The 288358-nt window shown below is 35.9% G+C and overlaps 5 protein-coding genes across 10 annotated transcripts; 2 read left to right on the top strand and 3 right to left on the bottom strand.

Moving 5' to 3' along the window:
- Window positions 1-117244: 117244 nt before the first annotated feature.
- polr1a (RNA polymerase I subunit A) lies at window positions 117245-183746 on the bottom strand. Its single transcript, XM_001922804.8, has 34 exons — window positions 183584-183746; window positions 181521-181725; window positions 161331-161480; window positions 161127-161234; window positions 160956-161041; window positions 159653-159738; window positions 157173-157253; window positions 156977-157082; window positions 155710-155872; window positions 151877-152053; window positions 151644-151766; window positions 147574-147801; window positions 145897-146151; window positions 145617-145808; window positions 144027-144176; window positions 142497-142680; window positions 142329-142411; window positions 140686-140844; window positions 140489-140587; window positions 138348-138500; window positions 138166-138248; window positions 137913-138078; window positions 135579-135800; window positions 135176-135390; window positions 132635-132802; window positions 132118-132253; window positions 128432-128592; window positions 126534-126666; window positions 126343-126450; window positions 124069-124308; window positions 120055-120255; window positions 117806-117923; window positions 117568-117732; window positions 117245-117461 (listed from the first exon to the last, which is right to left on the bottom strand). The coding sequence occupies exons 1-34, from the start codon at window positions 183658-183660 to the stop codon at window positions 117361-117363; spliced, it is 5082 nt and encodes a 1693-aa protein (XP_001922839.3). The 5' UTR covers window positions 183661-183746; the 3' UTR covers window positions 117245-117360.
- Window positions 183747-184354: 608 nt separating this feature from the next.
- ptcd3 (pentatricopeptide repeat domain 3) lies at window positions 184355-208520 on the top strand. Its single transcript, NM_001037372.2, is given in 24 exon segments — window positions 184355-184470; window positions 184674-184714; window positions 184819-184849; window positions 184977-185022; window positions 185116-185184; window positions 190203-190307; window positions 190392-190515; window positions 190614-190726; window positions 192892-192968; window positions 193303-193390; window positions 193484-193544; window positions 193650-193732; window positions 194322-194466; window positions 194568-194618; window positions 194695-194784; window positions 195056-195084; window positions 195174-195280; window positions 200267-200345; window positions 203003-203093; window positions 203313-203398; window positions 205337-205485; window positions 205572-205613; window positions 208042-208200; window positions 208285-208520. Coding segments are annotated over 24 exon segments (2004 nt in total). The 5' UTR covers window positions 184355-184378; the 3' UTR covers window positions 208331-208520.
- A 3898-nt stretch (window positions 208521-212418) lies between these two features.
- Window positions 212419-240857, bottom strand: immt (inner membrane protein, mitochondrial (mitofilin)). Of its 3 annotated transcripts, NM_001001401.1 has the most exon segments (14): window positions 212419-213521; window positions 214182-214311; window positions 214658-214789; window positions 219297-219520; window positions 219630-219759; window positions 219926-220061; window positions 223629-223726; window positions 224386-224519; window positions 225764-225880; window positions 231960-232064; window positions 237536-237686; window positions 238991-239183; window positions 239492-239565; window positions 240655-240817. In NM_001001401.1, coding segments are annotated over 14 exon segments (2274 nt in total). In that variant the 5' UTR covers window positions 240697-240817; the 3' UTR covers window positions 212419-212913.
- A 2062-nt stretch (window positions 240858-242919) lies between these two features.
- rnf103 (ring finger protein 103) lies at window positions 242920-250897 on the bottom strand. The gene is given in 4 exon segments (NM_001004600.1): window positions 242920-245133; window positions 247762-247877; window positions 250047-250189; window positions 250291-250897. Coding segments are annotated over 4 exon segments (1971 nt in total). The 5' UTR covers window positions 250517-250897; the 3' UTR covers window positions 242920-243647.
- A 1152-nt stretch (window positions 250898-252049) lies between these two features.
- On the top strand, window positions 252050-265300 carry mxd3 (MAX dimerization protein 3). 4 transcript variants are annotated; one of them, XR_012389418.1, is made up of 6 exons: window positions 252050-252218; window positions 252873-252978; window positions 255035-255064; window positions 255976-256578; window positions 260727-260892; window positions 263970-265300. XR_012389418.1 is itself a non-coding variant. In XM_073921282.1 (6 exons), exons 2-6 carry the CDS (start codon window positions 252888-252890, stop codon window positions 264083-264085), a joined length of 459 nt encoding a protein of 152 aa, XP_073777383.1. In that variant the 5' UTR covers window positions 252050-252218; window positions 252873-252887; the 3' UTR covers window positions 264086-265300.
- Window positions 265301-288358: the final 23058 nt, after the last annotated feature.

Raw genomic sequence — 288358 nt, 5'->3', positions numbered from 1 at the left:
GGAGCACCTTTTAGTGCATACTCAGATATTCAAAAGACAAATAGTCACCAGATGACACTTGTTTACATTTATACACATCTTTAAACAGGGCAGCGATGCCTCCACCTCTCCTATTAGCTCTGCAAACACTCAAAAAGTCAAAGTTTAAAGGAGCTGCTTTATTCAGAACTGCTGCGCTACAGCTGTCATCTAGCCAAGTTTCAGTTAAAAGCATAAAATCAAGGCAATTTGTGTTGATAAAATCATTGACTAAAAGAGACTTATTGTTGAGTGATCTGATGTTTAAAAGCGCTAACTTAACAGTTTTAGCTGTTTTTTCTATAGTAGTCTCAGATCTACATTTAATAGACACCAGATTTGAATGATTTGCTAAACGGCCTGATGAAGTTTGGTTTTCTGTCACTTAACACAACACATATCTGCTTAGAGAAAGCTACAGACACACTGGGTTCCTGCTTGTTCTGAAAACATTTGATAAAGACACTGTTATCTAAGCAGGTCTCCGACACGCATCACAGAGAGCTCTTGTGTTCACTAGCTGAAGATGGGGCGTTGTTGTTTGGGCCCTGGCGGTGTGATCGGAGAGCTCTTCCAGGTGGGCTCATAGGTGGTTGTGGAGCAGGCCGCTTTTTGGTTGGTAACTGGGGGCTTGCGGCAATGGAGTGTGAAAGTTTAGTTCCAGCATACACCAGTTCCTCCATCTTTTTTGAAAAACCCAAGAGTGGTGAACATTGTGACAATGAGATCGTGTCCGGTGACAGAGGCTGTGCATCTGGAGATTCTGTCTGCAGAAATATGTTTTCCTGAGGATCATTTTTGAGTGACGAGACTTGATGCTGTTCTGATGCGTCACAGTCTGCCTGTGTTGAGCAGAGGGAAACTGATAGTGTCTCTATCAACATTGGGTGTTTTGGCTGCGTGGCATTATCACTGTCCTTGGGTGATTCGTCAGCCACAAGTCCACTCAGGAGCTGATTTGAAGTCCTGTGGTCATCCGGACATTTGCTAGGTGTGTGTTTGCAGTTCAGTTCAGTGGCATACACAGCTGATGGATGATTGAGGGAGAAAAAAATATTGTCCTTTAGCACCTTTGCACCAAGTTTGTTTGGATGAAGGCCGTCTGATGTAAACATCTGTCTTTGGTTCCAGAAGAGATTGAAGTTGTCGATGAAATTTAGTCCTTTCTTGGTACATGTTTTCTGTAGCCATACATTTAGACCAAGAAGCCGTGAAAACATATTTGTCCCTCTTGCAGGGAGTGGTCCACTTATGAACGCCTGAACCTTCAATCTTTCAGCTGTTTCCAAGAGCTTACAGAAATCTTTCTTGAGCAGTTCTGACTGTTCTTTCCGAATATCATTCTTCCCCACATGGATGATAATCCGTTTTGCCGTCTTGTGCTTTTTCAGAATTTCCTCAAGTTCTTTGTTTACATCAGAAACTGTTGCATGAGGAAAGCAGTATGTCATTGTAGATCTGCTCCTGAAATTCTTGATTATTGAATCTCCTACGACTAGTGTTCTTATCTCTGTTGCGATCGGAGCAGAATGCCGCTGTCTAGTCGGCCTTGAGCCTCTTTTCCATGCAAAATTAGTTGCTGAATCATGCGATCTCTGTCTGACTGCATTTGGAGATTCTTCACCCATATTACTCAAAACTTCATATCTGTTCTGAAGCTGTATTTGAGTCCGAGCTGTATTTGGGGTAGAAGATGCTAATGCGGCAGCGTATGATCTGACCCCGCGAGTACCCTTTGGTCTCGCACCTTGTTTATGCCAATGCTCATTTTCAACAGTTCTTTTCTGTTTTTCTGTGCTCAAAACAGTAGCAGGAACAGATTTATGGGACTCACCGGCTGTGTGCTGAGAGAATCCACAATGAAGCTGAAGTTCTGGTCAGATCGCAAGCAACTTCGTTTCAAGAACTGCAATCTTTTGTAGAAGTTTGTGGCAGTTTGTACAGCAGTGAGAATCTGAATTAATCCGATCCAGAGGCATTTTCACAGCCGTGTCTTCCCGTCTCCGGAATGTAAGCAGCTGATAGCTGGTAGCGGGAGGATTGTTTAGACGGTAATTCCTCTCTTGTTAGTAAAGCTATATTCCAGAAAGTTTGTAGAATCGATGCTGATCTTCAAGCCGTGTTGTTTGAGCACTGTGCTGATAGGCTCAAGTTAAAATTAGGGTTTAAGATATAAAAGCAAGAGTGCGAAGAGCGGAGCAGTGGGCAAAGACGTCCGAACAGTAGCAAAGCAGGAAGTAGCTCCTAAGTTAAAGACAAAAAGAAATTTAAAGCAGTAATTGTTTTTTTTTTTTTAAACTCATCCAACTGGTCCAAATCTGGCCCAAAGATCTCATAGACATGGTCTCTGCAGTCATGCACAATTCTATTCACTTGCACATTGGCCATCTGCTTGACAGCAGCTTTAACCAGAATCGATCTGAGAAAAGGCACAACATGTGAACTTCTGAGTCAGGTGTATATTGTCTCTTAACTTGATGCTTATAATTCTGCTGCTTTCAATTCTTTGGTCTTTCTAGGTCATCTTACTCTTTAACCCAATCATTTTATTATTTTCTGTATTACTTTAACTCTAGTACAAATCCCTTTCCAATTCAATGGAATATTGGGGCATAATACTCCTGATCCACAGATCCAGTTATAGTGTACTATTTGTATATATTCTTGTATTAAGGGAAATTATCTTTGGAATTGTACATTGTCCAGTACAAATACCAAGTGTGCGGTTAACTGCCTTATCACTTTTTTTTTCATAATTGCAACTTCAGAAACTTGCAACATTATACTCTTTATTGTAGCTGTAGCCATTTGGAAGGTTTGCATATAAGCATTTTCTTTTTTCCTACATTTCGTCATTCAAATGCCAAATTATTGCAAAATTTTCTTTAAATTTTTCTACATTTTCTGATCCTCTCGTTTGATTATAACATTCATATTCTAATTTCTTATTTATCACATATTTTGTTGGGATCTCTCTTACTGCTTTTTGAATTCTGATGTTCATTTCTTTACAGTCTTTTTTCAACCTATCATTGTTCTCTAATGTAAATTTGAAGTGTCCTATAGTATCAAGACATCAAGCCTGGCAAAACAGTGAGTCACTGTTTGGTATATTGCAGTTATTTTCCTGAATTTTGCACAATGTCTATAATCATAAAGATTTACAACCACTATAAGCTTTATAAAGGCTATTATAAAATTATTGGGCAATTGGATATTTGCAATTTTCCAACTGTGTATTTGTCCAACGATACCAATCACTGTTATTGGTTTCTTCTAAGAGTTGATAATCTGAGATCTGGTCATAGTCAATTTCTTCATAAATCGCATATGTATCAGTTTGATTAATGCATATCCTCTGGGTCGGCATTTTTCTTTAGATGATTGATCTTTACATTCATTTTGTTTTGGGATATTTGCCTCTTTCCAAAAAATTAAGAAGACAATTGTTTGATACTCTTGTCCAACTCTGTCAGATTGAGATAATCCTTTACCTTTGGAGAAGTTACCTCTAGGCTTTTACTCATCTTTATTTGCATCATCAGCAGCAGCAACAGCAGGAACATCTTCCAAAACAGTTTCCTTCTGTCGTTCCCTGTTCTGTTCCTGTAAATAAATAACTTCATACATGGCAGTTAGTTTTTCTATATTCATTTTCTATACAGTTTTTCTACATAAATTCTTATGTGCCAATGTTTTAGACTGGACATTAGCGTTCCATACAGTGTTCCTGTTTCTGTTAGTTTACATAAAAACTCATTAAAGCATCAGTTTACACATCAGTCTAGTTTACCAATCCAAACTCAATCAGGTTTCCTATTTTTTAAGTTTTTCAAAAAAGTTATGGCCTTAATAGATCTTCTTGGTGCCTTTGACCAGTTGTTGTGATTGTGCTTGATAAACTTCACTCTAGCCTTTGATTCATTCTTTATAAACAGTACTTCTTTAACTGTTTTATTTATTTATTTGATTATTTATTTAATCACTTATTTACTTATTTAGCTATTTTTAATTTACTTTAATTACTCTAAATTTATTAATGCACAATCATTATTTGAAATTATTTCTGATGATAGTCCAAATCTAAGAATGGATGTTTTTATTCATGAGAAATAGTTAATCATCACAACCAGCTTTTAATCCCAACCTGTTAAGTAGTACAAACATGTATTTCTTGCCTTGTACTCGTTTTAATATAACCTCAAACCCTCATTACTAAATACTTAAAAGTCACTTCAGGTACTGCTCGCTGTTCCTTCCCTCACATTATATTTAGCATAGATGTCACATGGACAAAACTCACTAAACACTGCATTCGAATAAGGATACCAATCTCCTTGCTGTTTAAGTTTTCCTAATACTTCACCCTTGATCAAATTCATGTGCATCAGCAATAAGTATACTTGGAGATGCTGTTGGCGCAACAATTAGTCTTTTATGTATATAGGCTATTTCCCCCCTTTCATGCTAGATTGTTCACAGAGACCTTTTTGTTGTTTAATTTTCACAATGTTCTTCAATTGAGACTGTAGCTCTATAAGCACTATAGATGACTTGCTACCTCATATTCTGTCACTTGTTTAACTTTTAAATCTGTATTGTTTCCTTTAATGCTAAACTAATTTTTCTTTCATAATCTCAAATGTCTTTATTGAATCTGTGTTTCCTGTTAATTTGGTGCCTTATTTTTGCAGTCTTTCCTGTTTCATAAATTTTCTTTTGTGCAGTTTTTTGTAAAGTTCTTTGTTCCATCAATGCTAAATTTCAGTCTTCCCTAAAAGTCATCATGTGTTTTCTGTCTTTTAATTGAGCTAGAGCTATGAGGAGCTGCAGATATTTAAATCAACTATATAGTGTAACACACTACTGTTCATCATAAGATCTTCAGACTTTGTGTATGTATAATTTTCAGCAGCAAATGAAAATACTAATAGGTACCTATCCTCTTTTGCTAATTACCTAAACTTGGCTGAAAAGAAACTAATTATCAACAATATTTGACATCAGGAGGAACATTTGTTCATAAAATGTAGGAACTTCAGTTGACAAATTTTCTCTCGTTTATTTTTCTTATATCTTCTGCTTTTTTAACTGCTTTGATGCAGCACAATTAAAGTATTTATTCAATTTAAATTGAAATCTTAATAATTACATACACTGTCATACCTGAATTGAAATATAATCTAAATAGAAATATCCAACGACATATGTATTGCATATTATAATCACTATGTAATACTCCCACTCTTAATAAAACTTCAATATTGTTTTTTATACCTATTTCAGCTTTTTTCTTCTTTTCTCTGCAGATGTGCATCTGGTTTATTTTTAACCCTCACTGTACTGGTTAATTTTCTCATTCTAAATCCAAGTACTGCAATGATAATAATCCTTTAAGTATTAACTGTACTTCTTCAAATCATTTTAAACTATTTGTTCATTTGAATGTTGCATTTATTTTTTTTCTCTAAATTTCTCTTGATTAATATTTACTTTCGAAGGCAACCCATCTACTTGATTGTATTCACATCTTTCATATAATTTTTGTAAGTTAACTGAAAAATCATTTAATCTTTTTGTTCTGTTGTGCTTTACTCTTTAGTCCTCAAATCTAGTTTCCATTTTTTTTTTACTTGTATGGATATATGAAACAAAATCTATTACATTAAACTCCTTTTTTCCCCCAAATCATCTCTTACTACACTTAGAGCTTCTCACTGTTGACCTATTTTCTTGTGCTGTTCTTTTTTTCTTTAATTTCTTCCTGATAATAATTTTCTAAGTCTACATCTCTTTTAAAATTATAAATTTGCATAGACAAATTCTTCTTTTTACTAGCCCTGCTTCAGAAATGTTTTAACTGAATCTATTTTCCCATTATCAATTGTCTTAATTACATCTTCTATCTGGTTTAATTAATAGATATTATCTTTTTATTTCATAATCCTTATTTAATTCAATTTTCTTTTACTAAATGTAAAGTCCTATTTTATAAAATAACTTTCTAACTAATCAATTGACAGGAGTCTGATTTGAAACAAGAAAGGCTACACTTTTGTTTTAATTTGCAATATACTTGATTTGGATCATATGTCTACTGGGCTTTTGAGATTGAGTTTGCTAGGCCATAGCCAATCTCTCTCCCGGAGGCAACTGTTCCATAGATGGTGCAGTCTTTGCATTGTGATATTCAGGAATCCCCACATTTCCTGCTTATTTAAGGAGTTAAAGTGTTGAGCATTTCTCCTCCCTCTTGGTGCTAGCTTCTCTTTCACCCAGCTGATGTTGCTGGAAAGTTTAGCTTTTTGATCAGTTCATCAGTTTCTTGTTTCTCCTTCTTTAAGTGTCTCTTGAACATATGTCGATGGGTCAAAGTCTCAGTAGCTCTCTGTATGCAGTGCCTGGCTCACTGCTTTAGTTCATGTAATAAGAGTTCACAGTCAACAAGTTGCTTCTTGTGTTTCTCAGAACACCTTATTCTATTTCCCAGTGCCTTCTGGGATGTCCGGCAGGCGAAAAGACTAGGACCCTTCAAAGTCTATCTCCGTGCCCCTTAATTTAATATAACAATTTGCTTAGTTAATAATCTAAGCATTTTTCCACTTTCCCATTTTTCCTTCATCAAATAAAGACTCCTTTCATCTATGTTCTTGTTTTTGCTGTCCAATAGTTGATTCTTCTTAATATTTATTACTAAGTCCATTGTATCTTTTTTTTTCTGTTTCTTTAATTTTCTTTTAATTCCTTTCTTTAGCTTCAGCTTGTGTTTTTTTTCTTCCTAATCTATTTTAGTGTTTTCTCACTAGTTGGCCTTTCTTTACTTTCTTTGAATTTCTCTAACATTTTCTAAATCTGTTTCAATTCTATAGTACATTTTCTCACTCTTTTTTTATACACTCATCTCTTTAGTTTTAACCTTTCCCTACTTGCTTTTCATCCATTTTAAGTTCTTTTGCTACTTCCATAATTTCCCACTTTATTGGTCATTGACCCATTCTCTCTCTCTCGCTCTCTCTCTCTCGGTGCATGCTGGGAGTGTTTGGGGTGCGTGTGAGGGTGATAACGGGGAGAGTTTGACTGAATTGGTGTTTTTTCTTTACACCTAAACTTTTCATTTTTTCTCTTGTTTTCAATTCACATGTATGAAAACATTTGATTTGGTTTTTGCGAGTTTTGAGGCGGCGATAGGATGGCGTCTATCCCCGAGGGGGTAGCGCTAAATGTGTCGCTTCGTCATGGAGTAAGGTGTGTGCCAGCGCAGGGAGTTACTGTTGAGGATGTGTTGGTAGCGATCGGGGAAAAAGTTGGATATGAAAACATTACTTCGGCATCGCGGATGAACAAAGCTGTTGTGGTGTTCGTTGAGAAAGAAGAGCTAGTGAATTGTTTGATAAGCGACGGAATTGTGGTAAGTGGCGATTTACTTTTTATTTCACCGCTTGTTACTCCAACGACTAAAGTTACGGTGTCTAATGTGCCTCCGTTTATTCGAAATGAGGAAATTGAGAAAGCTCTGTTAAGATATGGAAAACTGGCTAGTGAGATAAAGATGATCCCGTTGGGATGTAAAAACGCTGCACTGAAACATGTGATGTCTTTTAGACGCCAGGTGTTTATGTTCTTGAATGAACCGGAGTTAGACATATCTTTCAGAGTCATGCATGAAGGGAAAGCATTTGTTATTTATGCGAATACCGGAAGCATGAAGTGCTTTGAGTGCGGGGACATAGGGCACAAAAAATATTTATGTCCTCATAAAGCCCAGATTAATGTTTTGGAAGTGAGGCCTAGTATTTCTACTGCTGGAGAAAATGGCAGTTCTAACGTTGCACCTGTTGTAGAGGTTGTGCAAACTGAAGTTGCACCTCAGATGATGAGTACCGGTAATGTTGAGATTACTGAAAGACAGATTGATAAAGTAATTGAATCTGGTGAAATTCCAAACGTTTCTGAATTAGAAAAAAATGCTGTAAGAGTTGATGGAACTTTGGTTAGTGTTGAAAAAACTTCTGATGAGGTTGGTGAAATGGACAGTATGGTTGAAATATGTACGGATGCTGGTATGGAAATGAGAGATGATGATTCATTTTCTGACATATCCGAAATTGGATCACAGTGTGGAAATGTGGATGATGTATACACACTGCAGGACATAAATGATTTTCTGGACGAAACTTTTGGTAAAGTTTTTGAAATCAATGATTTCTTTTCTGATGTTGACAAATTCATCCGCTCAGTAAAATTGTGGCAAAAAAATGTTAGTTATGATGCTTTAAGCAAACAGAAAAGATTTAGGTTGAGAAAATTGTTAACAAGGTTGAGAAAGGAAAAGGCAAATGTCTCCAAAAAGAAAAAGAGATCAAATGTTTAATGCATGCAAGGTAAATGGGACTTTTTGCTTTTTCTTTCTTTTTCTGTTCTCCATCTTTTCACTCTTTTCTATGGAGCTGTTGAGGGTGGGCTCTTTAAATATAAATGGGGGCAGAGATAGAAATAAATTGGCAATGGTATCAGAGTTATTTAAAGTTAATAAAATAAATGTAGCCTTCTTACAAGAAACTCATACTACTATAGATAATGAATTAGAGTGGACCTGTTGGTGGAAGGGGAAAAGTGTTTTAAGTCATGGAACAAATATAAGCGCTGGCATAGCAATTATTTTTTCCAAAGTTATGAATATTAAAATTCTGGTAGTAGACGAGATTGTGAAGGGGAGAATATTGCACTTAAAGATTGAATATGAAGGGTTTGTGTTTAATTTAATAAATGTTTATGCACCTAATAATGGGCCAGAGCGTGTCAAACAATTTTTAAAGTTAAAGAATGCCATTCAGAAAATTGATGATAAGGTTTGTACTATTATTGAAGGAGACTGGAATTGCACTATTGACTTTACTATTGATAGAAATGGAGAAGAACCTCACCAAGAATCAGCTGATGTTTTATCAAATATTTTAAAAAGTTTTGAATTAATAGATATTTGGAGAAGGATAAATACAGGAATTAAACAGTATACTTGGCTAAAAGTGTCTAATAATAGGGTCAGTGGAGCTAGGTTAGATCGGTTTTATATAGGTAAAGAATGGAATCATAAAATTACTGATGTCTCTATTTTACCTGTTGGATTTTCAGACCATCATTTGATATTATTTGGTTTAACCATGAAAAAAAGTTCAAAACCAAATTATTTTTGGCATTTTAATACTAAATTGCTAAATGATTCTTTATTTTGTGAAAAGTTTAAGGATTTTTGGAATGATTGGAAGTTAAAAAAGGGTTCTTTTGGAAACTTGTATATGTGGTGGGAGGTTGGTAAGGCAAATATTAGAATATTTTGTCAAAATTACAGTTCACTTTCTACTTCTAAAACAAAGGTAGCAATACAAAAACTTCAAAGAGATTTACAAGCCCTGGAAAATACTCTTGTCAACAGTAATGATGGAAGTGCACACAATGAACATTTGAATAAAAAGAAAGAACTTGGGTTATTACTTCAGGAGCAAGTGAAAGGAGCTTTAATAAGAGCGAGGATTTGTTCAATTAAGGACATGGATGCACCTACTTCATACTTTTTTAATCTTGAAAAGAAAAGTGTTCAACAAAAACAAATGATTCATCTTCGCCGTTCTGATGGAGTTATAACTTCGGATCCAGTAGAAATCAAGAAGCAGACACTCAAATTTTATACCGATTTGTATGGAACTGAGATTTGTGATCATGAATGTGCCTTGGACTTGTTGAGAGATCTACCGAAATTGTCAAATGAACAGAGAAAATCCTTGGATAATCCAATATCTTTTCAAGAGATTACAGAAGCAATGAGTACGTTATCAAATGGTCGTTCTCCAGGAATTGATGGATTGCCCGCAGAGTTTTATAAGACTTTTTGGAACCTATTAGGAAATGACTTGTATGAGGTTTTACTAGAAAGCATAAAAAACAAGCTACTTCCCATTAGTTGCAGACGAGCAGTCCTGACATTACTACCTAAGAAGGGAGACTTATGTCTTTTAAACAACTGGAGACCTGTTTCATTATTGTGTATGGACTATAAAATACTCTCGAAATGTTTAGCAAATAGGCTGAAATATGTTTTAGATTCCTTGATAAAAAATGATCAGACATATTGCATTCCAAACAGGTCTATAATAGATAATGTTTTTCTTTTAAGAGATATAGTTGATTTTAATCAATTTAATAATGTCGATCTGGGAGTGCTCTCACTAGATCAGGAAAAAGCCTTCGATAGGGTTAACCATACGTATCTTTTTGAAGTTTTGAAAAGCTTCGGGTTTGGATGTGATTTTATATCATATATTAAGTTATTATATTCTGAGGTTTTTGTAATTGTGAAAGCAGGGGGAGGATTGAGTGCACCTATACCTGTATTAAAAGGTATTAGGCAAGGTTGTCCACTTTCTGGACAATTATACAGTCTTATTATTGAGCCATTATTGTGTAGGTTAAGAAAGAATTTAAGTGGAATTCATTGTAACGATGCTATGAATGGCATTTCAATATCAGCTTATGCTGATGATGTCACTGTTTTTATTTCAAATCAGGATGATATACAAATTTTAACTGAAGCTATTGGGAAATATGAGAAGGCATCATCAGCAAGAGTGAATTGGGGCAAAAGTGAAGCTTTTATTATTGGTCAATGGAAAAATGGGCTTCCAAATTTACCTGGTGGTTTGTTGTGGAAAAGGGAAGGGTTGAAAATACTAGGTGTTTTTTTTGGGAAATGAACAATTTCAAAAAAAAAAACTGGGAAGGAATGTTGGAAAAAGTGACTGCCCGTTTGTCCAAGTGGAAATCGTTACTACCTCTGATGTCATATAGAGGTCGAGTCCTGGTCATAAATAATTTAGCCGCCTCACTTTTATGGCATAGACTCATTGTAATGGAACCACCCGAAGATTTGATTTGCAAAATACAGAGAACATTTGTGGAGCTTTTTTGGAGCGGAGAACACTGGATTCGTGCAGCAGCCCTCTATCTTCCTGTGTGTGAGGGAGGCCAAGGATTGGTGGACGTTCAAAGTAAGATCTGTGCTTTCAGGATCCAAGCAGCACAGAGATTTCTGTATCAAAAGAACTTAGCTTGGAATAAAACTGCTAAAGTGATTTTACAAAAGGCAGGCGGTCTTCAACTGGATAGACATTTGTTTTTAATGGAACTAAAGAACATAAACCTTTCTGGGATTACATCTTTTTACCGCTCAATGTTGCATTACTGGAGAACTGTTTTAAGAGTGGAAAGAGATATGGATGAACCTGGAAGATGGATTGAAGAAGAACCATTGTTTTTTAATCCTGTGATTCAGACAAGACTTTTATCATCTATGAGTGTGCGTGAATGTTTACAAAAACATGGTATTGTGAAGCTTGGGCAATTGTTGAAAAAGAATCACTGGGAATCAGCAGAAACTATGAAAGAAGTGACAGGTTTCAAATCCTCACGCTTGACTAAAAAAATAATAGAAGAAATTGTTAATATATTACCAAGCAGCTATAGAAGAAGCATTGGTCACAAGACTTTATCAGAAGAGAGGAATGAAGTGGATTTTCCAAAAATACAAGTTGCTGCAGCATGTAATGAAAGACAAGATGATGAATTCGCTGGTTCAATCCTATCATTTGAAACTCCACATCTGGATTGGTTTGAAGGTATATCAAAAAAAGCCATATACAATGTAACAATTAAAGTGTTACATCAGAAGTCTCTTAGAGAACAGAAGATATCAAAGTGGCCGGATTTGTTAAAACAAGACTTTCTGGTGAGAGATAGATGGAGACTTTTTTATAAACCACCTTTGGAGAAACGAACTGCAGATCTTCAATGGAGAATAGTACACGGGGCAATAGCGACAGATAAACACGTTGCACACCTGAACCCAGATGTAAGAGGAGAATGTAGGTTTTGTGGGGAAGAAGAAAACTTAGAACATTTGTTTTTAAAATGTAAAAGGTTGGAAAGTCTCTTTGAGGTTCTTAAAAAATTGTTTCATGATTTTGGTGAGGTTTTCTCAAATGAAGTCTTTATAGGTGGTGTAAAATATAATTATTCAGAAAGAAGAACAAAATGTCTGTTGAATTATTTGACTGGGACAGCAAAAATGGCAATGTGGATGACAAGAAAAAATCATGGTCATGGTCTCTCTGGACGTTATTGCAACCTTGATGCTGAAGTAATGTTCATGAAATTGGTAGCAAATAGACTTAAAATTGAATTTGCATACTAAAAACTTGTAAATAACGAAATGCTTTTTAGTGAATTGTGGTGTGTAAAAGATGTTTTGTGTACTGTTTATGAGGGGGTTTTGTTTTTGAAGTTGTAAGTTATATGGTTATTATGTGAGTTTTGTAAATGTAAGGAATTGTCTTTTTTATTGAATTAAAGGTTTTGTTAAACCTCTCTCTCTCTCTCTCTCTTTCTCTCTCTCTCTCTCTCTCTCTCTCTCTCTCTCTCTCTCACACACACACACACACACACACACACACACACACTGATTACATCAAATGTTCCTTCCTTTTGCCATTTGTCATTATTTTCTGTTCTGTTCTCTCTTAGATGAGTATCTTATATAAATTTATATATATATATATATATATATATATATATATATATATATATATATATATATATATATATATATATATATATATATATATTTAAATTCTAATTCTATTATTTCCTATCATGTGTTATTCCCCTCTGTTCCTAAATGTTTACTTATTACTTTGTTCTTTTATATAACACATATTTTTCTTCCAAATTGTATTTACTTTATCTTATTTATCTTATACTATTTTGTAATATACACTTTTACACCTCACTAATATTAAATCAGATGATATTATTCCCTAAATTAAATTATATTCTAAGAACTTAAATTATGATCTCTTTGTATGCATGGGTCAACTTATATACTTCTCCTTAATTTAATATTTCTTTATATCTTTCTATTTGAACTAAATATATTTATTTCCTAAATATTATAATCTCTTCCTTAAACTGTATCAGTCTCTTCTATATTTTTCCAATATATATTATATACCTCTTCTATATATATATATATACCTCTTCTATATCACACAATATCTGTAGTCCATCTTTATATTATAATCTACAATGATGATTATTTTATTTCACTATTTATCACAAACACACTACTAAACACAAACACAAACCACACTCTCACATTCTAGTCCTTCACATTTAGAGGACTCATTCACTCAACATTTGTCCCTTTATATCTACAGGGCTCATTCAGTCATTCATTCCTCTCAGTGTAACACAGAGAGCGTCCGCTTCTGCCATGCTCTATTTAAGGGACGGTGCAGGAGGGCGGCTCTGCTTGTCCACTAATATGGAATTTTACACAACCATTCACACAAACACAGACACACACAACACTAAAGCGATAACTACAGGAATTTCCTTGTGCACATCTCTATAATCCAATCTGCTTTTAATCTCTTAACTGTCACCACACATTCAGAACTCACTCTTGAAATCTAAATCTGTTCTATGTATATCATCATTAAATAACTTCCCAAATCTGAGTAACAGTAACTAGTTAACGTCTGTCGCTATCAAGGCCTCTTAACAAACAGACACAGATCATTTGCATGCAAACTATCTTGAATCTAAACCTCCCTTCATATTACTTTTATTTATTTTAATTTAGGTGAACAGTTGAAGTGTCTTTACCATCACAAGCAGGTCCTGGGAGACAAACAAAACTTTTTTTTTTTTTACATGCAAAACTGCTTTTCTTTATTGTTGAAGCAAACACTTTGTTTGCTTTGTCCCTCCAGCACAGCATGTGCAATTTTTATTCATTCTCTAATCAATTCATATTTTTATCTATATTTTATTCTCTTAATTATAATACTAACTTTCTCTCACACTACACCTCAGAAATTTCTCTCTAACACTCAACATCCTTAAGCACACACCCTACTCATGCTTTAAATTCAATTCTCTCATCACATGCATCCTCATTCACAAATCTCACAGTATATGCTTTCTTATTCAATCCTCTTTTCTAGGAATTGTAAGAAAAAATTTCCCCATTCACATTGGTCCAGACCACCACATAAAAACACAACATATAGACTAACAAGACTTATACAGGTCAGTTCACTGAGATCCAGCCCTCCTTATAGGTGCTTTTGGGATCAGATTAAAGGCCTCCTCCCAATTTCCCTGCCTCTATCGGGAGAGTCTTACTCAATCCACAGGCGAGTACAGAGGCGCGGAGCGCTCCTTTGCTCTATCCACACCCACAAAAAGCGACCCCTAGTGCTGCCTCCGCGCGTTCTGCTCCCGCCTCTCACGTAGCAATTCATGCATGTACCTCTCTTTCATACGCATATAATTTACAGCCATTTGTTAGTATATAATACAAAGCCATTAGTAAGTGCATAATATACAGCCATTTGTTAGTACAAGCACATACCTTGACAACCTGGCAGACCTCTTTTTCTTATAAATAGTTCACTTCACTATACTTTCATTACTTTATCATTTACTTTATCATTCTTTTTAATAAATGTAGTCAATTCAAAGGTTCTTTTTAATGGTGAGGTATTTTTTAAAGTCAAGTTCAGGCGTCTGGTCCACCTCACAGTACACTCATCAGAGAACCAAAATAAAGCAAAAATTTGCTCACCCTTTTTTAATCTGCGCGCTTTTTGGTCTCTGCGTGAGTGTCTGCCAAGGATCGGCATTGACACCTTCTATTGACCACCCTTAATCCAGCCCCACGATGGGCGCCAAATTATGTTGTGGAAAGTTGTGCTGGATCTCGACAAACATCTTCTAAGTTTCAAAAAAGAGGCTGAGGTCTTCAAAGTTGTCAAGTTGAAGCAGTTTATTGTTACAGCAGAGTTGGTCGTTCGATCTCTCTCCTACAAATGTTCCAAAACCCACAGCTTATATACAGGCTTTTCCCATAGTCATCATGAAACAGTGGTGTAGCATGAGCATCACATTATTTCCAGGCTCCAATAGGATTCTAGCCTTTATATTGATGGCTGTATGTTTTTCTGTTTTTGCACATTTTAAAGGTCATATTTCAACACTTTTTAAATGATTCTCCCTATGCATGCTATTGCATTGCAGGTTGAGCAAAGTTGTTTTTAAGTTGTTTTTGTCATGGTCAATACATCAATACGTGTTGCATATGCTGTCTGAATGGTCTTACTTCAACGCTGTTTACTTCTGTGTGTTTTGCTCTGCATCACTTGAATGTATTTCTATATGTTTTAACAGTGTGTTTAAATAGTGGTAGATTATACAGTGATTATATAGTGATTACATAATAAAAGTTCCTCTATAATTCTCCAATAGTAGCAGTACAGTATGTTAGACTTCAAGGATATCTATACGCTAGTGTGGCACAAAACAATGACCATATTCACATTTAGAAGATGTAAAACCAATATAAACATGTAAAACTTGTTTCTCATCAAATCTTTTATGACTAATCAAATGCTCTCTAGTGTCTGTCATTGGCTGTTCATTTGTTGTGCTTGAGCTCAACCACTCTCACTAGCAGAGCTGTGAGGAAACAAAAGGCTATTGGCTGTTTTTTAAAGGGGAGGAGCTACTCTGTACCCTTCTCTTCGGGCCCTATCATACATCCGGCGCAATGCGGCGCAAGACGCGGCGCAAATGTCATTTGCTAGTTTCAGCTCGACGCAAGTGTCGTTTTGCTGTTTTGCACCATGTTGTTTAAATAAATAGCAAATGCATTTGCACTCATTTGTGCGCCCGTAGGCGTTCTAGTCTAAACAAGGAGGCGTGTTGAGGTGTAATGCTGGCACGTTGCTATTTTGAGACAACTACAATAGACCACGCAATAGATCAACTGAAAGTTGGTCTAAAGTCCAGCGCACTGATAGAGCGCAGGTTGTATCTGATTATTTAAAGAGTGCATGAGAGGCAGTTCCAATGCGCATAGACGTGGCTTATTTCACACACATAATAGGCAGCACAAGTTATGGTTAAATATGAAAAAAAGAATAAATATGTAATAATAAAAGATTATTAGCCTATTGTGTATATAAACTGCCTACATGACATAATGAATAGCGATTGCATGCATCAAATTAGCTCAACTATCTGCAGTAATGATGCATGAAATTGGCTAATGACATGACCAATCAGACCAGTACATGCATGTATTTTAACTGCCTTTTTTGTTTGAGTTTGTGTATCACCAACCATCCAAGTTTGGATCCAACGTGAGCTACTGAACAGCCGACTACTGAACAGGTAATTTGAGCAAAATATCTCTTATTGATCTCCTCAGTGTACCTATTTGATCAATAACGTATTTTATCAGTAGCCTAATGTAGTTATGCATTTATTTTGTTTAGCCAAATGCAGTACCTTATGGGCCAAAGAATTGGGAGGGTCCACCGACCAAGGTCCACATATTTGTTGCTGTCTGAGGTGGAGTGCCGCCAGAGGCTACGGTTATCTCGCCAGGCAGTAACCGAACTTTGTCATCTTCTGGCAGATGACCTAGAAACTAATGCATCTTGTCCATATGCATCCCCGTTGCCGTAAAAGTAACTGCTGCACTACAGTTTTTGCGAGCGGGTCTTTTCAACATCCCCTCAGTTCAATTGGCGGCATATCCCAACCTGCCTTAAGTTCAGCTATACATGCAGTAACATCAAGCCTGGTCCAACATGCGCACAAATTCATTAAATTCCCTGTGACACCTGCAAGCCAAAATACGCTTAAACGGGAGTTCTGGGCTAAATTTGGGTTTCCTGGTGTTGTGGGTGCAATAGATTGTACTCACGTGCAACTACGTGCCCCGTCTGAGAACGCTCTGATTTACGTTACTCGCAAAGGAACCCATTCCATCAACATCCAGGTAATTTGCGATGCAACGTGTACAGTCACGCATGTATTTGCAAATTATCCTGGATCAAGCCATGACTCCTTCATTCTAGCCAACTCTGTCATTCCTGCAGTCTTTCAGGGTGACCCACCCCTGGACGGGTGGCTGTTAGGGGACAATGGCTATCCATTAAAGACATGGCTGATTACCCCATATATCATGCCTACAACAGTGAGTTGTTTTTTAACCGAAAACACACAAAAGCATGAGCTGTCATTGAACGTACATTTGGGATGCTGAAAATGCACTTCAGGTGTTTAGACAAGTCAGGGGGAACTGCATTACAGTCCTCAAAAGGTCAGAGCACTCTTTGTGGCATTTTGTGTTTTGCATAACATTGCCATACGCCATTATGTCTCTTGGACATAAATGAGGATAGATTACAGGATTTTAGAAGACGTAAAGCTGAACTGCATGTGCCGATGCCAAATAATCCGAATTCTCAAGCATCAGCACGGGTGACGAGAGACCAGCTGGCAGAAGAGCTGCTTCGCCTGTAGACTTGCAAGTAAGCTGATTTTTTTTTTTTTTACTTTAAAGTCAGTAAATATTGCATTTGACTTAACCTCTCGATATGATGGCAACCATTTTTTAAAATATCTTCACTAAAACACACACAGCGCTGTCCTAGGTGCTGAAACGCCTTTGCTCTCGAAATGTACAAATATTAAGAGCTTTTTTCCTTTTTTTAGAGCATTTTTTTGGGCAAATTGGTAGACCTAAAGAATAAAAAAAAACTCAGTTTATGATTTTATTTATTTTTATTTAGATTGCAGTGATGCCACGATGGTGTGTGTGTGTGTGTGTGTGTGTGTTTCTTTACAATCTAAACTTAAATGTTTGGCCTTCTTCCTCCTCGTGTTCTTAGTTGCGAAACTCCACAGCGTGACGGGCAACAGGAGGGTCCAGGAACAGCAGAACCCTGTGTGGCCGATCTGGTGGAGAGAAAAGGTCCGGAGGATGAAGGAGGAGTTGCAGAAGGCATTATACGCTGAGCAGCTTCAGCTAGGATCCCCAAACTATCGGCGATGCATCCGAGCGGCAGCAGCAACACCTCCAAGTGGCTAAGCAAGCTCTGGTGATGCCTACCCAGTTGCCGTTCCAGCATATTGAAGCCAGCCTGCTGGAGTGCCAGGAATGCGTGGTCCTCCTGGTCGACGTTTCTGCATCGAGCTCTGGGTCTTGCCTCTCCTCTCAACCTTAGTGGTTCCACAGTCTCTTCTCCCTCCAGAACTGCCTCCTGCTCCCGCCTACTGGGCCCAGCCGCCAAATCTTCAGCCAGCAAAGCTGCATAAAATGTTAATGCACTTTATGATTGTTTCTGAATAATTTAAATAAAATTTATTTATAAGATCATTGAATGTTTTGTACAAATTCTTTTTTTTATCTTGTTTAATAAAAAAAAAATGCATTACCTTGCACGCCCACCTCTAAACCACCAAACCCCTCAATGCTTTCAGCACTGAGAGTAGATCGATGTCCTCCGCTGGCGTAAGGTCCAAAGTGGCTGTAGGTGGTCCTCCTCCCGTGGTCACCTGCTGTTTTTTATTAGCGGCAAGCTTTGTTTTTACCCGTCTTCTGACATCATTGTCCCTTTCGGCATTGTACAGTGGTTCTTGTGATGCCAGAAGACGAGGACACAGTCGCCAATATCTCCTCCCACGCCCTTCTCACCTCAGGGAGCTTTGGTGGATTGCGAGTTTAGCCATAGATGATCTGTTCGTGCGCTTTAACCTCACGCACAAGCATATCGGTTTCCTCGCCACTGAAGCGTTCAGCCTTCCCGCAACCCGCCATGTAGGCTAAATAACTAATCTGCCATGCGCACAACTCGCTCTTAAAGGTAATGGATAATGAGACTCTGATTGGTTTATTGGAAGTTACGCCCCAAACACACCTATAACTCATTAAGAGAATAAGCGCAACCCTTTTAGATAATGCGCCACGCCGCAGAGCGTGTTTTCCCGTCCTTAAAATAGCAAAAGTGGATTCAGACACACCCTAAATGCGTTTGCGCCTTGCGCTTTGGGCTTTGCGCTTAGATTGTTAAAATAGGGACCTTGATGTTTCAGTTAGGATTATTTCAAACATCGAATAAAAATTGCACATTTCACATTTCTTGGACCCTAAAAGCATATTTTATAATGTAAGCAACACAACTACAGCAAATAAAATTGATAATGCGTGTTTTAAATAATCAAGGATTAACGATAATTTGCCATATTGTCTGCTCCAAGGGGGCCCCAAATAAAATTCTGCTTAGGGCCCACTAAAGGCTTGGGCCGGCCCTGCTGTAGCCTATTGAATAATTTGCAGTTTCGCGGCTCACTCGCTGTGAACAAAGCTGTGTCTCATTTAAGAGTTCCTTCAGTTCTCTAAGTTGCCATGGTAGCACACAACATAATCGATGCATCTATGCTCGACTTTTAAGGTTTCACGACAGAAACGTGCACGAGCAGTTATCTAGATTATTTAAACTGAAATCAGACTAGTTAGATCAAATGATCTTCAACTTGCTGTTATGGAACCAATTTAAGCGTGGACGTTTAATTCGACTCATTGAAGTCAGACTTTTGACTTGAGGCTTTTGAAGTGGTTAAGAAAATCATTTTACAATCGTTTTACCATCGTTTTACCATCGTTTTACAATCGTTTTACCCTTGTTTTACCCTCGTTTTACAATAGATTTACCACTGTTTTACCATCATTTTACACTCGATTTTACTAGTTTACTCTAGTTTACTATAGATTAAACTAGTTTAACTATGGTTTTAGTAAACTTTAACTATAGGTAAACTGTAGTAAAACAAGGGTAAAACGATTGTAAAACAATGGTAAAACGATGGTAAAATGATGGTAAAACGATTGTTTTACCATCATTTTACCATCGTTTTACCATCGTTTTACAATGGTAAAACGATCGTTTTACCATCATTTTACAATCATTTTACAATGGTAAAACGATCGTTTTACAGTCGTTTTACCATCGTTTTACAATCGTTTTACAATGGTTAATCGATCGTTTTACCATCGTTTTACAATCGTTTAAAAATCGTTTTACCACTGTTTTACCATCGATTTACACTCATTTTTACTAGTTTACTCTAGTTTACTAAAGAGTAAACTAGTTTAACTATGATTTTAGTAAGCTTTTACTATAGGTAAACTGTAGTAAAACAAGGGTAAAACGATTGTAAAACAATGGTAAAACAATGGTAAAACGATCGTTTTACCATCCTTTTACCATTGTTTTACCATCGTTTTTACTAGTTTACAATAGAGTAATCTGTAACTGTAAACTTTGTAACTGTGTCTTATCTTAAGTTGTCCCTGTACTAGGCAGGCGCCTTGACGTTGCGCCTTGACATTCTTGAGCACTGGATAAAATTGTTCTGCTTAACTGAGCTGAATATTTGCACATATTCATAGCCCATGTACCCTTGAGTATGATGTATAAAAGCTGGGAATACCCCAGTCTTCTTTAGAAGAAAGCAATAAACTGTTGAATTCACATCTCAGTTGTTGTTGCCTTCCTGGAGCTCCAGCTTACTGAGGAAACGCACAGACGGTCTGCAATTTATCCCAACAACTTGGTGACCCCGACGTGATGAGGCAGATCAGGTAAGACATGAATTTGGTTTTGACTACCTGATTAGTTTCATCACTGAACCGAGTGTTCAGGAAGCTGGCAAGACATGAATTTGGTTTTGACTGCCTGATAAGCTTCATTACTGAACTGAGTAATCCTTGGCTGGGATTTTCCCTGAAAAGCCAAGAAGAGCGCGCTATACAAAAGTAGAATGATTATTCTGTGTGTTTTCTAGTAAGTATTTACTAACATGGGTGGTTCATACCCCAAGCCTGAGATAGGGGAAGGCCCTAAAGATTGGATGTATCGATGTGGGTGGGGATATTACACTAATCCATGGTTAGATAATCTAGACCAGGGGTCTCAAACTCAATTTACCTGGGGGCCGCAGGAGGCAAAGTCTGGGTGAGGCTGGGCCGCATAAGGGATTTCACAAAAAAAAAGTCCTCAAATGTCATTATTAACAGTTTTAATTATTTCTTCTAAACATGAAGTGTCCTGAACATTAATAGAACATTGAGTGAAGATTATGTACAGTTCTTCTGAACATGGCATCTTTTGCCTACTCCTTGCTGCCAGAGACTTGAAAGCGCTTCTTCTCACAAATCTGAACCACATTTGGCTTTAGAGCGGAAGCAGTTGAGACCCTCAGTATGGCTTGAAGATGATCATCATTAAGTCTAGACCTGTACTTTGACTTATTGAAGTTCAAGGTGGAGAATAACTTCTCACACAGAAAAAAGTGGGGGAACTCACTCAAAACTTCCATTCCCTCACCTAAAAAAAGGCGTATATATGTATAAATAAAACACCCCCACCCCACTCCAGTCACATCAGTCTGCACCAGTCTGTATCTACCTATAATATATATAAGATCCAGGCTGTAGCTAGGTAGGTGGCAGGCTGCAGCTAGGTAGCTAAGTGGCAGGCAGGGGCGGGAACAGCTTACCTTGGTTCTGTCCGGTGCAAGTTTCCTCCTAACACTTCCCGCCCGTCACAGCGTCTAACAAAGGGGCGGGGTGCGTGGTAACGTCACCGGCATCCCCACCCCTTTGTTTACACGGCGGGCGGGGAATGCCAGTGACCGCTGTGTACGGATAGAATCAGCGGAGCGGGGAGCGCTTTCTCTCCCCGCTCCGCTGATTCTGTCAGTGTACAGCGGTCGGCGCGGGCCACAAAATATTGCACTGAGGGCCGCAAATGGCCCGTGGGCTGCGAGTTTGAGACCCCTGATCTAGACTGAGGCACAAGCAATGTGTCCCTACCCTAGAGACGGGTCATTTGACCCCCATGTGCTAAAACGGGCTCACAAATTAATTTATGAAAGTGAAGGAGATCCTGAATGGGACCATGATTATATGAGAAAGGGTTATGAAATCTGGATAAAGATGATGAGTGTGTGGATTGATAAACAAAATATTAACCTACCAAAAGAGGTAAAGAAATTAATTCCGAATCCTCTTAAAGGCTCAGCATCAAAGATTGAGGTAAAAAGAAAGGAGAAACCCAAAGTGCCTCCAGCCCCCATTGTTACTATTCCCTCAGTTAAAGTTACTGTTCCTACCCTCTCCTCCCCCCTCCTTATGAGGCGCAAGGAAAGGCACAGCAGAGGATACCTCTGTACCCTTGTACAAGAATTAGAGGCGCTTCGCACAGAGAAACTAGACCAAGAGGAGCACAACAGCCTTTGCCTGAGGACTCTATGCACGTTTCCTTGTTGTCTACGACCTCGGCTTCGAGCATGCTCCCTGACATTGATTTGGCTATGTTACAAGCATCAGCCACTGACGAGGATAAGTCCTTCTGGGATGGCTTTTCTTCCACGTTTAATGAAAAGATGGGTCTATGACATGACAAGACAGGTCGCCTATGTCTTCCACATGTGGCACTGTCATTCCTCGTCCACGAATTTCATGGTGTCACTCATCGTGGACGAAGAGGGGTACATGAAACGTTGCGATCTTTGTTTTGTGTCCCAAAACTAGAAACCACCATTAATAACATACTTGACAAATGCCTTATATGCGCTCAATATAATGTATCAAAGCCTGTGGCACAGAACCAACATTTAGCAAGACCAATCACACCTTTTTCTGAATCGCAAGTAGATTTCACGCATATGCCCAAGAGGGGACTGTTTAAGTATCTACTGGTTTGCGTGGATAAATTTTCAAAATGGGAAGAAGCTTTTCCTTGCTCAAGGACAAATGCAAAGGTGGTAACACAGAAATTGATCTCTGAAATTATACCTACATATGGGATCCCACAAAGTATCGATTCAGATAAAGGAACACCTTTTACATCAAAGGTAACGCAACAATTGGCAACTGAATTACATATAAATTGGCGTTTCCACATACCCTATTATCCACAATTATCTGGATTTGTGGAGCGAACTAACAGAACCTTGAAAGGAAAGATAAAGAAGGCCTTAAGACATTACGGTCATAAAGATTGGGTAAAAATTTTACCAATAGTATTAATAGATTTGAGAATGACACCACAAGCAAATTTGGATTCTTTATCACCATATGAGGTGGTCATGGGAAGACCTTTCCCTATCTCATGGCAAGGGGAAAATTATGGGAGTGGGTATTGAGCTTTCTAACCACATGTCAGAATTTTCAGCGGCCCTAATTCAGAAACTCAATCAGTATTGGGAAAGGGTAACAAAGAAACACCCTAAAATTCCACTTGAGGCAGCACACCCTTTCCAAATAGGGGATAAGGTGCTAATAAAAGATATAAAACCCCAGAAAGATTTAACTGACCACAAATACGAAGGGCCAGCTGAGGTTCTGGCTGTTACATGCACTGTTGTATTAACTGATCTTTTTCCACAGTGGATCCATGGCACCAGAGTGAAACCATTGAAGTAAATGTCTATGATATGATATTAATAGTTTTTGTTTTGCAGACTACTTCTACTGATAACCCTACTGGGACTGACACAGGCCCACACTAAAGTACACAACTTAATCTGGCTGTATGCTAACTGGACTGCACGACAGACAACCAATAAGTCATGTGTTGTCTGCCAAGAAGTGTTCTCCTCCGCTGTGACTATATCCTTGAAACCTTTGTCTTTTACATGTACTAAACTTGCTTTTTGTACAAATGCTTTGGGAGATATTTATGAGTGGCGCCCCACATGTGTTTCTAACAAGAAAACATGGGAGCCTCTTTGCAGATCAACTAGCAGAAAGAATCATTTTGTTGTAATACCTATACCTAGAACTATGGGTTTGAATATTTTGTTGACAAAACCCTAGGGGTTCACTTTTTCTTTTTGCTTTAATGGGACAAATGGAGGTAATGTATCCACCTTAAGAGCTAAAGATTGTAATATAGTAATTGGCGAAAGGGATCGATTTTCGGGGGTATATTTACCGTGGCGAAAGAATAAAAAATATAGTTCTCTACTAAGTGTTTGTCCACATTACATCCCAGGCACCTGTGAACTGAACAAACTAAGATGAGTTAATATCACAAATGAGACAGCTGTCACGGCATGTTACAGCCTGAACAATACATACTGTCAACGCAGCAATGTAACTTGTGTCCCCACTTGGCCGAGACAGGATGCGGTCCTGGCCGATGACTGGTACTGGTATTGTGGGGGAGAAAACATTTTCAACACTTACCCCACCAATTGGACTGGTCTTTGTACTGTGATCCAATTACAACACATGGTCACTGTCATGCATCTTGCCAGACAATCCAAAAGGGTAACGGAGGTCAGTTCCCCAGGACGACGTACCCGACGAACACCGTATGAGATCACATTGGACTAGATTCTGGGAGGCTATGATTCTCAGTTTTGGCATGGCAGATGCCTTAAAACAGCAAGAGATTATGCATTATAGACTGGCCTCTTTAATTAACAGTACCACGGATGCCATTTTTGCACTAAGAGAGGAGAGCTCTGAGACTAATGACTATGCAAAACAGACTGGCTCTGGACATGCTCTTAGCTGAAAGGGGCGGGGTCTGCTCCCTGGTCGGAGAGAGCCAATGCTGCACTTACGTTCCCGCGGATGATGAGGATCTTGGACGAGTAGGACAAGCTGTAAGGGAGATGAAAAGGATATCATCACAGGTGTATGAGGATGAGATGAAGGAAAGACATTATAATTGGGGATGGGGATTTTTAGAAAGCCTGTTTGGATCATTGGCTCCATATGTCTCAATGGTAGTACCGGTACTTATTATTTTCTTATGTGTATGTATTTTTGGTCCATGTCTTCTGAGATGTTTTATGGAACGAATGTATAGGATGGTTAATGCCTTAGGTAAAGGTTTATGAACATTTAGCTATGAATGGAACTGAGGGTAACCATTTAACAAATAGGGTTTATGAGAATATGGTATGATCCAGGCTCTTGTAAAAACAGAGCCTGGAAGAGGGGATTGAAAAAAATATCCATGTAGTCACTCTCCAAATATTCTGTTTTTGTAACTGTGTCTTATCTTAAGTTGTCCCTGTACTAGGCAGGCGCCTTGACGTTGCGCCTTGACATTCTTGAGCACTGGAAAAAATTGTTCTGCTTAACTGAGCTGAATATTTGCACGTATTCATAGCCCATGTACCCTTGAGTATGATGTATAAAAGCTGGGAATACCCCAGTCTTCTTTAGAAGAGAGCAATAAACTGTTGAATTCACATCTCAGTTGTTGTTGCCTTCCTGGAGCTCCAGCTTACTGAGGAAACACACAGACGGTCTGCAATTTATCCCAACACTAGTTTAACTATGGTTTTAGTATGCATTTACAATAGGTAAACTGTAGTAAAACGATGGTAAAACGATTGTAAAATGATGGTAAAACGATTGTAAAACGATGGTAAAACGACTATAAAACGATGGTAAAACGATTGTAAAACAATTGTAAAATGATGGTAAAACCATTGTAAAACCATTGTTGAACCATTGTAAAACGATGGTAAAACGATTGTAAAACGATGGTAAAACCATAGTAAAACTATTGTAAAACGATGGTAAAACCATTGTAAAACGATTGTAAAACCATTGTAAAACGATTGTAAAACAATGGTAAAACCATTGTAAAACCATTGTAAAACGATGGTAAAACGATTGTAAAACCATTGTAAAACGATGGTAAAACGATTGTAAAACCATTGTAAAACAATTGTAAAACCATTGTAAAACGATGGTAAAACGATTATAAAACGATGGAAAACCATTGTAAAACGATAGTAAAACCATTGTAAAACGATGGTAAAACGATTGTAAAACGATGGAAAACCATTGTAAAACCATTGTAAAACGATGGTAAAACGATTGTAAAACGATTGTAAAACAATTGTAAAACGATGGTAAAACCATTGTAAAACGATGGTAAAACGATTGTAAATTTACTAGTAATTTTTCCTTCAGATTTCCTTTTTAACTCCTGTTACAGAGGGTTATAATATAGAAACATTATATACTCTACCTTTAAATGCTTTGCAGATCAGCATGCTCCTAATGACCTTTTTATTTGGTCAGAGAACCTTCTAGCAGTTTCTGGGTTAGTGGGGTGTCAGCAAAGTATCGTACATCTGCTCTGCATCTCTGGGACAGCTCTGTGTAATCCAAACGTAAACATATCTGTTACAGTCGTTGTAACCCTCGTCTTAAACCTAAAGTGTATTTATACAAACAAAAGTGATATTAATATAATTTTTAACAACTTGAATACAAAAATATAACATTTACAGAGGATTTCAGCGTTGTGGAGCCTTTTAGTTAACTTTGCAGTTATCATATAACACACCCGGGCCCCTAACTGCCGTTTTGATACAAAGTCAGCAAACAGATAAAACCTTCGCTACTAATTAACTCTTTAACTGCACGTTACCTCACTAAACTTGTAAACACACTTGAGTAACATGTTATCTTAACATTTCATCGATTTTGTGATAGGATTTACCCACCTAAAAGATGAGACGGCAGCGTTGTTGTTAAAAATCAAGGCGCTCTAGTATGACACTCTTGCGGTTCACCGTTACCATAGCACAACTGTAAACAAACCATTCCGGTCCCACCCACTCTCCACTCATGATATTTCATATAAATACAGCTTTAGATGAATCATAAAGTTAACAAAGAGAAGCAGATTTTATCATATATCCTTATAAGAAAAAACATACATATAGTAACCATTCAGGGTGTCACACTCTCCCCAAGAAAATAATTGCTCCAGTCATGATTTTTATTTATTTTTTTCACACTCAAGGACACTTTTTAAAACACTTTTAGTGTCAAAATTGTCTAAAAAAGTGGTCAATAAACATAAATATATTTCATGTTTATTGGGCTCAGTTTATTAGGCTACCCCACATCGGAACCACATGGGTTTTTCTGTGGGATTGTCCTGCCCACACTTTCCCACAGTAGACCCACACTTACCCACAGTGGGCCCACACTGTCATGTTTACTGGGTTGTAAAACCATTGTAAAACCATTGTAAAACCATTGAAAAACGATGGTAAAACCATTGTAAAACGATGGTAAAACGATTGTAAAACCATTGTAAAACGATGGTAAAACGATCGTTTTATTATTGTAAAACCATTGTAAAACGATGGTAAAACGATCGTTTTACCATTGTAAAACCATTGTAAAACGATGGTAAAACGATCGTTTTATCATTGTAGAACCATTGTAAAACCATTGTAAAACGATTGTAAAACCATTGTAAAACGATGGTAAAATGATCGTTTTACCATTGTAAAACCATTGTAACACCATTGTAAAACGATCATTTTACCATTGTAAAACTATTGTAAAACAATTGTAAAACCATTGTAAAACGATTGTAAAACCATTGTAAAACGATCGTTTTGCCATTGTAAAACCATTGTAAAACCATTGTAAAACGATCGTTTTACCATTGTTAAACCATTGTAAAACGATGGTAAAACTATTGTAAAACGATCGTTTTACCATTGTAAAACCATTGTAAAACGATGGTAAAACGATCGTTTTATCATTGTAAAACCATTGTAAAACGATGGTAAAAAGATTGTTTTATCATTGTAAAACCATTGTAAAACGATGGTAAAACGATTGTTTTATCATTGTAAAACCATTGTAAAACCATTGTAAAACGATTGTAAAACCATTGTAAAACGATCGTTTTACCATTGTAAAACCATTGTAAAACCATTGTAAAACGATCGTTTTACCATTGTAAAACCATTGTAAAACGATGGTAAAACTATTGTAAAACGATCGTTTTACCATTGTAAAAATATTGTAAAACGATGGTAAAACGATTGTTTTATCATTGTAAAACCATTGTAAAACCATTGTAAAACGATCGTTTTACCATTTTAAAACCTTTGAAAAACGATGGTAAAACGATCGTTTTACCATTGTCAAACCATTGTAAAACCATTGTAAAACTATTGTAAAATGATCGTTTTACCATTGTAAAACGATGGTAAAACGATCGTTTTATCATTGTAAAACCATTGTAAAACCATTGTAAAACCATTGTAAAACGATGGTAAAACGATCGTTTTACCATTGTAAAACCATTGTAAAACGAAGGTAAAACGATCGTTTTATCATTGTAAAACCATTGTAAAACCATTGTAAAACCATTGTAAAACGATGGTAAAACGATCGTTTTATCATTGTAAAACCATTGTAAAACGATGGTAAAACGATCGTTTTATCATTGTAAAACCATTGTAAAACCATTGTAAAACGATGGTAAAACGATCGTTTTATCATTGTAAAACCATTGTAAAACGATGGTAAAACGATCGTTTTACCATTGTAAAACCATTGTAAAACCATTGTAAAACGATCGTTTTACCATTGTAAAACCATTGTAAAACCATTGTAAAACCATTGTAAAACCATTGTAAAACGATCGTTTTACCATTGTAAAACCATTGTAAAACCATTGTAAAACGATCGTTTTACCATTGTAAAACCATTGTAAAACGATCGTTTTACCATTGTAAAACCATTGTAAAACCATTGTAAAACGATCGTTTTACCATTGTAAAACCATTGTAAAACCATTGTAAAACGATCGTTTTACCATTGTAAAACCATTGTTAAACCATTGTAAAACGATCGTTTTACTATTGTAAAACCATTGTAAAACCATTGTAAAACGATCGTTTTACCATTGTAAAACCATTGTAAAACCATTGTAAAACGATCGTTTTACCATTGTAAAACCATTGTTAAACCATTGTAAAACGATCGTTTTACTATTGTAAAACCATTGTAAAACCATTGTAAAACGATGGTAAAACGATCGTTTTACCATTGTAAAACCTTTGTAAAACCATTGTAAAACCATTGTAAAACGATGGTAAAACGATCGTTTTATCATTGTAAAACCATTGTAAAACGATGGTAAAACGATCGTTTTACCATTGTAAAACCATTGTAAAACAATGGTAAAACGATCGTTTTATCATTGTAAAACCATTGTAAAACAATCGTTTTACCATTGTAAAACCATTGTAAAACGATGGTAAAACGATCGTTTTATCATTGTAAAACCATTGTAAAACCATTGTAAAACGATGGTAAAACGATCGTTTTATCATTGTAAAATGATTTTAAAACCATTGTAAAACGATCGTTTTACCATTGTAAAACCATTGTAAAACCATTGTAAAACGATCGTTTTACCATTGTAAAACCATTGTAAAACGATGGTAAAACGATCGTTTTACCATTGTAAAACCATTGTAAAACCATTGTAAAACGATGGTAAAACGATCGTTTTACCATTGTAAAACCATTGTAAAACGATGGTAAAACGATGGTTTTATCATTGTAAAACCATTGTAAAACGATGGTAAAACCATTGTAAAACGATCGTTTTACCATTAAAAAACCATTGTAAAACCATTGTAAAACGATGGTAAAACGATCATTTTACCATTGTAAAACCATTGTAAAACCATTGTAAAACCATTGTAAAACGATCGTTTTACCATTGTAAAACCATTGTAAAACCATTGTAAAACGATTGTAAAACCATTGTAAAACGATCGTTTTACCATTGAAAAACCATTGTAAAACGATGGTAAAACGATCGTTTTATCATTGTAAAACCATTGTAAAACGATTGTAAAACCATTGTAAAACGATCGTTTTACCATTGTAAAACCATTGTAAAACGATCGTTTTACCATTGTAAAACCATTGTAAAACGATGGTAAAACGATGGTTTTATCATTGTAAAACCATTGTAAAATGATGGTAAAACCATTGTAAAACGATCGTTTTACCATTGTAAAACCCTTGTAAAACGATGGTAAAACGATCGTTTTATCATTGTAAAACCATTGTAAAACGATGGTAAAACGATCGTTTTACCATTGTAAAACCATTGTAAAACGAAGGTAAAACGATCGTTTTATCATTGTAAAACCATTGTAAAACAATCGTTTTACCATTGTAAAACGATGGTAAAACGATCGTTTTATCATTGTAAAACCATTGTAAAACCATTGTAAAACCATTGTAAAACGATGGTAAAACGATCGTTTTATCATTGTAAAACCATTGTAAAACCATTGTAAAACCTTTGTAAAACGATGGTAAAACGATCGTTTTATCATTGTAAAACCATTGTAAAACGATGGTAAAACGATCGTTTTACCATTGTAAAACCATTGTAAAACCATTGTAAAACGATTGTAAAACCATTGTAAAACGATCGTTTTACCATTGTAAAACCATTGTTAAACCATTGTAAAACGATCGTTTTACCATTGTAAAACCATTGTAAAACGATTGTAAAACCATTGTAAAACAATGGTAAAACGATCGTTTTACCATTGTAAAACCATTGTAAAACGATGGTAAAACGATCGTTTTACCATTGTAAAACCATTGTAAAACGATGGTAAAACAATCGTTTTATCATTGTAAAACCATTGTAAAACGATCGTTTTACCATTGTAAAACCATTGTAAAACGATGGTAAAACGATCGTTTTATCATTGTAAAACCATTGTAAAACCATTGTAAAACGATGGTAAAACGATCGTTTTATCATTGTAAAACCATTGTAAAACGATGGTAAAACGATCGTTTTACCATTGTAAAACCATTGTAAAACGATGGTAAAACGATCGTTTTACCATTGTAAAACCATTGTAAAACAATGGTAAAACGATCGTTTTATCATTGTAAAACCATTGTAAAACAATCGTTTTACCATTGTAAAACCATTGTAAAACGATGGTAAAACGATCGTTTTATCATTGTAAAACCATTGTAAAACCATTGTAAAACGATGGTAAAACGATCGTTTTATCATTGTAAAATGATTTTAAAACCATTGTAAAACGATCGTTTTACCATTGTAAAACCATTGTAAAACCATTGTAAAACGATCGTTTTATCATTGTAAAACCATTGTAAAACCATTGTAAAACGATCGTTTTACCATTGTAAAACCATTGTAAAACCATTGTAAAACGATGGTAAAACGATGGTTTTATCATTGTAAAACCATTGTAAAACGATGGTAAAACCATTGTAAAACGATCGTTTTACCATTAAAAAACCATTGTAAAACCATTGTAAAACGATGGTAAAACGATCATTTTACCATTGTAAAACCATTGTAAAACCATTGTAAAACCATTGTAAAACGATCGTTTTACCATTGTAAAACCATTGTAAAACCATTGTAAAACGATTGTAAAACCATTGTAAAACGATCGTTTTACCATTGAAAAACCATTGTAAAACGATGGTAAAACGATCGTTTTATCATTGTAAAACCATTGTAAAACGATTGTAAAACCATTGTAAAACGATCGTTTTACCATTGTAAAACCATTGTAAAACCATTGTAAAACGATCGTTTTACCATTGTAAAACCATTGTAAAACCATTGTAAAACTATTGTAAAATGATCGTTTTACCATTGTAAAACGATGGTAAAACGATCGTTTTATCATTGTAAAACCATTGTAAAACCATTGTAAAACGATGGTAAAACGATCGTTTTACCATTGTAAAACCATTGTAAAACGAAGGTAAAACGATCGTTTTATCATTGTAAAACCATTGTAAAACCATTGTAAAACGATGGTAAAACGATCGTTTTATCATTGTAAAACCATTGTAAAACGATGGTAAAACGATCGTTTTATCATTGTAAAACCATTGTAAAACCATTGTAAAACGATGGTAAAACGATCGTTTTATCATTGTAAAATGATTTTAAAACCATTGTAAAACGATCGTTTTACCATTGTAAAACCATTGTAAAACGATCGTTTTACCATTGTAAAACCATTGTAAAACGATCGTTTTACCATTGTAAAACCATTGTAAAACCATTGTAAAACGATGGTAAAACGATCGTTTTACCATTGTAAAACCATTGTAAAACGATGGTAAAACGATCGTTTTATCATTGTAAAACCATTGTAAAACCATTGTAAAACCATTGTAAAACCATTGTAAAACGATGGTAAAACGATCGTTTTATCATTGTAAAACCATTGTAAAACGATGGTAAAACGATCGTTTTATCATTGTAAAACCATTGTAAAACCATTGTAAAACGATGGTAAAACGATCGTTTTATCATTGTAAAACCATTGTAAAACGATGGTAAAACGATCGTTTTACCATTGTAAAACCATTGTAAAACCATTGTAAAACGATCGTTTTACCATTGTAAAACCATTGTAAAACCATTGTAAAACCATTGTAAAACCATTGTAAAACGATCGTTTTACCATTGTAAAACCATTGTAAAACCATTGTAAAACGATCGTTTTACCATTGTAAAACCATTGTAAAACGATCGTTTTACCATTGTAAAACCATTGTAAAACCATTGTAAAACGATCGTTTTACCATTGTAAAACCATTGTAAAACCATTGTAAAACGATCGTTTTACCATTGTAAAACCATTGTTAAACCATTGTAAAACGATCGTTTTACTATTGTAAAACCATTGTAAAACCATTGTAAAACGATGGTAAAACGATCGTTTTACCATTGTAAAACCTTTGTAAAACCATTGTAAAACCATTGTAAAACGATGGTAAAACGATCGTTTTATCATTGTAAAACCATTGTAAAACGATGGTAAAACGATCGTTTTACCATTGTAAATCCATTGTAAAACAATGGTAAAACGATCGTTTTATCATTGTAAAACCATTGTAAAACAATCGTTTTACCATTGTAAAACCATTGTAAAACGATGGTAAAACGATCGTTTTATCATTGTAAAACCATTGTAAAACCATTGTAAAACGATGGTAAAACGATCGTTTTATCATTGTAAAATGATTTTAAAACCATTGTAAAACGATCGTTTTACCATTGTAAAACCATTGTAAAACGATCGTTTTACCATTGTAAAACCATTGTAAAACGATCGTTTTACCATTGTAAAACCATTGTAAAACCATTGTAAAACGATGGTAAAACGATCGTTTTACCATTGTAAAACCATTGTAAAACGATGGTAAAACGATGGTTTTATCATTGTAAAACCATTGTAAAACGATGGTAAAACCATTGTAAAACGATCGTTTTACCATTAAAAAACCATTGTAAAACCATTGTAAAACGATGGTAAAACGATCATTTTACCATTGTAAAACCATTGTAAAACCATTGTAAAACCATTGTAAAACGATCGTTTTACCATTGTAAAACCATTGTAAAACCATTGTAAAACGATTGTAAAACCATTGTAAAACGATCGTTTTACCATTGAAAAACCATTGTAAAACGATGGTAAAACGATCGTTTTATCATTGTAAAACCATTGTAAAACGATTGTAAAACCATTGTAAAACGATCGTTTTACCATTGTAAAACCATTGTAAAACCATTGTAAAACGATCGTTTTACCATTGTAAAACCATTGTAAAACGATGGTAAAACGATGGTTTTATCATTGTAAAACCATTGTAAAATGATGGTAAAACCATTGTAAAACGATCGTTTTACCATTGTAAAACCATTGTAAAACCATTGTAAAACGATGGTAAAACGATCGTTTTATCATTGTAAAACCATTGTAAAACGATGGTAAAACGATCGTTTTACCATTGTAAAACCATTGTAAAACGAAGGTAAAACGATCGTTTTATCATTGTAAAACCATTGTAAAACAATCGTTTTACCATTGTAAAACGATGGTAAAACGATCGTTTTATCATTGTAAAACCATTGTAAAACCATTGTAAAACCATTGTAAAACGATGGTAAAACGATCGTTTTATCATTGTAAAACCATTGTAAAACCATTGTAAAACCTTTGTAAAACGATGGTAAAACGATCGTTTTACCATTGAAAAACCATTGTAAAACGATGGTAAAACGATCGTTTTATCATTGTAAAACCATTGTAAAACGATTGTAAAACCATTGTAAAACGATCGTTTTACCATTGTAAAACCATTGTAAAACCATTGTAAAACGATCGTTTTACCATTGTCAAACCATTGTAAAACCATTGTAAAACTATTGTAAAATGATCGTTTTACCATTGTAAAACGATGGTAAAACGATCGTTTTATCATTGTAAAACCATTGTAAAACCATTGTAAAACCATTGTAAAACGATGGTAAAACGATCGTTTTATCATTGTAAAACCATTGTAAAACGATTGTAAAACCATTGTAAAACGATCGTTTTACCATTGTAAAACCATTGTAAAACCATTGTAAAACGATCGTTTTACCATTGTAAAACCATTGTAAAACGATGGTAAAACGATGGTTTTATCATTGTAAAACCATTGTAAAATGATGGTAAAACCATTGTAAAACGATCGTTTTACCATTGTAAAACCATTGTAAAACCATTGTAAAACGATGGTAAAACGATCGTTTTATCATTGTAAAACCATTGTAAAACGATGGTAAAACGATCGTTTTACCATTGTAAAACCATTGTAAAACGAAGGTAAAACGATCGTTTTATCATTGTAAAACCATTGTAAAACAATCGTTTTACCATTGTAAAACGATGGTAAAACGATCGTTTTATCATTGTAAAACCATTGTAAAACCATTGTAAAACCATTGTAAAACGATGGTAAAACGATCGTTTTATCATTGTAAAACCATTGTAAAACCATTGTAAAACCTTTGTAAAACGATGGTAAAACGATCGTTTTATCATTGTAAAACCATTGTAAAACGATGGTAAAACGATCGTTTTACCATTGTAAAACCATTGTAAAACCATTGTAAAACGATTGTAAAACCATTGTAAAACGATCGTTTTACCATTGTAAAACCATTGTTAAACCATTGTAAAACGATCGTTTTACCATTGTAAAACCATTGTAAAACGATTGTAAAACCATTGTAAAACAATGGTAAAACGATCGTTTTACCATTGTAAAACCATTGTAAAACGATGGTAAAACGATCGTTTTACCATTGTAAAACCATTGTAAAACGATGGTAAAACAATCGTTTTATCATTGTTAAACCATTGTAAAACGATCGTTTTACCATTGTAAAACCATTGTAAAACGATGGTAAAACGATCGTTTTATCATTGTAAAACCATTGTAAAACCATTGTAAAACGATGGTAAAACGATCGTTTTATCATTGTAAAACCATTGTAAAACGATGGTAAAACGATCGTTTTACCATTGTAAAACCATTGTAAAACGATGGTAAAACGATCGTTTTACCATTGTAAAAACCATTGTAAAACAATGGTAAAACGATCGTTTTATCATTGTAAAACCATTGTAAAACAATCGTTTTACCATTGTAAAACCATTGTAAAACGATGGTAAAACGATCGTTTTATCATTGTAAAACCATTGTAAAACCATTGTAAAACGATGGTAAAACGATCGTTTTACCATTGTAAAACCATTGTAAAACCATTGTAAAACGATTGTAAAACCATTGTAAAACGATCGTTTTACCATTGTAAAACCATTGTAAAACCATTGTAAAACGATCGTTTTACCATTGTCAAACCATTGTAAAACCATTGTAAAACTATTGTAAAATGATCGTTTTACCATTGTAAAACGATGGTAAAACGATCGTTTTATCATTGTAAAACCATTGTAAAACCATTGTAAAACCATTGTAAAACGATGGTAAAACGATCGTTTTACCATTGTAAAACCATTGTAAAACGAAGGTAAAACGATCGTTTTATCATTGTAAAACCATTGTAAAACCATTGTAAAACCATTGTAAAACGATGGTAAAACGATCGTTTTATCATTGTAAAACCATTGTAAAACGATGGTAAAACGATCGTTTTATCATTGTAAAACCATTGTAAAACCATTGTAAAACGATCGTTATACCATTGTAAAACCATTGTAAAACCATTGTAAAACGATCGTTTTACCATTGTAAAAACCATTGTTAAACCATTGTAAAACGATCGTTTTACTATTGTAAAACCATTGTAAAACCATTGTAAAACGATGGTAAAACGATCGTTTTACCATTGTAAAACCTTTGTAAAACCATTGTAAAACCATTGTAAAACGATGGTAAAACGATCGTTTTATCATTGTAAAACCATTGTAAAACGATGGTAAAACGATCGTTTTACCATTGTAAAACCATTGTAAAACAATGGTAAAACGATCGTTTTATCATTGTAAAACCATTGTAAAACAATCGTTTTACCATTGTAAAACCATTGTAAAACGATGGTAAAACGATCGTTTTATCATTGTAAAACCATTGTAAAACCATTGTAAAACGATGGTAAAACGATCGTTTTATCATTGTAAAATGATTTTAAAACCATTGTAAAACGATCGTTTTACCATTGTAAAACCATTGTAAAACCATTGTAAAACGATCGTTTTACCATTGTAAAACCATTGTAAAACGATCGTTTTACCATTGTAAAACCATTGTAAAACCATTGTAAAACGATGGTAAAACGATCGTTTTACCATTGTAAAACCATTGTAAAACGATGGTAAAACGATCGTTTTATCATTGTAAAACCATTGTAAAACGATTGTAAAACCATTGTAAAACGATCGTTTTACCATTGTAAAACCATTGTAAAACCATTGTAAAACGATCGTTTTACCATTGTAAAACCATTGTAAAACGATGGTAAAACGATGGTTTTATCATTGTAAAACCATTGTAAAATGATGGTAAAACCATTGTAAAACGATCGTTTTACCATTGTAAAACCATTGTAAAACCATTGTAAAACGATGGTAAAACGATCGTTTTATCATTGTAAAACCATTGTAAAACGATGGTAAAACGATCGTTTTTACCATTGTAAAACCATTGTAAAACGAAGGTAAAACGATCGTTTTATCATTGTAAAACCATTGTAAAACAATCGTTTTACCATTGTAAAACGATGGTAAAACGATCGTTTTATCATGTAAAACCATTGTAAAACCATTGTAAAACCATTGTAAAACGATGGTAAAACGATCGTTTTATCATTGTAAAACCATTGTAAAACCTTTGTAAAACGATGGTAAAACGATCGTTTTATCATTGTAAAACCATTGTAAAACGATGGTAAAACGATCGTTTTACCATTGTAAAACCATTGTAAAACCATTGTAAAAACGATTGTAAAACCATTGTAAAACGATCGTTTTACCATTGTAAAACCATTGTTAAACCATTGTAAAACGATCGTTTTACCATTGTAAAACCATTGTAAAACGATTGTAAAACCATTGTAAAACAATGGTAAAACGATCGTTTTACCATTGTAAAACCATTGTAAAACGATGGTAAAACGATCGTTTTACCATTGTAAAACCATTGTAAAACGATGGTAAAACAATCGTTTTATCATTGTAAAACCATTGTAAAACGATCGTTTACCATTGTAAAACCATTGTAAAACGATGGTAAAACGATCGTTTTATCATTGTAAAACCATTGTAAAACCATTGTAAAACGATGGTAAAACGATCGTTTTATCATTGTAAAACCATTGTAAAACGATGGTAAAACGATCGTTTTACCATTGTAAAACCATTGTAAAACGATGGTAAAACGATCGTTTTACCATTGTAAAACCATTGTAAAACAATGGTAAAACGATCGTTTTATCATTGTAAAACCATTGTAAAACAATCGTTTTACCATTGTAAAACCATTGTAAAACAATGGTAAAACGATCGTTTTATCATTGTAAAACCATTGTAAAACCATTGTAAAACGATGGTAAAACGATCGTTTTACCATTGTAAAACCATTGTAAAACCATTGTAAAACGATTGTAAAACCATTGTAAAACGATGGTAAAACGATCGTTTTATCATTGTAAAACCATTGTAAAACGATTGTAAAACCATTGTAAAACGATCGTTTTACCATTGTAAAACCATTGTAAAACCATTGTAAAACGATCGTTTTACCATTGTCAAACCATTGTAAAACCATTGTAAAACTATTGTAAAATGATCGTTTTACCATTGTAAAACGATGGTAAAACGATCGTTTTATCATTGTAAAACCATTGTAAAACCATTGTAAAACCATTGTAAAACGATGGTAAAACGATCGTTTTACCATTGTAAAACCATTGTAAAACGAAGGTAAAACGATCGTTTTATCATTGTAAAACCATTGTAAAACCATTGTAAAACCATTGTAAAACGATGGTAAAACGATCGTTTTATCATTGTAAAACCATTGTAAAACGATGGTAAAACGATCGTTTTATCATTGTAAAACCATTGTAAAACCATTGTAAAACGATCGTTATACCATTGTAAAACCATTGTAAAACCATTGTAAAACGATCGTTTTACCATTGTAAAACCATTGTTAAACCATTGTAAAACGATCGTTTTACTATTGTAAAAACCATTGTAAAACCATTGTAAAACGATGGTAAAACGATCGTTTTACCATTGTAAAACCTTTGTAAAACCATTGTAAAACCATTGTAAAACGATGGTAAAACGATCGTTTTATCATTGTAAAACCATTGTAAAACGATGGTAAAACGATCGTTTTACCATTGTAAAACCATTGTAAAACAAACATATGGTTGTAAAACGATCGTTTTATCATTGTAAAACCATTGTAAAACAATCGTTTTACCATTGTAAAACCATTGTAAAACGATGGTAAAACGATCGTTTTATCATTGTAAAACCCCATTGTAAAACCATTGTAAAACGATGGTAAAACGATCGTTTTATCATTGTAAAATGATTTTAAAACCATTGTAAAACGATCGTTTTACCATTGTAAAACCATTGTAAAACCATTGTAAAACGATCGTTTTACCATTGTAAAACCATTGTAAAACGATCGTTTTACCATTGTAAAACCATTGTAAAACCATTGTAAAACGATGGTAAAACGATCGTTTTACCATTGTAAAACCATTGTAAAACGATGGTAAAACGATCGTTTTACCATTGTAAAACCATTGTAAAACAATGGTAAAACGATCGTTTTATCATTGTAAAACCATTGTAAAACAATCGTTTTACCATTGTAAAACCATTGTAAAACGATGGTAAAACGATCGTTTTATCATTGTAAAACCATTGTAAAACCATTGTAAAACGATGGTAAAACGATCGTTTTATCATTGTAAAATGATTTTAAAACCATTGTAAAACGATCGTTTTACCATTGTAAAACCATTGTAAAACCATTGTAAAACGATCGTTTTACCATTGTAAAACCATTGTAAAACGATCGTTTTACCATTGTAAAACCATTGTAAAACCATTGTAAAACGATGGTAAAACGATCGTTTTACCATTGTAAAACCATTGTAAAACGATGGTAAAACGATGGTTTTATCATTGTAAAACCATTGTAAAACGATGGTAAAACCATTGTAAAACGATCGTTTTACCATTAAAAAACCATTGTAAAACCATTGTAAAACGATGGTAAAATGATCATTTTACCATTGTAAAACCATTGTAAAACCATTGTAAAACCATTGTAAAACGATCGTTTTACCATTGTAAAACCATTGTAAAACCATTGTAAAACCATTGTAAAACCATTGTAAAACGATCGTTTTACCATTGAAAAACCATTGTAAAACGATGGTAAAACGATCGTTTTATCATTGTAAAACCATTGTAAAACCATTGTAAAACCATTGTAAAACGATCGTTTTACCATTGTAAAACCATTGTAAAACGATCGTTTTACCATTGTAAAACCATTGTAAAACCATTGTAAAACGATCGTTTTACCATTGTAAAACCATTGTAAAACCTTTGTAAAACGATCGTTTTACCATTGTAAAACCATTGTAAAACCATTGTAAAACGATCATTTTACCATTGTAAAACCATTGTAAAACCATTGTAAAACGATTGTAAAACCATTGTAAAACGATCGTTTTACCATTGTAAAACCATTGTAAAACCATTGTAAAACAATCGTTTTACCATTGTAAAACGATGGTAAAACGATTGTTTTATCATTGTAAAACCATTGTAAAACCATTGTAAAACGATCGTTTTATCATTGTAAAACCATTGTAAAACGATCGTTTTACCATTGTAAAACCATTGTAAAACGATGGTAAAACGATCGTTTTATCATTGTAAAACCATTGTAAAACCATTGTAAAACGATCGTTTTACCATTGTAAAACCATTGTAAAACCATTGTAAAACGATGGTAAAACGATCGTTTTACCATTGTAAAACCATTGTAAAACCATTGTAAAACGATCGTTTTACCATTGTAAAACCATTGTAAAACGATTGTTTTACCATTGTAAAACCATTGTAAAACCATTGTAAAACGATCGTTTTACCATTGTAAAACCATTGTAAAACGATCGTTTTACCAGTGAAAAACCATTGTAAAACGATCGTTTTACCATTGTAAAACCATTGTAAAATGATGGTAAAACGATCGTTTTATCATTGTAAAACCATTGTAAAACGATGGTAAAACGATCGTTTTATCATTGTAAAACCATTGTAAAACCATTGTAAAACGATGGTAAAACGATCGTTTTATCATTGTAAAACCATTGTAAAACAATGGTAAAACGATCGTTTTACCATTGTAAAACCATTGTAAAACGATCGTTTTACCATTGTAAAACCATTGTAAAACCATTGTAAAACGATCGTTTTACCATTGTAAAACCATTGTAAAACCTTTGTAAAACGATCGTTTTACCATTGTAAAACCATTGTAAAACCATTGTAAAACGATCATTTTACCATTGTAAAACCATTGTAAAACCATTGTAAAACGATTGTAAAACCATTGTAAAACGATCGTTTTACCATTGTAAAACCATTGTAAAACCATTGTAAAACAATCGTTTTACCATTGTAAAACGATGGTAAAACGATTGTTTTATCATTGTAAAACCATTGTAAAACCATTGTAAAACGATCGTTTTATCACTGTAAAACCATTGTAAAACGATCGTTTTACCATTGTAAAACCATTGTAAAACGATGGTAAAACGATCGTTTTACCATTGTAAAACCATTGTAAAACCATTGTAAAACGATTGTAAAACCATTGTAAAACGATCGTTTTACCATTGTAAAACCATTGTTAAACCATTGTAAAACGATCGTTTTACCATTGTAAAACCATTGTAAAACGATTGTAAAACCATTGTAAAACAATGGTAAAACGATCGTTTTACCATTGTAAAACCATTGTAAAACCATTGTAAAACCATTGTAAAACGATCGTTTTACCATTGTAAAACCATTGTAAAACCATTGTAAAACGATCGTTTTACCATTGTAAAACCATTGTAAAACGATTGTAAAACCATTGTAAAATGATCGTTTTACCATTGTAAAACCATTGTAAAACCATTGTAAAACGATGGTAAAACTATTGTAAAACGATCGTTTTATCATTGTAAAACCATTGTAAAACGATGGTAAAACGATTGTTTTATCATTGTAAAACCATTGTAAAACCATTGTAAAACGATCGTTTTATCATTGTAAAACCATTGTAAAACCATTGTAAAACGATCGTTTTACCATTGTAAAACCATTGTAAAACCATTGTAAAACGATGGTAAAACGATCGTTTTATCATTGTAAAACCATTGTAAAACCATTATAAAACTGTTGTAAAACGATCGTTTTACCATTGTAAAACCATTGTAAAACCATTGTAAAACGATCGTTTTACCATTGTAAAACCATTGTAAAACGATGGTAAAACGATCGTTTTATCATTGTAAAACCATTGTAAAACCATTGTAAAACGATGGTAAAATGATCGTTTTACCATTGTAAAACCATTGTAAAACCATTGTAAAACCATTGTAAAACGATCGTTTTACCATTGTAAAACCATTGTAAAACCATTGTAAAACGATCGTTTTACCATTGTAAAACCATTGTAAAACCATTGTAAAACCATTGTAAAACGATGGTAAAACGATCGTTTTACCATTGTAAAACCATTGTAAAACCATTGTAAAACGATCGTTTTACCATTGTAAAACCATTGTAAAACGATCGTTTTACCATTGAAAAACCATTGTAAAACGATCGTTTTACCATTGTAAAACCATTGTAAAATGATGGTAAAACGATCGTTTTATCATTGTAAAACCATTGTAAAACCATTGTAAAACCATTGTAAAACGATGGTAAAACGATCGTTTTATCATTGTAAAACCATTGTAAAACCATTGTAAAACCTTTGTAAAACGATGGTAAAACGATCGTTTTATCATTGTAAAACCATTGTAAAACGATGGTAAAACGATCGTTTTACCATTGTAAAACCATTGTAAAACCATTGTAAAACGATTGTAAAACCATTGTAAAACGATCGTTTTACCATTGTAAAACCATTGTTAAACCATTGTAAAACGATCGTTTTACCATTGTAAAACCATTGTAAAACGATTGTAAAACCATTGTAAAACAATGGTAAAACGATCGTTTTACCATTGTAAAACCATTGTAAAACCATTGTAAAACCATTGTAAAACGATCGTTTTACCATTGTAAAACCATTGTAAAACCATTGTAAAACGATCGTTTTACCATTGTAAAACCATTGTAAAACGATTGTAAAACCATTGTAAAACGATGGTAAAACTATTGTAAAACGATCGTTTTATCATTGTAAAACCATTGTAAAACGATGGTAAAACGATTGTTTTATCATTGTAAAACCATTGTAAAACCATTGTAAAACGATCGTTTTATCATTGTAAAACCATTGTAAAACCATTGTAAAACGATCGTTTTACCATTGTAAAACCATTGTAAAACCATTGTAAAACGATGGTAAAACGATCGTTTTATCATTGTAAAACCATTGTAAAACCATTATAAAACGATGGTAAAACGATCGTTTTACCATTGTAAAACCATTGTAAAACCATTGTAAAACGATCGTTTTACCATTGTAAAACCATTGTAAAACCATTGTAAAACCATTGTAAAACGATCGTTTTACCATTGTAAAACCATTGTAAAACCATTGTAAAACGATCGTTTTACCATTGTAAAACCATTGTAAAACCATTGTAAAACGATGGTAAAACGATCGTTTTACCATTGTAAAACCATTGTAAAACCATTGTAAAACGATCGTTTTACCATTGTAAAACCATTGTAAAACGATCGTTTTACCATTGAAAAACCATTGTAAAACGATCGTTTTACCCTTGTAAAACCATTGTAAAATGATGGTAAAACGATCGTTTTATCATTGTAAAACCATTGTAAAACGATGGTAAAACGATCGTTTTATCATTGTAAAACCATTGTAAAACCATTGTAAAACGATGGTAAAACGATCGTTTTATCATTGTAAAACCATTGTAAAACGATCGTTTTACCATTGTAAAACCATTGTAAAACGATCGTTTTACCATTGTAAAACCATTGTAAAACCATTGTAAAACGATCGTTTTACCATTGTAAAACCATTGTAAAACAATCGTTTTACCATTGTAAAACGATGGTAAAACGATTGTTTTATCATTGTAAAACCATTGTAAAACCATTGTAAAACGATCGTTTTATCATTGTAAAACCATTGTAAAACGATCGTTTTACCATTGTAAAACCATTGTAAAACGATGGTAAAACGATCGTTTTATCATTGTAAAACCATTGTAAAACCATTGTAAAACGATGGTAAAATGATCGTTTTACCATTGTAAAACCATTGTAAAACCATTGTAAAACCATTGTAAAACCATTGTAAAACGATCGTTTTACCATTGTAAAACCATTGTAAAACCATTGTAAAACGATCGTTTTACCATTGTAAAACCATTGTAAAACCATTGTAAAACCATTGTAAAACGATGGTAAAACGATCGTTTTACCATTGTAAAACCATTGTAAAACCATTGTAAAACGATCGTTTTACCATTGTAAAACCATTGTAAAACGATCGTTTTACCATTGAAAAACCATTGTAAAACGATCGTTTTACCATTGTAAAACCACTGTAAAATGATGGTAAAACGATCGTTTTATCATTGTAAAACCATTGTAAAACGATGGTAAAACGATCGTTTTATCATTGTAAAACCATTGTAAAACCATTGTAAAACGATGGTAAAACGATCGTTTTATCATTGTAAAACCATTGTAAAACGATGGTAAAACGATCGTTTTACCATTGTAAAACCATTGTAAAACGATCGTTTTACCATTGTAAAACCATTGTAAAACGATCGTTTTACCATTGTAAAACCATTGTAAAACCTTTGTAAAACGATCGTTTTACCATTGTAAAACCATTGTAAAACCATTGTAAAACCATTGTAAAACGATCATTTTACCATTGTAAAACCATTGTAAAACCATTGTAAAACGATTGTAAAACCATTGTAAAACGATCGTTTTACCATTGTAAAACCATTGTAAAACCATTGTAAAACAATCGTTTTACCATTGTAAAACGATGGTAAAATGATTGTTTTATCATTGTAAAACCATTGTAAAACCATTGTAAAACGATCGTTTTATCATTGTAAAACCATTGTAAAACCATTGTAAAACGATGGTAAAATGATCGTTTTATCATTGTAAAACCATTGTAAAACGATGGTTTTACCATTGTAAAACCATTGTAAAACAATGGTAAAACGATCGTTTTACCATTGTAAAACCATTGTAAAACCATTGTAAAACGATCGTTTTACCATTGTAAAACCATTGTAAAACGATGGTAAAACTATTGTAAAACGATCGTTTTACCATTGTAAAACCATTGTAAAACCATTGTAAAACGATCGTTTTACCATTGTAAAACCATTGTAAAACCTTTGTAAAACGATCGTTTTACCATTGTAAAACCATTGTAAAACCATTGTAAAACGATCATTTTACCATTGTAAAACCATTGTAAAACCATTGTAAAACGATTGTAAAACCATTGTAAAACGATCGTTTTACCATTGTAAAACCATTGTAAAACCATTGTAAAACAATCGTTTTACCATTGTAAAACGATGGTAAAACGATTGTTTTATCATTGTAAAACCATTGTAAAACCATTGTAAAACGATCGTTTTATCATTGTAAAACCATTGTAAAACGATCGTTTTATCATTGTAAAACCATTGTAAAACGATCGTTTTACCATTGTAAAACCATTGTAAAACGATGGTAAAACGATCGTTTTATCATTGTAAAACCATTGTAAAACCATTGTAAAACGATGGTAAAATGATCGTTTTACCATTGTAAAACCATTGTAAAACCATTGTAAAACCATTGTAAAACGATCGTTTTACCATTGTAAAACCATTGTAAAACCATTGTAAAACGATCGTTTTACCATTGTAAAACCATTGTAAAACCATTGTAAAACGATCGTTTTACCATTGTAAAACCATTGTAAAACCATTGTAAATGATCGTTTTACCACTGTAAAACCATTGTAAAACCATTGTAAAACGATCATTTTACAATAGTTTTACCATCATTTTACAATGGTTTTACAATGGTAAAACGATCGTTTTACAATGGTTTTACAATGATAAAACGTTCGAGGTTACTAAAGTAACCCTTCGTTCCCCGAGGAGGGGAACGGAAGCACTATAAGTGGATTTGATTGTAAAATCCACGCATTGGGAGGATTCGGATCAGAAGCCGCTTGTCTGGAGAGTATTGAACGGGCCAATGAATGAAATTAATTGGCAGCGTAAGCTTGCGCAGGTGTGCGACATCTGCAATTATCTCAGCATATAAGCACACCTGAAGCCAGCAGACGCCATCCTTTTAAGCTGAAGAGACTTTCAAACAGCTAAGGGACAGTCATTATGGCGACGGAGTATAGTGCTTCCGTTCCCCTCCTCGGGGAACGAAGGGTTACTTTAGTAACCTCGAACGTTCCCCTTCGGGGGGAACTTCAGCACTATAAGTGGATTTGATTGTAAAATCCACGCATTGGGAGCCCATTGAAAGCGCCACAATGACTGCACCTTACCAACACCCCCGATGAGGAGATAGTCAAGCAAGCGTGACGCACCCACATCATGGGGGGCGCGGTCCTCCAACGTGTCCCTGGCCCTAATTTATCCTACTTCAACAGAAGTTTTACGGATTTAGATATATTTTTTGGGAAGTCGTGAGCATCTAGACAATTCTAGGAAATACGACAGTACGTTGGGAAGCGTGCAATCCCGATAGGGAGGACGCTGCGGAGGCCATCCGTTACCCAAGGGGGGGATAGATGGCAGAATTTACATATGGACTAGCCCTAAAAAGGGGGAGTACGCATAGCAAAAGAGTGGTTAGCGGAGAGGGAAGACACGGGTCCGCCCAGGGGGGGGACTTAACCGTGGCGGAATAAGCATATGGGATCGCCTACTGGGGATCACGCATAGCAGGCACCTATACCCAAAACGCGGGCTGACCAGCGGGCAGACCTACAACGTAGTGGGCCAGCAAGTGACTCCTCCGCTGAGTCAGTGCTGGGGGCCACGGAGAAATCTGCAGGGCTCACCTGACGGGGAACTTTACTGACAGATAAAAAAGGCGCACGTACCTCCGTGTTAGGGAGAATGGCGCAGCAAGCGTGTTTCAACACCCTACCGAGTTGTCTCCTCAATCACCAAAGGGTTACCTAATACCCTTGAGGAAACCGGCTCCACTCGCAGATTGTAAAACCTTGCAAATGTGTTGGGTGTCGCCCAGCCCGCAGCTCTACAGATGTCTGTTAGAGAGGTGCCGCGTGCACGCGCCCAAGAGGATGCAACGCTCCGAGTGGAGTGTGCACGAACTCCCGGGGGACACGGCTGACCTCGACTCGAATAAGCGAGTGAAATGGCATCCACAATCCAGTGGGATAATCTTTGTTTCGATACCGCACTTCCCTGCTGCCGACCGCCATAACAGACAAAGAGCTGCTCAGATGATCTAAAATTCTGAGTACGGTCCACATAAATGCGCAGAGCGCGAACTGGACAAAGTAAAGAAAGGGCTGGGTCTGCCTCCTCCGGGGGCAGCGCTTGCAGGTTCACTACCTGATCTCTAAAGGGGGTGGTAGGAACCTTGGGCACATAACCGGGGCGGGGTCTCAGGATGACGTGAGAGTAATCCGGCCCGAATTCCAGGCACGAGTCACTGACCGAAAATGCCTCCAGGTCCCCGACCCTCTTGATGGAGGCCAACGCAACCAGCAGAGCTGTCTTCAGGGACAGAAATCTTAGAGATACTGATTCGAGTGGCTCAAAGGGATCGGATCGCAGACTCGTGAGAACGAGGGCGAGATCCCAAGAGGGCATGAGAGGGGGGCGAGATGGATTAATTCGCCTAGCACCCCTAAGGAACTGGATGACCAGGTTATGCTTTCCCACGGTGCCGCCAGCTACCGCGCTATGATAAGCGGAGATGGCGGCCACGTAAACCTTGAGAGTGGAGGGCGACAGCCTGCTGTCCAACTTCTCTTGAAGGAAAGAGAGCACAACACTAATCTGGCAATTTCGGGGGTCTTCTCTGCGAGAGACGCACCATTCAGTGAATAGACTCCACTTCAGGGCATAGGCGCGCCTCGTGGAGGGGGCTCTAGCCTGAGTGATGGTATTAACCACCGCAGTCGGTAGGTTACCTAAGTCTTCCTCGCGTCTAGGGACCACACGTGGAGGTTCCAAAGATCGAGGCTGGTGCCCTGTCCCTGAGAGAGTAGGTCCTCTCTCAAAGGGATCCGCCAGGGGAGGGCCGTCGCGAGGAGTGAGAGCTCTGATATCTAGGTCCGGTTGGGCCAAAGGGGCGCAACTAGCAGAACCTGTTCCTCGTCCTCCCTGACCTTGCACAGAAACTGCGCGAGCAGGCTCACTGGGGGAAACGCATACTTGCGCATGCCCCGAGGCCAGCTGTGGGCCAGTGCATCCGTGCCGAGAGAGCCCTCAATCAGGGAAAAAAACAACTGGCAGTGAGCGCTCTCGGGGGAAGCAAACAGATCGATCTGGGCCTCCCCGAATCGCGCCCATATCAGCTGAACAGACTCGGGGTGGAGTCTCCATTCTCCAGGGCGTAACAGCTGTCGTGAGAGCGCATCGGCTGCACGATTGAGCGTGCCTGGGACGTGAATGGCGCGCAGCGATTTCAGCCGCGGGTGACTCCAGAGGAGCAGACGGCGGGCGAGCTGAGACATGCGGCGAGAGCGCACACCCCCCATGCGGTTGATATACGCCGCCGCCGCCATACTGTCCGTCCTGACCAGCACGTGTTGCCGCTCCAGCACCGGTAAAAAGCGGTGGAGAGCGAGGAACACTGCCAACAGCTCTAGGCGATTGATATGCCAATGCAGCTGGGCACCCTTCCAGAGGCCTGCAGCCGCATGCCCGCGACACAAACACTTGTTGGAAGCGTCTGTTGAAACAACAACATGGCTGGACGCCTGTCCTAGAGGCACACCGGCCTGTAGGAACGAGGGGTCGTTCCAAGGGCTGAGGGCGCGGCGACACGGCGCAGTAACCGAGACCCGGTGTGTGCCCGCGTGCCATGCGCGTCTGGGGACCCGATCGTGAAGCCAGTGCTGAAGTGGTCTCATATGGAGAAACCCGAGCGGCGTGACGGCGGCTGCGGATGCCATATGCCCCAGGAGCCTCTGAAAGAACTTCAGTGGGACCACTAGTTTGCTGTCGAGCTCCCTCAGACAGTTCAGCAACAGGCGAGCGCGTTCCTCGGAGAGGTGCGCTACCATGGTGATCGAGTCCAGCTCCATCCCGAGAAAAGAAATCCTCTGCACGGGGGCGAGTTTGCTCTTTTCTCGGTTGACCTGAAGCCCCAGTAGGTGGAGATGCCGAAGCACCTTGTCCCTGTGCATAATCAATTGCTCCCGCGAGTGGGCTAAAATCAGCCAGTCGTCGAGATAATTGAGTATGCGAATGCCCGCGAGCCGAAGGGGCGCTAGGGCACCCTCCGCGAGTTTGGTGAAGACCCGCGGAGACAGAGAGAGCCCGAAGGGGAGGACCTTGTACTGCCACGCTCGACCCTCGAACGCAAACCGCAGAAATTGGCGGTGGCGTGGAAGAATGGAGACATGGAAATACGCGTCCTTCAGGTCTATGGCTGCAAACCAATCCCGAGGACGAACGCATTGGAGAATGCGCCTCTGCGTGAGCATTCTGAACGGCAGCCTGTGCAGACAGCGGTTCAAAACGCGCAGATCTAGGATTGGCCGTGACCCACCGCTCTTTTTGGGTACGATGAAGTATGGGCTGTAAAACCCACTCTCCATCTCGGCTGGAGGAACCGGCTCGATTGCACCCTTCGCCAGGAGGGCAGCAATCTCCTCTCGCAAGACAGGGGCGGACAGGGGGTTGACCCTGGAGAAATACACGCCCGTAAACTTGGGGGGCCGTTTCGCGAACTGAATCGCGTAACCGAGTCTGATTGTGCGTATGAGCCACCGCGAGGGGCTGGCCCGCGCTAACCAGGCAGGCAGAGCCCTCGCTAATGGAGTCATCGCTACAATCGCTGACGTACCAGCGGTGGGGCAGCGCGGAGTGGGTGTGCTGATCCGGGAAGCACGAGGGTCCCGCGGAAGAGCTGGAGGAGAGCGATTCGCTCTGGCTCCGCACCCTGACTCCGGAGGGGGGGCTGGAGGGCTGAGGGAAGGGAGATCGTCCCCCCAGCGCTCGTGAGCCACTGGCGAAGCACGTAGAGTCTGTGAGCCGGAAGGCAGCGCGTCCCGGACTGGCAGAACTCGTGCAGTCACATCCGGGGAAGGGAAAAAGTGCTCTTTTACTGATGTTTTGGTGGCACCTCCAGCGGGGAAAGAGCAAGTTTCCTCTTCTCCGGATGGCCTGTCTCAGGGAAGCTTCGCGGTCCGTTTACCGGACTTAACGGCGCCCTGGACAGGAGGGGCTACCTGCTTTCGAGGTGAACGCCGCGCCCGCTTGGCCGGAGGCGCAGGCGGGGCAGCACTCGTTGGCGGGCGCCCTCGGCGAGGAACAGCGGAGGTGGATGGCTCGGCGGGCGGAGCGGGCTTACGGCCACGCCGATAGATGACATTGCCCATCGCATCCGACTGCTCTTTCACCGCCTTGAATTCCTGGGTGAATTCACCGACGGTGTCGCCGAACAGGCCAGCCTGGGATATGGGCGAGTCAAGAAAGCGAACTTTGTCAACGTCGCGCATATCGGCCAGGTTTAGCCAGAGGTGGCGTTCCTGAACCACAAGTGTGGACATCGTCCTCCCCAGCGCACACGCGGCGGACTTAGTAGTCCGAAGAGCATAGTCGGTCGCGGTGCGCAGCTCATGTAATAAGCTTGGGTTGGACCCGCCCTCGTGCAGCTCGGCCAGCGCCTGCGCTTGGTAGCGCTGGTAGGTGGCCATCGCGTGCAAAGCAGAAGCAGCCTGGCCCGCAGCCTTATAAGCTCTGGCTCCGAGGGAGGCAGACAACCTACAGGCTTTGGACGGGAGGCGGGGCAAACCCCGCCACGTAGAGGCGCCGCGCGGACAAAGATTGACCGCGATAGCGGGCTTCACTGACGGGATCGCCTCATACCCCCTGGCAGCTTCGCCGTCAAGGGCGGTGAGGGCGGAGGCACACGCAGCACGGGCAGAGAAAGGTGCCCTCCAAGACTGCGTGAGCCTACTGTGCACTTCCGGGAAGAAGGGGACGAGAGGCTTCGAAGGCTTCGCCTTCTGGTCCTCTACGTAGCACCCATCTAGTCGGTCCGGCCGCGGAGCTGGGGGATAAACCATCTCCAACCCCACGGCCGAAGCAGCCCGGGAAAGCACGGCTAACATGTCCGCTTCAGGATCCGATTTGACAGCGCTCACCTGCCCGGAGGGGGCGAGCGGGTCCGGATCTTCGTCGGACAGTGAAAGCCCACCCTCCGATGCCGCGGAGGACATCTGATCTCCGGTGTCAGCGAGTGTGAGAGCTACCATCTGGTTAGACGGATCACTCTCACTACCCGAAGCTTGGATGGAGCGCCGTGAGGAGCGAGAGGTCCGCGAGCCCGTGGGCGGCGGATTATCTCCCGCTGAAACCCTCAGATCTGCCCGAGCGCCCGCTGCTTTTTTAGAACAGGAGGCAACTGGGGTGGCTCGCTCTCTTGCGAAAGTTAGCCGCGATCTTAGCTGTGCAACGGTCATGGCATTGTAATGACGACATGAACCGCCCGCGAGCACCGCATTAACATGCTGGACCCCCAAACATGCAATGCAGTGATCGTGTCCATCATCCGGAGCCAGGAAACCCCCACATCCAGAAACGCACAGTCGGAGCGCCATCCTGAAAAGGACGTGCTGCACGACTGTGTTGCTCTTTTAGGAAAGTTTGCAACTATACGCACCGCTCTGGAGGACCGGACCCAAAGAACCGCAGGCAAGGGAGTAACCCAGCTCGACCGTCTGCCACCGCGAAGACCCACTCTGGACCGGGAGACACACTCGTTCGCTCTGAAGTGCTGATCAGCAAGAGGAACCCTCATCGACTCACTCAGAAAGGATCTGAAGCGAAAAGGATGGCGTCTGCTGGCTTCAGGTGTGCTTATATGCTGAGATAATTGCAGATGTCGCACACCTGCGCAAGCTTACGCTGCCAATTAATTTCATTCATTGGCCCGTTCAATACTCTCCAGACAAGCGGCTTCTGATCCGAATCCTCCCAATGCGTGGATTTTACAATCAAATCCACTTATAGTGCTGAAGTTCCCCCCGAAGGGGAACAATGGTTTTACAATGATAAAACGATCGTTTTACCATCGTTTTACAATGGTTTTACAATGGTAAAACGATCGTTTTACAATGGTTTTACAATGGTAAAACGATCGTTTTACAATGGTATTACAATCGTTTTACAATGGTTTTACAATGGTAAAACGATCGTTTTACAATGGTTTTAAAATGGTTTTACAATGGTAAAACGATCGTTTTACCATCGTTTTACAATGGTTTTACAATGGTAAAACGATCGTTTTACAATGGTTTTACAATGGTTTTACAATGATAAAACAATCGTTTTACCATCGTTTTACAATGGTTTTACAATGATAAAACGATCGTTTTACAATAGTTTTACCATCGTTTTACAATGGTTTTACAATGGTTTTACAATGGTAAAACGATCGTTTTACCATCGTTTTACAAGGGTTTTACAATGGTTTTACAATGGTAAAACGATCGTTTTACAATGGTTTTACAATGGTTTTACAATGATAAAACAATCGTTTTACCATCGTTTTACAATGGTTTTACAATGATAAAACGATCGTTTTACAATAGTTTTACCATCGTTTTACAATGGTTTTACAATGGTAAAACGATCGTTTTACAATGGTTTTACAATGGTTTTACAATGGTAAAACGATCGTTTTACCATCGTTTTACAATGGTTTTAAAATGGTAAAACGATCGTTTTACAATGGTTTTACAATGGTTTTACAATGGTAAAACGATCGTTTTACAACAGTTTTACAATGGTTTTACAATGGTAAAACGATCGTTTTACCATCGTTTTACAATGGTTTTAAAATGGTTTTACAATGATAAAACAATCGTTTTACCATCGTTTTACAATGGTTTTACAATGGTAAAACGATCGTTTTACAATGGTTTTACAATGGTTTTACAATGGTAAAACGATCGTTTTACAATGGTTTTACAATGGTTTTACAATGGTAAAACGATCGTTTTACCATCGTTTTACAATGGTTTTACAATGGTTTTAAAATGGTAAAACGATCGTTTTACAATGGTTTTACAATGGTTTTACAATGGTAAAACGATCGTTTTACAACAGTTTTACAATGGTTTTACAATGGTAAAACGATCGTTTTACAATGGTTTTACAATGGTTTTACAATGGTAAAACGATCGTTTTACAATAGTTTTACCATCGTTTTACAATGGTTTTACAATGGTTTTACAATGGTAAAACGATCATTTTACAATGGTTTTACAATCGTTTTACAATGGTTTTACAATGGTAAAACGATCGTTTTACAATGGTTTTACAATGGTTTTACAATGGTAAAACGATCGTTTTACCATCGTTTTACAATGGTTTTACAATGGTAAAACAATCGTTTTACAATGGTTTTACAATGGTTTTACAATGGTAAAACGATCGTTTTACAATGGTTTTACAATGGTTTTACAATGGTAAAACGATCGTTTTACAACAGTTTTACAATGGTTTTACAATGGTAAAACGATCGTTTTACAATGGTTTTACAATGGTTTTACAATGATAAAACAATCGTTTTACCATCAATTTACCACCCCAAACATGCAATGCAGTGATCGTGTCCATCATCCGGAGCCAGGAAACCCCCGCATCCAGAAACGCACAGTCGGAGCGCCATCCTGAAAAGGACGTGCTGCACGACTGTGTTGCTCTTTTAGGAAAGTTTGCAACTATACGCACCGCTCTGGAGGACCGGACCCAAAGAACCGCAGGCAAGGGAGTAACCCAGCTCGACCGTCTGCCACCGCGAAGACCCACTCTGTGTGCCCGGTGTGTGCCCGCGTGCCATGCGCGTCTGGGGACCCGATCGTGAAGCCAGTGCTGAAGTGGTCTCATATGGAGAAACCCGAGCGGCGTGACGGCGGCTGCGGATGCCATATGCCCCAGGAGCCTCTGAAAGAACTTCAGTGGGACCACTAGTTTGCTGTCGAGCTCCCTCAGACAGTTCAGCAACAGGCGAGCGCGTTCCTCGGAGAGGTGCGCTACCATGGTGATCGAGTCCAGCTCCATCCCGAGAAAAGAAATCCTCTGCACGGGGGCGAGTTTGCTCTTTTCTCGGTTGACCTGAAGCCCCAGTAGGCGGAGATGCCGAAGCACCTTGTCCCTGTGCATAATCAATTGCTCCCGCGAGTGGGCTAAAATCAGCCAGTCGTCGAGATAATTGAGTATGCGAATGCCCGCGAGCCGAAGGGGCGCTAGGGCACCCTCCGCGAGTTTGGTGAAGACCCGCGGAGACAGAGAGAGCCCGAAGGGGAGGACCTTGTACTGCCACGCTCGACCCTCGAACGCAAACCGCAGAAATTGGCGGTGGCGTGGAAGAATGGAGACATGGAAATACGCGTCCTTCAGGTCTATGGCTGCAAACCAATCCCGAGGACGAACGCATTGGAGAATGCGCCTCTGCGTGAGCATTCTGAACGGCAGCCTGTGCAGACAGCGGTTCAAAACGCGCAGATCTAGGATTGGCCGTGACCCACCGCTCTTTTTGGGTACGATGAAGTATGGGCTGTAAAACCCACTCTCCATCTCGGCTGGAGGAACCGGCTCGATTGCACCCTTCGCCAGGAGGGCAGCAATCTCCTCTCGCAAGACAGGGGCGGACAGGGGGTTGACCCTGGAGAAATACACGCCCGTAAACTTGGGGGGCCGTTTCGCGAACTGAATCGCGTAACCGAGTCTGATTGTGCGTATGAGCCACCGCGAGGGGCTGGCCCGCGCTAACCAGGCAGGCAGAGCCCTCGCTAATGGAGTCATCGCTACAATCGCTGACGTACCAGCGGTGGGGCAGCGCGGAGTGGGTGTGCTGATCCGGGAAGCACGAGGGTCCCGCGGAAGAGCTGGAGGAGAGCGATTCGCTCTGGCTCCGCACCCTGACTCCGGAGGGGGGGCTGGAGGGCTGAGGGAAGGGAGATCGTCCCCCCAGCGCTCGTGAGCCACTGGCGAAGCACGTAGAGTCTGTGAGCCGGAAGGCAGCGCGTCCCGGACTGGCAGAACTCGTGCAGTCACATCCGGGGAAGGGAAAAAGTGCTCTTTTACTGATGTTTTGGTGGCACCTCCAGCGGGGAAAGAGCAAGTTTCCTCTTCTCCGGATGGCCTGTCTCAGGGAAGCTTCGCGGTCCGTTTACCGGACTTAACGGCGCCCTGGACAGGAGGGGCTACCTGCTTTCGAGGTGAACGCCGCGCCCGCTTGGCCGGAGGCGCAGGCGGGGCAGCACTCGTTGGCGGGCGCCCTCGGCGAGGAACAGCGGAGGTGGATGGCTCGGCGGGCGGAGCGGGCTTACGGCCACGCCGATAGATGACATTGCCCATCGCATCCGACTGCTCTTTCACCGCCTTGAATTCCTGGGTGAATTCACCGACGGTGTCGCCGAACAGGCCAGCCTGGGATATGGGCGAGTCAAGAAAGCGAACTTTGTCAACGTCGCGCATATCGGCCAGGTTTAGCCAGAGGTGGCGTTCCTGAACCACAAGTGTGGACATCGTCCTCCCCAGCGCACACGCGGCGGACTTAGTAGTCCGAAGAGCATAGTCGGTCGCGGTGCGCAGCTCATGTAATAAGCTTGGGTTGGACCCGCCCTCGTGCAGCTCGGCCAGCGCCTGCGCTTGGTAGCGCTGGTAGGTGGCCATCGCGTGCAAAGCAGAAGCAGCCTGGCCCGCAGCCTTATAAGCTCTGGCTCCGAGGGAGGCAGACAACCTACAGGCTTTGGACGGGAGGCGGGGCAAACCCCGCCACGTAGAGGCGCCGCGCGGACAAAGATTGACCGCGATAGCGGGCTTCACTGACGGGATCGCCTCATACCCCCTGGCAGCTTCGCCGTCAAGGGCGGTGAGGGCGGAGGCACACGCAGCACGGGCAGAGAAAGGTGCCCTCCAAGACTGCGTGAGCCTACTGTGCACTTCCGGGAAGAAGGGGACGAGAGGCTTCGAAGGCTTCGCCTTCTGGTCCTCTACGTAGCACCCATCTAGTCGGTCCGGCCGCGGAGCTGGGGGATAAACCATCTCCAACCCCACGGCCGAAGCAGCCCGGGAAAGCACGGCTAACATGTCCGCTTCAGGATCCGATTTGACAGCGCTCACCTGCCCGGAGGGGGCGAGCGGGTCCGGATCTTCGTCGGACAGTGAAAGCCCACCCTCCGATGCCGCGGAGGACATCTGATCTCCGGTGTCAGCGAGTGTGAGAGCTACCATCTGGTTAGACGGATCACTCTCACTACCCGAAGCTTGGATGGAGCGCCGTGAGGAGCGAGAGGTCCGCGAGCCCGTGGGCGGCGGATTATCTCCCGCTGAAACCCTCAGATCTGCCCGAGCGCCCGCTGCTTTTTTAGAACAGGAGGCAACTGGGGTGGCTCGCTCTCTTGCGAAAGTTAGCCGCGATCTTAGCTGTGCAACGGTCATGGCATTGTAATGACGACATGAACCGCCCGCGAGCACCGCATTAACATGCTGGACCCCCAAACATGCAATGCAGTGATCGTGTCCATCATCCGGAGCCAGGAAACCCCCGCATCCAGAAACGCACAGTCGGAGCGCCATCCTGAAAAGGACGTGCTGCACGACTGTGTTGCTCTTTTAGGAAAGTTTGCAACTATACGCACCGCTCTGGAGGACCGGACCCAAAGAACCGCAGGCAAGGGAGTAACCCAGCTCGACCGTCTGCCACCGCGAAGACCCACTCTGGACCGGGAGACACACTCGTTCGCTCTGAAGTGCTGATCAGCAAGAGGAACCCTCATCGACTCACTCAGAAAGGATCTGAAGCGAAAAGGATGGCGTCTGCTGGCTTCAGGTGTGCTTATATGCTGAGATAATTGCAGATGTCGCACACCTGCGCAAGCTTACGCTGCCAATTAATTTCATTCATTGGCCCGTTCAATACTCTCAAGACAAGCGGCTTCTGATCCGAATCCTCCCAATGCGTGGATTTTACAATCAAATCCACTTATAGTGCTGAAGTTCCCCCCGAAGGGGAACAATGGTTTTACAATGATAAAACGATCGTTTTACCATCGTTTTACAATGGTTTTACAATGGTAAAACGATCGTTTTACAATGGTTTTACAATGGTAAAACGATCGTTTTACAATGGTATTACAATCGTTTTACAATGGTTTTACAATGGTAAAACGATCGTTTTACAATGGTTTTAAAATGGTTTTACAATGGTAAAACGATCGTTTTACCATCGTTTTACAATGGTTTTACAATGGTAAAACGATCGTTTTACAATGGTTTTACAATGGTTTTACAATGATAAAACGATCGTTTTACCATCGTTTTACAATGGTTTTACAATGGTAAAACGATCGTTTTACAATGGTTTTACAATGGTTTTACAATGATAAAACAATCGTTTTACCATCGTTTTACAATGGTTTTACAATGATAAAACGATCGTTTTACAATAGTTTTACCATCGTTTTACAATGGTTTTACAATGGTTTTACAATGGTAAAACGATCGTTTTACCATCGTTTTACAAGGGTTTTACAATGGTTTTACAATGGTAAAACGATCGTTTTACAATGGTTTTACAATGGTTTTACAATGATAAAACAATCGTTTTACCATCGTTTTACAATGGTTTTACAATGATAAAACGATCGTTTTACAATAGTTTTACCATCGTTTTACAATGGTTTTACAATGGTAAAACGATCGTTTTACAATGGTTTTACAATGGTTTTACAATGGTAAAACGATCGTTTTACAACAGTTTTACAATGGTTTTACAATGGTAAAACGATCGTTTTACCATCGTTTTACAATGGTTTTAAAATGGTTTTACAATGATAAAACAATCGTTTTACCATCGTTTTACAATGGTTTTACAATGGTAAAACGATCGTTTTACAATGGTTTTACAATGGTTTTACAATGGTAAAACGATCGTTTTACAATGGTTTTACAATGGTTTTACAATGGTAAAACGATCGTTTTACCATCGTTTTACAATGGTTTTACAATGGTTTTAAAATGGTAAAACGATCGTTTTACAATGGTTTTACAATGGTTTTACAATGGTAAAACGATCGTTTTACAACAGTTTTACAATGGTTTTACAATGGTAAAACGATCGTTTTACAATGGTTTTACAATGGTTTTACAATGGTAAAACGATCGTTTTACAATAGTTTTACCATCGTTTTACAATGGTTTTACAATGGTTTTACAATGGTAAAACGATCATTTTACAATGGTTTTACAATCGTTTTACAATGGTTTTACAATGGTAAAACGATCGTTTTACAATGGTTTTACAATGGTTTTACAATGGTAAAACGATCGTTTTACCATCGTTTTACAATGGTTTTACAATGGTAAAACAATCGTTTTACAATGGTTTTACAATGGTTTTACAATGGTAAAACGATCGTTTTACAATGGTTTTACAATGGTTTTACAATGGTAAAACGATCGTTTTACAACAGTTTTACAATGGTTTTACAATGGTAAAACGATCGTTTTACAATGGTTTTACAATGGTTTTACAATGATAAAACAATCGTTTTACCATCAATTTACCACCCCAAACATGCAATGCAGTGATCGTGTCCATCATCCGGAGCCAGGAAACCCCCGCATCCAGAAACGCACAGTCGGAGCGCCATCCTGAAAAGGACGTGCTGCACGACTGTGTTGCTCTTTTAGGAAAGTTTGCAACTATACGCACCGCTCTGGAGGACCGGACCCAAAGAACCGCAGGCAAGGGAGTAACCCAGCTCGACCGTCTGCCACCGCGAAGACCCACTCTGGACCGGGAGACACACTCGTTCGCTCTGAAGTGCTGATCAGCAAGAGGAACCCTCATCGACTCACTCAGAAAGGATCTGAAGCGAAAAGGATGGCGTCTGCTGGCTTCAGGTGTGCTTATATGCTGAGATAATTGCAGATGTCGCACACCTGCGCAAGCTTACGCTGCCAATTAATTTCATTCATTGGCCCGTTCAATACTCTCCAGACAAGCGGCTTCTGATCCGAATCCTCCCAATGCGTGGATTTTACAATCAAATCCACTTATAGTGCTGAAGTTCCCCCGAAGGGGAACAATGGTTTTACAATGATAAAACGATCGTTTTACCATCGTTTTACAATGGTTTTACAATGGTAAAACGATCGTTTTACAATGGTTTTACAATGGTAAAACGATCGTTTTACAATGGTATTACAATCGTTTTACAATGGTTTTACAATGGTAAAACGATCGTTTTACAATGGTTTTAAAATGGTTTTACAATGGTAAAACGATCGTTTTACCATCGTTTTACAATGGTTTTACAATGGTAAAACGATCGTTTTACAATGGTTTTACAATGGTTTTACAATGATAAAACAATCGTTTTACCATCGTTTTACAATGGTTTTACAATGATAAAACGATCGTTTTACAATAGTTTTACCATCGTTTTACAATGGTTTTACAATGGTTTTACAATGGTAAAACGATCGTTTTACCATCGTTTTACAAGGGTTTTACAATGGTTTTACAATGGTAAAACGATCGTTTTACAATGGTTTTACAATGGTTTTACAATGATAAAACAATCGTTTTACCATCGTTTTACAATGGTTTTACAATGATAAAACGATCGTTTTACAATAGTTTTACCATCGTTTTACAATGGTTTTACAATGGTAAAACGATCGTTTTACAATGGTTTTACAATGGTTTTACAATGGTAAAACGATCGTTTTACCATCGTTTTACAATGGTTTTAAAATGGTAAAACGATCGTTTTACAATGGTTTTACAATGGTTTTACAATGGTAAAACGATCGTTTTACAACAGTTTTACAATGGTTTTACAATGGTAAAACGATCGTTTTACCATCGTTTTACAATGGTTTTAAAATGGTTTTACAATGATAAAACAATCGTTTTACCATCGTTTTACAATGGTTTTACAATGGTAAAACGATCGTTTTACAATGGTTTTACAATGGTTTTACAATGGTAAAACGATCGTTTTACAATGGTTTTACAATGGTTTTACAATGGTAAAACGATCGTTTTACCATCGTTTTACAATGGTTTTACAATGGTTTTAAAATGGTAAAACGATCGTTTTACAATGGTTTTACAATGGTTTTACAATGGTAAAACGATCGTTTTACAATGGTTTTACAATGGTTTTACAATGGTAAAACAATCGTTTTACCATCGTTTTACAATGGTTTTACAATGATAAAACGATCGTTTTACAATAGTTTTACCATCGTTTTACAATGGTTTTACAATGGTTTTACAATGGTAAAACGATCATTTTACAATGGTTTTACAATCGTTTTACAATGGTTTTACAATGGTAAAACGATCGTTTTACAATGGTTTTACAATGGTTTTACAATGGTAAAACGATCGTTTTACCATCGTTTTACAATGGTTTTACAATGGTAAAACAATCGTTTTACAATGGTTTTACAATGGTTTTACAATGGTAAAACGATCGTTTTACAATGGTTTTACAATGGTTTTACAATGGTAAAACGATCGTTTTACAACAGTTTTACAATGGTTTTACAATGGTAAAACGATCGTTTTACAATGGTTTTACAATGGTTTTACAATGATAAAACAATCGTTTTACCATCAATTTACCACCCCAAACATGCAATGCAGTGATCGTGTCCATCATCCGGAGCCAGGAAACCCCCGCATCCAGAAACGCACAGTCGGAGCGCCATCCTGAAAAGGACGTGCTGCACGACTGTGTTGCTCTTTTAGGAAAGTTTGCAACTATACGCACCGCTCTGGAGGACCGGACCCAAAGAACCGCAGGCAAGGGAGTAACCCAGCTCGACCGTCTGCCACCGCGAAAACCCACTCTGGACCGGGAGACACACTCGTTCGCTCTGAAGTGCTGATCAGCAAGAGGAACCCTCATCGACTCACTCAGAAAGGATCTGAAGCGAAAAGGATGGCGTCTGCTGGCTTCAGGTGTGCTTATATGCTGAGATAATTGCAGATGTCGCACACCTGCGCAAGCTTACGCTGCCAATTAATTTCATTCATTGGCCCGTTCAATACTCTCCAGACAAGCGGCTTCTGATCCGAATCCTCCCAATGCGTGGATTTTACAATCAAATCCACTTATAGTGCTGAAGTTCCCCCCGAAGGGGAACAATGGTTTTACAATGATAAAACGATCATTTTACCATCGTTTTACAATGGTTTTACAATGGTAAAACGATCGTTTTACAATAGTTTTACCATCGTTTTACAATGGTTTTACAATGGTAAAACGATCGTTTTACAATGGTTTTACAATGGTTTTACAATGGTAAAACGATCGTTTTACAATGGTATTACAATCGTTTTACAATGGTTTTACAATGGTAAAACGATCGTTTTACAATGGTTTTAAAATGGTTTTACAATGGTAAAACGATCGTTTTACCATCGTTTTACAATGGTTTTACAATGGTAAAACGATCGTTTTACAATGGTTTTACAATGGTAAAACGATCGTTTTACAATGGTTTTACAATGGTTTTACAATGATAAAACAATCGTTTTACAATAGTTTTACCATCGTTTTACAAGGGTTTTACAATGGTTTTACAATCGTTTTACAATGGTTTTACAATGGTAAAACGATCGTTTTACAATGGTTTTACAATGGTTTTACAATGGTAAAACGATCGTTTTACAATGGTTTTACAATGATAAAACGATCGTTTTACAACAGTTTTACAATGGTTTTACAATGGTAAAACGATCGTTTTACCATCGTTTTACAATGGTTTTACAATGGTTTTACAATGATAAAACAATCGTTTTACCATCGTTTTACAATGGTTTTACAATGGTAAAACGATCGTTTTACAATGGTTTTACAATGGTTTTACAATGGTAAAACGATCGTTTTACAATGGTTTTACAATGGTTTTACAATGATAAAACGATCGTTTTACCATCGTTTTACAATGGTTTTACAATGGTAAAACGATCGTTTTACAATAGTTTTACCATCGTTTTACAATGGTTTTACTATGGTAAAACGATCGTTTTACAATGGTTTTACAATGGTTTTACAATGGTAAAACGATCGTTTTACAATGGTATTACAATCGTTTTACAATGGTTTTACAATGGTAAAACGATCGTTTTACAATGGTTTTAAAATGGTTTTACAATGGTAAAACGATCGTTTTACCATCGTTTTACAATGGTTTTACAATGGTAAAACGATCGTTTTACAATGGTTTTACAATGGTTTTACAATGGTAAAACGATCGTTTTACAATGGTTTTACAATGATAAAACAATCGTTTTACAATAGTTTTACCATCGTTTTACAATGGTTTTACAATGGTTTTACAATCGTTTTACAATGGTTTTACAATGGTAAAACGATCGTTTTACAATGGTTTTACAATGGTTTTACAATGGTAAAACGATCGTTTTACCATCGTTTTACAATGGTTTTACAATGGTTTTACAATGGTAAAACGATCGTTTTACAATGGTTTTACAATGGTAAAACGATCGTTTTACAATGGTTTTACAATGGTTTTACAATGGTAAAACGATCGTTTTACAACAGTTTTACAATGGTTTTACAATGGTAAAACGATCGTTTTACCATCGTTTTACAATGGTTTTACAATGGTTTTACAATGATAAAACAATCGTTTTACCATCGTTTTACAATGGTTTTACAATGGTAAAACGATCGTTTTACAATGGTTTTACAATGGTTTTACAATGGTTTTACAATGGTAAAACGATCGTTTTACAATGGTTTTACAATGGTTTTACAATGGTAAAACGATCGTTTTACCATCGTTTTACCATCGTTTTACAATGGTTTTACAATGATTAAACGATCGTTTTACCATCGTTTTACAATGGTTTTACAATGGTAAAACGATTGTTTACAATAGTTTTACCATCGTTTTACAATGGTTTTTCAATGGTAAAACGATCGTTTTACAATGGTTTTACAATCATTTTACAATGGTTTTACAATAATAAAACGATCGTTTTACCATCGTTTTACAATGGTTTTACAATGGTAAAACGATCGTTTTACAATGGTTTTTCAATGGTAAAACGATCGTTTTACAATGGTTTAACAATGGTTTTACAATGATAAAACGATTGTTTTACCATCGTTTTACAATGATAAAACGATCGTTTTACCATCGTTTTACAATGGTTTTACAATGGTAAAACGATCGTTTTACAATGGTTTTACAATGGTTTTACAATGATAAAACGATCGTTTTACCATCGTTTTACAATGGTTTTACAATGGTAAAACGATCGTTTTACAATGGTTTTACAATGGTTTTACAATGGTAAAACGATCGTTTTACCATCGTTTTACAATGGTTTTACAATGGTTTTACAATGGTAAAACGATCGTTTTACAATGGTTTTACAATGGTAAAACGATCGTTTTACCATCGTTTTACAATGATAAAACGATCGTTTTACCATCGTTTTACAATGGTTTTACAATGGTTTTACAATGATAAAACAATCGTTTTACAATGGTTTTACAATGATAAAACGATCGTTTTACCATCGTTTTACAATGGTTTTAAAATGGTAAAACGATCGTTTTACAATGGTTTTACAATGGTTTTACAATGGTAAAACGATCGTTTTACAACAGTTTTACAATGGTTTTACAATGGTAAAACGATCGTTTTACCATCGTTTTACAATGGTTTTAAAATGGTTTTACAATGATAAAACAATCGTTTTACCATCGTTTTACAATGGTTTTACAATGGTAAAACGATCGTTTTACAATGGTTTTACAATGGTTTTACAATGGTAAAACGATCGTTTTACAATGGTTTTACAATGGTTTTACAATGGTAAAACGATCGTTTTACCATCGTTTTACAATGGTTTTACAATGGTTTTAAAATGGTAAAACGATCGTTTTACAATGGTTTTACAATGGTTTTACAATGGTAAAACGATCGTTTTACAACAGTTTTACAATGGTTTTACAATGGTAAAACGATCGTTTTACAATGGTTTTACAATGGTTTTACAATGGTAAAACGATCGTTTTACCATCGTTTTACAATGGTTTTACAATGGTAAAACAATCGTTTTACAATGGTTTTACAATGGTTTTACAATGGTAAAACGATCGTTTTACAATGGTTTTACAATGGTTTTACAATGGTAAAACGATCGTTTTACAACAGTTTTACAATGGTTTTACAATGGTAAAACGATCGTTTTACAATGGTTTTACAATGGTTTTACAATGATAAAACAATCGTTTTACCATCAATTTACCACCCCAAACATGCAATGCAGTGATCGTGTCCATCATCCGGAGCCAGGAAACCCCCGCATCCAGAAACGCACAGTCGGAGCGCCATCCTGAAAAGGACGTGCTGCACGACTGTGTTGCTCTTTTAGGAAAGTTTGCAACTATACGCACCGCTCTGGAGGACCGGACCCAAAGAACCGCAGGCAAGGGAGTAACCCAGCTCGACCGTCTGCCACCGCGAAGACCCACTCTGGACCGGGAGACACACTCGTTCGCTCTGAAGTGCTGATCAGCAAGAGGAACCCTCATCGACTCACTCAGAAAGGATCTGAAGCGAAAAGGATGGCGTCTGCTGGCTTCAGGTGTGCTTATATGCTGAGATAATTGCAGATGTCGCACACCTGCGCAAGCTTACGCTGCCAATTAATTTCATTCATTGGCCCGTTCAATACTCTCCAGACAAGCGGCTTCTGATCCGAATCCTCCCAATGCGTGGATTTTACAATCAAATCCACTTATAGTGCTGAAGTTCCCCCCGAAGGGGAACAATGGTTTTACAATGATAAAACGATCGTTTTACCATCGTTTTACAATGGTTTTACAATGGTAAAACGATCGTTTTACAATGGTTTTACAATGGTAAAACGATCGTTTTACAATGGTATTACAATCGTTTTACAATGGTTTTACAATGGTAAAACGATCGTTTTACAATGGTTTTAAAATGGTTTTACAATGGTAAAACGATCGTTTTACCATCGTTTTACAATGGTTTTACAATGGTAAAACGATCGTTTTACAATGGTTTTACAATGGTTTTACAATGATAAAACAATCGTTTTACCATCGTTTTACAATGGTTTTACAATGATAAAACGATCGTTTTACAATAGTTTTACCATCGTTTTACAATGGTTTTACAATGGTTTTACAATGGTAAAACGATCGTTTTACCATCGTTTTACAAGGGTTTTACAATGGTTTTACAATGGTAAAACGATCGTTTTACAATGGTTTTACAATGGTTTTACAATGATAAAACAATCGTTTTACCATCGTTTTACAATGGTTTTACAATGATAAAACGATCGTTTTACAATAGTTTTACCATCGTTTTACAATGGTTTTACAATGGTAAAACGATCGTTTTACAATGGTTTTACAATGGTTTTACAATGGTAAAACGATCGTTTTACCATCGTTTTACAATGGTTTTAAAATGGTAAAACGATCGTTTTACAATGGTTTTACAATGGTTTTACAATGGTAAAACGATCGTTTTACAACAGTTTTACAATGGTTTTACAATGGTAAAACGATCGTTTTACCATCGTTTTACAATGGTTTTAAAATGGTTTTACAATGATAAAACAATCGTTTTACCATCGTTTTACAATGGTTTTACAATGGTAAAACGATCGTTTTACAATGGTTTTACAATGGTTTTACAATGGTAAAACGATCGTTTTACAATGGTTTTACAATGGTTTTACAATGGTAAAACGATCGTTTTACCATCGTTTTACAATGGTTTTACAATGGTTTTAAAATGGTAAAACGATCGTTTTACAATGGTTTTACAATGGTTTTACAATGGTAAAACGATCGTTTTACAACAGTTTTACAATGGTTTTACAATGGTAAAACGATCGTTTTACAATGGTTTTACAATGGTTTTACAATGGTAAAACAATCGTTTTACCATCGTTTTACAATGGTTTTACAATGATAAAACGATCGTTTTACAATAGTTTTACCATCGTTTTACAATGGTTTTACAATGGTTTTACAATGGTAAAACGATCATTTTACAATGGTTTTACAATCGTTTTACAATGGTTTTACAATGGTAAAACGATCGTTTTACAATGGTTTTACAATGGTTTTACAATGGTTTTACAATGGTAAAACGATCGTTTTACCATCGTTTTACAATGGTTTTACAATGGTAAAACAATCGTTTTACAATGGTTTTACAATGGTTTTACAATGGTAAAACGATCGTTTTACAATGGTTTTACAATGGTTTTACAATGGTAAAACGATCGTTTTACAACAGTTTTACAATGGTTTTACAATGGTAAAACGATCGTTTTACAATGGTTTTACAATGGTTTTACAATGATAAAACAATCGTTTTACCATCAATTTACCACCCCAAACATGCAATGCAGTGATCGTGTCCATCATCCGGAGCCAGGAAACCCCCGCATCCAGAAACGCACAGTCGGAGCGCCATCCTGAAAAGGACGTGCTGCACGACTGTGTTGCTCTTTTAGGAAAGTTTGCAACTATACGCACCGCTCTGGAGGACCGGACCCAAAGAACCGCAGGCAAGGGAGTAACCCAGCTCGACCGTCTGCCACCGCGAAAACCCACTCTGGACCGGGAGACACACTCGTTCGCTCTGAAGTGCTGATCAGCAAGAGGAACCCTCATCGACTCACTCAGAAAGGATCTGAAGCGAAAAGGATGGCGTCTGCTGGCTTCAGGTGTGCTTATATGCTGAGATAATTGCAGATGTCGCACACCTGCGCAAGCTTACGCTGCCAATTAATTTCATTCATTGGCCCGTTCAATACTCTCCAGACAAGCGGCTTCTGATCCGAATCCTCCCAATGCGTGGATTTTACAATCAAATCCACTTATAGTGCTGAAGTTCCCCCCGAAGGGGAACAATGGTTTTACAATGATAAAACGATCATTTTACCATCGTTTTACAATGGTTTTACAATGGTAAAACGATCGTTTTACAATAGTTTTACCATCGTTTTACAATGGTTTTACAATGGTAAAACGATCGTTTTACAATGGTTTTACAATGGTTTTACAATGGTAAAACGATCGTTTTACAATGGTATTACAATCGTTTTACAATGGTTTTACAATGGTAAAACGATCGTTTTACAATGGTTTTAAAATGGTTTTACAATGGTAAAACGATCGTTTTACCATCGTTTTACAATGGTTTTACAATGGTAAAACGATCGTTTTACAATGGTTTTACAATGGTAAAACGATCGTTTTACAATGGTTTTACAATGGTTTTACAATGATAAAACAATCGTTTTACAATAGTTTTACCATCGTTTTACAAGGGTTTTACAATGGTTTTACAATCGTTTTACAATGGTTTTACAATGGTAAAACGATCGTTTTACAATGGTTTTACAATGGTTTTACAATGGTAAAACGATCGTTTTACCATCGTTTTACAATGGTTTTACAATGGTTTTACAATGGTTTTACAATGGTAAAACGATCGTTTTACAATGGTTTTACAATGATAAAACGATCGTTTTACAACAGTTTTACAATGGTTTTACAATGGTAAAACGATCGTTTTACCATCGTTTTACAATGGTTTTACAATGGTTTTACAATGATAAAACAATCGTTTTACCATCGTTTTACAATGGTTTTACAATGGTAAAACGATCGTTTTACAATGGTTTTACAATGGTTTTACAATGGTAAAACGATCGTTTTACAATGGTTTTACAATGGTTTTACAATGGTAAAACGATCGTTTTACCATCGTTTTACAATGGTTTTACAATGATAAAACGATCGTTTTACCATCGTTTTACAATGGTTTTACAATGGTAAAACGATCGTTTTACAATAGTTTTACCATCGTTTTACAATGGTTTTACTATGGTAAAACGATCGTTTTACAATGGTTTTACAATGGTTTTACAATGGTAAAACGATCGTTTTACAATGGTATTACAATCGTTTTACAATGGTTTTACAATGGTAAAACGATCGTTTTACAATGGTTTTAAAATGGTTTTACAATGGTAAAACGATCGTTTTACCATCGTTTTACAATGGTTTTACAATGGTAAAACGATCGTTTTACAATGGTTTTACAATGGTTTTACAATGGTAAAACGATCGTTTTACAATGGTTTTACAATGGTTTTACAATGATAAAACAATCGTTTTACAATAGTTTTACCATCGTTTTACAATGGTTTTACAATGGTTTTACAATCGTTTTACAATGGTTTTACAATGGTAAAACGATCGTTTTACAATGGTTTTACAATGGTTTTACAATGGTAAAACGATCGTTTTACCATCGTTTTACAATGGTTTTACAATGGTTTTACAATGGTTTTACAATGGTAAAACGATCGTTTTACAATGGTTTTACAATGGTAAAACGATCGTTTTACAATGGTTTTACAATGGTTTTACAATGGTTTTACAATGGTAAAACGATCGTTTTACAACAGTTTTACAATGGTTTTACAATGGTAAAACGATCGTTTTACCATCGTTTTACAATGGTTTTACAATGGTTTTACAATGATAAAACAATCGTTTTACCATCGTTTTACAATGGTTTTACAATGGTAAAACGATCGTTTTACAATGGTTTTACAATGGTTTTACAATGGTTTTACAATGGTAAAACGATCGTTTTACAATGGTTTTACAATGGTTTTACAATGGTAAAACGATCGTTTTACCATCGTTTTACCATCGTTTTACAATGGTTTTACAATGATTAAACGATCGTTTTACCATCGTTTTACAATGGTTTTACAATGGTAAAACGATTGTTTACAATAGTTTTACCATCGTTTTACAATGGTTTTTCAATGGTAAAACGATCGTTTTACAATGGTTTTACAATCATTTTACAATGGTTTTACAATAATAAAACGATCGTTTTACCATCGTTTTACAATGGTTTTACAATGGTAAAACGATCGTTTTACAATGGTTTTTCAATGGTAAAACGATCGTTTTACAATGGTTTAACAATGGTTTTACAATGATAAAACGATTGTTTTACCATCGTTTTACAATGATAAAACGATCGTTTTACCATCGTTTTACAATGGTTTTACAATGGTAAAACGATCGTTTTACAATGGTTTTACAATGGTTTTACAATGATAAAACGATCGTTTTACCATCGTTTTACAATGGTTTTACAATGGTAAAACGATCGTTTTACAATGGTTTTACAATGGTTTTACAATGGTAAAACGATCGTTTTACCATCGTTTTACAATGGTTTTACAATGGTTTAACAATGGTAAAACGATCGTTTTACAATGGTTTTACAATGGTAAAACGATCGTTTTACCATCGTTTTACAATGATAAAACGATCGTTTTACCATCGTTTTACAATGGTTTTACAATGGTTTTACAATGATAAAACAATCGTTTTACAATGGTTTTACAATGATAAAACGATCGTTTTACCATCGTTTTACAATGGTTTTTCAATGGTAAAACGATCGTTTTACAATGGTTTTACAATGGTTTTACAATGGTAAAACGATCGTTTTACCATCGTTTTACAATGGTTTTACAATGGTTTTACAATGGTAAAACGATCGTTTTACAATGGTTTTACAATGGTAAAACGATCGTTTTACCATCGTTTTACAATGGTTTTACAATGGTAAAACGATCGTTTTACCATCGTTTTACAATGGTTTTACAATAATAAAACGATCGTTTTACCATCGTTTTACAATGGTTTTACAATGGTTTTACAATGATAAAACGATCGTTTTACCACCGTTTTAGTGCGCGCGGCACTAGCGGACATGGGGTGCTTTTCCAAAAAAAGACGTACAGTAACTTGCGGCTGAACTATGCACAGTTTGGGGAAAAAAAGGATATAGTGATGCATGTTTCCCAAAACCCCTATAGTTTCTCTGTCGCAGATCCATCATTTGAATCAGGTTAGTTATAAGTAAAACGCACATAATGATAAAGCACACCATCATCACGAGGGCAATTAAATAGACAACCTAAACATATTTTTAATTGTTTATTTATGTAATGTGAGTTTTTATAACTTTGTTCTTTAAATTATTTATAACTTAGGCTATTCTATCGAGATGACACCATAAAAGGCCTTCAATGCACTGATATAGGTAATAGGGATACAATGAAAAGCCGATTTCACTATTGACCCGGTTTTTATTCATTGACGGCTTCCCAACGCCGCATTTCTGTTGCGCGAAAAAAAGCTGCTGCAAATAAGCAAATTTATGACAAAACAATTTTAATAGTTTCATAGTAGTAGCTGGTGTGCTTCATCTGCGTGATTCTGATTTGACATTCTTCCGCTAAACTTGCACTGTGTTAATGTGTAAATGGGCTATGATCTTTGCTATTGAGGCTAAGGCATCAATGTGTAAATGAGCTACTTTCAATTTCGAGGTGGGGGAAGTGGGAAGAGGCAATTCAAATGCTACCATCTCTAAAAATAAAAAAGGCCGCTCACGCGGCATTTGTGTTTATTATTACCTTATTTTTATTTCACTATTATTAATTTATTCATTCATTCTTCATTCATTTTCTTTTCGGTTTAGTCCCTTTATTAGTCTGTGATCGCCACAGCGGAATGAACCGTCAACTTATCCAGCATATGTTTTTTAAGTGGATGGCAGGAGGGCCAGCTTGGGCTTCGGGACGGAGTGAAAGGAAAGGCGGAATTTGCCCCGAGTCTGGGAAAGATGGCTTGCCGTAATTACACTAGTTTTCCTATCGCACACATGCGCCAAACACATAAACAAATAAATAAAAAAGGAAAAGAAAACATCTAGACTTATAGGCTGAGGTCTTTTTGCCTATAATCGCCCTTATGTTTCCGTTTTAAATGTAAGGCTGATGCATAGAATAATACAATTTTAATTTATAAGTAATTTTGCTGCGTCCCCCTTGATGTTTCAATAACGCATAATAATCTACACACCATAAAGACATAGCAGAGATAAAGGTTGTGTGTGAGAGCCCGAGCAAAAGAGCGCTCTTTTCACAGCTCTGTTGATGCTGCTAGCGGCTTCTTTCTTTTTGTAATTTATTTTGCAGATAATACGAATACAACAGAAAGACATAACACTTTACAAAATACCTTTTGTAGACTCAAAACAAGTGTCATATCTTGATAAGCCTAAGCCACATTGAAATATAATTTAAAGAATTACATTATCGGATATAATAAAATCGCATTAAATAAATAAACCAATATAATACAAGCAAAAGCAAGCTATAACAGTTTAGGTAGGCCTATACAGCCTACATAAATAAAACCGTTAAAGCCAAATCAAACTTTTATTTTACAAGATATTTTCTTTTAAAAGATTTTAGATATTTTCTAAAAACAATAAACACCAGAGAAGGTTTAGAATATTATTTATAAAGTATTTGGATATGATGATAATAATCAAATCGTGCAAACAGAGCATTTTTGGGAACACGTTTCAGGTCTCTCCAGTGCATTTGGGCTGAATGTTTGACTGTGTCTAAATGAGGATGTTAAAAAATACATTTTCTACCGAGTTATTAAGGGATGCACGATGCCAACAGTCGGGGGACGTTCTGGGGGCTGGGTTTGCGTTACGCGCTGCGAGCTATAGGCCGACAGTGGAAATGCGACATGATTTCGGTCTCACTGATGCCCATTAACACCTGAAAGACAAGCTTTTGGTTATGAGATAGGGGAAGGGGTATGTCTCCACCCTCAAGTGTTTTCCACAAACATGGTTACACAAAATCCAAAACTCCCGAGGACGGATGGCGTAACCGTAGCAAAACCTATGCGTTTCAAAACCAAACCGCATTAAATATGGGGCCTTATGAAAATGAATGTTTCTATGCACAGCAACTTCTGGACTGAACTACTTGTTATTTAAAATATCTGTATTACGCTCTAGCATTCGCCAAAACGAATATATTTGTACATAAAAACACCGAACATAGCCTAGCTGAATAGGGTGTTGCCTGCTGAGCCATGACAGCAGCAGACAATTCCGCACGACCATAAAGCCTTCACCTAACAGTTATTTTCTAATATTCACAACGCGAGCCACAACAATAGACATGCCATGCCCATCATCCTTACAGACAACTTCGCTTTAAACTGTATTAAGGTCCCATTTACACTGCACAGCAGTTTTATATAAAACGTTAATGATACATATAACAGGCTACATTTTGATGGTGAAATAACCTTTTAAACGATGGCTTTTTATTTCAGTATTCAAACATTAAATAACTAATACATCAAGTAAAATAACGAATATGCAAAAACACGTATATAAATATAAAGGACTATTATAATTAGCAAAATGCTGCTCTATTTATCTTTGTATTTTTATAATTTTATTGTTGTTTTTAATATTTTGAATTAATTAAAGCTATAGACAAATACTGCTTGACATTTTAGAAAATGTTTTGCGTATACCCAGTACCGAGAACAAACAAACAAAAGCACATGGCTTGTTAATCAATTTAATCAAGCTCTAGCCACGAATAAAATAATAGACTATTTTATTATTTTAATATTTTAGACGACGGGTTAGTAATTATATTATAAATGGTTATGTTCAGATCAATGAAATAATAACTTTAATAATTCTGCTTTGCATTTTTCTATGCATTACTAACATCACTAAACCATACATTTGTTTTATAAGTTAACCAAATATTTGCAGAGATTCAGCAGTTTATTTTCTGACGCGTTTGCCAGTCATGCCAGTCAGTGAAAAAAACTGTGGCCCCGTTTGCAGGTCAGATTCGTTTTTATTAATCTGATTCAACTTTTCTTATTTACAGGACATAAAAATGCAATTAAACGTTTCAAATCAATGTGCATTGTCCTTTACCATACAAAAAAAAAAACATTGTTATACACCATAGCGTGTAGCCTATAAAATGGCCGCAAATCTTTTTAAATGCATTAAAAAGCAAGCGCATATTAGCCGTACCTTGAGTTTGTTCACATTCTGCCTGTATTAACATGCATGCTGTATTTTAATATAGCTTATTGTGATGAATTAGCTCTAACTGACAGCTTTTTCTTCTTTTTCAGCGGTTATGCTCGCATTATATTTCACACGCATATGCAAGGTGACTGAAATTGAAATTCAAATACAAAACATACTGAGCCATTAAGTAAAAAAAACAAAAAAAAAAAAACAGTTATAGCTACTTTAAAGGAGAACATTGACGTTTTGAAAAAAAAAAAACTGAACTGAAACTAAATTATTAAAAAATAAACCTGCTATATGTCCTGCGGCAAAAATATTTTTATTATGATCTGCTTAAAATAGGTCAATTTATTATTATTTTTTTTTGCTTTTGATGAAGCTGCATTCAACTTAAGCTCAATGTCGGCAATGTCTTTAAATAAATAATATATCTAGGCCTGTTTTCATTTTTCATTAATTTTCATTATTCGTTTATTATTATCTACAATTGTTGAGACATAAAATGAGATAGTAAACTATAATCAACAACGAAAATGTCAGTAAAAACAGAAATAAAAAAATAAATGAAAATGTCTTGGCTTAGTCCTGTCAAAATAGCAAACACTGAACATCTCTCTATATTTAGGTTAAAAGACTGCTTTATTTATTTATTTATTTATTTATTTATTTATTTAAGACTACTTATTTGTACTGAATGTTTATGCTTTCATTGTAGTTGCAAAAAGATCAGAAATTGATCTCGCACGCGCAGGGAAAAAAGGCAATTATGCCACACATGACTTGCATCGCTCTCATGCCAAGTTTTGAGGATAAACTCGCATTTAGATGCTGCATGAAATAAAATAAAACTATCAAAAAGCACATTAAAGACTTTAATAAAAAATTAAAACATTCATAAAGGAGTATCTTATGGAAAAACACCACGGGCTCTGCTTTCGGTTTTAAAAGAATCAAGCAGCTTTAAAAAATATATAATTTGCTGAAGAGAAATGACACGAAAAAAAAATAAAAAGATTAAACATATCGGGACTGTTAAAAGAAAATTCCTCTTTGATATATTCTTTCGACTCCGATAAATCAGCTAAGATTATGAATGACGGAGTGTCTCTCCTGCTTCAGCAGCGTGTCCCGCTGGTTATAAACGATGAGGCGGAGAGAATGCGCTGCTTAGTGAACCTAACGCGCCATTATTTTAATTCTATATTCGTGAAGAATGAGCCAACCGCATATGCTTAGTCCTGTTGGTCGGGACTCTGCTTTATAACTTAGTTTATTACAATAATCACACTTCCTTTGCCATCTTTCTTCACATGTTGCCACTCGGCACATCTTGCGCTCCATCTTTAAACAAATGTTTACATTATTGAGGTGCTCTCTGGCGGCGAAGTTTCTGGCAGAGTAGCGAGTGAAAAAATGTGCTTGCAGAAATTGGAATCAAAATTTAAATCATATAACAAGCATCGTATTCTTTCTAATCCTCGCCCAGTTTTAATACAAGTTGTGTTTTTTATATTTGTGGCTGTGAAGTTTATTAAGAATATATATATATATATATATATATATATATATATATATATATATATATATATATATATATATATATATATATACTTTTTTTTATACTTTAAGTGATCTGCTTGAGGTAGGTCACGTTTATCAATGGTAAGTTTTAGCCTAAGTTTACATCAATAACATAATGTGCATTGTCCTTTACCATACAAAAAAAAAAAAGAAAAAAAAAAAACATTATTATACACCATGGTTGCCTGTAGCCTATAAAAGGCCGCAAATGCATTAAAAGGCAAGCGCACTTCTTAGCCTTGAGTTTGTTCACACTCTGCCTGTAATAACATAAATGCTGTATTTTAATATAGCTTATTTGATAAATTAGCCCTAACCTTTGACAGCTTTTTCTTCTTTTTCCGCGGTTATGCGGCATTATATTTCACACACATATGCAAGGTGACTGAATATGAAGTTAAAATACAAAACATACTGAGCCATTAAGTAAAAAAAACAACAAAAAAACAAAAAAAAACAACAGTTATAGCTACTTTAAAGGAGAACATTGAAAAAAAAACTGAACAGAACTGAAACTAAATTATTAAAAATAAACCTGCAAGACTTAATTTATGTCCTGCGGCAAAAATATTTTTATTATACTTTTAGTGATCTGCTTAAGGTAGGTCAATTTATTTTTCTCAGTGTTTCACGTACTGTACGGCAATGTCTTTAAATAAATAATTTATTTAGGCCTATTTTCATTATTCATTTATTTTCATTATTCGTTTATTATTTGTTTATGTACAATTGTTGAGACATAAATGAGATAGTAAAATATAATCAACAACGAAAATGGAAATAAAAACAGAAATAAAACCTAAATGAAAATGTCTTGTCTTAGTCCTATCAAAATAGCAAACACTGAACATCTTTCTATATTTAGGCTGTTTTATTTATTTATTTATTTATTTATTTATTTAAGACTACTTATTTGTACTAAATGTTTGTGCTTTCATTTTAGTTGTCTTTTACTTCTTCAATTCTATTTTCCAAAACGAATCCTCTTTGCACTTAAAAAGTTTACAATAAAGCGTGTTAACAAATTTTAAATGATTAATGAAGGAATTATAATGCTTTGACTTATTGTTTAACATCATTTACAAGCACAGTAGCTGTATGGGCTATTTCTGTCCGTTCGCATCCCGTCCCTTTGCGCCCCCTGGCGGCTCATTCACAAACTGCGGTCATACACTAAAAACAGAGCGGCACCTATTTCAAACGGCGGCGGTACAAGCCGCAGCGTTAATAGCCACTTTGAACTCTCACCTACTGTACAATGGTTTTACAATAGTAAAACGATCGTTTTACAATGGTTTTTCAATGGTAAAACGATCGTTTTACAATGGTTTTACAATCGTTTTACAATGGTTTAACAGGGGTTTTACAATGGTAAAACGATCGTTTTACAATGGTTTTACAATGGTTTTACAATGGTAAAACGATCGTTTTACAATGGTTTTACAATGGTTTTACAATGGTAAAACGATCGTTTTACCATCGTTTTACAATGGTTTTACAATGATAAAACGATCGTTTTACCATCGTTTTACAATGGTTTTACAATGGTTTTACAATGGTTTTACAATGATAAAACGATCGTTTTACCATCGTTTTACAATGGTTTTACAATGGTAAAACGATCGTTTTACAGTGGTTTTACAATCGTTTTACAATGGTTTTACAATGGTTTTACAATGGTAAAACGATCGTTTTACAATGGTTTTACAGTGGTTTTACAATGGTTTTACAATGGTTTAACAATGATAAAACAATCGTTTTACCATCGTTTTACAATGGTTTTACAATGGTTTTACAATGGTTTTACAATGGTTTAACAATGATAAAACAATCGTTTTACCATCGTTTTACAATGGTTTTACAATGGTTTAACAATGATAAAACAATCGTTTTACCATCGTTTTACAATGGTTTTACAATGGTTTTACAATGATAAAACGATCGTTTTACAATGGTTTTACAATGGTAAAACGATCGTTTTACAATGGTTTTACAATGGTTTTACAATGGTAAAACGATCGTTTTACAATGGTTTTACAATCGTTTTACAATGGTTTTACAATGGTTTTACAATGGTCAAACGATCGTTTTACAATGGTTTTACAATGGTTTTACAATGGTAAAACGATCGTTTTACAATGGTTTTACAATGGTTTTACAATGGTAAAACGATCGTTTTACAATGGTTTTACAATGGTTTTACAATGGTAAAACGATCGTTTTACCATCGTTTTACAATGGTTTTACAATGATAAAACGATCGTTTTACCATCGTTTTACAATGGTTTTACAATGGTTTTACAATGGTTTTACAATGATAAAACGATCGTTTTACCATCGTTTTACAATGGTTTTACAATGGTAAAACGATCGTTTTACAGTGGTTTTACAATCGTTTTACAATGGTTTTACAATGGTTTTACAATGGTAAAACGATCGTTTTACAATGGTTTTACAGTGAGTGGTTTTACAATGGTTTTACAATGGTTTAACAATGATAAAACAATCGTTTTACCATCGTTTTACAATGGTTTTACAATGGTTTTACAATGGTTTTACAATGGTTTAACAATGATAAAACAATCGTTTTACCATCGTTTTACAATGGTTTTACAATGGTTTAACAATGATAAAACAATCGTTTTACCATCGTTTTACAATGGTTTTACAATGGTTTTACAATGATAAAACGATCGTTTTACAATGGTTTTACAATGGTAAAACGATCGTTTTACAATGGTTTTACAATGGTTTTACAATGGTAAAACGATCGTTTTACAATGGTTTTACAATCGTTTTACAATGGTTTTACAATGGTTTTACAATGGTCAAACGATCGTTTTACAATGGTTTTACAATGGTTTTACAATGGTAAAACGATCGTTTTACAATGGTTTTACAATGGTTTTACAATGGTAAAACGATCGTTTTACAATGGTTTTACAATGGTTTTACAATGGTAAAACGATCGTTTTACCATCGTTTTACAATGGTTTTACAATGATAAAACGATCGTTTTACCATCGTTTTACAATGGTTTTACAATGGTTTTACAATGATAAAACGATGGTTTTACCATCGTTTTACAATGGTTTTACAATGATAAAACGATCGTTTTACCATCGTTTTACAATGGTTTTACAATGGTTTTACAATGGTAAAACGATCGTTTTACAATGGTTTTACAATGATTTTACAATGATAAAACGATCGTTTTACCATCGTTTTACAATGGTTTTACAATGGTAAAACGATCGTTTTACAATAGTTTTACCATCGTTTTACAATGGTTTTACAATGGTAAAACGATCGTTTTACAATGGTTTTACAATGGTTTTACAATGGTAAAACGATCGTTTTACCATTGTTTTACAATGGTTTTACAATGGTAAAACCATCGTTTTACAATGGTTTTACAATGATAAAACGATCATTTTACCATCGTTTTACAATGGTTTTACAATGGTTTTACAATGATAAAACGATCGTTTTACCATCGTTTTACAATGGTTTTACAATAGTAAAACGATCGTTTTACAATGGTTTTACAATGATAAAACGATCGTTTTACAATGGTTTTACAATGGTTTTACAATGATAAAACAATCATTTTACCATCGTTTTACAATGGTAAAACGATTGTTTTACAATGGTTTTACAATGGTTTTACAATGGTAAAACGATCGTTTTACAATGGTTTTACAATGGTTTTACAATGGTTTTACAATGGTTTTACAATGGTAAAATGATCGTTTTACAATGGTTTTACAATGGTTTTACAATGGTTTTACAATGGTAAAACGATCGTTTTACAAAGGTTTTACAATGGTTTTACAATGGTAAAACGATCGTTTTACAATGGTTTTACAATGGTAAAACGATCGTTTTACAATGGTTTTACAATGATAAAACGATCGTTTTACCATCATTTTACAATGGTTTTACAATGGTTTTACAATGATAAAACGATCGTTTTACCATCGTTTTACAATGGTTTTACAATGATAAAACGATCGTTTTACCATCATTTTACAATGGTTTTACAATGGTAAAACGATCGTTTTACAATGGTTTTTCAATGGTAAAACGATCGTTTTACAATGGTTTTACAATGGTAAAACGATCGTTTTACAATGGTTTTACAATGGTTTTACAATGGTAAAACGATCGTTTTACCATCGTTTTACAATGGTTTTACAATGGTTTTACAATGGTAAAACGATCGTTTTACAATGGTTTTACAATGGTAAAACGATCGTTTTACAATGGTTTTACAATGGTTTTACAATGGTTTTACAATGGTAAAACGATCATTTTACCATCGTTTTACAATGGTTTTACAATGGTTTTACAATGGTAAAACGATCGTTTTACAATGGTTTTACAATGGTTTTACAATGGTAAAACGATCGTTTTACCATTGTTTTACAATGGTTTTACAATCGTTTTACAATGGTTTTACAATGGTAAAACGATCGTTTTACAATGGTTTAACAATGGTTTTACAATGGTAAAACGATCGTTTTACAATGGTTTTACAATCGTTTTACAATGGTTTTACAATGGTTTTACAATGATAAAACGATCGTTTTACCATCGTTTTACAATGGTTTTACAATGGTTTTACAATGGTAAAACGATCGTTTTACAAAGGTTTTACAATGGTTTTACAATGGTAAAACGATCGTTTTACAATGGTTTTACAATGGTTTTACAATGGTAAAACGATCGTTTTACAATAGTTTTACCATCGTTTTACAATGGTTTTACAATGGTAAAACGATCGTTTTACAATGGTTTTACAATGGTTTTACAATGGTAAAACGATCGTTTTACCATTGTTTTACAATGGTTTTACAATGGTAAAACCATCGTTTTACAATGGTTTTACAATGATAAAACGATCGTTTTACCATCGTTTTACAAAGGTTTTACAATGGTTTTACAATGGTTTTACAATGATAAAACGATCGTTTTACCATCGTTTTACAATGGTTTTACAATGGTTTTACAATGGTTTTACAATGATAAAACGATCGTTTTACCATCGTTTTACAATGGTTTTACAATGGTAAAACGATCGTTTTACAATGGTTTTACAATGATAAAACGATCGTTTTACAATGGTTTTACAATGGTTTTACAATGATAAAACAATCGTTTTACCATCGTTTTACAATGGTAAAACGATTGTTTTACAATGGTTTTACAATGGTTTTACAATGGTAAAACGATCGTTTTACAATGGTTTTACAATCGTTTTACAATGGTTTTACAATGGTTTTACAATGGTAAAATGATCGTTTTACAATGGTTTTACAATGGTTTTACAATGGTTTTACAATGGTAAAACGATCGTTTTACAAAGGTTTTACAATGGTTTTACAATGGTAAAACGATTGTTTTACCATCGTTTTACAAGGGTTTTACAATGGTTTTACAATGATAAAACAATCGTTTTACCATCGTTTTAGAATGGTTTTACAATGATAAAACAATGGTTTTACAATGATAAAACGATCGTTTTACCATCGTTTTACAATGGTTTTACAATGGTAAAATGATCGTTTTACCATTGTTTTACAATGGTTTTACAATGATAAAACGATCGTTTTACCATCGTTTTACAATGGTTTTACAATGGTAAAACGATCTTTTTACAATGGTTTTACAATGGTTTTACAATGGTAAAACGATCGTTTTACAATGGTTTTACAATGGTGTTACAATGGTTTTACAATGGTTTTACCATCGTTTTACAATGGTTTTACAATGATAAAACAATCATTTTACCATCGTTTTACAATGGTTTTACAATGGTAAAACAATCGTTTTACAATGGTTTTACAATAGTTTTACAATGGTAAAACGATCGTTTTACTATCGTTTTACAATGGTTTCACAATCGTTTTACAATGGTTTTACAATGGTTTTACAATGGTAAAACGATTGTTTTACAATGGTTTTACAATGGTTTTACAATGGTAAAACGATCGTTTTACCATCGTTTTACAATGGTTTTACAATGGTTTTACAATAGTTTTACAATGATAAAACGATAGTTATACCATCGTTTTACAATGGTTTTACCATCGTTTTACAATGGTTTTACAATGATAAAACGATCGTTTTACAATGGTTTAACAATGGTTTTACAATGGTTTTACAATGGTAAAACGATCGTTTTACCATCGTTTTACAATGGTTTTACAATGATAAAACGATTGTTTTACCATCGTTTTACAATGGTTTTACAATGGTTTTACAATGATAAAACAACCGTTTTACCATCGTTTTACAATGGTTTTACAATGATAAAACAATGGTTTTACAATAATAAAAAGATCGTTTTACCATCGTTTTACAATGGTTTTACAATGGTAAAATGATCGTTTTACCATTGTTTTACAATGGTTTTACAATGATAAAACGATCGTTTTACCATCGTTTTACAATAGTTTTACAATGGTAAAACGATCGTTTTACTATCGTTTTACAATGGTTTTACAATCGTTTTACAATGGTTTTACAATGGTAAAACGATTGTTTTACAATGGTTTTACAATGGTTTTACAATGGTAAAACGATCTTTTTACCATCGTTTTACAATGGTATTACAATGGTAAAACGATCGTTTTACAAGGGTTTCACAATGCTTTTACAATGGTAAAACGATCGTTTTACAATGGTTTTACAATGGTTTTACAATGGTAAAACGATCATTTTACAATGGTTTTACAATGGTAAAACGATCGTTTTTCCATCGTTTTACAATGGTTTTACAATGGTTTTACATTGTTAAACGATCGTTTTACCATCTTTTTAAAATGGTTTTACAATGATAAAACGATCGTTTTACCATCATTTTACAATGGTTTTACAATGGTTTTACAATGGTAAAACGATCGTTTTACCATCGTTTTACAATGGTTTTACAATGGTTTTACCATCGTTTTACAATGGTTTTACAATGATAAAATGATCGTTTTACAATGGTTTTACAATGGTTTTACAATGGTAAAACGGTCGTTTTACAATGGTTTTACAATGGTAAAACGATCGTTTTACAATGGTTTTACAATGGTTTTACAATGGTAAAACGATCGTTTTACAATGGTTTTACAATGGTTTTACAATGGTAAAACGATCGTTTTACAATGGTTTTACAATGGTTTTACCATCGTTTTACAATGGTAAAACGATCGTTTTACCATCGTTTTACAATGGTTTTACAATGGTTTTACAATAGTTTTACAATGATAAAACGATAGTTATACCATCGTTTTACAATGGTTTTACCATCGTTTTACAATGGTTTTACAATGATAAAACGATCGTTTTACAATGGTTTTACAATGGTAAAACGATCGTTTTACAATGGTTTCACAATGCTTTTACAATGAGAAAACGATCGTTTTACAATGGTTTTGCAATGGTTTTACAATGGTAAAACGATCATTTTACAATGGTTTTACAATGGTAAAACGATCGTTTTTCCATCGTTTTACAATGGTTTTACAATGGTTTTACAATGTTTAAACGATCGTTTTACCATCTTTTTAAAACCATTGTAAAACCATTGTAAAACGATGGTAAAAAGATCGTTTTACCATTGTAAAACCATTGTAAAACCATTGTAAAACGATGGTAAAACCATCGTTTTATCATTGTAAAACCATTGTAAAACGATGGTAAAACCATTGTAAAACCATAGTAAAACCATTGTAAAACAATGGTAAAACCATTGCAAAACCATTGTAAAACCATTGTAAAATGATGGTAAAACGATTGTTTTATCATTGTAAAACCATTGTAAAACCATTGTAAGACGATTGTAAAACCATTGTAAAACCATTGTAAAACCATTGTAAAACGATGGTAAAACCATTGTAAAATCATTGTAAATCGACGGTAAAACGATCATTTTATTATTGTAAAACCATTGTAAAACGATTGTAAAACCATTGTAAAACGATGGTAAAACGATTGTAAAACCATTGTAAAACGATGGTAAAAGGATCGTTTTACCACTGTAAAACCATTGTAAAACCATTGTAAAATGATCATTCTATCATTGTAAAACCATGGTAAAACGATTGTAAAACCATTGTAAAACGATGGTAAAACGATCGTTTTATAGTTGTAAGACCATTGTAAAACCATTGTAAAACGATTGTAAAACCATTGTAAAACCATTGTAAAACCATTGTAAAACGATGGTAAATCCATTGTAAAACGATGGTAAAATGATCGTTTTATCATTGTAAAACGATGGTAGAACCATTGTAAAACGATTGTAAAACCATTGTAAAACCATTATAAAACAATGGTAAAATGATCGTTTTATCATTGTAAAACCATTGTAAAACCATTGTAAAACGATGGTAAAACCATTGTAAAACCATTGTAAAACCATTGTAAAACGATGGTAAAACGATTGTTTTATCATTGTAAAACCATTGTAAAACCATTGTAAAACGATGGTAAAACCATTGTAAAACCATTGTAAAACGATGGTAAAACGATCGTTTTACCATTGTAAAACCATTGTAAAACAATGGTAAAACCATTGTAAAACCATTGTAAAACGATTGTAAAACCATTGTAAAACGATGGTAAAACCATTGTAAAATGATGGTGAAACAATCGTTTTATCATTGTAAACCCATTGTAAAACCATTGTAAAACGATTGTAAAACCATTGTAAAACCATTGTAAAACGATGGTAAAACGATTGTAGAACCATTATAAAACCGTGGTAAAATGATCGTTTTACCATTGTAAAACCATTGTAAAACGATTCAATTCAATTCAATTCAGCTTTATTTGTATAGCACTTTTACAATGTAGATTGTGTCAAAGCAGCTTCACATAAATGGTCATAGTAACTGGAACAGTGTGGTTCAGGTTTTAGTGTTTAAAACCATTGTAAAACGATGGTAAAACGATTGTAAAACAATTATAAAACCATTGTAAAACCATTGTAAAACATTGTAAAACCATTGTAAAACCATTGTAAAACGATGGTAAAACGATTGTAAAACCATTGTAAAACCATTGTAAAACGATGGTAAAACCATTGTAAAACCATTGTAAAACGATGGTAAAACGATTGTAAAACCATTGTAAGACCATTGTAAAACGATGGTAAAACTATTGTAAAGCCATTGTAAAACGATTGTTAAACGATGGTAAAACCATTTTAAAACGATTGTAAAACCATTGTAAAACCATTGTAAAACGATTGTAAAACGATGGTAAAACCATTGTAAAACCATTGTAAAACAATTGTAAAACGATGGTAAAACCATTGTAAAACCATTGTAAAACGATGGTAAAACCTTTGTAAAACGATCGTTTTTACTATAGTAAAACCATTGTAAAACGATGGTAAAACGATGGTAAAACGATGGTAAAATGATTGTAAAACCATTGTAAAACGATGGTAAAACCATTGTAAAACGATCGTTTACTATTGTAAAACGATTGTAAAATGATTGTAAAACGATGGTAAAACGATTGTAAAACCATTGTAAAACCATTGTAAAACCATTGTAAAACGGTGGTAAAACCCTTGTAAAACCATTGTAAAATGATTGTAAAACGATGGTAAAACCATTGTAAAACGATTGTAAAACGATTGTAAAACGATGGTAGAACAATTGTAAAGTGATGGTAAAACCATTGTAAAACCATTGTAAAACGATGATAAAACGATTGTAAAACGATGGTAAAACGATTGTAAAACAATTATAAAACCATTGTAAAACCATTGTAAAACATTGTAAAACCATTGTAAAACCATTGTAAAACGATGGTAAAACGATTGTAAAACCATTGTAAAACCATTGTAAAACGATGGTAAAACCATTGTAAAACCATTGTAAAACGATGGTAAAACGATTGTAAAACCATTGTAAGACCATTGTAAAACGATGGTAAAACTATTGTAAAGCCATTGTAAAACGATTGTTAAACGATGGTAAAACCATTTTAAAACGATTGTAAAACCATTGTAAAACCATTGTAAAACGATTGTAAAACGATGGTAAAACCATTGTAAAACCATTGTAAAACAATTGTAAAACGATGGTAAAACCATTGTAAAACCATTGTAAAACGATGGTAAAACCATTGTAAAACGATCGTTTTTACTATAGTAAAACCATTGTAAAACGATGGTAAAACGATGGTAAAACGATGGTAAAATGATTGTAAAACCATTGTAAAACGATGGTAAAACCATTGTAAAACGATCGTTTACTATTGTAAAACGATTGTAAAATGATTGTAAAACGATGGTAAAACGATTGTAAAACCATTGTAAAACCATTGTAAAACCATTGTAAAACGGTGGTAAAACCCTTGTAAAACCATTGTAAAATGATTGTAAAACGATGGTAAAACCATTGTAAAACGATTGTAAAACGATTGTAAAACGATGGTAGAACAATTGTAAAGTGATGGTAAAACCATTGTAAAACCATTGTAAAACGATGATAAAACGATTGTAAAACAATTGTAAAACGATCGTTTTACCATTGTAAAACGATGGTAAAACCATTGTAAAACCATTGTAAAACGATTGTAAAACGATTGTAAAACGATGGTAAAACGATTATAAATAGATGGTAAAACGATGGTAAAACGATTGTAAAACTATTGTAAAACGGTGGTAAAACGGTTGTAAAACGAAGGTAAAACGATGGTAAAACCCTTGTAAAACCATTGTAAAATGATTGTAAAACGATGGTAAAACCATTGTAAAACGATTGTAAAACGATTGTAAAACGATGGTAGAACAATTGTAAAGTGATGGTAAAACCATTGTAAAACCATTGTAAAACCATTGTAAAACGATGATAAAACGATTGTAAAACGATGGTAAAACGATTGTAAAACAATTATAAAACCATTGTAAAACCATTGTAAAACATTGTAAAACCATTGTAAAACCATTGTAAAACGATGGTAAAACGATTGTAAAACCATTGTAAAACCATTGTAAAACGATGGTAAAACCATTGTAAAACCATTGTAAAACGATGGTAAAACGATTGTAAAACCATTGTAAGACCATTGTAAAACGATGGTAAAACTATTGTAAAGCCATTGTAAAACGATTGTTAAACGATGGTAAAACCATTTTAAAACGATTGTAAAACCATTGTAAAACCATTGTAAAACGATTGTAAAACGATGGTAAAACCATTGTAAAACCATTGTAAAACAATTGTAAAACGATGGTAAAACCATTGTAAAACCATTGTAAAACGATGGTAAAACCATTGTAAAACGATCGTTTTTACTATAGTAAAACCATTGTAAAACGATGGTAAAACGATGGTAAAACGATGGTAAAATGATTGTAAAACCATTGTAAAACGATGGTAAAACCATTGTAAAACGATCGTTTACTATTGTAAAACGATTGTAAAATGATAGTAAAACGATGGTAAAACGATTGTAAAACCATTGTAAAACCATTGTAAAACCATTGTAAAACGGTGGTAAAACCCTTGTAAAACCATTGTAAAATGATTGTAAAACGATGGTAAAACCATTGTAAAACGATTGTAAAACGATTGTAAAACGATGGTAGAACAATTGTAAAGTGATGGTAAAACCATTGTAAAACCATTGTAAAACGATGATAAAACGATTGTAAAACAATTGTAAAACGATCGTTTTACCATTGTAAAACGATGGTAAAACCATTGTAAAACCATTGTAAAACGATTGTAAAACGATTGTAAAACGATGGTAAAACGATTATAAATAGATGGTAAAACGATGGTAAAACGATTGTAAAACTATTGTAAAACGGTGGTAAAACGGTTGTAAAACGAAGGTAAAACGATGGTAAAACCATTGTACAACGATTGTAAAACCATTGTAAAACGATGGTAAAACGATGGTAAAACCATTGTAAAATGATTGTAAAACGATTGTAAAACGATCGTTTTACCATCATTAGATAGCAGGTAGTAATTGGCCCAAGCTCGGCTGCCCTCCGGCGGCTCCGGCTCCGACTCGGCATCGGCGAGTGTTATCTGGGCCGAGTGCGGCCCGCAGCTCGCTCCCGCACATGCGGTTGTGATGCGGTAGTAAAGCACTGGCCCGATTCCTGTCAACCATATCCGGGCCGCTTCTGGCAAGGACTCGGCTGATGGCAACTGATTAAGTTCTTATTTTATCTAGTAATCTGTTAGCTCCACGTTTAATGATAATTTAAGAAAATATTCATGGTACGACAGCAACAAAATAATAAGAATATTTAGTGTGGATGGTCGCAGTGTTTAGACGTAAACAAAACAATATTATTTATAAATAGATTATACATGTCATCTAGAGAAAAACGATGTAAAATGCTTATTTTTGAGATAGCACGCTCCTGAGGCCTTTTTCAGTAAGGAGGTTCAAACAACTCGGAGTTTAAACTTGAACTCTGAGTTGATTTACCGAGAGATTAAAAACTCTTAAGTTTTCGGTTTCAGAACAGCTGATCTGCCTTAGATCAATCAACTTTGATCTAAGCGAGCAAACGAGAGCATTCTCCCGGTCCAGAATGTATACACGCAGCGGCAGACGGTCGAGCTAGGTTTCTCCCTTGCCTGGCGTTCTTTGGGTCCGGTCCTCCAGAGCGGTGCGTATAAAGTTGCAACTTCACAAAGAGAGCAACACAGTCGTGCAGCACGTCCTTTTAAGGACGGCGCTCCGACTGCGTTTCTGGATGCGGTGGTTTCCTGTCCTGGGATGATGGGCACGGGCACTGCGTTGCATGCCTGGGGGGTCCAGCATGTTAATGCGCTGCTCGCGGGCAGTTCATGTCTTCATTGCGATGCCATGACTGTTGCGCAGTAAAGATCGCGGTTAGCCTTTGCAAAAGGGCAAACCACCCCAGTTGTCCCCTGCTCTGCAGCGGGCACTCGGGCAGATCTGAGGGTTTCATTCAGAGATCATCCGTCGCTCACGGGCCTGCGGACCTCCCGTTGGACCTCAGGTTGAGTGCGCGATGCTGGTTAATCCGCCTGTCGCCTCTTCTTGGCAGGGTCCGCCTCGTCTTACATCCAAAGCCTGTAAGTTATCTGCCTCTCTCGGAGCTAGAGCTTACAAGGCTGCGGGCCAGGCTGCTTCCGCCTTGCATGCGATAGCCACCTACCAGCACTACCAAGCGCAGGCGCTGGCCGAGCTGCACGAGGGTGGGTCCAACCCAGGCTTATGAATTCGCACCGCCGCCGACTAAGCTCTTCAGACTACTAAGTCCGCTGCGTGTGCGTTGGGGAGGACGAGGTCCACACTAGTGATCCAGGAGCGCCATCCTCAGCTGATATGCGCGAAGTCATCAAAGTCAGAAAACATCATGAAAGAGCACTTTTCCACTTCCCCGGATGTGACAGTCGAAATCTGCCAGTCTGGGACGCTATGCTTTCTAGCTTGCAGATTTGGTGCGTTTCGCCAGTGGCTCACGAGCGCTTGGAGGACGGTCTCCTTTCTCCCACCCCTCGAGCCTCCCCTCCGGAGCTCGGGTGCGGAGTGAGAGCAAATCTCTCACCTCCAGTTCTTCCTCGGGACCCTCGCGCTTCCCGGATCAGCACACCCACTCCACGCTGCCCCACTGCTGGTACGTCAGTGATTGTAGCGATGAGTCCATTAGCGAGAGCTCTGCCTGCCTGGTTAGCACGGGCCAGCTCTTCGCGGTGGCTCTTATGCACAATCTGACTCGGCTATGCGATCCAGTTCGCGAAACGGCCCCCCAAGTCAGGGGTGTGTATTCACCAGGGTCAGCCCCTGTCCGCCCCTGTCTTGCGAGAGGAGATTGCTGTCCTCCTGGCAAAGGATGCAATCGAGCAGCTCCCTCCAGCCGAGATGGAGAGCGGGTTTTACAGCCTACACTTCATCGTGCCCAAAAGAGCGGTGGGTCACAGCCAATCCTAGATTTGCGCGTTTTGAACCGATGTCTGCACAAGCTGCCTTTCAGAATGCTCACGCAGAAGCGAATCCTCCGGTGCGTTCGTCCTCTGGGTTGGTCTGCAGCATTAGACCTGATGGATGCGTATTTCCATGTCTCCACTCTTCCTCGCCACCGTCAGTTTCTGCGGTTTGCGTTTGAAGGTCGAGCTTGGCAATACAAAGTCCTCTCCTTCGGCCTCTCTCTGTCTCTGCGGGTCCTCACCAAGCCCGCGGAGGGTGCCTTAGTGCCCCTTCGGCTCGCGGCATCCGCATACTCAATTTTCTTGATGACTGGCTAATTTTTGCCCACTCTCGGAGCAATTGATTATGCACAGAGACAAAGTGCTCCGGCACTTCCACCTGTTGGGGTTTCAGGTCAACCGAGAAAAGAGCAAACTCGCCCCCGTGCAGAGGATCTCTTCTCTCGGGCTGGAGCTGGACTCGGTCACCATGGCAGCACGCCTCTGCAGAGAGCGCGCTCAGCTGATGCTGTACTGTCTGAGAGAGCTCGACAGTAAAATAGTTGTCCCACTGAAATACTTTCAGAGGCTCCTGGGGCATATGGCATCCGCAGCCGCTTCACGCCGCTCTGATTACTCTATATGAGACCACATCAGCACTGACTTCATGATCGAGTCCCCAGACGCGCATGGCACGTGCGCGCACACTGAGTCTCTGTTACTGCGCTGTGTCGCCGCGCCCTTAGCCCTTGGAGCGACCCCTCGTTCCTACAGGCCTGAGTGCCTCTAGGACAGGCATCCAGTCTTGTTGTCGTTTCAACAGACGCTTCCAACACGGGCTGGGGGGCTGTGCGTTGCGGGCATGCGGCTGTGGACCTGGAAAGGTACCCAGTTGCATTGGCATATCGCCTGGAGCTGTTGGCAGTACGTCTGCGGCGTATATCAACCGTATGGGGGCTATGCGCTCTCGCCGCATGTCTCAGCTCGCCCGCCATCTGCTCCTCAGGAGTCTTCCGCGGCTGAAATCGCTGCACGCTATTCATATTCAGGCAGCGGAGGAGTCTCTTGCTGGCCCACTACGTTGTTGCAGTCATTATGGCGTTTTCGATAGTTCTCCCATACGTGGATTTTCCAAGATCAAATCCACTTTATAGCACTGAAGTTCCCCAACCGAAGGGGAACGTTTGAGGTTACAGAAGTAACCCTTCGTTCCCCGAGGAGGGGAACGGAAGTGCTATGTCGCCATAATGACTGTCCCTTAGCTCAGTGGTTCCCAACCTTTTTCTTTGGGGCCCCCCCCATAAACATATACAAACATTGGAGCCCCCCCACCATATAAATACACACGCACGCACACACATATGTACTGTGTGTATATATATATATATATATATATATATATATATATATATGTGTGTGTGTGTGTGTGTGTGTGTGTGTGTGTGTTTGTGTAATATTAATATATAGTAATATGTATAGAAAATATTAATTAATCAGTTTTAACTTGGCCTTCAATAAAACCAAAATTTAGGTAGGCTTTGTCATACTGTCTAATCTTTTTCTTCGCCTCTGAAGAACACAGCATTTACGTTTGTCTGCCATTTTTGTTTTGATTTTGCCTTTACGACACGTTGACAAGCAGATTGCCCGAGTGAGCAAAATTTAAATAATTATTTAAAGTTATTTATTTTAATTATTTTCACTATTATGTTGGAATTTTAAGCATGTGTTTAGATTATTTTTTATTTTTTGGGCTGCTTGATTTTGGGAAAAATCATAATCACGATTATTTTGGTCATAATTGTAATCACGATTATTCAAAACCATTGCCAGTTAAAGTCAAAATTATTAGCGCTCCTGAGATTTTTTTTTTTATAAATATTTCCCAAATTATGTTTAACAGAGCAAGGAATTTTAACAGTATTTCCTATAATATTTTTTCTTCTATTTGTTTTATTTTAGCTAGAATAAAGACAGGTTTAAATATTTTGAAACCAATTTAAGGTCAATATTATTAGCCCCCTTAAGCAATAAATATTTTTGATTGTCTGCAGAATAAACTACCGTTATAATGACTTGCCTTATTACTCTAATTAAGCCTTTGAACTGCACTTTAATCTGAATGCTTGTATTTTGAAAAATATCTAGTAAAATATTATGTGCTGTCATTATAGCAAAGACAAAAAGAAATCAGTAATTAGAAATGAGATATCAAAACTATTATGTTCAGAAATAAGTTAATAAAATATTCTTTCCATGAAACAGAAATTGGGCAGGAAAAGGTTTGCTAATTTTCAAGAGGGCTAATAATTCTGACTTCAACTGTATACATACAGTTATTTTTCACCCTGCAATGGAAAGAGAAATAAATACAATAGAATAAAAATATGAAACAAACTGTGCTTTAAGCATCTTTACTGTAAGAAAAACACTTTAGCTACAGCATTCCTTCAGTCAAGAGCAGCAAAGGTTTTCTCGTTATGTTTGTTTAATAATAATAAAAACAGGCGGCAGAAGGATTATAGCGCTGTATCTTTAATGGTTTCTCTTTGACGTTTTTTGATCCTCAACTCGTTTGTTTATTACACAAATGAGGGTTAATGTAAATAATCACTAAACACCGCGTTTTGACACCTATTTGACCATTAAAGCGTTCACGTTAAGATGCCTTTAGATGTCTGCGCTCCTCTGCTCGTCTCAGTGTGCGAATGAGAGTGAATGCTGACCGGCCGCATGCTTCTGACTGCGTGATCGTGCTGCACACACACATAAGCTCTTTCGCGCTTTTAAGAGCAACACGTGTACAACTGTGGCGAAATATGATGCAATAATCATTTATCTCGATTAATGCTTTTTTATAATCGTTTGAAACCGAAATCTAAATCGGATTTTCGATTAATTGCAAAGCCCTTTATATTAGTGGACCATTTTTATGCCTTTTTCTACCTCAATACTTATCCTCTCCCGCGCCCCCCCTGTGAACTCTGGCGCTCCCCTTAGGGGGGGCGCGGACCCCAGGTTGGGAACCACTGCCTTAGCTGTTAGAAAGTCTCTTCAGCTTAAAAGGATGGCGTTTGCTCGCTCCAGGTGTGCTTATATGCAGGGATAATTAGCAATGAAGCACATCTGCGCAAGCTTACGCTGCCAATTCATTGCATTCATTGGCCCGTTCAATACTCTTTCAGACAAGCGGCTTCTGAACCGAAACCTCCCATACGTGGATTTTCCAAGATCAAATCCACTTTATAGCACTTCCGTTCCCCTCCTCGGGGAACGAAGCGTTACTTCTGTAACCTCAAACGTTAAGCGCGCACACGGTGACTATAAAAAGACATTATCAATGGAGCGCAGATATAACGAGTGACTATGGCAACATCTTAAAAAAAAGAGATCAGCATTTCCTTGTCCGGCTGAATTTGATCTGCTCATGCAAAGTTATAGCAAATATGAGTGTATATATTTAAAAAGAAGCAATCATCAGTGAAACAGACAGTTAGCGTGAGAAAACAGCTGCTCAAGTTAATGCATAATTTTTTAATTTAAAGTATTTAAATATTTAAGTATAATAAAATAAGTAATGTAATGTGGGACGTTTATAAAATGTTTCTAAACTTTTATACATGTTTAGTAGTTTTAATAGATTTAGCAGTGCACTTGTGTGTCTGCCTTTTTATTGATCAAGTGATAGAGGTTGATATAACATTTAGAAGGTAAGCAGTGCTAAAAATACTTTTTAGAAAGAATAGTAATCCCATTAATCTAGTAACAGTACATGTCAAAGGTTAAGCTAATTATTTATGAGAAAAGGACAAGACATTCTCGTACGTGACTTTGTTCTGTGTGTGACAAAAATGTAGGCAATATCTATGTTTCCATCCAAATATATTACATAAATTTGTGCAAAACTGGAATAACGCCTAAAAGATGCGAATAAAGCAGCCTTTCCATCCAATGAGTCAAAGAGAACAAAATCATGACTTTCTGATTAACTTGCGCCAAATATCAACAGTAAAAACAGAATTTACTGCGGTTGAAGAAGCTGCGCCAATTATTTTTTATTTAATAAATGTACTTGCGCCTCAGAAGACAATGCTCCCAGCTAGAAATTTTAGTTCTACACATGTTCTGAGAATATTACCAAGCAATGTTGCATTACTGTTTTCGGCGGCTAGTTTTCTTTAAGTTCCCAGAATGTTCTCTTTAATGGTTGGAAAAAATTTTAACCACATTCGCTGGTAACAATTTTAGGACATTATATTCAAACATTCGTATAACATTATTTGCAGCTAGTTTTCTTTAAGTTCCCAGAATGTTCTCTTTAATGGTTGGAAAACATTTTCTAGAAACATTCTAACCACATTCGCTGGTAACAATTTTAGAACATTATATTCTAACATTCTTATAACATTATTAGCGGCTAGTTTTCTTTAAGTTCCCAGAATGTTCTCTTTAATGGTAGGTAAACATTCTCTAGAAACATTCTAAAAACAATCGCTGGTAACAATTTTAGAACATTATATTCTAACATTTGTATAACATTATTAATGGGTTTTCTTCAAGTTTCCAAAATGTTCTCTTTAATGGTTGGAAAACATTCTCTAAATACATTCTAAATACGTTTCTAAGTAACATTCTTACAACATTATACTTTAACGTTATTACAATGTTTAATCATTGTTTTATTTCACTTCCCAGAACATTCTCTTAAAAGATAGGAAAACATTCTCTAAAATATTGTAACCACATTTGGGGGTAACATTGTCAGAACCTAATTAGGGCTAGTTGTAGTTTAGTTCACAGAATGTTCTTTTAAAAGATAGGTAAACATTCTTTAAAACATTTTAAACCTGTTTAGTGGTAACTGTAACCAAGGGATGTGACACTGACAACAGAGTTAGGATCCAAATGCAGGTTTATTAAGGAGGTCAGGCAAGCAATGGTCAAAACAGGGGCAAACAGATGTATAAAGGCAATCCAGAGTCATAGTCAATAGGCAGGCAGAGATAAGCAGAATAACAAGGTGAGGGTAATAAAAAATAAATAAAAAACTGCAAAACGAGACAAAGGAAACACGTTGTGATGTAAAGACTCAGTGACGGGAGTATGTGCTGCTTAAATACTGTGTGTAATCAGTCCTTGACAATCCTCCGGTGGTGTGTGTGTAATCAGTCAGGATGAGGAACATGTTTGTATTTGTAGTTGTAAGCTATTGTGTGTGAATTCCAGTCATCCATAGAGTTACGATCGCTGGTGACATTGTTGAAGCATTATACTTTAACATAATTATAAAATATTTTTTTAATAATTAATTAAAAATTTTTTGGATTTGCTTTTTAAACAAAGTGATGCAAAACGGGAAAATTATGGTTGCGCTGGTCTGAAAATAGCAACACATTGTTGCAAACACGTCTTGCGCCTTATTGCGCCAGGTGTATGTTAGGGCCCTCAGTGTCACTTGATCGAGACCTGCTTGAAGAGGTGGTCTCAGTACGGTTTCAAACAAACCCTGCAGCGGTTCGTTTGTGGTGAGAATATGATCTGTACTAAAACAGGCCCAACGCAAAAAGGACAGCGTCTTTTGGACTAATCCAGCTGCCGTAGGCCGATGCGCTGTGCGTTATTTGATATGGAGGAAAATATTAAATATTTGTTGACAGCGCTTTACCAACAGAGAGAGAGAGAGGGGGGGGGGGGCTAAAAAACATGTATAGTTTGTCTAAAGTAGGCATACAATCAGCCAGCATAGTCGTCCCTTCATAGTAAAAAGTGGCATTTTGTGTCTGCCGGTTTGTTTACTTGCGTGAGTTCATTGGCATTTTTCCACATGTGAATTCTGACCAATCGAAAAGCAGTTTAGGAAATATGTTCAACAACATCTGGCCAATGAGAGATGTGGATTTTGTCAGATGACTGCATTTCGGTTCTTTTTAACTGGTTCGGACTAAAGCCAACAATGTGGTAAGAAAACGACCCAAAGACGGCAGAAAATGCAACAATGTATCATTTATTGCCCTTGGTCCGGACCAAATGAAGCGAACTACAGATAAAGCACCCTAAATCTCTTCTATTCTGTTGTGGGGGTAATTGTGTCAGTCCTGAAATCACAAAGCACTTTTTAAAATTAATATTTAACTTTACTGTGAAAGTATGTTCTAACGTTCCTGCTGGAAAAACAGCTTAAAACAGTCTAAGTTTGGTTAACTGGTTTAAGCTGTTTTTTCACAAGGGGTTTTTATATTATTTTTGACAGTACAGTGGATATTTTAGGCTAAATATACTAGACTACCTCCAATTAAACATTGACAAAAAACTTTCATCTACACATAAAGATGTAATTAAAAGCCAAAACTTTTATAAACACGAGCTCACTACGTTAGCCTAACGCTAGCGTTACCTATGCTAAGGTGCTAACCATCTGTATAAAATAAATATTTGACAGAAATATGTTAGTTACCAGTAAGAAAAGAGTTGGGAACATTTGCATGTAATATTTCAGTGCTTTTAGGGACTAAACTTACCTGAAATTGGTGAAAACAGCCACATGACCAGTTTTGTTGACAGCCAGATTGAGTGCAGTTGCTTAGGGATAGGGAGTCGACTCCAAAAGAGACGATTCCTTGATTCTCAATGGACCTATGCAGGAATCGACTCGAAGACAGGAATCGACTCCCAGAGACGAGTCTGTTTTTTCAAACCCTCTAGAATGAAGCAGTTACACGCTACACTACAGCTATAATGCTCATTCTCGAGCACGGTGAACATTGATGACACATTTTACCCATTTGCTTTTGAATTTTGAGACCATGAGCACTGGGTATTAGTAGTGTTGGGCAAAGCGAGGCTTCATGAAACACTGAAGCAGTCAAAGCAAATGTGTTTAAGCTTCTAAAAGTTTCGAAACCCAATCTACGGTGACACCTAGTGGTCATTTTTTCGTGTATTGCTCTGGAACAGCTTCAGCGAAGAACAGTTGAGCAAATTGTGCTATTAAACCCTACTTTATAGCCTCAACCCTTCAATTGATTTAGTGGAGCGGTTAGGGTTCTTGACTACCATGCGGGGATATTGGGTTAGAATTCGTCCTGTTAGAGCAATTTTGAAATGTTTAATATCAGTTTCAAATGCTTTGTTCTTGTATCGTTTTGTTTTTATATTGGTCTGACACTGAATAAACACTGTGTGAATAAATGTCTTGTTTTGGTCATAAAACAGGGTTGTTGCTAGATAAGACACAGTTGTATTTTATTAACGTCTACCCAAACCCTAAACCCATCACTGTACTGTAAAAATATTAATCATTGTTTTACAGTGATACAAAAATTATGGTAAATTGATGGCATATCAGCAGCTGTATCCTATCTAGACTACACCATAAAACAGTAACATTATTAAAACACCTAAATCATGATTTTGGAGTATTTGTACAAGTCGGGATTCGAACCAAAAAGTGATTTGAACCATAGTATCAACGTGAACTCGCACAGTCCACTAGGCCATATAAGATTGTTTACAGACCCTGTCAGTCAAATGCAGATTCTCCAGGGGCCTGTTTCAGTAAGGAGGTTCAAACAACTCAGAGTTTAAACTTGAACTCTGAGTTGATTTACCAAGAGATTAAAAACTCAGAATTTTCGGTTTCAGAATAGCTGATCTGAGCTGGGTCAATCAACTTTGAGTAGACCAACTCAGAGTTAAGCGCGCACACCGTGACTATAAAAGGCATTATCAATGGAGCGCAGATATTACGAGTGACTATGGCAACATCTTAAAAAAAAGATCACCATTTCTTTCTCCGGCTGAACTTGATTTGCTCATGCAAAGTTATAGCAAATATGAGTGTATATATTTAAAAGAAGCAACCATCAGTGAAACAGAGACAGTTAGCGTGGGAAAACAGCTGCTCAAGTCAATGCGTAATTTTTAATTTTAAGTATTTAAACATTTAAGTATAATAAAATAAGTAATGTAATGTGTGACGTTTATACTTTTTTCTAAACTTTTATACACTTTTATCAGTTTTAATAGATTTAACAGCGCACTTGTCGTGTGTCTGCCTTTTTATTGATCAAGTGATAGAAGTTTAGAACATTAAGAAGGTAAGCAGTAATAAAATAATTTTTAGACAGAATAATAATCCCATTAATCTAGTAACAGTGCATGTCGAAGGTTAAGCTAATTATTTATGAAAAAAAGGACAAGCCTCGTACATGACTTTGTTCTGTGTGTGACAAAAATGTAGGCAATAGCTGTTGTGTTTCCATCAAAATATAGGCTATTACATAAATTTGTGCAAAACTGGAATAACGCCTAAAAATAAAGCAGCGTTTTTATCCAAACAGTCGAAGAGAACACAATCGTCACTTCCTGATTAACTTGCGCCAAATATCAACAGTAAAAACAGAATTTACTGCGGTAGAAGAAGCTGCGTCAATGATTTTTTTATGTACTTGCGCCTCAGAAGGCAACTGACACACAATGAACACGTGGGGGCGTTTGAAGCCAGACGCGGAGATCTTGACACGCTCCAGACGCTCGGAGGTAATTAATAATATACACTAATAATGAAACAGTTAAGGCATTTTAGAATGACTAAAACAACATTTAAGATGTTCTACAGTGTGCTCAGTCTGCTGTTTTGTGCATTCACACACATTTTCATCATCATCTCTAACAAACCTTTTTTTAATGTACATACTGTAATTTGTTAAGTGCACTTCGTAGTTTATGTACATCTTATCAAATAAAAGTTTAACCTACTCAGTTATACACATGTTTAATTATGCGTATTTTCAAAAGTTATGTTAATCACGACGTATCCATCAATCGTTTTTATGGGCATCTCCAAAATGAGCTCTAAAATAGGTGTGTGGAAACGTAAGGCTAAGGCGAGAAATACGCTTCATCTTTAAAAAAGGGGAGGAGACCGACAGAAACTCAGAGTTTAGGGAATAAAACCTGCTCCGGACCAGGTTAGATTCACAGAGTAAGTTACCACAGTAACTGACTCTGAGTTAAAGTTACCTTTCTTTCAGAAACAGGCTTGACTTACCCTGATTTATTGAGTTTGACAAACCTGCCATTTTGAAATGGAAAACCCAGAGTTTCTCTCATTTCAGGGTTAAAATACTCTGAGTTTTCACTTAACCTCCTTTCTGAAACAGGCCCCAGGTCTCAAAATGCTTCTGAACTGATCAATGCTTTGAATCACTTTAGTCACGTGACCAGGTGTTTCGAAACACTTTGGTCACGTGACCTGGATGTTTCGGATCATGCTTCGGTGCAGTGTTTAGAAACACTTGCGCTTTGAGATTTCGACACTGTGTAGAAACGTCAGCTTCACGTCAGCCATCCCTAGCTATTAGAATACTCTTATTTCACGCGGCTGCCATTTTAAAAAAACCAAAGCGAGGCTTTGGTGGGAAGAAACCCGGAAGCATAGGACCAGCACTGTAAACACTGCAGTAACATGCTGTACATTACAAACCTCCGGCTGTTGCCGAGATTTCAAAATGCAGAAATGGTGTAAACATCACTTTAATATTATTCAGTAAGTTTATTATAAACAATTAAAAGCAATTTAGCATCAAACAACATCACAATCTCTGTAAGAGTAATACGCTTAAGTGTCCTCCTAGGTTTCAGTTCATGGCACGAGTTAATGTCGTAAATTCGACGTCTAATCAATTAGAAATTATCAGACCAGAGGTTTTGAATATCAGAAAATAGACTTTATTCTCCATAATAAAGCCGAGAAAGAGCAGAGCAGACCCCAGAGCATTCTGAAGTCTCTCCTGGACACCTTCTGAAGTCTCTCCTGCACCTTCTAAAGTTTCAGTGTGTTTGTTACAATTTTTATACAGGATTATTTGACACACCCCTAAGTCTCTTTTTAACTTTTGACCATTTTTGAATAGGTTTCTAGTCTAAAGGGTCCTGCTATTCTTGGCTCTCAGCCCACTAGCTCATGTCAACAGAGATGTTACAGGTCTATGTCAGCAAAGTATAGATGCAACTTATGCAAAAGAACTAAGTGTTTACATACATTGTTATGATAGGATAATAACTTGATAATATGTTACTCATTCTAACTTCTGACAAATATAGCTTCATACAAGTATTTAACATATATAATCAGTGCTTTACATATTCAGTTATTCTACACAATCAGTCACTCAGCCTTCTCCTAGTGTTGCTCCTGTGCAGGCACTCTCATCTTACACAGACATATTACTGTATTTTTAACACAGGCTGGCATGTTTGCTGCAAACACTACATACATTTTGTGAAGAGAAAATTAACTGCTTTACACTTAGAAAATACTTCACACTAAGAGAATAGAAATCTTCTTCAATCCCTCCTCTTAAGACTTTAGTCTTAATATTATTGTCTTTTAACCCCAAAGTGCAATTTCATAATCCAGTTCTCTTAATTACCTCTATCTAGTGACTGATATTAGCCACATAGCAGTTATCAATTGACTAGATTATGCCACTGTACTTTGACAGAAGTCCAGCCAAACATCTTCCCTCTTGATTTGAAGGAAGTAAAAGACTGTACTCTGTTTTCCCTTAACACATCAAAGACAATAAAGTTTTAAGCATAAGTATTCAGTTGGTTCAGTGCTAGCTGCTAGTTTTCACACTCATGTAGAATATACTAAAGTGATATTATATATAGGTACCCTGAAAGCAATATGCAAACAAAATCAATATGCAAACGTAAAAAGCATCAAATGTTGATCTTGATCTTTGCTCATCCTTGTTTCTCTTCTTCTAAGCTATCAGCATCTTCATTAAACTTTGAAAAGATGTTGATGGAGATGTGTGGTTGAGAGTCTGAGTTCTGAAATATGCAGTTGTGCATTCATCATCCCTTGACTTGTGGCACTGCTGTATGTGGTACTCAGGCATATTATCAGAATCACTCTTTTCTTTGCTCTGATAAACTCTTGCTTCCACACGTTGCACTTAGTAGTTTAGAGCTTTGGAATATTTAGGCTTCCTGTTTCCGGTCAGCTTTCCCTTGCTGGAGTTGTTCCCTTTCGCTCCTTTGAGGCATTGGTACCTCATCAATGGCATCCCCTTTGGCAGCTGTTGGATTTGCCCACATCCAGATATGGTCCTTTCCTCCTGAGCTCTCCAGAGCATCCTCAGATAGACTCAATCACCTAGACCAGTTGGACCTTGTATCACTGCTCTCTCACATGGCTCCTTTCTGGTTTCCTGCACAGATATCGCTTTGCACATGGCAATTATTTGTTTCTTTATTAAAGTCCCTACTGCATTTGACATCTTTGCAAACCATTCCAAGAGGTTATGTGCAAGGTTATAGGTGAGATTATATGCCAGGTTTTATGCAAAGTTTCATGCGGTTTCTTGCAAGGTTTCTTTCAAGGGTCGACCCAATAGCAGTTCATGCGATGCAGTGTTAGATGCCTGTTTCTGTCAGTTCCCATGCCATCACTCACCAATGCACTTTGTTAGCAAATTAATCCCATTAAGTTTATTATTTTCACATATTTCATTGAGCGTTGGTCTTGATGGATCATCTTCATCTCTTTCAGCCATTTCTGGTAATTGAGCATAATACAATTATTCTCTTTTTTGCTTTATTCATAATTTTTCATACCCCTTTAGATGTTTTTATTTATTGTTCACTTATTAACTATAATTTTAATTACTTTATGAATGCAAACCCTTTATTAACTTATTTCTGAAGGCATTTCAAAATTTAGGAAATACTTCTTTTGTCACAAATGTAATAACTGTTCCAGCTTCATAATTTGCTTTTGCTACCATCTCCAATCATCTACTCATCATAGTTTCTCAACTGTGCTTGTTTACAGAATAATTCTCTATCCAGTCAACATCAAAAACAGTCATTATCTCACTGTTTGGAGCAATGGTCTCCAGTCAAGTCTTTTAATTGAACTAGAGCTCTGTGAAGTTGCAGTTGATTCAATCATCCACATATTGTGACAGTGTTCATCCTAAGATCTTCTCCCTAAATATTAACTTTTTATGCCATCTGGTGTATACAGCGTTTGCTATTCATCAAGCTACACAAGTACAAACAAGTTTCTACCCTCCTCTGGTAGTTACCTAAAATTAACTCAATAGAAACCAAACCACTTGAAATATTTATCATCCAAAAGAACATATCTTTACATACAATATGAACTTCAGCTGGAAAATCTTTTCCTATTGATTGCTCTTAAATCATATTAACAACATTAAGCCTCTTTTATCTGTCTTGATTAACCATTTATTTTAATTATCAAATTAACTTCAATTAAATATTATTAGTTACTTATAATTTATTACTACTTTAAGTTTAAACTTAAATAGAAATGTCTAGGACATCTTGCATATTACAGTATCTAGATGTTTCTATTAGTGCTCTTATATTTTTACACTTTTCAATAGAGTTTTATACCTATTTCAGCATTTAGTGGTTTTCTTTCTGGACAGATCTGCATCTAATCCATTTTAATCCTCACTGTGCTGGCTGATTTTATCTGCATCTCAGTCCTGTAATGACAATCATTTAGTTGGAATTTGACACTTCTTTCTTTGCTAATTTATTTTCTGATCTATATATTAATTCCTTTTTTGTCTTTGAGTTATTTTCTTTTGGCTCATAATTATTTCCTAAGGCACTCCCATTAAACTAGTTGTTTATACAATTTTGATGCACTTTTTTATCAGCTGACTAAAACTTACTGTATGTTTTGTAAATTTCTCTTTGCTCTGTTTTAACTATTATTCCTTAATATTTTCTTCTAATTATTTTTCACATATGTTTTCATGTAAAACAATATTTTTTTCTTAAACACTTTTCTCTTTCAATTTGTTTTATAGTAATTTAGAAGTATTATTTTTTGACCTTACCATATCTTATGAATTTATTTCAATTGTTATTTCAATCTTCCCTTTAACTGTAAATCATTTTTCTAAATTTGAATCTCTTTCCAGTTTTCAATATCCAATCTTGATTTAGGCCATTCACAATACAATTATGTTAAGATTTTCCTTTACTTAATTTGAACTTAAATACTTAGTTATATTCTTATTTATTCTCCAAATTATTTATTGCCTTATCAAAAGCTTTTTCTCTTTTTCTTTAGTCAATCTGCTGCATTGTAATTTATCCTTCAATGTTTAAGGACTTTTATTAAGCCTACTGAAACTTAAACTCAAATTATTTACCATTCATCATAATATATAATTTCATCATTTAAAGTTTCACCTTAAAATTACCTTATAACACTTTTTTTTTTTTCTTACAAATTTGCATGATAATAATTTCTCTAAAATTGACAGGAGTCTGATTTGATACAAGAATGGGTAGCTACACTTTTGTTCTTAATTTTCCTTCTGTAATGCTTGAACTTAATTTGGACTTTAGGAGCTACTTTGAGATGGACTGTCAGACTATCCCCCCTCGCAACCTGAGACAACTAGCTCCAGATTGGCGCAACAGTCTTCATATGTTGTCCTGAAATTCCTTCATATCAGGGCACAGTGTTTCCCCCTCTCTCTTTGGGCTGGCTTCTTACTTTGACTCAGCTGATGTAAAGTTCTGGTGGAGCGTTTTTTCTCTTTGATCAGTTCATCAGTCTCTTGTTAGTGTCTCTTTTGAATGTCTCTGAACACATGTAGCTTTTTCAGTCCTCAGTAAATCCTGAGTCCCGGGTTCAAATCCCGGACGAGCCCCACGTTGGGCGCCATTTGTCGTAAATTCGACGTCTAATCAATTAGAAATTATCAGACCAGAGGTTTTGAATATCAGAAAATAGACTTTATTCTCCATAATAAAGCCGAGAAAGAGCAGAGCAGACCCCAGAGCATTCTGAAGTCTCTCCTGGACACCTTCTGAAGTCTCTCCTGCACCTTCTAAAGTTTCAGTGTGTTTGTTACAATTTTTATACAGGATTATTTGACACACCCCTAAGTCTCTTTTTAACTTTTGACCATTTTTGAATAGGTTTCTAGTCTAAAGGGTCCTGCTATTCTTGGCTCTCAGCCCACTAGCTCATGTCAACAGAGATGTTACAGGTCTATGTCAGCAAAGTATAGATGCAACTTATGCAAAAGAACTAAGTGTTTACATACATTGTTATGATAGGATAATAACTTGATAATATGTTACTCATTCTAACTTCTGACAAATATAGCTTCATACAAGTATTTAACATATATAATCAGTGCTTTACATATTCAGTTATTCTACACAATCAGTCACTCAGCCTTCTCCTAGTGTTGCTCCTGTGCAGGCACTCTCATCTTACACAGACATATCACTGTATTTTTAACACAGGCTGGCATGTTTGCTGCAAACACTACATACATTTTGTGAAGAGAAAATTAACTGCTTTACACTTAGAAAATACTTCACACTAAGAGAATAGAAATCTTCTTCATTAAACACCGTGGGGATGCTTTTGACGGTTTTTCTTTAAATTCAGTATCGTGACAAGTCTAATATAGTGAAAGAATCAGTTCATTAACTTGAGTTTGATAAATGGCATCTAAAACGTGTGTTTGGAAAAGAAAACGTTAGCTAACTAATGCCATTTCCCTTAACTTAGCTGAAAATTAGCTCTGATATCCCTTTTTTATTTTTACCATTCATTCAGAATGGACCTTTGGGTCCCTCGGAAGGCGATAAAATGATAAATTTGTGTCACTTTCTCTTCGCTGATAAGATATACAGCCAGGTACACAATGTTAATATGTAACTCCCAACGATACTTCCGGGTTTCTTCCCACCGCAACCTCGATTTTGCTTTTAATAATGGCGGCCGCGTCTATTAGTGCTGCGGGACGAAGTTTGCTTTCATTTTCAAATGGCCTTAATAACACACCTTTTTTGCATTTTAGTCTGTGATGTCAGAAAGGTTGTCTTTGTAACATTATTATGTGACCATAGAATGACCAAAATAGAACATCCTCTTAAAGTCATATTCAAAATGTTATATGACTAAAGGAGAACCATGTGAAAACGTTCTGTTAATGTTAGAAAAGTTCTCTTTGTAATGTTATTATGTGACCATAGAATGACCAAAACAGAACATCCTTTTAAAGTCATATTCAAAACATTATTCTATGACTAAAGGAGAACCATGTTAAAACGTTCTGTTAATGTTAAAGAAGGTTCTCTTTGTAACGTTATTATGTGACCATAGAATGACCAAAACAGAACATCCTAAAGTCACATTTAAAACGTTGTTTTAGGATTAAAAGAGAACGTTTTAAGAACATATCCCTAATGTTTTGTAAAAGTTCTGGACTTTTGTTACCTTTAGGGAACTTTTAGGGAACGTTGCGCAAGGTCGCGACTACGCCTACTACCTGGGATATTCTCTAAATATTCTACATGTTTGTTAATGACATTGTTTGTTTTCTTTTTTGTTTCCAAAAATAAAACACTCTCTATAACCATTTAACATATTTAATTTTACAGTAGCAATGTGGAAAAAAAGTTTAAAGCACTGCATTTTCTTATATTCTAGTGCTCATTGTATAACGTGTAACAAATTAAACTAATAAAAAGAAAACAATTTTAAAAATCTGGTATATTAAACAAGAATAATTTGCTGACACATAATACTTATATTCATAATTGTATGAAATGCTAATTAATTGTCATTTATTTTTTAAACCATTAGGTTTTACTTATTTGCATGCAATAAGTATTTGAACATAGCATTTTGTATATTTTAATAAGTACAGGTTAAAATTAGTACGTTAATTGTCTTTCTGTCTTGATATTGAAACGAAATCATGTTCTTATAACATTTCTCTAATGTGACTGTGAGAATGTTCTTACTTTGGTTTTATGAAACATTGTGAAAATGTTTTCTAAGAGAACATTGTTTAATCTGATGCCATTTCAATACTCTTAAAATGTTTTTAAAATGTTTCAGATAAAATGTGCTAGCTTTGTGCAGATGTTTTATTGCTATAATATTCTTTAAAGAACATTCCACATCTCACATCTCAATGATGTTCTTAAGCAGTGGCGTAGCGGACGGGCCCGCAGGGCACGCACCGCGGGGGGGCCCCGCGTGATTAGGGGGCCCCACGTCGTCGCGATTTTTAATAATTGAAAATCCAGGAATCGCAATAATAAAACTCTTGGGAACAACTGTGGTCGGAACCAAAGTTTACAGGTCTGTGTTCTCTGAACTCCGCTCAAGCAGTGGACTACTTCATTCTGATTGCTTGCCGCCGAACCGCGTCATGGCCAATGAAGACGCGCCGCTGTTTCTCGCCGCCGGTTCTCGTTAAAAAATGAATGACTTCTGGCTACTTTGACGCTCTCGCCACTTTCGGTTTGTGATCGCTCCTCAGTTTGTGAAGGATTCCCCGCGTTGTCACGCCACTCCGCCTCCTTTCCCCGCTCCTCAATTTGTGACATAGACATATACACTAGATATCGCATAGGGACCCTGAGCATGCGTCTATAGCGCCGCCACATTGGTACAGTGCTCCCAGGACAAATGTCATTCAACCGCACTAGTCAAGACAGTGTTATTACGTGAAGATGCTGGGCTTAAGCGCTGTCTACGAGTGTAGTAACGAGCAAACAAAGAAAACAAAGCACAAAGGCAGAACATTTCATAGGATTAAGTTTTTTTACGTTTTTGTATGTTTTGAAATTTGTGCTAAACAGGTCACGTTATTGATAATAATAGCTATAGTCACTTACTGCATTCACCATAAGGCAAAGTAGCACCAACTTGCACTAAACACTCGGTTTATGCTAGGTTTGTTAAATAAAATCAGCAAACAATGCAAAAGAAATATGACAACGAGATGCTGCGCTGCCAGAAAATTGTATTATTGTCGGCTAGCGAACGAGTCGTTCATAATGGAGATTCATTCACAAACGAATCGCTCCGTCAGTATGAGCAGTGAAAGCAGGAGAGGAGGTGTATTTCAGCACATGATTAGATCAAATTTAACAGGGAGAGTGAATAGTACATTTTCATACACACAAACACAAGCTTTTTGTCAGGAATGCCCGTGCGATAAGTGATCCATCAATGTAGAAAAGTGATGTCAAATAAAAATTTTCATTTTAAAAAAAATGCATACTAACATCCAGGAAAACTCCCGAACATAGATATATGTGTATATCTATGTGTGTATGTGTATATTTTACCTACTAAGTTATGCACATGTTTTATTATGCGTATTTTCAAAAGTTATGTGAATCATGACGTCTCCATCAATCGTTTTTATGCACATGTCCAAAATGAGCTCTAAAATAGGTGTGCGGAGACGTAAGGCTAAGGTGAGAAATACGCTTCATCTTTAAAAAAGGGGACTAGACCAACAAAAACTCTGAGTTTAGAGAATAAAACCTGCTCTGGACCAGGTTAGATTCACAGAGTAAGTTACCATGGTAACTGACTTTGAGTTAAAGTTACCTCTCGTTCAGAAACAGGCTTGACTTACCCTGCTTTCTCCAGTTTAACAAACCTGTCTTTTTGAAACGGAAAACCCAGAGTTTCTCTCATTTCAGGGTTAAAATACTCTGAGTTTTCACTTAACCTCCTTTCTGAAACAGGCCCCAGTGCTGACTGTTTTTTTTAAAGCAGAAGTTGGTTTCATAATAAACACATGCGTGAGTAAGCTCCTGATCCAAACTCCAATCCAGATGGTGGCGGTAATGCTCCAAAAAGCTGGTTGTCAACCACCATGGCATGAAGATCACAAGAAGAAAAAAGTTTGTTTTTTCAAAATTTTCCTGTGTATTCCGGTCAGAAAGGTAAGCTTTTTACTGCTTGTGTACTGTATACTTAGCGAATTTAGAGCTTAAATTATTTCCACGGTGTTTAGTTGTAACAGCGTTTAGTAATTTAAAACAGTTTGATACGAAATGTAACTTGCTTTAAGAAACACGACTGGAGCTAATGTATGCTAATGCTAACAGTTACAAACGTCTGAAAGTTCCTGTTCCTTTTACACAATGTTAGATTGTAACGTGTGTAGTAACTGAAAACTATTTTAATTATTTCTGTAGACGAATCCATTAACACGAGTAGGGGGTAACTGCAGCCTGGAGAAATGGGCGTGGCAAAAGGTAGGGGCGTGGCAAAAGGTTTTTCATTGGTCGAAAGTTTTTTCCGGTAGGGGCGGGGTAAAAGGTTTTTCATTGGTCAAAGGTTTTATTTCCGGTCAAATGCGTTGGCCAATTAGAATAATATATTACTTAAGCTGCTTGTTTGGATCATTCTACTTTATGCTACTGGTGTTAAGAATAAAGAATGAATTAAATGTAATCACAAGTTTCATTAAAATAGTTGGTAAATCAGCATTCTTAAGGATACAAATGCTTAAATATCATTAGACAAATTATATGTTTTGGTTCTTTTTACTGGCTATGTATAAATGCACTACTTAGAAAAGTGTTCTATTCTATACCATTTTAAACTGTGACTTAGTTGTTTCCCAGTGTCACTGAAATTATTGCCTAAAATAATTTAAATTAAAAAGACTTTGAAAATACATTTTATGTCGGGTAAATATATATTGTTCAAATATCACAGATTTATAACAAAGTTAACTCATTAATAAACTTATGTTAAGTGATATTAATCAATTTAATTAGAACACAGACACAAGTTCATTAAACATTTCAGTTTAATTATCAAAAAACAAATAAAACAATCTCTTAAAAAACATGCCTTCCACTGACTAAAAATCCATACATCCCTCAGTTCATGACAATCCATTAAGTACAAATCCATCCATTCATCGTGTAGTAGCAGTGCATAGAGCAGAAGCCATTAAACTCTTGTCTGAATGCTCTGTACATCCCTTTTTCTCCAATTGCCACAGTATCCAATGGTGTTTTTGTAGAGCCAACCACAGGATTAACATCTGGAGAGCTTGAACTCCACTCTATATTTGACCAAGTAACAGTGAGGAATGCTCCATCCCCTTCATCATAAACATCTAAAAGAACCTTTCAGAACAGGTCTGATGGTAGCTGAATTAAAGACGAAACACACACACACACACACACACACACACACACACACACACACACACACACAAAATAATAAATGACGAATGTAAAAATGAAAACTAAAAAAAAAAAAAAAAACTATAAAATAAATTGAAAAAATAAAATAAATTTAAACATACATCACTAAGACCTTCTCTGGGATCCATAGCTGAAGGGAAATGCATGTATACATATTTTGTAAAATGAAATGTGTATGTATATACACATACACACATATATTTGATAATTACAAACACAAGCTGATTGGCAGGTTTTAAGCATTGAAGAGCCTTTATGACACTTGTGCTATTTAAGTCCCATCATTTAGGATGACACTAAAGCACAACTATGATGGAATGTAATAACTGGGAAAGTATAATGTGTAAATTAATTAGGTTGTAAGTTTGATTAAATAATTAGTAAATTTGATTGCACTGCAATTTCATTGTCTTTAAACTAAGAATAAAAAACAAGCCTACAAGTGCAGCAATCCACAATAAATGGTATTGTGCTGCCATCTAGTGGAAAAATTTACTTTAAAAAAGTGATTTCTGCTACATTGGTAGTTGTAAATTGAAAAGCAGTGTTTGAGACATTTTAAAAATCGTACTGCTCACATATAGTTATATAGTCAGATCTCAATCCAATACAGCACCTTTGGGATGTGGTGGAACAGGAGATTCTGCAGAAACTTCCGTGATGCTATCATGTAAATATGGACCAAAATCTCTAAGAAATTTTCCAGTACCTTGTTGAATCTATGCCACGAAGGATTATGGCAGTTCTGAAGGCAAATGGGGTCCAACCCGATACTAGTAAGGCATAGGTGTCAAAGTCAATTCTTGGAGGACCGCAGCTCTGCACAGTTTTGCTCCAACTGTAATCAAACAAATCTACTCTAAATAATCAAGGCATTCAAAAGAGTCTTGATCACCTTGATTTTTTGGATCAGATGTGTTAGATTAGGGTTGGAGCAAAACTGTGAAGAGCTGCGGTCCTCCAAGAAATGACCTTGACACCTCTGTAGTAAGGTGTACTTAATAAAGTGGCCAGTGTGTATGTATGTATGTATATATATATTTCAAAATTTCATATTTCTAGGTCTTTTTCGTTCTTAAGGAGACCTTGAGGGAAAACAAAAATTAATTGCAAAGTGCTAACTGACATCACTTTAAATGTATAAAAAGATTTTTTATTTACCCTGAGTCTTCAAGCAAGAACCCACACCACAATCTCCTTATGCAAGTCATATAGCCTGTTTTAAATAAAAGAGACAATTACTACAAAGCTAAAAATTCTTTTTTTATACTGGCTGAGAAAGTGTTGAAGAAAGTGTTGAGCAAAGACACACCTCAGAATAGTCAAACCCAACCTCAGGAGCAATGTACAAGGCTAATAGTAAAAGATGTTATTTAGTTCTAAAATTATGCAGTTGTCATTGTACATTGTAAAACTTACCATGAGCAAAGACTTCACAGTTATTGGAGAAACACTACATTGGAATGTCCTAGGTAATGTTATAAAATGTATATAAACATTTAAACAAATATAAAATATAAATGATAAATCTGCAAGAATCATCATCAAAAAGTCATGTATTAAAATCATTTAAAGTAAAGCATGTTTAAAATAAGAAGTTTCAAATGTAACAAAAAAGTAACATCCCTTATGCATAGATGAAAAATATGAAATTACTTGTTGACATACAAATTCATATTTGGATTTTACTTGCATAAAATGTGTCATATATGCAACAAATTTTGTGAAATGGTGCAAAAAAGTCCACTTATGTTTTCAACCATTGGAATTACAAATATGTACATGCATGTTCCTAGCCTATATTTTATACTATGATTTTAGTGCACTTTTTTTCCTCTAAGTGAACATATTTGCTATATTTTTAAATGCATGTTAATAAATGACAAGTTTTAGATGTAAAATAAACATGAATGTAGGCTAATTTGCAAGTACACATTGGCATGTGTCAGATTTCTATGAGAGATCGCTGTTCACGTCATCACATATGACACAAACAAATTATATTAAAATGCATATCGCAAAATAACTAGTACTTACGTTCGTGATAAACTGTGCGAGGTTTGTGACTTTGCAGATGAGTGTGTATCATGTGTAAAGCTCTCAAAATATTCACACAAAACGGACACCTAAACATATTACCAAACTGTTTTGATCGTAAATCTTAATACATGTCTGTTTACAGCAGTCAACATCATGTCTTTACCGACGCCGTTGTGCAAGCGTTTGGTGATTGCTGATTGGCCAACACATTTGACCGAAAAGAAAACCTGACCAATAAAAAACCTTTTGCCACGCCTCTACCGGAAAAATTTTTTGACCAATGAAAAACCTTTCGCCACGCCCCTACCTTTTACCACGCCCATTTCTCCAGGCTGCAGTTACCCATACTAGATTAACACTAACATGGCAAAACTTTTTTTTTTTTTTTCTGATTTAACATTATAAAGTACTGTGGGTGTTGAAAAAATCATTGTACAGGCGTATACTTATCCAACAGTATTAATTCTGTGATCATGTGTAAATAAAAACTAATCGTTTTGGATTAATAAAATGTTATTGTCACCGACTCGGTCCCAGTCATTCCCCTCGCTGGCCAGCAGAGGCATCTCCGGACTTCTAAGCATTACATCATCCTTTCACTCTGATCTTGCACACCTGAACAAAATCCTGTTAATGACCAACGTACCCTTTATAAGCCAGCACCAAACGCTCATTCAGGGCGAAGTCTTGTTTAGCCCCGGCCAGCATTTCTGAGTGTTATCCCTGCATGATTTCTTGTGTATTACTCTAGCCTGTTTCTTGACTCTGCTTTGCCTTCTGCCTGCCCACGACCCTTGCATTGTATACGGACTCTGATACTCGCTGCCTGCCCACGAACCACGCCTGTTATGCGGACTCTGATGTTTGCTACCTGCCCACGACTCACGCCTGGTTCACGGACTCTGATACTAGCAGCCTGCCCTCGATCTATGCCTGGTAATACTCACCATGTCTATCCATCGCCAGTCTTTATTCATCATAGACTGTTGTTGTTGTGTGTTTGCACGTTAGTGCATGTTGTGTGTGTAAATGAGAGCTTGAGCAATAAATACTGCATAATGGATCCGTCCGTGTCAGTCTCCTCGTTACAGTTATTGTTTAACTTGTTTATGCAGTGGGTCACAAAAAGTGATCTAAACTCGACACTGTTAACTATTCTCTTTAAATTATCCAAGAGAAATATATTAGTATGCGCTTTAATTCATATGTGTTAGCCTATGTGAATCACTTATATCTTATGTTCAAGCTGTAATGTTCAGTTAATGTAAAACTGAACGTATTAAAGCAGATTTTGATGTTTTTTTTTTATTGACAGTGATAAATTCTGTCAATTTAAACGAATGGGTAACAATATTTGTTGGTTAAGTCTTATTGTTCTTGTTTAACAAAGGTTAGTGAGATCATTTTGCAGCACATCACGACCAAAGATGTCAATGGCACACTCTTTTAAACATGAATAGGCATGTTATAGTTAGGTGCTTAAAGTCCATTATAAGCTGTAAACTGCTGATGCATTTTCAACATAGATTGAGCTTTTCAGACCTTGCATTACTAATTGCTTCACAAACAGCTGAAATGGTTTATTGTTATTGGCTATCATCATCATCAAACATTTTTTACAATGGTAGGTTAATCTTCATGGGTACAGAATAATGCATGTGCTTGGCCATCTAACAAATCTATGTCTCAGATTCATAAGGCTGTCACTCTGCATGAATCTCCGAATAAATCTTGTACAACCTTCAGTGTACTGATTATTTACACTATAGGTATTATAGGCATTAATTAACTTTGATAGTATTTCAGGATTTGAACTTTTTTTTTTTTTTTTTTTTTAACGGGAGTTTAACAACAATGCGATTTTTGTTTTATTATAAATGCATATGAGGAAGCTCGACTCAAACATCCAAAAGCAACTGTGACTTCTGACTGGTAGACAGATGACGACGATGATCGCCCGTCATGCATCTAAAGAAAGAACAGGTTTGTTTGCAATTATTTTAAACATAGTGTCAACATAATGTCATTGATCTATTACAACCTGTGAGTTTTGCCCTGGCACTATACTAAAGTAATGTTTTGTAAATGTATCTGATCAAGGGACAGTAAAGACACAACTATACCATGATGAAGAAAAATTATTTGGAACAAAGAGGCTGGAGAAAAAACTGATATGAAGATTTCAGAAATCAATTCAGCACCACAAGTACCATCACCATCAATAACTATGGCAGAAGTCTTAAGACCACCATCAAGATGCACAGATACTGTACATTCCAGTACACCTATGAACATTTACAGTCCTTGTTCTAGTGCAGTTGGAGATCAAGACAGAACTTATTGCATCTTGTGATGTCTTTGTAAGAATTCAAGACATCACTAAATTTGTTAAGGTTTAATGCGGCTAAAGTAAAGATCAACTAGAGAATATCAGCAGTGTCTAACCCACTGTTGTATTTACACAAATTGTATGAGAATAAGCTACAGGTTGATTTATACTAATCTGTTATTTTTCTTTTTTAGCATGAGTGACTGAAGTTTTAAAATCATGCAACGTCATAAAGCAGCAGCTGGGCCTGATTCTCACAGCAAAACCAAAACAGACGTGATGAAATTCCAGATGTAAACACATTTGACCTTCTTTTGTCAAATTTGATTTGGAAAAGCTTGAAAATCAACTAAAGAAGCAGCCCGAACAAATGAAGAAACTGGTAAGTTCAAGCTCTTGCTAATTTCAAAGTGTTTTAAGTTTTTTTTTTTTTTTAATTTTTAATTTATTTATTTTTTTTTTGCTTTGTAGGTAGCCTACTTTGGAATCATTGGTGTTTTCCACTAAGCAGTTTGCCGTATCCTGGAAAAGCTTTTGGCTAACTCCTTGGCTAAACAAATTAACTGGAGCGGGCCAAATTAAGAAGTGGCCTTTCGTGTACTCCCCTTTTGGACTGTCATATTCAGTAAGTTGGTTTTGAATATACATTTCAATACAATTAGGGTCTGTTCCATCTCTGTATGTCTTTGAATTATAACCAGAGGAACAAAAAAAATCTATATACAGTCACATTTATGTTTTACTTTTATGAGATCAAGCATTTTTTTTTTTTAAACATTAGTACTTGTTTACTACCAATTATCTGTTTATCTTTTAATCACAGATGCAGTGAGGACAAATGTCTATACCACGCCACTGATAAAGAAGTGGAAAAATGCATTACAAGGTGGCTACAACTTGCTCCTGACAGGGATGGAGGATGAAAGAGAAAGCTAATGTGTCAAATGTCTACATCACTATTTTGTTTTATTTTTTAAACAACATTTTAAGTGTATTAAGATTTTCCCTGATACTTGAGCAATTTGTTTCTTTAATTTGCATTTCTATATATACATACATATATATATATATATATATATACACACACACACACATATATATTAGGGATGGGAAGATTAACCGATATGTATCGATACGCGGTCATGTGCGTGTACGATGCGAGTGCATCGGTAGAGCAGCAGAGGATGAATGAAATTTTGGAAGCAAATCGAGATGCATCGATTTTTGCGAGATGCATCGTTTTTTTTTTCAAGATACAGCTTATATTTTTAATATAGAATGTATTTTTTATTTATTAACAAGTGTTGTCAACCTGTTTTTGGCGCATAATTTAATCAACCCACATAAAGTATGCATTAGCAACGGGCTTGCGGATGTGTACACTTACACTAAGTTACAACTCAGTGTATCAGGTGTGCGGATGTAGTTAGTAGTGTGCCCTCAGAAAGCGCGAGAAGCAAAACAAACATTTTATTCCTCACTGAGTTTTAAATCTAAAGTATGGCAACATTATGGATTCTGCAAAAAGGATGGACAACTTGACAGGACAGATGCAATTTGCAAAATGTGCCGCGCATCTGTAAAATACACGGGCTGTACGACTAATCTGATATCTCACTTGAAGCGGTGTCTCAGTGTTGTTGTGGAAGCATCTTCCAGTGTTCCTGCATCCCCGGCTTCCTGCTATGCTTCAACTGTAGCTACCAGCTCCAAAAGTGGTGAGAAAAGCATTGAAAGTTATCTCCATGCGCAACAGTTCTGCTCTCTACGCCTATAACGAATGCTATTGCATTGTTCATCTGCAAAGATATTCAGCCTAGTGTCACGGAGAACAAAGGTTTTAAACACCTCCTCCTGTTAATTTTTATTTATTTATATTTTTATTAGCCTGTTGTTTCAAAGCAGCATAACACTGCTAGTTCACGACCTTAAGTTTTGAATATTCAGTGGTAAAATATCTTTGTAAAACTTGTTTTCATAGTTGAAAAGTTAAATCACAATTGTTGTTGTGCAATGGTAAACCTTTATGTTGAAAGAGTGCAAATCTATACATTTATAATATATACTGCACTTATACATTCTGTTTATCTTGAAAATACTTAAATAATATGTGCTATAGGTTCTAAAATGGCCCTCTACTGTAAACTGACACTCTGGCTCTGAGAGAAAAGCCAGTTTGTAAAAAAAGTCTTCGTTTTACTTGGTTAATAAATAATCAAACTCATTCAATGGCACAGCATCCTTTCTTACATCATCTCATAAACTTGATCTAATAGGTTAGTGCTGAATTATCGCATTGTATCGTGATATGGGTGTAAATCGTATCGTGTTGCATCGCTATGTCACAAATGTATCGCTATATCGGATCGTATTCTTTGTATCGAGATGCGTATCGGACCGGCATTATAGCTTAGATGCCCAACCCTAACATATATATATATATATATATATATATATATATATATATATATATATATATATATATATATATATATATTTTTATATTATTTTAATGTTTTATTGAAAAATGTTTTGAGATGTTTATTCAGAATTCTGCAGTTCTTTTTACAAGTTTGACTGTATATTTTACGGATTGTCATTGGTATTTTTAAGATGTTTCTTGCTATATCTTAAATTGGTTTCTATATTCAGGTTTATAAAAAATTACAATTTTTAATTCAAGTCTATTGGGAAAACAGGGTTGTTTTAAAAACGTCTGTGTTTGTGTGCAATTTCAGATTTTTTGTTTAAATCTTCCTGTGTGTCTTTATTATGTTGTTTTATTGTTGTTTTTATATTGATATTCTTGTGCACTACAAAATTATTTATTCAATTTTAGTACTCAGGGGCGGACTGGCCATCTGGCAGACCGGGCACTTTCCCGGTGGGCCAACGTACTTTTTGGGCCGGGCTGATCATCGTCTTATGATTTGATCGGCCCATAAAAGGCTTAGCAGCCTATCGTTTTTTTCTGCCTTATTAATTGACTCTGCTGTGATCTGTGACTTTTTTTCCCGGATAGACAGACCGGGCCGGCCCATGTGACACTCTGCAGCCCATTGGCTCTTTTCGGTATTGACATTGGGCTGGCCCAATCACAAACTCCTATTTTAGACTCCGTGTGAGCGTGCGTCGTCTGTGTGTATTTGTCAAAATAGTCAAGAGTTAGAGAGAAGAAACGCAAAGGAGGCGCAGAGAAATCGCGGGAAATACACCAGCGTTTCATTTAGCGGTTCTGAAAAGTTCTCCGTTCATTCTAGTACACGACAAAAAACACAAATCATGTGACCACACACACGCACACTCTCTGCCAAGAGCTGCAGCCAGTAGTTCAGAGGGTGAGCATAAACCCCAGGTAAGAGTGTAGTGCATGTCAGACAGTTCACCTGCTGGATGATCTCATCTCACTATAATTGTTAAACGTGAAATTGAATTAATCTTGTTTTCTCTATCTAACAATTCTTATGTCTTTTGAATCACTTGTTCTCAGTTAACTGTTTTGGCTGAGTGCAAAGATAAGCTAATATATTAATTTATGTAACCACATACACTGATTCTGCACATTGACTGATTGCTTACCTTTATCGTTTAAATTTAATGTACGTTATACTGTTATAATGGCCATTATTGGTTATTAAAACTGATATTCTGCAAAAGAGACCGGGTAATGTTCAATCTTTTCAATGGAAATGAAAGGAGGCAGGTTTATTTGAGCCGTGTTTTGTTATAAATATGCAGAGTGAAGATGACGCTCATATAATTATGCAGCTACACGAGCCTGTTTGGTGTCTGTTAATCATAATATCAAAATGAAACAAATTTTACTTATATTATGTTTTCATTGTTTAGATAGTGAAACAGCAAGCAGGATGAGGTGAAAGAGGTTAAAATGTATCACTGTTCCCTTTGAAGATTTACCCATGCATTAGCAGGCAGTTTTTGTTATGTTTATTATTGAATATAGGCTGAGTGAATAGTGAATTGAATAAGCTAAATTGGCTGTAGTGTATGAGTGTGTGTGAATGAGTGTGTATGGGTGATTTCCAATATTGGGTTGTGGCTGGAAAGGCATCTGCTGCATAAAACATGCTGGAATAGTTGGCAGTTCATTCCACTGTGGCAACCCCTGATAAATAAGGGACTTATACGAAGAAAAATAAATGAATGAATAGTGTATTTTTAGAATTTAACAAATGTCTTTATGGACAGTATACAGAAATTAAATTGAGATTAAAGTTTGTTTGTATTTATTTATTTCATATATATGGCTTTTGTGTTTTATAGAATGAGTTGATAAAAATATTGAACGTGCATAGATAGATAGCATTTTGATTGAATTTAGTGGGCCGCTCTGGCCCAAAATTCCAGGGCCGATTTTTTGCCCCAGTCCAGCCCTGAGTATAACGTACATTAAATTTAAACGATAAAGGTAAGCAATCAGTCAATGTGCAGAATCAGTGTATGTGGTTGCATAAATTAATATATTAGCTTATCTTTGCACTCAGCCAAAACAGTTAACTGAGAACAAGTGATTCAAAAGACATAAGAATAGTTAGATAGAGACAACAAGATTAATTCAATATCACGTTTAACAACTATAGTGAGATCAGATCATCCAGCAGGTGAACTGTCTGACATGCACTATACTCTCACCTGGGGTTTATGCTCACCCTCTGAACTACTGGCTGCAGCTCTTGGCAGAGAGTGTGCGTGTGTGTGTGGTCACGTGATTTGCGCTTTTAGCCGTGTACTAAAATGAACTGACAACTTTTCAGAATCGCTAAATGAAACGCCGGTGTATTTCCCGCGATTTCTCTGCGCCTCCCTTGCGTTTCTTCTCTCTGACTCTCAACTATTTTGACAAATACACACAGATGATGCACGCTCACACGGAGTCCAAAATATTAGTTTGTGATTGGGCCAGCCCAATGTCAATACCGAAAAGAGCCAATGGGCTGCAGATTTGACTTATATTATATTATATTGTCACATGGGCCGGCCCTGTGTGTTTGTCTGGGAAAAAAAGCATCTACTTTCAGAGAGTCACAGATCACAGCAGCGTCAATTAATAAGGCAGAAAAAAACGATAGGCTGCTAAGCCTTTTATGAGCCGATCAGATAAGACGATGATCAGCCCGGCCCAAAAAGTACGTCGGCCCACCGGGAAAGTGCCCGGTCTGCCAGATGGCCAGTCCGCCCCTGGCGGCAAGCAATCAGAATTAAGTAGTCCACCGCTTGAGAGGTGTTCAGAGAACACAGACCTGTGAACTTTGGTTCCGACCACAGTTGTTCCCAAGAGTTTGATTATTGCGGTTGCCGGATTTTCAATTATTGAAAATCACGACGACGCGGGGCCCCTTAATCACGCAGGCCCCCCCCCCCCCGCGGTGCGTGCCCTGCAGGCCCTTCCGATACGCCACTGAAGACAGTGCTCACTGACAGTATAGTGCCCCCTGGGGCATAAGAATTCACACAGACCACAGGTTGAGCATCCCCTGCTGGCCTCTCTAACACCACTTCTGGCAGCAACCTAGTTTTCCCATGTGGTCTCCTATCTAGGTACTGATAAGGCGCAGCCCTGTTTAGCTTTACTGAGTAACAGGTCTTAGGCTGCAGAGTGACATGGCTGTGGTGACAACAACGATAACAGACCGACAAGAGAAAACAAATGATAAAATATTTATTGATGTTTTACATAGAAAACATGCTTCTTTATCATCCAAATGTCCAACGGTAAACTTCTCAGCAGTGAGCAATCAGAGTCCTCATTCCAAATTCATTACTGTAATGGCTGTTTCAGATCAAATATTCCAGTTCCTCCCTTCACAACTTTTCCTACAACCAAACAAGCTGAGGGCGAACTGAGTTTATCATAAGAACCTAAACAAGAAAGAGAAAGAGAGAGAAGCAGTGAAAAATTATACTTCTGAACAATATTATTTCAAAATATCAACACGCATTATTTTTTACTGAAAGCGTACTGTACCTAACATCGTGGCTTGCTTCAGGAACTTGAAGCTGGTCTCAAAGGTCATCTGTTGCAGTGGGGAGCTGTTGGACTGAATGCCGAAACGATTGAGAGGCTTGTACACTCCCTCAAAACACATGTAATCAGCAACTAAAGACAGATGACGAGGATCCACTTCGATACCTGAAGACAAACACCACAGTCAGATCTCCACTCAAACAGGTGCCAAACAGTCAATTCTTGTGTTATTACTTACCGTATACAGCAAACACATCTTTAATCTCCTTCTCGATCACTCTAAGGGCCACCTCAATACCATATGTGCTGGCCATGGCATGAACCTCATTGGAGTATAATCTCTTCAAGTCCAGGATCTAAAACAACATAAATTATATGATTATTTTATGGACAGCTACAATGATAGTATTAATGTAACTTACTGCATACACTGGCAGTCAAAATTTTGGTACCATTAATAATTTACAAAAATAAAAAATAAAATGTTGGTCACGGTAACTTTTATTTCCTGGTTTTGTTCCATAATTATAAATTTATAAATTTAGCACTGAGATCCAGCAACACTGAAGACTGGAGTAACAGGAGAAAATGGCATTTTAAACAATGTTTTTTGACATTATTAGTGGGTACTGTGCAAGTATCAATGCAGCATTGGTGAGGAGAGAACTTGAATAAAAAGATGAATACTAATGATAATAATTTCCAATAGTGTACAAGAAAAATACATTTCAATCATAAAAAAAATTCATTTGTAAAAAAATGCAATTGGTTCAACTAATGGCTCTTTCATGGCAAGATCAATATTAAAATAAACTAAAGTAATTAATATAAACTACCACTCAATATTTTTTTATCATTTTAATATCAGTTTTTTTATTCTGCTTATCAAGGCGACATTTATTAAATGTAATAAAATTGTTAAATTGTAAAATATTTACTAAAAATTTAATTAACTGCTTTCTTAATGTATGTAGTTTTGAAAAAAATGATTACTCCAGTCATTATTGCTTTTATTACTATTACCAGTAATAATAATAATAATTAATATAAGAGAGATTTCTGAAGCATCATGTGACTAGAGTAATTTGATTTTGATCAAAGAAATTCACCCTTGGTGAGCAAGATAAGCTTTTTCTAAAACATAAAAATCCTACTGACCCAGAACTTTTGACTGGTAGTGTATATATATATATATATATATATATATATATATATATATATATATATATATATATATATATATATATATATATATATATATATATAGTAATGGATATTTATGGTCAGGGCTTTACATTAACACCCGCCAACCCACCGAATGCAGGTAGATTTCAGCTCTGGCGGGTTAGACAGACCCCTCCACTAGCCACTTTGGACTGAATAATTTTTAAATTGTAGTTTTCTTAAAAGCAGGGTTCGACAATAAGCATGGCCCAATATTCATGCAAATGTGATCTTAGAATCGAGAAGCAGCACGACTGACAAAAAAAAAAAAACTGTTCGCGCGAGCAAAGCTGCAAAAAAAAGCATGTAAATACCAAACGAGAGGATGATCACTCACGCGCGCAGGTGATGTGATGTTCGTGACTGTTAAAAAGTGCGCGCGCTCCCGTTTACTTGCGCACAACCATGCCTTGAGGAAGCGCAACTGGTGTGATGGGTTCCCTTTGAAATTGATTGTACAAACAGTGATGATCGTGCACCCACAATCCTGCTGCTTTCAAGAGCTTAAGATAAGAAAATACACTAATTCTTTTGTAAGAGGCAGCGGTCACTGATTTCATTTGAATTATTATTTGAATAGATTATTAACAGGCCTATATTAATCGTGTGATCATCCTTTCATTATCACACATGGTATGTTTCACCTGACTTCTTGTGCTTACATTTATTTTTGTTAATATGGTTTAATTATTTTTTTTTACAATAACATTGCTTTAATGGGAGATTACTCCTCGTTTATGTGTAGTTAACTGCTGATCTGGGACTTTTAGCCAGGACAGATTACTGTGCATATTTTAAATACATGACAATAACATTTAAAAATAATTTTTTTTTTTTTTTTTTTTAAATGTAATGTTTTTTTTTTAGAAAAGTTTTGTTGAATTAAAAAAGTGCACCTATAAAGATATTTTCCTTGTTTTGACACATTAAAACATTGTGGCTAGAAATACTTATTTGGTGTGGTCAGAGAAAAATTTAGTAAATCCTTAATCTTGAGCCCTGAAAAGTCATAAATAATAGAAATAAAAACTGATTGCATTGCGACAACCCATTTGCTAATGCACACTGAGCAAGCTAATACACAATACACACAAGAAGTTAAGTGAATGAGAAGGCATGTGGACAAAACACACCATCTAAATCAAGTCATTTTAGTACATTAAAGTCAAATTTATGCATATAAAACATATTTTCCCAACTAGAACAGTGGCTGGTGAACAAAAAAGTTAATGTCAAGCCCTGTATATGGTGTATTTGACTTACATCAGCATATTTGAACATCTCATGAATGTTGATGCCTTCTGTGTTGAGCATCATCTCTTTGCTTCCGTCTTTTCTGGTCACTTCATTTAACAAACAGCGCGTGATGCCCTTGGTCTCCATGATGACCGCGTTCTGAGCCTGTTTCACCACCACTGAGGTGAGGTCAAAGTGCACTTTAGTGATCGGCATGACCAGGGTTAACTGTTAAACAGACACAGCAAAGCATTATGAATAGCAACACGTTTACCATCAATTGTTGAGAAATACCGATACTCTTCTTTGAATTTTTTATTTGCAAATTTGATTAAATATGGGTACTATCACAAATGACACACACACACATACACTTACATAATCAGTATGCATACATAAATATACATACATTATATATAGCTGCAATTTGAATTTATGCAAATATCTCTGTCTATTACAGTCATTTATATACAACATATACGTCCTGTAATATGGCAAATGTGGTAACGCACTGCATTAGTTAGCATTTAAATAATTGTTGGCAAGCATGTAATACACAAAACATAATAATGTTAAGTAATAGATAATAATTCATAAAAAGTACTTAAGACTGCAATCTTTTAATGTGATGGAGTTTTCATTCTTCAGTGTAATTTGCTGCTTTGATCCTCAAGAAATGATCATCAATGCTGAAAACGGCTTTATGTTTCCTTAATATTTTTGTGAAAATCTTAATATTTTTTACTATGCTTATTAATAATATTATAGAGGTATTATAGAGGTTGTTTTAGTCATTAGGGCTGCGCGATGTTGGAAAAATCTAATGTCGAGATATTTTGTTTTTTATTCTGCGATATGAAAACAATTTTACTAGATGAGTTGAATAACCATTTAGAAAAAAAAAAGAAGAGTTTTAGATTGATTGGGATGATTTTTTAGGGTAGTGTATATGAATAAAATTTAAGAAACAATCTACAATCATAGATAAATTCAATAAAGAAAATGACACAAATGAAATAAACAATGCTGTATTGTTTTCCTAGGAGTCGAACTTTATTTAGGTATACAGTAATTGAATAATCATCAGAAAAATAATACTAGTAAAAATAATTGTCTTCGTTTTATAAACAATTCAATAGATTTTATCGTTATTAATTTGTCAAAGTTACAAAAGGTACAATTTCTTAGGCCTGAATGATTTTCAAAACCATCACACAGTCGCAGACCTCAAAAAACGCTTGCGGAATGGTCAATAATAATCCAGACTCAACATTGCGTTTGCTCATGATGTGACTATTGCGAATGATCACACTGCGATATTGATGCTGAAATGATATATTGTGCAGCCCTGCTTCAGAAGATCCTTGTTGGATTAAACAGTTTTATTCAGCAGATCAAATTCTTTTAAAAATCATTAACTCCCATTTTTTTAATTCAAACTATACAAAGCAAATGCATTTAATGTTTAACATGGTTAAAACATGAACTGAATTGCAAATTGCAGTTATGTAAAATGAACTGTAGGTCATAACACTATGAGTTCTAGCCTTTTTTTTTATCTAACTGTGTTTTGGTATTTTATGTTTCTTTATTGTAGATTTGATGCTTTTGTATGCGCTTTGAGTCTGAGGGTGCTTTCACATCTAGACTTTTGTTTCAGAACCAGGCACGTTTCCCCAGTTAGCGCGGTTCGTTTGGCATATGTGAATCCAGCAATCGCACTTGGTCTCGTGGTCTCGGCTTGATTGAAATGGACTCTGGAGCAGATCGATTATAATGAGAAAGCAATACAATCCAAACCAGGCTATATAAAAGTGTATTATGAATATGTAATAGGCATATATATGGCTATATGAAGAGACAATTATGTGTAGGGCGGGATGTTATTCCTACCGGTAAATGTGCGTTTCATGTCAAATATGAAAGTGAAAGCATGCTGAACTATGAACGAGAGCTGTTTATCCGTAAGGAAAAACAGCAGTCTTGGTTCATCTGTTATTTCTCTCTATAATGTAAAGCCTATAATGCATAATTCTAGCCAATGGCTGTGTAGGAGAAAATCTTACCTCTGATTTATGTCTAGTGACGATGTATGTGAGTGTCACCATTCAAAATTAAAGCACAGATTTTCGCTTGTAATGTCTAATTGCTCATAGTCATAAATTAAAATAAGGACGCGTGACAGCGGAGCGGGACTCAGCAAAACAAACCCTGAAAATCTGACCAACGTGAGGAGATTTTACTCGTTTTGCACTTGACTTGTTTTAGCTATTTTGGTCTGTTTAGAAACTTTGCCGTGTTAAGCGAACCGCACCTAGAGCAAAGTGTAACAATTTTAATCCCCATTTCATAACAAAAGAATCGATCCACATGTTTTAAAGCATCCTGAAAAAAGTGTATTATAAATAAAATGTATTATTATTATGCAAATTATGGATAAATCAAAATTAGTGTTGCACTTTCAAACAAAAATATAACGTATAATATTTTACACAAATTATTTTGCAAGTCAAAAATATTACAGCAATACAACTAAATCTGAAAAAAGTAGACTATTTTATAGTTTCAATTTATTTAAAAATAACAAATTTCACAAGTCTCTATTAATATTACCATTTGAGAAAACATTAAGACGCTTAAGTACAAATACTGGCCAATTGTATAATAATTTGTCTGACATATATAATGGCCTTTTTTCAAACGTGTACCATGATCTTTCGTACTGATCTGCAGTGTTGGGAGTAAAGCCTGGTTTATACTTCTGTGTCAAGTAATCGGCGTGACCCACGGCGCATGCAACAGGGGTAGCTGTGCATTCATACTTCTGCACGCTGTTTCTGTTACTCTGCAATAACACTTCTGAAACGCTATTGGCAGTGAGGTGTTTATGTTCCTCTGTGTTGAGTTTCTTCACTGGTGTTATGTTTTTTTCTGAACGCTTGATGTTCAAGTGGTTCAAACTTGCTCATTTTGAGGCAGGAACCAGCAGGTGTGCAACAACTTTAGTCATAAGGTAAACACAAACAAAACTTTTCATCTCAGCTCCTTCATGGGACTCCACACTTGTGAACAATCAGGCTCACTCGGCTTTCGGCCCCTCCTACAGTCGTCAGCGGTACCAAGCTGACCAATCACAGAGCTTGCACTACGCATCGTTGTGACAGGTAGTTACATTTTTTGAGAGGTGCGCATTAGTGAAGCCGACGGCCACAGTGAAGGCTATGCGTCCACACGTAGGCCATGCCGTAGCATACTTGATGCAGAAGTACAAATCAGCCTTTACAGTTTACAAGTAATGCGAGTTACGTAGTAATATTATTTTTCCAAGTAATAAATAATGCATTACTTTTAAAGTAAAGTAATAATATTTTAGTTACTTTTAAGTTAAATTAATTAGCTTTAAAAGAATAAATAACTGAATTAAAATTAAAATAGTCACATTGAATGACGCAGTCAATGAGAAAATGTGTTCATTATTTTGAACACATCAAAGAAAAGGGGATTACAGTCTCAATGAACAATGATTTTACTAATGACACAAAATAGGAAAGTAGCAACAGATTGATTTAAACTTTCAATAATCTGCTTATACAGCAGTTATAGTTCAGGGTTCAGGAAGTTCTCAGGAAACATTATTCTAAAATATATATTTTAATGTGTTTTTTAAGGTAAATAGGTGTAGGTTATACAGTGCGTTGTTAATCGCAGAGCTCCTTTAATTAAAACAGAAAAAAAAAACAAGTTCGCAACGCAAAAATAACTCAAAAGTAAGTTAAAGCATTACTTACCATAAAAAGTAACTAAGTAACTTAACTAGATACTTTTTTGGGGAGTGACTCAACATTGTAATGCATTACTTTTAAAAGTAACTCTACCGAACACTGCTGGTCTGGTAAACACTGATACTACATATAACTAATTGATACTGGAAGACTACAGCATTAAAAAAAACTATTACAAATCCATCCAATGCACTCTCAAAGACTCTGAAATGTTTCAATAACAACGACCCTAAATGAAGATCAATTTATTTATACACACCTCACACCACAGTCCTTTTTTGGTGTCATATTTGTAGTCCTCAATAGCAGCGCTTAACTGCAGCACAGAGTTGATCCTCACTGAGCCCTGTGAGCTTCCCTTCGGCTGTTCAGAGTTAACTCTCTGTTGGCTCTCAGTAGACCCTTCCTCAGAGACCTCCTGAGACGCCTCCTGATCCTCAGCCACTTCCTCCTGCTCCTGATCACTGCCTTCCTCTCCCTCCTCGCTCTCATAGTCTACCTGAGGAATCACAGCACAGACAATACAACTTTACTAGCTCTTGTGCTATAAAATGTACATGTCTGAAATAAAATATAGAAGGATTACACTATATAACACAAAAATTGACGACATCTCACCATTTACTTTACTTTAACCTTAAATGGTTTCAAACTTTTTTTTCTGTTCAAAAACAAAAAATATATTCTAGAAAATGGTGGAAACTGCTAACAATTGACATCCATAGTAGATAAAACAAATATTATGAAAAACAATAGTGTTTGTCACAATACTGGAATTTGATACCAATCAGTACTGAATTTTTTAAAGAGCCCATATTATACATGAAATAGGGTCATATCTTGGTTGTAAGGGTCTCCAACAACAGTTTAATATTCATGCAAGGTCAAAAAACACTTTCATGGTCTTATACTCTGCATTTATTTTTACCTAATTATCCCAGTGACTCCTGTATGAATCGTCCAGTGATTCATTTGTTCCCAAACCCCTCCTTAGCGCGAAGCTAATCTGCGCTGATTGGACCAATGACAGCCTGTTGCGATTGGTTGACTGCCTTCAGTCAGAGTGAAAAGCCAAACAGCTAATCAGCAATATAAAAGTAATCACAGTTCATACACGCTCGATAGTGTAGGCGTGGATTTTAGCTGCCAGTGGGTCAATGTAAATACAGTCGATGAACTTGAAAATTCACACGACTATTTTATTGAGCAAAAACTCCAAAAACTGTCGAGGAGATCACATAGCTTGTTTCACTCTGCTCTTTTCACAGACACACACACACATTGCCCTCGTCTTTGCGCGCACACACACAAAAACACACACACACACCTCCGGACGACAACACGCGCGCACGCGCACACACACACACACACACACACACACACACACACACACACACACACACACACACACACACACACACACACACACACACACAAACACACACAAACACACACAAACACACACATACACATACCTCCAGACGACAGCGCACGCGCACACACACTACCCTCGTCCACGGAGCTCCGTAAACCAAGCAGCACGCGTCGCATTTTAACGTGACTTTGCACGCGATAACAGAATATAGCCAGTTAACCTGATACAGTACACGCGGTTACAAGTAACAAATCACAACTAAATACATTTGCAAGCTAGAGTCAACGAGGCAACAACTTTAATCGCACATACTTACACTTGAGAATGGAGGAAGAAACCCATCCTACGTCCAGCAGTAAGTTACTCTTTATTGATCCTTCCTTTAACAAACGCCGATGAAGTATTCTTTGTAGCATGTAATTTGCAGAAGTTTCCAGTAGTTTCCAACTGCTTGGTTATAATGCTGAGGTTTCATCTTTGGGTAGAGACTCGATATAATATCCATCTGCAGTGTGACTTCAATCGACCGGCATGTTTGTGTGCGTGTGTTTGTGGGTGTGTGTGTGTGTCTGGGTTTCTGCGTCAGAGGGCGGGGCCTCAGGTTTGAAAACTCCCGGGTTTGCGCGTGCAAGTGAATAACTTGGTTTCGTTCGTACGTCATGGCGAAACACCTAATGACTCAGTATCAAGGCGACTCGTTTGAAGCACTATGAGTCGACTCTTTTTTTAGATGAATCAACTGTTTTAAACACTGTACTCTTACAGATTTAAGCCTTAGCTGGATACTTCACTTCACTTAGATCTGTATTACACACTACATGGAGGGGAATTTTCAAAAACCCATAATATGGGCTCTTTAACAATGTTCCTGCGAACATTTGAGCTTTGTTGCGCACGTTCTTAAACACTGCTGATTTGCTATTGTGTTCATGTACTCAACAGAAATGACTGCGATTGGCTGTGAAGGTCATCAGTTCACCAAACTAACCCCTGTTTACTGAGTTTAAACTCAGATACAGGGACACCGGGGAGTTTAAAGTCACTTCGATCAGCTGATTCGTCTTTTTTCCTACTATGGAAGTCAATGGTATGAACACTTGAGGTAGAGAAAATTAAAACATTTCCATCCCTTAAAGAAAAGGGGAATAATTCTGATACCTCCTCTTCTTGCTTTTCTTTTCTCTTGGAATCTGTGGCATCAGCATCACCTTCATTGGCCTCATCATCCACAATCCTCTCGTTTTCTGCATCCTCTCCCCCATTGTCCTGTGGAGAAGGCAAGCATATTACAGTATCTATCCATTTATGTCATTGCAGCGGAACACGTGTGATCTGTTGAGAGAGTTTACCTCTCTGTCTGCGCCGCCATCACTGGTATCCCGATCATTATCATTCACTGTGGCTCTACGAGTTTCCACCAAACTGATGGCAGCCAATTTTGCAGTCAGCTTCTTAATGGCCTCCAACAGCATGCGGAAGAAACTGTAACATATATAGTAAGCCAGTGAAAAATGCCTGTTTTAGATGTTAGTATCAGTATGTTAGTTTTAAAGATATGTACGAGCTAGTGTGCTAAAAAAAATCACGTTTAGAAGATATAAAACTGATATAAAGCTTGTAGTTTGTCACTTCCACATAAATAGGTGAAAGTTTTTTTGCAAACTTTATTTTCAAATAAAATACTGACCAATCAAATGCTCTATAGTATCTGACATGTCTTGGCTCCTTAGGTGATTATGGGCTCTCTAAAGGCTGATTTATACTTCTGCGTCAAGCGTACGCGTATGCTATGGCGCAGCCTACGAGTTGACGTCGGCGTCGCTGATGTTCACCTCTCAAAAAATGTAAATACACGTCGCACCGACGCGTGGCACAAGCTCTGTGATTGGTTGGCTTGGTAGCACTGACTAGTCCAGGCGGCACAGAGAGCCGCGCGAGCCCAATGGAGCGATTGTTTACAAGTGTGGAGTCCCGTAAAGGAGCTCCGGATGGAAAGTTTTGTTTTGTTAAGGCTTAGTTAAGGCTAACCTCAAGTACAGTGTGGATATCTGTTATGCTAATGTACAAAATAAACCTGATTTAACTTCCACAAACCGGAAGCGTCTTCTTTTATAATTGTTCTGACACGCGGCTGTGCTGATGAAGTAAAGCTGAAGTAAAACGCTGTAATTAATTACACACATACTCTGTTTTAAAACACTTTAAACATGTGAAACTTACTCTTAATCACATTTGATGATGATTGCTGATCCTAGCGAACAGAACAGACCTTTTATTCCCGGTTGCTTTGCGTATGTCTGGCTGGTCTTGTTGACATATACACGTTACTACTGGAACATGTTAATGCGCGCAGCTGTCAATCAATTCTGTGGGCGGGGGGGGGAGTGGAAATCGCACACCTACGTAATGGTGCGATCGATTTGAAAACAGCTCCAATTGGCCGACCCTTTTTTTTTGTAGTTAAATTGAAAAAAAAGGACTGGGTGTGTTCATATCACCCCAGTATGACGGTCTATACACTATACCAACACACAGATCTGTCCAAACAGCTTGAAAAGTAGATTTTTTACCATAGGTGCCCTTTAAACACTAAAAACTGAACTACACTGTTCCAGTTACTATGACTATTTATGTGAAGCTGCTTTGACAATCTACATTGTAAAAGCGCTATACAAATAAAGCTGAATTGAATTGAACTGAATAGAGATACAAGTCTCATGTCTGTGTGTTTTGTTTTCACAGAGTTTCAGTTCATTTTAGTGCCGCATTTCTAAACAGTTCGCGAAGAGACAAAAGAAAGAATGCGTACACGGTTTATTTTCCTAATTTTGCAGACGTACACACTTTTGTTGTTACTGTGAGCGCAGTAGACAAAAAAAGTAGACACCTAACATTCGAATGGTGTATAACACTTATTTGTGTGACCAAAATCAACAGAGTAAGCTAAATGTCTTTAGCACTGATAAGAAAAAACAGATGCTGGTCACTGAGAGGGTTTAAGACCCTTTACGATTGCTGCGTTTGAGCTCAACCACTCATTACTGGCAGAGCTGTGAAAAAAACCCAGTGCAATTGGCTGTTTTTAAAAAGCGGAGGAGTTATTATATGTCCCACCCTCTCTTCATTGTTCAGTTGTTATTTCATCAAACATCAAATAAAAATGGCACATTCCAAAGCACTTTACAGAACCATTTCATTGAAACGGCTGAACTAGTGATGATTAGTGGCTGAATGCTTTTTATCATACGTTTGTTCCATGTAGTGAAGGATCTCATCAGGGTTGAGTAGCTTGTCTTGCTGGTATCGCTCAGGTGGCAGGAAGTGGAACGTGATTTTGAAGACTCGTGACTTCAGGGTCTCCTTCTTCGGCATTCGGAAAGATTCTATCACATTTACTTTATGTAGCACCTGCATTCAGAAAGATCAAGAGCACATGTGAGTTCATTTTTTTTTTTAATCAATAGTTTGTCATTTTATTTCACACCTGTATGACTATATTTTCCTGTAGAAAACAAATAGAAGTTAGGAAGAATGTCCAAGCGTTTTTTTAATTGTTCTTTCCTTTCCCAATATTGTCAATTCTAGTACAGCGTGTCCCAAAAAAAATTTCAGCCATCATTTACTCACCCACAACTAGGAATGCAACGATTACAGATTTTGGTTGTACGATTATAGTCTGAGGAATAATCACGGTGTTATGGTTATCATGATTATCACGATTATGCATTCATTAATTCAAAACACTACTACTTTAAAAAAATAACCATGAAAACACCTTTTTATTTTATAGTGTTATTTATTGCTGCTCACTAACCAAATAATACAGCACAAAATAATAAAAACAATCAATAGTTTATTTCTCTTTGGACTTAAAAATAAGCTGAAAAAGGGTTTTGGCATTTAAACCAAGTAATAATTTTACAAAAAAAAAAAAATAAAATAAAAAGAACAATAAATAAATGAACAAATAAATAAATAGAAGAATGAATAAAAAAAGTTGTATTTGTCTAATTTAAATCAAAGATACACATTACATTATTAATACATACATTTTTCCCTTTTAAAGAGAGCAAATGTAGTCAAAGGCTGCTGAACTGTTACTAAATTGTTTGGTTTTTCATTTTGTATCCTTTTTTTCTCTTTGGAGTAGAAATGTATATATTTTATACAAAGTATGAAGCTTATCGGTCAGTTTTCGTCATGTGACTCTCGGTGTGGTCACGACATTCTTTCAACTTGGTGTGCTGTTAAGTGTAAGCATGTCACCCTGCTTCCAATATGTGCATGTAAGCAACGCGCCTCAGCAACAAACTTGTGCACACAAAAGACGCGATATGTGAAAGGCCCTTAGTTAATAGCCTCAGTCATAGTTAATCCAGTATGTGTGGGTATTAGTCTAAGTGTGCAAGCTCGGAACTTCAAACTAGCGCACTGTTGACATAACTTTTGGTTGCAGCAGTTTTGTTCCGTTCAAAAACGAGGTGTTGAGAAGCCTTTATGATTAATTTACTGTGACGAATTACAGCACGGTTAATAACGAAATTGCTTAATCCCTACCCAAAACATTCTAAACTTACAAGACATTCATCTTTGAAGCACAAAAAATATGTTTAATGCAACCAGTGAGATTTCTGCTAACAATTCATGTGGAATGTGATTAAGGTTCGGAGTGGAAGATAGTAGTTGTTGTCATTATAATCATTTATTATAGATTTAGCAGTCAATTCTGAGATTTGTCGTAGTCCAATGTTACATGCAGTTCTCATGATGTTCATGTAAGTTTGTCCAGACATATGCCAATATTCAATTCAATATATCATGATAATGAACATGCACAACACTGATATCATGTGTCAAAATACTGATATCATCAGTTCAAAATACTGTGAATTATATTTTTTTTATTTAAACTTTTAGAGTGTCTGTAAAGAATGTTCAGATTGCTATTTTGTCAGTGGTTGTTCATCATGGCATCAAATGCTTGAAGATGTACATTTTCACATGTTAATCTGGCCTATGACATTGAAACTTCTGTGATTTTTATAGTTTTTTTTATTTATTTGTTAACTGTTTACAGAAAGGCGTCACTTGTTAGCATCAGTTAGCTTAGCTAAAAAAATGTAATGCCAACTAAAAAAGTCTTTACCAATCTTATGTGATGTTAATTTCTTAGTTAACACACAAAAAAACTGATCAAGTATTAAAATGTTTTAGAAAGTTTAGAATTAACAAAATTCAGTTGTATTGTTTTTATTAACTTTAACAAATAGTTATAATATGGCTATTTCTAACTTTACATTGATTTCAATGTATTAGTGTTTATACATCCTTTTGAAATATTAAATTGTTTAAAATATTCATTTACTATGAACAAGCATATACAAGCAATACACATTTTTTTTATTAAACCTGCTAAAGTAATGCTGCTCAGGTCAATATTGTGATCTTGTCAGAGATGGAAAAACCACACACATCCTTAGTCAAGTAGAAGTACAGATATTCATGTTTAAAATGACTCTGGTAAAAGCTGAAGTACTGATTACACTTTTGTAAGTAAAAGTAAAAAAAAGTATGGCCTGAAATATGTACTTAAGTAAAAAGTATTCATTACTGCTACCTGTTTTACGGTGGCAACTACACACACATGATGTATATATCTTTACAAAATTACTCACATTTCTAATTGTTTTGTGAAAAATTTGTTGCCAATTTTGAGCAGCAAAGTAGCCAAGCAACATCACTCTACAATATTGTCCAACAAACACTGCTCAAAAAGTTGCCCTGTGAATCATCAGCTGTACACAAAATTGAAAAACATCAGTTTGTTTGATTTTAAAGATTTGTGTATATTTTATTTAACAGATAAAGTAATGCTATTAATACATTTTTGCATCATCTTTTTTCTTTTTCACGTGATAAATTCCTGATCCTTTGCATTACATTTTTATTCATAAATTACCCAGTATTAATAGTTTGGATGTTCTAAAATATTTATCAAACAATCTATCTAACAAATTGAAATGCATACTTCAGTGTATATAATATACATGTTAAAACTATGAAACAGTACAAATTCTGTACTAGGAAATATGAACCGTTGAAAACAAAGAAAATAAACCTCATTGCATTACGTGTTCAGTGGTATTTAATTGCTCTAGCTCTAACTGTCCAAGCGATCACAAAAAAGCACATGATTAATATTAGATTGAAAGATCAGACAAGTGTATAGATCGCCATGGTCGAAAGTAGGGCTGGGAGATATGGCAAAAATGCTATCTCAATAATTATTTTGCATACTGAAAGATAACGATAAATATTTACGAATAAGTTTTTAATGCTTTCACATTTAAAAGAGTACCCCAACAACGACTGAAGCAACAAAAATTAGAGGGTCCATTAAATGGCCTAACATTTTCGGTCAATAAATTTTCTATATATATAAATATATCAATATAGAGTCCAGTTCATGGTAAGCTTAATAGAAGTTGAAAAAATGCCGTGTACTAGAGCATGCAATGACAAAGAATAGATTGAACATTAAACAAAAGCAACGAGACTGATTTAAAAAAGTTAAAAATACAGATATTTTTGCAAAAACGAAAGGAGTAAAAGTATAAAGTTGTCAATAAATGTAGAAAAATTGTATAAAAATCTACTTAAGTACAGTAACAAAGTATTTATACTTTGGTACTTCCCATCTCTGGATATTGTATATAATGATAAAAGCTTCAGCAATTAATCACAACAAGAAAAAAACAGGATCAGAGCCACATTTGAAGATCCCCCATATAAACACTAGCAACTGACTGAGCAAGTAAATGAGTTGTTCATTTGCAAGATGACCATCTCACACATCCACCACAAAATTATCTTAAACACAGAGGAGATGTGGAGATTTTTCCCCATGAGGAACAATAAACAAGCTGTTTTTACCTCTGATAAGCAGACTCGCGTTATCTTCTTGCGCAGTGTTTTAACCTGCTTCAAGGCTTTCTTGTTCATTACAACTGGAATACTCATCATGGGAGTTTTGATGTTAGAACTCGCAACCAAGAGAATTTCTCTTAATCTGTAAAAAGATTAACATTAAACACACGGTCATAATAACAAAACATAAATAATAAAAAAAAGACACAATAACAATATCTTTTCAGCATGCTGCTGTAAACAGTTCTCCATCTATGCATGAATTAATAAACCAACTACGTTTCATTTTCTTGTAGAAAATGATCCCGTAAAGTAATAAAAAGATTAGCCAATTAGCCACAAAACAGATCTTAAAATGTGCACTTTAATTACTTCATAAACATAGCGGCTTAATTTCTAAAGTAAACAGAAGCTGTTTGGGGGCAAATCTGATTTGTAACGGTATAAAAGATCTTATATTAGACCTGTTTATTTTATACTATTGAAATCATTGGCATTGCTATTGACTGAAGTCAGATCTGACCTGGGAATACCCAGTGTGACATTCATCTCTCCTCTGCCGGCAAAGTGAAAGGTGTTGAGGGTCATTTGTGTGGATGGTTCACCGATGCTCTGAGCTGCAACCAGACCCACAGCCTCTCCAGGGTCACACAGAGCTCTCTGCCATTTCAGCTGCAGGAGATTTCTCAACCTGCAAACACATATACAAAAAACTGTGACTCCTTTTCCAGTTAACCATGTACAGCTGAAAAAGCCATACTAACTCACTGGTTCAATAAGAGTAGAATATCTAAAGAACATTAAACTATTTTAATTGTTTAATTAATCCCTTGTGTGAGGGACATCAATGCAAAAATATAAAAGGTACCTATTAGGGTTGCATGGTTAACCAGTACTTTGATACTGGCCATGCCACTGTACTTTGTAAACGGTAGTATCATCATTAACGGTCTACCTACACTACATAATGTTGCATGTGGAAAAGTCAGTAAAATGCTCACATATTTGTGCAACAATACACTATTTTGCCTGAATAGTCTGTGGAGCCCTTTAAGGTTGCAAGTTTTCTGACACTTCTGCTTGAACGTACATCTGAATGAATTAATTTCTGTTCATGTCAATATGATTGACAATATGAACACTGATTTTTTTGTTGGTCAGTTATCTACAAAATAAACAAAACAAAAATAATGAATTTTAGGTAAAGTGATGTGCAAATACTTTTTTTAATAATAAGTGAATTATGAATTCAATTAAAGTAGGCCTATTATAACAAAAAAATATAGTATTTCTGACAATTTTCTTTATTTGAAAGATTTGAATAAATTACAGTAATCGCAATACTACTTGGGATCAAAATACTTTAGCTGGTATAGTATCGTAACATGAATTAATGGTATCACGAAAACCATAGTACCTATATTGTTTCTTATATGAACATCCATGTTTTAAAGGGGTCTAAAATATTATTTGGGGAAAAAAATCTATAAAAGGTGTATCATTTACTCACCCTTCACTTGTTCAAAACACTTATTCAACATATTCTGAAAAAAGCTATAAACCTATAACTATTGACTTTCGTAAAATGTGTTTTTCCTACAATAGAAGTCAATGGTTTTAAGCTTTATACAAATTTTTTTTATTGTGTTCAACAGAATAAAAAAAAAAAACTCACAAATAGGGCTGCACAATTCATCAAAAAAAGATCACAATCTTGATTCGTAATCTTGATAAAGTTGTAAATAACTTTCAGTTTTTTTGCACAGAGAACATTCGTTTAAGAGTGGCGTTGGAAGTATGACTTGCATGTATGTTTTTTTCCCCTCAAAGTGATAACAGCCATGACATGAGCGCACTTAGCAGTCAAAGTGAAACCGAAAGTGTCCAGATCATTTAAATGATTAAACACATTTTAGGGTTATGATTATGACAAGCATTTGATGTTTTTTTCTTTCATAGAACACAAAGAGTATTGCAACTAGTTTAGCCTAGATAATGTTTAATATAGAGCAGGGGTGTCCAAACTTTTTGGGCAGAGGGCCAGATGCAAAAAAAAAAAAAAAAATGTTGTCCCATGCCAAATTTTACATACATCACACAGACACGCATGCATATATATATATATATATATATATATATATATATATATATATATGGATGGATGAATGGATGGATAGATGTGTGTGTATGTATATTATTATGGAATTATTTTATTTCAGCCGTCCAACTGTGTTTCTAGAAAGACTTAAGTTTTTAAAAAACTTGAATCTTTTCTGGGCAAATTACAGTTGAAACACTCATCCTTTATAAATTCTCCTTCAATGAAAGGTTTCCTGTGCTGTGCGATTAGCTGAGCTACCTCATAACTAGCCACACTGCAAAAAATGCTTTTCTTAGATTTTTTTTTGTCTTGTTTCGAGTTCAAATATATAAAAATTCTTAAATTAAGAAAAAATTTTTAGACAAGCAAAACATATTGTCTTGTTTTGAAAAATAAAATGCTAATATTAAGTGAGTTTTTCCTTATAACAAGCAAAATAGTATAGTATAACAGTAATAGTATAGCCGGCCAGATTCTATTAATATTTATAAAAAGCCTCGCGGGCCGCCAAAAAACTGATTGCGGGCCGCAGTTTGGACACCCCTGATATAGAGCAAGCGGAAATCTAATAATGACCAATGTTTCATTTTACCAGTGAAAAAATGTCCAATAATGTTGTCAATGACAGATTAAAAGCATATGTCTCAAACATAATAATTCAATTTCAGAATTATGAATAGTCGTATTTTGATGCCATCACTTTATTGTGCATTACCGACCAGGACAAATATAAAAAGTCTATTCAAGTCCACAATTCAAAATCTATACAAAATGTAGCATTTTAACCATTTGTAAATCTACACCTTATACTATTGTTTTTTGACCACATGTTTGAGAATAACAATAATACAAGCTCACATTGACCTTTATTTTACATCTAGAGAATCTTAAGAAAATGTTGACCTTAAGCAAAAAAAATTGTGATGTCTATAATAATGTTAAAAAGTCAACTTATGCTCTTACCTATCTGCGTCAGTGGTTTCAGAAGATGCCGAAAATTCCTGCTTGATGTTGAACTGATTAAGATAAGACTCAACAATGGAGTCAAATGTCTCAGACACTGAACCAAAGCTGATGTCTGGCCGATAAAGACCCAGACACGGTTCTGGACAATGAGAAGTCTTCTTTGAATACCTCATCCGGCCAGACTCATCCAGAGCTCTCCATCTTTCTATGAGCTAAACATGAAATCTCATGGTCATGCTAGTGCATTAAATCATAATGTGTTATTCTGAAAAGTGAAACCATTTTTCACTTATCCGCTTGTTAAGTGTGACGTCACGCGAATCAACTACAGCGGCTTAACAAGCGGATAAAGTACTTCACAAGAAGTTTGTAATCTAAAGCCCCACAAACACTTTCACACCTGTAAAGTGGCCTCCTCTCTCCCATTGACTAGCTCATGACCCTCTACTTGAGCCTTCAACTTGCTCATCTTCTTCTGGGAGAAGAGTAAGAAGGCACCATCTCTGGGTGAAGCATGCTCATGCTTGGCTTTCCATTTCTTTATAGCTTTAAAGTGATTTAATGCAGCCACTGGGTCCATTTTAGCCAAAACTTCATCCAAGCACTTGGACTTCCTGATAACCTAGAAAATGCAGAATACATAAAGTTTAAATGTTGTTTTTCATCAGTGCGAAAACATGGGGAGCAAAAATGAAGAGACATTTTTACTACTGGACCCATAATTGATCATATTTTAATCATGACCATAACTTTTGCTTCTATCAGTTCAGTAAATCACACTCATTCATCTGCTGCTTATTGATGCAGAAAATATTTTATTCAACTTGGTATTTACATTATTTTATACTAGTAAATAGCCTTTACTAGATATCTTTCTATGAAATCTAGGATTTTAAAGAAAGCCCATCAGATTACATCTGATATATCCCATTGCTTTTTTAATTCATTTCAAATCCTTCCCTCAGGATCTCTGTATAGGGTCCCTTTGGCAAGGACCAACAGATTTAAGTTTTCATTTGTTTCTTGTGCGATTGGTTTGCTGAATTTTAATGGGAAGAGGTAGTTGCTGTTTAAGTACTATTAATGCTGTTTAATGTTTGTCTTGGGTGTTTGGTGTGATATATGTGTTGTAAATGTAGTACGCCACAGAACAAATAGCCCCAAAAGGGGACAATAAAGTTTACAGAAACAGTAATTTACAGTTGAGATCACATTGGCATCATTTCTTTGTCACCCCACTTCAATCATGGAAAATAAGTTAACAAAAACTTTTCAACAAATGATTCCAATAAATCTGAAATACAAAAAAAAATAAAAGTCAGTCACAAAGTCATAAATCTGCTGCATTGGGTTTTATTTAAATCCTCACAACCTGGCATGATTTTGGTGGGCTGAAAACACCAACAACATTGCAATGCCACAATTTTGATGTTTGATGTGACTGAACATAAATCTTGATCAAATTTGGCATCTTATTAAATCTCTGTGCTACAATATTTCTGATAGAATTCTATTTCTGTTTCCAAATTCTATATACAGAAAATCACAAACAGAATGTGCTATTAATATTAGATATTAATCACGTTTTAAAAGTTTTTATATGTATAGAGTGTGGTAATGTATATTTACAATATGTAATATATTTAATGCACTAAATAGAAAAAGAAGAATTATCATCAGAATGATTGCATTTCTTCCATTAATCAAAAAGTTAAATGATTTATTTGACCTCGTCTGTCTAGTTATCTGTTTTATTACAGACTACTTTTTAAAGCAAACCAACATACTTCATTTATGAAAGCTTGTAAGTAAAACATAACAAAATATAACCGGTACCCTTAAATCAGAGTTCAAGATGGTTGAAGACACTTATGTCTTGATTGTTGAATGTGAAAGCCTGGTTGTCTTTGAATTTTCTAGAGTTTAATGAGAGTAAAACTGAAATAATTGTGTTCCGCCCATCAAATTCTTCTAGGACACCAATAGTAAATCTTGGTAAATCAAGCTCTTAAAAACAGTTCAACCTATTCTATCTACAAAAATATTTTAAAAAATAATTCATGTTTTTATAACCTCTAGGTTGAACTACTGTAACTCACTATTTTTTGGGATTAGTCAGACAACTTGGTTTAAAGTTAGTTAAAAATGCTGCTGCAAGGCTTTTAACCAGTACCAAAAAACAGGACCACATCACATTAGTTTACGCCTTTGCACTGGTTGCCTGTGCACTATTGTGTGACCTAAAATTCTTCCCCTAGTTTATAAATGACTAAATGGCTTGGCTTTTTCCTATCTGTCAGACCTGTTGACTGAACATCAACCTGGTTGGTCTCTTCTGTCATCAAACCAGAGATTATTATGCATTCCTAAGTCAAGGCTGTAATGCAGGAGTGATTGTGCTTTCGCAGTAGCTGGTCCTACATTGTGGAATGCTCAGCCTCTCTGTATCAGGTCTATATCATCTCTTTCTGTTTTTAAATCTAGGTTGAAAACTAGGTAAGAATTGTTTGTTTTAGCTATGGTTCTATATCTTTCTCTTCGTAATTTGTATTGTGCAGCACATTGGTCAACCTTTGGCTGTTTAATAGTGCTATATAAATTGAATTGACATCGGCAAGAAACTTCTCTTTAAAATAAAAAGATAGCACCTAAGTAAACAAGCCTAAGTAAATATTATTACAATTCTAAACAAATGTATTTTGATTATGAATTTAAAATATAAATGTACATTTACCTCATAGTTGTCTTTGATGAAAGGGAACTGTCGTGGCTGTAGGAATTGTGTTTTGGGAATGTCTAACCCATCCTCTCCATAAAGAAACTGAACCACACTGCCATCGCTGTCCCGCACAGTCAGATCATATTGGACCACCAAACCTTCAAGATGCTTAATCACACACCTGAAACCAATGAAAACAAATCAACAAGAATTAAAAGCAGCTGACACTTTTTAAATGCATGCCTTTTTCAGTTGGAATCAAATCTACCTTTGCAGGTAACCAGATCGACTGGTTTTCACTGCAGTGTCCACAAGACCTTCACGACCAGCCATACAATGAAAGAAGAATTCCTGAAAACAGAACAAATATTTTTCTACATCCACTCACTACTTTGTTAAGCACTTTCCTGAATACTGATCACTTCAAAAAGCTGCACATTTTGCACATACAGGAGGTTTGATTCCAGTCAGAAATCTGCCAGTCACAAATCCTCCAGAGCGAGGCTGTGGCTCATAGGGCTGAAAGCAGGGTAGAGACTTCCCCGAAGGCATCAGTGGTGGTCGGCGGCCTTCCAGCTCAATTTGACCCAACAAACAGGATATCTGTAGACACACAAAAGCATGGTTAAGTGGATGATCGCAAGCTGAAAAACACACCAGACTTCTGATGGATTTTATTCAAATTTAAGATTTTAAGTGAAGTTTAAAATAGTATTTTTGCAGCAAAGTATAACTACTGTGCCAAAACTTTCTTCTAATTCTAAATATGTTAAATAAAGTTCTTAGTTCTTCCTTCCCATAAACGAGAATAAAAAAATGTTGGCAACATGGCAACATCCCTCTCTCACTTGTGAAGCTAATATGGAGGTAACTAAAACTGCAATTCATCAAATTTCCGATAGTCCTGGCTCCATAGTAGAGCACATTTCTGTTGAGCCCAAAGTTAAAATGGCCAACTTTACAGCAGAAAAAAAGGTGTTTACAGCCTGGTACAAAAAACGATTTTGATTCATATAGCTAATATTACCCTTCATGATAACTGTGAGGGGGTGATTTTTTTAAAACTCACCCATTTCGTTTTTATTAAGGTATATTAAGTCTGCATAATTGAGTCGGTGCCAACATGAGTGACAGCTAGGTCTCTCTGGTCAAAAACACAAACGAGTCACAGGTAATGAAGTATTAAGCATTTCTCTCAAAGAAAAGCATGTCTAAACAAAATGCTAGCAGGCATCTGTAGCTCCGCTCAGGCTCCACCTCTTTGCCCTTTTTTGGTAACCCCTGGTTGGCACGATGGGGCAAGAACAAAATGGTAATGGGTGGCCACCCTTCAGAAACCAAAGGGTCACAGACACTATGTCCATATCTTTTACAGTCTATTGTAATAAGTAACAATAATCCAAAAAACATAATATAGGACTTTTAATTATTAAAAAGCATCAAAACGCTCTAATTATTAATTGTGTGCACTAGAGGTCTGCATTCCCGCGGGCGCCGCAGGACCCGACCAGATTTCTACGGCGCGGGTATAAATTTCCGAATAAATCACGGGAGCGGTCGGCAACGGGTTTAATTTGGGACGGGAGCGGGCTGTCTAGCAATATCGCTCCCGACTCCCGAGTGAGCACGCGTATGTATGTGTGTAAATGAAATAGCGCGATGCTGTGTTTAGCTTGTTTGTTGCTGTGTGTGTGTGTGTGTGTGTGTGTGTGTGTGTGTGTGTGTGTGTGTGTGTGCGCGCGCGCGCGAATGAGAGAGAGATTTGCCTGTGTGTGTGCTTGGTGCTTATGAGTGTGTGTTAGTGGGCGCGCGTGCGCGTGAATGAGAGAGAGAAAGCTTTGTCTTTGTGTGTGTGCTTGGTGCTTATGAGTGTGTGTTAGTGGGCGCGCGTGCGCGTGAATGAGAGAGAGAAAGCTTTGTCTTTGTGTGTGTGCTTGGTGCTTATGAGTGTGTGTTAGTGGGCGAGCGTGCGCGTGAATGAGAGAGAGAAAGCTTTGTCTTTGTGTGTGTGCTTGGTGCTCTGCGTGTGTGCGTTTATACAGACAGCTTGTTATAGGCTGTCTGGACTGTATAACTGGGTGATTTTCGGTTTTGTTCTCCCCCCGCTCTTGAGCGGGATCGGGCGCGGCGGATAGAAAACGGGGCGGGTCGGGCAGCGGGACAACAAGTGCTTAATATAAGCGGGAGCGGTCGGGTTCGGGCTAAAACCTGGTGGGTGCGGGATTCAAAATTTAGTCCCTCGCAGATCTCTAGTGTGCACTTTATTGATTCAAACAAAAATTAAATATTTAGCATGCACTCTTACAACATGAACACATTAAAAACGAACACCATAAAATAAACACTGTCCTAAATAAATAGCAGCTCAGAAGCAATTCCTTTACTAAACACATAGTAGTTACTGAACATTGACAACCCTGTAGTCATTGTATTTTTAACTTTATTTTGTATCAAAATGATAAAGACCTTAAAATATGATAATAGGACTTCTGTTACACATTCTAATATTCAAGTTTATAGCGTAAATTTGGTCAAACTGAACAGAAGCTGCTGTACTCATACAGTAACTCTGTTAATTAAAGAGACTTTACCTGCATAGTATTAACAGTAGACCCCTTGGCTCCTGACTGCACCATCATTTGTAGGTTATTTTCAGGGAACGAGCGGTGGAGACCCAGTGGCATGCAGACCTGAAAAACAAAACATCACAAGAAATTATTGACAACAATAATACAAAGTCATTAAGATAATTTCACAATTACAATATATTTTCCCATTAGATGGGCACCTTGTTGATGTTGTTGTTCACTTGATTGACCTCTTCTTTAAACTTTAGGTCTACCATGTTGAAATCTCTCTGGTCGATGTTCAGATGTGCATCTTGCCAGCGTTCTCTGGCTTCAGTATCTTCAGCAGAAGCAGGCAGGTTGAAAGCAGCCTGAAGAGCCTGTTTTAAAACATCAAATCAATGAATCTGAACCTCCATAGACAAACAATATCAAAAAGGCGTTAAAGAGTCATTTCTACTTATACAGTACATTTATGTCCCTGTCAGACTATCCACTTATTAAGTGTGATGTCACGCAAAGCAGATTGCAGGTCCAAGCATTCTATCAAACTGCATGGGGAAGCTCAGGAAATAGTAATAATAAACATTTACAAAGCGGTGTGATACTTTCGATAATCATGATGGCAATGTATATATATATATATATATATATATATATATATATATATATATATATATATATATATATATATATTAAAAAAACCATGCCTGATATGCCATGGCCAACCGAGATCCGAGAAGCGGCTTGTACTCAGAAAGCGGATACTGAATATTTGTAAAGATGCAAGTCATGTTGTCCAAAACTAGCAGTTGACTATTATTAAACAGTTTCATCATTTCTTTATAAATATACTATAAATGAATTTTAGAAAAAATTATATATACATATATATTTTTTTTTCTAAATATTATTTAGAAAAATTAATGTTTGTAATTTTTTTTAAAATATTGATTGATTTAAAACTTATCAGTTTTGCATTTATTAATGTTAGCATTCTGAATGGACTACAGCAAACGAATGGGAAAGAGCATAACATTACAAACAATTCTCTCACAAACTGAGTGTGTACAAACCATGGAAATACACAACTTTATACCCAAACTGCTAAAGGTTTAATTATTTCATACACCAGGGTTTTACAGGTTTCATCAAGTCAAATTTAAGACTTAAGACTTTTTAGGACCACTTTGAATGACATTTAAGACTTACACAAGGCTAAACGATAAGGATTTTTTATAATGGCTCAGTTAAAACATTTACAAAAGGTTAAATAGGGTTAAATATGTTGAAGGGAATATAATTAAGCCATATTGGTTAATAAAGTTAATAAATAAACTTTTGTTAAAACATTTATTGAGATGGAATGTTAGTTATTGGATAGGGGTTAGCACGATTGGGCAGCTTTACACGGACAAAGAAAAATTAAGACCTGTTTAAAATTAGTTAAAACCTACAATACAATATTTCAGTGAATTTAAGAATTTTTAAGGCCTTGTTTTTGAAATTTAAGACATTAAGAGTTTTTACGCCACTGCAGATACCCTGATACACAAAATAAAAAACATTACACAAATAAGATCTAGACCAGATAGGTGCATAAATTATCCATAATTTACAAATTTAGTTTTTTTAGTTTTTGTTTAAAATGACAATGTGTCAACAACCATTCTGTAGTAATATTACTATTAGTAATATATTAATAAAATTTCTAGCAAAATTTCATCAATTTGAGCAGATTGAGCACATATTTCTGAAAGTTAATATACATTTCATTATTTAAAAGAACTACTCATTTTTCAAAACACTGATTTACATATTTCAAAAAGGCACAAAGAGTGAGTGCTGGATCGGAGTAATTCACCTTGGAGCCACATGTGACTGACTTTTTGATGATTTTTTTTCTTTGTTTGTTGGCTCCATCCTTTACAAGAATGTCCTCCACACCTATCAGACACAAATGACAGATTAATACAAAATAATTTTACAGCTCTCTGTTTAACAAGATGGGTTGGCATCGATGTGGATTTACCCAAAGTAAACCCGCGGTAAAGCTGCAGATAGGCAGTGAAGAGCCGTGCCAGACAGCTAAGCAGTTTCCCACTAGTCTCTCCTCCATAGAGTTCATAGCAGCAGTGGACCAGACCATACGCTGAGCTCCCATAGTGAGCTTTATCCAGAACCCCCATCAAGAGCTCTCCCTGACGAATGACCACCTGACAAACAGAGCATATAAGAATCAATAATACCAGGGAACAGTCAAGATAAACTGCTACAGGCAAGACTTTTAAGCTGTAGTATGCAAACTAAGAAGTCAATCGGATACTAATTAATTAATTTCATGCAGGGAATCGTCCACTGTCACACAGCAAATAGAGTAAAACCATTCTTTGAAGCTGAATATATTAAAATGGCTAGCCTAAAGTCTCAATTAAAACCTGACTGAAAATCTCTGGGGAAAACTTGGATGAAAAAGGTGTCAAAGGGTTTTCACATCTGCCTTATCTTGTTCGGTAGAATCGCACTAGAGTTCATTTTTCCTTTTGGCGTGGTTTGTTTGGGCAGGTGTGAATGTAGCAATCGCACTTGACTGCGGACCAATAAAGCATACTGAGACCTCCTCTTTAATGTGAGAACACTGGAGCAGTTAGTTTGTGGTGAGAACATGATTAAAACTAGAACAGACCCAACCGCAAAAAGTACAGCTTCGTTTTGGGCTCATCAAGTTGCCTTAGTCTGATGCGCTGTGCATTATGGGATGTGGAGGAAAAAATTAGTTGACAGCACTTTACCAACATTTAAACTGATTGAGAGAAAGAGAAAAAAAACATTACCTTAAGGATCATCAGTGGATATTTTTCAAGATGATGACCATGTCGCAGTTTAGCTAAATTAGTTCATGACCCCTCCTGAAGTGACTTGCAATGTGCCTTCTTCGCTATCATACTTGGCACCAGTTAATCAGGAAGTGATGATTTTGTTCGCTTTGACTCGTATAGTAACACTGCTTTATTCGCACATCTATTATGCGATAATCCAGTTTTGCGCATAAAGTTCATATGCATTTTTGGATGGAAACATAGCTACTGTGGTGTGAAAAGGACTCAAAAACGGCAGAAAAATGCCAAAATGTATCATTTGTTGCCCTTGGTCCATACAAAATGAACCGAACCACAGATGTGAAAGCACCCTAAAAAACACATTTGAAGAGTGAACACGATAACAGCAAAGCACTGTGAGACACTGGTGATGTCTTGCGGCCACGGATGTACTGAAATCATTGAAAAAATAAACCTGCTCAATTTTAAAAGGTAAATCGGTAGCAATATTAAAATTTGTAATGTTGTATTTGTAATATTTGTATTGGTTGATATGTACTCTCGCATCTCTGTTGTGTAAAGTTGAATCTCTTGATTTGTCCATACAGACAATATTCAAATATATCAATCAAATATATCAATTGACCAAATATAATCAATATAGGTCACAAAACATGACCAAGCTATATTTTTACCGTCAAGAATTGAATGGCGTATTTATTTCTATTTCTTGTTTAAATTACCTGAGATTCACACATGGATTCTGGCACGTATCCTGGAACAGGTCTGGGAGATTCCTTCACCCAGGCTTTACCAGGAATCTTTGCTTTTCCAGTCAAGTTTAAAGGAATGCTGTTTTCAGGGATGACATTCAGCAAAAGGGTCGAGACCACCTTGAAAAGACAAAAAGTGATATTTATGCAAATCCATGTATCTGCTTGTAAGATGTTATTAACATATGGATAATGGTGAAAAAAGACAGTCTGGATCCTGGATGAAACTATGCAAACAGGTAATAGCCACCCATTGCATAATTACTGCATTGACGATTATGTTTCAGCTGGTTTCAACGTTGCAACAAGTTAATTAACCCTAACTGATACAGAAAGTAGCTTCTCATTTCTTAAACCATTATGTCTAAAGAAACATCCTGTGGTCTTGAAAAGATTGTCATACAGCAAGCAAAAAAACAACTAAGATGGCTGGGTTACAAACTCTCAAACGCATTATTAACAAATAAAAGTATGGTGGAGGACCATCATATTTAAGGAGGAAATGTGGACAGAAATTTGGTGATTAATTAAATGTCTGGTGAAAGCAACAGTAGATCTCATGGCTATTTAATAGTGAAAGTAAAAGCATTTCCACACACAATGTGAAGGGAACTCACAGGTTTGGGACTTAATAACTAAACAGCTGTGTAGCCTTAATCATTGAGGTTAATCTGAAAATGCATAAAGATTGGACTCTGAAGCATTGGAAGAAGGTTATGTAAATGTGAAGTGATATGTGGCCAAGTATGGTGACCCATATTCGGAATTTGTCCTCTGTATTTAACCAAGTTGACTAACTTGGTTCTACCTGTAAAATTGAAATTATTTTAGTTCTGAGCTGTATCAGAATGGTTGTATCAGAATAGTGTTTGTGTGCTTCAGTGCTGTACATTGATTAAAACACTGCATTATTAGAGGTGTAATTGTTTATATTGTGGATTTATTGCTGCCATATAAGCAGCACAACAGAAACAAAATTATTATATTTCTGAGTCAATGTAAAAGCATTGAAATATATTTTTACTCCCACTAAGATAGCCCGGCTGGGTAGGTGGAGATAGATTTTTGAAGCCCGCTTGGAAAAACCAAACCCCGGGACGTGGGACAACCAGATTTTGCGAGCCCTGATTTACTCTGTTCCAGAATGACAGGGCATCACGGTAAGAAGAGAGGCAGATGAAATGATGCACCCATCATGCCTAACAACTATCATACAAGCCTGTGGGACAGTGCTGTGGTCCATGGATGCTGCAGATTGTCAGGTCTAGATCCAGACCTTAACCCTTTTGAGAATATTTGGCATGTGCAGAAGAAGACTTTGCGCAATAGTCCGAATCTTGAATCATCAATATAATATATTTGTAAAAAATTAATGCATCTTTGGATGGAAATAATTGTTTAATAAATTAATGACATCAAAGAAGCGTATTTAAACGATCCCATGATGTATGTGTGCTATAATCAAAGCTAAAGGCAGTCTAATAACATAACAGAGTATGTGAGCTTTTTGGACTGGCAGTGTATGAATGACAATAAAAATTAAACATGCGTAAAAGTTACCTGCTTTCCTGTCCACAGCAGCACAGGCTTAATGAGTGTGGGAGGGAGAAGCTTGACTCTGCCGATCTTATCTGTCAGGCCTCTGTAGACTAGTGCAGTGTACTGATCCCTCGTGAAGAAACAGCCACGGATGGTCATGCTGGTGCCAGAAACCATGTGATCTTGAATCAAGCCTGCCAATGGTTTCCCATCCTACAGCAGGAGCGATGGTCAGTGAAGGGTTTCGCAAAATGAGAGCCAATGCACGTTTAAAAAGGTTCTGATTTAGATGAAGACTTACTTTTGGCACCAAGTACTGCTGGTCTGTGCTCACTAGTGTGTAGGCCTCAGCTCTGCTCAGCTCACTCTGAGGGAAGTGTGCATTCATCTCATCTCCATCAAAGTCAGCGTTGTAGGCCTTACAGTTAGCATAATGTAACCTGAGCACTTTCTCTCCAGGCAGGATCCGAGCACAGTGGGCCTGAATTGATGGTCTGTGGAGAGTGGGCTGACGGTTTAACAGCAGCACATCGCCATTTTTGATGTGCCGATTTACCTGTAAACGAGAAGCATTGGATTGTTATTCAATTACTTTTAATTTTTTATGTCAGATAATGTAACTTTTGACAAACTACAGAATTAAAAATACTTGTAATTTGTAGAAGAACATTATGTTGGTTCATTTTAGTCAACTGCACATTTTAACTGACAACTTTCTGAACAAACTAAACAAACACTCAGCTTAAACCAGAAGCATACACAGGACAATCATCATTGTAGCAATTCCACAATTTAAAATGCATATTTAAAAAAAAAAGTTCATAAGTTAAGATTTTTAGATAATTCATAAATTCGTAAATATTCATGATAAGAGCCAGTTTCATTAATTTATTAAAAAAATAATAAAAAAAGCATAATACAAAAATAAATAACTCTAAAAACTATAAAGTAGTTGTAGCTGAGGGCTAAAAAAATTGGTATAAACGACATGTTAAAGAGCCCCTATTAAGTGATTTTGAAAATGAGCTTCCATACAGTGTAACACAGTACTAAGTGAATGAAAACATGCAGCTGAGGTTTAAATCTGAAAGTGCACCTTGTTAAAAACTATTAACTATTCTTTAACGAAAGAGTCAACTCAGAGTCGAAGAAATGATTTGAGTTGAGTTCGGATCTTTTGCCTGAACGCATCGACATCAATAAAGTACATCACCAAATATGTAGTGCCGGTTCCGGTAAAACATGAAAATGCCTTTCCCTTCAGACACTACATGAAGATGATGATCACTGACAGATGGAGATTCGACTGTGGACGATAAACTTACCTATTACAGATCAGTTCTCGTACTGTGTCTCAGGTTAAATCTGTATGAGGCAAATTACATATTGCGACCAAAACCACATTGAAAACGAGACACGTGCTTCTTCCTTTACCAATTTAAGTGTGTTTCTGAACTCACAATCCTCTGCTGTTTGTCTTTGCTATGGCAACCATCAGCTGTTCCTCACATGCATGGTGCGGTCAATTTTCAACATAGTTCAACTTTGCCACTGTGTGGATTAATACTGAATGTGTGTCGTTGTTATTACTTGGGGTTAGGGTTATGAGTAGAGTAATATGGTGGTGTTTAACTGAATTGCTTTAATGTATATCTGTATTGGGTTCTCACACACTCTTTGCTACTTCATAGCCATGATAGGCGTTTCTCTGAATCGTGTTGAAACCGGTTGACCAATCACAACAGACTGGGTCATCGGACCAATCACAGCAGATTAGCATTGTGCTAAGGAGAAGTTTGGGAACAATTGAATCACTGAACAAATCATAAGAGAGTCGTTGGGATAATTAGGTAAAAATAAGTGCAAAGGGGTTTAAAGATATTAGATTTGTTAACAAACGGCACAGATATTGAGAAAAGTAGTGACACTGAAATGTATGTCAAAAACAGTGTGTTTCTGTCAAAGATAACCGACTCACAATTTTCATGGGTATCCTGTGCTGGCCAGTGCTGGGTGTCAGGAGTTGTTTGGCGACAGCTTCTCTTTGGGTCTGATTGGTACTGCTGAGAATAGTGCGGGACCCGTCTTCATTAACAACCATGGTGGCTCCAGGGTGGATGTTGGGTCCATTCAGCACTGCCTGCCTCATTTCCTTTACGTTCCAGGGTGTCACAGGTTGAGGATATGTCAACTTGGTAGCAAAAACCTAGAGGAACCATAATAATAAATAATAAAAAAAAAAAAACAATTAAACAAAACAGCAAAAATCACAATCAAATACTTTTGTAATTTGATATTTCAGTGCAGACAATGGGAAGCTAGTTTCATGCCTCCTCCAAAATATGTCAATGTGTATTAGAGATACGCGGATCAGCTGAAATGGAAGGGGCTGAAAGAACATGGAAGGGGCGTATATCAAGGCACAGGTGCAGGTCCACACATGCATTTACGAGACTAGACTTAACTTCAATTGGTATTTTTTGCTGTCCTGACGAATATTAGAACTTAAAGTGCTTGTGTGACTTTGACTTGACTGGCCTTTTGTTTTTAGCACACACACATGATGTTTCATATTTGAGGCACTGGTCTTGCGGCTTTCATATACATAAAGCGATTCACGGCCGTACCCAGCACTTGATTCATCTTCGTTAACCACTTTGCTAAAATGCAAACCCAGCTACCACATTCTCCCTTCTTCATGTAGCATACATGACGAGATTTGCAATGATAAGCAATTTGGCTGTTTGCATCAGATGAAAAATTACAGAAATTAAAATACAGCCATTCAAAAGCACAGAATATGCATTCACTCACAAAATGGTCAGGTGTATAATCTGATTAATACATATTAAACCTCTTAAACATTAAATACGCATTCTGAATCACAATGTGTTGGTTTGCATTATTTTACAGTTCTAGAGTTCAACATCAGACGGTTAATTTTATTTTCAAGATATGAGGTTCAAGATCTGCTGCTGCTTTCAGTAGTATGACAATAATGTCATGTAAAATGGCATTTAAACTTGTGTTGTTAGGATTTAATACCAAAAGCACATGAGGTGTACCTGAGGTAAACAGCACTGTCAGTTTATTCTTTTTCCAATATATCAATTCGAAGTGTTGGTTAATACAAAAACTCCTTTTAATATGGAAAATAATCCTTCTGTCGCGTGTCATTGCTTTCATTTAGAACAGAGTTTAAATCAGCCTTTAGGCTCGATCGTCAGACTCACTCCAGTTTCTCAATCTGGCAATCTGCGCTTGCGTTTCTTTTGATCCAGGAATGTAAGACCTAGTTAAACCACTGGGTGTCAAACTTGCATATCACACCTTTAAGTTTCTCTTGGATTGGTTTCACCTCCAATCTGTCACACATTTGTATTTTACAGAATGGGTTTAAAAAATACAAAGCAAAAATCATTATTACTAAACTCATCCACCCGCGACCCACCCGCAATTAATGTTTTTTTATAACCCGCAGATTATCCGCAGCACCCGCGGATTTAACCACCATCCGCGCATCACTAGAGTGTATAGTTATTACAGCTGCTGGACTTTAGTATTTATTGTATAGCAAATATTTCATGTTCATGCAGCTTTGGTCATATGTTTAACTGTTTTCTGAACATGCCAAATGTTAATTATTGGTTTAATGTGTTTGTGTTTGCCTCATTTAAGTAAAATGTCCTTGTTTTTGGATCCAAATAGGCAGATTATCCTGATGCTTCTCCAATAAGGCGTGAAATTAAATATGACAGAAATGTGGATGATGTGAGGATGATTGACAAGGCTTATAACGAAGCATAACAACAATCTGCCAACGAGGATGTCCCAAAGCTTGCATACTCTTCGGTTACATACTCAAAAGTATATATTTTTCCATCTCAAAAAAAGAACATACTTTAGGGTGTGCATTTAAATGCGCCAATATCTGTTTGACTAGGTTGTATGTGAAGCTAATAATATTGAAAATAATGCTTATTTCCTTACACAGATCAAGACCTCAATGTATCATCAGGAGCTAAGGCTATTGATTTGGACTTGTTTGCATGCATTTATTTTTATTCCTAAAAAACCCAAGCAGCTAAAATTACATCAGCTCCATTCCACTAAAATCTTATTTAAAGAGCCCATATTATGGGTTTTTGAAAATTCCCCTCCATGTAGTGTGTAACACAGCTCTAAGTGAAGTGAAGTATCCAGCTAAGGCTTAAATCTGTAAGAATACAGTGTTTAAAACGGTTGATTCATCTATAAAAGAGTCGACTCATAGTGCTTCAAACGAGTCGCCTTGATACCGACTCATTAGGTGTTTCGCCATGACGTACGAACGAAACCAAGTTATTCACGTGCACGCGCAAACCCGGGAGATTTCAAACCTGAGGCCCCGCCCTCTGACGCAGGAACCCAGACACACACACACACCCACAAACACACGCACACCCACAAACACACGCACACAAACATGCCGGTCGATTGAAGTCACACTGCAGATGGATATATTGAGTCTCTACCCAAAGATGAAACCTCAGCATTATAACCAAGCAGTTGGAAACTTCTGGAAGCTACATGCTACAAAGAATACTTCATCTGAGTTTGTTAAAGGAAGGATCAGTAAAGAGTAACTGATGGACGTCAGGATGGGTTTCTTCCATTTCTCAAGTGTAAGTACGTGCGGTTAAAGTTGTTGCCTCGTTTACTCTTGCTTGCAAATGTATTTAGTTGTGATTTGTTACTTGTAACCGCGTGTACTGTATCAGGTTAACTGGATATATTCTCTTATCGCGTGCAAAGTCACATTAAAAACGCGACGCGTGCTGTTTGTTTATGGAGCTCCGTGCTAGAGTTCCGCTACCGCGATTTATTCGGAAATTTATTCCCGCGCCGCAGAAATCTGGCGCGGTGACAGCCGCGGGAATAAATTTCCGAATAAATCGCGGGAGTGGTCGGTAACGGGTTTAATTTGGGACGGGAGCGGGGTGTCTAGCAATATCACGGATATTGCTATGCGAATTAGAAAGAGAGAGTCTGCGTGGTGCTTGTGTGTGTGTTAGTGCGCACGCGCGCGTATGAGAGAGAGAGAGAGAGAGAGAGAGAGAGAGAGAGAGAGAGAGAGAGAGAGAGAGAGAGAGAGAGAGAGAGAGAACGAACGAACGAACGAACGAGCTCTGTGTGCTTTGTGCTGTGTGTATGTGTTTATACAGAGAGCTTGGCTGTCTGGACTGTATACTGGGTGATTTTTGGTTGTGTTCTCCGCTCTAGCGGGACCGGGCGCGGCGGGCAGAAAACGGAGCGGGTTCTCAGGCTAAAACCTGGCGGGTGCGGGCGGAAGCGGGAGCGTTGTCATCCGGAGGTGTGTGTGTGTTTTTGTGTGTGTCTGGTATGGCGAGTACACGACTGTCTCCTTCGTTCAGTTATCCGTGGCACTATCCACTCGCCATAGTGTGGCAGCTAAAATCCACGCCTACACTATCGAGCGTGTATGAACTGTGATTACTTTTTAAATTGCTGATTAGCTATTGGCCATTTCCCTCTCTGACTGAAGGCAGTCGACCAATCGCGACAGACTGTCATCGGTCCAATCAGCGCAGATTAGCTCCGCGCTAAGGAGGGGTTTGGGAACAAATGAATCACTGGACGATTCATACAGGAGTCGCTGGGATAATTAGCTAAAAATAAATGCAGATTATAAGATCATGAAAGTGTTTTTTGACCTTGCATGCATATTAGACTGTTGTTGGAGACCCTTACAACCAGGATATGACCCTATTTCATGTATAATATGGGCTCTTTAATGTTCTACTGAAAAAGAAAAAAGTCACCTACATCTTGAATGACATTTGGGTGAGTAAATTAAGAAGAATTTTCCATATTTGGGTGAACTATCCCTTTAACATTTGTGATTTTATTGTTTATTTAAAGTAATAAGGTGCTCCTTTTGTAAAGTTGCTTTTAAACAACATAGTGAAAAGAACTAGACAAATAAAGCTGAATTGAATATGTCAATATGAAAACTCTATTTAAAATGTCAAATCTCTAAAGTCTCACCATTGGAATTCCAATCTCATTGGTTCCGATGTACATATCAGGACAGATGACAGAGCGTGCAGCGTAATCCACACGCTTTCCCATCATGTGCTTCCTAAATAAACCCTCTTTCTTCTCCAACAGCTGAAAGGCAAGTTTAAGAAGAATATATATTTAAAAATATTATTTATTTCATATATTTTTAGAATGAACCTAAAGCTATAACAATGGACTTAAAGTCATCACACACTGACCTGCCGGACGCCTGGGAACTTCTCAGTGATCAATTTGTCCATGTCGCTGTCAAACACAATGTTGACAAGACTCTGCAAATGGATCCAGGTGCTGTAGAGCTTGTCTGTGAGAGTCACTCCTTGGATGGAAGTCAGGAAGCTCTGATCAATTTCAGTGACCTTTGGGGCTTCACTGGACTGAACATAATGACAGAGTAACGAAGTATGAGTAACAGACATGGCTATGCTCTTAACAAGGTTAGAGACATTTTTAAACCATTTGGATTTTCAATGCCCAAGATTGAATGTTAAAATAACAATAAAAAAATGTAATTCAAATCAAAAAATCAGAATCACTGATTTAATCAATTTATATCTAAATGACATAATCTTGTAAATGTTTTTTTTTTTTTTTACAAATACCTGCTTCAACTACCTCAATCTTGTAAGATATCGGTAAAAAAAGTTTAAATATTAATATATACCTATATTTTATATTCAGAAATTAAAAATAAACACTTCATATTAACTAATCAATAGCGAGTAACAGCTCTAGTGAATTTATGCAACTGTTACGCTTTTCTTACTTTACCATTTTAACTTTTTTGCTTTACGTTTACAATTGAAGTCCATTTCCCAACTGAATAGGGTGCAAACCTTATATTAAAAAATAATCCTCAGATGCATAATAGCAGATAAGCTGTTTTCAACTTAACCTAAAAAGGTAAAACTGAATATTATGCAAGCATCATCTGAGTATACATTTAGTATTTTAAAGGAAGTTTATTTTATATGTGCTAAAGAATGAATCATGCAATAACCTAGAGGTGGGCAAACTACGGCCCACTGAACACTTTCATCCGGCCCACGAGGGAGTTTTTAAAATGCTGCTTCTGAGTAACAGCTTGGTTCAGAATTAGTAAATTAATGATGCAATTACAAGTGAACGCCACCTGATGACAGTATTGCACACGGTACAGTTAAGGCAACCAATAGAATTAAAACACACTCACAAAAGGTGCAGTAGGTGATCTTTCACAATGCTAACAGCTTAGCATAAATCTCTGAATCACAGTCCCTCCCTTGCCGTGTATAGCCACACCTCCTTAAAAAGGAGCATAGCAAAAGAACCCTCTCTCATATGACTAGTGCTCATCAATGTCCGACGGCAAACAAGCCAAACTGACATGCTATTTCAGAGTGAATATTTAGAGTTGCATGGTAAACAATATAGGGCAGGGTTTTTCAAAGTCTAAGACAGTGGGCCTCCCTTTTGACACAACTTATCCATTGGCGCCACCCTGCACGCACGCACGCACGCACGCACACATATATACAGTATATATAAAGACACAGACAGATGTCAGACTGTTAACTCACTTTTATCATCATTTGCATGAAAGTGCAATTATTTACAGAGTAATAACAAGTATTTTAATATAACGTTTTTAAAACTAGGATGATGGTTCAATATGAATAGAACAGATCCAAGAACTGTCCATCCCAGTCAAAACAGTCGAAGTTTAGTGGGTCTCATGCTGTCATTAGCCAAAATATTTTGACAAACCACACATAAAGGTCATGGTTCATCAGCTGGTCCTGTCCACGTAAATCCTAAACTCAAATACTGATCATCATATCGTCGTCTTTTGGATTTAAGCCCTGAACTTGAAGGCTTTTGTGGCGAGGGGGCGTGGCAGAGAGCCGTGGGAACGGAGTGAGGCCACCGCGTAAGTGGATACACCTGTGGTGGTGCGCACCTGCCTCGGATCCCACGGAAGGAGCTCTGGATCATAAAAGGAGGAACGAGGGCAGAGGAAGCCGAGAGAGAACCGGACCCGGACATATTTTACTTTTGCTTTCAGTTGCTCGGCAGTCTCCGAGATTAATAAATCACTTTAAAACTGCCTCGGTTCTCCGCCTCCTTTTCCCGGCGGCCAAAGGGCCGTGAACTTCATTATAGCTTTGAATCGGGGGGGTCTCAGAAACCGACCCATTGTATTAGCAGGCATACCTGTATTGGCGGGCTTGCCAAACAGAAGTGAATTCATAGCTATGCCCTTCTGGGTAAAAAAGGTTTTCTTATATTTGACGTATTATTTTTTGCTTTGTTTAATTAAAACGTTTAAGTATAATAAAAAATACATATAATAATTAAACTTAATAATTATATTTTTATTATATTATATTTTTTCCTGCGCCTCCCCTGACATGCTCTGGCGCCCCCCAGGGGAGGCGCGCCTCACACTTTGAAAACCCCTGATATAGGGAATCTAGGCAGAAAAGCAGTATTTACTTGTGTTTTGTTGTTAAACTAATTAAAATCTACATTATAGATGCTGTAAAATGTCCCTTATGAAACTGAAAATAGTCTCATCAATCTTGTATCGGAAGATTTTAGTGGCTGAACAACACTTCTGTGAAGATATAACCCGTTTGTAACAACATCTAACGTTACATCAGCTTTGCGTGATGCTAAAATAGTTTTAAAACAGAACATTACCTGTCTAAGAGAAATCCTTCAGCCATTGTTTTATCCTTTCTACAGCGTGCAAAGGTAACTCCAATATTGATTCATGTTTTTAAAAAGTTGATCAAGCAGGTTTTTACCGATTGCGCGTGCACCTTTTCTCGTGAACGCGCGACACCAACAGCGGTCGGCAGAGGTGCATACAAACGGCTACGCAGTTGTTCAAATCTGCATTTGCTGACAGACAGTTTCACCTACTTATCGGAATTATGAGTGATGTTGGTCTGACTCTATTTAATTAGATGAACATTTTTTAGTTTTATGCCTTACCCTAAATATAAAAATACATTTAAATACATTTAGATCATTTACTTGAATTATTACTATTAGGCTGTGAAGAGACTTTCAACCAGCACAACAAAAAATGCTTTTAAAGACAATCACCTACTGCACCTTTCAAATGCACTCGACCGTTAATGACTGAAAGTGAGTCAGGCAAAAAAATAAAAATTGACTCTGAATGTTGTGTGTTTAAGGAAGAATGGACAACAAAATACTTCTACACCAATATCTGACAGAGAGCGGTATGTCTAATATGCCAAGAAAGTCTTGCTGTTTTTAAAGACCACAACCTAAGGGGCTGATCACACCAAACGTGCTTTATGCGGTAAGAGCCGCTTCTTTTGAATGGTTTACTAAGAGCAGCGAGGGTTTTTAACTTAATAATACAAAAAAAAAAAATCTGTTTTGATTTAATGTGACATGTTTCTGTCCGATATTACATATTCCATGCATACTGCCACTATAAATAAAAGTTATTTTTTGAAGAATTTGACATGTGCCCCTTCACTTGGTTTGCAAAACTTGATGTTGAACGTTTGCCCACCACTACAATAACTTTAATTGAGCTGATTTACACACAATTCAATGTTCTTCTCAACTTTAAAAAAAAAATATTTACACGAAAATAAAACTGAAGTCATTTTATTTGGGCACAAAGAAAATTCTCTGTTTAATGTGAATGTGGGATTGTTGGCCCCACATATTACCCAGTGTGCAAGAAATCTCTGTGTTAAGTTCGATGTAAACTAAAAATTGAACAAACAGATCAGTACTGTCATAAAATCCTGCTTTTACCACCTCAGACAACTGGCTAAAGTCAAGCCATTTTATCCAAGAGAAATTTTCAAACAGTGATTCATGCCTTCATAACAACTCGTCTGGATTACTGTAACACCATCTATCATGGTATTTCTCAATCTTCTCACTCTTTTCCGCAATTGGTACAAAATGCAGCATTTACTTTTTTTTGTTTTGTTTTTGAATGTACTTTAGAAATAAATAAATATTGTTTTGTATTGTATTATTGTATTGTTCTTCTTACCTGCTCCAGCTCTGTCTGTGTGCCTTCAATAGCCTTGGTTTTCTCATCAGCAATTAGTGTTAGTAATTTCTGAATGATTAAACCATCCTTTAACACAGCTTGCATGTTCACAGTCTGTCCATTGGTGAACATCTGGTCTCCCAAACGATTAATAGGCCTGTACCTATAAAACACCACGCGCACACACACACACATTAGCCAAAAATATCTCTATAAAATGAATATACTACTGTTGTGTTCAGGTCACGGTCACTCACACACTCTCACTTATATATACATTATCATCAAGTTAAATTTAAGACCTTTTAAGACCATTATGAATAAAATTTTAGACTTAAAGGGCTAATTTTTCAAATGGCCCAGATGGAAAAGGTTTATTTGCTCAATCAAAAAATATTAAGATATACATTAAAGATAATTAATACATTTAATAATCAAAAAAAAAAAAAAAAAATTTTAAAATATATTTTAGATATTTCTAAGCAAAATATTTTTAATATTATGTAAAAATAAGCAGGCTCTACTTGTATCCATACACTTTTTTTACCAAAATAAACTTTCTTTAAAAAAAAAATGAAAATGTTTTGAAGGTTTTAAAAACTATAATAAACAAAATCTTTGCACAACAATCCGTACACTTTAAGACAAACATCATTGTAAAGAAAATAATTCCACAATTTTGATTAAAACTTACCCTTTTAAATGGAAAGTTTAAAGTTTTATTGAGATGGATTGTTGGTGATTGTATGGGTTTTGGGCCAGATTGGGTAGCAATATATTAGCAAAGGAAAATTAACACCTGTTTAAAAAGATTTAAGATCTACAACACAATATTTCAGTGAATTCCAGCAAAACATTCTGGCATAAAAATCTAATTTTGAGCTTTAAGACACTTAAAGACCAGAAAACTGTAAACAGGGTTTCCGCGGGAAGTCAGTCTAACAGTATTCAGGTGTAAAAATTGATTAATCAAATGTAAAAAAAAAAAACACTGCTTAGTTTTCATTGCTTAAAGGAGTATAATAAAAGTTAAAGTTTCTTGTATCTGAATGCTCACCCAGGCTTTAAAAACACATGCACATAATAAACTTTCACTGTATTCTGGTTAAACTCTGCAGTGACTCCACAACTCTTATGTGCTGTAGCTCCTGCTCAGCTAGAAATACAACTTAACATTTGAAAAATACTAAAAAAAACATTGTAAAATCCAATTTTAATGCTAAAATTATACATTGTGCAGCCCTAGTACAAACACTGAAAAGCTGACCTGCATGGAGGAACCACCAGCAGCTCCAAGAAAAAAACTTCAGGATTAAAGCCATTATCAGAGTTGTCCATGTCAAACCCTGAGAACAAATGCTTCAGGAAAAAACCTGAAAGTCATAATGAATTATTTCAGAAAACCTATTACATTTGCACTGTAAAACCAAAAAGAAATGATAAATAAACTCAATCAATCCTACCTTCTGTCTCCCAAAGTTTGATGATGTGTTCTCGTGCCACACTCGGAGTCAGGAATATACGTTTGGTCAATTGGGAATCATCTGAAAGCAATGGTAAATGAATAGATGTTTACAAACGCCAACTCCTAAAGATCTCAATTTAAAAAAATAATAATAATTATAAAATAAAAATCACAGGATCCCATTATGCATGAGATTTTATGCACTATACTAGTCTGAATTCAACTTCACTGTCACAAAAGTCTCTTGTATATACATATTTAAAAAAAACACTCCACTAGGGCTGGGCGATTAATTGAAAAGTAATTGAAATCATCCGAACTTGTAATCGATCTAATTTTTCCAGGTTGATTTTTTTCAATTACGTTCCCTACATATCACGTGTCAGCGCTCTGTTAAAAGCTGTGGCTGATTTCTATCTGATCTCTGGTCAAGTAGGAAGATGGACTCATTCTTAAGCCTTACTTTGCTCTACATCGACGAGGATTGGAAGCTGCACCAGAGATGACTTTATACAACATATAAAACATTTCAGTGAACAAGTTAATTTGGTCTGACCTTTTCTTTTTTTTTGTAGCTGTAAAGTTGATAACAGAAAATTTGTGTAAAACCAAAAAAATAAAAAAATTAAAGGGAGAGTTTAGCCAAAACTGAAAATTCTGTCATTATTAATTACAACTCATGCTACATTTGTTTAATATCTACGTAACCTCTGTCTTCCATAGTTAATGTTTTGGCTACTATTGAAGTCAATAGTTACAGATTAGATTAGAGTTGTAATTTTTATGTGGGAATTATTCTAATTTTAATGTGCTCACACTTACAGTGGGTGACACTTCAAAACTGTGATTGGCCAAATAGCAAAAAGTGAAAAATATATATAATCAAAAAGGCAGCAAAACCAAAGCTCCAAATATGACAATTTATTCAATTAAAAAAGGCTGACACAAAGCGTGTACCAATTCGAGCACACGGCTCTTCATCAGACGGTGTTCATCACAGTAAGTTGCTCCTTTTTGTACACTTCCGGATCACATGATCTTCAATTTTCTCACAAGTAAAACGAAAAATACACATTTATAAATTATGCAACTTAGATATTCAAAATGAAAATACAAAACCAAACCCTAATATTAAATCACAAATTAAAGAAAATAAAATATAACAAGAACATTCAACAAAATAAACAAAAAATAGCTATAAAAATGTACCCAAACACATAATTAAACATTAAAGAATTATCAAAAAAAGATGTCAAACTTCTCATTTAAACCTTCTAGAGACAATGTATCTAGAGTAAAACTCCAAAAGGTTTTCTGTGATGAACACTGTCCGATGAAGAGCCGTGAGCTCGAAACATTACAAGCTTTGTGTTAACCATTTTGATTTAATAAATTAGCATTTTTCTAAATGACCATAACCACCACATTTGGTGCCGCGGTGGTATTAAAGGATTAAGAACGTGTTTTTGGGTGTTAACAGCAGAGGGTGACTATGCCACCAGGGGGCACAAAGCAACAGGATGTGAATGGACAAAAATATATAGTAGCTGTAAATATCCTGCTACTTTTAAATGGAAATGAAATAACGAAATAAAGCATTATAATTCCTTCATTGATCATTAAATATCCTGCTACTTTTAAATGGAAATGAAATAACGAAATAAAGCATTATAATTCCTTCATTGATCATTAAAAAATGTTAACAAGCTTTATTATTATTGTACATTGGTTAAGTGTAATGAGGATTTATTTTGGAAATTAAAACTAAAGAAAAAAAGGACAACTAAAATTAAAGTACAAGCAAAAATACATACACAAATAAAAAACCGAATAAATAATTAAATAAATAAATAAAGCAGTGTTTTAGCCTAGATATGTACAGTGTTTGTTATTTTAAAGTGATAGGACTGAGGGAGTTAATAAAATAATAATAATAAATAATAATAGTAACAAATTTGTTGATTATATTTTTCCAAATTTTTTGTCTAAATTTTTTTACACAAATAATAAATGAATAATTAAATAGGTCTAAATAATTATTCATTTAAAGACATTACCAGTGAAACATGGTCTGGCGCGAGAAACGATCTGGTGCATGGTCTAAAGGGCTCTTAAGCTGATACTTTATCAAAAGCATAAAAATAAATTGACCTACTTCAAGCAGATCACTGAAAATTATAATAAAATTATTATGTAATATTAATATTTTGCCGCAGGAGACAAATTAACTACTGCAAGTTTTTTCAATAATTTAGTTTCAAATGCATGCAATTCATTAACCTAAACATTTAACTATCAATTCTGATGTTTACGAGGCATTTTGTGCATTTTCAGGTCTATGTTATGTGGAAATTATTGAGAATTTACTTCTATATTTACTCATTATCATGAATAAGATCCATGGTCTTGTTAAGCTTAACTGGATAAAAAATATGTTTGTATACATGTCATGATCAATGAAATCCAATGTACACTTACCATCCTGTTCAGAAGCTTTTTTGTGCAAAGTTTGAGTGACGATGAGCTTGCTGTTGTGTTCTTTGCGCACAGTCATTCTATTGGCTCTGAAAGACACATGTACACCAAACATTCTCATTGCAGAAAGATCACTCAAAATAAATTTAATTTTTGTGACAAAAAATGTAAATTCTGCCATCATTTACCAATACTCAACTTGTTCCAAACCTGTATGAGTTTCTTTCTTTTGTTGAACAAAAAAATATATTATATTAAAAATTAAAATATATTATATATAAAAATATTATATTCTGAAGAATTATGAAAAACAGCAGCATTTCTACGATTCTGTCAATCATATTTTCAAGTTCAGGAGAGAAGCAATGGTGGCCGCACAAGTCTTCACATTGTTTTACATGCGTTGCTCAGCAATGTGGACATCTCAAAATGGTGTTGAAAGAGTCACATGCTGTATTTTAAAAGATATAATTCACCTAAAAAAATGTAATTTCTGTCTTAATGTAATGTATTTGCGACCGCAAAATCACGCGTGCATCTGAATTAAGTCCGCTTTAGTCAACAGAACCTGCATAAGCTGTAAATAACAGATAATAAAGTTGTAAATAACATTCAGTTTGTGGCACAGAGTGATCGGTTGGGAGTCGCGCGGGAAGTATAAACCGCTCTAAGTAGTGAAAATGAAACTGAAAGCGCACACTGTGTGGCCAGATGTAGCTGACTGATTCCAGCCCAAAAAGTATCCAAAACCTGTCGAAATGGAAAAATACTCGCCCAGTCTTCTGTATTCACGAAAATCACGTCAGTGACAGATTTTAAGCAAAAAATGACAGATTGTAAGCATATGTGTCAAACACAATAATTCAACATCAGAATTATCATCAGCATTAATGACCAGGACAAATCTAAAGTCTGTTCAAGTCCACCATTTCAAGCCTATTGCTGTTTTACCGCATGTTTGAGAGTAACAATAATAATAGCCCACTCATATTAATCTTTATTTTATATCTACAGAATCGTGAGAAAATCGTGATATTTATTTTAGGCAAATAAAATAGCGATTCTCATTTTAGAATCGTGCAGCTCCAATAGATGTCAATGGCTGCTGGTTTCCCGCATTCTTCAAAATATCTTGTTTTGTCTTCAACAAAAGAACAGATGTTTCCATCTGTTGTTTTGTTGAACACAAAACTATTTTAAAAATTATTAGAAAACATAGTTCGGAACCAATTGAGTGCTAGTGTATGGTATGGAAATTTAAATTGTGCAAACTATCTCTCTAAGATGAAGGAAAAGATCAGCTTACTTGCAATTCTGGCATTTTTTTGGGCCCATATGTATTCTCCAGAAACTGGTAATGAGACTGGACTTTTTCTCACAGATGTGCTTGACCTGAAGTCATAAATGTTTAAGATGTAAAAATATATATACAAATATGATTAATATAAAAGACAAAACAGATGAGTTTCAAACTCACAGGGTCAGTGTGTTGCTTGTCTTTTCTGGTTTCGAGGATGGGTTTAACAAAGTCATTCAGAGTTTCTTGGATTTCTTCTCCAGGTGGGCTGGGGTTGGATTCCAAAAACTAAGAGAGACAACAAAAACACAATATAAAAGCACTGTAGTCTAATTAATGATGCCTTTTTCCTTTAATGACGCGAGACTGTTGGGAATTTCTGACCTGATTGAGAACGTTTTCAATCTCAAACACCTCCTTCATGGCCCCCACGTCCAGGAGCTTCAGCTGGCACAGCAGTAAATGAATAGCTGCTCTTGGACACTTCAGTATGTGACATGACAGGCATGAACCCCGGATGAGTAAATATAATTTCTGCAACAAAAACAATTAGGAGTGAGTGATACGATAACGTTTTGTTTAGGCTGGATCAAGATCCACAATCTTATCACAAATCTTTAAAAGACTATGTTGCAAGGGTCTAAACCAAGACATTTTTCACCACATCTAAATAAATGCATCTAAATAAACAAGTATACAAAAAAATATTTTACACTACTTAAGCAAGGTGTCATTAGCAGAAACCCACCAGACAATGAATGCCCCATTTTTCGATTTTTACAGTACAGTAAGCAACAACAGCAGAAAAACAGTGTCCACTAAAACAATTGATGATTTCAATAAACACTAGAAATTCGATATGCAAGTAAAACTACTTATATCTCCAATTAACTAAAGTAATGCTGATGATACACAAAACAATTTTGAGCAATGTTGATTGGGGGTAATTAAGAGCAAAGTTATTTGGCTTCTTTTCTACTGACAATTGGCAACAAAATTGTTTCTGGATCTGATTGTCCTAATTAGTGTCTCTGTCTCACACTTGGTTGCCTATTAATGACTTGCATTTTGCAAAGTTGCCCAGAAACATTGCTTTAAGTTTTGCTCGGGGAATCATCGCTGAAGTCTGACAAATTCCATATATAATAGTCCATCTTTAAACAATATATATTTTCTGTCAAAATGCATTAATATATAGGCACTAGAGCTGCACAATTCTGGCTAAAATGAGAATCGCGATGTTTTTGCTTAAAATAAAGTTCACAACTTTCTCACGATTCTGTATATGTAAAATAAAGCTTAATATGAGATTATTGTTTTTTTCTCAAACATATGGTAAAACAACAATATTAATAATATGTGTAGGTCTACTGGTTTCTATAAATAATTATATCCTACTTATAATAATTCTGATGTTGAATTATGTTTGAGATATAGGTCTATGCTTGCAATCTGTCATTGAGGACATTATTAGACCATTTGATTCACTGGTAAAATCAACATTATATAGGCTAGAGTAGTTATACTGACACTGTAAACATTTATTTTCATGCAAAACTTTGTGTTCGCTGTAAAAGAAAAAAAACTTTGCAATCATAACTCTAAAATGCGATATAATTGTTTAAATTATTTAATTCTAATTATAATTATTAAAATGATGGGCACGCTTTCGGTTTCATTTTCACTGCTAAGTGCTGTTCATACTTTGTGCGCGGCTCGTGAGTTGTCGATTCACAACTTTATCACCTGTTACTCACAGCATAAGCAGGTTCTGTTCACTAAAGTAGACGCGCGCGTCTACCATTAAGAAGGGCGCGCGCGGGCACAGTCAGCAGCTCACAACACGTGTGATTTCCCGGCCGCAAATACATCGTCATTATATGAAGACAAAATGCTGAGCAACGTGTGTGAAACAATGAAAAGACTCGTGCAGCCACCTTTGCTTCTCTCCTAAACTTGAAAATATGATTGGAAGAATCGTAGAAAAGCTGGATTAAAATCGTCTAAGGGGTCGAATTGAGATTGCCATCTTTTTTTGATTAATTGTGCAGCTCTAATAGGCACCTGGGGCCTCATGTACTGCATATTTGGTGAGTATTTTGTGCTGTGTATGCACAAAAACTTTGAGTACGCCAGATTTCTCCCTCAGGTTTGAATTTACAAACAATGAAATTAATGTGCGAGAATGTGCGTTGGTCCACACCAACTTTATGTCTGGCTAATGTGTATTTCTTGGGTGTGTCTAATTTATTTTCATTGACGACTCCTAGAGGCAATTATGTTAAATTTCACAACACAATGTATTGCACAAACATCTAACACATGTAAAAACATTGCTATTAATTTGTAATTGATAAATGGGTTAATATATGTGTGAGTGTATATATATATATATATATATATATATATATATATATATATATATATATATATATATATATATATATATATATATATGTGTGTGTGTGTGTGTGTATATATATATATGTGTGTGTGTGTGTGTGTGTGTGTGTGTGTGTGTGTGTGTGTGTGTGTATATATATATATATATATATATATATATATATATATATATATATATATATATATATATATATATATATATATTTTATTATTATTTTTTTTTACCAATTATGTGATTTAGAACATGTAAAAGTATTTGCAAATGTACAACCCTGAGTTTATGGCAATGTTGGCTTTATTAGAAGACAATTGTCAATAGTTGAATCCGAAGGCTCCAAGGTGGCAGGGTGCATGATGGGTGGCTTATTGGTGAGTGAGGTATTAAAGATATTATTCCAGCTAATTTTTTTTTTTTTTGTGTATTTTTTTTATTAAGCTTAATTATTTAACTGCATATCAGTGATTATCCATTAAAGATGTGGCTGTTAACCCCCTCAACAACCCACAAACTGACCAAGAGCGCAGATACAATGATGCCCATCACGTGCGCTCGTTATAATCATATTAAATATGCCAATAAACTACATATAATCTTACATAACACATGGCAACCAGTGCCTTGATAATAACAAATAATCATCTTAGATTACAAAGAACCCAACGATATGTTTAGGATGTGTGCATCGATGCTATTATGTTTACACATGTAATATTTTTCCTGAGGCGATTTAAACCAAAATGCACAATGCCACTCGATCAACGATAAGGAATATGGTTACTTACCGAGTTATTAACGCACAGCTATACCCCACAAAAGAGGGACTTTGAAGGAATAACAATGTGAGGTAAGATCTGTGCACTAAACAAGCTCGACCAACGCATGTGAGAGGCAGGTAGTTCTGTATGATTACGTAATTTATCAGCCTAATAAATTACCTGGTACCTTTTTTAAAGTGCGCCTGCCATGCATGTTCACCTAAAAATTGTAAACTATAAATATAAAAATATAAAGTTCCTAGCTATTTAAATTTTGTTTTGCTTGTTTTATTCAAATTACAGTTTTTTAATTAACAATTTTTCTCAGCAATTTTACAAAGTAAAAACTACATTTACAGCGCTACTTTCCTTCAACCTACAGTACTTATCAGCCCCATGATTCATGTCCAATCAAATTGCACATAGAAAAATTTTATTAGACAAATCTCAAAACAGATGCTTTATAAATACAACAAACATGTTAAGTGTGTAATCATTAAAAGGTGTCATCTAAAATACATTTTTAGAAAAGTGCTGCATGAGCTTGGTTTGCGTCTTTAACTGCTGGACATGGGTACCTTGTAAGACAAAGTTCAAACTGCATAAACCAAGCATATCATCATCACAGCTATATTTTTGCCTTTCAAATTGAGTTTGCTATGCCTGTAAATGCATTAACCTGATTCTTACATACATATTAAATGTAATGCGTTTACACAATAAATGCAAAAAAATTGTTTTTATTAGGGGTGTAACGATTTATTGTTGTACGATTTATTGCGATGCAAAAATGTCACAACATGCATAGTAGCGTTATGATGATTTGATTACGATATGACGTCCGTTTTCTCTTATTAGTTGAGCTGTTTGCACGTGAGCTACGTTCCACCTGCTGTCGCACGTGAGTTCAGATTGCAGCAGCAGTAATGTTAGCAGACCAAGGTGAGTGGAGTTAAAATAGAGGATGGCCCATCCTCTCAAAATCAGACGCCTGGCAACATTTCGGTTGTACAGTCATTTCTTTAGACTCGTCCGCTTTTTGACACGCATACTGGGTCAAACATCCTAAGTTTTAAAGTCTTCACAGTGATTGACATACATTGCACAGCGACATGGATACCTCCTAATGGTGTTGAAAGAGTCACATACTGTATTTTTAAGGTACGATTCATCCTAAAATATCATTCTGTCTTCAGTCAGTCAGTCAGTCTTTATTCATTTCCCGAAGGCAATTTGGTTGCAGCATACAAGCATGTCACACACAATACACAAAAGTACATTATACAATACAAATTCTACCATAAGTTTAAAAACTTTACAGCTAAGGGGATGAATGAAAATTTTAAACGATTTGCTAATACTAATAGGAGTATTTTACTAATAGGAGTTCTGTATTGAATACCGGAAGGGAGAAGATAAAACTCGTGGTGCATAGGATGGGAATCATCTGACAGAATACTCTGAGCTTTACTCAAAACTTGTCTCTGGTATAACTGAGCCATGGGCATCTGTTTTTTCCCTGTTATTTTTCCTCCTAGGTTCACAATTTTCTTCAAACAACTCTTATTTTTCACACTTAGAGAATTGAACCAACAAAGCAAAGAAAAAGATAACAGTGACTGAATGTATGAACTGTAAAACATGCACATGAGTGATTTATCTATACCAAATTTCTGTAAACAGTATAATCTTTGTTGCCCCTTCTTACACAACATATTAGTATTAGCAGAAAAGGACAATTTATTATCTAAAACAGTTCCCAGATACTTATACTGATCAACACTCTCAACATCCACTCCATTAATACTAGTTTGCTTACCCTCAATCAGTCTCCTCTTACGATTAAAATCAATGGTCATCTCTTTCGTCTCAAGAACATTCACTTGTAAGAAAGCCTCCTGACACCAGCTGGCAAAATAATCAATTACAGGACTGTGCGTGGAGTCTTCCTCACTTAACAAACTAACAATTACAGAATCGTCAGCAAATTTTAAAATGTACCTATTACTAAAAATACTCCTACAACTATTTGTGTACAAAATAAATAGTACAAAAGAAAGGACACAACCTTGAGGTGACCCCGTAGATGATACCAACCATTCAGAGAAACAATTATTTACCTTCACTCTCTGTGTCCTCTGAACGAGAAAGTCTAAAATCCAACCTACAAGCATTCGATCCAACTCAAATTCATTAATAAGTTTCTCAACTACAATATGTGACTGAATAGTATTGAATGCAGACATGATGTATTGGCGGCCGCAAAATCACACAGGACGTGAGCTGACCGCGAGCTGTTACTACAGAGGGCGGACTATGATAGACGCGCGCGTATGGCAAGCCGTTTTAGCATTTAAACTTTTGTTATGACTATCCATAAATATATTTAGAGATATCTCTAATTATATTTCGACTAGTCACAATTATAATTCGACTAGTCAGAATAACAATTAGAGATATCTGCTATTACAATTGTATTAGTACGAAATCAGATAGGAGATATCTGCAAATACATTATGACTAGGCATATTCTTCCATTGACTTCCATTAAAAAATATTTGCAGATATCTCTCAATGAGTTTTGACTAGTCACAATTGTAATTAGAGATATCTCTAAATGAATTTCGACTAGTCAAAATTATAATTAGAGATATCTCTAAATGAATTTTGACTAGTAACAATTGTAATTAGAGATAGCTCTGAGTTCTTACCAAGCGGAAACCTCCCGCTCTCCCTCGGGAAGCCAATACGGAAGTAACTAAAACTGCAATTCATCGACTCGCCTTGGGGGGCTGGCTCCAGGAAGTGCAGGTCATTTCAGACTGCAATGGGAAATTGGCTATTTTTACAGCTTATAAAAACATGTTTACAGCCTGGTACAAAAGATGGCGTTGGTGCATATAGCAATGATTAACCTTCATGACAACTGTGAGGGGGGTGAACTTTTTTATAACTCATCCGTTTCATTTTTATTAAGTTATATTAAGTCTGCATAATTAAGGGCGTGGTCACTTGAGTGACCGCTAGGTCTCGCTGCTCGCTGTCTCGTCACCTCAGCTGATTACGGCTAATTAGCCGATGAACTTGGCATATACATTGCATTTTTGTGTTGGTTAATGTTTCTTTACACAGTCAATTGCCTTTTGGGATTATTTCCTACAATTATCAGATGATATGGCATGCTGTGTTTACTTTGTGCTCACAAACCATTCATGTGGCCTCCGTTTCCCTGGTGAGTGAAATTATATACTTGTATACCATCCTAATAAATGTATTTGTTTTATTTAAGATCATTTATCATTTATAATGTTCTTTAGAGCTGTAATGCACTCCAGAATCTGTCAGATTGATTAGCTGCAGGCTCTAGAACAGTCATCTGAAGTGTTATCATACAGTGTTATGCTGGATTTCATCAATAGTCTTGTACTTACTAACACAGACTATATCTGAAGTGTTTGAACGTATTTCGTGTTTTCCTCCTGTAGAAAAACGTAATAACAACAATACTTACTGGCTCAATGTATTACAGCAGTGCTTTTAAAAGTCTAAACACTTTATTGATATACACTGTAGTGTACAGCCAAGCACATGTGGTCAGAACACAAATGAATCGCAGGTAATGAAGTATTAAGCGTTTCTCCCAAAGAAAAGTCTGTCTGCCAGGTCCAAGCAAAATGCCAGCAGCTCCGCTCACTTTCCGCCTCTTTGCCCTTGTTTGGTATCCCGCTGTGGGTGCTGTGACGCGCGAACAAAATGGCGACGGTTGGCCGCGCCTACTTATGGCTTCTTTTGCGCTCTTCAGAAACCTATGGGTGACGTCACGGATACTACGTCCATATATTTTACAGTCTATGGTTCTTACTAGTCATAATACATTTAGAGATATCTTTAATTCGTCATATTTTGAGATATCTACAAATATATTTGAAGATATCTCTAATTAATTTACTACTAGTCAAATTACAGTTGTAGATATCTTGAATTGGATTTTTGACTAGTCAAAATTAATTTAGAGATATCTCTAATTATAATCTAATTGTCATTCTGACTAGTCGAATTATAATTATGACTAGTAAAAATATAATTAAAGATATCTCTAAATATATTTATGGAGAACAAGGGTTTAAATGCTAAAATGGCTTGCCATATGCGCGCGTCTGTTTCAGTGAACAGAGCCTGCAGGTTGTGACTAACGCCTGTTTCACACCGCAAGCGTCAACGTCGCGTGAGCAGAGCGTGAGCAGCGCGTATGTCGAGCAGTAGCAGCACGCAGGCGTTTGCCTTTCACACCAGCTGCGTCTGCAGCGCGCAGCTCTTCGGCAGCTGCTGCAGAGATCAACCTATCTCTGTCTATTCTATCTAGTTACCTATGTCTCCCTATATACAAATACACTTTTTAAACTTTTCATCTGCACCTAGGCCCCTCCTATGCTGTTTCTTTAACCTGCAAATGTTTATTTTACACATTTTATAGATCAAATAGTACTGTATGCTTCTCAAGCTAACTTATATGAGAAGTGTCTACAGTCAGAAGACAATCGCCTGTGATATCATGTCATTTGTTTTTTTGATTATCAGGTCGCTGTAGACCTAGTTATAATAATAGTTATACAATATAGATATAATGATATTTATACATGATCAAACTAGTGTTACTTTCTCCGCTTCAGTGATGTCCAGCGGCAGAATAACAGCTCGTTAATTCATGCTCGTGCAGAGGATGAGACGGACAAAAGTAACCAATGCATGCCATTCTTTTACTTATTTTCGGGTTGTTAGATTCACAGTGCAAACAGCTCCCGGTAGTAATAACTCGGGTAAACATAAAAAAGCCGATTAAAACTTTCTTCCTCTGCTCAGCTGCACAGAACACAGCGAGCTCACATAATCCAGCATGCGTGTCGAACTACACTACCCACAATACACTTCGCTATGGACTACAAATCCCGTAGATATTCTATTTCCCCTCTCCAACAACACTAGTGTGCAAAACTGATACTAAAATTGTTTTACATTTGGTTTTGTAGTTCGGGCCTAAATAAATGTTTGTTGCCGTTTTTAATCGTTTTAAGTTAATTTGAATGACTATATATAAACAATTTGACATTATTAATGCATTTATTGGGTAATGTAATGTAATGTATTTTTTATTTAGTGCCATGTCAGCAACCAAGGCTATCTTCATGGCAGGAATCTTTCAACAATAAATATACAATTTAAAAATCAACAAACAAAATAAAACATAAATTAAATAAGATTTTTTGTGTTAATACATGATAAAAATTCTAAAATCTTTTCTGGTTCCACTTTGTCAAAAATGTCCTTAAAAGAGTTCATTTCATAAAAAGTCCTTCTGGAATCAGTAAAAGCAGGACAGTCCAGTAAAATATGTTTTACAGTGATAGGAGTTTTGCAGCACAAACACTGAGTGGGGTTTTCACCTTGGAGCAAAAATCCATGTGTAATTCTCGTATGTCCAATACGGCATCTGGTAAAAACTACTTGATCAAATCGATTCTTAAAATGTCTTAAAATTCTGTGTGAAACTTCAGGTTGGATTTCATGTAGTTCATTGTTTTCTAATGCATCCCATTCCTTTTGCCACTTGTTTAAAATGTAAGCGTTGATAAAAGGTTTCATCTCTGACGGAGGAATTTGGCATTTGTTTATTACTTGCTTCAAAGCATCTTTAGCAGCTGCATCAGCTCGCTCATTGCCTAAAAGCCCGACATGTCCAGGAACCCAGCAAAAAATGATGTGATAAAACTGATTTTGTAGTTGGTGAACTTTAGTTAAAATATTGTCAATCAAAGGATGATCATTTGTTGAAGATTCCATAACTTGGAGGCATGATTTAGAGTCTGTGAAAATGATGGATTTCTTTTGTTGTGCATTTTCTATGTACTCCAATGCTAAAAGTAAAGCGCGGGCTTCAGCTGTGAATATGGAGCATTCTTTAGGTAGACTGATTCCATGACTTTGTTCCCCTGTCACCATTGCTGCTGCTACATTACTTTCTATCTTTGAACCATCTGTGAAGATTGGTATGTGCTGAGAGTATTGAGTTCTGATATCCAGGTATTGTTGTTTGTACATATTGGGATGAGTAACTCCTTTCTTCTGGTGTCCTAGCTCCATATTGATTATAGGCATCTTTAAATTCCAGGGAGGCAATGAGTTGAAGTGTATTTGTTTTAAAATGTCCAGGTTTAAATTTAGATTTTGTAAGTGTGAATTGATACGTAAACCAAATGGTCTGATGGTTTTTGGCTTACTTTCGTATAATTGTACAAACTGAGGTTCGAAAACTGCAGTATAAGCTGGGTTATTCTTATTTGCCTTTAGTTTGATAGCATATTGTAATGAAAGTTTCAGCCGTCTATTTTGAAGTGAGGGTTCGTTAGCTTCAATGTACAGACTCTGAACGGGTGATGTTCTGAATGCTCCTAAAGCAAGCCGTAATCCTTGATGGTGGACTGTATTGAGGATTTGTTTATAAGATTTCCTGGCAGAGTCATAAATTATGCTTCCATAATCCAAACGAGATCGAATGAGTACTCTGTACAATCGTAAAAGTACAGTTAAGTCAGCACCCCAATTTGTTTTTGCCAACACTTTGATTATGTTCATAGCTTTGAGGCACTTGTTTTTCAAAAATTTTAAATGAGGGATAAAAGTCATTTTGTTATCAAAAAGGAGACCTAAAAACTTGATTTCTTTAACAACTTTGATCATATTTCCATTGATAAAAAGTTCTGGATCATGATGAAGTGATCGCTGGATACAAAAATGTGTACAAACAGTTTTTGTTTTAGAGAACTTAAAACCATTTTCGACAGCCCACTGGTTAATTTTGTGAATATTTAACTGCAATTGCCTTTCAATTGTATTCATGTTCTTCCCTCTGTAACAGATACATAAATCATCCACGTAGATGCTGCAGAACATATTTGGAGCAATGATTTCCACAATGCTATTTATTTTAATATTGAAGAGTGTGACCGAGAGTATACTTCCTTGAGGAACTCCGAGTTCTTGTTGGTGGGTATTTGAAAGGGAATTTCCCACTTGGACTCTGAAGTTTCTTCTAGTGAGAAAGTTTGAAATGAAGGTAGGAAGTTTTCCTCTAAATCCCATTTGGTGAAGATCTTTTAAAATTCCATATCTCCATGTTGTGTCATAAGCTTTTTCTAAATCAAAGAAAACAGCAACAACATGTTCTTTTCTGATGAATCCATCTCTGATATAAGTTTCTAGTCGGATTAACTGATCCAATGTACTCTTTCCACGTCTAAATCCACACTGGTAGTCAGTTAGTTGTTTGTTTTTTTCTAGTGTCCAGACAAGACGGTTGTTAATCATTCTTTCCATCGTTTTACATAAACAACTGGTCAGAGCAATTGGTCTGTAGTTATTTGGATCAGTGTGGTCTTTTCCTGGTTTAGGTATAGCTATTACTGTTGCTTCTTTCCACGAAGCTGGAATTTTTCCCGAAGACCAGATGTTGTTGAACTCGTCCAGTAGGAGGCATAGTGAACTATATGGTAAGTGTTTTAAAAACTGGTAATGGATTTTATCTGGTCCAATGGCTGTATCATGTGAGCATTTTAAAGAATTTATTAATTCTTTAATTTTAAAAGGTTGATTATATACTTCTTTGTTGTCAGAATAAAAATTTAGTTCTTTGCATTCCTGCTGTGCTCGTATGATTTGAAATGCTGGGAGGCAGTTCTCTATTGATGAATTCTTTTCGAAGGCTTCAGCTAATGTATTTGCTATGTCCATTTCCTTTGTTTGAAGTATTCCTTGTTTTATAATATGTTGTATGCGAGTTCCATTTTCCTTTCCCTTCATTTTACGGATCATGTTCCAAATCTTCTTCATGGGAGTATAGTAAGTTAAGCTGGATACAAATTGTTTCCAGCTTTGTTTCTTTGCTTTATTTAGGGTTCTGCGAGCTTGGGCTCTACAAATTTTAAAATGGATAAAATTTGTAGTTGTTGGATGTTTATTAAAAGCACGTTCTGCTTTTTTCCGAGTTTCAATAGCTTTTTTACATTGTTCATTAAACCAGGGATTTGTCTTTCGTTGTGGTTTTGTTGATGTCTTTGGGATGGTTTCATCTGCTATAGCGATTAACTGCTGAGTGAAGTCTTCTATTGAGTTCTGATTATCTTGGGTAGCTGACATAAATTTTTCACAACACAAGGTTTGAAAGGTGGTCCAGTCTGCTTTCTTGAGTTGCCATCTTGAAGGTCTACTTGTTACATCCAGTTGTGGAAATGTGAGGATAATTGGGAAGTGGTCACTCCCGCATAGATCATTCCATACTCTCCATGAACAGTCAAGTAAAAGATCAGCACTACATATTGTCAGATCGATTGCTGTATAAGTACCATGTCCTGGATGAAGATATGTTTTGGTTCCATCATTTAAAAGACATAAATCATTATTTTCTATAAAAGTTTCCATTCTTCTTCCTTTGGCATCACAGTGATCATCACCCCATAAGATGTTGTGGCTGTTAAAATCACCCATCAGTAAAAATGAAGTTGGTAATTGTGAAATAAGTTTGTCCAGTTCTTGAGGTATTACAGCTTCATGAGGTGGGATATAGATAGAGCATATTGTAATTGTTTTATGTAGAGTAAGTTGAACTGCTGTTGCTTGTAATTGAGTGTCCAATACAACTTGACTGTGGATAATGTCGTTTCTCACTAGGATAGCTGATCCTCCAGAGGGTCGTTGTATGTTTGGTCCACATATACTAATCATATTAAAACCTTTAAAAGTTAAGGCATCATTTGGAGATAAGTGGGTTTCCTGAATACAATAGGCAAGTGGGTTAAAAACAGAATTTAAATGCTGTAATTCTGCAAAGTTGGTTTTTAGTCCCCGACAATTCCACTGTATTATGTGATTGTTTATTCTCAAGTGGGAAATATAGGTACAGGTCCTTTATTTTTACATTTAGGTGAGAGACTACGACTACGACTGGTCGTTGTCTCCGTCATTTCAATATCTTTAGGATTGTCATCTTTGTGAGTTCGACATTTATCTTGATTTGGTTGTTGATTTGTTGTACTTGGAGTTTTCTTTTTCACTTTTGATTCTTTCTGTTCTAGGTATGAGTCTTGAATTGGTCCAGTTTGAATGAGTTCATTTTTTGTTTTTTGGGAAGTTGAGTTTTTGGTGTTGCTTATGGTTTGAGGTTTGTCCTTGAATAGCCAAGTTAGATCCGTCTGACAACTTATTGATTGAGTTTTTGGTGTGACTGCAACAGAATAGGGCTTTTTCAGACAGAAGGCAGGAAGAGCTTCAACTATTTTACGAGCTTCAGGATAACTCATCTTCCTTGTGTGTTTTATTTTTTGTATTTCTTTCTCTTTATGCCAAATGGGACAATTCTTTGATGAGGCTGCATGATCTCCAAGGCAGTTTTTACATTTAGGAGGTTTTGTGCAGTTCATTCCATGATCATCCTCACCACAGTTTTGACATGTTGTCTTATTTTTGCATCCTGCAGATCCATGACCAAATTTCTGGCATTTAAAACATCTCAGTGGATTTGGTATGAATATATCTACAGCAACACTTAAATATCCAAGTTTGATTTTCTCTGGTGGTTGTGGTCTGTTGAAGGTCAGGATGTATGTTCCCGTTTTAATCATCTGCCCATCCTTTTTGATGATTATTCTTTTTACGTCGATTACACCTATTGGTTTTAATTCTAAAGCGATTTCAGATTCGTCCATATCTTGTAATTCTCTGGTGCGGATTACACCTTTGCTGTTGTTCAGGGTAGAATGAGGGAATGCTTTCATAGTAATTCCAGCCAAAGTTGTTGCTTGTAGTAAATTTTCTGAGTTAGCTTTCCTAGCACATTCCACCAAAATTTGTCCAGATCGCAGCTTTTTAATGTCTTTTACTGTTCCTGCAATTCCTGTGATTCCTTTGTGGATCGCAAAAGGGGACAGTTTGGTCAGGGGCATGTCATCAGTCAGTGATTCCAGTACAATAAATCTTTGCCAGTTTTCATTTTCAGATGGGAAATTAAAACCAGTTCTTAGTTCAGTCTCCAAGTCTTGTTCCAATATCCGTTTTTTAGTGTTTTGATTTTTTGCCATAATGTTTAGATATTTGTTCTTCATCTCTGCTCCTCACCCACCTCGGAGTCCTACAAGGGGATGTACAGAGCCACGGACATCCACTGGATGTACATCAAGGATACAGTGATGATATACTTGAGCATATAAACACAGGGTCTATAATACTCAATTGACCCTATGCCAGCGCCTTCCGGGAGAAAGGCAAGTCCTGACAAGCCGATTGATTGGAATGGGCCTTTCCAATCTCTCGTATAGTTGAAGTATGAGCCAAAGTGATGTGTTGGATAATTGATAGCCGCAGCAAATCAAAATCCTCAATCACCAGGATCTCTTCCTCCACCAACACGAGTCGCAACTCACGGCCAACAAGTTGCCCCATTTGTCGCCTCTTACGAACAGCAAGGGGGTGCTAGGGACCTATTCTACCCCGGGTCCCCACGGGGACCATTTATTGGGTAAAGCTGCTACTTTTTACTGCCATTCAATGTGTTTTGGTCATTATCAATGCACTGTCACTTTAATTGATCAAAAATAGACCCAGCGCCGAAACTATCGCTGCACTGCTGCTTCGGCAACGCTCACGCCTCGCTCTGACGCGCTGCTGCTGCGTGCGGTATGAAAGCTCTAATCTGTTAACATGGACGCCGAAAACACACGCGCTGCTCACGCTCTGCTCACGCGCCGCTGACGCTTGCGGTATGAAACAGGCGTAACAGGTAATAGTAAACAACATTCAGTTTGTGGGACAGAGTGATCGTTCAGGAGCCGCGTGTGAAGTATGAACAGCACTTAGCAGTGGAAGTTAAACCGAAAACGTGCACATTATTTAAACAATCATATCGCATTTTAGAGTTATGATTACGACAAACATTAACCCTTGAGTACAGAGGTACACAAAAATGCACGTCGACATGATACACTTGATAGCACCGACATCAGCGACGCCAAACAAATAGTAAACATGCCTAAACTGCTGAAAAGAGCCACGACTGTCCTGTGTTATGAAAAGACGGCCACCCTGTCACTCATCATGCCCAACATGAAGACAGCCATCCATAAAAACCTCTCAGACAGATACACATAAGTTCAGGATTATCTTATAGAACTGCTGATTACCTGGAAATGTGGATTTTTTTTTGCACACACAAAAAACGCAAGTGACCAAGCAAAGCCTTAAGCTCTTACTGTTAAATTTAATTGAATAGAAAGCTTTTTTTTGTGCACCTTAACTTAAATTGTTCCTTAATTTTGTCTCTGTCATTTCAATAATATTTTATAAGAATTATAAATTTTTAAATTGTTTTATTTTCCAGAGACAGTCCTGTTTAATTTATTTTCTTAAAGAAGGTTCAGTTTAACAAGTTGAAACAAAAGAAATACATAAATAAAATAGTTTACTTGGTAATTTTTTTTTTTTAAATAAAATTGGCATTTCAGTTTAATTTTCAATTTTTATTCCAAATATCGTGATACATATCGAATCGTGAACATTATATCGTGATACACATTGTATCGTGAGCTGAGTGTATCGTTACACCCCTAGTTTTTATTTTCACAATTAAATTTATAGTCTTACAATGGCAAACTTTAAGGGTGCAGTAGGTGATCTGTCAAAATGCTAACCAGTAGGGCTGCACGATATTGGAAAAAATTGACATTGCGATTTTTTTTTCCCTGCGATATATATTGCGATATTATATATATACATATATATATATATATATATATATATATATATATATATATATATATATATATATATATATATATATATATATATACACACACACACACACACACACACACATACATATATATATATATATATATATATATATATATATATATATATATATATATATACTTAAGACTAGGGCTGTGACGGTCACCGAGACATCCGCGTCACCGCCGTGGTCAGTTGCCACTGCCGTTGTCCATTGCCACCGGCTGTAGTACGTGACGTCACGCACTTTAAAACACAAATTACTGTTATGTTGCCAAGTATCACATATCTGTTAGAATATAACATTAGGCGCGATTCAGCAAGTTCAAGTTCAACCATGAATCTTGTTAGAAAACGAAATCTTACATCTGGGAACATTTTGGATTCATGCCGACCGAGAAAGGTTGACGAATTAATTTAGATTAAGCTTTTTGTAGGGGGTTTTTAAGTGTTAAAGTGTGTTTTAATATTCACTGCAGAGAGTCCAAACATTGAAGAGCAAATTCATCGATACGCAGATCCACAGGCCCCGAATCATGCAAGCCAGTGGCAATTGACGGCGAGGGAAAAAAGCCATGTAAGCTTAATCAACTCCTGTCTTCTAAAATGCGGGTGGCGGAACAGAAGGAGAAGCCCTCTCTCGCATGGTTGTGAAAAAGTAGCCTGTCTGTGCATTTTCGCTACAAGCACACCGTCTGACAGTGTATTGCTGGAAACACTATAACCCCATTCTTTACTTAAACCTTACAAAGTCAACATGTTAGTTTTTCTGGCAAATAATTTAAAATATGAATACAAAAGGTGGAGAGTACCTACGTTGTTTTTTTAAACATCTGACTTATATTGTTACTAGGTTAATATTTAATTTTTCCCTATAATTATTAATATTTATATTATTATTACACTGATTAGTAAAGTGCCATTTAGGCTATTTGTTAAGTTCTTTAAAAAATGTAACGTTAAATTGATATTATTATACAGTTTCAAGCAGTTAAAGTTATTTAATATTTATCTACAATATTTATAAACAGTTTTGTGTTGTTTTATTAACGAAAGTTCAAAAATAAACATGTAGGCCTACGTTTATACGGATGTTTTATTTATTAATATTTAATTAAGTTAAGTTATTGCTTAATTTTTACATAAAAGGTCAATTAATTTAGGTAGGCTACTTTATTTGTTGATGTACGAGATTAATGAACATGTTTGCCAGTAAATAATGCTCTCACCACTTTAAAAAATAAATAGATAAATAACTTGCGAAAAGGATGCATTAAAATGCTAGCGCTTAATCATTCTTCACAATCGGATTTGTACGTGCAATAAGCCGAGGCTATACTGCGCCGACAAGAACAAGCCCCAAAACAAAGTCTAGAGAGAGAATTAATATTAGTTAATATTAATGATTATAAACACGAACTGCGTTGTATGATAAACGCCTCACAATGTCGTGATCTTTTCTGAAGAACAGATAATCCATGTTGTCACCGTCTCCCCAGCCAGGTTTTCATCTGCTTTTTTTCTCTTCTTCTCGCTACAAACAATAAAGTATCAGCGCCAGACCAGTGGTTTAAATGATATTTTACTGTCCTGATTTCTTTTATTTTTATTAAAAAAACATAAATGTTTAAAGTTTTGTATTGCATATATATTTTTAAACTTTTTCATTCAGCTTACCTGCTGCGAGAGGTTGTGTGCTGGGCAAATCCCCTTTAATCATGCTACCTATTTCATTTATGACACTGTCAACTTGACTTGGCAGGCTGATCATCTTTAATCTCAAAAGGTATTTTTAACTTCTGCATAATGTGATGTTTCTTATTACAACTGTTAGCGGTGACAAAATAAAAGCAATTAAACAATAAAAAGGGTTTTGTTTTATTAATTGTATAGTTTAGTTTTAATAATAATGTATATAATAAATTATAATATTGATTATTGTGTAGACTACAGTGTCCAACAAAACATTGTTATTAGGTTAATAGACCTAATCCCTAACTGAAAAACGAATGTGAAAATTACAGGCAGTTGAGTCTCTGCTAAAATTAATTTAACGACAAATTTCTTTAGCATTTTTCCCCTTTAGAGATCAAGAGAGCTGTATTTAAATAATTATTTAACTAAAACATAAATTGAATGCCCAGTTCTTTCCCGTGTGAGTTTAGTGCGCCTCCGTGTCTGCATTTTAAAGTTTACAGGTGCACCCTGACCTGACGCGAGGACCAGATCTCTGCACTATTGCTTTTATTTCACAATTTTCATAACTGCATTGCATTTTCATATGGTAAAATATCAAAATTTATGTTCTAAAAGTAGTAATGACGGGAGTGTTAGTAATTAATGACAGAAAGAACTTTCACTTTTGAGTGAACTTCTGTCACGTGTTATTTTAGTATGATGAAAAAAAAATAAATTAACAAAAATAGTAATGCAGTATTTGTCGCTCTGCCAAGCCTTCTCTGTTGCTGTTGTGGAGCAGCAGCATGCTTTAGTCACCTTTTTTCCCCCGGCCCCACCCCGCCTCCGACTCCTGAATGCCTCACTCACTCACTCACTCACTCACTCACTCACTCATGCGGGCATGTACTGCGGTCTCATGAGGAAACGCAGCTTTTTGATACAATGTTTTTCTTGTTCCCCGAATACAAATCATTTTTCAAGTATTTGTTCGAAATAAGTATTGGTAAAACACGCTATTCGTGCTTATCTGAATACCGTATTCGGGTTCTGCTCCACCCATAATACATATAGCCTATATATATACATTTTTAATTTTTTTTTTTTGCATCGCACCCTCCTGCGATGTGACTATCGCGGATGCGCACATCGCGATTTCGATGCTGAAACGATGTATCGTGCAGCCCTACTAACCAGTTAGGATAATATCTTTGAAACACAGTCCCACCCCTGCCATCCAAAGCCATGCATCCTGAAACACGAACGCGCACATTAAAGATGACAGAGACCCACTAGATAATGTCATTCACCAGTTAGAAAGCTTAATCATTTTAAATAATTTTTTTCATTTTTTTAATCATTTTTATAATAATACAATTCCGAATGAAAAGCTGTACTATATCAAGAACATTTTCAGTTGTGTAGCAAACAAAACTTGTCATAATGTGCAATTCAATACAATTCAATTCAGCTTTATTTGTATAGCACTTTTACAATGTAGATTGTGTCAAAGCAGCTTCACATAAATGGTCATAGTAACTGGATCAGGGTAGTTCAGTTTTTATTGTTTAAGTTCAGTTCAGTTCAGTTTAGCTCAGTTCAGTGTGGTTTAATGTCATTATTGAGAGTCCAAACACTGAAGAGCAATTTCATCAATGCGTAGCTTTACCGATCCTCAACCATGCAAGCCAGAGCCGAGTGAAGAAAAAAAAAAACTTGAGAGAAACCAGACTCAGTTGGGCATGTCCATTTTAATTTCTCTGCTGGCCAAAAGTCTTGTGCAGAGCTGCAGTCTCAGCGGTGGAGGCTGGAAGCAATGGAGGCAATGTATCATGCAGGCAAAGATCGCTGGTTTTACGCTCTATAACGACTACTGTATGCTTAGTGGCTGACCAGTGAGGTGCAAGAATTACACTTATTACTAAGCCGTATACTTCCATTCTATTTTAGACCAAATATTCTGAGTAGCATGGTAAACAATATAGTGAGTGCGTTAGGTTGTCATTGTTCAAAAATGAACCAATGTGAAAATAAAACCAACTCTTTTTGATCACTTAATCCGGAAAAATATAAGGTCCCTACAGCAAAAGTTTTTCCTTAATATTAAGGTAAAAGAAATAATATATTTTAATACTAATAACATTTACCCTGTCAAAAACTTCTTAAAGAAAAGATTTGGATCAGATTTTATACAAAATGCTCTTTTTGTCAGAATGACACTGAAACTCTTCCTCACTTATTTTGGTCATGCAAACATGTGTTTCAATTTTGGCAAGATGTTAATTTATCTATCTCAAATATTACTTCACATAACTTTTATGTTACTCCAAAAATAATTATTTGTTTTCTTTATATATATATATAAATTTTAAAATCTGCTTTATAATAAATAGTTTTTTATGCAATTCTACATTCATAAATGTAATTTTTCAAATTGCAAGCCAGAATTTATAGCATTTATACAAGAGATTAAAAATTACTTACCTACAATTCCACATTCACTTAACAAGAAAGCACTCAATACATAATCAATTTGCAACCTTTAATATGTATAATCTATTAAATCTCTAAATTGTTATCGTCATATTATTTTGCCCTCTTCACTCTAAATTTCATATGTAATATATATATCTATCCTCAGGTTAAATTACATATTGATTTTCTCTTTAATTTTTATTTGATTTCTGTTATTTTTCCCCCCTATTGTTTATCTTTTTTTCATTCGTTATTGGCACCATTGTAAAGAATCTAATGACTATTATTGTAAATGATATCGACCAAAAAACTTTTATGCAATAAAAAAAAAGTAAAGCAGGCTAGGCGGAATAGAGCTATTTACTGATGTTTTGTTGTAAAACTAAATAAAAATCTACATTACCGATGCTGTAAAAGGACACGCATTATAAAACTGAAAATAGTCGCATAAATCTTTCACTAGAGGATTTCAGTGGCTGAACAACATTTCTGTGCATATAACCCATTTGTAACAACCCAATCTACATCAAAATACTTTTAAAACAGAACATTACCTGTCTAAAAAAATCCTTCAGCCATGGGGTTATCCTTCCTCCAGCGTGTAAAAATAACTTTAATATTGATTCAGGATTTTAAAAAGTTTTGATTCAGCATTTGTTTTTACACTCACTCTCTATCGTGTGCAGGTGAATTTGGTGTGTGTGTGTAAAAATGAGGTGAACGGCTGCAGATGTGCAAATCTACATCTGTTGCGACACAGTTTGGGCTACTTATCAGAATTATGGGAAATGTCTGCCAGACAAAATTTGATTGGATGTACATTTTTTGTTTTATGCCTTACCCAGGATATAAAAATACATATACATTTAGATCATTTACTTTATTCATTACTATTGGACTGTGAAGAGACTTTTAACCAGCACAACCAAAAATGTTTCTGAAGACAAATCACCTACTGTACCTTTAACTTAGACATAGAAACTCGCTTAAAAGAAAGACACTGATGTGAGCTACATTTTTTTTATTTGCAGTGTATAAGGGTAAATGATGTTCACTAGGTAATAATCACTACTCTTGAGCGCTTTTAGAAGGGCTTCTTTTACTCATACTTTGAGTAATATTTAGAACTGATACTTTTACTCTACATTTTTCAGCTAATAATTTATTTTTACCAAAACATGATTTTTCAGTACTCTTTGCCTTACTGACTCAAGCTTTCCATACTGTCATAAACTTAATCAAGACAGTTTGCTGAGGTTGTGAATTGAAATATGTAAATAATACTCTGATTCACAGATTAATCATTTCCTTCATGAGACCTTAACGTATCATCAGAAGCCATGTTTTTTTGGTCCTGTCAAAATACTGCTAGGTATTAACTTTTGTATTGCTATTGTGTTTTATCATGAAACACAGCTATATGGCACTTACATCAAAAAACAGAGGGTTGTAGACAGGCAGGGGCAGCTCTATGTGGCCAAAGTGTCCGGGACAGCTGCTGAAATCTTGCATGCAGGTAGAACAGATTTCCTTGTTATCAGCCGGACCGAGTGCCAGGTCATACAGCCCGTTTGCAGCAGCATTGCCCACATTATCCAGCAACTGAGGATTTGTGATAGTTTTCACACTCAGTTTTCTGTTAAAAGCAAAAATAAAAGTTAAATGTTAACAGAGGTCAATAGTTAGTAGTTATATTGAGTTTCATGCTCATTGTTTTGCTTAGACAGTTTAGCACAAAACAACCAAACAACAACATCAAAATACATTTTCAAATAAACAAGGAAACAAAAAAGACAAGTGTCAAATGCCACTGAATGCAGTCTTATTTACACTCGGTTTTATGGTTGGTAAAGGGTTGCTATATAAAATTGTGTTAAGGGTACCCATCAAAGATCAAAAGGCTCAAGATATATATATCTATATATATAGATATATATATAGATATATATACCTATTGATCTTTGATGGATATCAAGATGGATATATATATATATCTTGAGCCTATTGATCTTTGATGGGTACCCTTAACACAGTTTTATATAGAAACACTTTGTGAATTATAAATATATATAAATAAAAGGATCACAATAAAATTCAAACATTACATTTCTTCACACCAATATGCAAAAATTGCATAGGCTTGTTATCTCAAGGAAAATGTACTTCCATATTATATCATGCCATCATCCACCTACAGATGGAGGATCTTCCTTGAGCCATTTCTTTGTAATGGCCTTTTTGCTAGTTGGTAGAAGTGTATTAAGAAGAAGATATGCATCATTTTTTTGTCTTTTTGAGAAGTAAATTTCCAGGTACATAGTTTTAAATTACATTCCAGATTCAATCCCATTATTGCATTTATCTCTTTATTCACATCTTGCTCATAGGTGTGTATAATATTACCATCCCAAAATATGTGGAAATTACCAGCCAATACATTTCCACATTTTATTCAGCATTCACCATTTTTTTTTATCTCTAGTTTTAAATGAAATTTTATTTTAGGTGTCTTAAAGAACCTGATTACATTTTTTTCAAAATAAATTTCCTCAATTAATCTCAATTAATTGTGATCATCTGTGTTTCCCAAATAGTTAACCATTCCTCATTTGTTATAAATATATTGGCTTCCTTTTCCCATTTTTGTTGTATGTACATTGTTAAGTGTTTCTTTGTTAATGTCAGACAGGAATACATTTTTGATACTAGGTTCTTAACCTTCTTTTTGTGAGTATCTATAAATATCTGCACTACTGTTGTTTTTATGTCTTCTGAATCTCTTATGCTTTTAGTGAAGTAGTCTCTAACTTGAAGGTAACAGAAAAAGTCTTGTTTATCTAAGTTGTATGTATTTGAAAGTTGATTATCAGTAATAATGATGAGACAGAAGCATGTTATGCCTTGCAAACTCCATTGTTTAAATCTTAGATCTAGTTTTGCTGGTTTAAATTAAATATCATGTTCAACCCATCTTTGCTTGTTTTCCACGTTTAAGATTCTTTAATTCTTTGTTGCTTGCACATTTTTTAAATTTCCCTGAGGGGGAAAACTGGTTTCCACAGAAAATTTCACACACCATCAACTATTAACAGTTAAAATCAGTATATTTGAGTAGTTCTCAAATGTCTTAAGACATGTTACATTAGGATTTTGTGATTTAAACATGCCACGAATGAAAGCCATGTTTAAACACCAGATGGACAACCATAAATCAGAAAAAAAGTAATTACGCTTCGTAATTTAACCCATGAAAACAAGTACAAATTCTTTAAATGTTTATATTTTGTTATCATTTTTTTTTCAGGAAGGGATGTTTTAGCAAACACTTTGACAGTTCGTTATGTTTAATGTTAGGGTGAGAGAGTATGGGGCTTGTTGTCAAACAGCTTAACGAGTTAAATGAGCTGTATGTTCTTTTTATTAGTTAACGTTTAACGTGTCTCTGCTCCGACTAACGTTAGTTCTTTAGCAAAGTCGTGGAAGTGTAAGATTACCTTGTTTCATCAGCGGAGAACAGGCCAAACGACATGCCCTCTAATCGCCTCCATGGTGTTTCTTTTGAAAATTGCATTTTCAAAGCATAAACATATAAATTAAAGCTAAATTATCTCTGTATTTCCCATGTGCGTCATGTAGAGCTGAAACACGTGTGACCGTGTTCTGGGCGAGCGGACGAGTCCAACTAATACGTACAGGTAAATAAGATTAAATCACGTTTTAAAAACAATAAACATAACGACGTTAACCTAAAAAAATCATATACATTTGTATTAATTATATACGGAGAAACACCTCAATATCAATATTCTACAATGCCGTAAAAGTACGGCTTTTTATAAGTTTGTTCAGATGGTATATCCTGACCTTGGAAAACGAACAAAGGGTAGAATGGAAACATGGTGATTATATGTTCTTTGATGGAAATTATATGGATGTAAATCACTTCGGAGCTGTATCAAATTAACAAAATATTTAATTAATTTAGTTGCTATTAAAGCATTCAATTGTCATTTTTTGGGAATAAATTGTTCTATAAAACCATTAATGAAATAAAATGTAGCTGTTTTGCGTGCATGATTGCTATTTCTTTTCTAAGCGCTGCACTTGATCGACCAATCACAACCGGATGCTTGGTCATCGCATTTTGAGCGTCTAGGTGCCCTCTGCAGGACGATTTCATTTTGAGCGTCTAGGTGCCCTCTGCAGGACGATTTCGGTTGTACTATAGAACTAATTAAAAGCACTGTGAACGTGCAACGAAATTATTTTTAGGCACACGATTGGGTGTCATGGCGTCCTCCTGTTCGCAAGCTCTCAGGCATCATGCCTGTAAGAGTAGCAAAATATTGCGCATCCATCTGCAGAAGTCATGGACTAATAGGTAAGATAAATGTAAAAAAAAATATATATATATATATCAGGGCCTTTTTGGTCATTTTTTTTCTTGTAATCTCTACGTTTTTATATAAATGACTGTTTGTCTCTAGGTCATTTCAAGGGGCTGTATCTGTCATATCGTATCTGCGAATTATTATCATCTTATCCGCTTTTATTAAACATGGTATTTATGTTGTTTATTTATAGAAGTTTTGCAGCGTATCAACAACCTGATGTTTCTTCACAAGGTTAGACGATTAGTTTCTGTCTCTTTGAAATAAAAGTTACAGCAATGTGTTTTCAGAAATATCTATCTTTTAATCAAGTGTGTTTGTTTGTTTGTTTGTTTTAGAGGAAATAGTCATTCCAAAGAAAAAAACATGGTATGTAATATTCAGAAATGACCACACTAATGAAACCACTAATCAATTCACCTAAACTGATTTCTATTTTTAAGTTTGTAATAATGAGTAGTAATAATGAGTAATGAGTAATTACCTTCTTTATCAGGAGCAAAGAGGCTGTCTTGCAGGCACTGGCTTCCACTGTGAAAAGGGTATGTTAATCTGGTAATGCTAATATTCATTTTAAAAGCACAATGTCATGTAATGTCAATCGAATATTGTTATTGTGTGTCTGTGTGTTCAAGGATCCAACTGCATCAGATTACAGACTCCAGGATGATTCATTTCTCACTCCAAAAACAGCATCAGATTTTGTAAGTAACTTCATAATCGAACTTGCTACTGAACATGTTTAGTTCACACAATTAGACTAACAATTATTATTATTATTATTATTATTCAGGGTTTCTGCAGGTTTTAAGTCTTAAGCCTCATTAATAAGTGCATAATTTATAGGCTGATTTTGAACACGGCCGAAACAGTATTTTATGATGAAGCAAATCATAATGCTTATTTTCTTATTCATAAATTGTTTGAATAAGATAGTATGAATTCATATGAATTAGCCACTAATTCAGAACGTTACAAATTGCCGCAAGATCGTTTTGCAGAAGTAGCGCATGCTTAGCTCACAGGCATTTGGCTTTCACACCGACTGCATTTGCAGCATGTAGCTGATTATCGGCTGTTGCCTAGAACAATCTATCTCTGTCTATTCTATCTAGTTATAAAAAGTGTGTATTTTTCATCACGTTTGAATTATAAGGTTCTATCCACCATTTTTGTCAAAATTGAGTTATTGACATATTTTTATTAAATGACAACTTGTATACATTATGGGATTTTTTTATAAGTTGTTTACATTTTAAGAGTTTTTATTAAAAAAACAAAAACAAATGTTACACACATACTGTTTGCTATATGGAAGGTACAAACTTTGAAGATCAATATCTCAAAATCATTTAGAACGCAGACAGAACCTTATAATTCCAAGGAGACGATATACAGTTGAAGTCAGAATTATTAGCCCCCTGTTTATTTTTTCCCATTTTTCTTTTAACACAAAGCAGATTTTTTTAACACATTTCTAAACATAATAGTTTTATTAACTAATTTTTAACTGTTTTATTTTATCTTTGCCATGATGACAGTAAATAATATTTTACTAGATATTTTTCAGGACACTTCTATACAGCTTAAAGTGACATTTAAAGGCTTAACTAGATTAATTAGGTTAACTAGGCAGGTTAGAGTAATTAGGCAAGTTATTGTGTAATGATAGTTTGTTCTGTAGACTATCGATAAACAAATTAGCTTGAAGGGGCTAATAATTTTGTTCCTAAAATGGTGTTTAAAAAATTAAAAACTGGTTTTATTCTTGCCAAAATAAAACAAATAAGACTTTCTCTAGAAGAAAAAATATCATCAAACATACTGTGAAAATGTATTTGCTCTGTTAAACATCATTTGGGAAATATTTAAAAAATAGAAAAAAATTCAAAGGGGGCTAATAATTCGGACTTCAACTGTATTTATTTACTCACTTATTATTTTCACTTTTCATCTGCACCAAGGCCTACAGCAACTTCCTTCCATGCTTTTTTTCTTAACCTGTAACTTTTTATGTTACTAATTTTATAGATCATAAATAACTGAATGCTTCTCAAGCTCTATGAGAATGGCATACATGTATTTTCAGGTGCACTCAAAAGACAGTCACCTGTAATATAAGCCTATAGTATAATAATATTTACACAATATATTTAAATAATGATATTTTTAAATAATCAAAATAGTCTGCCACCAAATATTTGTTGCATTTTGTTTATCGTTTAGGTTAATTTGATTGACCATATAAAAAAATGCATATTATCGATGGATTTATTGGGTTAAAAAAATTGCTATTTTTTTACTCTACTTAGTCCCCATATCCAGAAGTGAAAACTATGGAAGCCTGTTCCTGCAAGTGAATAAAAAAAAAAGATTAGGAAGTCAGAATTCCGAGTTATAAAGTTAGAATGCTGAGTAATAAAGTTGCAATTTCGAGTTAAGTCAGAATTCTGAGTTATAAAGTCGCAAATTTGAGTTAAGTCAGAATTGCAAATTAAAAAGGAGTTATGCTGACTTACCTTAAATTGAGTGTTAAAGACGCATGCACATTAGCCCATAGTCACAACAAAAACCCTATATCTGACTTTTTATTGTTTATCACGCTTTCAAAAGGGAAATATATAGGGTTGCTGAACTAGGCTTTAAATAACAATTATAAAGCATTAAATAGAGCACCTGAAACTTTTAGCTGTAAGTTGTGTAATTCCTCAAAGTCTAAAATTAAGATTTCTATATTATTGATCTATTATATGTGTAACAGTGATTTGATTTACATTTTGTTGCAGCTGTTATTTGTTTCATATTGTAAGAGGGCCCTCATGTGGTGTACGTGGAAGCTGCAGACATATACATAGACATTATATTGGGCTTAAAGAAAAAGGGCTGTATTAGTTCACATTTGTTCAGTAAAAGTGTCAACCAAATACTGTGTCCTCCTCGTCTTAATTGGGGAACCTGGGCTGTGAAACCATACTAGATCACAAGCTGAGAACCTAAAGAAAGAGTCTTTAACACTCCATTTATGGCCAGTCGCCATAACAGGAAACTCCTTTATAACTCGCAATTCTGACTTTATAACTCTCAATTCTGTCTTTATAACTCGCAATTCTGACTTAACTCGCAATTCTGACTATATAACTCGCAATTCTGACTTAATAACTCGCAATGTTGATTTAACTCGCAATTCTGACTTTATAACTCGCAATTATGACTTTATAACTCGCAATTATGACTTAATAACTCGCAATTCTGACTTAACTCCAATTCTGACTTTATAACTGGGAATTCTGACTTTATAGCTCACAATTCTGACTATGTTACTCGCAATTCTGACTTAACTCGCAATTAATACTTAATAACTCGCAATTCTGACTTAACTCAGAATTCTGACTTAACAACTCGCAATTCTAACTTTATAACTCGAAATTCTGAGTTTAGACCGGGTTTGTTTTGGTCTAATGAAAATCTATTATAGATTCTCAAAATAGCAACGTGCCAGCAGTGCACCTCAGAGCGCCTACCTTTTTAGACCAGAACGCCTATGGGCGCACATTTGAGCGCAAATGCATTTGCTATTTAAACAACGTGGTGCAAAACAGCAAAACGACACTTGCGTCAAGCTGAAACTAGTAAAATAACACTTGCACCGCGCTAGAGATCTGCGCGGGACTAAATTTTGAATCCCGCTCCCGCCCGCACCCACCAGGTTTTAGCCGGAACCCGACCGCTCCCGCTTATATTAAGCACTTGATGTCCCGCTGCCCGACCCGCCCCGTTTTCTATCCGCCGCGCCCGATCCTGCTAAAGAGCGGGGGGAGAACAAAACCGAAAAATCACCCAGTTATACAGTCCAGACAGCCTATAACAAGCTGTCTGTATAAACACACACACAGACAAAGCTTTCTCTCATTCGCGCGCGCGCGCGCCGTCTAACACACACTCATAAGCACCAAGCACAAACACAGGCAATGAGGCAAAGCGCGCACGCACACACACACACACACACACACATCCACCCCCCACCCCCCCCCCCCCCCCCATTCGCGCATACATACATACACACACACTGCAACAAACAAGCTAAACACAGCATCGCGCTATTTCATTTACACACATACATACGCGTGCTCACTCAGGACTCGGGAGCGATATTGCTAGACAGCCCGCTCACGTCCCAAATTAAACCCGTTACCGACCGCTCCCGTGATTTTTTCGGAAATTTATACCCGCGCCGTAGAAATCTGGTCGGTTCCCGCGGCTGGAATGCAGACCTCTACACTGCGCCTTGCGACGCATTGCGCCTGGTGTATGATAGGGCCCAATAACTCCAATTCTGACTTTATAACTCGCAATTCTGACTTACCTCGCATTTCTGACTTAATAACTCAGAATTCTGACTTAATTACTCGCAATTCTAACTTTATTACTCGAAATTCTGACTTTATTACTCGCAATTCTGACTATATAACTCCCAATTCTTACTATATAACTCCCAATTCTGACTATACAACTCGCAATTCTGACTTAACTCACAATTCTGACTTAACTCACAATTCTGACTTAATAACTCGCAATTCTAACTTTATAACTCGGAATTCTGACTTAATTACTTGCAATTCTGCTTATATAACTTGCAATTCTGACTATACAACTCACAATTCTGACTTAACTTGCAGTTCTGACTTTATAACTCGGAATTCTGACTTAATAACTCGCAATTCTGACTATATAACTCACAATTCTGAAGTAACTTGCAATTTTGACTTAATAACTAGCAATTCCGACTTAATATCTCCAATTCTGACTTAATAACTCGCAATTCTAACTTTATAACTCGGAATTGTGACTTAATAACTCAAAATTCTGACTTAATAACTCGGAATTCTGACTTAATAACTCGGAATTCTGACTTAATAACTCGGAATTCTGACTTAATAACTCGCAATTCTGACTCTATAACTAGCAATTCTGACATAATAACTCAGAATTCTGACTTAATAACTCACAATTCTGACTTAATAACTCGCAATTCTGACTTAGTAATTTGCAATTCTGACTTAATATCCAATTCTGACTTTATAACTTGCAATTTTGACTTAACACGCTATTCTGACTTATCTCAGAATTCTGACTTAATAACTCGCAATTCAGACTTAACTCGCAATTCTGACTTTGTTACTTAGAATTGCGACTGTATTTAGTTTATTTAGTTGCGGGAATAGGCATGTGTTAAACCCATTGTTGCAATGTGTTAAATAAATAATTTTATAATTTGTTATTGACTTATTCTGAAACTTTAATATTAATTTGTGCAATCGCAATGCCTTGATTTTAGTAAGGTTAGGTCACAGTCATAGCCATAAATGCAATGGTACTAATAATTGGCATAATTTATTCCAGTATTTCAGTTTCCAGCCTTGGTTTCTTCTGTTTCGGTTTTGGCCAAGAATTTTCATTTCGGTCCTTCCCTAATTTCATTATACGGTTTACAACAGTTGTGTACATTTATTAGCTTTTTTATTTATTTGGTACTTATTGAAACAATGATTGTGTGTGTGTATTCCTTTGTGTGTGTGTGTGTGTGTGTGTGTGTGTGTGTGTGTGTGTGTGTGTGTGTGTGTGTGTTTGTGTGTATTTTATATGTACTGCAAGATGTAATAGCGTACACAGAGATGTGCATTACACGAAAACAAACACTGACGACTTTATTTCTCCTACACAGAAACTATTTTGCCGCTCCCAGGAGTCAGGCAGAAATGCAGCCAAATATTTTATCAATAAGTACCCAAAATACTTTGAGAAAGACTACGCACAGCCTCATATTCCTGTGAGTTTTTTTCCCTTTTAGTTTGCTTAAAAGGGCTCATGTTTGTGCATGTTAAATAATATTTTTTTTTTCTTCTCTTGGAAGTGTTTAATGCCAGAGACTCTGGATGCTCAGTTAGAGGATGTGTCTGAAGCGGCTCTCAAAGAAAGAATTCAGCTGAGGAAAGTCAAAGCTGCTGTGGATTTATATGACCAACTGCTGCAGGCTGGTGAGAACATGCAGGATCAAGATGTTCTGTGTGATATATGGCAGATGTGTGTTTGGTTTAACAGTGTCACTGGATTATTGATGGTGTGTATTGTGCAGGCACATCAGTGTCTTTGGACTTGACCAATGATCTGTTAGATCTGATCTGTTTATATGGAGAAGCTGATCCTGTGCAGGAGACTTTTGAAGCGGAACAGCGGAGCGAGGAAATGGTAAGGAGCATAACATCATAAGTTGATCTGTTGCATTGGTGACAAAATTGTTAATCACATTGTGCAGAGTAGGGCCTTTTGTTGCTTTTCTGTTTTCTAAAATGCATTTTAATTGTTAATATAAATTTTAATTATCATAACTCTTGTGCATTTATTTAATAGCATGAAACTTGTTCAACTTAACAGCAATTTATTAGCAAATGAATATAAATGAATTTGTACTACTAATACTATCCCTCCCTTTTTATTGATTTAAATAGTCAAAAAACATACATTCATTAATCAACATAACTAACAACACAACATAAATATAAACAGTGCTTTAACATTGTGTACATATAAACAAAGACAAAACAACAACAAAAAATGAAGACAACATCAATACAATACAAGCAAAGCCTGACAGTATTAGCATAATTTTGTCCACTTACAGTTATATTTAGCAGTGAACTTGGACCTGAAACCTTTTAAATCGAGTCTTATTTTTTCCAAACTAAGGAAATGCAACACATCATTGGCCCACTGTTAAAAAGAAGGGGTGAAATGATTGCTACCAATTGATTACAACCAAGTGTCTTGCCAAAAGAGAAGTAAAGACAATGCAGTCCAATTCACTTTTTGACAAATTGTTATTTTCATATACAATACCAAAGACAGCAGTTATTTGCACAAACATCTTTACAAAGTATTCTGGAGTAAGATAAAAAAAAAAAAAACATTTGATCAAAATACAGATAATCTGGGACAGAACCAAAACATATGGCCTAATGTAACAGGGGACTTTATGCATACAGATAGGGTCAACAGAGGAATACATCCTTGCCAGCTTGGCCTTGGAAAGATGAAGTCTACTAAGAATATTCTTATTAGTAATACTACTACTTTTGCTTGTTTTTTTTTTTCTTCAAATTTCCATGAAAATTATTTAAATCAAAACAGGAAAGAACAACCGTGTGCAGTTATGTGGAATTAGCCTATAAAATACAATTTCATTATTAATGTTGTTGTTATTACTATGTTGTAAAATACTATCAATCTGTTAAATACTGTACTATTTTAAGCATATAATATTGGATAATTGTAACACATTTCTGCCACAATTCTTCAAAATGTATTATAGTAATCAACCAAAATTTTATTTGGATGGATTGTTGTTAAAACGATTAAGTTTCTGTGTGATTTGATGAGTGTTTCTCTTAAATAAATTGAGGCAACATACCCATAAAAAGACTCTCTCATGGAGCTCTGATGCCTGTTGTACAAAAGTAGTCAAACAAACCCTGGCTTGCAGAGTAAGGTTTTAGTTGACAAAACCCAAACAAATCCTTTGATTAAGAAGGTTAAATGAAATCCCTGAGTATGTTATTCCTGAAATGTGTTAAACATGGATTTCCATTTTGGAATGAGAGGTATGTCAAACCTGAAAGAGTTTTTGAAATGGACTTGACTTATCCTGCTTTCTCAGGTTTTACATACGGAAAACCTAAGTGTTAACAGATTACATAGTTTTCACATTGACTCTTCTTCAAATTGGGCTCTTGGTTAAATGGATTCACAACTCTTGATATAAACGTTCCCTGTAAACTTGGCGTTTAATTTAGAGTTTGTGATTAACTCTGCAGCTGAAGATCCATCAAGATGCAGCATGAGAGCATCAGTTTGATTATTTCTTCAACGCAAGGCAATTCACTTTTATGTTATATCAGCATGTTTTACTATGTTATATATTTTATGTTATATCAGAATATCAGAGATATTGATATCAGAATAAAATAATGAATTTCAATACAGGAAGAAATCAACACTGGCATACTTAAATTTGAGAAGGAAACTTAAAGCAAATATTATTATATCAATGCAAATAAGTCAAACTGATTTTAATAATGTAGGTTCATTAATCTAAATAATGAACAGCAAGATAAGCTTTGTGGCTGTTATTTTCCACAGAGCTGGTTAAGTTTGGCTTTTCAGGTTGACCTTGTAGCTTAAGTTACCAAGGCAATGAAACCCGAATCAAATGAATCAAAGCATCTTCTTGAGTCCAAGCATCGGAGTTTGCTAAAAATGGACTGGCTTTGTGCAACAGGCCTCTGAAGATGAAGATCAGTTGTTGTTCATTTTTAAATGTTATGCCTTTCACCCCTTTACCCATGGTAAAACCCCAGGAAGACATCCAGGATGAAACACAAACTAAAAAAGGAAGATCACCCAAGGCTTCTGATTTGCTGAAGACTTCATGGAAGTAAGTGATAACAGAGGGTGGAAGATGAAACTTCCAAGTTAAACCTGATCAACAATTTAAAAAATTAAATACATTTTTCAGGAAACGGTAATATATTCAGATGCTTCATGGTTTTAACAATATTAACAAGAACTGTTTTGAACATTTATACTTAGTTTTTTAAAAATGATAAAGATGTGTATTTATAATATTAAAATCGAAACCTTATTTTAAACAGTAATGTTTTGAATTTGACTACTTCTAACACTTTTGATGCCTATAATGTGTTTTCATCAGTTGAATGTGATCATGTTGAGCATTAAAAAAAATCTGTTATTTATTTATTTTTTTTCAGAGAGAATAATAACGCTGAGAGAATTTTTGGGCTACTGTCAGAGCCGAACACGCGTTCATACAGCGCTCTTATCCGAGGCATGGTGAAGGTAACACACAAGGGAATTTGTGCTTGTTAAGTTTAATAGGTTTAGTTTAAATCCAGAATGGGACTAAAAGTGGGACTGTGTTTGATTTCTTAGCATGCTGCTTACACCCAAGCATTTAGCACCTACACTGACCTGCTCAACAACCGACTTAAAGGTGAATATGCAAATACATTTACAGTTTATAAGATTTTATGGATCAGTAAAAAGTAACAAACACACACACTTGTTTGCCCTTCTTCTGCTTCTTCTTCTTCAATAGCTGATGTCCACATCTTCAATGCCCTGCTCGCAGCCGTCCCTGCAGTCCGGCCAAAGTACAATGAAAAATGGGAACTGATACTGGTATGTAAGTTAGATTTAGTTATGAGGTCGCTTACTTAAAGGGTTACTTTATCCAAAAATGAAATATTAATTACTCATCCTCATGTTGTTCCAATTTTCTAACACCTTTATTGATCCTCAGAACATAAATTACGATAATTTTTTTATAAAATACAAAAGCTCCCTCATTCTCCTCAGACACCAATAGACCCCTTTTACAATGACCTCATTTCATTTATCCGCTTCTCCGCTACAAATACAGCTGCAGTCACAGACTAACCGTGTCTGTAGTAAATATACAGCTGACTGGTTGAGTTCTCAATGGGAAGTTCTGCGTAGGTGGAAGTAATGATACACTGTGTGGCGTCATGTGAAAAGGGTCTACAGCCCCAAAATGTTAAAACTCCAGAAAAGAAACCAAAAATATTTCCATTTAACTTCATAATATAAAGTTCCAAAAGCACTCATTTAAAAAAGTCTGTAATATGCTTTTGTTCATATAACAGAAATGAATAGTAATTAATAACATAAATACAGTTTTTGGGTGAACTAATACTTTAAATAGTTTCTTTACATAATCTCAGTGTGTGTGCTTGTGTTTGTTCTGAAGGATCTTTTAAAGCAGATGGCAGAGCAAAAGGTCAAGCCGAATCTTCTGACGTTGAATGCCATCCTGAAGTCTTTAAGACGCTGTGGTGCGCTGGGAAGATCACAGGCCTTTCCTGTGATCAGTGAGATGAAAGTTCTGTCTATCGGTGTGTTGTGGGATTGTTTTTTCCCAGTGTTATCTGTGTTATCTGCTTATTCACTTTAATATATATTTTGCTATTTAATGTTTTGGTCCTTTTTGTTTTAGAGCCCAGTCTGGCTTCTTACAATCACCTGCTCGCCATATTTTATAGATCAGGTACTATATAAAATGGCTCAATCTTTTATGAAATCAGAGGAATATGTGGTCATACATTTCCCATCATGCTTTGCAGGTGCCCAGGTTCAGACTCCAACTGATGTTTTAGTGGAAGTGATGAATGAGGTGTCGGGAAAGAGCTTTACTCCACAGGACCCTGATGATGGTATGTGCTTTTGTTTTTCTATTCACTTAATTAGAATGATTCACATATTTTTGGTTGAACTATCCCTTAAAGACCCAATGCTTGAACAAACTGTTGCCGACAGATTTTTACTGGTTTTACGTAAACTTTTTTTTAGATGACCTTTAAAACAAATGGCAGAAATTTTAAAGTCGCATAATATGGGCAGCAATTGATGACTTTAAAAGTGCCTTGAGACAACAGTAACTAAATAAATAGTTAACTGACTTTAGCATTGCTTTTGTTTTTCCAGCTCAGTTCTTCACCACTGCTATGCGGGTTGTAAGTAAACAAGCGTCAATAAATGCTGGTATGTTAGTTTTGATCTTGTTCGTATAATGTGTGACCCTGTTTGGCATCTCTATCTACAGTGTCTTGACACTAAAGACATGGAGCAGGCCTACAGGGTTCATGAGCTGCTGGGGGTCGGAGACAACTGGAGATTTATGGGAAGTGATTTCCAGCAGAGCATCTACTAGTGAGTAAATAGAGAGCGAGCTGATAGGAAACTTGTTTAGCAGAAGCATTATTTTTAGATGGATGATAAAAATTGTATAATTTTTCAAACAGTGTTACATGTTTTGTGATGTTTAAAGGGATGCTGTATAATTTAGGTTAGACAAATGTAATGTGTGCGACAGATCAAGAATGAGGCAGGAATCAATTATGAATTTAAGCTTTTTTTACTCAATGGATTAAACAAATGATGTAACAATAATAAATGGAGAAAAAAAAATAAACATTTACAATATTCTCTTAAATGAAAACAATGATTGTAAGCCAAGTCAAAGAAATTAACAAAACAATCCCTAAGTGTAACATCTAAACTAGGTGACAAAAATAATTAATGAAAATGAAACCGATCTACAAAACTCAAAATTACACAGGGCAAAACACTCAAACTAATCTAAAAAAATATATCTAAAATAAAACAAACCTTACAAGAATGCTCCGTTTAGAATCACACAACCACCATCAAAGCATTTACTTAAAGTGGCTCAAATCCAGCCCACATAGGGTATCGAATGATGGCACTTGGGCAGGCCACTCCTGTTTGCCAGATCTGGGCCACAATTAAGTCATAGCAATAATAATAATAATAATTCCTTACATTTATATAGTGCTTTTCTGGGCACTTAAAGCGATATCACATATCAGCCAGAATTCAACCAAATGAACAAGAACTGACCCTATTCTAGGCCACAGTTTGCTTTTATTCTGGCCCAGATCCGGCCCACACTAGACACTTACATCTGGACCACATACTGAATGAAATGGTAGCTCTAGGATGGTCCTCTTCTGTCTGTCAGATCTGGGTCGCAAAAAAGCCAAAGCAATATCACATAGTAGCCAGAATTCAATTAAATGAACCAGAACTAACCCTCTTCTAGGCCACAGTTTGCTTTTATTCTGGCCCAGATCTGGCCTATTACTTCTAATAATGGATTAAACATGGTAAACATCAGTGAATTATATTATTTCATCACAGGTTGTGCCTCACTTCATTTTGCTTGCTGTAATGAACAAACTTTTTTAGCAAAGTTCTTAAAAGTTAGAGCAGCCCAAAATAAAATTTATATTAAGAGGTTCAGGGCTATAAGCCCAACTAAAGTGAACACTTTTCTCCATGATGGTGACTTTAGTCTATGTGGTCCACATATGTTTTAAGATAACTGGGCCACATTTGCAATATCTACTCTGGGCTGCTTTAGGCTCACAGCCACATTAGCCAGAGCTAACTGTGCCAAAAATTTGCCAAAAGTAGTCTGTTTTGTTTTAGGATAACTGGGCCCCATTTGCTATATCTTCTCTGGGCCACTATAGGCTAACGGCTGCATTAACCAGAGGTTACTGTGCTGAATATTCACCAATAGTGGCCCACATACGTTTTAAAATAACTGGGCCACATTTGCCTTATTTTCTCTGGGCCACATTTGGCTCACAGCTGCAATAGCCAGAGCTTACTGTGCCAAATATTTGCCAAAAGTGGCCCACATATGTCTTAAGATAACTGGGCTACATTTGCACCTACAAGTGTGAGCCACTTTAGGTTAACACCTAGATTACCCTTACATGACAATGTCACTAATTTGTCAACTATGGCCCACATTTGTCCTCTGTCATTTGGGCCAAATTTATAATTTTCCACATGGGCTCACATTCAGATTACATTTTGCCATGAGTGCCAAATCTTTGCCTTAAATGGTCCATTTATAAATTTGAATCTTTGGCTTCCCTTTGCCCTTGTATAGGTGGGCCACTTTAGGCTCACATTTATTTTGTCTGGGCTGAAGAAATACCATCATTGCTGCATAACTGCCTAAAGTTGCCCACATTCGTATTCGTATTTGTGAAGGTACGCCAAGGCAGAGCGCACACTACACACCTGTCTGTTGGATCTTTAAATCCTCATTGCTCGTTCTGGGATTGGTGGAACTGGCACTGTCATAATGATGATCAACTCTTAACGGAACCAATAAGAAACCTAAGAGTAGAGTAAGAAGCGGTGAGGAAAATAAATACACAAAAAAACTAAAATTGAACATTACAAACAGTGATTGACTCAAGTCAATGACTGCAAAACTGTAATGTGAACAGTTATATTTTCATAATATTCCCATTTAAAATTTAATAGGCCAATATGGGTAATATTAATGCACATTATCATTGTGCCTGCTTCAGCAATGCAACAGCAGTAAAGTTTCTTGATTATTACACCAGAATGAAAGAATACCAACTTTCCATTTTCTGATTGTCTGTAGTACACAGTGTAACTACAGAAGATTCAAATTTTTAAACGGGAAATTATTGAAACTATATTTTTTAAATTGAGGGAGATACTACTGATCTGATGCAAGTCAAAAATAATGCTAATCTTATCTAGAAGTGTTTCTGCCACATTCTGAGATCATCTGAATATATAAAAAAATGGTAGAACATATCCAAGGCCATGCCCAGATCTTTTGTGCAGCATGGAGATCGGTCTGGATGCAGACTTGATGCAGTTGCAAAGTGAACAGTATGCAATGCTTTTAATGCACACACATAACCCTGCCTCTAACCTATTGGAAAAAAATGAGATGAGAACCCAGTCAAGGAGACTCGAACAAGCAATACATTTCTTTATAGAGACATATTGGTTAGTCTGCAGTCACACATCGTCTTTAAGAAGTCCATGCGTCTGCAAGAGCCTCCAGGAGTCTCCTACAATTCTGTAGTCTGCAGCAAGTCTGAAATCAGGTCTGAATTGAGACGAAGATGTCCTGTCTAAAATGTGTTTTTAGGAGGTGGGGAGTGGCTAGGTGGAGATGGCTATACAAAGCATGTAAATCAAATAAGTAGGTAGGTGAAAAAAACATGCCAAGCCACTGACCACACAAGTTTATCAACAAAAGGGTTTCTTTGGCCTGAAAGTATCACACAAAGGAGGGTGTCCGCGAGGTCTTAAAGTAATAAAAGTTGATAAATCGATGTAGAGAAATTTAATGTCCTTTAAGTATTAAAAAGTTTTAAATGCTAATTTGGTATTAGATTTTATATCATTTTTGAGTATGCAATGTATGGTTGTATGCTATAGTTTGCCTGAATTAAATCTACAAATATCAGGATGCTGTGTAGTTTTAGATTCGTTTCTTACTTTTTTAAATGTAGTTTATTAATGTGAATTTGAAATTCACAAACTTCATAAAAAAATTATCACGTCTTTAATATTACAGGAAATTTTTCCTTACCAGATTTGTTTTACTAAAGTCACACTACTAATTGAAGGAACTTTTGTAGTGTGCAGGCAGTACCACCACACACCAAATAAATGAATACATGACCAGTAAACTATACTAGTTTATTCTTAAAGTCTACCTTCAACAATTTTAAAGTACAGGTCATAAAAATATATCAGATTTCAGTTTTTGATATTCCCGTTGTTTGGTATTCTCTGTGTGCTTAGTTTGTAACGCGTCTAAAACAATATGGTCCAATCCCAATTCTACCCCTTAGCCCTTCCACTTACCCCCTACCACTTATTTTGCTCATTCCCGTGAAGGGGTAGGGGTGTCCAAGTTCTCTTTAGCTTGAGGGCGTAGGACTAAAGGGAAGGGGTAGATACCCGGAAGTAAGGAGATCCACAAATTTGAATTTCTTGTTATTATTACAACAAACAAACATATGTTTTATATATTCATAACCGTGTTTGTGTTTTAACGTCATACTTTTAAAAAACTATTTAACTTAAAAACTTAAAAAAAAAAACTTTAAATTTATAATCTATAAATCTATAATCCATAATCATAACTCCTGTATAGCAGTCCCACAACATTCTGACACTCGATGACACTCAAATCCCCTGTCAGAAAAGTTTAGTGGCTGAGAGTTACCTTTTTACAGTGTCTGCTATGATGTTAATGTTGTTTGTGGTGCGTTTACATAGATGAATATGGCCACTGTGTAAATGCACAGGACAGTTACGATTCTATTGCCACATTAGATTGTTATGATATATGCTGATGATTTCCTGAAGATAAATACCAAAAATAAAGCAATTGGAATAACTACAGCAGTCGCCATCGTCAATCTCATATGAAGCAAGAGATTGCGATGACATATGATGACATGTGTAGGTGCTGTAATGCTATCCCATTTCTTTGGGGTAAATTTTGGAGCCCTTCTCATTCACACTTTGTTTCAAGGGGAAGCGGTAGGGGTACAAAAATAGAATTAGGATTGGGCCTAAATTTACCTAGAATCAACAGCCACCTTAGCTAGCATAGTAGAATAGAAATAGCAAAGATTTTTTTTCTCTCTACTATTTCAAGGTAAGCCAGACAAATATTTCCAAACTGGCTGGATATATGAGTTGCTTTTGTTTTATACAACACTTTAAACTTTACTTTTTTTTTTTTTAGCTCCTTTTCATGTCTGTTTAATAATGTTTGTGTTACTCAGTTTACTCTGTACACACTGTCTGTCAATCAATTCAGAAGTTCTGCAGATGCGCAATGAAGCAAATAAGGTGGTGCTTGTGTTCACGGGTGCCCACTCTTCCTGTTCGGCACTCATTATTTAAGCTTTATGATGTTTTTTTTGACATTTGTAATAAGGTTAACAAAGGGTACAACACATGTTTTTCCTTCATTTGTTGGGGGATACTCTGGTCTGAATCCCCCTACCTTTAATGGTTTAATAGATCACTCAAGTTGCTCTGTTACTTAAATGCTGTTACAGGTAGGGTTTTGACCAGCTTTTGCATGAAATTGTACATCATTAGAATGGAAGCATAACATTGTTTATATTATATTATGAAAATATTTGCAAAAGAGGCAGACATGTAAAGGGTAATCAGTTGCATTTATTCATTCATTCCTATTTCCAAAATAAATAAATAAATAAAATGCAGTGTTCCCTAACTAAATCATTGACAATTCTGACTATTTTGTTGATCTCTCTTTATTCTTTTTTTCTGTTTCAGTGCATGGTTCTTCAGTCTGCTTTGTATGATGGAGAACATTGATGTGGTGATGAAGTGGTACAGAGATCTTGTTCCTTCAGTGAGTGAAAAATAGTCATACACTGCTTCATGTGAACTGTGATGAAATGTATTAGGATTATTTACATCTGGCCACTTTGTGTGCTTCTATGATCGGAGAAATATTTGTTTGTGGGAAAGTAGGAGGAGCCACTTCACTCTGAATTGCATTCAAGATTGCAACATGATCTTATAAACCTTTTTAGGAAGTGATGTGAAACTCATTACACCTACAACAAAACATGTTTAAGTGGCCTGGGGCCTGTTTCAGAAAGGAGGTTAAGTGAAAACTCAGAGTATTTTAACCCTGAAATGAGAGAAACTCTGGGTTTTCCATTTCAAAATGGCAGGTTTGTCAAACTCGAGAAAGCAGGGTGAGTCAAGCCTGTTTCTGAAAGAGAGGTAATTTTAACTCAGAGTCAGTTACTGTGGTAACTTACTCTGTGAACCTAACCTGGTCAGGAACAGGTTTTATTCTCAACTTCTCTAAAAGTTTCTGTTGGTCTCCTCCCCTTTTTTAAAGACGAAGCGGTATTTCTCGCCTTAGCCTTACGTTTCCACCCACCTATTTTGATGCTCATTTTAGATATGTGCATAAAAACGATTGATGGAAACATCATGTTGCACTTAACTTTTGAAAATATGCATAAAAAACCTGCAAAATTGAGCAGGATAAACTTTTATTCGATAGAAAATATGCACATAAACTACGATGAAAACACTTGCTGAACAAATTACAGTATGTACATTAAAAAAAGGTCTTTATATGATGATGGAAATGTGTATGAATGGACAAACCAGCAGGCTGAGCACACTGTAACACGTCTTAAATGTTGTTTTAGTCATTCTAAAATGCCTTAACTGTTTCAGTATTAGTGTATATAATTAGGCTACCTCCGAGCATCTGGAGCGTATCAAGAGTCTCCGCGTCTCATGGCTTCAAACGCCCCCACGTGTTCATTGTCTTCTAAGGCGCAAGTACATTTAGGCTATTAAATAAATAATTGACGCAGCTTCTTCTACCAGAGTAAATTCTGTTTTTACTGTTGATATTTGGCGTCAGTTAATCAGGAAGTGACGATTTTGTTCTCTTTGACTCGTTGGATGGCAACGCTGCTTTATTCGCATCTTTTATACAATATTCCAGTTTTGCACATACATTTATGTAATATATTTGGATGGAAACATAGATATTACCTACCTTTTGTCGCACACAGAACAATAAATAATTAGCTTAAATTTATTGACCTTAGACATGTACTGTAACTAGATTAATGGGATTATTATTCTTTCTAAAAATTATTTTAGTACTGCTTACCTTCTAAATGTTAAATCAAACTCTATCACTTGATCAAGAAAAAAAGGCAGACACGCGTGCACTGTTAAATCTATTAAAACTGATAACCATAAATACAAGTTTAGAAAAAATGTATAAACATCACACATTACATTATTTTATTATACTTAAATATATTTAAATATTTTAAATGTAAAATTATGCATTAACTTAAGCAGCTGTTTTCCCAGGCTGTCTCCGTTTCATTGATGGCTGCTTCTTTTTAAAAGTATATACACTCATATTTGCTATAACGTTGCATGATCACATCAAGTTCAGCTGGAGAAAGAAATGGTGATCTCTTTTTTTTAGGATGTTGCCATGGTCACTCGTAATATCTGCGCTCCATTGATAATCCCTTTTTATAGTCACGGTGTGCGCGCTTAACTCTGAGTTGGTCTACTCAAAGTTGAATGACTTAACTCAGATCCGCTATTCTGAAACCGAAAACTCTGAGTTTTTAATCTCTCGGTAAATCAACTCAGAGTTCAAGTTTAAACTCTGAATTGTTTGAACCTCCTTACTGAAACAGGCTCCAGGTGTAAATGGAACGTTAACAAACCAATGATGTACGTTTACATTTATTTATTTAGCAGAGGCTTTTATCCAAAAGAAGCACTTTAAGTCAAAAGAGAGTAGTATTATATAGGTGACTTGATAAATGACTGTAGTTTAGCAGGTATTTTTTGAACAAAAAATGTGTGTAAAAGTGTTTGCCTCCTTAGGTTTTTGCATGTTTGTCACACTTTTTCATGTTTCCTATCATTAAACAAATGTAAATATTCGAGAAAGATGTCTAGCTTTTGAGGATCTTTTGGTCTACTTTGTCAGACAGGTCCTATTTAAGGGATTTTCTTAATTGTGTACAGGTGTGGCAGTAATCATGCATGGGTGTGGCTAGATAAATTAAACTCAGGTGTGATAAACCAGAATTAATGTGTATTAACTGGGGGGCAAATACTTTTTTCGCACAAGGCTTTTCCTTTAATAACAAAAACCTCCATTTCAAAACTGCATGACATGTTTACTTATGTTGTCTTTGACTAATAATATACATTTGTTTGTTGATCTGAAACATTAAAGTGTGGCAAACCTGCAAAAAAAAAAAAGAAGTCCGTAAGAGGGAAACACTTTTTTAGAGAGGAAAGGATGTTTTTTGTACAAGTGGTTTGCTTAGCCCACTCATCTGCATGAAGCGCACTCAGAATGCACATTGTTTTCCTAAAAAGATTAAATCTTTCTAAGAAAGTGTTTGGTGCATATAGAGAGGAAGTGTGTCTACAGTAAAAATGCATGAAAAGACAAGTGTAAATAGAGCCACTGATGTATGATCTGGCTTGCAGGTTTACTATCCCAGCTCTAATGCCATGTCCGATCTCCTGCGAGCACTTGATACAGACAGCAGATTAGACCTCATCCCAAAAATATGGAAAGGTGATGTATTAATTCGTATTTATTTGACATATTTGCTAGTGAGTGTTAAGATGCACTCAAATTTTTTATTCTATATGTGTTTTTTTTTTTGTGTGTTTTTTTGTGACCCTTGTTTTTTTGAAGAGTTATTTTGGTGCTTGATTGAATGACGATCATTTATTTTTGGCAATGCATTCAGATGCAAGACTCAAATTTTATTAATAATTTCCCGTTCCACAGATATGAAACAGTTGGGTCATGGCAATAGACAGCAGCTGGTGGAGGAAGTGCTGACACTGATGGCAAGAGAGAAGCATTGTCCGGAGGTATTACATTAGGCTAAATTCAACTGGAGGATTATATTTTTCACATGATCAGCATTGGCGGATACACTCAACTTCAACACATGTTGCTTCTCTTTATTGTTGGATAATGAAGCCTATTTATTTTTAGTTAAAGTGCCCAATTATTTAAGTTCCTAATTTTTTTATACGTTTATATTTATCCAAGGGCAAACAGCATTAACATTTTTATTTTCTTGAATCAACCATTTCACCACCTCATTACTAGGGCCAGGCGGAATCTGCGGACGTTTTTTGCTATTTCTGCAGAAAATTTTGGTAAAAATCTGCGGACTTCTGCGGAATTATTTTGGAGGTATCATAACTAAAACCTTAATATATAAAATCAGAAATAATATCTTTTTAACTTTTATTTAATGTTTAAAATGCAAATCCAATTAGATTCACTTTATTTGGTAAATAAAGCAAGTTTGTCATATAATATATCTAGTAAAAGACAGAAAATAATACTGTACACACTGTATTGGACATAAATCAGATGAACATTTTCACATTAGTCAATAATATTACTGAAATTAATAAAAAAAACTGATTAAATATAGATTTACACACATTTATTCAAGTTAATAAACAGAATTAATGATAAAAAAATCTGCGGAATTCTGCATGCGCAGATTCCGGGTGGGCCTACTCATTACATAAATTTGTGCACTTATAATAAAGAAAATTGAACTTTAAGAGGTTACTTTTACAGTTCCAAAGATTATAATGAGAATTTTGGTGAAAATGCAAAAAAACTACAGTTTTGTCTTGACAAGGATTTCTTAACAGCACAAACAATGTTTGAAGGCGAGTAAAAACAGATGTTCATGTTCAGCCATTTTGGAAATCTGTCACAGTTCAATCAATTGGTTTGAAGAATATATAATAGAAGAAGCTTCTATTGTTGATGACTTCATTCACAATTTCTTTCTTTCTTTTAAGAATCAGTTTTAATCTAATCTAGAATTACATCTGCATTATATATTCTGATATACTAAACATGCTCCACAAGCTGAAATATAGCTTTTTTTCTTCTTTGTAAAGCTGCTTTAACACAGTACAATGATGATCTCTTACAATGATGCCTCTTACCTATTATATGCATCTTACCCATAGTAAGTACAGTCATATTGGAGTAATATAAACACAATAAGTCTTTTTTGTAATTCCTGATGTTAAGATAGCATCCAAATCTCTCCCATTTTGAGGCCCACCATGTGATGTAGGAGTGCAGTTTTTAAAACATTGCATTTTAATTGTCTTTAACACCATTGCTGCATGTCCGTACAATTATAAAAGACGTTTCAATCCCGGTTTGTGGACGTAAAATCAGGTTTATTTTGTACAATAACATAACGGATCTCCATACAGGAGTGAATATTAATGTGTATCCTGTCACATTTACCATGCAAAAACAATGCAAAGTTAAATATGCATGGTGTGTGTGTGTGTGTGTGTGAACTTTGTAAATGCATTGTGTGCGAGTCAGTGTCATCAACTCTTTAACTCCACATCAAATACATCAAATAATCATTGGTAAAGTTCTTACTGTAGTATTTCTCACAAACGTTACGTGAGATCTGCTTCCTTCATGTCTGTCACTGTGCTGTTCATCTGATGCCGGAGACTTGAGGCACACTCTGACAAGCACGTAGGAACAGTGGGCGGGGAGAACTAGCATTAAAACCACAGGCAACAAAAACCGTTACAGAAAATTCTAATATTCTGAAAGCTATAATAAATAGTCTGATGGGTGTTTTGAGCTGAAACTTTACAGACAAATTCTGGAGACACAAAAGACTTCTCTTAAATCTTGAAAAGGGGGTAAAATAGGTGAAAGTAATTGATGACTCTTTATATAAATTGTCTTATTTTCACACTTTGTATGCATCTCTAATGCACATTTGTGTTTCTGTCCAGGTCCAGGAGTCATTTGCTGATTGTGCGCTGGACATAATGAAAATGTATGACACAAATGAGAGAGGCAAGGTCATAATGAGCTGGACGGCCAGTTCTCTCAGTGACGTCACCACTATTCTACTAGCCGCTAACAGGAGACAAGAAGCCTGGTAAGCTCCTATATGGACAGCTGTAATGTCATCAAGATCTACAGTAATTGAGTTCAGCGCATCACTCATGAGGTTTTCTTCTTTAGGGAAATGCTGAAACTCTTCAGAACCCACAACAGAGTTCCCAGGTAAGAGAACAGGATCACAGTATTTTGAGCTGGGATTTTTGATAGCATTTCTTGGCTTGTTACAGTTTTGTATGGCCTCGCACACGTAATGCACAATTATGTAGTGCGTTAACTTTAAATTAGCTCAAAATGGAATATAAAAGAATTTACAGCGGCTTCAAAAGAATCAACTCTTTTAAACTGAACAAATGAATCCTCCAACACTTGTTTAAACAGACAGTACTGTTGACTCTAAAATAAATGTATTGCTATTTGAAATAAAGAAAAAAAAAAACACTAAAGAAACAAAAGAATTTTATGAAGTAGTCAGAACTGCTCTCGCAAAATGGAAAAAGAATTAGAATCGTAATACGTTGTTTTAGGGTTTAAGGTTTTTAGGAGTGCCATAGAATGCATTGATACAATATGTTAAATTGTTCTCTGATATCTGCATAGTCGGTATGTGGCTTAAGTGCAAAAATTCTCCAAAAACCATTTACAAGTCTATTTAGAACTTTGGCATTTTACCCTTGGAGGGAAAGGTCTGATATTACCATATTTAGAAGGGTCGTGAATATCTGCTGCTTTGACATTTTGACGCAAACACACACAAAGCATAATGTACTCTGAACTGTACAAAATAACCCTATTTCAGTTGCGTAAAATTATATTAACAAATTGAGAAGATTCCTCATTAAACATTTTTATCTGATGTGGTGAAAAGGTTTATTTTAGCTAGAAGGAGTTAGTGAGCTATCTTTATGTCAGCAGAGTAATCTAGTTTCTTTGAGTCGTGTTTTGGGTGAAATGCAGGCTAAATTACAATTATAATCCACAAAAGGGACCTACAAAGATGTTTTGATGTTTTAATTTTGTATGTTTAGCCTAAATGAAAACACAGGCAAGAATAAATATTAACCTCCATAAACAGATGAGTTTAGTGAAATGTATTGCTGTCCTCTAGAAAAACCACAGTAAGAGCTGAGTGATATGAGACAATGCATAAATGTGCATGAAATACCTCTATTCAGCAGATTATATGTGTATGTTGCCACATTACAACCATACATGGAAGATTTCATAAAATACACATTAAACTAGCAAAAGATACATTTATTTAATTTTTTAAAATTTATTAATTATATTTAATTTTCATTATTAATTTATTACCCTGTTATCCTATACTTTGCATTACATAGTGTACAAAATATGTATACTACAAGCTTCGATAAACTTAAAAAAATGGAAAACGTATTGTAATCTTACTAGGAAATATTGTGGCCAATCAAAATGCAGCCTAAAGTACGCATATTAAATATTCCCATAGGGATTGTCAGCTTGTTTTGTTATGATTAGCCTGTTTTCCTCTAGGACAGGGCTGGCCAACCCTGTTCCTGGAGAGCCACCTTCCTGCAGATTTCAGTTGCAACCCATATCAAACACACCTGCCTGTAATTACACGTGGTGTTCAGGTCCTAATTAATTGGTTCAGGTGTGTTTGTTATGGGTAGCAACTAAAATCTGCAGGTAGGTGGCTCTCCAGGAACAGGGTTGGCCACCCCTGCTCTAGGATGTTCCACTTTTGGGATTTACATGAGGCCAAGTTATATCGATGTACTGAACTCTTGTTATTCAAGTATGCCTTGTTCTATACCTAGATTCATAAGTGATTGTAAACCTTCCACTCATCATTGCACATTGTATAAAAGAGAAGCTTGGTCTTCTCATTCGACAAGGAGAAAAAAGCTTTTGCAAGCTTGTTTACAAGTCCATCATGGGGAAGTTGCCTTCACATCTCTGCTCTCTTATACAACAGGAAACTTTAGAGAAATATTTTCCTAGTTTTCAGAATTTTATACTCCCTCTGTTCTTTTTGTTTAAACTGAATTGGATTAGAAAGCTTTTATGTATGCTGCTCTGTCTGGTTGGAATGAAATTGGTGTCTTTGGATAATTTTAAAACAATCATTCAGCAAAGGGAAGGTGATTGTGTAACTTAAAAGTTACTTAATGTGTAGATGTCATATAAAGCAGTGTTTCCCAACACAGTTCCCGAAGGCACACCAACAGTACACATTTCCATACACTCTTCCTAATAAAAAAACACCTGAATCAACTCAGCAGGACATTAGAAGAGACTCCAAAACCTGAAATGAATGGGTCAGATAAACAAGACATACAAATGTGTACTCTTAATGTGCCACCAGGAACAGGGTTAGGAAACATTGCTAAAAAGTCAGAAAACTCAGTCTTGCTGTTCATTTTGGCAAGGACACTCGTATAGAATAGTCCTTTTGGTTAAATAAAATGTTTAAATATTCAGATTTCATTCTAAGGCACCTTTTAGATACCCAGATAGATGTTTTTGTAGCAGTGATTGTTGAATAAATAAGTGTTTTGTTGACATGTGGTTTGTCTGACTAACCGGAGTTGTGTTGTGGTGTCTAAAGTGCAGAGCTGCTGAATCAGTTCATGACGTGTGTGAAGGAGGCTGGTCAAGTCTTTCAGGCAGTGGAGCTGGTGCAGATCTCTGCCGCCTTCTGTTTGTCGGAGACCCCCAAACTCCTCCAGAGGGTCCAGCAGGAGTTTGAGCTCTCGGAGGAACACAAGTAAATGCTGCTTTTATAGAATTGTCAGTTCAACAAGGAAAGTGAAGAATAAAATTGATAGTCTGTTTCTCATTTGTTTTTCAGGAACATTCTATCTGATCTGGAGATTCAGACCTTTAATGGTGATTAAATGTTGAAGCTGAGAAATATCCTGATGCGTGGATGATTCCTCTTCATTATGGTTATCGCTGAAAATATGGAGAAATGTCAGTGTATGATGAACAGTTGTGTAATGAACTGATGCCAGGCTTCATTCAGATGAAAACTATTAATATTTGCTCTTAAGGATATTAAAACGGAGTCTGGTTCTGCTTCTCGAACTTTGTTTTGTTGATTTTCATCAAAATGCACATGGTTGGTCTTTCTCTTCAATTTTTTTGGCTCATTTTTCCCAAGTAAAAAAGTTCCATTCAGCTGATCTCGGTCTGGCAGGAGCACACTTAGCATAGCATGAATCATCGAATTGAATTAGACCATTAGCATCTTGCTCAAAATGACAGAGTTTCAATCATTTTCCTATTAGTTACATTTCGTTACCATTAGAAAAAGGAAAGTTGCTATTTTCAAGACCAAAATAGTTCATATGGCTTGTATAGTTCCTAGCCACATTGGCCTACAAAATAGTGACTGTCTTATCACATGTAACTACAGAAGTAAAGCTTTAAATAGGAAAATTGTCAAGTCTTTTTTTGAATTTGGTAAAAAAAAAAGTGAGATGTTAATGGTCTAATCTAATTCAATGATTAATACTAAGCTAAAAGTGCTCCCTCCAAACATGGAGATGGGCTGAATTGATTTAAGAATTGTAAAACTCAACTGTTTAACTTTAAAGGGGACTCAAAATGAGCCGATTTCAAAATAAATGTAATGTTTCTTTAATGAACAGTGCTTATTTATAACATCAGTATTTTAAACGTGATTCTTCCTAAGTAATAGATCTTTAAAAAACTAATGTGATGGGGGAATATGCGCAGCTGTAAGTAAATTATGTAAGTAAACAAATTTGCCCTAAATTTATTCTTATTTCAACCACTTTAAATCATCACAAGCCATAATCATTGATTAGAATTTGAAAAATCTGGCGCATGTTCACATTAAGGTAGGTTTCTCTGCAAATTTTATAAATCATACCCCATAGCTGTTATACAAAGGGGAGAAAAGCTCATACTACTCTTGAAGAAATGTAGTACCCACTTCGATTTTTGTCTAGGTAATCAGTATTAACGTTTAAGTGAATAATTTGACAGCACACTTTCTGTAGGCGCACGGTCACATTACACTTGTATTTTAAAATACCGCCATTTAAATAATTGAATGAAAAATATTTACCTACACCATTTAACAACTTATAAATCTATCAAAACTTAACTATAGTGTCTAAACGTAACTTTACCCCAACTCAACAGCAACAAGTGTTTCTTGTTTTTGTTTGTAATAAAACAGTCACAAAGTATTTTGTCCCTAACAATAAATGCCTTCTAATGCAAGCACATAATAAAGACCCTTGATATACAAGGAGGCCCACTTTAGTGTACTTTGTTGCATATTTTATATACTGTACATTTCTCCGGGTGCTCTGGTTTCCCCCTCAGTCCAAAGACATGCGGTGAAAAGGTAAATTGAATAAACTGGCCGTGAAGGTGTATGGGTGTTTCCAATACTGGGTTGCAGCTGGAAGGGCATCCGCTGCTTTAAAAAACACATGCTGGAATAGTTGGCCGTTCATTTCACTGAGGCGACCCCTAAAAAGCTGAAGTAAAATGAATTAATGATTAGCTACTACTTTGAAAAGTGAGTAGCCTTAAAGGAGAAATGCTCGTTTTTACAAGAAGTGAAACAAGTGTAAAATAAATATGTCCCTTTTACTTTAAAAAAAAAAACTTTTCTTTAAATTTCATTTTCAGGGAACAGGGCAGATGCCGTTGTGTGGGTGGGCAGTTTGCTGAATGTTGTGCTTCAAGTGACCCATGATGGCAGTGGGGAAAGGAATTGTCAGGCTCATGTTAAAACACCAAACACAGCTGCTGACATCCTGCAACTTTGCACAGCCATTGAAGAATAGTGGGATCAACATTCCATAATTAACCTGACTGTGCGAAGGAGATGTGTAATTAATGACAGAATTTAAATTTTTGCATAAACTAACACTAAGTCGTTTTCATTTTTATGAACGGCCACTTTATTAAGTACACCTCACTAGTACCGGGTTGCCTTCAGAACTGCCTGAATCCTTTGTGGTATAGATCACAAGGTACTGAAAATATTCGTCAGAGAATATTTTGCTCCATATTGACATGATAGCGTCGCAGTTGCTGCTAATTTGTCTGTTGCACCTCCATGTTCCATCACATCCCAAAGGTGCTCTATTGGATGGAGCTCTGGTGACTGTGGAGGCCATTTGAGCACAGAGAACTCATTCTCACGTTCAAGAAACCAGTCTGAGATGATTCATGCTTCATGACATGGTGTGTTATGGCTGGAAGTGGCTATCAGAAGATGGGTACACTGTGGTCATAAAGAGATGGACTGGTCAGCAACAATACTCGGATAGGCTGTGGCGTTGACACACTAAAATGTGCCGAGAACGTGTCCTCCACGCCATTACACCACCACCACCAGCCTAAACCGTTGATACAAGGCAGGATGGATACATGCTTACATGTTGTTGATGAAAAAATTCTGACCCTACCAATCGAATGTCGCAGCAGAAATGGAGACTCATCAGACCAAGCAACTCTTTTCCAATCTACTATTGTCCACTTTTGGTGAGGCTGTGACAACTGTAACCCGTTTTCTGTTCTTAGCTGACAGAAGTGGCAACCGGTGTGGTCTTCTGCTGCTGTAGCCCATGCATGTCAAGGTTGGCTGTAATGTGTGTTTAGAGATGCTCTTCTGCATCCCTCAGATGTAACGAGTGGTTATGAGAGTTAATTTTGTATTTCTATCAGCTGGAACCAGTCTGGCCATTCTCCTCTGATCTCTGGCATTAACAAGGCATTTGTGCCCAAAGAACTGCCGCTCACTGCATATTTTCTTTTTTTTTGGACCATTCTCTGTAAACCCTAGAGATGGCTGTGCGTGAAAATCCCAGTAGATCAGCAGTTTCTGAAATACTCAGACAAGCCTGTCTGGCTCCAACAACTATGCCACATTCAAAGTCACTTAAATCACCCTTCTTCCCCATTCTTATGCTCAGTTTGAACTGCAGCAGATCGTCTCGACCATGTCTACATGCCTAAATGCACTACGTTGCTGCCGTGATTGGCTGATTAGAAATTTGTGTTAACAAGCAGTTGGACAGGTGTACTTAAGAAAGTGGCTGGTGAGTATATTTCATATGATAATTAAGGCATCGGGTTTAATTTAAGTAAAGGGAACTAATCACTTTAAAAAGTAATGCAGACCCGCATACCAATCAGATGAACATGTTTACTAAAAAGTCTTCACTACACTGTATTTCACAAACTATTAAAAAGATAGTTCACACAAACAAACAAAAAATACTCACTACTGACTCGCCCTCAAGTGATTATTAACCTTTATGAGTTTCTGTATTCTGTTGAACGCAAAAAGACGACTTTTTTTTTTTCTTTTTTAAATATTTCCCAAATGTTGTTTAACAGAATAAGGAAATTTTCACAGTATGTCTGATGATATTTTTTTCTTCTGGAGAAAGTCTTTTTTTATTTTATTTCGGCTAGAATAAAAGCAATTTTTAATTTTAAAAAATAATTTTAAGATCAAAATTATTAGCCCCTTTAAGCTATATTTTTCAAGAGTCTACAGAACAAACCATTGATTTGTAATAACTTACAATGATTTGCCTAAAAAACCTAACCCACCTAGTTAACCTTATTAACCTAGTTAAGCCTTTAAATGTCACTTTAAGCTGTATAGAAGTGTCTTGAAAAATATCTAGTCAAATATTGTTTACTGTCATCATGGCAAAGATAAAATAAATCAGTTAATAGAAATGAGTTATTAAAACTATTATGTTTAGAAATGTGCTGAAAAGTCAGCGCAATACCCTAGTGGTTAGTGTGCTGACATATGGTGTAGTAGCACTTCAGGGTGCCCGAGTTCGAATCCCGGCTGTAGGACATTTCCTATCCCTAACTCACTCTCACTCTCTCTCCCATGTCACTTCCTGTGGGGGGAGAAACTATCAAACTATCACTTTCATCCAAATTCACAGACATGCAAAACACCGAAATGCCATTCATGTCAACAACCATGATTTATTGATCGCCAATACTGAATGAGAGAAGGACTGATTCTCAACAGTCTGGGTTAATAAACAACCAGTAAATATAACTTTGAAACTGAAGAGTTACATTGTGAAATGGTGAACAGGAGTAAAGCTGCCAACCACAGTGCTGATCCAGCGGCCCTTCAACCTGCGCATTTGATCCTAACCAGTGAGAGTGCACCATATACACTGAGGAGTGCCACTGCCAAGCTCAACAAAACCTTTGAGATGCGTTTCCCGCAAATGAGGTACAGCTACTGGTTGTTCTGCATGGTAGGCCACTTAAGAGTACTTTTAAGGGCAAGGACTTCCTGGAAAAAAGTGCATCGGGGAGATGAGAAACGCTAATATTTTGGGCTAGCACGCAACCTATTAATAAATTAATCAGAGGAGCGGAAGGTTCTATTAATAGCGGGCGAGCAACACTCCTCATAATTTACATAATCTCCACAGAGTGGGTGTGGCTAAGGGGCCTGTGTGGTGCCCAAGCCTACGGCATTAGCATATGCTGATAGCAAGCTAATCACCTGCTTTGTTTCTAAAGTGAGCCGGGCTTCTTTGAGCCAGTCCTGCGCCACGCGCTGTGATTCTCCGCGAAGTTGGTTGACGAACTTAGCGGCTAGTTCCAGGTCGCCGCGCTCGATGCTGTAAGTAGCGTAGGCTAGCAGCTTGAATGTGTCAAGGTCTTCAGGGGCTAGTTTCGCAGGTGGCGCTTCTTGATCCCTCTCAAACAAAAGGACGGACTGTAGGTAGGACAGGAAGTACTGGTAAAGGCTGTTGCGGGTTTCGTCGATAAGCGCCACACGTCGTGCGAGCCTGCGGATGTCGTAGAAACGTGCGCGAAGGGAAGCTTCACTGTAGATTCCTCGGTTGAGGGACTCTTCAGGAATGGCGATGGCCAGTGCCTGTGCAAATTCGTTTTCTGCGCAGCTTTCTTTAATAGCACGTACAGCGCCCTCTAGAGGCTCAGTGGGGGAATCAGCACCTGCAGATTTCAGCGTGTAGTTTAGAGCTTCAACCGAAAGCCACAGCTGGTGAGCTTTACGAGCCTCTTCCTCAGCAATCACATGACCTTGAAGACAAAACAAATATTTGATATGTGAAAAATGAGAAACAATATCAGTCAAGTCACATCGAGATCAAGGTTTTTTAGTTCAGCATTTTTAGTTTGTTTTTAATTCAATAATATATTAAAAATTGCTGTAAATTTCATTTAGTAGTTTTTTTGTTTTAATTTAGATTTGTTCATGGGAACACATTTTCTGTTTAGTTCTGATACATGTAGTTTTAGTAATTCTAGTATAACAAAGTTAACAGATTATGTCCAGTCTAGACCACAGCAAAGTTTAATGTTTGCGCAGCTTAATTTAACCCTTGTTCAAACTTTTTAGTAATAAAAGTACAAAAATAGTTTGGACAGACACTGAACCCAAAGCCATTAAACAAATAATAGAGAAAAGTAAAAAGTAGCGCCATCTACAGGTAATTTTCTGAAAAGCTGCAAGGTAAATTTTCTGCTGCAGAATCAGATCATTTCGAATCATTATTTTATTTCAGTTTTTTTTTATTGATTTGTTTTAGTTTCAGTTCTAGTTTTTCATTTATTGTGATTTTTCTTATTTTATATCAGTTAACAAAAATATATTTGACCAACAGATTTAGTCTTGGTTTTTTGTTTACTAAAATAACCTTGATCGAGATTCAAATGGTTGTAGCCGTCTAGCAAACTTACTGTCTATGGCCTCTTCAATGCCTTTCAGACGAGCGTAAGCTGCGTTCATGTCCAGGGTGAAGGTGTCCAGCTGTTCTTGAGTCAGTCTGCGGTAATGAGTTTCTTGCTCCATCATCTTACTGTTCAGAATCTACAAACAAAGACAGAACCTATTTAGATTGACATGATATACAGTTTTTTGCCATCTGCTTACGTAGGAATAATTAAGTTACATACCCTATAATAGTAATGCTAAATGCTACCTCCTATGATCTGTATGGTCGGGGGGTCCAATTTCGCTATACGAAAGTGTACGATTGATTGATAGTATAAACCTTAGAGCTGTGAAGTTATTAAGAAAATTACGGTCATGTTGAAAAGAACAAGGTCATATCAAACCTGCAAGGTCTGTATACTGGTTTTGGACTGAACACCTTCTTTATTCATTCAATTTAATTTGTACAGGATGTTTCAATGTGAAGAGGCAGTGTGTGTACCTCTTGAGCCTCTTCACGCAGCTCCTGTTCCTGAACCTTGAGCACGTCCCGCAGGTGATCTGTGTGTGCAGCAGCCTGACGACGCAACTGAGTCCTCATCTCAGCCTCCATCACTTCACGCACCTCCTGAACCTACACACACAAACACACAAAGTCTCTCAGTATCACTGTGCAATATCCAGACATTTCAGGTAGCGATGAGCCAAAATAAATAATGATTATTTAATAAATAAGTCATTTTGTAAAACTTTTACAAATGTACACAGCGTAAATTATATTGATAAAAACACACAAGGCAATAAAATAACTACATTTTATGGCAGTAATGTTTTACTGAATCTGAACTACTGAGGCCAGCATTGCCATGACAGCACAGTTGTATTATTGCAAGCAGCAACAATAAGTATACTACATATAAAAGCCCTGTTGGCACATTATTTGAGCTGACATTTGTCTTCCAGTGAGAGGTACTTGCATATATATTTATACAGGTGCATATATATTATACATGAGTGGAATATCAACACATTCATTTTAAGCTTTGAGAATGATGCGCTCAAGCTAGTCAATGGTGCAATCTGCTGCTCTTTGAATGGGTTTCATTGTGAAGCACTTTCCGCATCCAGTGTGAAAGCTGTTTGAGGCTACACACTGCTGGAGGGAGAGTGAAAGTAGTGCGCAGAAAATAGCCATTTGGCACATGACAAATGACAAGCGACAGACCGAAAGTCATTCATTTTTAATGGAGAGTAGTCAGGGAGCTGCATAAAGTTATGAGTCGGATCCAATTTGAGCTGTGGATACGTTTAAGTATTTGAACTCCTGTGACTAGACCGTGTGCAGGTTAACTCTAGATCGGTTACGCGGCCGGCCGGAAATGAGATTTGCACATCAATATAGCAGCCTTTTTTATGACACTGTATAACAATAATTAATATTTTTACAGTATTGTGACAGTTGGGTTTAGGTTGGGGTAGGAGTAAAAAAACACAATTTATTGGGTAATTTAATAGCTACTCAGTATAACTAATGTTTTTACGTTACTGTAACGGTTGGGTTTAGGTTTGGGGGCAGACGTTAATAAAATACAATACATGGTGAAATTTGAATAAACAGTAGAAATAATTCTCATTAACTTCCGGCCGCAACCATATCCAATCTAGCAACAACCCTGTATGCAACCGGCTGACCGGATGTAATGTATTTCAGTGTCATTCAAGCAGGTCCGTGCACTCGAGATGAGAAATACTCATTTTTTTATTAGTAAAAAGTCATTTCTATTCATAAACAAGTGATAACAAATAGAATTTTTTAAACATCCCCACATTCCCTCTAAAAAATTTTTAGCGATCTGCGAGTTTCTAGTATTCAATCATTCAAACATGGTGAACGCACAGAGAGAGGCTCTTGCTTTTGCACTCTTTTATTTTAATCACTGAAGAGCGTCGCACTGTAAACCAGACATTGAGCCATGCAGCGCCACACATTTTAGAATTCTAAACATAGATTTCTATCAGTGTACGCACACCGTCGGCAGTCAGGAGCAGTCTGTGGCGCCCAGCTACTCAGGACACTGTTCATATTTCTGCCGCACCACAAGGTGCCATCTGAATAATTTAATTTTAAATAACCTGTGAATGTGCGCATCTGGTGTGCGATACTTTGTCATGTGCACGCTGTGTCGCGGTGCTGAGTGGCGCATCCAGTGTGTGACCTGCTTGAGAGCTATCCCATGATACATGACAAAACTGAAAATTCTGTGCCACTGCCACAAGGGGGCATAATAGTCGTGTCCAAATGTCATGTGGAAAGGCGGCTTTAGGTGACAGGTCAGTCTAAAGGCTGATTTATACTTCTGCGTCAAGCGCACACGTATGGTCCAGTGCAGCCTTCATGCGGTCGCATACTTCTCACAGTAGCTGACGCTTACACACACCTCTCAAAAAAATTAACTACACGTCGCAACGACATGTAGCGTAAGCTCTGTGATTGGTCAGTTGGGTAACGCTGATGAGTGTGGGTGAGAGCCAAGAGTGTCAAGTCCCGTGAAGGAGCTCCAGATGGAAAGTTTTGTTTTGCATTTACCAAATGATTAAAGTTGCAGAGCAACACAAGCAGCAGACAGAAGCATAGATGCACAGCTACACACAAGGCATGCGCTGTGGGTCACAGCAATCACTCAACACAGAAGTATAAATCAGCTTTAAGTGTGGTTCAAAACCCCCTTATGAGTACAATAAAATCGAGGGACATGACATTGCCTAGTGTGTTGCAACTGGGGCCTCACTTTGAAGCTAGGGTTGGCGTTCGTATGTGAGGGCCTGGCTGTTTCCCATGGTACCCTGCTGGGTTCAGCCCTAAAGAGCAATGTGGGACCATCCACCTGTAGGCCAACCAGCCGTAAGGGACAGTTGCTCTGTTTATTGGGCAGTGGATATAATCTTTGGACAAAGAATTTGTTTTAAATAAAAATAATTTTGCTAATAAAAATCGTAAAAAAAAAATACAGAGTTTTTGCAGGTTTCACAGATTTAAATTTAAGACTTTTTAAGACATTTTTCATTCATTATAAATGAAATTTTACACTAGCACTAAATGCTAAGGAATTTTTAAAATGGCCCAGATGGAAAAGATTATTATTTGACCTATCAAAAAAATTATTAGAATTTAATACATTTAATAATACAATAATACATTAATAAAAACAATTAAAATATTTTAGATTTTATTTTTTAGCTAAATATTTTAAATATTGTGTAAAAACAAGCAAGCTCTACTTGTCTCCATACACTTTTTTCCCAACATAAACTTTCTTTTACATAAAAATCAAAATGTTTAAAAAGTATAATAAACTAAATCTATGGACAACAATTTGACCAGGACAATGTCCTCAGCATTAAATACACGGAGAACTTTTAAACAAATATTATTGTAGGGAAATAATTCAACCATTATGATAAATAAAGTTAAAAACTACCTTTTTAAAAAGTTTACCTTCTAAAAAAGTTTAAAGATTTATTGAGATGGATTGTTGGTGATTGTATGGGTTTTGGCCAGATTGGGAAGTAATACATAAACAAAGGAAAATTAAGACCTGTTTAAGAAAGATTTAAAGGGTCACGAAACACCAAAACACATTTTTTGAGCTGTTGACAGTCGTATATGTGTCCCACACTGCTAAAAACACTATTAGGACACCTATATTTCGCTAAAAAGTGTAAATTGGTTGTTTTTGCGTTATTTCAAGCAAATTCGTATTTCCGGTTTGAAACGAATTTTTGAAGCTGCGTCACGGCCATGACATAATAGCGTTGTATTCCAGCGTGCAGACTGGGCGTCTGTGCCAGAGTGTGTCTTATTACGTCTTACAGTGTGATGCATTAATGCATGAGTAAGGCTTGGTTCAAACCAATCAGCGCGCTCTATTGTGCAACTTCATTAATATTCATTACTGTCATAGTGTCATTACTGTCACAGTGTTTAGACGGCAGAGACGACACGTTGTATTGGCAAAACAAGCGTGAAGTGTTGCTTTTATAGTTTGCTGCAGTTAAAATTTGTTTTCATTTTCTCTTTGTGAGAGCTCAGCTGGAGTCACGTGTGGATTAACAGTGCACGCGACGCTCGGCAACAATTACTTGCGTGTCTAAGGAGGAACACTGTGTACCTGAGAGCTGTTCTCATCTGCAAACGCTGAGATCCGGATTCGCTTGAAGTCTTCTCTTAAAAAAGACGCGACTCTAGTTGCTGGTGATTGTCCTGTCTCTATAGATTTGGTAAGTGAGCAACCAGTGCTCTTTGTTTATTCAGTTTGTTCGTATCGAACTAAGTTACTTATAGCATCGAGTGTAAACATGTTAGCACCACAAGTAAACTTTAACCTCGTGTAGGATTTTTGCCGCATTTTGTGACCGGAATAACCCACGCGGCTTTCTGACGCTACCTGCCGTGTGCATCTAAGTTTCCGGGAAATGCGGAGGGTTTTTTTCTCTCATTCGCCGTGCGGTATCAAACATTGCATGAAAAATACACTCTTAGAGCAGTTCCTCGAATCAAATATCTCGTTTGTCGCGAGGGACATGAATGAATTCCCTGAGTGAAAGAGCCAAACTGCAGTTAAAGTCCACCATTTAATAATTTGGCAAATAATTCGACTACAGATGTCCATGTAAACACCATCCCTTTCTCCCGTGTTTGTGTGTGTGTGTGTGTCTTGACTCTGAAACTCGCGCGTGCCCAAATAGACACTCCCATACCATTCCTCTTTTCTTCCTCCGACACTCCCCCCTAAACAGAGCTGGACACGCCCACTTTTCTGACTTTTTCCAAAGTAGAGGTGTGAAAACACCCTGCTGAAACAATGGGGTTTCATGGCTCTTTAAGACCCACAACACAGCATTTTAGTAAATTTAAGACTTTAAGACCAAGCAGACACTCTGAAATAGACATTTAAGCACAAAAATAAATTTAAAAAAACTAAACATTTTGGAAAATTCATTTTATGACCCATTCAGACCCTACCTTACTGATGCTACAGAGAATATTAACACATCATTCTAAATATGACTTTCTTAAAAAAACATATTCATTATTTAGCGATTTAATACTTTGCATAACAGTACAGCAGTGAATACCAGACCTTTTTCTCCTGCTCGAGTCTCATGTCCTCTCGGCTGTGCTCCAGAGCAGAAATCACGGCTCTCTCCTGCGCTTTCTGATCTTCCAGCTTCTGCTGCTCTAGAGCCACTTCAATGTGGATCTGCTCCCTCACGCGCTGCTCTGCCAGCTCTCGGTTTAGCTGGTCGATGCGCCGGTGGGCATGAGCAATCAGAGAGTTCAGATCATCTGCGCTCAGCTTTCCCGCTGAGAAAAACATGGAATCCCCTTTACATCACTTTAATAAACCATCATCAGCTTTTATTAATATAAAATGTAGAGAACTTGAATCCATGTAAAGAGTGTGATATCTTACATAGTCCTTTCCAGTTGGCCTGGATCTCAGGTGTGATGTTGGCAAGCTCCTGCTGGAACTGAGCTTTAGCTTCATTTACCAGCTCACTGTACTGAGACACGATCTTGGCCTCGGACTGTGCCGTCTGCACCTGCGCAGGAGACAGACAACACCTAGGATTGAGTTACACATCCAGATGGGATGCACTAATAGTCACTGAGAGCATAAAGCTAAATAGATTACAGGCACAAATCTCATTAATATGTACAGGGGGTTTCTTCAGAGCACATTTATGTTGTGATGTTTACAATACTTACCTTGGTTACAACTTTGTCCAGATCCACAATCATGCTGTGCAAGTTCTCCTCAGCGGCCAGGATCTGCGGTCTCGCCGAATCAATCTTGGATTGTTTTGCTTTGTCGATCACACTACGCAGCTTTTCAAGCTCTCCTCTATATATAGAGATGAAAAAAAAATGAGTGTAATTTGTGAAATACCAAGTGTACATATTTACACCTAAACAACGTGCAAGACTCAAATCATACAAATTGGTTCTTTCTAAAGGTGCAGAGATAAATACAATATCAGAATATTCAATTCAATTTTATCTGTATAACGCTTTTTTTTGTTTACTTATTTTCATTAGAGAATTTGCAGATGATCCCTAAAACTGCGTGCGTGAATATCAAACCTTAAGCCAAGTTTACTGAGCTAGGAGGTGATTGGTTTTCTAAAGTATTTCCCAGTTCACGCTTGAGGGCTCGTGCAGCTTCACGAAGCCGCTGAGGAACAGACTTCACCATGTTTATGCTGCCAAATGTCCCAAATAGTCCTCGCTGCAGCTGTGACGACATAACCTAAAACTCGTCTTGCAGCAACGGCGGCCGTCTGTGGGCGTGGCCAGGCCAGAATGCATTTTCAATTTCAAATCGACTTTCATTCGTCGCGATGTGTTAAATGAAAATGCATTATGTTTTTTTCATTTTCATTTTCATTCTGCAGCAAACATTGCACATATGTCTTGGAAAATGCTAACTGAAATACAGAAATACACTGCCATTTACATATTGCATTATCGTTTTGCGTATTACATTTCAAAATTAATTTTGCTACACACATCCCATGCTGTTATGCTGAAAATGTAATCCTGCATTTCCTAGACGCGAGTGTAAATGCATTTAGGACAAATAACATTCAAATGATCATTTTGCTACAGTTTCTGCTTGTACTTTATTCACATCAAATTCAGTTTGTGTATAGCATTTTCAATTTAATTTCGCTACTTATGAAGCTTTAAAATGTGGATACAATTTACATATTAAAACAGTGTTTGAAATGAGAAATGCAAACAATGTAATTTAATTTACATTTTCATTCTGCACCAAACATTGCTCATATGTCTTGGAAAATGCAAATTCAAATACAGAAATACATTGCCATTTAACATATTGCATTGCCATTTTGCATATTACATTTTGAATTAAATTATGCTACTCATATGCTTCCATACTCTGAAGGTCTAATCGCTGTTTTAAGTTATCCAGAGCTGTATGAATGTACAAATCTTGATTATCACAATATTATTAAATATTACAATTTTATCAACATATACAGCAACACTTTTGCACAATCGATACCCAGCTGATTCAGTTGTTTCATAAGAGGACCGCGCTTCTTCTCTTCTTTTTTCCTTGTCAACATAAAGGCAGTGAGGTGCGCCTCAGGTTTTTGGAATGAAAAAAGCACATTAGCTGTGGTCGGCCCCTTGTTCAACTGCAAGACATACTTAACTTGCGGGACGATAACGTATAACCCGTGCCTACAGACACATTTGCCAAAGAAGCAAATGGAAGAAGAATATTGCTTGAAACAGATGTGTTGATGCCAAAAAAAGCGCTGATGTTGACCTGAATCTGCATCATAAACGCAACAAATAGGCTTTACCTTTTATTTTACAGCATATAAAGCATGTATGCACATTAATGCAATATCATATTTAAACAACAAAACTGTTTACAAAAAGTCAACATATGCGCGCGTTGTTGTTGTCTTTTCATCACGCAGCGCGCACCTGAGCCATATATCATGGAAACCATATATCAAGACATAATCTTTAAAATAATATTTTCTATTAAAAATGTAAAAGGTTTTGTGATTAAAATAATAACAGCGGGGCATTGAATAAATGCATATTTTCCATGGAGCGAGCGATTTGAGAAAGTCAGCTATTTTATTTGACGGAAGACAAAAATATGATTGGAAAAAAACAGCCTATGCCGGTTATTAAAAATAATCAGTCAGTGTTTTCGATTTGTAATATAAATTAATTATTTAAGTGGAAAATAATTTAGGGCAGAATTTTATTCATTTTATTTAGTTTATTCTGTTCTTCTATGCTAAACACTGCAGGTGCGTGAAGATGCTCTGTTGTATTGTTCTATTATTAATATGCTAGCATTTAAAAATAAATCAGTATTTTATGCAATATTTAATGTGTCAGACACAAAATAGACAAGTCAATTTGTTTAATATAAAATTAATAGTAATCTGACCAGTTAACCATAAACAACCGATTAATGAGCGGTGGTTGTCGGTTAGCAAAATTAACCGAAATGAGCATCCCTAACACACACACATATATATATATATATATATATATATATATATATATATATATATATATATATATATATATATATATATATATATATATATATACATATACAAACACACATACACATATATATATATATATATATATATATATATATATATATATATATATTTTACTATAAATGACTATAGTATTTTTAATATGTAATGCCTGTTTTTATTACATTTTTTGTTTTTGCTGTTATATAGTTTTATTTGCTTCTGTTTGGTATAGCACATTATTTGACATTATAACAATTGAACTCAACCATTATGCCTCATGTTTCATTGACAGTTTTATTGATCACTAAGATATGATTGACTTGGGCTACGTTCACACTGCAGGCAAATGTGGCACGAATCAGATTTTTTCCCCCTCATGTGACACAGGTGATGACAGTGTGAACAGCCCAAACCACATGGAATCTGATCTTTTTAGGTCAGATCTGTGCCACTTTCATATGTGGTCTTAAATCAGACACAGATCTGATGTTTTGGAATGCGACCGCAGTGTGAACGGTTATGTCGGATTTCATGTGACTTTTACGTGATCTTTGAGTGACATGCGTCATTTTTCTGTGCTGCAAACATCCTCTACTCCTCAGCAGCAGGGCGTCAGTACCACAGAAAGTTGGTTGTTCATGTTGAAAAAGAATCTGAAGGCATAACTGGTGCTTGTTAACTAATCTGGTTAACGATTGAGGCACGGGTAGATCGCAAAGCCGAAAAGCGTTGTGGGTGTTGCGGATGGGGGATCTGTGTGCAAATGAGGAAGAACTTGAACTTGAAAAGGGTAATAATCATATAAGCATGATCTGACAACGAGCTTACTCATGCAGCACTCACATATGTGGATAATTAGACATTTTGTGTTCTCCGTAATGCACTTTTGCGCATGCGGGTCAGTTTAGGACCATGATCTGTTCACACTTCAAATCTGATAATGGTCACATTTATGAGAGCAGTGTAAACAGCCATGCGAAAAAATCTGATTTGAGCACTAAGCCTTGCAGTGTGAACGAAGCCTTGGATTCAAGTTGCTTCAGTTTAAAAGTGAAAATTGCAAAAATAGCTTAGATGTATTTTTTATTGCAATAAAATAGCTTAGATGGTGCTAATCTACTTTTGCCAAATAGCTTTTAGCTTAGCTACATTTTCCATAGGGTAGCTTTTAGTGTATTTCAGCTACATTTTGAGAAGAGTAGCTAATCTCACTACATTTTTCAAGTAGCTTGCCCAATACTGATAGACACATTTGCCTGTCTAGTTACCATGTGCAACATAGTATGATAAGGCTTTGTTCCAATTGTCCACCCTTTGGTCAAAGTACTGAAATTGTAATTAAAGATATCAGAAGCAGATCTCACTTGGCTTTGAACAGGGCTTCTCCAGCATCGTCCACAGCTCTGGCCCTCTCGTTCAGAGCCTCATTCAGTGCCTGAGTGGACTTCTCATCTGGAGGAGTCTGGGCACACACATGCACACACACATGCACACACGCACGCACACACACACACACACACACACACACACACACACACACACACACACACACACACACACACAACCATGTTAAACCCAGCAGAAAATAGTCTAGCTACATTTGACATTTAATGTCATAAAATGTTATCACAGTGCTCTCTAAAACACTTGATTCTGATTGGTCAGTAACAACATTCCAAGGTATGTTATTCCCAGACAACAACCATTAACACTAATAACGAATTCTCAATCTGGTACTTTGAATCATCTTGACCGCCAGTGAATACATTTAGATCCAGATTTATATATATTGTCTGTCATTTTGCTGTTTTTGACTAGATGGTTCGGGGCTGAATAATACATAGGTTAGTTTGTGCTACAGATATATTTTTTTTTCTGTCAGCTTTGCATTTAATTGATAAATAATAAACTATTACACATCAGAACAATATTTTGTGTCTAATTTTTTTAATTTTGTGGCAAGTAGCCCTGTAAAAGCAGGATAAAGTACATTCAGGTGGTTGTATAAACCATTCAGGCTTATAAAACAGCCTTCTGCTTCACTTCAGGCAGCTTATTCTGCAATAACAATTAGCAGACACCATTTGTAAATGCTTCAAATGACTGTGTGAGTGTGTTCACCTCTGAGTCCATGGCTTCTCTGAGTTTGTCTGTGTGAGCAGCGATGGCGGTCAGCGCAGCCTCCTGAGCTCCGATGGCCTGCAGGGTGACTTTAGCTGAGCTGCCGAGAGTTTCTTCCAGTCCAGCAGTGAGAGCTGAGAAACACACCAACACTCACTTATATCAATATACTCTACCATTCAGGTTTAGGTTTGTTATTTTTTTTGAAGCCAAAACCTTTATACTTTAACATGCATTAATCGGTTTAAAATTGACAGAAAAGACTGTATATATCTATATTTCATTACAAAACAATTATTTACCAAATTAGAACCGTTTAATTTAATTACTTGTTAAAAGATTAGTTAACCCATAAATGAAAAGTCAGGTATTTTTCACAACATCATGTTGTTTCAATCCACCCCTAAGACCATTCTTCATATTCAAAGCAAAAACTGCAATATTTTAGATGAAATCCAAGACAGTACAAACAGAGTTGAACCACTGAAGTCAGATGGAATGTCCAATTCAACTTATTCTTTATGTATTAGCGGGCGCAGCCATTTGAAATTTTTGGCTTGTGAATTCCGATCTCATTCACTTCCATTCATATTTAGATGTTAAACACAGCTCGTTATGCTGCTTGATGTTGCAAACTGATATTGTCCTATTATATTATTCTGCTTTGTCTGTATAATCATGCAAACACCTGTTTTTTATTCTTAGTCATTTCTCCCATAGGCAACTGAATCTGAAGTTTTAAAAGTAAGGTCAATACGATTTTCACACAAAAAAAATGTATACAGCAAAAATTCATTGTTATTAATCTCATCAAAATAAAAGTTTATTATGACAATTTGTGTGTGTATGATGTTTATTCACTATGTATTTATAAATACACACATGCATGCACATGAGAAAATTTTCATTTAGTCTTTATATACATCTTATTGACCTTATTCTCCGCAGACGAGCGGGCGCTGCCATTTGAATCTTTTTGGCACGAGACTTCCGGTCTTATTCACTTCCATTCATTTTTAGACATTAAAAACTGCTTGTTTCGCTGTTTGATGTTGCAAACTGATATTTCCTTGTTAAATTATTCTACTTGGTCTGTATAGTCATGCAAACATTTGTTTGTAGAGCAAGTAGTTTGACCGTTTTTTGCCGTTTATTATTCCTTGTCATTTCTCCCATAGGCGACTGAAACGGAAGTTCTAAGACAATCACGAAAACAGGCGCACTTCCGCATTTTAGAATAAGGTCAATACACATCTTATGTCCAAACAAACATTTATTTTGAATGCGATTAATCACTAGTAATTTTTGCCCAGCACTAAAATAAATAAAAAATAGAGACTCATGCATGTGTCAGTGTGTAATTTGTGAGGATATTGACCTGCCAGCGCATCCAGCTCAGCTTTATCCTGTTGAGCCAGTCTAGCGGTCACTTCCTCCGCTGGCCTTTCCTTCACAGCCGGTTCAGGTTCAGTGCATTCCTTACAACACTCTTCAGCTACACACACAGACGAAAACAAAGCACAAAGAGTCACTCCAGCACATTGGTAATCATCACATTTTCTTTGAGCTTTGCAGTACACCATATGAGATGGGGGGGAAATGATAAAACTGGGTGATGTTAAACAATGTAGATGAAACTATTTAGTGTCTTCATCATGCATGCAATAAAGACATAAAACATGAATATAGTCAAATGATCTGTGAACAAATGGCTCAAATAATCAGATTTTTAAAAATAAATCAGCAAAAAAAGGGAAAAATAAACTCATGACATAAAGCAGACCCCCTACTTTTTCATTATTTTTTTGTAAAATTTTCTGCTCTAAATTTTTTGATTTTGTGGTGGTGATTCACAGAAATTTGTGGACAATTTTGCAAGTAAAAAAATATATACAAGTATAAAAAATGGTATCCATATTATTTACCATATTAGGTAGCCTACTATGTTAAGTGTGCTATATGACACAAATCATAAAAATAAAGCTTCTTTTTTGGTCTCTTGTCAAGACAAGATCTAAAACAGTAAGGATTAAGCCAAACAAAGGTTGCATAACTCTTATTTTTATCCACAATCTTACTTTTTCTCAGATTCCACTCCCTGGAGCATTTGACATCATGTACCTCACTCAGGACATGCATTATTATATCTTCCCCTACCGTAATACACCTAAAACACGGATTGCCATAAAACTAGTCAATGGCAAAAAATCGTTTTCGTTAACCTCCATCATTGTAAGCTGCTTGCTTGTAGGCATGAGCCGGTATAAATTTCTGACAGTATGATAACCTTGGATAAAAATATCACGGTTTCACGGTATCAATGTATTGTGATTTCTGCTCTAAAATAAGATCTTTTAAATGTCGGGGTAAAGAAAAAAAAACTTTTTTCCCCCTACTGAACACAATATATTTTATTTTAAGAAACATTTCAAATATTTTAGACCAGTATATTTTGATGTAGAGTTTATTTGATGTAGAGTTTTATTGATGTAGATGTTTTTCTGCTGGAGAAAAAAAACTTAATTGAAATAGTTGTGAAAAACATGTTTAAAAAGACCTTACATATACCATGGGAATAACGGATAACTTTCGTGATTTTAAAACCTTGACTTTTTGAAACTTGACTTATCTTCCCATGCCTACTTGCTTGTCTGTCTGTTCCACTGCTCCGTTTGTTAGATGTTTGCTCCAATTTTTTGCAGTCTGAAGCCCGTCAAATGCACAAAAAAGCCAATTCGCACCACAGAATGTCAAATGCCATCTTTGTATTGACTTCACATGTAAATCGCTCGCGCTTCATCTGCGCTGTTTACTGCACAGGTTGCAAAACATTTCCCCTCACTCTCATGTAATGTTAGGACTGTAAGGGTGCAGGTGAAATGTCATTTTTCGAAAGACACTAAAATACATTACATGCGCTGCGTATGCAATGTCTATAAATCATGTAAAACAATCAATTGCAAACTAAAATAAATATAATTTGATTATATGTTTTGGAATTAGATGTTTTATCAGATTTTTAAAATGTTTTTCGATTATTTTGCGTTTATTATGAACTTTGCAACTTTTTGTTGATTTTACGTTGGATTTAGCAATCGCGGAAATGCAAAAAACTAGTGGGTCTGATAATGGTCTGAATAAAGAGTATTTTAGTAAACATAAATTAAATAAAAAAACTACTGGTCAAAAGAGCAAGATAATTACGATCAAATTAAACATTCAAAATAAATAAATAAAAATAAATCAAACAACTAAAGGAAGTTAACAACAGTCACTAAAATAAAATAATAATTAGCAAATAAAATAATTATTTTCAGAATTCAGAAGTACTCAAACTCTGGAAAAAATCTGACCTGTGGCTGTTAAGAGAAAGGCCTGCAGATGGAGCTTTTACAGCCACCAGTCTGTCCAGTTTAAGTCAGTCAAGTTGATTATATGATTACAAACAAAAACATCCAAAATATGTTTTATCTGCCATAAAATGTAAACTAGGTATGTTTAACCACATGTATGCAGTGCAAACACAAAAATTTGCTTTGGTTGACTCTTGTGGTGTTCCATTAACTCTCCTTAACTAGAATGAAATAGAAATGCATTGACAAAACAAAAAGACTAAACTAAAACTAAAAAAAACATTCATGAAATAAACGACAACTAAACTGAAATTCATAGCAAATCTGTACACAATTGTAAAACTATAATAACCTTGATCTGAATCTATTTTTGTATCATTGACCGATAGCGTGATAGTATTTATTTTAAGATCGGTTCCCATGAGGCTAGTACTCCAACACATTTGGCACAGATCACTGCAAAAGAGTGTGCATTTGTTAGTGGCTGGTGAAGAAAGTTGGTTAACAACCCAATGTTAGTAAAGAACTCAATAATCATACAAGCTGTGTCCCAATTCAGAGGATATGTACATTGCATTACAGGACAGAACACATTACTGTAGGGCAATGAACGATGTCCTATTTCCAGGGCTCCTGTGCCCTTGAAATGTGTCTCTTAATTAATGGGCCATGAAGCATATAATACAATACATACAATGCTAACTGTTTTCTTATGGTCATAAACATACAGGACCCCTAAGGTTTATGGTGTTTGTAACCAATAAACCCACATAATTATTTAATTACATAATTATATTTTATTACTTATTCATACAGTTAAAAAACTCAATGCTCATTTTTATTTTTTACTGAACTATCCCTTTAATAGCAGCTGTCATAATTCCAACAAGAGCAATCCTCTGTAGGCTGGACCTCCTCATTTAACAACATTCACTTTGACCTTTGGATATTTAAAAAAGCACGTCCTCTGAAGTCTTTGTCCTCTTAAAACCACATTCACAGATCACCGAAAGGCACAAAAAAATCCACAAGATTAAAGCATATAATTTTTCAGATGTTCTACGACCTAACAAGCACAGATTTCATTACATTCAGTCATAAAAAAATATGCTCCACCAGTAGATACAGACAGGAATTTTGATTCACAGTAGTATGACATTTTATCCCGGCTATAATAGTGTTGAATAATAGGCCTTTTGTGGAAACTAAACCACACAAAAAGCATTCCTCATGTCATATAATGAACTAGATTTCAATCTAGGGCTGTGCCATATGACAATTGACCATTTTGAGGGATGTAAACGAAAACAATGGTCTCAAGAATCCAAAAAGAGCCACACATTGATATTGTTGTGATAGCTCTTTTAACATTAAGCTATGATTGAATTGCCTCTTGTTACAGTTATGAAATTGTTTGATGCAGGATACAGGAATAAGAGAGCAACATTTAATACATTTTAAGACCTGCTTTAAGACTCTTTAGGTTTAGGTTAAACTCTTTACTCTTTTTTGCCTCTTTAGGTTTAAACTGTTAATATTGACATTTTAATTTACAGTATACATTTAGTAATTACTGAATGTAAGAAACTAATCCTAAACTAAAAAATTCATATGTTGAATAAAAATGCTAATCCACTAAGTAATGCTATCAGAACAGCAGAAAATATTAATTTTGTTTTGGTTACTGCAGTAAACAAAGCAGCGTAATGTCAAATCTAGCAGGATATTATCAATTTCATAAACTACGCAGCATCCCACTATTTACAGATTAAATGGCAGCATACAACTATACTTTGTATAATCAAAAATGATACATTTAATACCTTGCAACTCAGAATTTAAGACTTTTTAATGCTTTTTAAGAGTCTTAAATTTCTAATTTGTTTTATCAACCTTTAATAATAATAAACAGGAAATGTTCATGAGCCAATGACATGACAACATTGAAATGGTCTATAAACATCATAGGGACAATATAAAAAGTCTACCGTTTCATATTATGCTGTATTGTTTATCTTGTGATGTCACAAAATACTTTAATAGGTTTTCATAATTTATTTGAGCACAATAGTATACGCCATTACAGGGACGCAGGCACAAACATAAAAAACAGCTCCAATGTTAACATTTTAATTAGTGATTTTTTTATTTTATTTTAGATCTGTACTTTTTTGTTGAGTGTTTTATTTCATATTTCTAATTAGTTTATCAAATATTTGCCCTAAAGTTCTAGATAAATTGAGAAATATAATCACATATGAATGAGTACAATTCTGTACTTATTTTTTTTTTTTAAATACATGCGGTCAATATATACATATAAACAATTAATAAACTGATTATAATCATAGAAATAATTATAATATATATTGTTATTAGGATATTAGTAAGCCCACATGGAATCTGCGCATGCAGAAATCCACAGGTTTTCGAAAATTTTTAGCTTATCATTGAGTCAATTTATTTACTTGTGTAAATGTTTGTAAATGTATATTTATTCAGTTTTTAAATAAAATTTATAATTATTATTGACTAAAATGAAAATGTTTATATAATTTATTTACAATACCGTTTGTACAGTATTTTTTCTTCTTTTTGGTAGATATATAAGACACTTGCTTTGTTTACCAAATAGGTGGATCTAATTGGGCTCGCACTGTAAACATCAAAGTTAGATACTACCAAAATCATTCTGCATAAATCTGGCCCTATACGAGATACAAGAATTTGTCATATCGCCAAGCAAGTATGACTGTGCAAAAAAAAATACCCAAGCTCTTCTTATCTTACAATGAAAAAGTTTTACACTTTTAATCCGTTACCAGCTTTATTATCATTCTTTGTCTAGTCCAGGGAATGAAGGGCCAAAAACCAATTTGATTGAGGGTGGTGGGTCGAAGATAAATATACCAAACTCTGTTAAAGTTGCCATTGTTGATTTACTTATTTATTTAATATTTAAAAGAAAATAGAAATTTAATTTAACCATCTAAACTTTACACTGAACTTATAACAGCAAAAAATAAATAATAATAATAAAATTATAACAGAATGAAGTTAAGCTAGTCGAGCTGCACCTGTTTTTGCCTTGATTTGCTTGTGTTCTGCACTGTCCACTATCCATTAAGTAACAGTATTAGTATATTAAAAAATCTGATTGATTTACAGCATTTAATTGAAACATTTATTTTCAGTTTGTTATGTCTTTATGTAGCTCAGCTACAAAAAATAAAAATAAATGGTGGTGGGCCAAATTATTATTAATATTATTATATTATGCATGGTTTAAAGTGGGTTATTACTCTTTTTCTGTTTTTTATTTTTCTGTAGCATGTCAGTCTGAAATTTCAATTTTCATTTCCAAACATTATTTTTGCCATTAATTGTAATTGTACTTTGAGATTATTGTTTGCACAAGGAGTCTGACAACAGTCAGTACTACAAAAACTCAATCCAGAAGAACTTTGACAACATCTCTAAGAAGCTTTAAATAATCGACTCCTAAAGCTACCTGAAAAACTGAAAAAGTGTACCAAGTGTTTTAAATGCAAGTGTGTTCATACCAGCTGTTGATTAAGTTAATTAACAAATAAAATGTTTTTATGCATAATTTTTGTCATTTATAATAATTATACAGTGATGGTGGGATGATTGGCCAAATCGAAAATTATATGGGCCAATATGGACATCTCTGGTCTAGTATCACCAGAGCTTCTGCTTATGCATCTTAAGGCCAAAACAACAAACTCTTGACTTACCTTTTCTATCATAATTCAGCCTATTTGCAACATGAGCATCAACACACAATTTAGAGTAGAAGTTGGGTCAAGGCAAGCGTAAAAGGGCCACTGCCCAACACCATTACAGAGCATGAAAGATCACAGGAAAAACTATTAAAACTACTCTGTGTCCTTCTGACAAATGCAAGTCATTTACACAGAGGATGTCTTGAGAGCAAGTAAGTTATGGAATAATAATCATTTTTGAGAGTACCATTACTTTAAGGATGCAACCTCTGATATGGGACACAGTTACAATGAACAGAAAATGTTAGCATGGGTCACAGGACAGAACCGTGCAGATGGATGGAAATGAACCAGAAGGTGTGATGTTTGAGAACATGCAGAGAAAACGAGACACTGTGCTTCTGCCTATTAACTGATCTTTCAGGCTGTGGATCAGTTGTCATAAGCAGAAGACTGTGAATGATCCAATGCTGACCTGCCGCCGAGTGGCCAGATGGGCTTTCATCACTTGTACCTGGTGCGGGCACAGAGGGCACTTCGCTGATAGCCGAAATAATATGAGCCGCCTCTGCTGAGGCTTCTGTAACAACAACAGGACCTGATCAGAAATTAAGTTCACGGCTCAGCAGATGTGAATGACAGTTATCCAACATCTGCTGACATGTGATCCTTTGATCATTTGCATATGTAGACTTAAGATAAAGTTAGACATTCAGTTACTGTGTGTGTGCGTGTATCTGCTTAAAAACTCAAATGACCACCCTGTGTATGAATATATCCAATTACATACATTTCAGAATGTAATGAGTGGTATTTCCAAATTTATACAAAATCAAAGGAGAAAAGTACTTGGATGACCTGTTTCTACATGTGCATTTAATGGACACTTTACTCCCTTTACTTTACCCATTAGGCCACGGGAGGAGATTTGGAAATGGCAAGAATGCAATGTGATTCGCAATGACAACATGACATATGTATAGTTTTTAATAAAGTTAATTTAAGTGTTAATTGTTTTTAAGAGTTAGTTCACCCAAAAATGAGAATTCTGTTACTAACTACTCTCAATGACTTCAATCATTGTCGAAACACAAGTTAAGACATTTTACATAATATTCAAGAGCTCTCTCATCTTCCCTACATAGCATTGGTACCAAAACGTTCAAAGAAAAGGGACCAAAATATTGTTAAACCATTCCATGTGACTTAAGTGGTTCAACTGTAATCATATTAAGCTGCATGGATAAATTTACATGTGCAAAAATTTTAAAAATGACCTTGTTTACCTGTCCATGCAAGAACAAGGTTTGAGTTCACTACGGGCAATGCAATGCTTGCAATGTGTGATGCGCTACAGAGTTTAATGACAATGCCTGTTGAAAAAGAGAAACAAAGGGCAACAAAGTTTTTTTTTTTTTTTTTTACTGTTGATTGATTCACAAAAGTGTTCTTGTAGCTAGGGCTGTGACGATAACGGATTTTTGTTAATGCAGGGATGTTGGGGATGCATAAAACCGTTATGCTCGAATCCTGTTATATTTGCTTGGGCTGCTGTAAATATGCAGGTCAGGTAATCAACAAGTAGGCTACATGATGTTTATACGAGTTGGTTGTGGACGGCGCAGATCAATCATTAGTTTTGCAAACTTTTACCTACTTTGTCTATTCATTCATTCATTCATTCATTTTCTTGTCGGCTTAGTCCCTTTATTAACGCGGGGTTGCCAAAGCAGAATGAACCGCCAACTTATCCAGCAAGTTTTTACGCAGTGGATGCCCTTCCAGCCGCAACCCATCTCTGGGAAACATCCACACACACATTCCTACTTTGTCTAAATGATTAAAAACGATTTGATTAAACAAAACTGATCGGATTAATGGATGATTTTGTCAACGTTGAAAACTGTTTAGTATAAGCGACTTTTTTAGATATGATCACATAGTTCAACAACAAACATGCATCATTCAAAACTGAATATTTCACTTTTATTTTATTTTTACTATATTTGTATTTAATAAACCAGTTTGTGTTGTGCCACAGAAAAATAGACCCTGCGCACTTTTCTACATCTCAAATGTTATTCGTCCTTCTTATTTATTTTGTAGATAACTGACCAATAAAAAACCCATTAAAACTAAAATACAAATTGTAGCAAATTAAGTTTGTTCCAAAAAAATTTTCCCTGACAAAAATATATGAATTGTATTTTTTTGTATGTCCCCATCCGCTACACAACAACACAACTGCAGTGTTTCTTTTGCTCCACAGGAAATAAGGATGTAATTAACTGTAACTGTTGCATCACAAACAACTGTGATATATATAGGCTACATTTTGTGTAAACTTATTTATACAAAATTATTATGTTATATAGCCTATAGCCTACTTTAAATACATCAACATATATGCAATTTGCTGTCTCTCATCCAATGGTTTATAGCTTCTGTAATGAAAAAAAATACATTTCACCAGCCTTTACGCAAAGCCTATATTGATATACTGATATACAGGCTACATTAATTTAGGATAGTTTGACTAATTCAAAATACTCCGTCACCTGAACTCACCGCGAATGAGATGGAAAAATTAAGGTAAAATCTGAGGTAAAATCATATTCTCAGTTCATAATCTTTAAAATAATGACTTGTATCAAAAATGTTGATAGAGCTTTGTGATATAGCAATAAGAGCGATGCATTAAAAATTCTCATTTTTCATGAAGTGGTTGATTTAAGTTAGGCCTGCTTTATTCATTTGACGGAACAAAAAAAATTATGAAGAAACAGCCCATGTCGGTTTTAAAAAGCATCAGTTAGTATTTTAGTTTGGTAATCCAACTTCAACGGTAATAACCACATCACTGCGGTTAAGGTCTCATTATGGCAGTAATGCAGTGATGCGGTTATCGTCACACAGCTACTTATAGTTTCTTATCAAGTCAAATGTTTTGATGATGCATTTTGATCCTTTTCTAGAGTTTAAACATGTCATGTCAAGGTTTAAGTCTGTGGAGAATGTGGAAGCTCTCGGATTTCATGTACAATGTCTTTGTTGTGAGGATGAGCGTAGGTCTCAAGGGTTTGGAACAGCATGAGGGTAATTAATTACAGAATTTTTGGGTGAACTAACCCTTTAATTTAAAACTCATTATTAAATTTACTAGCAGGGATGGGCAAACTCGTTCCTGGAGTGCTGGTGTCCTGTGGAGTTTAGATCCAACCCTAATCAAACACACCTGCTTATAGCTTTCTAGTTATCTTGAATACACTGATTAGCATGTGCAGGTGTGTTTGATTAGTGTTGGAGCAAACCTTTGCAGGACACAGACCCTCCAGGACCGAGTTTACCAATCTCTTATACAGTACGAGTATGAGTGCACAGCTAGTTTTTTTGTTTTGGTTCCTCTGACTTGGTTATTCCCATAAATCTCTCATTCCATAAACAAATAATTAAACGACAAAGATGGATACACCCAGCCATAATTCAACCATTATGCTCACGTACTGTACATGAAAAACACACTTCAGTGTACAAATAAACTATAGCATCAGTACTATTGTCAGTCTTACAAACTACAATAAAGACCAAGAACTGTTGTATTTGTATCCTTGTTTGGAGAAAATAAATCCATGATCAATAAGACGTGAGATATTGTGTTAAGTCTCTGCAAGGAAATAGACAACTGTCCATGTTGCAAGCAAAACAAAGTGACACCAAAATATACACTACAGATATACACAGAAACATCTTATTATAATACTAAAAGTACACCATCATTTATTATAATCGTAATTGTATACACTTATATCAACACATGATCTTGAATCCAAAGCACTCTCAGTGCCTGGGTGCTTTCGGTTTCATTTTGATCTAACCAGGCCTTAATGCAAAATGGCCACACACTGCTTCCAGGAATACCAACCAAATAAAACACTCATTCCTTACATAATGGCATCCTGACAAGCTCAGGATTAGAAACATATGCATTATTTTACATACATAAGAAATCCCAAAGGACATTTTTAAAGCTTTTAATGGCGCTATCCTATGTGGATACACATAAAATTATAATTTCATCTGAAAACTGCAAATGACAGAATATATTTCGTCATGTGACTCATACTGTATTCATAGATATCTAGTTATACTCCCATTGGCCTGATATGTGTAATTCATTTTCCCTTAGTTGACCAAAATACTTACTTGTGTAAAAAGCAACATTTAAATATGTTACTTGTGTATAAAGCAATTTTTTGCAATATGTGAACAATCCATAATGCTATATTTTCCTTATACACGAGCTGAAATGGTTGCTGTTGAGAGTGGCTGCTTCCTCAAGAGGAAATACAGACATTACTTTGATTTTATTGAGCTTAAAAAAAATTATTGCTGTAAAATGCAGTCTATGTCCAGTCTCTAAATAACTTTCGACTGCTTTTAACTCGATCAGCAACTTGTGCAAGCATTTGAACAGAAATCATTCTATGACAATACTCGTCACCAAGGAGAACACCTGCACCCAAAAACATGGTTGCCCAACTAAGCCAAAACAGGCAAAATTATTTTTTTGTGTGCAGCATTGAGAGTAAAGTTATATTCTGAATGTAAAGAGAAGAGTACCTGCTTATGGGGCTGTTATACATATCGCGTCCTTGCGCACAAGAAAATTGGGAGCGCATGAGCATTTCCCAGAGGCACCCAGTTGAAAATTGCAAGAGTCACGTGCAAGAATTCATCAGCAACAAATCACGCCAAACACATCTTGCGCCTTGTTGCGGCGTGTGTATGATAGGGTCCTAAGCGTTGTTGTGTTAGCTGTTTTTCTCCTGTCTGACTCTGAACTCTGTGAATATGAAGCATGTCAAAGTAGGTGGAGTTTCAAGACACACCCACCAATTGCATAATCATCACAGACCAATGTTAGCTCAAAGATGTTTAGGAGCCAGAACAAACACCCCCAAAAAGTTGGCTTTGGTGAGCTGTTTCGAACTGCGGAATCAAACTCAAATCGAACATCGTTTTGGCCTGATTTTGTTCGAAATTATGCCATTTCAATACTTTTATTGATTTTGTTTAAGCATACCAGGGCCTTTAGGGAGTAACTGCTGCACATCTGAAAGTTCTGAAGCCTGGTTTATAACCAACGCGTTCGCTACTGCGCACAGCAAATGTGACATCATCACTGTGTTTGCAAAGTTTCGCTTTGCGTGTGAGCGACATAATTTTTTGAGACTCGAGCGAACAGTTCAAGCAGCGCCACATTTCATTTGGGTTGAATATGAATCACTTTGAAGAGATTTGTCTAAAGCAGGTACGACTGTACAGACATCTTTAGGATCTGTCCTTGTATGATCATTAGGGATAACCCAATGGTCAATAATTCTTAGCTAGAAATTGCAACAGCCATGAGAAAGGAGAAAAGTTTGGAAAAACCTGAGAGATACATTTGTTACAGCCAAAAAAGACCATGGCAAAAGTGAAGTTAATGATTAAAAGGTAATATTGGACCAGTGTTGCCTTTTTAGTATAAAAGCAGAGGACACAAACTAGCCAGACAGTAACAATAATGTGTGAATTGTGAAGTGGACTTATTCTATTAAAAATGTCAGTATTTTTTAGTAAATGTACTTCTTTTTGGCCTTTATTTATGCCATAACAAAAAATATATTTGTAGAGCAACCCATGTTCTGTTGTCATTGATATTTACCTTTAATAGGTAGAACTGTCCGAGATATAAACAAAAGCAAGTGATGTGTCAAATAATGATTTAAAAAATCTTGAATGATTTTAAAAATCTTTATAATCATTAACATAAATTATAAAAAATAATAAAACTAACAAATTTAAAAATGTTGAACTATGTTAATGATATGACGTGGTTCGGGAAACTTTCTACTTCTCTGTTTATCTGTCTGACTTCACGGTGGGCTTCTATATAAGTATAAAAGGCATGTACGTTTCGTGAGGTGCGTGCGCATTCAAAAGAGGTTTGCGACGTGGCACTGGGCAAAAGTATAAATTAGCCTTGAGAAAGGTACAAGTCCCACTTACCCTCCAGTGACTGAAGTGCTGGCGCTGGTGCTGGAGCTTCCTCTACAGAAGGTGGAGGTGCTGGATCAGACTTCTTGGCTTTAGCTTTAGGCTGTTTGGAGTCTTTAGTTGCTTCTGACAATGAAGAGATTTGCAGTGGTTTGACAGTCTCCTAATTCAATAAAAATACGAAATTAGCCAACATCATTGATTCTGTCATTAAAATCAGTTATATAATAATAATAATATGCTCACATAGTTGCATAGCTAAATCTAATTACAGAATGCATATTATTTGTGTCTTCTTTAAGAATTAAAGTGATTTTAAAGGGCCATGAAACCCCCGTTTCAACAGCGTGTTTTCACATCTCTAGTTTGGAAAAAGTCAGGAAAGTGGGTGTGTCTAGCGCGGTATAGGTGGGAGTGACGGGGCAGGGAAAGATGGAAGGATTTGAATAAAAATGGGATTTTTCATTTACGCACACGCTGATTTTCACTGAGGCAAAAGAAACACACAGATGCAGAGGAGAAAGACAGAGACTTTGTTTAATGACTGTTGAATGTTTGATACCGCACGTCGTCAGAAAGCCGTTTGTGTGTAGACTATCCTGTCACAAAATGCATCGAAATTAACATGACGGTCTTTAATGTTTACATGTTTACAGAGAACAGCATTTACAGCAGATCTTTCAGTCCATAATATTGTAGTGATATTAATGTACTGTAAGCTTCGAAATGATTTTGACTAAGGTCTGTCTTTAAACACTGAAAGAGTACTGCTGACGATACGAATTAACTTTGCCATTTGAATAAAAAAATAAAAAATAAAAAGACAGATGAATCAACACCAACTGGAGCTGCGTCTTTTTTAAAAGGAGACAAGCAGCAAATGCGGAAAGCCAAGCTCTCGAGTAAAAAATGTTCCATACAAACGTATTTCTGCCGCGTGTTGCGTGCAGTGTAATCTACATGCGAGTCCAGCTGCGCTCTCATAGCGGGAAAATGAAAACAAAACCTTCGTTGCAGGACATTTAAAAACGCAACACAGATGACCCGTATCTCTCATATGGGTAACAATTCTTCTTCTCCCACTTGTTTTCTTCTTCTTTCTTTTTCGAAGCTATCATGCATATTAATGAAGTTGCACCGCATACACAATAGAGCGCACTGTTTGGTTTGAACCAAGTCTTTGTCATGAATGAATGCAGCACACTCAGAGAGGTCACAAAGTACTCCCAGGTATAGAAAGCCAGTCTCTATGCTGAAATACATGCAAGGATCTAATCGGCGTGACGCAGCTTCATAAATTTGTTTCAAACTGGAACAATGAATTTGCTTGAAGTAACGCACAAACACCCTATTTTCACTTCTTTGTGTAATATATGTCCAAATAGTGGTTTTAGCAGCATGGGACACATATATGACTGTCAACAGCTCAAAAAATGTGTTTTGGTTGTTCGTAACCCTTTCACTTACCGGTTTCTTTTGTATAGGTACGGGTGGAGAAGGGGGTGCCCCTAGCACCATGTCAAATAGTTGATCCGAATAGGGAACACTCTTCTCTACAGATGACCGAAATTTTGGGTCCCATTTGGCATAAAGGATAGTCCCACCAAGACCACCACCCACTGTTAAAAGACTAGCAGCCACTATTTTCCCAGCGGAGGATCTGCAGAACAATAAGCAAATAAATAAATAAATAAATAAATAAATAAAAACATTTCTTTAGCTCAAGTGATACAAAATAGGGACTGACAACTATGACATTATAGAAAAAATGTCTACATATGCAGCATAAATGAAATGTAATATGCTTTAGATAAATGTTTCTGCCAAATGGATAAGTGTAAATGTATGATTGAGAAGTCACTCATTTAATAATTGTCCAATTAACTACAAGAAAAATAAACAAATCTGCGTATAAACAAATCACAGTAAACTTTTGTTTAAGTGGAAATTAATTGTTTGATTTTATACCCAGAGTTTCCTGCTGTGGTGTATCTGCGGCAGTGCTGTAATGGATGGGCCTTCACTTTACCACACACACATTGCTGCAGAGAAACAAACAAACAAATCATCTCACATGCTCTACAACAAAATAAATGACGAATTAAAATATTAAGTACATAAAAAATAGCATTGTTTACACTAAATACAAGCATTGTCTTACATAAACGTTAATTAAATACAAAGAGCCACATCTTTCCAATGCGAATGCTATTCAGCGGGTTTCAAATTGGTAATCTTTTTGTGCAGTTTGTATATCTGTAAAGATCGGATATTTTATTTTGAGCTAATTTAATGTTTGTTTGTTTTTGTATGCTCTAAATAATAACACTTCTATTTGGAATTTGTGTGTGTTGGTGGTTTCTCAAAACATGAACTTTGAATGAATGAACTTTTGAATCTTTAATGCTTAAAATGAATCTTTAATGCGTATACATTTAGATGTTGGTTATTTTAACAGCTGTTATACATATTAACAATTGTTAATTTGACTAATTAACATATAGAAACGCAATAGACATGTTGGCAGCGTTTGTCTTGGAAACTTTCTGAACTTTCCCTGGCAAGGTCACGTCCTTCTATTGGACAAAACGTGTGTTTCACGGTGTTTACAGAACAGCGTTACAGCTCTATCATAATACGCTTGGCATGAAAATGGTTCTGGTAAAACACAATTGTATGTAAAACAGACATGAACTCATGTAAAACTAAGATTTTCAGACAGCTGTTGACTAGCTTGGTTATCCGGGTGACAGAAAAAATGAATCATACACATCCCGCCCACATTTACGCAGACGTACACATGAGGTAGTTTATTGGTGGAGAAAGCAGTCACTCACTTAATAGTGACATTTCATTGGCTGAAAGAATTTGCCTATCAAACTGTAAACGCCTCTTTCTTCTCAACGTTACGTCGTTGACGTACAGCAGCACTTCTAGCACTGTGTTCCATCTAAACCGCAAATAACAAGTCGCAACAAATAAAACCATAAACTCGTTATGAAGTTTAATAAATATAGGTTAATAAAATAAATAATGTAGGGTTTATGATAATCCGCAGTTTAATTGTACGCTTTAAAACGCAGGGCCTCGCTGTGGGTCACTGAATGACCGCTCAAGCAGAAGAAACTTACCCGCGCTGCTGCATGTGCCCCTTTCCAACAGACGCGCAGCATGCTTGCCACTTCGGATACTGAGTGTTGGATTGAAGATCAGGAATATGCCACTGGTTTCAGCAACACATCATAAAAGTGAACAACCTTAACAGCAATTTCGTCCCAGCACACTGTAGATTAGCTCCAGCACTGGCGGTGAACGTAGTGACAGAGCAACGCATGCGCGGTAGGCACACCCAACGTGCTTAATACGTCACGAGTTCACAGTAAAGACGGAAAATAATTAGATTTATTTGCTTCTTATTTGAAAATATGCTCATACTTTTAGTAAATACATGGTTATTGTTATTATAGATAGCTTGGAGCTTTCGTTGAGATCGCTGAAATATAGGTAAGTAGCCCTTGCAAATGACAATTACTGGCATATGGCATTTTCTCAATAATCTTTAGTAACACTTCACAACAAGGTCCCATTAGTAAAAATTAGCTAATGTATTTTGTAAATTTAACAATAAGTAATTTTTTTTCAATATTAATTGTTGTCTATACAAGATAGATCAGTGAAATGTTCCCATAACTTTAGTAACTTTATTTTTTATTATATACAGTACTATATTGTGGATGCTACCATGATCAGTTATTGTAGGAGATATAAGGCTATATATATACCTAAAATCTATGTCTGTGTAGGTTATGTGTGATTTATGTAATATAGACCAGTGTTTCTCAACCACGTTCCTGGAGGACCACAGTCTCTCCACATTTTCCATGTCTCCCTTAACCAAACACACAGATCATAAGGGCCCGTTTTTTCAAAAGGTTTAATAAAATAGATCTGGATTTAGTAATCCTGTTTTTGCGATCCGTGATCACGTAATCCAGTTTACTATTTGAGTTTTTCAAAGCAACATCGGATTGGATCAATCTGATCCGGATGGGAAATTTTCAGGATCACTAAATGTGGATAACCAGTGCTCAAACAGGATGGGAAATCACAATGTAGAACTATAGATATTTAAAGTGCAACAAGTAGAATGGCCAGTGTGGGGTCAATATAACTTTATTTTTATTTGAAATTAAAACACACACATTTAAAAAAAATAAATAAATAAAAATTTAAAACGAGAAAAACCCCACCCTATCCTCTTCCAGCAGTACGCTCATCTGAGACCTACAACACAAACACTGTACACTGAGGATATTTATAACAAGTTTCAAATATAGATGTATTGAATAAAAAAAAAAAAGACTTAATGTCTAACCTTCACAATAATTTCAGTCTTCCTCGTCTGATGAGGAGAGACCAGCTAGAAGGCGAATCTCAAGTATGGCCTTGGTTTGCTGCAATTTGGTCAGTCAGAGTCAGTTGTTCCTCTGCCAGATGAAGTTGTGCTTCTGCCCTTTCAGTCTCTTTTTGCAATAGTTAAAAGTGATTTAAAAAAATTGAGATTCTCATTCTTTGCATTTTTTTTTGTTTTGTTTATTCTGTAATCATTGCATACATCCCTAATAAATATTCTGAAAAGAAAAATATTTTACCATTGTGATTAATATATTTATAAATTAGTGACAGAATCAAATTTCTTGTTTTTAGTCAATTTAGATAGCTGTTTGGGGGATTATTTTATGAGGCCAAACTCTTTCTACTTTGCTGTAGGCCTATACTGAAAGGCTGAATACGATAAAGCCTACCTAATCACTGTAGCCTAATGAATGAACAAATACAATTAAAACCTTATGAATAAATAGGATATCTTGTAAGATACTGCATGATCCAAATATAGTAATTATTTGATACTTTTTTAAAGTTTTCATTACATTTTGGGCATAAAATCCATGCTGAATCCACCCTTCTGAGTTTAATCCAGATTTTTTTGGATCGAAGTGATCCAAATCCTACAAAAAAGGTCTGAAAAACCCAAACTCAAGGTTTGATCCGGATCAAAATCAAGATTGGATTACATAATCTAATCTGATTTAGTAATCCATTTTTTTCTTTTGAAAAACCCATTTTCAAGATTTGTTCCAATCCCTTATCCAAAATCCTAGTGGATTACTTTTAAAAAACCGGGCCCTGCTCATTGGAATAGACTGAAAGACCGGTAACTGGTCTGACAGACAAAGGAAAGATCTAAAACATGCAGTGCTGGTGGGCCTCCAGGAAAGTGGTTGAGAAACATTTGATATAGACATATTTGCCCCCTATAGATTATTGGTGTAACATGCTCTAAAATGGTAGAATTTAACTTATTTCAAAAAGTAAATTCATAGATACTATACCACTGGTGAGAAAGCAGGACTTTATTGAATTTTAATGTCATTACAGGTAAAGGTTCCCAAATTACTTTTACACCCTGACAAACAGCAAACGTCAAAGTGTAAAGTCTTTATTAGTGTTAATGGCAAAATGCTGTTAAAAATAACAAAACATGCTCCCACAAGACAACTTTATTTGAAGATGGAGCCTTTAATTGCATTTCAGTGCCTAAGCCATTTTCAATTGCACAGGGCCGTTTTACTCAAGTAATGTAAAGCTGTAATTCCTTACAAAAAAAAATTTAATCATATTTACATGCCCAGAGAGTAAACCTTATATAAAGGCTCACATCTCCTAGAATCTTATTCTCCCCGATTAATTTTAGACAGATTACTCACATTTGGAAACACACTGAACACAAACTGTGATTCTCAGGTACAGGAACATATGGATTTTTCTTTTGTTTTATTGGGATGTATGATGTGTGGGCGCTAAAACAGAAGCTTTTCAACTATGTGTGTTGAATCTACCATTAAGTATGTTATAATTTGCATAAATTAGCATTTTCTTTTAATTTTATTGAAAAATATTGGGAAGTATGAATTTAATTAATGACTGTGCAAGTTAAAACCACCAACAAAAACCCCAGGAACCCATGTTATGAATCTATAGACTAAAGATGGACACATCAAGTCATGTTTTTCCTTTTTTTAAATAAGTGCAGGAAGCAAGACGTAAATGAATCACGCATGGGCTATTCTGGATCGAGTTGTTCAGTTGCACGTTGTCGTACGGGTCTCTTCTTGTATGATGGCCACCGGCACACTGGGCAACAGTGCCGCCCTCCAGCCAGCCAGACCACGATGCACTGCTGGTGGAAAACATGGCCACATGGTAGACCCATGACAAGGCAATCCGTTTCAAAGTTCTCAAGACATACGACACACTCGGTGCAGTGAAGCATACCACAAGGCCACTGAGACCAATCAGTATCCTGTTCCTCTCCACCAGACCAACTCTCTTCTGACTTGGTTGCAGCTGAACACCCGTAATGATCATGAAGAACGTCTGAACTGCACTGATGCGCTTCCTTGTTCCCACTGGAGTCCTCATTTTGGTTCATCGTGGCTTTCTGCCGTTTGTCGCGGTCTGCTAGGTTGGAGCCTTCAGGCTGTAGGAGTCTGAACTTCCAGGTGGGCAGGTTCTTGATGTAATCTATCGGAACAAGTGGGCGAAGCCAGAGATCTGGGAATGCCAACCTTTCCAAAAGGAAATTAGGATCATCATCCCAGTCTGACTCAAAGTTCTGGAAAGAGGCAATAGGATGTACCAAGTAGCTGGTGTACCAATCCCAAAGACTTGACAGCCACTCTAGGTTGTTTGCATTTTGGTCTTCGTTGCTACATCTTCTTTTTTTCTCGAAGTAGTCGATGAGAAGGCCATGGGCTAGATAAGTGCTGAGGAAGAGAGCTGGATGAGAAGAATAGAAGGTCCAGTCTGCCCGGACCCATGAGGCGATAGTAGTGGTGTCTGCGTAACGCAACAATTTCAAACTGTATTCGTAGAAGCTATCCAAGTATGGAAGCTGCAGAAAACCAAGGATTGGCAGCCAGGAAATGATAAGTAGGGAATTATAAGTGCCCAAAGTGCTGATTAAAACCACAAAGCGTTTTATGGTGGCTCCCTGCGTAATGAAAAGGTCCATCCAAGCCATTAGATTGACCATGACCAGGCTCAAAATGAACAAGTCATTGACTTCTGGCTGCACGGAGCGAAGAAATGTGTCCATGGCGTGCAAGGAGATGAATTCCCCAGTGCTATTGCCGTATCTGTAGATGCCTTCTGGTGTTTTGAGGATATATGAGGGCATTTGCTGCACCCCAATTTCCTCCAAACAGGTGTTGTTGTCCCAGTTGCGCACATCAACAAAGATGAACTCGATGCGGCCCGTGAATTTAATGCTGAGAGCTGAGAAGAACGCAGGAGGCTGAAGCAGTCTGGCAAATAAGAACATCTTTACTGGTTGCTTTTCCATTTGATACCAGTCGTCCATTAATTGATCGGAGTAACGGACTGTTTTGATGCGAGAGGCGACATGCGCAGTCATCCATTTAAATATGTGCTCTGTTTCAATGCGTCTGCCGTTGTACTCCTTCAACATGACCTTCCCTTTGGAGGCATAGGTCTGTGGGACAGACATGATTAGGGTAGACTTCATCCAGCCCCGCTTATGGCAATACCTAAGGCGAAACAAAAAACGGGAACACTTTAGTGTATAGCTATCAATTCACACTATTAACAAGTGGCTTTTTACCTGCCTATTATTTAATAATTGGCTGTTTATTAGTTATTAAAATGTATATTCTGGATTCCTACTGTTATTCAATACCTAAACCCAAGTACTAGCCTTATAGCTGTTATTAAGCAGCAAATTATAAGTTTATTGAGCAAAATGTCTTGGTTAATGATTAATAGGGCGAATTGCACCCAAAAACCAAGTGTGACCAAAATAATTATCTTAGACACTAGCTACTTTTCCATCCGTCTATTTTTACGTGCATTTTGGAGATACGCAAAAAAAAATAATAAAAAATCGGTTGATGGAAACACCAAAATGTGCATAAACTTGGAAATTGTGCATTAAAAATGCATGCGCATAACTGAGTAGAATACACTTTTTATTTGATAAGAAAAAATGCGCATAAACTATGATGGAAACATTTTTACCACACAAATTCCAGTAGTAAAAAAAGGTGACTTGATATAAGAGATAATGTGATGGTAAAAATGTGTGTGAATGCACAAACCAGCAAGCTGACCACATTGTAAAACATCTAAAATGTTGTTTTGGTCATTATAAAACGCCTCAACCATCTCAGTATTAGTGTTATTATATTAATAATGACCACCAGAACTTTCAAAGAGCATCTGAGTTTATTGTGTCTCGGCATCGTCTTCAAGGTGAAAGTCATTAATCGAACAAGGAAAAGATTTACGTAGCTTCTCCTACCACAGTAAATTCTGTTTTTACTGTTGATATTTGGCACCAGTTAATCAGGAAATGGCAATTTAGTTCTCTTTGACTTGTTGGATGGAAACGCTGCTTTGTTCGCATGTCTTTTATGCGATATTCCTGTTTTGCGCATTCATTTATTTAGTATTTTTGGATGGAAACATAGCTAATGACACCTCCTCTATTATGAAAATGTTTAAATTTTAAAAACTTAAATTATTTATTTACATATTTCTCATGTGGCTTAAAGTAAAATAAAGAAAAGAAAAATGTTTGGAGAAACAAAGAAAATAGCAATAAAAGCAAACTTTCTTTTTTAATTACTATTATTAGTTTTTTTATATAAATTAGAATTCATATTAGGAATGCACAATAGATTGGTGGCCGTATGGATATCTGATGGTAAATGCTATTTAACCATTTTTGATTCCATTCAGATGATCTCCTGGTCTGGCGGGAGCACTTTTAGTGTAGCATAAATCACTATTAGCAGCTCACTCATAAAATTTGGTGCCGTACTATGGCTGCAGCAGATGCAATGATATTAAGCAGCGCTGTTACCTGGTTAGGGGACTATTTTAAGGTGTATACATGCAGAATATCATTGCACTAGCTACGCACAGATATTATTACATTTTTAAAGGGCTATAAAACCCCCTCTAGCGGTTCAAGTCTACTTCAGAATTTTTTCAAAAAATGCTTCATGATCGGCGTGGAGTGCTGCGAGCGGAGGGAGGAGTGGGCATCGCCGGCAGAGCAGGGGAAAAAGAGGAGAGCGACCATCTGTTGTCAGTTGGCTCACAAAATGAGACACAAACCGTGAGGAGATGCATGATTTTATAGTTTACAAAGTTAAAATGTAAAGAAATAAACAGTAAGTAACTTAATATCTTGCTACATTTGTTATTCGTAATTTTATATACACATAACCACAATTTATTATATCATTATAAAGATAATCATGTTTATATAAACACTATAAATGAAGAGGACTTATCTACTCCTGAATCCCTGGGTCTGAATGCAGACACAGTGAATAGCAGTGCAGCAGGTCGCTTGCCCTGACTATTTCGACCATTAGCCCTGCAGGTTATCTGGGGAATTTTAAAAATAGGTGAACGGATATAGGCGATGTGTCTGAATGTTAATGAACTAAACTGATAAAAGACAAAGTCCGCCTTTCTCCAATTCTCGTACAGCTCTCTCGACAAAAATGCTTCTACAAACCAACAGCTTTGCTGTATCGGCCCTGGCAGCATCGTGTAGAAAAACATGCAACAAATTCAGTGAATCATGGAAGCAGGCTCTCGGAGTAAGTGCTCTCATGAATAATTAGGATGCAGGGTCTTCTCATAGGATAAGAAAACTCCGCTGTGAATAATAATGAGAAACCGATGTGTCATTACTCCACTAGCAGATGCGAGCTATGTCACCGATTTTTATCCCGAAAAATTATTTTAAACCCGGATGATGAAATTAGCTGACAAAAGCTTAAAATCATCCAATTTTCCCCACAATTGAAGCTTACAGGTACTAACGTTGTCTTAACTGATGCTCAACACACACACAAATCTGTTAAAATCTCAAGAAAGGTACTCCAGGGTGTCTTGATCCCTTAAGAACCTGGCACATTCACCATCTTGCACATACATATACACATTTTCAGGAACCTGTGTGGTAAATAATTACCCTAAAAATTTTATTTTGAACACTTATTTAAATTAAAAAGCATATTTGGATCAGATGTTACCCATGCACTGCATTTCTAACATGCCATACTAGGCTTACAGGAATGTGAAAGTCTGCTAGAGGCTAAAAATATTGCTAAAAAACAAAACTGTGAGTCATTTCTTACCTTGAGTCACTTGAGCAGTTGAAAGTGCCTGTTCGAATGCCAAACTGAGAAACTTTCTGTACCATTTTGCCCCAGTTGGCAGTGCTCAGCAGTGGATTTCTATCTTGGGCGATTACCTAAGTACAAATAGAAAATTATTTACATAAAAACAAATTCTATTTGTTGAGTGTCCTTGTTAAACCTTTCATGTACCTTCTTTAAAAATAACAGTAAATTATGAATAATTACATGCAGTCAACTCCTAAATCAAACAAATGTATAATCCTAACTCTGTAAGAACATGTTATAAATTATTTCTCAGTATTTAAATCTATATTTACATGGTAACAAGTATCCTGTGAAATAGTGTAATCCTATGTTTTCATATTTTATGTAAAGAAAAACATGCATCGTGTAGTAACATTTATACAATAAAACATACAGAACTAATAAAGGAGAAAAAAAGTTACTAAATAAAAAGATACTAAATTACACTTTATTCTTTACTAATACACACACACACACACACACACACACACACACACACAATCTTCCTAGCATAAAAACAGGAGACATTATTTTTGAGTAAAATGAGTAGGCTGTGGTTTCAGTTTCTGAACCGCCTCAGAAGATTAGTTCACTGAAAAATTAAAGTTTTCACGCCCACCACATCATTTCAAAAGGAAGTAACAGAAGAATTTCAGCACAATGAAGACTGCATGAGACATGAAGTCTACCTTTTAGGATTTTACATCTCTTTTAGAGATTACTATTACCTATTGTTGTATGGCCTAAAATGGAATTCATATTTTGTATGAGATTTCTCCAATTAATAATTGTCGGTTCTCGATGACATGATTTAGATGAATAAATATTTGCAGGATTTTTCAGATGAACTACACCTGTGAATTTAAAGGTGCCCTAGAATGCATTGATACAACATGTTAAATTGTTCTGTGATGTCTAAATAGAAGGCATGTGGTTAAGGTAATTGCAACAATTCTCCAAAAACTGTTTTACAGGTCCATTTCCAACCCATAGGAATTATCTCTAATATGATTATGCCAGGTTTTGACCACTTTTGGAAGGGTTGTGAATATTAATAAGCACTGCTCTGATGCTCATGCAGCTCATGTTAGTGCCTGTCTCTCTCTCTCTTTCTCTCTCTCACACACACACATACATACACTGTGATGTACTCTGAAACACACATGCAAAATAATCATACTTCAGTTGTCAAAGTTGAGTAACCTTGCTAAATGGTAGAGAGGTTTATTTTAGCTAGAAGGAGCGAGCGACAGAGTAAACTAGTTTGCTTCATAGAGGTAAAGGTTGTTTTATATTCGGATATTCAGACATTCTCCTGAATAATATAATTCCAGAAAAATATTATTTGAAAATTGTAAATAGCGAAATCATATTAGCAGCAAATGATCGTTAAAGTACAACATTGTTCACAGTGAATTACATAGTGTTAATGTTGTTTAGAAGTCATATTTGCATGCTAATTCCGATCGAATATTCAAAGTAACATGGTAAACAAGACAGAGACTTCTAAATGAACAAATATGCGAATATAAAACCAACTTTACCTCTATGTTTGCTTCCAAGTTGTGAAGGCAATAAGAATATAGATGAGTCATATTTTGTGATTTTAACATACTTAAAAAACACATTCAGGAATTAACTGAACCTCTGCAAAGAAAACAGATGTGTTTTATAAAGTTCATTGGTTTTCATTCACCCTTAAATTAGCATTTTTCAGCCGTCTTCATGTGTTTGTTGCCTCATTACAAACATACACAAATTTAAACTAACAAAAGATACATAATATTTATGCCTGTTCGGAGTGGAGCTAAATAAATGTAAAATCTGTATATCCTGCATTTTGCATTCTGTGCATGATGTAAACTAATAGGACTTTGTGGTCATAAATCTTAAAAGAACTGATTCTCTTCCTTAAAGCCTGCATTGTTTTCAAGATAAGAGTCCCACATACATAGTAAGAATTAATGCAAGCTTAGATAGGGAATTTGATAAATGTTGTAATCTTACTTGGAAATCCTGTGGCCAATCAAAATCTACCTGGCTGTGTATATTAATGATTTTGTGTGTTTGTTGGGATTGACCTGTTTTTTTTAACCAGGGTTTTACACCCACCTATACATTAATTTTGAGTTTGAGGCTCACGGTACATTATTTCCATGTACTGAACTTTTATTATTCAACTATGCTCAGGTATATATAGATTTATATTTTATGGCAGATTTAAGTTTCTGACATTCAGATTGAGGATTAACACCTACCTGGACTAACCATATACCATCTTTTGTGTCTTCCACTAATTCATAAAAGTGCATTTCTCCACTAAAAGTGGTACTGGAGTCAGATCCTGCTTGCTCCTTCTCATTCTTAAGAGCGGAGTAAAGCTCCCCCTGCATCAGCTCCCCTTCAAAAGCAAACATTATATGATCATAAACTGAACTGTTACATCATATATTATCTATATAATGTCTGTGAATGTCACAGAGTTGGGTTCGAGATATTTACCCGAATTTTCCACCAGTTCCCTCACGTCCCTCTTCTCTGCCAGGCCGGAGTATCCCAGTCCACGACACTCCAGGATGGTCTTGAGTTTCTTAAAACTCAGTGTCACCGGATCCACCAGCTGAGTGGCGAAAATTCCTGTTTCATACCAGACGATGGCTTCAAAAAAACGAGCCAAAATGAATAAAATGAAAAAATAAAGGAGCAAAAAGAAGAGTTTCCACCACATTTTCTCGCAGAAGGAAGTTTTCGCTGTGAGCTAGCTGATTTGCATTGAAAGTCCAGTAATTTGAGGCACTGGCGCTCCTTTATACGTCTAGAGGCAAACCGTGCAACAAATGACTTTCAAAGCTGAAAAGAATCGTTTTCATCGCATATTACAATTATATGGAGGCTGCGCGTCAAAACAACCGCATACAAACACCTTCAGAAAAGAGACCTTTAGCAGGCCAATGTGTTTTGGTCCCCAGTGTTGCGCATAAAAGCTCGTAAAAACAGCTGTCTTCTTTTATTTTAAAAATTACTGTCCCGACATATTTGACTTCACGTGCAGCGAAAACGACAGTTTATTCGCGATTCTGGAGAATGTTGGGGTTTCTGTGCGTCTGAGTAGTGTTGTCTGATAGCTCTGCCTGATGATCAGCTGGTGCGCATAACAAACTGACGTCACACAGATACTTCCGGTGCAAAATTTTAGTTACTGAAAAAAAGTCAAACTGTAAACAATTCATTTGCCAGAAGCAGAATTTGCGTTTTTATTAATTTGCACCGTGTTTTTATTGTGCAATTAACAATTATTTTGCAAAATTATAATTTAAATGATAATTTAGATCTATATATATATATATATATATATATATATATGTACGTTCATGTTTTATTATAGTTTTTATTCGTTATTTTTATCATGTAGCTTGTGGTCTTAATAATAATTTATGATTATTGAATGTTACATGTTTCAGGTCATCAATAAAAATGCAAAAAATAAAAGCCCTCTCGATTTAAGAAACTTATTTATTTTTGTCAACTATTTTGCAACTTTATTGTAAACTCAAGTGTACATGATTATATCTGACCATAATGCGTGGGTTTATAAATATTTTCTACATTTTCGATATATATAGTAATTATTAACAATTAATTGTCTTAATTGTTAATATTAATTACTAATTATGTTTGTAATTGGTTGTATTAACAAAAAACCTGTCATAATATATCATAATATCAAGTGCTCATGAAAATATGCCTTCATGGGAAAATGTATTACTATAACTATTATATATATATATATATATATATATATATATATATATATATATATATATATATATATATATATAACTCAAGACTTGATTGCAGTAGGCCCGTCACCAAATAAATTCACAGAATATTTTAAATTTAATTACTTTAAATATTATTAATAAATATTATATTAAATATTATTATTAGCTTATTTAATTGTTATAATAATAAATACACAATTGTTTAAAATATTTCAAATGCTGTTTTATGTTTTGTATTGTAAACATCAGCAATGTGTCACAAAATAAAAGCCCATGTATTTGTCTCGTGATCAGTCTAAATCAGTACTATGAGTTGACTTTGCGCGTTGCAGCAAGTAATATTGACTGCTCGTCGCTAATGTATGTTTTAGTGTGAGCTCGTATCGACAGTTAAGCGCAAATCCTCGAATTATTGTCGATGTTTTTGTGTCAGATGAAGGGAGCGGTCGCGTGAGCGCGCAGGAGGGCGTGATGACTCTGACGCGTATGACGTGGCGAGCTGGATCAGCCGAACTCTCCTTTGCTTCAATAGATCAGAGTCGCTCTTGGCGCTTTCAAAACAACATTATTATTCGAAAATGGAGGTAAATACGTGCAACATCCAAGTGCTTCTGCAGGCAGCTGAATATTTGGAGCGGAGGGAAAGAGGTAACTAAAGTGCCGTTTCTTTCTCATGTTGTTTGCATTGAAACCGAAGCCGTTTCGGTCAGTCGGCTGTTTGCTTGTGTTTACAAATCTAATCATGTTTGCGTTAATTATTTCTTCACATACGCATTGTGCGTGTTTTGTTTGTCGCAAATGTTTATTTGTGTGTTCGTGGAGTAATAAACAGGGCTTTATTGTTGATATTATTATGTTTGGCTGGCTGACCTACATTTCAGTTCTGTATTGTACACAAAGGCGCGAAATCGTCATAGATTTGAAAATATAGCAGCGCTGCCCGTTAGCTTGCTAGTTACAGTACAACAACAAAGACTCCGCGTATTTACCAAACAACACATGTAATCAAGTCGGAATTAGTTTATTTCTAAATTATGTCAAATAGGTCGATGGCGCCAAAATCAGAAAGCGGTCTCTCACACAGCTGATTTGATGAGATGCTGACGTAAAGCTGATATCTAACGTTACCATTGTTACTAATAGTACAATCATGCTGATCTTATTAAACTGTTTGGTTTTTGTTTATTGTTTTGTCTAACGATATATTGTATAGAACGACTTATTTGAAGCTTGCATATAAAGATCTATAATGAAAGGAAGTGGGCTGGTCGTTTGATCACTCGTCTATTTGTATTTTTTTAGAGGCTGAGCACGGTTATGCCTCCGTTCTTCCATTCTACAGTAACGGAGTTTCTGATAAGAGAAAGAAGCAGAAATCAAAGAGCCATTCATCACCAGGGAACAGCAGGTGAGTGTGAGGTGCACAGACGAACGCGCCCCCGTTCTTTTGTCCCTATATATAGCTATTGTACAGCTGTCCCTGTTAAATAATAGGATTATTGATTTATTTAATAGTGTTTACATCGACTGTTACATGTCATTTAGATTGATTTAAAACGGTAGTTCATCCAAAAAGGACACTTGTCCTAATTATACGCTAAACACTATTATCTTGTTCTAAGCAAAAACTAACTAAACGACGCGCTAAACATTGTCGTGTACTAAACACACGTGTAACGTTATTGTTCTCTGTGCGTTACCATTTAGTTGATTATTTTTTGGGGGTTATTATGTCATCCATCATCTGAAAGCCCCTCCCCCTCTGTAATGTGAAATGGGGCAGTGGTGCTCGCCCGCTTTTCAGCAGTGCTGTTCTGGAAATTTTTCCTGTTCATTTTCCTGTACAAGTCTTTGCTGTCACACGTCATTTTAACGTACAATAAAATGTAATCACCACACTCTACCGGATAAGTTTGGTGCTTTGACCTAATTTCTTTAAATGATTCATTTACTGAACAATTTCTTAATTCACAAGGGAAAAGAAAATAACAAATGTTTCGGCTGTGTGCCTTTGTCGTGATTCCTCAACTTGTGCTGCTTAAATACTCAGTCATTGACAATAATACACGTCATTATCTATGAATTTAAGCTCAGTAAACTACTTATTAGTTAGTAAGGTAGTAGTTGGGTTTAGGTATTGCTAACACATTATTATTTAGCAGTGAAACAAACTAATCAGCTATGAGGAAAATCACAATATATAGACAAACTTAGCTTTTTAGCCCACTAAATACAATTTCTAAATGGCTTCACAGCTAATTCTGCTATTGTATGTAAATTTTCTATTAAACATGGTAGTAGGCATGGGACCATAACCGTCGTTTTTCAAGGTTTTAAAACCGCCAAAATGTTCTGCTATACCGTTCCCTTAGTATATTTAAGATTTTTAATTTACTTTTTTTTTTTTTAAGACAACAGTATTTCCATCAGAAAAGATATCCAAAGATGCAGTTTAAATTGTAAATAAATCAGTGTTTTTGAAAATAATGAAGACAGCAGAAGTTAATGATTTATTTGAATTATTCAACCTGACATGCTTACTGCTCCAAAATGTTTTAAATGTTTCTCAAAATAAAATATAATGTCTTCAAAGGATTTTTTTTTTTACCCAGACATTTTAAAAATCGTATATTAGAGCAGTAATCACAATTCCTTGATATTTTTATTTAAGGTTATCGTACTGTCAGAATCTTAATGCAGCCTATACCTACATGGTTGTTTTAAAAATAAGTTTAATTAATGTGAAAAAATATGTAAATCAAAAATGTATATGTACAATGGATAACAACAGAGTCACATCGGCTCTGTCTTTACAGGATTCTCAGTTTTGTCAAAATTTGTTTACTGGTAAAGAGAAATAGTGAAGTTTTTACTTCCAAGGATCTAACTTTTTTTTTTTGTCTTAAAGATGCAACAGATGAATGCATGAAATGTCCAATTTTCTATCCTTTTTCTGGTGAATCAAGTGCTTCATCCATTTATTTAAAAGGGTAGTTAGCCCAAAGAACTGCATTCACTCACTCTCAAGTAATTCCAAACTTATAAGAATTTCATTTTCTGTTGAACACAAAACAAGATATTCTGAAGGTTGTTGTAAAGAAAAATGTATCCGTTGACATCCATAGAAGGAACACTATAGAAGACATTGAGATTGTCTTTTTCTCGTTTCTCAATAAGTGTTCTTTTGTGTTCAACAGGTTTGGAACAATTAGAGGATCAGTAAATCAAGGCAGATTTTTTATATTTGGGTGAACTATCTCTTTAAAATGCACTTTTTTAAAATTGTGGAAAAGGAAAATAGAATCCAATGCCCATCTTTCATCTGTGTTTTTTTTTTTTTTGTTGTTTTTTTTTGTTTAATTTGTTGTTGTTGAGTTTTTGTTTACGGAGTTCACACTCATGTTGTTATTGATATAATATGAAGAACTATTATGGTAATACTAAGCTATTTGCTTCTGTTTTAGGTCTGTTCACAACGAGTTGGAGAAACACAGGTAAGTTTTGCACATTCTTTGTCTAAATTCTGCAATTTTATTTAAGATACCTACCCAGTTTCCAATGGCGGTGTCCACTAGTGGTTGAAAATTTACTGCATGTTTGGTCTTTTCAGTGCAAAAAGTAATTTAACTTGAGTTAACACATTTAGTCATTCTGATTTTATAGTGCTCGCGCATCGATTTGATTTCGTCTTGATTATTAGAGAGAGGTAATTGACTAATAGATAAAAGTATGTGTTTATTATAAGATAAAAAGGCATGCATATCAAATGAAATCACTTTTATTGTCACATCATCAGCAGCACGTGTGCTATGATGAGTGAAAAGCTTAGGTGTTGGCTCCAGACAGTACAAAATACAGATAGTGAAAAATACAGACCATGAAAATTTCTTATATTCGTTTATATCACTTTATTTTGACTTTAATTTTGTTGAATTTAAGTTACAATGTATCTACATGCCAACTAATTTATATTAGATTATAAGTAGACCGTTAGGTTGGGGTTAGGGTTGGTGTAAATTGACATGTACTTGCAAAGTTTCTTATAGTCAGTTAAATGTCTGTTGAAGGAGCAGTATCAGCAGATAATAAGCAGACAGTCTACTAATACTTAAACAAGAAGTATTTAGCATGTAGTTTTTAGTCAACAAAATGTCCAACAGGGACCAGCTAAATGAAGTGATACCTAAAAGCTTTTGCTATTGTGTGTTGTCTGAAGCCTTTGAGGCACAATCATCTATGAGAAAAAAACTACAGGTTGCATTTTGATCATGGATTATTTGGATTATTTTTAATTGTTACTATTTTATTGTTTCACACATGGGCTGGAAGATTAAGATTTATTTTATGTATTAAATAAAATTTTCAACTTTGGAGTGGACATGTGATATTGTGTGTGTGGTTGTAGGAGAGCTCAGTTAAGACATTGTTTGGAGCAGCTGAAGCAGCAGGTTCCTCTGTCCTCAGATTCATCAAGAAACACAACCCTGAACCTGCTCCGGCAAGCACAATTGCATATCAAGGTGAGCCAGCTTGACCTGTTTTAGCAAAATAGCAATGGTATTATAAAAAAAAGATAGGATTAAATGAGTTTTCCCCCTCTTATTGTAAGAAATACTAACTAATTAAGCAACTTCACTACTGCTATGTGGTACAGTTCAGCCTGGCTAAGCTCGTTTTAGTTTAGGTTTTCGAGTGTGTTTGGGTGAGGTTTCCTGAAAAATATCATCCAGCTCTATCTGGATCCAGATTTTGGCTAAAGCTAACAATGAAATTAGAATGTGTGGACCTATTTTGCTGACCACAAAGCTGCCATTTTAGGTGTCTTTTTGTAGTGGTGGTATAAAAACGATTTAGTCATGCAAACCAACAATACAGCAGTACATATCACAATTTGATCATTTATATTGTGCTCTTAGAACCTTGAGACAGTACTAAAAAAGTACTAGCTATTGAATGCAGTGGAAAAGCCCTCAAAACTGAGCTGTACCGAACTGCACGCACCATGTAGGTAGGAAAAGCGCCTTCATTTATCTCTATCCGCTTGTCAAGTCATAATATATCAGTGACGTATGAAATACTGTTTCCTGGTCCAAGCTGCTATTCATTTAAATTGAAAAAAAATATTCCATTATGACCACTTTTTAGTCATATCACACATTAAAGGGAATTTTATATAAAATCATGGTGTTCCAGAGTTCAGATCTCTGGATTTGCTGCATCTCAGACCCAAATATTGTAACAATTTATTTAAAAAAAGTATCTGATAATAGGCATGGATGTATATATTGCGATTGTGATTTTTGACAGTATTACATTGCCTTGTAAATGTTTATTATTACCATTTGTTTGATATGGCACTTGGACAGAAGCTGCTTCGCATGACGTTCCACTAAAGCAGATAACTAATTCGATATTTACATAATACTTTTGTTTTGTTTTTATTTTACTTTTTTTATTATTATTATTTCAATAGCAACAAAAACAGGCACAAATGGAAAAGAGTTTAGGCGAGGACAGCTAATTGACTAAAGCAATTATACATTATTGGGGAAGTATCAAACAAATCAGTGAAATACTTGAGTCCATTTGAAATGGTTTGCTAGTGGCTACTAGGGCTGCTCGATTTTGGGAAAAATTATAATCATGAATATTTTGGTCATAATTGTAATCACGATTATTCAAAACGATTACTGTTCAAGTCAAAATTATTAGCGCATATGAGAGTTTTTTTTTAAATAAATATTTCCCAAATGATCTTTAGCAGAGCAAGGAATTTTGACAGTATTTCCTATAATATTTTTTTCTTCTGGAGAAAGTCTTATTTGTTATATTTTAGCTAGAATAAAAGCAGGTTTAAATATTTTGAAACCTATTTTAAGCTCAATATTATTATTTATTTTCCTCCCTGCAAAGGAAAGATAAATAAATTCAAACTGTGCTTTAAGCATCTTCACTTTAAGAAAAACACTTTGGCTACAAAAGTCTTTCAGTCAAGACCAGCGAGGAATTTTCTCCTTTTGTTATTTGATTAACACTGACGGAAACAGGCGGCATCAGGAAAAGTGCGCTGTCACTTTAATGGTTTAGCTTTCACGTTTCTTTTGACCTTCAACTTATTTATTACACAAATGAGGGTTTATATGAATAGTCATTAAACACCACGTTTTGACACCTATTTGAACATTAAAGCGCTCACATTAAGATGACTTTAGATGTGTGTGCGCTCTGCTCGTCACAGTGTGCGACTGAGACCAAATGCTCACTGCATGCTTCTGACTGTGTGCGCGCTGCACACACACACACACACACAGGAGCATGCGGTTTAGTTTGCGCTTTTAAGAGCAACAAATATTTACATCTGGAAAGGGGGCGGTACATAATGGAATAACCGTTTATCTCGATTAATGGTTTTGAAGATGTTTAGAAGATGTTCTATAATACCTGCTGTCTGAGCTATTTTTTACTGCTTTAGAGTGAGTAACCTATCTGTTCATTGTTTTCACATGATGTCACACAGCCAATATGAATGACCATCTTGAGAGCAAAACCGCTCCATTGACAGCCATTGTTTTTTTTTTACCAGGATAAAGCAACTAAAAGTGCTAATTCTGGATAGCAGTACTATTTGACGATCTAATTAATGATATCTATACAATGACATAAAATTAAATTTTTTGAAACCCAAAAAATCAAAATTCTTGAAACTGCTTGAAAATGTATTGCTTTCATAATGATTGTTGTTAGTTAGTAACTAATACTAATTAATTACTTAAAACAAAATAAAAAATCACACTTAGCATGTGATTGAATTCTATTTTAGAGCATAAATGACTAATTCTATGTTGGACTTGGGAAACAAATTAAGGTTTTACTTATATAGTAAGAATTCTATTCTCTGATATAATGTGATGAAGTATGTATGTTTCTAAAAAAAAAAACTGCTGTCAGAAAATCAATCTCTATATTTTTTATTACAAAACAGAATATATTTATATAATATATTTGTGTGTACTGTGCATAATTATTTGTGTGTGTGTGTGTGTGTGTGTGTGTGTGTGTGTGTGTGTGTGTGTGTGTGTGTGTGTGTGTGTGTGTGTGTGTGTGTGTGTGTGTGTGTGTGTGTGTGTGTGTGTGTGTGTGTGTGTGTGTGTGTGTGTGTGTGTGTGTGTGTGTGTGTGTGAGAGAGAGAGAGATGATTTTAAAGATGTGACTCTGTTTGTTGTGAGGTAAAATAGCAAAACCATGACCAAATAATGCAAAAATAAATTACTTTATTTACAAAAGTGAAAAGTTAAACAGCAAAAATATTATGTACTAGTTGCAATCTTACAAAAGAAAATTGAGAGAAAAAAAAAAGAAATTATGTTATTCGGGAAAAAGAGGATGTCAAGCAAAAACAACATAACAAAAACTCCAAACTAGCTGAAAATTGCCCTCTAAACTACCTAATAGAAAATAATCCAACAAATCATCTTCAGTGATTGCACACCATTTCTAAACTATACTTTTAACAAAAATACATACAAAAACTTGAGCGAGTAGTGCTTCTTTCTAAACTGGTGTGTTTAGACAGTGGAATTTTTGGTAACTATTTTGATGGTCCATTTGAGTATTAGTAGACTGTCTTCTTATAATCTGCTGATGCTGCTCCTTCAACAGACATTTAACTGACGATAAGAAACTTTGCAAGTGCATGTCAACTTACCCTAACCCAACATAAGTCTTCTTGTAATCTAATTAGAATTAGTTGGCATGTAGATGCAATGTAACTTAAATTCAACAAACCGACCATCAAAATAAAGTGTGACCGAGTATTATGCGTGGTGTATGTGACATGACATCCAACCTCCTTAATTCCCAGGGGAGTTCAAATACCAATAATCAGATATATCATATATATATATATATATACATACATACACACACACACACACACAACACAAGCCAAAAAACACACACACAGAGCAAAAAAAAAAAAAAAGCAAGCAAGACCAAAAGCAAGAGAACAAGCTTCCCCACTTGTGTTCCTTTAAACTTTAGGCTTCCTTTGTGATTGGCAGTGAAGGTGAATACATCACAGAGTAAAGAAAATTGACATCTTCACAGACGAATGGAAAACTGAAGTAGGCGATCCTAAGAACTTTGACAGAGAGAAAGATCGATAGAAGGAAAGAGAGTGCACAAGCAAAACATACAGGCACATACATAGGACCGTAAAAGTGTTTGTGTGTGTACACTTATATTTATGAAATGTTATTTATTTATAAATTAAACATTTATATTTATTACAAATTATACATACAGTTGAAGTCAGAATTATTAGCACCTCTGTTTATTTTTTCCCCAATTTCTGTTTAATGCAGAGAAGATTTTTTTCGACACATTTTTGCCACGATGACAGTAAATAGTATTTTACTAGATATTTTTCAAGACACTTCTACAGAGCTTAAAGTGACATTTAAAGACTTAACTAGGTTAACTAGGAAGGTTAGGGTAATTAGGCAAGTTATTGTATAACAATGGCTTGTTCTGTAGACCATCAAAAAATATAGCTTAAAGGGGCTAATCATTTTTACCTTTAAAATGCTTTTTTTTTATTTTTTATTTTTTATTAGAAACTGCTTTTATTCTAGCCAAAATAAAACGCATCAGACTTTCTCCAGAAAAAAAACATATATATTATCAGACATACTGTGAAAATTTCCTTGCTCTGTTAAACATCATTTGGACAGTATTTAAAAAAGAAAAAACGGGGTTTAATAATTCTGATTTTAACTGTAAAAACGTTTAAATATTTGGGTTTATTATTTTTTATTTTTGTTTTGTATTTTATATATTTTTTATTTATATGTACACCATATTTAAACACATTTAGCGAGTGCCTGCACACATATTAAGTAAATGCAAATCTTTATTATTAATGTGATTTTATCTAAATGTAATAATTTGTCAGCACAAGTAAATATATAATTTACCACAGTGGAATGCAGTGCTTAAATTGGAATTGTATATGTGTAAGAACCAGTATGTTCTATAAATGGTTTAGGGTTTTGGTCTTCCATCAAAGAGCTATGTTGCATATCGTTTTTTTGGAATCACATTAATTGATCCTGGTGATGCAGAAGGTTTAATGTGTGTCCTGCTGTGGGTTTGCAGAAACTGCAGGAGCAGGACGAGCGTGCCAAGCTGCTAAAGGACCGTCTGCGCTGGGAGCAGAGAGAACTGCGCACACGGCTAGAGAAACTGCAGGGCGGATCTGAGAGGATGCGAAACGACAGCCTCGGTTCAGCCGTGTCCTCGGAGAGATCTGATTCTGAGAGAGGTGACCATCGCACCACATCAGAGATTCTCAAAATGAGCTGTCAGGGTTAAATGTTTCTATTAGGCTAATAATCTCTTAAGTAATTTGGCTAAAATATGCTAATAAATGGGAAATTTAAATTTGCTGTTTATTTGACTCAACGTCAAGCTTGACTCAAGAAAGCTTTCCCTCAGGATATAGATTAGTTTTTTCAGTGTAACATTAAGGTCTTATTTGTTTTATTTCCACTAGAATAAAAGCTGTTTTTATTTTTATTTTTTTTAACATTTTAAGGTTAGGGCAATTTTATTTTTTTGATAGTCTACAGAACAAACCATCATTATACAGTAAATTGCCAAATTACCCTAACTTGCCTCATTAACCTAATTAACCTAGTTAAGCCTTTAAATGTCACTTTAAGCTGAATAGAAGCATCTTGAAAAATATCTAGTAAAAAATGATTTACTAATTATTATTTCATGGCAAAGATAAAATAAGTCAGTAATTAGAGATAAGTTATTAAAACTATTATGTTTAGAAATGAGTTGAAAAAATCTTTGTTAAACATAAATTGGGAAAAAAAATTATTGAAAACAAGAATTGAAAAGCTAACATAAGGCTATAAACGGGCTACAGTGCCTTCAGGATGCTCATCTGTGACGCCAGCGCCACCCTGCTACAGACAACTTTTCAAGTTTATTTTAAGAAAAATGGCTCATGATAACGATTTACTATCTCTGTTTATTTTATTATAATCCACGCTATTTTTTATAAACAAACACAAATATGTGAAAAACATGTCTGTATATAGACCTACATGCCTTTTTAACATGGGTGATACATTTGATTTGGTTCTTATAAAAGTTTTAAAAACACGTACTGTATGTTTTTTAAATGTGGCTATATAGGATTATCATAAGATATATTTAAATTAGGGTATCACGTGCATGCATACAGCCCGCTTATCATAGTAACATGACAGAAATGAAGAACAAGTCTATCAAAAGCCTGAAAATCATCACACAGTCACATATGCTATGAATTTTAAGGAGGAGTGTAAATAATGCAGTTATGACAGAGATAAGTGTGTTCAGGTGAAAACAAAAAAAAACAATTGATCACGTTACAATGATAGCTAATATGTATGTATTTTTACACATTTATTCACACATTTGCATTACTAAGAGTAAGCAGTAATCCCATAAAATCATTTTATTAAATTAAATGATCAACATCCGCGCCAGTGGTGTATTGGTTAGTGCTTTGACATATGCACTCTGGTGCTCACGCCGACCCAAGTTTAATTCCCGCCTTGCGGTCCTATGCTGATCCTTCCCCTCTCTCTGCTCTCCATGCTTTCCTGTGAATACTCTCTACTGTCTTATCCATTAAAGGTGAAAACCCCGGAAAAAGAAAAAAAAGATAAACAAATGAATCTGTCTTGATGCTCTCTACAAGTGAAGGCATTATCTACACACAATATAAACTCTCAATAAGAAAAATACTATAAACTATAAAATACCATTTATTAAATAACATCCAAATGTCCAACAAAAGCAGGCTGTGTTCCAGACCAGTTCAGCTCGAGGACGTATAATGTCTCCGACATTGCCTGTATTGCCATTTAGCAACTTGATGGCAACCGTCTTTTTTTAAAAAAGTGTAACAGATTTTTTAAAAATAGTGAAGTGTTTTATGTCGTAGAATAAAACGTGAAAGTATCTTCAGTTTGTGGTAGCCACAGACTTTAAAGGTGCAGTAGGTGATCTGCCAAAATGCTAACCGCTTAGGATATTTAGACTGTAATTCAAAGCCACACCTCCTGAAATCACGACCGCACTCACCGCGTCACAACAGCAGACAACCCACTAGTTCATGTCATTTGCCAGTTAGTGTTTGGCTGGAGTGCAGGAATTACATTTCTTACTAATCCACACTTACATGCTATTTCTGAGCTAATATTGAGAGTAGCATGGTAAACAGTATAGGAAGGCTGTCATTGTTAAAAAATGAACCAATGTGAATATAAAAGCAACTTCAGCTCAATAAAGCAGGTTAGTCAGAATAGCGCCATTTACTGATGTTTTGTTGTTAAACTAAAAAAAACCTACATTATCGATGATGTAAAACATCCCTTATAAGAATAAAAATAGTCACATCAGTCCTTCGCCGGGAGATTTCAGTGGCTGAACAACACGTCGATATACACGATATATAAGCCATATATATCACAACACAATCTAACATAAGCTTAGCCTGACTAAAATCGTTTTAAAACAGAACATTACCTGTCTAACAGAAATACTTCAGCCATGGTGTCGTCCTTCCTCCAGCGTGCAAAAGTAACTCCAATATTGATTCAGGATATTCAAAAGTTTCAATTCAGCCTTTGATTTCACCGCGTCTGTGATTGTCTCGTGAGCGTGCAGCGCTCATGCAGGCTAGCACGCCTGAATGGCGGATCTGTGTGAACAGATGCGAAGAAGTCCGAATCTACATTTGCTGACAGACAGCTTGACCTACTCAGCAGAATTATGGGAGATGTCAGCCCGACAATATTTAATTGCATGAACATTTTTGAGTTTTATGCCTGACCACGAATATAAAAATACATATAAATAAATTTAGATCATTTACTTTAATCATTACTACTGAACTGAGAAGCGATTTTAAACCAGCAAAACAAAAAATGTTCCTGAAGACAGTCTTCTACTGCACCTTTAAGCCATTTAATCGAAATCCCATTCAAAAAGCCTACTGACTTTGGGACGAGGGAACCAGAGCCGCTAAAATGCTAACTCGCTTCCTGGTTTTTGCATACAAATTGACGTCACAGTTCCTCTACTCTATTACAGTGTGACCAAATTTTTCGCAATAATTGCAATTTGTGCCAAATTTGACTTTAAATCTAGCATTTGCAGAATCGCTAAATTGTGAAGGGGGCTGCTCAACACAACAGCTGCCTGTTGTTCTGTACATTCTAGATGATGGAAGTTCTGCTTTTTATTCAGTTAAAGACAGGGGATTTGATCATTAGTTTAAAGTGGGAAGCCTGCAGTCATCTAAATTGCTGATGTCAAGTGTTTTTACTCTTGCAGAGGATGTGGAGATTGACGTGGAGAGCATGGTTTGGACTCTGGAGGCTGATGCTCTGGGTTCTTCTCATGCGGGCGTGGACCACAGCTACTCTACCTCGGATCACGCCTGGTTATGATTTTAAGAGGACGACAGACTCCAAACCCCGAAAAGTTTGATGGTCTTTACCATCATTATCACAGAACAGCCTTACATTTGCTGACTTTAAAAAAAAAAAAAAAAAAACATCAGCCACAAACTTCTTCCTATAAGCACGACTGGAATTTCTTTAGTGCAGTGTATTCTGTACACGAACGACATTATGGTGCTCTAGTTTGCTACACACTCGATGAGATTCAAGTGTAACAAGTTTGCTGATGATTTATTTCAACGGAATGATTTGTTTGGTTTTTTTGGAGGACTTGTTATGATCACATTGTGCTTGCTAGTTGTTTTCTATCCAGCTAATGAGCTTCACTTCAGGGTCAGCCTGCAGTACACATTGGCTTGCACTTAAATATTCCGCTTATTTAAATTTCTTTCATGTCAAGTTTTAATACGTTGCACAAAGCATGAGCACTTGCGATGTGTGTTGTTTGCCGATTATGTCCATTCATTTGCTTTCAGCAAACTTTGATGTTACTTTTTTGTTCTAATGGAAAACCGGGGAGGCTAATTCAAAGGTTGTGCTGCAATTCATGTTTTCTTTTTGCGTTTATGTTTGCGTTTAAGTTTGTGGGGGATGATGGTACATCTTTTCACTTTTACTTCACCTTTATTTACTGTTTAGGTTCACTCCAGTGAATGAAAGTCGGTGCTATTCGAACACCCCGAAACAAGCTATTATGTTGAGCCCATGTTTCAGAAGCAGACAACAATGAAGTGTTTTATTCTATATATATATTTTAGGATTTAATTTTATTTGTATAGTGGATTTTCTGGATCCTCTTTCCCCTATAATGTGTTAGTCTGCTCATGTGAACATTTCCTCATTATTTTTATTGTTTGTTTTTTAACGCATAACTTTAAACTGCAATTCAGTATGTTGGTAGTGTTGACAAAATACATGGGCTGTATTTGCAAATGGTTCAGTATCTGCTCATATCTGTCATTATGCAAACTATTATATGAACATGCCTTTCGTGTTGTTTGTACAGCGATTGTGTTTTAATGTACACAGCAGAAATGTACATTGTATATACAGTTCTGAACACCAAATGCCTTATGAACTCTTCGTATGTCATTGGACCAGGAACCCCTTTGTATTTATGTCTCTCCTTGTATTCATATGTAGCATTTTATTATTTTTTACCAACATAAGCCTTTTGTACAAATAAATATTTTATGTATTTAATTTCACTTGTCGCTATGATTTAATTATTTATTTTTTTGGATGTTGTAGCACAAGTATTTTTATTTATTTTACCAGGAATCTCCCATTGAGATACAATATCTCTTGAAAAATAAAAAAATACGTCACAACACAAACACACAAAAATAGTATAAATCATAATCAATTGTTAAAACATGCATTGTTCTAGGCTGACAATCTTAAAAAATAATTTTAAGTATAGCGATAGATGGTAATATCTTGTAAAAGGTTACACTTTGATTAATCTTATCTATCTAATCATATATATATATATATATATATATATATATATATATATATATATATATATATATATATATATATATATATATATACATATACATGATAAATTATATCTAATTAAAAACATCTAAATTAACCAATTATTTAGGCCTATCAAGCTTTTTGAGAACATTTTTGTCTTTGAAAATGTTCTTGGTATGGTTGCTTGTCCTGGGTTTCCCTACTAGGTTCCTGTAGTCAACAGTGCCATCTCGTGGTTTGAAAGAGGTAGGATTTGCCTACGCAGATTTTCTGAATGAATTTGAGTTTAAACCTTAAACAGTCCAGACAGTGGTTTACTTCTTTGTTGAAGGATTTAGTTGTTTACCATACACTGGAAGTTTTAGATTCTTATTTGGAGGATTTCTTAAAAAAAAAACTTCATATTTTTATATTAAAATGCAATCAAATTAATGAATTGAAATAAAGGGATAGTTAACACACACACAAAAAAAGTCATCATTTACACTTGTGGGATTTAAACATTGTAAATTTCTTTCTTTTCAAGATTATTGTATTTATTTTATTTTCACATTTAACACAATAATGATTAGAAATCTTCTTTGTTTGTAATTGCAGTCAAAATTAGAACATTAAAGATGGCAGGATCATTTATTTAATTATAACTTGTAAGCGATTACTTATTTTTATTTTTGTCCAAGGCTGTAAGTACTAAATGTTTTATGAAATAATCAATTCATTTCATTCAAGTGTTTTAGAGAAAGTAGTTTCACACATTTCAAGACAGTAAGAGTGCCCCCCCAAAAAAATATGTTAATCATTTTTATTACAAAACATTTAACCAATAAATATTTATTTCTTCATGTCTATAAGAATTATTATTTTGTTTGTCTCTTTTTTATTTAAATCTTAATGTCTCCAGGATTTATTCTTTTTTATGTGTTATATATATTCCAGGTCCATCTGTACCTGCACATAAGTACTTTACTTTATAAGACTTTACTACTACCTAAAAGAAGTTTTAGATTCTTAATTTGAGAATTATTTTCAGTAAGAAAAAAAAATCATTTTCATTTTAATAAAATGCAATAAAGTACAATAAACGCCATTCGTAAATCCAAACTTCCTTATTTCTTTTCACATTTAACACAATAATGACTTGAAAAAAATGTTGGTGTTAACTTCTCAGTCAAATTTATTACATTAAACAGGATATTTTATCCTCTTTTTTTTGCATTAATTCGATTCAAGATAACTAATAATGACTTTTAAGAGGTCACTATTTAATTCATTATTAAACTAAATGTATTCTTGTTTGTATGTCTGTGTATGTTATTGTCACCGACTCGGTCCCAGTCATTCCCCTCGCTGGCCAGCAGAGGTCATCATCACCAGACTTCTAACATTACGTCATCCTCAAGAGTGATTGCCACTCACACACCGGCTGCAGCACAGTACTTTGATCACCTCGCACTCTCATATAAGCAGCACACACACTCACCTCATTGATTGCGAAGTCTTGTTCTGCCCCGGGTAACACTACTGAGCGTTTCTCATCCTTGCCTGCTTTCCCGTTGCTTACCTTGGACTGTATCTCGACCTTGTCTTGCCTGCCGCCTGCCCTGAACCCTAGCCTGAATACCGACTTTGATCCTCGCCGCCAGCCTCTGACCCATGCCTGCTTACTCGCCCTGTGTTTGCCTGCCGCCAGCCCTTCGACTTGATACTACTGTGTTTGATGTGAGTTCGCACACGCATTACATCTGTGTGCTTATTGTTATTAAACTCTGTTTAATAAATATACTGCAAATGGATCCCTCTGTGTCAGACCCTTCGTTACAGTTCGAAGTCAAAATTATTAGCCCACCTTTTTATTTATTTATTTTTTATTTATTTTTATTTCCTAAATGATGTTTAACAGAGCAAGGACCTTTTTACAGAATGTCTGGTAATATTTTTTTTCTTCTGGAAAGTCTTTAATATTTAATAATAATAATAAAAAAACATTTGAAGGTTAAAATTATTAAACCTTTAAGCTATATATTTTTCAATAGTCTACAGAACAAACCATCATTATACAATAACTTGCCTAATTACCCCAACCTGCCAAGTTAACCTATAAGCTTTCAAATGTCACTTTAAGCTGTATAGAAGTGTCTTGAAAAAAAAAATCTCTCCGATAAACAGAAATTGGGGAGAAAAAAAAATTAACAGGTGGGATAATAAATCAGGGGGGCTAATAATTCTGACTTCAAGGTCACTGGTTCGAGCCCCGGCTGGATCGGTTGGCATATCGGTGTGGAGTTTGCATGTTCTCCCCGTGTTTGCGTGGGTTTCCTCTGTATATTCCGGTTTCCCCCACAGTCCATAGACATGCGCTATAGGGGAATTAAATAAACTAAATAAGTCATAGTATATATGGGTGTTTCCCTCTGCTGGGTTGCAGCTGGAAAGCATCCACTCTATAAAACTTGCTGGATAAGTTGGCGGTTCATTCTGCTGTGGTGACCCTTGATGAATAAAGGGACTAAGCTAAAGGAGAATGAATGAATGAATGAATGAATGAATGAATGAATGAATGAATGAATGAATGAATGGGAAGAGCTAACAGTAGCTTGCATTGGCCCATCTGTAACTCCACATAAGTAGCAATTTTGAAGTTTCTTCTGGTCATTCAGGTAGCATCTTCTGTCTGGAGCATCAGGCTAATCTCCTGCTGTGCAGAATTAGGTGGTTTGTCTAGGTTGGGCATCTCAGCTGAGACCTGTCCACTATGGATGACCCTTCTGATAGCTGTGAAGTACCAGTGGCATAGCTCTCAGCATCACTGATGCACACAAGCCCTCACAGCACATCAAGCTGCAAACCATGTGAGGGACCCTAACCTAACCCAACACTAACAACCACTAATGTGCCTAAAACCACACAGCGGAAACCAGCAACACGCAAAAAACTGCCTACAAAACTTGCTAAACGCATGCCAACAAACAGAGAAGAGCATCCAAAAGAACCCAACGACCCAAGAGCTGAACATCAACAGCACTGACAATCACCAAAACATCCAGCAATGTGATCAAAACTTGAACGAATGATGTATAACAAACCTATTCTATACCTATATACAATATATTCAATATGTAGGCCTACATATGTGCCCTTGATCCTCCATCAGGCACTATGATGGCTCAGTGCCTGGGTTTCTCTCTTCGGGGCTCCTTGAGCAGCGGCTCTCCACTGATGTCCACCGCTGGACCCGGATCTGCTCTCCGTGATGAGGTTGCTCAGTCTCCAGCAATGCAGGTCGGCCCAGCTTCTCCCACTGCCGCAGTTTAATCCCCAAGCCTTGCTGTAGGTTGTTTGTGATGCGGTGACGATGGGCTCTCTCTAGCAGTTTGCTGACTTTTCTCTTTTGTCGCTGAGAAATGTTCACGTGTACTAATCGGGATTCGGGACCATTGCAAGGTTACAACTGCGTTGCAGTTCAGGGAGAAATTTGCAGCTTCTCCACCAACCAGTTCCAGACAAAGTACATTACCAGTTCAGCGTTCGGGTGGGGTAATGCCTAGTTCACACTAGAGGATTTTAAGCCTGATTTGAGCCCGATTTGGAAGTTAACGAGCTCGCCGACAGAACGGGCTGTGATCGGGAAGAAATCTGCGGGTGCTCGGCGCTCGCCGCTCTTTATGTGTGAACTACTGAACAACGCATCAACGAGGCTCGCTGACGCGTCGCCGACACCTCGCAGACGGAAATCCAAAATTCAGCATGCTAAATATTCCAGAGCAGTCGGCCGACTCAACCCCACGTGTGGTCGGATGTAGTGACGAGCTGCAGCCAATGAGAGAGCATATCAGCATGAGCTGAATGGCTGTGTGTTCAGGAGCTCAGCAGAAACATCTGTGATTGGTCAAAATGGGCATCAGTGCACTCGCTTCATTCTGCGTTAGCACAGACATGAGTAGGCTTTATTAACAGTGGAACTAGAATTCTGTAACTATTAGAATTACCATACTGCTCATTCTGAACGTTCTCATATAAAACGCCATACTGTCACAACATATTTACTTTCAAAGCTATTATTGAGATATTAAAATTAAGCTTTGAATGTTTGGCATCATATTTAATGACACCATTACCCTAAAAATATAATATTTTTTTGGCTTTCATTTTTACTTTCAAACAAGAGCTATTTAACAGCACAGAATATGCTGTTTTGAAAGATATCTGAAGTAAATTGATGTTTTTGCCATCAGAAAGTTTTGTTTATGTTAGCAGGAAGTTGCGAGGCAAGAAAATGCACACACATTTAAAGTCACAGCGAAAAGTATCAGACATGCATGCAGTCATTTTGACCAATATGGTAATTTAAGGCAGAAATGCTCAGTTCTTTACTGTTTTGTAATAAAAAAAATAACAATGTCAGAAAGAAATACACTGATAGTTAGAAAACGGCAGGGTGTTATAAATATGTTAGTTTTATTTCAAAGAGTTATAAAATTAAAAAAATTAAAAACTCTCTGTGTATCTATCCACTCGAACCTTGCAGATGAGTGATTAATCCAGTGATGAATCAGCTGATTTGACGATGTTTTTAAATGCTTTTTCCAAAGCTTGAAACGCTGTCAGTGATGTCATCAGCACACAAGCAGCCAATAGTGTTCAGCTTTTTCTGACGACTCCTCCCTCAAATTTTCATTGGCTGTGGTTTGGTAGCTTGAATGAGCTGTTGGGGAATGAGTTGTTGTCAGATCATGTAGTGTGTGACCCCCCTCTTGTGGATCGTTCACGGAGTGTTGCGTAGTGTGAACACCACAGAGATTAAAAGACACACATGTAGTGTGAACAGCACAGCGATTTGCTGATGTTTAAAATCATGTAGTGTGAACTAGGCTTAAGGTGCTCAAACTTCACGCAAAGCCCGCTCTGACACACCTCTTTAGCGGGCAATGGCGAGCAAAACTAACCGCGCTCGCCTCAGACGCAGCACAGGCACTCACGAACCGGGCAGCAGGCACATTACAGAGCGCCCTAGTGTGACTAAACCCTTGATGATGCGACAATAACTTATATTGTTTACTCGAGTGATGTTGTGGACTAAAATCATGTACGGTTAACGTTAAATAGATCCACTTGTTAGACCTGGACAATAATATAATAATGTAGGCTACATGCGGGTCACAGAATTGCTGAACGTGATTCGCGCGTGGGCCGCCTGTTGAATAAAGCTAACCTTGGATTATAAACTCTATGATTTATGAGATGATACTATGATGACAAATGATATGAATACAAATACAAACCTTTATTTCGCCTGAAATGCAGAAGACAGTCTGCTCGAAATGCGCCTTCCTCCTCCTGCCATGACCCAAAAATGCCCACGAAAGATGACCCAGCAGGTGGGTTGTTTAGACTCAGCATCACTGAAGTACGGTGGGAGATGTGCAGCTTTGATTACAGGTATACAAAAGGTGGTAGTAAGAAATTTGACAATTCAGAAAGGTCTGACCAAGGGCTGCTATGAGCATAAATCTCATTTTAAATTATATGAAAATGCAAGGAATCTGCGTTTAAGTTACACTATTTTCATTGCATTTAAACAAATTAGTATTATAGCTGTCAGTATTACATTACGTCTATAAATATTTGGAAAATATATATATATATATATATTATAAGAAGATTTGTAATATACCCAAGCACAGACTGCGGAGCGAGTGTGAGGCTGGGGAAGGCTTGGCTTCCCCCTGGTCAGAGACCACAGAGATAGCAGCAAAGGAAAAACTGCATTGAAAACTAGACAACGTCCGCATTGAAGAATAAAGTCACTACATGTATAAGTATACAGATACCCCAACACATAATTCAAAACACAAAAAGCCGGAATATCAAGCAAGACAAAAAGTGACGGATCTACGAAACTGTAAGAGGGCGGATTAATCGTTTGCATGCCTGGGTCTCTTCTCATGGTCCTCGGGGCGGGGTCAAAGCATAGCGGCCCGATCATCTGTCAATCAAACGGCCAACAGAGGGTGATTTTGGGCGAGTTGTACCAGTCCACGGCCCTTTACGTGTCCCCCAGGCCCGCCTCGCACTCCCACATCCTAGTATGGCGTTCTCGACATGATTTCCACACAGAAGGCGGAAAAAGACAGGTCTGGAACGCAGCAATCCCCTTGATTGGTCGTTCGTTGCCGCAATGCATTGTGGGAAGCACACTTCGCCCTTTAAAACGGCTACAAATGGAATAAAGCAATTAAGATCTAAACAAGCAAAAATGACAGCACCTTGCTTAAATAAATCTTAAATAAATACACAACTAATGAATAGTGCAAGCTGATAAATAATTAAATAAATTACACCCGTGTTGGGGGACTAAGAACACGCTAAACTGAAACGTTTAGAGGCTGGTGTGCCATCCTTGGTTGATGGCTAGAGCAATTTTCCATTGTGTTTTTTTTTTTTTTTTTTTGACTGGCTTAAGCTTATGTTTGACAGACAGCCTATTTCTTATTTATTTTCAATATTTTCCTATTTCTCCAACATTGGTGTAATGTACTTGATCATTTATCAGGCCGCGCTATTGATTGTTTCTATATTTATCTATGCAGGAATTGAGGGATTCCTCGATCGTTTCCTGGTCGGTCGGCAGAGGTGACTCTATAAAATACGATTTTTTTCCCGCGGCCGTTACGGTGACTCAGTGGCTCAGTGGTTAACGCGCTTAGCAACAAGAAGGACCCGGGTTCAAGACCCGACTGGAGACATGCACTGTTGCAGCCTGGCTCGACGGGGGGACCGCATCTCTGGTCTATCGCTTTCATTTCGCAATTTTCTTTTGCCTTTTCATAATATCACATTTATGCATGTGTGTTCAGAACGTTGGAATGGCAGGAGTGTTAGTAGTTAACGACAGAAGAATTTTCACTTTTGACTCAACTAATCCCTTAGGAAAACTGAGGGGCCACGAATTCTTTTTCCTTTTCCCCTCAAATATGACACGTGTAATGACAATGATGACAAAATTCATATAGGCCTATAGAAACAAACATAAAAACACATCAACTGCTTGCTAGGTTGCTATCGAAAATCCAACATGTAACACACATTTAAAATAAGGAATAATATACACAAATGATTTTAATACAAATCTTTTCATTCCAAAAACTCAAATGACATGCATGCGTTTTATATGACACGAACGCACATTGAAAGACCCGAAAAAAATAATACTTTCACAATAACAATAGCAAACCTTAATATTATATAAATTCTGTTAATTATAAACACATTTAAGAGCTTTCCTTTAAACTAGTCACATCTGGTTCAAAAAACATGTTTTGGCAAGCCAGACTCATTTACAATCTTGATTAAAGTATTCTGTTTTAAATAATTTTAAGCAATTCATGCTGCGCGCATCACGCGTTTATTATGTACTATGATACATAATAAATTCATAAAAACATGTATATGGTATGAAAAATGGGGGTGGGGGGTGGGGGTAAATGATTTTTTAATTGAATAAAATACAATATTACACGCGTATAAAATGCTAAATAAACATTTAAAAAAAAAAAAAAATATATATATATATATATATATATATATATATATATATATATATATATGTGTGTGTGTGTGTGTGTGTGTGTGTGTGTGTGTGTGTGTGTGGATATATATGTCATGTGTGGCGCCCTTATATATATATATATATATACCCCCTTTTTGCGCCACTGTACACAACACGTTAACGTTAATTACAGACATTGCTCTTGTTCTTGCGGTTGTCAGTTCTACTGTAGCCTTATTTATTTTCTATAAAACAAAATATTATGTAAAACACAAGCCTGCCTTATTGATTTCAACTTGAAAATATTAAACATTGATTTGGAGTTGTTCTTAAAGGGACAGTTCACCCCCAAATCAAATTGTAATATTTACTCAGGCACATGTGGTTTTAAACTTTTGTAAGTTTTTTTCTGTTGAACACTAAATGCCATATTTAGAAAAAAGCTGAAACCATTTTATTTCCATAGTAGGAAAAACAAATACTATGGAAGTCAATGGTTACAGGTTTCCAGCTTTCTTTAAAATATTTTCTTTACAGAAGATAGAAAGAAAAACAGGTTTGGAATAAATGAAGGAAGAGTAAATTACGGCAGATCTTTCAGTTTTGTGTGAAAGAAAACCTGTTTTTTGTCTTCTGCTGTTATTTACTCACTGTAAATGATATTTAGAACCATTGCTGGAAACAAACAGGTGCCTGGCCAAAGTGACATTTTACATATAAATGTGCAATTTACCACATAACATTCTCACAGTATGGAAAGTATTAATTACTATAGCGTTACTATGATAACAAATATGTGAACATCCACATTCTGTCATTGTAAAATTACATTTGTAATCCAACAGGAATAGTGTTTTTGAAAATGACACAGTATTATGGTGACATTTGAATATGTATGATATAGGCTTAATATTGACATTGCCGTTTTATATTTCTAACATACAGGGCCATTGGAAAACCACACAGCTACAATGAAGATGGGAATCCTTGAAACAGTTAGCATCAGGAGCATGATGAAGTTTAAGAGCCCTGTCAACTGTGTTGAATGTCTGCTGTCCTGGAAGAGGAGATGGTGCTCAACAATAGGAGGCTTTATCAATGCATCGTTTGTGCTTTTGGATTATAGTATCTACTCAACCTGGAATACAATGACTAAATAGGTTTACATGGTAAATATTTGAAAACAGATGCAGCTTTATGTGCTTGAAGTTCCTCTTGAAGATTTTTTTTTACTTTTCTTGAAACTTTTGTGAGTTTTTTTCTGTTCTGGAATCATCTGTGTCAACTGGGTAAAGTAACCCATTGTTGACGATTTTAATATTCATTTATTAATTTTCCTTCAGCTTAGTCCCCTGTTTATCAGGGGGAGCCACAGCAGAATGAACCGTTCATTGTTTATTTGCAAATGTATTAGATGTTTAATGTTAATGAATGGGTTTAACCAATAAAAATGTGATTTTATAAGTTCAGATAATCTTTTGTAGAATGAAAGGATTCAGGTGACAACACTAAACAATGGTTAAAGTAACCTCACAAAAATACTCACATTTTATGCTGTTTTTTTTTTTTTAATACATTTTTGCAGATATTTGGGATATATATTAAGTACACTTCAGCTCTATGTATTGACCTTATTCCTCACGGACAAGCAGGCGCAGCCATTTGAATCTTTTTGGCTGGAGATTTCCGCTCTCATTCACTTCCTTTGATTTTTAGACGTTAAAAACTGTTTGTTTTGATGCTTGATGTTGCAAACTGATATTTTCTTAATATATTATTCTGCTTTGTCTGTAGAGTCATAAACACACTAGTTTGTAGAGCAAGTAGTTTGTCTGTTTTCCGCTGTTTAATATTCCTAGTCATTTCTCCCATAGGGCACTGAATCAGATGTTCGAAAACAAATCGGAAAAACGAGGGCACTTCCGCCTTAAAGAATGAGGTCAATATTAGGAGAAATAAAATGCTAGAATTTATACGGTATACTTTGTTGAAATGTGTAATGTATTTGTTATTCTAAAGTACTTTTACAATAGTGTCTCTTTAATAAAAATAAATAAATAAATGTGGCAGTGTTTAGTGTATTATGATTTTGTTATTCTATTATTCATTTTCTTTTGGGACAACGAGGACTAAACAATTCAGTAAAGTTGTTTTAGCATTGTTTACCAATATACAATTAACCAATATACATTTTTAAAATAGGTGAAACCAAAAAAGCTTGTTGCACACAATCTAAAACATTCAATTGGGCCAATAACATGATTTGGCAGACTTGATGGTTTTGGTTCAACACATTATTTCTCATTGAGCCAATGTTGACAGGCTGTTGCCACAATTGAATTTAGATGTGACCAGTCACTAGAAAATGTAGTTTGGGAAGTAAATTATATTTAAATTTATTTAAATAAATATTATATTGATTCATTTTTTACAGCGTATAAATAATTAGAATTTATATTTATAACATAATTGAAAATATTATTCTATCAAAAAATTGAATAAATTATTTAAACAATTGCTTTATTTATTGTATGTTTTTTATCATTATGATTATGATTATTATTATGGCTTATTTTATTATAGTTTTATTGTAGTTTTAATAGTGCAATTAGTGGTGGATTGTTTTGAAAATCAGGTTAAAAAGGTAATAATAATTCCAGAATTGTTACTTTTATTTATTAATTATAACTTCAAAAATCAACATAATAGAGGAAAAAGAAAAGAATTGCAGCCTCTTTTATATGTATTAAATAACAAATTTATTAATTGATTCATTTATTTAGAATGGTTGCTTCCACGAATCCTGCGACTTCCACATCTTCAGGTGATTCTGATGTAAATCTGCTGTCCAGAATCAGCTGGTTTGTCTTAGTCGGGCATCTCTGCTGAGACCAGTCCACTATGGGTGACCCTACCGGTATCTGTGAAGTACCAGTGGAGAAGCTCTCAGCATCACTGATGCACACAAGCCCTCACAGCACGTCAAGCTGCAAACCACGTGAGGGACCCTAACCTAACCTACCCTAACCTAACAGACACCGCAAACCACTAAACGCATCGAAACTCTCAGAAGAGTCCAGCGACCGACCAGCAACACGAGAACAACCGCTCAGAAAACCTCGACAACCGTGCAGAAAACCACCTGAAACATCCTAAAGACCACCGAGCAAACCAAGAACTTAAAGTCAACAACACCAAGAATCAATAAAAACAACCAGTTGATGAAACAAAACAGGCAAAAGGAAACTTACTGTGAACTTGCTCTACAACTATGTACACTATATACATACGCAGGCCTGCAGTGTGGTTTGGGACACTGTGAAGACTCAGCGTCTGGCCCTCTTTCTGCTGGGCTTCTTAGGCTGTGGCTCTCCACTGATGTCCACATGGACTCGAGGAGCCATGCTGTTTGGTCTGGATCCACATCTGCGCTCTGTAATGAGTATTCGTCCATCAGCCTGCACCGTCTCCTCCATCACAGGACACCTGAGTGCCTCCCACAGCCGCTGCTTGATCTCCAGGCCCAGCTGAAGGCTGTAGGGACGACTCTTGATCATGGGCTCGACCACAGAGCGGTAGATGTCCTGGTAGGCCTGAACGCTGTAGCCATGGATAGAGAGTGGCTCCTCCTGCTGTCCCACGTCCACTGAAGGCTCTGAGGATGCTGGACGGATTTGGGGCAGGACAGCTGCGTTCTTCAGGTGATGTTCCTCCAGACCTGGGGAAGAGATACAGCTGTAAGTATGATCCAACCTGATCACAGCTGCAGGATCCGGAACAGACGGGACACCCTCCAGCAGGAAGTCCTTCAGGTGTGCTGGAAGACTCCTGATTCGTCTGAGGCGCCGCTGCTCCATGAATATCAACTTTCCAAATCAGACAATCTGATGAAACTTGTCAAAGTGAAGAGTTGAAAGAGCTCAAGTGATCAGATTCAGAGAGATGTGTTGATTTCAGTGTAAACTCAGGTTGCCGTGGTGACAGAATATTGGAGTCATTTAAATGTAAACAACACTTGATCAGCAAAGTCAATCAGAGCAGTAGAGGAGTTCTTCTCTATTGCTTCTCTATTACACATTGTGTCATTTTTACATTATAAATAAGTAAATATAGTGTGAACTAAACAAAATGTGTAATACAGAAACGTTAACACTTTCAGTTAAATTTGATTAAAATCAGTTAGGGTAAGCAGATATCCTAATAATTATTATTATCATTTTTATCATAACCAGGTCTTGATCCCAGAACAATAATAAAAACGAAAACATACATAAATTTTGTCTTTTATTTATTTATTTTCATAATCAATTTTTATCAAATTTTGTAGCAATCAAACTTTATTTAACCAAATTTCAAATACGTCTTTTTTTTAATCTGATCATATTTTTGCATTAATTATTTCAATATTAGATTATATAAAACAAAATTACACTGTAAATAAAATAATTGTGGACACTGACAATTAAATATTGACTCAACAAATGAATTCACAATAATAAGCCCCAAACGAAAAAAAAAAATCCACATTATTAATTTTAGCTGTTGGTCTGAAGTAAAAATGAAAAATATTCATTAACCAAATATAAAACTGTGCTTTGGCAATTTATCAAAGAGCAGTGAAAATAGTGTTTGTGTCTGGCGAACAAACCTTGCAGCAAAAGCGCGTGTACGCATGCGCGTGAGAGTCGTTTGTTGTGATCAGGTTTATATTCCAGCGCAGCAATGGCAGAGCTCCTCCGAAACATCATATTTAGGCGATTTTCCTTCATCAAAGTTATGGTGAGTAGTGAATTCTGTATGTATTTAATCGTTTTTAAGTTTAGCCAAATGCAAGTCTCAGTAATTCCTGACATAAAACGAAAAGCATGGGTATTACGTTAGCCTGCGCTCCGTCATAATGTTGTACACAACCAGGGGCGCAACTGCACATTACTGATGGGTATGCGGCTTCAACTTTTGCGCGCCCCCTTCAATCCAACTATATTTTATAACAGGCAAGTGATAAAATGTGGAAAATATGTGGTAAAGTAACCCATTGTTGACGATTTTAATATTCATTTATTAATTTTCCTTCAGCTTAGTCCCCTGTTTATCAGGGGGAGCCACAGCAGAATGAACCGTTCATTGTTTATTTGCAAATGTATTAGATGTTTAATGTTAATGAATGGGTTTAACCAATAAAAATGTGATTTTATAAGTTCAGATAATCTTTTGTAGAATGAAAGGATTCAGGTGACAACACTAAACAATGGTTAAAGTAACCTCACAAAAATATTCACATTTTAGGCTGTTTTTTTTTTTTTTTAATACATTTTTGCAGATATTTGGGATATATATTAAGTACACTTCAGCTCTATGTATTGACCTTATTCCTCACGGACAAGCAGGCGCAGCCATTTGAATCTTTTTGGCTGGAGATTTCCGCTCTCATTCACTTCCTTTGATTTTTAGACGTTAAAAACTGTTTGTTTTGATGCTTGATGTTGCAAACTGATATTTTCTTAATATATTATTCTGCTTTGTCTGTAGAGTCATAAACACACTAGTTTGTAGAGCAAGTAGTTTGTCTGTTTTCCGCTGTTTAATATTCCTAGTCATTTCTCCCATAGGGCACTGAATCAGATGTTCGAAAACAAATCGGAAAAACGAGGGCACTTCCGCCTTAAAGAATGAGGTCAATATTAGGAGAAATAAAATGCTAGAATTTATACGGTATACTTTGTTGAAATGTGTAATGTATTTGTTATTCTAAAGTACTTTTACAATAGTGTCTCTTTAATAAAAATAAATAAATAAATGTGGCAGTGTTTAGTGTATTATGATTTTGTTATTCTATTATTCATTTTCTTTTGGGACAACGAGGACTAAACAATTCAGTAAAGTTGTTTTAGCATTGTTTACCAATATACAATTAACCAATATACATTTTTAAAATAGGTGAAACCAAAAAAGCTTGTTGCACACAATCTAAAACATTCAATTGGGCCAATAACATGATTTGGCAGACTTGATGGTTTTGGTTCAACACATTATTTCTCATTGAGCCAATGTTGACAGGCTGTTGCCACAATTGAATTTAGATGTGACCAGTCACTAGAAAATGTAGTTTGGGAAGTAAATTATATTTAAATTTATTTAAATAAATATTATATTGATTCATTTTTTACAGCGTATAAATAATTAGAATTTATATTTATAACATAATTGAAAATATTATTCTATCAAAAAATTGAATAAATTATTTAAACAATTGCTTTATTTATTGTATGTTTTTTATCATTATGATTATGATTATTATTATGGCTTATTTTATTATAGTTTTATTATAGTTTTAATAGTGCAATTAGTGGTGGATTGTTTTGAAAATCAGGTTAAAAAGGTAATAATAATTCCAGAATTGTTACTTTTATTTATTAATTATAACTTCAAAAATCAACATAATAGAGGAAAAAGAAAAGAATTGCAGCCTCTTTTATATGTATTAAATAACAAATTTATTAATTGATTCATTTATTTAGAATGGTTGCTTCCACGAATCCTGCGACTTCCACATCTTCAGGTGATTCTGATGTAAATCTGCTGTCCAGAATCAGCTGGTTTGTCTTAGTCGGGCATCTCTGCTGAGACCAGTCCACTATGGGTGACCCTACCGGTATCTGTGAAGTACCAGTGGAGAAGCTCTCAGCATCACTGATGCACACAAGCCCTCACAGCACGTCAAGCTGCAAACCACGTGAGGGACCCTAACCTAACCTACCCTAACCTAACAGACACCGCAAACCACTAAACGCATCGAAACTCTCAGAAGAGTCCAGCGACCGACCAGCAACACGAGAACAACCGCTCAGAAAACCTCGACAACCGTGCAGAAAACCACCTGAAACATCCTAAAGACCACCGAGCAAACCAAGAACTTAAAGTCAACAACACCAAGAATCAATAAAAACAACCAGTTGATGAAACAAAACAGGCAAAAGGAAACTTACTGTGAACTTGCTCTACAACTATGTACACTATATACATACGCAGGCCTGCAGTGTGGTTTGGGACACTGTGAAGACTCAGCGTCTGGCCCTCTTTCTGCTGGGCTTCTTAGGCTGTGGCTCTCCACTGATGTCCACATGGACTCGAGGAGCCATGCTGTTTGGTCTGGATCCACATCTGCGCTCTGTAATGAGTATTCGTCCATCAGCCTGCACCGTCTCCTCCATCACAGGACACCTGAGTGCCTCCCACAGCCGCTGCTTGATCTCCAGGCCCAGCTGAAGGCTGTAGGGACGACTCTTGATCATGGGCTCGACCACAGAGCGGTAGATGTCCTGGTAGGCCTGAACGCTGTAGCCATGGATAGAGAGTGGCTCCTCCTGCTGTCCCACGTCCACTGAAGGCTCTGAGGATGCTGGACGGATTTGGGGCAGGACAGCTGCGTTCTTCAGGTGATGTTCCTCCAGACCTGGGGAAGAGATACAGCTGTAAGTATGATCCAACCTGATCACAGCTGCAGGATCCGGAACAGACGGGACACCCTCCAGCAGGAAGTCCTTCAGGTGTGCTGGAAGACTCCTGATTCGTCTGAGGCGCCGCTGCTCCATGAATATCAACTTTCCAAATCAGACAATCTGATGAAACTTGTCAAAGTGAAGAGTTGAAAGAGCTCAAGTGATCAGATTCAGAGAGATGTGTTGATTTCAGTGTAAACTCAGGTTGCCGTGGTGACAGAATATTGGAGTCATTTAAATGTAAACAACACTTGATCAGCAAAGTCAATCAGAGCAGTAGAGGAGTTCTTCTCTATTGCTTCTCTATTACACATTGTGTCATTTTTACATTATAAATAAGTAAATATAGTGTGAACTAAACAAAATGTGTAATACAGAAACGTTAACACTTTCAGTTAAATTTGATTAAAATCAGTTAGGGTAAGCAGATATCCTAATAATTATTATTATCATTTTTATCATAACCAGGTCTTGATCCCAGAACAATAATAAAAACGAAAACATACATAAATTTTGTCTTTTATTTATTTATTTTCATAATCAATTTTTATCAAATTTTGTAGCAATCAAACTTTATTTAACCAAATTTCAAATACGTCTTTTTTTTAATCTGATCATATTTTTGCATTAATTATTTCAATATTAGATTATATAAAACAAAATTACACTGTAAATAAAATAATTGTGGACACTGACAATTAAATATTGACTCAACAAATGAATTCACAATAATAAGCCCCAAACGAAAAAAAAAAATCCACATTATTAATTTTAGCTGTTGGTCTGAAGTAAAAATGAAAAATATTCATTAACCAAATATAAAACTGTGCTTTGGCAATTTATCAAAGAGCAGTGAAAATAGTGTTTGTGTCTGGCGAACAAACCTTGCAGCAAAAGCGCGTGTACGCATGCGCGTGAGAGTCGTTTGTTGTGATCAGGTTTATATTCCAGCGCAGCAATGGCAGAGCTCCTCCGAAACATCATATTTAGGCGATTTTCCTTCATCAAAGTTATGGTGAGTAGTGAATTCTGTATGTATTTAATCGTTTTTAAGTTTAGCCAAATGCAAGTCTCAGTAATTCCTGACATAAAACGAAAAGCATGGGTATTACGTTAGCCTGCGCTCCGTCATAATGTTGTACACAACCAGGGGCGCAACTGCACATTACTGATGGGTATGCGGCTTCAACTTTTGCGCGCCCCCTTCAATCCAACTATATTTTATAACAGGCAAGTGATAAAATGTGGAAAATATGTGGTAAAGTAACCCATTGTTGACGATTTTAATATTCATTTATTAATTTTCCTTCAGCTTAGTCCCCTGTTTATCAGGGGGAGCCACAGCAGAATGAACCGTTCATTGTTTATTTGCAAATGTATTAGATGTTTAATGTTAATGAATGGGTTTAACCAATAAAAATGTGATTTTATAAGTTCAGATAATCTTTTGTAGAATGAAAGGATTCAGGTGACAACACTAAACAATGGTTAAAGTAACCTCACAAAAATATTCACATTTTAGGCTGTTTTTTTTTTTTTTTTAATACATTTTTGCAGATATTTGGGATATATATTAAGTACACTTCAGCTCTATGTATTGACCTTATTCCTCACGGACAAGCAGGCGCAGCCATTTGAATCTTTTTGGCTGGAGATTTCCGCTCTCATTCACTTCCTTTGATTTTTAGACGTTAAAAACTGTTTGTTTTGATGCTTGATGTTGCAAACTGATATTTTCTTAATATATTATTCTGCTTTGTCTGTAGAGTCATAAACACACTAGTTTGTAGAGCAAGTAGTTTGTCTGTTTTCCGCTGTTTAATATTCCTAGTCATTTCTCCCATAGGGCACTGAATCAGATGTTCGAAAACAAATCGGAAAAACGAGGGCACTTCCGCCTTAAAGAATGAGGTCAATATTAGGAGAAATAAAATGCTAGAATTTATACGGTATACTTTGTTGAAATGTGTAATGTATTTGTTATTCTAAAGTACTTTTACAATAGTGTCTCTTTAATAAAAATAAATAAATAAATGTGGCAGTGTTTAGTGTATTATGATTTTGTTATTCTATTATTCATTTTCTTTTGGGACAACGAGGACTAAACAATTCAGTAAAGTTGTTTTAGCATTGTTTACCAATATACAATTAACCAATATACATTTTTAAAATAGGTGAAACCAAAAAAGCTTGTTGCACACAATCTAAAACATTCAATTGGGCCAATAACATGATTTGGCAGACTTGATGGTTTTGGTTCAACACATTATTTCTCATTGAGCCAATGTTGACAGGCTGTTGCCACAATTGAATTTAGATGTGACCAGTCACTAGAAAATGTAGTTTGGGAAGTAAATTATATTTAAATTTATTTAAATAAATATTATATTGATTCATTTTTTACAGCGTATAAATAATTAGAATTTATATTTATAACATAATTGAAAATATTATTCTATCAAAAAATTGAATAAATTATTTAAACAATTGCTTTATTTATTGTATGTTTTTTATCATTATGATTATGATTATTATTATGGCTTATTTTATTATAGTTTTATTATAGTTTTAATAGTGCAATTAGTGGTGGATTGTTTTGAAAATCAGGTTAAAAAGGTAATAATAATTCCAGAATTGTTACTTTTATTTATTAATTATAACTTCAAAAATCAACATAATAGAGGAAAAAGAAAAGAATTGCAGCCTCTTTTATATGTATTAAATAACAAATTTATTAATTGATTCATTTATTTAGAATGGTTGCTTCCACGAATCCTGCGACTTCCACATCTTCAGGTGATTCTGATGTAAATCTGCTGTCCAGAATCAGCTGGTTTGTCTTAGTCGGGCATCTCTGCTGAGACCAGTCCACTATGGGTGACCCTACCGGTATCTGTGAAGTACCAGTGGAGAAGCTCTCAGCATCACTGATGCACACAAGCCCTCACAGCACGTCAAGCTGCAAACCACGTGAGGGACCCTAACCTAACCTACCCTAACCTAACAGACACCGCAAACCACTAAACGCATCGAAACTCTCAGAAGAGTCCAGCGACCGACCAGCAACACGAGAACAACCGCTCAGAAAACCTCGACAACCGTGCAGAAAACCACCTGAAACATCCTAAAGACCACCGAGCAAACCAAGAACTTAAAGTCAACAACACCAAGAATCAATAAAAACAACCAGTTGATGAAACAAAACAGGCAAAAGGAAACTTACTGTGAACTTGCTCTACAACTATGTACACTATATACATACGCAGGCCTGCAGTGTGGTTTGGGACACTGTGAAGACTCAGCGTCTGGCCCTCTTTCTGCTGGGCTTCTTAGGCTGTGGCTCTCCACTGATGTCCACATGGACTCGAGGAGCCATGCTGTTTGGTCTGGATCCACATCTGCGCTCTGTAATGAGTATTCGTCCATCAGCCTGCACCGTCTCCTCCATCACAGGACACCTGAGTGCCTCCCACAGCCGCTGCTTGATCTCCAGGCCCAGCTGAAGGCTGTAGGGACGACTCTTGATCATGGGCTCGACCACAGAGCGGTAGATGTCCTGGTAGGCCTGAACGCTGTAGCCATGGATAGAGAGTGGCTCCTCCTGCTGTCCCACGTCCACTGAAGGCTCTGAGGATGCTGGACGGATTTGGGGCAGGACAGCTGCGTTCTTCAGGTGATGTTCCTCCAGACCTGGGGAAGAGATACAGCTGTAAGTATGATCCAACCTGATCACAGCTGCAGGATCCGGAACAGACGGGACACCCTCCAGCAGGAAGTCCTTCAGGTGTGCTGGAAGACTCCTGATTCGTCTGAGGCGCCGCTGCTCCATGAATATCAACTTTCCAAATCAGACAATCTGATGAAACTTGTCAAAGTGAAGAGTTGAAAGAGCTCAAGTGATCAGATTCAGAGAGATGTGTTGATTTCAGTGTAAACTCAGGTTGCCGTGGTGACAGAATATTGGAGTCATTTAAATGTAAACAACACTTGATCAGCAAAGTCAATCAGAGCAGTAGAGGAGTTCTTCTCTATTGCTTCTCTATTACACATTGTGTCATTTTTACATTATAAATAAGTAAATATAGTGTGAACTAAACAAAATGTGTAATACAGAAACGTTAACACTTTCAGTTAAATTTGATTAAAATCAGTTAGGGTAAGCAGATATCCTAATAATTATTATTATCATTTTTATCATAACCAGGTCTTGATCCCAGAACAATAATAAAAACGAAAACATACATAAATTTTGTCTTTTATTTATTTATTTTCATAATCAATTTTTATCAAATTTTGTAGCAATCAAACTTTATTTAACCAAATTTCAAATACGTCTTTTTTTTAATCTGATCATATTTTTGCATTAATTATTTCAATATTAGATTATATAAAACAAAATTACACTGTAAATAAAATAATTGTGGACACTGACAATTAAATATTGACTCAACAAATGAATTCACAATAATAAGCCCCAAACGAAAAAAAAAAATCCACATTATTAATTTTAGCTGTTGGTCTGAAGTAAAAATGAAAAATATTCATTAACCAAATATAAAACTGTGCTTTGGCAATTTATCAAAGAGCAGTGAAAATAGTGTTTGTGTCTGGCGAACAAACCTTGCAGCAAAAGCGCGTGTACGCATGCGCGTGAGAGTCGTTTGTTGTGATCAGGTTTATATTCCAGCGCAGCAATGGCAGAGCTCCTCCGAAACATCATATTTAGGCGATTTTCCTTCATCAAAGTTATGGTGAGTAGTGAATTCTGTATGTATTTAATCGTTTTTAAGTTTAGCCAAATGCAAGTCTCAGTAATTCCTGACATAAAACGAAAAGCATGGGTATTACGTTAGCCTGCGCTCCGTCATAATGTTGTACACAACCAGGGGCGCAACTGCACATTACTGATGAGTATGCGGCTTCAACTTTTGCGCGCCCCCTTCAATCCAACTATATTTTATAACAGGCAAGTGATAAAATGTGGAAAATATGTGGTAAAGTAACCCATTGTTGACGATTTTAATATTCATTTATTAATTTTCCTTCAGCTTAGTCCCCTGTTTATCAGGGGGAGCCACAGCAGAATGAACCGTTCATTGTTTATTTGCAAATGTATTAGATGTTTAATGTTAATGAATGGGTTTAACCAATAAAAATGTGATTTTATAAGTTCAGATAATCTTTTGTAGAATGAAAGGATTCAGGTGACAACACTAAACAATGGTTAAAGTAACCTCACAAAAATACTCACATTTTAGGCTGTTTTTTTTTTTTTTATATACATTTTTGCAGATATTTGGGATATATATTAAGTACACTTCAGCTCTATGTATTGACCTTATTCCTCACGGACAAGCAGGCGCAGCCATTTGAATCTTTTTGGCTGGAGATTTCCGCTCTCATTCACTTCCTTTGATTTTTAGACGTTAAAAACTGTTTGTTTTGATGCTTGATGTTGCAAACTGATATTTTCTTAATATATTATTCTGCTTTGTCTGTAGAGTCATAAACACACTAGTTTGTAGAGCAAGTAGTTTGTCTGTTTTCCGCTGTTTAATATTCCTAGTCATTTCTCCCATAGGGCACTGAATCAGATGTTCGAAAACAAATCGGAAAAACGAGGGCACTTCCGCCTTAAAGAATGAGGTCAATATTAGGAGAAATAAAATGCTAGAATTTATACGGTATACTTTGTTGAAATGTGTAATGTATTTGTTATTCTAAAGTACTTTTACAATAGTGTCTCTTTAATAAAAATAAATAAATAAATGTGGCAGTGTTTAGTGTATTATGATTTTGTTATTCTATTATTCATTTTCTTTTGGGACAACGAGGACTAAACAATTCAGTAAAGTTGTTTTAGCATTGTTTACCAATATACAATTAACCAATATACATTTTTAAAATAGGTGAAACCAAAAAAGCTTGTTGCACACAATCTAAAACATTCAATTGGGCCAATAACATGATTTGGCAGACTTGATGGTTTTGGTTCAACACATTATTTCTCATTGAGCCAATGTTGACAGGCTGTTGCCACAATTGAATTTAGATGTGACCAGTCACTAGAAAATGTAGTTTGGGAAGTAAATTATATTTAAATTTATTTAAATAAATATTATATTGATTCATTTTTTACAGCGTATAAATAATTAGAATTTATATTTATAACATAATTGAAAATATTATTCTATCAAAAAATTGAATAAATTATTTAAACAATTGCTTTATTTATTGTATGTTTTTTATCATTATGATTATGATTATTATTATGGCTTATTTTATTATAGTTTTATTATAGTTTTAATAGTGCAATTAGTGGTGGATTGTTTTGAAAATCAGGTTAAAAAGGTAATAATAATTCCAGAATTGTTACTTTTATTTATTAATTATAACTTCAAAAATCAACATAATAGAGGAAAAAGAAAAGAATTGCAGCCTCTTTTATATGTATTAAATAACAAATTTATTAATTGATTCATTTATTTAGAATGGTTGCTTCCACGAATCCTGCGACTTCCACATCTTCAGGTGATTCTGATGTAAATCTGCTGTCCAGAATCAGCTGGTTTGTCTTAGTCGGGCATCTCTGCTGAGACCAGTCCACTATGGGTGATGTACTGTATGGTGTTGATTCGTTTGGTAAGCTGTGCATTGATTTATTTAAGTGGTGTAATTGTGACATCTAGTGGCGGAAAATGTCATTGCGCCATTCTTTAGAACAACCGGATGTTTAAAAAGTCATAGAAGAAGAGACTGTGATCGCCATGCAGAGACGCGTTGTTGTTTGCTTTCAGCCCTTGTGATAGAAACGACTGTAAGTTACAAATTTTATTTTGAAAACATCTGCAATACTTCCTTTGGGTTAAATTGATTAAGGAGGGTCAGTGTTGAAATATTTAATGCTTGATGTTTTGTTTAACTGCTAACAAGCTTGCAAAAAGATGCACGTCATTAAAGTGCCTGGATTGTTTATTTAGCTGTTCGATATCAGTTTAAATATGTCAGTTTATGTTTACAAATGTGACAGATGTATATTATTTGTGATATTTCGTAATCACTTTGTAATTTTTACCTTTTGTATTTTTCCTTTTTAGTTTTACAAGCAAATCAAGTAAAGTGCTTCACATTCGCAAGAAGAAAGTGTGATGGTGCTTTATTTCTGTTAACTATCTGTCAGCTTTGGTTTTGAACACCATTGCCAGGGCAGAATAGGTGACCCTACCGGTATCTGTGAAGTACCAGTGGCGAAGCTCTCAGCATCACTGATGCACACAAGCCCTCACAGCACGTCAAGCTGCAAACCACGTGAGGGACCCTAACCTAACCTACCCTAACCTAACAGACACCGCAAACCACTAAACGCATCGAAACTCTCAGAAGAGTCCAGCGACCGACCAGCAACACGAGAACAACCGCTCAGAAAACCTCGACAACCGTGCAGAAAACCACCTGAAACATCCTAAAGACCACCGAGCAAACCAAGAACTTAAAGTCAACAACACCAAGAATCAATAAAAACAACCAGTTGATGAAACAAAACAGGCAAAAGGAAACTTACTGTGAACTTGCTCTACAACTATGTACACTATATACATACGCAGGCCTGCAGTGTGGTTTGGGACACTGTGAAGACTCAGCGTCTGGCCCTCTTTCTGCTGGGCTTCTTAGGCTGTGGCTCTCCACTGATGTCCACATGGACTCGAGGAGCCATGCTGTTTGGTCTGGATC

Source organism: Danio rerio, chromosome 14, assembly GCF_049306965.1.
Source record: "Danio rerio strain Tuebingen ecotype United States chromosome 14, GRCz12tu, whole genome shotgun sequence".
NCBI lineage: Eukaryota > Metazoa > Chordata > Actinopteri > Cypriniformes > Danionidae > Danio > Danio rerio.
This window is presented reverse-complemented; position numbering and strand designations above follow the sequence as displayed.

What these genes read in the sequence shown, in the direction of transcription:
- polr1a (XM_001922804.8), bottom strand. Translation starts at nt 183,660, where the DNA reads ATGCAATTTTCAAAAGAAACACCATGGAGGCGATTAGAGGGCATGTCG. An exon ending in AAAAAATGCCAGAATTGCAA is followed by an intron (nt 159,739 to 160,955) that starts GTAAGCTGATCT and finishes TGTGTCTTTCAG; the next exon opens with AGCCAATAGAATGACTGTGC. An exon ending in CTACTGTTAATACTATGCAG is followed by an intron (nt 138,501 to 140,488) that starts GTAAAGTCTCTT and finishes GTGTGTCTACAG; the next exon opens with ATATCCTGTTTGTTGGGTCA.
- mxd3 (XM_073921282.1), top strand. Translation starts at nt 252,888, where the DNA reads ATGCCTCCGTTCTTCCATTCTACAGTAACGGAGTTTCTGATAAGAGAA. An exon ending in AACGAGTTGGAGAAACACAG is followed by an intron (nt 255,065 to 256,034) that starts GTAAGTTTTGCA and finishes CTCTGTCCTCAG; the next exon opens with ATTCATCAAGAAACACAACC. An exon ending in AAGCACAATTGCATATCAAG is followed by an intron (nt 256,091 to 260,726) that starts GTGAGCCAGCTT and finishes GTGGGTTTGCAG; the next exon opens with AAACTGCAGGAGCAGGACGA.
- immt (XM_005157191.5), bottom strand. Translation starts at nt 240,696, where the DNA reads ATGCTGCGCGTCTGTTGGAAAGGGGCACATGCAGCAGCGCGG. An exon ending in GAAGCCCTGTTCAAAGCCAA is followed by an intron (nt 220,062 to 223,628) that starts GTGAGATCTGCT and finishes CTCTATATATAG; the next exon opens with AGGAGAGCTTGAAAAGCTGC. An exon ending in TGCGTGAAGAGGCTCAAGAG is followed by an intron (nt 214,312 to 214,657) that starts GTACACACACTG and finishes CTTTGTTTGTAG; the next exon opens with ATTCTGAACAGTAAGATGAT.